The 272998-nt window shown below is 53.9% G+C and overlaps 14 protein-coding genes across 27 annotated transcripts; 9 read left to right on the top strand and 5 right to left on the bottom strand.

The window, feature by feature from the left end:
* The first annotated feature begins 324 nt into the window (after positions 1-324).
* CTDP1 (CTD phosphatase subunit 1) lies at positions 325-20505 on the top strand. The gene is made up of 13 exons (XM_064161254.1): positions 325-462; positions 2421-2504; positions 3917-4010; positions 4472-4600; positions 5664-5814; positions 11185-11275; positions 11772-11941; positions 12731-13792; positions 14406-14547; positions 14849-15079; positions 17505-17670; positions 18784-18974; positions 19736-20505. Exons 2-13 carry the CDS (start codon positions 2464-2466, stop codon positions 19881-19883), a joined length of 2616 nt encoding a protein of 871 aa, XP_064017324.1. The 5' UTR covers positions 325-462; positions 2421-2463; the 3' UTR covers positions 19884-20505.
* Positions 20506-24268: 3763 nt separating this feature from the next.
* On the top strand, positions 24269-43848 carry KCNG2 (potassium voltage-gated channel modifier subfamily G member 2). 2 transcript variants are annotated; one of them, XM_064161255.1, is made up of 3 exons: positions 24269-24343; positions 33327-34151; positions 41936-43848. In XM_064161255.1, the coding sequence occupies exons 2-3, from the start codon at positions 33396-33398 to the stop codon at positions 42737-42739; spliced, it is 1560 nt and encodes a 519-aa protein (XP_064017325.1). In that variant the 5' UTR covers positions 24269-24343; positions 33327-33395; the 3' UTR covers positions 42740-43848. The 2 variants fall into 2 exon arrangements, with proteins under 2 accessions (XP_064017325.1, XP_064017326.1); XM_064161256.1 differs by lacking the exon at positions 24269-24343 and adding an exon at positions 25595-25708.
* Positions 43849-44291: 443 nt separating this feature from the next.
* Positions 44292-67977, bottom strand: SLC66A2 (solute carrier family 66 member 2). Of its 3 annotated transcripts, none has more exons than XM_064161259.1 (7): positions 67899-67977; positions 67470-67814; positions 60575-60708; positions 56101-56154; positions 48637-48853; positions 46794-47025; positions 44292-44534 (listed from the first exon to the last, which is right to left on the bottom strand). In XM_064161259.1, the coding sequence occupies exons 1-6, from the start codon at positions 67925-67927 to the stop codon at positions 46818-46820; spliced, it is 987 nt and encodes a 328-aa protein (XP_064017329.1). In that variant the 5' UTR covers positions 67928-67977; the 3' UTR covers positions 44292-44534; positions 46794-46817. The 3 variants fall into 3 exon arrangements, with proteins under 3 accessions (XP_064017329.1, XP_064017328.1, XP_064017330.1); XM_064161258.1 differs by having other exon boundaries at positions 44292-44537; XM_064161260.1 differs by lacking the exon at positions 56101-56154 and having other exon boundaries at positions 44292-44537.
* Positions 67978-73629: 5652 nt separating this feature from the next.
* On the top strand, positions 73630-76182 carry HSBP1L1 (heat shock factor binding protein 1 like 1). The gene is made up of 4 exons (XM_064161264.1): positions 73630-74279; positions 74372-74438; positions 75254-75348; positions 75769-76182. Exons 1-4 carry the CDS (start codon positions 74235-74237, stop codon positions 75772-75774), a joined length of 213 nt encoding a protein of 70 aa, XP_064017334.1. The 5' UTR covers positions 73630-74234; the 3' UTR covers positions 75775-76182.
* A 652-nt stretch (positions 76183-76834) lies between these two features.
* TXNL4A (thioredoxin like 4A) lies at positions 76835-81739 on the bottom strand. 3 transcript variants are annotated; one of them, XM_064161261.1, is made up of 4 exons: positions 81648-81739; positions 81276-81449; positions 77452-77555; positions 76835-77092 (listed from the first exon to the last, which is right to left on the bottom strand). In XM_064161261.1, the coding sequence occupies exons 2-4, from the start codon at positions 81426-81428 to the stop codon at positions 76921-76923; spliced, it is 429 nt and encodes a 142-aa protein (XP_064017331.1). In that variant the 5' UTR covers positions 81429-81449; positions 81648-81739; the 3' UTR covers positions 76835-76920. The 3 variants fall into 3 exon arrangements, with proteins under 3 accessions (XP_064017331.1, XP_064017332.1, XP_064017333.1); XM_064161262.1 differs by lacking the exon at positions 81648-81739 and having other exon boundaries at positions 81276-81563; XM_064161263.1 differs by lacking the exons at positions 81276-81449; positions 81648-81739 and adding an exon at positions 80190-80256.
* Positions 81740-82203: 464 nt separating this feature from the next.
* On the top strand, positions 82204-87618 carry LOC135184977 (glyoxylate/hydroxypyruvate reductase B-like). 3 transcript variants are annotated; one of them, XM_064161267.1, is made up of 7 exons: positions 82204-82276; positions 82673-82865; positions 83574-83964; positions 84958-85129; positions 85814-85992; positions 86592-86688; positions 87032-87618. In XM_064161267.1, the coding sequence occupies exons 2-7, from the start codon at positions 82716-82718 to the stop codon at positions 87219-87221; spliced, it is 1179 nt and encodes a 392-aa protein (XP_064017337.1). In that variant the 5' UTR covers positions 82204-82276; positions 82673-82715; the 3' UTR covers positions 87222-87618. The 3 variants fall into 3 exon arrangements, with proteins under 3 accessions (XP_064017337.1, XP_064017335.1, XP_064017338.1); XM_064161265.1 differs by having other exon boundaries at positions 82224-82310; XM_064161268.1 differs by lacking the exon at positions 82673-82865 and having other exon boundaries at positions 82235-82310.
* A 1283-nt stretch (positions 87619-88901) lies between these two features.
* On the top strand, positions 88902-93485 carry LOC135184978 (probable 2-ketogluconate reductase). The gene is made up of 6 exons (XM_064161269.1): positions 88902-89293; positions 89387-89771; positions 90387-90558; positions 91466-91644; positions 91779-91875; positions 92635-93485. Exons 2-6 carry the CDS (start codon positions 89387-89389, stop codon positions 92789-92791), a joined length of 990 nt encoding a protein of 329 aa, XP_064017339.1. The 5' UTR covers positions 88902-89293; the 3' UTR covers positions 92792-93485.
* A 1626-nt stretch (positions 93486-95111) lies between these two features.
* On the top strand, positions 95112-99949 carry LOC135184979 (glyoxylate/hydroxypyruvate reductase B-like). 2 transcript variants are annotated; one of them, XM_064161271.1, is made up of 6 exons: positions 95112-95235; positions 96232-96613; positions 97387-97558; positions 98553-98731; positions 99185-99281; positions 99596-99949. In XM_064161271.1, exons 2-6 carry the CDS (start codon positions 96235-96237, stop codon positions 99747-99749), a joined length of 981 nt encoding a protein of 326 aa, XP_064017341.1. In that variant the 5' UTR covers positions 95112-95235; positions 96232-96234; the 3' UTR covers positions 99750-99949. The 2 variants fall into 2 exon arrangements, with proteins under 2 accessions (XP_064017341.1, XP_064017340.1); XM_064161270.1 differs by lacking the exon at positions 95112-95235 and adding an exon at positions 95399-95659.
* Positions 99950-101190: 1241 nt separating this feature from the next.
* RBFA (ribosome binding factor A) lies at positions 101191-107656 on the top strand. Its single transcript, XM_064161272.1, has 7 exons — positions 101191-101324; positions 101642-101684; positions 102216-102392; positions 103959-104071; positions 105343-105427; positions 105648-105718; positions 106755-107656. The coding sequence occupies exons 1-7, from the start codon at positions 101215-101217 to the stop codon at positions 107131-107133; spliced, it is 978 nt and encodes a 325-aa protein (XP_064017342.1). The 5' UTR covers positions 101191-101214; the 3' UTR covers positions 107134-107656.
* A 2529-nt stretch (positions 107657-110185) lies between these two features.
* Positions 110186-121978, top strand: ADNP2 (ADNP homeobox 2). 2 transcript variants are annotated; one of them, XM_064161273.1, is made up of 5 exons: positions 110186-110321; positions 113104-113248; positions 114392-114511; positions 115976-116065; positions 118541-121978. In XM_064161273.1, the coding sequence occupies exons 3-5, from the start codon at positions 114404-114406 to the stop codon at positions 121550-121552; spliced, it is 3210 nt and encodes a 1069-aa protein (XP_064017343.1). In that variant the 5' UTR covers positions 110186-110321; positions 113104-113248; positions 114392-114403; the 3' UTR covers positions 121553-121978. The 2 variants fall into 2 exon arrangements, with proteins under 2 accessions (XP_064017343.1, XP_064017344.1); XM_064161274.1 differs by lacking the exon at positions 110186-110321 and adding an exon at positions 110443-110524.
* A 1372-nt stretch (positions 121979-123350) lies between these two features.
* Positions 123351-157476, bottom strand: RECK (reversion inducing cysteine rich protein with kazal motifs). Of its 3 annotated transcripts, XM_064161276.1 has the most exons (21): positions 157375-157476; positions 154761-154819; positions 152663-152737; positions 151549-151585; positions 150417-150502; positions 149823-149870; positions 139154-139187; positions 137987-138184; positions 137065-137332; positions 135923-136102; positions 134786-134998; positions 134117-134253; positions 133147-133287; positions 132752-132940; positions 131107-131229; positions 130477-130648; positions 129035-129227; positions 128485-128695; positions 127456-127529; positions 126269-126424; positions 123351-124532 (listed from the first exon to the last, which is right to left on the bottom strand). In XM_064161276.1, the coding sequence occupies exons 1-21, from the start codon at positions 157457-157459 to the stop codon at positions 124317-124319; spliced, it is 2895 nt and encodes a 964-aa protein (XP_064017346.1). In that variant the 5' UTR covers positions 157460-157476; the 3' UTR covers positions 123351-124316. The 3 variants fall into 3 exon arrangements, with proteins under 3 accessions (XP_064017346.1, XP_064017347.1, XP_064017348.1); XM_064161277.1 differs by lacking the exon at positions 154761-154819 and having other exon boundaries at positions 157375-157451; XM_064161278.1 differs by lacking the exons at positions 149823-149870; positions 150417-150502; positions 151549-151585; ... (1 more) ...; positions 154761-154819; positions 157375-157476 and adding an exon at positions 145258-145298.
* Positions 157477-161721: 4245 nt separating this feature from the next.
* Positions 161722-182770, bottom strand: TGFBR1 (transforming growth factor beta receptor 1). Of its 3 annotated transcripts, XM_064161281.1 has the most exons (9): positions 182558-182770; positions 176900-177151; positions 176299-176541; positions 175205-175435; positions 174198-174365; positions 173348-173504; positions 168163-168287; positions 167492-167622; positions 161722-165873 (listed from the first exon to the last, which is right to left on the bottom strand). In XM_064161281.1, the coding sequence occupies exons 1-9, from the start codon at positions 182634-182636 to the stop codon at positions 165748-165750; spliced, it is 1512 nt and encodes a 503-aa protein (XP_064017351.1). In that variant the 5' UTR covers positions 182637-182770; the 3' UTR covers positions 161722-165747. The 3 variants fall into 3 exon arrangements, with proteins under 3 accessions (XP_064017351.1, XP_064017349.1, XP_064017352.1); XM_064161279.1 differs by lacking the exon at positions 161722-165873 and having other exon boundaries at positions 167146-167622; XM_064161282.1 differs by lacking the exons at positions 161722-165873; positions 167492-167622; positions 168163-168287 and adding an exon at positions 170814-172818.
* A 3874-nt stretch (positions 182771-186644) lies between these two features.
* Positions 186645-234533, bottom strand: LOC135184831 (collagen alpha-1(XV) chain-like). The gene is made up of 34 exons (XM_064160972.1): positions 233961-234533; positions 232176-232250; positions 231661-231747; positions 230708-230816; positions 230018-230124; positions 228807-228869; positions 225618-225695; positions 224636-224698; positions 223694-223819; positions 222700-222762; positions 217414-217449; positions 216797-216940; positions 214101-214136; positions 213923-214006; positions 213605-213670; positions 211523-211585; positions 208890-208967; positions 208743-208778; positions 207333-207386; positions 207193-207252; positions 205984-206052; positions 204550-204591; positions 201784-201829; positions 199203-199292; positions 197742-197791; positions 195621-195731; positions 194084-194228; positions 193511-193575; positions 192702-192830; positions 192488-192547; positions 191129-191188; positions 189056-189241; positions 187941-188056; positions 186645-187617 (listed from the first exon to the last, which is right to left on the bottom strand). Exons 1-34 carry the CDS (start codon positions 234531-234533, stop codon positions 187401-187403), a joined length of 3387 nt encoding a protein of 1128 aa, XP_064017042.1. The 3' UTR covers positions 186645-187400.
* Positions 234534-264654: 30121 nt separating this feature from the next.
* On the top strand, positions 264655-272604 carry LOC135184832 (uncharacterized). Its single transcript, XM_064160973.1, has 3 exons — positions 264655-264867; positions 269493-269588; positions 271532-272604. Exons 1-3 carry the CDS (start codon positions 264655-264657, stop codon positions 272312-272314), a joined length of 1092 nt encoding a protein of 363 aa, XP_064017043.1. The 3' UTR covers positions 272315-272604.
* Positions 272605-272998: the final 394 nt, after the last annotated feature.

Here is a 272998-nt window from a genome sequence, read left to right on the forward strand (position 1 = left end):
GCCTGCGCAGAGCGCCGTGACCCCGCGCCCGGTGCCTGCCGGGGCGGCCCCGACTGCCCGCGGTGCGCAGGCTCCGGCCCCGCTGCCGGGCCGCAGTGACGCACCCGCCCCTCCGCCCCGCGCCGGAGCCATGCAGGAGCCGCCGGAGAGGGGCGGCGAGGCCGGCGCGGAGGGCCCGGCGGGAGCGATAACAGAGATCCGGGCGCCGGGCCCGCGGCCGCTGCGGCTGCTGGAGTGGAAGGTGTCGGTGGGGACGGCGGTGCAGATCGGGTCGGTGCTGGCGCTGTGCGCGCCGCTGCCGCCCGCCCCGCGCCCCGCCGCCGGCCCTGCCGCCCCGCCGCCGGCCTCCAGCGGCGCCAGCAGCCGGCCGCAGCGGACGGGCCCAGAGCGCAAGCTGAAGGCGGAGCGGCCCGGCGTGGTGCGGGAGCTGTGTGCGCGGCCCGGACAGGTCATCGCGCCCGGGTGAGTGCGGGGCCGGGGCGAGCAGCCCAGGAGGCTGTCACCGGGTGCGGGGATCGCGGTTCTTCAGCAGGGCCGGACCGGGCTCTGGCGTCTCCGCCCGCCACGGCGGACCTGCCGGGCGCCCGGAAGGGCGCGTCGCGGTACACCCGAACTCGCCGGAGCCATGCTGTCCGTGGGACCGGCACTCGCGTCCCCGTTGCTTGTTTCGGGGCTCTCCGGGGTCACTGGCGTGTAGCAGCAGCCTTGTCCCCGCCAGGAGCTCCGCCGTCCCGTCCAGCGGTCCTTGGAGCCGTGCGTGCCGCGGCTTGGCGGAGCCCTTCCGCTCCGGCGAGCCCGCGGGAGGCAGCCGTGCCAGGAGGAGCCGGAGGCGGTCGGAGATCGTGGTCCCTTCGCTGGTTTCGGGGCTGGGACGGTGGCTGTGAGCTCTGCCTCGAGGTGTTGAGGCTTCTCCGCAGGTCGCTGCCGCCCCGGGCGGGACTCCGGCCGCGCAGTCCGGCAGCTCGGCTGCAGACCTCGGCTAGCAAAGGTCGCTTCTGCTGCTTCTCCGCGGGGCTGTGCTGCGGTGGGCAGAGCAGTGGCAGGCAGCGCTGCCGGTCCTGGCGGGGGTCTTCATCTGCACCGCAAACCAGTCGGGGTCCTGCTTCCCGGAGAGTAGGCGAGCAGCTGGGGGAGGTTCTCCGGCACCGACCCAGGGCTCTGCCTGGCTCAGACGAGGCTTGGCTGATTTCGGTTCCTGCCTAGCTCCTGAACAGGGCCTCTGCCCTGCACTTCAAGCTCCCCTGGCTGGCAGCAGGTTTGCTTTGCAGCTCTCCTGCTGGCAGATCACTGAACCCATCTGCGACTGGGGGTGCTTGGAAAGGGCCTTTGGCCTCAGGCAAGAACAGCAGCAGCTACAAAGGTCCAGCCTGTGACTGGGTCAGGCTTGAACCACCCTAAAGCCAGAGTCTGACTAACCCTTTGAGATGCCAAGCAGGTGATGAACCTCATCTAGGCAGTGCTGGGTGGGAGGTGAAGTTACCTGCGGTGCACCAGGGAGGAAAACCAACCCCAGGAGGGTTGGGAAAGGGAAGGAGCTGGTGAGGGGCTGGAGGAGCAGCAGTACAGGGCTGGCTGTGCTCAGAGCAAGCAGCAGGTTGGTGCCAGTGCTGCTTTGGGTCAGCTGGGAGCTGGCAAGGCTGAGACAGCTGGGGAAGAAATGCTGGTAGGTAGTTACTGGTCAGAGGAATAGTGATAGGTAGCTACTGGTTAGAGAAGCATTGAGAGGTGGTCACTGGTGGGTAATTAATGATTAGAGAAGCGTTAATAGGTAATTACTGACTAGGACTAGGTATTGATTGGTAAGTAGTAATAACTACTGATGAGGTAGCAAGCACTGATAGATGGAGGCACTGGCAGGTAAACAGGGCAATTGTGGTTAGATGGTAGCCACCGATAGATAACTGCTGGTTAGACAATCAGTATTGGCACTGATGAGCTGGTGGCCACTGACTACGAGGTGCTCACTTCTGCCAGTCACTGAGTGCTGCAGTGCCTGGCTGCTGAGCCCTCTGCGTGTGGCATCACTGCAGCTCACTTCCACGGCACCTCTGGGCTGGTGTCTTTCAGGCTTTCCTGCTGAGCCCTGGGGCACTCTGCAAGGAAAGCTGAGGCCCAGAGGTGGGAGATGCGCGACCTGGGGGCCAGCAGCTGGGGGCCAGCAGCTCTGCAGCACGTCCCAGGTGGCTGTCCCTCGCTGACCATCAGCTGCTGCTGACCCCAGCCCTGTCCCGGTCGCTGTGCCGCGCTGGGGCTAGGAGCTGGCAGCGCTCTGGCGTCGCTTGACTGCCTGGCGCCCTCCCCCGGTTAAGAGCCCAGACGCGGGCGGCGCAGCCCCGGGCAGAAGTGCAGGAGCACTGCCCTGCCCTCTGCCAAGCTACAGGGGAAGGCAGCAGTTACTGGAGCACCTCTGTCTCTTCCAGGGGTGTCCTGGTGAGGCTGGAGGGATGCAGCCACCCCGTGGTGATGAAGGGGCTCTGTGCAGAGTGTGGCCAGGACCTGACCCAGTAAGTGCTGTGCTTCCTCCTGCTGCTGCGGGACCCAAGCTCCTCCTTCCCTCGTCTCCCTCCCTGTGTCTCTGTTCTGAGCCAAGGCTGCAGGGCAGAAGCTTGCAGGCACTGGCAGGGAGCAGCTGGCCAGAGGGCACTGCCAGAGAGCCTGGCTGGGCGACAACCTTTCAGCTGCACCTAGAAATGAGCCCCAGGTGTGGAGCTGCCCAGAGTGCCAGCCTGAGGAGAGTGAGAGGGGGGATGGTAGAGTCACAGGATGATAGAGTCACCAGGGCAGGAGGGACCTCAGGGATCGTCTCCAGCCTCCTGCCATGGGACACCTCTCAGCTGCACTCAGCTGCCCAAGGCCTCATCCAGCCTGGCCTTGAATAGGCAGGAGGCAGCCACAGCCTCCCTGGGCAGCCTGTGCCAGGCTCTCAGCACCCTCACCCTGCACAGCTTCTGCCTCAGCTCCAAACCATTGCCCTTGGCCTGGCTCAGAGCCCCTCAGCACAAGTCCCTCTGCAGCCTTCCTGCAGGAGCCCTTCAGGCCCTGGCAGCAGCTCTGAGCTGCCCCTGGAGCCTTCTCCTCTGCAGCCTGCACCCCCCCCCAGCTCCCTCAGCCTGTGCTCACAGCAGAGCTGCTCCAGCCCTGCCAGCACCTTGGTGGCCTCCTCTGGCCTCTCCCCAGCACCTCTGTTCCCTCCTCCCGCTGGTGTTATGGGTTAGAGTGGATCCCTCCTTCAAAATCTGCCCCAGAGAGCAAATTCACTACAGCTCAGCCTCTGGCAAGACAGAAAGCAGAGTTGTACTTCTGCAGGTAAGCTAAACACAGCAGTGCAGACCATGCAGATACAGACCTTGGCAGCCTTAGGGCAAGGCAGGGTGAAGGAGACAGCAGCCCAGGCAGCATGGGGACAGATGGCAGCCAGGAGCTGTGCCTCTAGACAGAGCTCTCAGTGCTCCCATGGCCTCACATTACCTTCTCTGCTGTTGGCCCCCCATGGCCTGCCCCTTGTCTGTTCACCTCTCCCCCCAGAGCCCCCAGCATGTTGCCACTCTACGATCAGTGCCTGAGTGTCTCCATACCTAATAACCTTTGTGTGTCTCAGCTCAGTCAAACTCAGACAGCCACAGCTCGGGGCACCAGAGCAGGAGGCAGGACTGGAGACTCCTGCAGGTCCTGCTGTGCCAGGCAGGCTGGAGTGGTGATCTCCAGAGGTCCCTTCCAACCCTGCCATTCTGTGGCTGATTTCCCTGCTCTGAGTGCCTGATCTGAGCTTTGGCTGCAGTCACATCCAAATGCTGCTCTGCTGCTGGCATCCCAGGAAAGCCTGGGAAGGGCTTGCAGCGAGCTCAGCTGGGGCCTGGGGATGTGCAGCTCCCCTCAGCTGCTGCTCTCCTGATGCTGCTCTTCCTTTGCTGAGCAGGATACGCAGCAGGAACGGGAAGCAGAACCTGCCACTGTCCACAGCAACTGTGTCCATGGTCCACAGCGTGCCCGAACTGAAGGTCAGCTCTGAGGTGAGCCTCACCACACTTTCAGCCTGCTGCACAGCCAAGGAGCTCCACCTTGGGAGCTGCTCACAGAGCTTGGCTTGGAGGAGCTGGGTGCTGGGCATCCGTAGCCCAGCTCTGCAAGTGCCCTGATGCAGACTGCCTTGGAGTGGTGACAGTGAGCTCTGGGAGCCTGAGAACATCACTGCTGTAGTGCCTGTGGAGAGCTCACCTGAGATGCCTTCAGGGCTTGCAGTGGCTTTGAAATCTCCTCCCCTCGAGATGGGTGCCCCACTGCTCCCCACGGCGCCAGCCACCTGGCCTGTAGCTAACTTGGTGGCTGCTTCCCTGCCGGGTTAGCTGTGCCGAGTCCATGCGTTTGGTGCTGCAGGGCCTGGGGGGTTGTGCGTGTCAGACCTGCTGCCCACAGTGCCGCAGCAGCGCTCCGGGTCCTGCGCGCCAGCCTCAGCCGCGCTGTTGTGTCGCAGCAAGCGGAGCAGCTGGGCAGGGAGGACCAGCAGCGCCTGCACCGCAACCGCAAGCTGGTGCTGATGGTGGACCTGGACCAGACACTCATCCACACCACGGAGCAGCACTGCCAGCAGATGTCCAACAAGGTGAGGGCTTGGTGCCACTTTCCGGCCGGGCAGGGGCGGGGTCAAGCTGTGCTTCACTTCCTGCACAAGCTGGGGACTTAGGGACGAGGCCTTTGCGCTCCAGTGGCCCTGGGGGGGGTTCTTCCTTCAGTGACCTCTTTTTGGCTGTTGCTGTTCAGTTTCAGTCACTGAATGGCCAAGGGCCTGTGGCCTTGGGATGTTGGTGTGGGCAGAGGGCAGGAGAGGGCATTGTGCCCCTTGGCTCTGCTCTGCTCAGACCTCACCTCCAAGCCTGCCTCCAGCTCTGCTGTCCCCAGCAGCAGCAGCAGGAGAGCACAGAGCTGCTGCAGAGAGAGCCCAGAGGAGGCCACAGAGATGCTGGCAGGGCTGGAGCAGCTCTGCTGTGAGCACAGGCTGAGGGAGCTGGGGGGGTGCAGGCTGCAGAGGAGAAGGCTCCAGGGGCAGCTCAGAGCTGCTGCCAGGGCCTGAAGGGCTCCTGCAGGAAGGCTGCAGAGGGACTTGTGCTGAGGGGCTCTGAGCCAGGCCAAGGGCAATGGTTTGGAGCTGAGGCAGAGCAGGCTGAGAGTGGAGCTGAGGCAGAAGCTGTGCAGGGTGAGGGTGCTGAGAGCCTGGCACAGGCTGTCCAGGGAGGCTGTGGCTGCCTCCTGCCTATTCAAGGCTAGGCTGGATGAGGCCTTGGGCAGCTGAGTGCAGCTGAGAGGTCCCTGCCTGTGGCAGGAGGTTGGAGATGAGCTCCGAGGTCACTCCCAGCCTGGGCCATTCTAGGATTCTGTGATCTTTAAGGTCTCTCCCAACCATTCCATGAGTCCAGGACAGGTGTCCCCAGCTGCTGCTCTCCAGGTTAGTTTCCATTAGCGAGGATTTGAATGCCTCAGGCAGCAGCTCCTGCCCAGTGCAGCTGCCTGCGTGTGGAGAGCTCCGTGCCTGGCTCCGAGCAGAAACCAGCTGGGGGCTTTATTCCTCCACATCCCCGCTACGGACAAAGGCTGCCCGAGCCCAGGGCTGGCAGGAGGGCCCTTCTGGGCGGCGTTCTGGCGATGCCAAGGCGGCTGCCGTCCCGCAGGGCATCTTCCACTTCCAGCTGGGCCGGGGGGAGCCGATGCTGCACACGCGGCTGCGGCCGCACTGCAAGGAGTTCCTGGAGAAGATCGCCAAGCTGTACGAGCTGCACGTCTTCACCTTCGGCAGCAGGCTCTACGCGCACACCATCGCCGGTCAGTGCCCGGCCCGGCCCTGCCCCTGCGCCCGCCCCTGCCCCTGCCCTGCGCCCGCCCCTGCCCCTGCGCCCGCCCCTGCCCCTGCGCCTGCGCCCGGCCCTGCCCCTGCGCCCAGCCCTGCCCCTGCCCCTGCCCCTGCGCCCAGCCCTGCCCCTGCGCCCAGCCCTGCCCCTGCCCCTAGCCCTGCCCCTGCCCCTGCCCTGCCCCTGCCCTGCGCTCGGCCCTGCGCCCTCTGCCCTGCCCCTGCACTCGGCCCTGCGCCCTCTGCCCTGCCCCCTCGGCCTTGCCCTCTGGCCTGCGCCCTGCCCTGCCCTTCCTGCAGCTGCCCAGGGTGCGGAGGGTTGCAGGAACATAAACCGAAGCAGCCTTCTTGGGGTGCTGTCAAAGCACTGTAGAGCTCAGGGCCCCATGCAGCCCAGGCCCCTGCCCTGTGGAGCTCAGGTCCCAGCCCCATAGAGCCGTTGGTCCCATGGCTGTAGATCTCTTCCTGATGTCTCTGTTCCCATCACACTTCCTTGTTTCTCCTGAGCTGCCTCCCTGCTGGAGGATCAGAGGCAGCTCCTGGCCTGGCAGCAGAGGCTCCTGAGTGGTTAGGCTGGTGGGGCCTGGCACTGCTCTGCAGCATCAGCTGCCTGAGGAGCATACAGCAGCAGTTCTGTCGACAGCAGCATGGGAGTCACAGACAGGCTGAGGGAGGTTCTTCTGCTCTGGTGAGGGCACAGCTGGAGTGCTGTGGCCAGCTCTGGGCTCCCCAGTGCAGGAGGGACAGGGAACTGCTGGAGGGGGGACAGCAAAGGCCTGTGGAGGTGTTGTGGGGGCTGGAACATCTCTAGAATGTCTGGAGCTGACTGGCTGGGGCCGTCAAGCCTGGAGAGGAGCTGCCCGAGGGGCATCTGATCAGTGCCTCTAGGGTGGGGGTCAGGAGGGTGGCAGGCACCAGGCTGTGTTCAGTGGTGCCCAGTGAGAGGACAAGGGGCATTGGGCACAGACTGGGCCATTGAAAGCTTATCTGAACATGAGGAGGAACCTCTGGAATTGAAGGGTGCTGGAGCCCTGGGGCAGGCTGCCCAGAGGGATGCTGCAGTCTCCATCTCTGAAGCCATTCCAAACCCTCCTGGGCACTGTCCTGTGCAATCTGCCCTGGGTGACCCTGCCTTGGCAGGGTGCTTGGCCTGGGTGAGCTCCAGAGGTCCCTTCCAGTTCTCCCCACCCTGCTTGGGGCAGTCCTGTGGAGCAGACACACACAGCCCCAGCATGGCAGCTCTGGGGCTGCTGAGTGCTTCCACCAGAGGAGGTTTGGCTGCAGCAGCTCCCCCTGCAGCAGCTCCCCCTGCAGCAGCTCCCCCTGCAGCAGCTCCCCCTGCAGCAGCTCCCCGGGTCGGGCAGGGCTTGCTCAGGGCCTTCTCGGGAGCCCAGCAGGATCTTCTGGCAGCTGAAAATGTGGCATAGAGGCAGAGCTGGGGCAGCCTGGGGGCCGCATCCTGCCCTCTGCCAGCAGGGCGCAGTGAGCAGTGTGCGGGCAGTGCCCCCCGCGCACTCCGGGTGGCGCTGCTGGCTGCCAGAGGGAGGGCTAGGCACAGGCACCACACGTCCTTCATTGCAGGAACAGGGAGGGCTTGGGTGAACACCCTGCTGGCTCAGGGAGTCCTCAGCTCCCCCACACATGTCCTCTCTTACCCTGCCAAGTCTGAGCTCTTGCTCCCACCTCCTGGAAGGCTTTTCCTTCACACAGAGGGGTGGCATCGTGCCATGCCAGCTGCCTGCCATCTCTAAGCTCCATCTACCCTGCTGTAGAGCTCCGGGCCTGACGCCTCTCCAGGCTGGTGTGGTGCAGGCTGCTGGTGGGCATCAGGTTTGGCTTTGATCCTCTGCAGCCTCCTGCAGTGTTCCTCTTCCCCGGAATCATTGTGGTCAGTTTTTACTGCAGGCTTTACCCTCTGCTGCCTAAAGGCAGAGTGCTGCACTGCCTCCAGTGTGGTTAAGTGGCTCCAGGGTGCTGCACTGCCTCCAGTGTGGTTAAGTGGCTCCAGGGTGCTGCACTGCCTCCAGTGTGGTTAAGTGGCTCCAGGGTGCTGCACTGCCTCCAGTGTGGTTAAGTGGCTCCAGGGTGCTGCACTGCCTCCAGTGTGCTTCCCTGCGTCGTGGCTGCTGGAGTTCCTCTCGGCTGCTGGGTGTGGGAGACAGTGCCACTGAGCTTTGGGTTGAGCAGGCAGCAGGTATCACAGATGTTAGGGGTTGGGAAAGGACCTATGGAGGTCTTCCAGCCCAAGCCCCTGCCAGAGCAGGGCATACAGAACACATGCAAAGTGCCCAGAGCAGGAGACTCCAGAGCCTCTCTGGGCAGCCTGCTCCAGGCTCCAGCACCCTCACACCACAGGAGTTTCTCCTCATGCTGAAGTGGCAGCTCCTGGGTCCCAGTTTGTGCCCACTGTTCCTTGTGCTGTCTCTGGGCACCACTGAGCAGAGCCTGGAACCTGCTTCTTGCCCCCCACCCCTCAGCTCTCTGTAACCACTGCTCAGGTCCCCTCTCAGCCTTCTCCTCCCCAGGCTGCCCAGCCCCAGGGCTCTCAGCCTCTCCTCCTCACACAGCTGTCCCAGGCCCTTCAACATCCTCACAGCCTCCCCTGAGCTCTCCGGCAGTTCCCTGCCCCTCTTGAACTGGGGAGCATAGACCTGGACACAACACTCCAGATGCAGCCTGACCAGGGTAGAGCAGAGGAGCAGGAGACCCTCCCTTGCCCTGCTGGCCACACACTTCATGCACCCCAGGCTGCCCTTGGCCCTCTTGGGCACAGGTGCCCATGGCTGTGCCATGCAGCCCTTGCTGCCCACCAGCACTCCAAGGTCTCTCCGTGGAGCTGCTCCCCAGCAGGTCACCCCTGGGCAGTGCTGGTTCCTCCCCAGGGCAGGGCTCTGCAGTTACTTTTGCCAAGCCTCGTGAGATTCCTCACCCAGCCCTCAGCCTGTACAGGTCTCATGGTGCCAGCACAGCCTGAGAGGTGTCAGTCACAGCCCAGTCTGCTTCCAGAGAGCTTGCTGAGGGCCCCCTCAGTCCCCTCGCCCAGGCCACTGATGAAGGCATTGAACAGAGCAGGTCCCAGCCCTGAGCCCTGAGGAGCAGCCCCGAGGAGCAGCTCTGGCCACAGGCCTCCAGCTGGGCTCTGTGCCACTCCCCACAGCTCTGAGGCAGTGCCCAGCCTCTCCTAGGGGCTGACCCACTCTGAGCTCACTGGCACTGTAAAGTCACTCTGGGGAGGCTCAGAGGCAGCTTGGAGAGGAGGCCTGGGCTGAGGCCACTGCTCTGTAGGGTTCTTTCAGTCAGTGATGAGTCAGCAGCATCCAAAGGTGTCCTGCAGTGCCCTCCTGCAGCCCAGCAGGCAGCCAGGGGCTGGACTGCAGCCAGAGCAGTGTGGGCAGAGGGTAGGAGAGGGCATTGTGCCCCGGGGCTCTGCACTGCTCAGACCTTACTTCCCAGCCTGCCTCCAGCCAGAGGAGGCCACCAAGGTGCTGGCAGGGCTGGAGCAGCTCTGCTGTGAGCACAGGCTGAGGGAGCTGGGGGGGTGCAGCCTGCAGAGGAGAAGGCTCCAGGGGCAGCTCAGAGCTGCTGCCAGGGCCTGAAGGGCTCCTGCAGGAAGGCTGCAGAGGGACTTGTGCTGAGGGGCTCTGAGCCAGGCCAAGGGCAGTGGTTTGGAGCTGAGGCAGAGCAGGCTGAGAGTGGAGCTGAGGCAGAAGCTGTGCAGGGTGAGGGTGCTGAGAGCCTGGCACAGGCTGTCCAGGGAGGCTGTGGCTGCCTCCTGCCTATTCAAGGCTAGGCTGGATGAGGCCTTGGGCAGCTGAGTGCAGCTGAGAGGTCCCTGCCCGTGGCAGGAGGTTGGAGCAGATGGTCCCTGAGCTCCCTTTGGTCCCGTTCTCTGCCCAGCCCAGCCCAGGTCCCTGCCTCCTCAAGGGGTGAGCAGGAGGCTCCCGGCTGTATGCAGCCTCTCTGTGTGTGTTCAGCCCTCTCTGCCTGCAGCTAATTGTCTCAATTCATTATGCCTAGGTCTGCCAGGGCCCCCCCCAGGGATGCTTCACCAGCTTGCAGCAATTGTTAAGCGTAGTCGGGTGAGTTAAGGTTGAACCTCTGTCCTTAACTCGGAATGTCCTTGCCGTGATGAGCTCTGAGCTGCTCCAGGTCCCCACTGCTCACAGGGCCCTCAGGACCAGGCTGCCACAGGCAGTGGCTGCAGCCTGTGTGCTCTTTGTTCCTTTGGAGACCCAGCTGGGGCTGGGGCTGGGCTTTCTGCAAGGAGCTGGGCCTGGGTTCTGTGCAGGTCACAGAACCACAGCGTGGCAGGGCTGGAAGGGACCTCTGGAGATCATCCAGCCCAACCCCCTGCCAGAGCAGGGTCACCCAGGGCAGGGCACACAGGGACACAGCCATGTAGGTTTGGAATGTCTGCACAGGAGACTCCACAATCTGGGCAGCCTCCTCTAGGCCTCCAGCACCCTCGCAGGGACAAAGTTTCTCCTGCTTACACCTGGAAGCTGCTAGAAAGACAAAGCTGCCCCTCAGAGCCCGGAGCGTGCTGCGCTCTGCTGCTGGCTGTGAGGTGGCACTGGGGCAAGGGAAGGACAGGAGGGCCCAGGACAGGGGTTCAGAGCAACCTTTGCCTAGCTCGGTGCCCACCGCCCTCTGCCTTCATGCTCTCCAGGAGGGCAGGGAGGCTGATGCCAGCTGCAGTGCCAGTTCAGGCAGGCATTCCAGCTGAGCACCTGAAGTGCCAGCTTCTCTGACCTGCTGTTGCAGGTGGAGCTGCTGGCAGGGGCTCAGAAGCAGGTCCCTGTGCCAGTGCAGCCAGGTGCTCCTTGGCTGTGGCATCCGGCTGGCTGTGGCACAGCTCCCCTTGCGGCACTGAGAAGTGCAGTCAGAGAAGTCACTCCGGCCCAGCCCCTCCTGAGGAGCTCAGGAGGTGTTGGTTATGTGGAATGGAGTTGGGAGAGGCCTGAGCTAGAAGGTGCCAGGGCAGGAGCTGCAGCTTTGCCTGCTGTGCCCACACACTGCAGCACATTGCCAGCTCTTGCAGACTCCCCTGCAGCCCCAGGGCAAAATGAGCTCAGGAGAGCTTCCAGCTCTAGGGAGGGGTGGAAGTGGCAGCAGTCCCTTTAGGCACCTCCTGCTACAGCTCTGCCAGCCTCACCAGCTTAGCCCCACGTGCCTGCTGCCTTGGAAGGAGCCCAGGTGGGATTCTTACCTTTGGTCCTGCTGCAGCAGTTCCTGATCCACCCGACTCAGCTTCCCCTGGAGGCTGCCTCTTGCCTGTGCCTTGAGCTGCAGATGATGCAGGGAGCCCCTGAGCACTAACCTGGGCATCTTTCCTCTCTCCCAAGGCTTTCTGGACCCTGAGAAGAAGCTTTTCTCCCACCGGATCCTGTCGCGGGATGAGTGCATTGACCCCTTCTCCAAGACAGGGAACCTCAGGTGGGTCTGTGGGGCCTGGGCTTGCAAACAGGGCAGCAGGGGCGCACCTCTGCCGAGCACCAGGGGCACTGCTCTCTGTGCTGGACATGGCTGTGTCTGCCCCTCAAGTCACCTCTGCCTCAGGAGAGCAGCTCGTCTGCTGGAGGTCTTCTGTGCTGGTGGTGTTTGCACTTCTGCTGAGTGCTCTTGTGATGAGTGAATCACATCTCACGGGAGCATGGTGTGGGCTGGGGGGGAAGGGACCTCAGAGGTCACAGAATCATAGAGTGGGTTGAGTTGGAAGTGACCTCAGAGATCATAGAGCCATGGAATGGGTTGGGTTGGAAGGGACCTTCAAGCCCATCCAATTCCGCCCCCTGTCATGGGCAGGGACACCTCCCACCCGAGCAGGCTGTCAGGCACAGCCATGCCTTGCAGAGCTCCTAAAGCAGAGCCCCATCACCCCCTGCTCTGCTTTCCAAGGCTGCCTCCAGTCTCTGCCCTGCTGTGTCTCTAGGGACCTCTTCCCCTGTGGGGACTCCATGGTTTGCATCATCGATGACCGAGAGGATGTCTGGAAGTTTGCCCCCAACCTGATCACTGTGAAGAAGTATGTCTACTTCCAGGGCATAGGGGACATCAATGCCCCTCCTGGCTCCAGGGAGCTCCAGGAGAAGAAGAAGAAAGGTAACTGTGAGGTGCAGGCTGCTTCTCAGCTCCCGTCCGTGCTGAGGTGCGGGGGATGGCACCACAGTGGTGGGCTCTGCTCCGTGTGGTGGAAAGGGCTCCTGCAGCCCCAGGCCAAGCAGCTCAGTGGAGCTAGGCTGCTCTTGCTGACAGCTTTCTGCTGGGCAGCCACAGCAGGTGGCTGAGAGCTGGCCTGCCAGCACTGCAGATTGTTCAAGGGCAAGAGAAGGGGGCAGTGCCTCCCCTTCTCCAGACAAGGCACCGCAGCCCTTGTCCCACCTTAAAGCCAGTGCTCTGCCCTTTGAGCCTTTGACCTTGTGTCTGGCATCCCAGCAGGATCTCGAGTGAACCCTCAGCAGCGTCTTGCTGCTGCTCAGAGCTGAGAGCTTCTCCCTGAACAGCGTCTTGGTGCTGCTCAGAGCTGCAGTTTCTCAGCTGTTCAGATCCACTTATCTGGGGTTTGAAAACTGGGAAATAAGGGAAAGCTGTGGAAGTTCGTGAAGGAAGCTGCTGGGGGTCTGTAGTAGGCCTTGGCACCTGCAGTATCTTTGAAAGCCCAGGTATGCTCTCTAGGCGTGGTGAGGCCTGGCTGCTTCTGCAAGCTCTGTCTTGAAGGGGAAGGGGAATAAAGTTGTGCTTAAGTTTGCTAAACAAGCAAGCAAAAAAAGCCTAAACAAAGGAAACAACAACAACAAAGCCCAACCAGAGAAAGGTCCCAGCCCAGAGAAGCCTGCCCCGAGCCGAGCAGCCCTGTCCATGTCTCCTTCCTTCCCTCCCTCCTGTCCGCAGCAAACCACTCGCCGAGAGCGGAGGCCCTGGAGCCGCTGGCAGCAGCCAAGGACGGGGAGGAGGTGCGGAGTGCTGTGTGCCTGCAGGAGCACAGCAATGGGCTGAAGAGGGCTCCGAGGGACGCCTGCTCGGCCAACGGCAGCGGCTCTGCGGGCAGGGACACCCCTGACTGGGAGGTGGAGTCGGGAGGTGCCCTGGGTGCTCAGGACTCCCTGTGCGGTGGCAGCGAGCAGAGGGTGTGCAGCGAGGGCAGGGCCGGGCGGAGCAGCGCAGCACCTCCTCAGGAGGCCTCCGAACAGGCGCAGGGAGCGGCAGAGGAGCAGCAGAGCCAGGCCAGAGCCAACGACTTGGACTTTGAGCTGTCCAGCGACAGCGAGAGCGAGGCTGGCACGGACGGCGGCAGGGCACCCCCGGCCTCCTCCGACGCTGGCAGCGAGGACAGGAGGAGCTGCAGGGGAGACAAAGAGCTCCCGCAGACGGGCAGAGAAGGGCCCGAGCAGGAGCAGGGGCAGGGGCTGGGGAACCACACGGGGGAGCCGCAGGCGCTGCCCCCCCAGAGCGGGCAGGCGGGCACCGAGCCCGAGGCGCAGGAGGAGAGCGAGCAGGAGAGCCTGGGCGAGCTGGGCAACGGCTGCGCCGACAGGAAGGAGGCCGAGACCGAGTCCCAGAACAGCGAGCAGTCCGGCATCACCATGGGCGAGTCCCTGGACCAGAGCGTGGAGGAGGAGGACGAGGAGGACGACACCGACGACGACGACCACCTGATCTACCTGGAGGAGATCCTGGCGCGGGTGCACAGCGACTACTACAGCAAGTACGACCGGTACCTGCGCCGGGAGAGCCCCGAGGCGCCCGACATCAGGAAGATCGTGCCCGAGCTCAAGAGCAAGGTGCTGGCCGACGTCACCATCCTCTTCAGCGGCCTCTACCCCACCAACTTCCCCATGGAGAAGACGAGGGAGCACTACCACGCCACGGCCCTGGGCGCCAAGATCGTCAAGAACCTGGTCCTGAGTGCCAACGCCCCCGACAAGGCCACGCACCTGATCGCTGCCAGGAGCGGTGAGTGTGGGCACAGCTGATGGCTGGGCCCTGCCACCCATGGCTGCTCCCAGGCACCCCACAGCTGCCTGATGCCAAGGCTGTGGCTGGCAGCCAGGGGTGGCTCTTCCTGAGCCTCTGCCGAAGCTGCTGGGCTTTGCTCAACCGAGCCATCCGGGGCAGGCGTCACCAAGGCAGCTCTGATGCCGTGTGCTGTGCCCACCCCCTGCTGAGGTGTGCAGCAGCAGCTTCAGCAGCTGGGCCCTGCTGTGCAGTGCGGCAGCAGGGGGCTCAGATGTCAAGGTGACCTGCTGGGTGGGTGAAGGAAGGGCTGTGGGTGTTGTCTGGGTTGGAGGGGACCTTCAGGATCACCCAGTTCCAAGCCCCATCCCGTTCCAACCCTCCTCCAGCCCAGGCTGCTGAAGGCCTTACCCCTCCTGGAGCACGTGCAGGGGCAGCACGGGGAGCAGAGGTGTCTCCTGTGGGTTGGCTCTAGGGCACTGCTTCCGTGGTGCCAGCGCTCTGAGCAGTTCAGTGCACACCCACCCTTGCCCACTTGCCCTGCTGGCCGGGGGGTGCTGGGTGCTGTCTGCTGCGGGTGGGCATTGCCATGTGGTGCTTGGCTGTGCCACAGGCACAGAGAAGGTGAGGCAAGCTCAGGACTGCAAGGACCTCCACGTGGTGAACCCTGACTGGCTGTGGAGCTGCCTGGAGCGCTGGGACAAGGTGGAGGAGCAGCTCTTCCCCCTGCGGGATGACTACATCAAGACGCACAGGTGGGTGGGCAGGGCCGTGCCGGGAGCTGGCCGTGCGTGCTCTGCGAGGTCCCTTCCAGCCAGCCCACCCCCTGCTGACATCTCCAAAGCCATTTTGTCGTGTGCTGGGTGGGTCACTCTGCAGGGGCTGCCCAAGGAGGCCGTGGCTGTCTCCTCCGGGGGTGTCCCAGGCCAGGCTGGATGAGGCCTTGGGCCTTGATGGGAGGGGTCCTGCCCACGGCAGGGGGTTGGAGTGGATGATCTCCGAGGTCCCTTCCAAGCTGAGCCGTGACCGAAGCCTCTCTCCTGCCCTCTGCCCCAGGGAGAACAGCCCTGCCAGCTTCCCGGAGGCTCACAGCACCTTCCAGACCGCTCTGTTCCACCCCACACCCATCCACCCCAGGGCCCAGCCCAGCCCTGAGCTGCGCCTCTACGACCCCACCACGGGCAAGCTGATCAGGAAGGGTGCCCAGCCCTCGGGCCAGGCCCTGTTCCTGCAGGCTCCAGCTGCTGCCATCACCCTGCCAGGCCACGGCGAGCACTCCTCCTTCAGGTACCTGCAGCCAGCCAGAGCATGCCGCAGCCCTGCTGCCTGCTGCGGCACTCGCGGCCAGCCCCTCCGTGGGCAGTGGGCATCTGCTGGGAGCCTCGGCTGCTTCCTGAGGAGCAAACCAAGGCACGGGTGTGAACGAGAGAGCAGCCGAAGGGAAGGCAGGGTGCTGGGGGGCAGGTGCTGCTGCCAGCTAAGAAGAAACCACTTGGGCACTGGAGCGGGAGGGCAGGAGAGGGGGCAGCTGCCTTGTGTCCAGCAGACCTTCCTCTGCAGCCAGGCCAGGAGCTGTCTTCTGAGTGCTGAAGAGGGCTGCAGCTAACAGCGTTCATTAGAGGCTCATTAGGTGTGACTGAGTGCCAGCTAACAGCCCTGAGGTCTCTGGCTGCAGACGCTGAGGAGGAGGAGGAGGTAGCACCCTGCGGCTCTCAGGTGCAGCCCAGGCTCTGGCTATGGTCAGCAGTGCTGCCTTTGGTGCAGCCACAGTGGCTCCAGCTCACCCCAGTGCCCACCAGCTGAGCGGGCCTTGCTGGCTGCACTGCTGGGGAAGCTTCCAGCTTCAGGGACATAGGCACTGAGGCAGCCTCAGCAGCTGACCCCAAGCTGTGAGCTGCTGGACTCTGGAGGGCAGGGATGGCATCCAGAGGAGTCTTGACAGGCTTGAGAAGTGGCACAGTGCCAGCTCTAGGAGGTTCAGTCAGGCCAAGAGCAGGGTCCTGCACCTGGGTCAGGCCAAGCCCAGGCACCAATCCAGGCTGGGGGCAGAGAGGGCTGGGAGCAGCCCTGAAGAAAGAGCCTTGGGGGTGTTGGGTGCTGAGCAGCTACCCAGGAGCCAGCAGTGCCCTCCTGCAGCCCAGCAGGCAGCCAGGGTCTGGGCTGCAGCCAGAGCAGTGTGGGCAGAGGGTAGGAGAGGGCATTGTGCCCCTTGGCTCTGCTCTGCTCAGCCCTCACCTCCCAGCCTGCCTCCAGCTCTGCTGCCCCCAGCAGCAGCAGAAGTAGGGCACAGAGCTGCTGGGGAGAGGCCAGAGGAGGCCACCAAGGTGCTGGCAGGGCTGGAGCAGCTCTGCTGTGAGCACAGGCTGAGGGAGCTGGGGGGGTGCAGCCTGCAGAGGAGAAGGCTCCAGGGGCAGCTCAGAGCTGCTGCCAGGGCCTGAAGGGCTCCTGCAGGAAGGCTGCAGAGGGACTTGTGCTGAGGGGCTCTGAGCCAGGCCAAGGGCAATGGTTTGGAGCTGAGGCAGAGCAGGCTGAGAGTGGAGCTGAGGCAGAAGCTGTGCAGGGTGAGGCTGCTGAGAGCCTGGCACAGGCTGCCCAGGGAGGCTGTGGCTGCCTCCTGCCTGGGGTGTTGCAGGCCAGGCTGGATGAGGCCTTGGGCAGCTGAGTGCAGCTGAGAAGTCCCTGCCCATGGCAGGAGGTTGGAGCAGAGCAGCTCTGAGCTCCCCTCCAGCCTGACCATTCTCTGGCTCTGGGAAGGTGACACAAAGCCTCTGCCCAAGGCTGCAGAGCTGCTCCAGCACAGCTCAGGTTCCCAAGCAGCCACAGCCTAGTGCCCGGTTCCCAGTTCCTGCCTCTGCGCTCCTGCACTGTGTCCCTGGAGAGGCTGTCTCTGTGTTGTCCCTTCTCATCCTGCTGCTCCCTTCCCCCTCTCTTCAGCTCCCTTTTCCCATCGCTGTCATCTTTCTCTGGGCTTTTTCTGCTCCCAGCTTGCTTGCTGCTGTCAGCAGAGGGGTCTGAGCCTCCTGCCCGTGCAGGCATCACCTTCCCAGCTCCTCTGCGGCTGTGTGGGCGAGGTCTGAGTCGTGCTGCAGCCTCTGGGCTGTGGGTAGAGCAGCAGGGACAGCACCGGGAGCTGGGCAGCTTCCAGCTGGGCTCTCAGTGGAGCTGGGAGGGAGCAGAGCAGAGCTGTGTGAGCAGCACAGGGGGCACCCAGCCCGATGGGGCCTGGCAGTGCCTCATGTCGTGCTCTGGGGAGAGCAAGGGGTGCTGTTGGCTCTGCCTTGGTGCCAGCAGCTACAGTGCAGAGCTGTTCCCACCCCTGAACCCATTGGCTCTGTGCAGAGCTGTGCCCACCCCTCAGCCCGTTGGCATTGTGGGGACCTGTTAGAGGAGAGACTCAAGGCAGAGCCAGGGGCATCAGCTGGGGCAGAGTCTGGGCAGATGGCAGGGCACCTCTGTTCCACAGCAGAGCTGTCTGACTGATGTGCCAAGGGAGGGATGAGCTGCACTCGGCAGCAGCCCTGCAGTGTGGGAGGTGCAGTGCTGCCCCTGCGGCTGCTGCTTTGAGTGGTGGTTTGGTGGTGCCCTGCAGGCAGCAGTGGGGGCAGGCTGCAGAGGCAGCGGCGCTGGCAGCTGGTGGGGGCACAGCGCCCTGTGCAGCCCGGCCCCGTTGGCAGGCTCCTCTGTAAAGCAAGCATCTCGGTGCCCTCCGCAGGGTGGTGCAGCCGCACCAGCAGCAGCTGTTCGAGGAGGACGAGCTGCCGGCAGGGGAGGCCGAGGAGCAGCCAGGCCCCTCCCGGCGCAAGCGGCAGCCCAGCCTCTCCGAGACCATGCCCCTCTATACCCTCTGCAAGGAGGACCTGGAGAGCATGGACAGGGAGGTGAGCTGGGCACGGGGGGTGATGGGCACAGGGGAGCATGGACAAGGAGAAGAGCCTGGGCACACTGCATGGATCTCTGACCTTTGGAGAGGACCTTCTGCAGCTGGGCCAGTGCCAAGTGGAGCTCCTCGCAGGGTGCTGTGCCTTGTCACCCAGCTGCCTCCTGGGCCCTGGCCCTGCCCTGCCCTGGGCTTTGCTGCTCTGCTCTCTGCAGACCCCAGGGGACTCCTTTAGCCCTGTGCCTTGTGCTGGCTGCGCAGGGAGCTTTAGCTGCTTGTCCCCTGTCCCTCAGGGCCCCTTTCCCTTTAGATGCCACCCTCGTGCCTGGGCACTGCCCTGGCCATCAAGAGAGTGCCAAGGCCAAGGGCTGCCTTGGGGACAGGCACTGGTCCCCTGTGTCCTTGCCAGCACTCTGCTGTGGTCCTTTCTCCACGCTGGGTCCCCTCCTGCAGCCTGCAGAGGTGTTCAGACTCGAGGCCCTGCCCACACGGTGCCAGCCACCAAGGGCAAAGACAAACCCTGCTGGCTCCCAGGCCTGTTTGGGTTCTGCCGAGCTCAGGCACGGGCCCCAGGTGACGGCAGAAGGCAGCCAGCCAGGGGCACTCGGAGCTGTCCCTGGCAGCACTGCAGGGCAGGCAGCAGGCAGAGGTCCAGCGCTGCTGGGGAGCTCCAGAGTGCAGTTCCAGTAAAGCAGCAGCGTTCCAGGATGCCTCTTGGAGGGCAGCAGGAGCTGACTGAGCAGGAGGGTGGCCAACAGAGCAGGGCAGATCCTCCATCCCCTCTCCTGTGCCCTGCTGAGGCCATGGCTCCACAGCACAGCTGGTTGTGTTCTGGTGGCCCAGCCCTGGCAGGGATTGGGCTGGATGATCTCTGGAGACCCCTTCCAGCCCACCCACGTCTTGGCTGGGCCCTCAGCAGCTGAAGCTAGACCAGCCCAGGTGTGCTTACCCGGAGCAGAATGTACCCAGAGCTGTCCCAGGAGGTGCCCCGGGGCCAGTTTGCAGTGTGACGGAGCAGGCCCAGGCCAGGTGCAGCCTGTGGCTGCTGCTGAGCTGAGAGCTGCCCAGTGGTGGTGGGAGGCTGAGAGGGGCTGTCCTGGCCCTGCCCTGGCAGGTGGATGACATCCTGGGAGAAGGCAGTGATGAGAGTGACAGTGAGAAAAAAAAGGCAGAAGAGGAAGGAGAGAAACCAGAGCCTGGCACAGCAGAGCCCCTGGGGATGAAAGCAGAGCAGAGGCCTGGATCATCATCATCATCGTCGTCAGCAGCAGCCAGTGGGAGGAGCTCAACAGGCAGCGTGCCCAGGTAGGGGCTCTGCACCAGTGCTGCTCACCTCTGCCTGGGGACACTTGGGCACCCTGACAGGGTCCTGCTGGCTGCAGCTCTGGGGCTGGCTGGAGGAGAGGGCTTCAGACAGATCTCAGAGCATTGAGGGAAGGGCAGTGGGTGGGCATAGCTCTGATCTCCTCCTGCTTCTGCAGCAGAGCTCCAGGTCAGGAGTGCTGTGCTGGCCCTCATTGGTGAGCTGTGGTGTCAGCACTGTGAGGTCACAGCTGCAGAAGCCACCTGAAGTCAGAAGAATTCTGAGCACCTCCTGGGAGCCTCCAGCAGAGGTGCTGGGGTGACAGGAAGAGAGCTGGGGAGACCCCAGCCTCACCCCAGCCCAGGGGAATGGTTGGATGCTTGGGGTCCATGATCCTGGAGGTCTTTCCTAACCAGAACAGAGCCATTGTCCCCTCTCCTGGAACTCCCAGCCCTTGTCAGAGGTCCCTCCCCAGCTCTCCTCGAGCCCCTCCAGCTACTGGCAGCAGCTCTGAGGTGCCCCTGGAGCCTTCTCCTCTGCAGCCTGCACCCCCCCAGCTCCCTCAGCCTGTGCTCACAGCAGAGCTGCTCCAGCCCTGCCAGCATCTCTGTGGCCTCCTCTGGCCTCTCCCCAGCAGCTCTGTGCCCTCCTCCTGCTGCTGCTGGGGGCAGCAGAGCTGGAGGCAGGCTTGGAGGTGAGGGCTGAGCAGAGGGCCGAGACCACTCACTGGCCCTTGGGCTCATGGCCACACTTTGTGCCGTAGCTGCAGGGGCCACAAGCGCAAGCTGGAGGAGGAGGATGGTGGCAGTGACTCCAGCAAGGACTCCAGCAACGAGGATGAGGAGGGCAGCAGCTCCGAGGCCGATGAGATGGCAGCGGCGCTGGAGGCAGAGCTGAACGACTTCATGTGAGGAGGAGCTGCCCTGCCCGTGCTGCTGCCCAGCCGGAGCTGAGCTGTCCCCGGGGGTGCTGGGGCAGCTGTGTGCCCAGGGGCAGCTGTGTGCCCAGGGGCAGTGGCTCCACAGAGCTCTCCTGAGGGGTTTTACTGAAGCAGATTCTGCGGTTTTAGCCCCCAGAGGGGGAGCTGGGCAGGGGCTGTGCCATGCCAGAGTCCAGGGGGGCTCTGCAGGGGCGCCAGGGCTGTGGCTGAACACACCTGGGCTGTGGGTCATCAGGCAGAGGAGATGGCGTGGCCTGGGCCGTGCAGCTGCTGAGCTGGCAGCCTGTGCCACCCAGACGAGCTCTTGGGCCTAAAGGGTTAACCTGGCGGGCCCGGGCTGTGCGCAGCGGGCAGCAGCTGCCAGCTCCCCCATCCGCTCCCCTCGGCAGAGCTGTGGCACAGCCCCCGTGTGACCTGCAGTGCCATGAGGGCACCTCCAGCTGGTGGTGCCCTGGGGGGGGGCAGCACGGCCGGGCCCAGCCAGGCCCTCAGCCCCCGGCCAGGAGCGTGCTGTAAAGTTTTGTACATTCAGTTTCCTACCGGACCCACAGAGCAGATTTTGTCCTTCCCTTTAATAAAGGCTTTGTTTTGTAGGCCTCGGCTGCTGTCACTGCCCCACCCACCACGGGCACCGTGCCCCGGCCCGGGGAGAGCAGCAGTGCCTCGGGAGGTGCCCTGCTCCCTGGGGCAAACTCCTGCCTGTGGGCACTGCTCGGGGCCCTGTGGAGCTCCTGCTCCACTGCGGCTGCCCGAGGCTGCAGCCCGCGGGGCTGCTGGATCCTGCCCCTCAGCTGCCTGGCACGCAGCAGCTGCTGCCACCCGCCAAAGGGAGCTGCAGGAGCCAGGGGAGGCTGCTCAGGCTGGTGCTGCTTGGACAGCATCCCCCAGGGGGAATGTGGCACTGCCCGGCCACGGGCAGCACTCAGCCCCAGGGACCACCAGGATGCCTCCGGGTGCCAAAGCAGCTTCTCTGCAGCCTCCCCAGCTGCCAGGAGGTGGCTCCTGCCTGCTGGGCACGGAGCTGTGCAGGGCTGGGGATGTATTTTGGTGTTCTCCGAGCTTTGGCACAGGTGCAAACGTTTGGAACCTTCTCAGAGCTGGTCAATACCCCAAGCGTGGGTGCCAGGGGGTGGCACCAGGCTGCATTCAGTGCTGCAGGTGGTCCCCACCCCCATGGGTAGTTTGGGTTTAGCTCTGCTCCCCCAAGGCCCTCAGGTGGTGCTGAGCTGCAGGACCAGTGGACGCTCCCAGGGCACATTCCAAAAGCACTCCGGGTGGCACAGAAGGAGGCTGCAGCTCTGCCTGGCAGCTGTCGTTCCCTGGGCTCTGCAGGCTGCAGTTCTGCTGCCTCCTGGCAGCCTCGACCCTGTGCTCTGCACTGCTGCTGTCCACGGGAGGCTGAGGTCCTGCGCTCTGCCAGCCACTGCTGCTCCTCTCCAGCTGCCCACAGGCTGTGGCTGAGGAACAGCATCTCTGGTGGCATCAGCAATGGTTCTTTTGCCGCGCCTGCCACTGGTGCCCCCCAGCAGCACTCACCTGGAAGTCTGAAAGTCCTTATTTTTAACCAATCATGCCACTGGTGTCTGTGGGCACCCACGAGGGGGTCATGCCACCCTGAGTGCCCTGGCAGCTCCTGCTTGGGCTGAGCAAAGTAGCCAGGACACCAGTCCTGCTCTTGGCAGCACCAGGCCGTGGCAGAGAAGCCCCTGGTTGGTGCTCACATTGTTTCTGCTCTGCTCTGCAGGATCCTTGTTCTGTCTTCTGCTGCACTCAGCCACTGGCACAGGCAAGAAGCCTCTCAGCAGCACCCAACTGGCCAACTGCTTGGACACACCTCAGACCCCCCATGGCACATCTGAGCAGCCTCCCAGCCTGGCTTTGGGCCCACTGCCAGCAGGAGCTGTGCTGGCCTTTGTGAGGCAACCATGTCCCCTCCAAGCCACCCTCCTCTGGGGGCTGCATCCACAAGGTTTAGCTCTCCCTCTGCTGACATCCAGAGCTGCCAGGACTCAGAGGTGTGCCGAGGTGCACCTCGCTGCCCTGCTGGCTGGGCATGAAGATCTCGGAGGTCTTTCTCACCCCTGCCCCTGATGATCTTCTGCTCGGCACTAAGGGGATCTGAGGCCAGAAAATTACATTTGCCACCAAACACTGCACTGAGGTCAGCAAAAGTCTCTTCCCCAGCCCTGAAATCCGCCTCGAGAGCTCTGCTGGAGCTTCAAGAGAGGCTGAAAACGTCAGCGAGGAAATGAAGCCTTTCAGAAGGCCCAAATCGTGGAGCCCTCTGAGCTCCTGCCCACCGAGTGCTGGGGGCCGCCTGCCTGCAGGAGTCCGGGGCTGCTCCTGCTGCTCTTTGGCCTTCCCGCGGAGAAAAGCTGCAGGGACAGCTCTCAGTGCGGCGCCGAAGGAGGCTTTCAGAGCAGAGTGCTCTGAACAAAGCCTCTTACTTCTGCGTCGAGGGCTGTGACAGCCTGAGTGGAGCCGTGGGCATGGCAGGCTGCAGAGAGCCTTTCTGCGTCCTTTGTGTCCCTCAGATGGAGAGCTCCAGCCCCTCCGGCGGCTTGGAGTGCCCCAGACGTCCTCTGGCAGGGCTCTTGGCCACTGCCCCCCCGCAGCCTGGCACCAGACTGTCAAAGCTATGCCCTGCTTGGCCATGTCCACACCAGTCTGGTCTTGAGGGTCCCTTCCAACACAGACCCTTCCATGATCTTGCAGGTCGTTCCCAGACCATTCCATGATCTTGAAGTCCCTTGCACCACAGACCGAGCCCCTGTTCTCTGGACCTGTGGGGCAGGTGGCTTCCAGCAGTCTTTCAGCACTGCTAAGACTCGGGTCTGGAGCTGCAGTGCCTGTCTCGGCTCCACAGGCTTTGGGAGCGATCCATGGAGAGCAGTGCCAAGGTGGAGCTGCGGAGGACAGCAGGAGATTGAGTGTCTGGCCCGGTGGGTTTGTGTGCCAGAAGAACAGGACATGGGATTAAATGAGCAGGGAGGTCTGAACTGGCAGTCCCACAGTGCTGCCTTGGGAACCACAGCTCAGGGAGAGTTTGTGCCCTTGCAGCTCGCCAGATCGTGCGCCCAATGCAAGCAGTGGGCACTGGAGGAGGGGACGTGAGCACAGTGTGGGTGAACCTCCCCAGGACACAGAGGTGGCGCCACTACAACTGCCTGAGAAGACCCACTGAGAGGGGCAGCGCTGATGCCGTGGGGCTGCAGCATTCATCCACTCTGACCTGGCGTTCCCCATTCACCGTCGGAGAGAAGGCACCAAGCAGCAGCTCCATCGTCTGCTTCAGCCTGGAGAGGCAAGTGGCGACCTAATTAATGCCTGTTGCAGGGTGCCAGGCTGGAAGACACCCCGAGGGTCAGCCGGTCCAACACGTCTGTATCAGCTTTGCTTCTGCCGGGAGAGGCAGGACCGCTGCCGGGTGCCAGAACCAGCCAGAAGTTCCTGTAGAGGTGTGGGGGGAAAGGAAACATCAAACAAAAGATGAATGGATGCCAGGATGCCAGAGAGGCATTAGAAGGTGTGAGGGCTGGCGGGAAGCTGGAGCCACAGCTGCGGATATGTCCTGAAGAGACAGGCAAGAGCTAACGGGCAGCGGGGGAAGGGGTTTCAAGCCTTGCAGACAACCTGCAACTCGCTGTGGCAGGGGAGCGGGGAGGGGGAGTTCAGCCTGGCACCCTCTGCCGAAAACACCCAGTCCAGGAGCACGGTGCCTTCTACTGGCACCGGGGAGCAGCGCCCCGGGCACACAGCGGCTGTGCATTTCCCTACTGTCCACAGACTGGCAGCGGCTGTGCCCGAGCGGCCCTGACCCTCGCTGTCCACTTTGTCCGCCGAGGGTCCCGGCAGAGCCCGGGCACAGCCAAGGCAAAGCAGCGATGCCGAGCTCGGGGATGTATCCCGCTGCACCGGAGGCTGCCGAGGGTCCCGGCAGAGCAGCCGGTACGGCGGAGCCCAGCCTAGGTGGGAGGGGGCTGGCAGCGGGCAGGCTTACGGCAGCCCACCGGGAGCAGCTCACCGGCGGCAGAGGTTACCCCGGGCTCGGGCTCGGCTTTCGGGCAGCCCGCAGCCGCTTGCGGAGAAGCTGTCGGCGCCGGGACAGCGGCGGGGGAAGGGATCACTGTCCGCATTGGCCCCGCCGAGAGGATGCTCCCTCCGGGACCCCCACCCCGTGGGGCCGTCTGGGCTCGGCGCTGCCCCCGCTGCTGTCCCGGCGGCCGAGGGCGGGCCGGGAGCTCGCCCCGGGCAGGGCCCGCCCCGCTCCGGCACAGCTGCCGGCACGGCCGCCCCCGGTCGCTTGCCCCCGCCGGCAGGCGGCGCTCTGCGGCCGGCTCTGGGAGCCGAGGCGGCGGCGGGACCGCGGCGGGCGGCAGCAGTCGGGGCGGCGGCGAGCAGCGATGGAGCGAGGAGCAGGGGGTTCCCGAGGTGAGAACGGGGCCGACGGGCGAGGAGCCGCGGGCGGGGGCTGCGCCGGTGACTCCCGCCCGGCGCTGGGTAGCGGCAACTTCGCGGCTCGCAGCAGCACCACCGCCAACTTGCCGCCTTCCGCGGCAGCGGGGCGAGGGGCTCAGCCGGAGCCGTCCCACTGCCGCCTTCCCTGCTTGTCCTTCCCGCCGGGAATGGGCCCCGGGACGGCCCCGGCGGATGGGCGGCAGCCCCAGGTAACGCCCAGGGTCTGCGCCGGGAGCGGGGGCCGGGGGCGCTCGGAGCGGGAGGGGGTCGGAGGCGGCCGCTCTGCAGGGACTGCCCCAGGGCACTTGTGGTGCGTTTAGCGCTTGGGGTCCGTGAAGGGTCAGGGTGAGCTGGGATAGCGCTCGCAGTGACGGCGGGAAGCCCTGGCAAGAGCTGCAGAGGAGCCCCAAATCCTGCTGCAGCTGCACAGGACCCTCTGATCCCATCAGAGCTGCACAGGAGCCCCAAATCCTGCTGCAGCTGCACAGGAGCCCCAAATCCTGCTGCAGCTGCACAGGAGCCCCAAACCCCATCGGAGCTCCTTGGCCACCCAAGTCCTGTGGTTTCTTGCTTAGGCAGAGCTGCTGCTGGGTTCTGGGGTCCCTATCAGCGTTTAGACCAAGTGGATCTCCCAGGCAGGTTGGGACCTCAGGGCAGAGCCTGTGCAGCCCCGATGGTTGTGGGTCTGAGTCTGGATCCGGAGCAGGTCTCCTCCGGGCGTGCCTGGCTGGCAGAGGTTTGCTACGTGTGCCACTCGAAATGCGCTGCCTGTGCTCGGACCAGACCACGGGTGGAGAAGGAGCAGCAGGGCTCTGCCTGTGGTGCACACCAGGATCAGCACTGGCCCTGAAACCGAGGGCTAAGATTTGTCCCAGGGGAGATGGTTCGTGTCCATGAGCCCCTGATGACCCCGAATCGAGACTGAGACCCACAACCATGTGGGTCGGGTCTGGCCCCGCAGGAAGGCTGCCTGGGTCCACGCGAAGTGGCAGCTCTCCGTCCGAAGGCACATTTGCAGCTCAGTCTGCGGCACCGAAGCGGTTTAGGACGAGATGTCCTTCAAGTCTGCTCATCCCCCCCGGCTATTTCCATGGCTCTGAAGTGACTTGAGGGTGACCTTCAGACAAGAGAAGTCGGCTTTGCTCAGAGGATTTCAAGTCTCTTTTATTTGCTCTTCTGAAGGCTTCCCTAAAAGAAGCAATCAGAGCACTTGGAAAGAGCGCCAGGGCGGACTATTCAGCAGCCCTCTCCCCTGGGCAGGAGCTGTAGGACTTCGCACTGCCGCTGGAGAGGTTTCTGAGCAGGCACAGATCAGGTTTGCCGCTGAAGCTGGAGCAGGTAGGCAGAGGAGGGCAGTCCCCTTTTGTCCCCTGCTGCTGATGTGGTGTGAAAGGGGCTGGAAAGCAGGCGACTGGCCCAGCAGTCTGCTTTCCCAGACACTCTGGGGGTTGCTCAGTCCGTGCAAACTCGAGACCTGCCTTTAGGACGTGGCTCAGTGGCCAGGGTGGTGTTGGGCTGCTGGCTGGACTGGATGACCTGGGACTATTCAGCCTGGAGAAGAGGAGGCTCCGAGGTGACCTCACTGTGGCCTTCCAGGATCTGCAGGGGGCTACAAAAATAGTTGGGGAGGAACTTCTGAGGCTGTCAGGGAGTGCCAGGACTGGGGGAATGGAGCAAAGCTGGAGGTGGGGAGAGTCAGGCTGGAGGTGAGGAGGAAGTTGTTGAGCAGGAGAGTGGTGAGAGTCTGGCAGGGGTTGCCCAGGGAGGTGGTTGAGGCCCCATGGCTGGAGGTGTTTGAGGCCAGGCTGGCTGAGGCTGTGGGCAGCCTGCTCTAGGGTAGGGTGTCCCTGGGCATGGCAGGGGGGTTGGAACTGGCTGCTCCTGGTGGTCCCTTCCAGCCCTGACTGATTGCCCAGCCCAGACCCTCCTGTGCTTCCGTGCAGCGGTATCAGGAGGTCCTCTGGGCAGCACCTGCCTGGCACATCGCTTGGGACACAAGCAGCAGCTGCCCCCGAGCCTCTGGTCTGGTGGGAAAGAACAGGTGGAGGCAGCTCTGCATTGGCTGCCAGTCGATGTCCAGCACCTCTCTGGCTCCACTACAGAATGGTTCTGGAGCACCCAAAGGACAGCTCCAGCGCTGTGTGAGCAACTCCTGTGGTCTCAGCGGTGCCTGCAGGACTGGAGCCCTGTTGTGTGGTTCTGTGGCTCCAAAGCCCTCAGATGGAGGAGTTCTCTTTTTTGTACTTCCCTCCAGCAGTTGTTGGGTTTCTGCTGAGCAGGGCACTCAGGCAGGCTGCTGCTGGGCTTTGGGTGCTTCTGATCCTTCCGCCTGAGAAGAGGAGGCTCAGGGCAGAGCTCATTGCTGTCTGCAGCTACCTGAAGGGAGGCTGTAGCCAGGTGGGGTTGGGGTCTGCTGCCAGGCACCCAGCAACAGAACAAGGGGACACAGTCTCAAGTGCTGGGGGAGGTCTAAGCTGGATGTTAGGAGGAAGCTGTTGCCAGAGAGAGTGATTGGCATTGGAATGGGCTGCCCAGGGAGGTGGTGGAGTCACTGTCCCTGGGAGGTGTGGAAGCCAAGCCTGGTTGGGGCACTTAGTGCCACGGTCTGGGTGACTGGACAGGGCTGGGTGCTAGGTTGGGCTGGGTGAGCTTGGAGGTCTCTGCCAACCTAGATGATTCTATGATGCTGTGTGGCACCTTGGCTTGGAGAAGGTGCTGTGCCATCTGGCATGTCCTGCACAGCCTCCTCTGCAGTGCTCTGGCTGGGCGTTGTGGAACACCTGCTCCTCTACTGGGTAGCTGAGTGGATCTGGTCTGGAACGAGAGAATCTGGTGGCTCCTCTGCCTGAAGCTTTTTCCAGAATGGAAAGGCTCTACCAGTGCCAAGGCAAGTGACAGATGTTGGAGGAGAGTTCTGGGAGGGCTGCAGGCCTGAGGGAACGTTTGGGAAGCATTTCAGGAGTAACAGAATGCAGAAGAGTCATGGCCAAAAAATGTCCACTGACCTCCAGCTGCTCCTGGGCTGGACAAATCCAAAGGAAAACCCTCACTCAGCTGTGGAAACCTCTGCAGCCTGCTGCTTCAAAGCCTCTCCTGCCTCCTGCCCTGAAAGGTCTCCAGGCTGGGAGGGGAGCACAGGCAGGAGGCTGGAGCTGGGTGGAAGGTGAGAAGCTGCGGTGGGCCTGGCAAGCTGCATGGGGTGTGCGTCATTGGACTCCTGTGCTCTGTGACTCACCTGGAGAAGGCAAGCAGCACTGCCACGAGGTGGAGAGCGGGAAGTCACTGAGGTCACCAGAGCCACGTGGCTGGAGTGGAGCCAGACCAGGTATGGCAGAAATAGGTCAGTGCAGCTGACAGGTCCTACTCACCCAGGATGGCTTCTCCTGGCTGAAATCATCCTGAGGAGTGCTGCGTCTCAGGGCAGAAACTACGGCAGCAGACCTGCAGGGGCTTTGGCTGGGTCTCTGCTCAGACAGTGCTGGAGCAGGCTGCCCAGAGGGGTTGTGGAGGCTCCTTCTCTGGAAAGATTCCAGAGCTGCCTGGACAGTGTGACCTGGGCAGAGGCCAAGGTTTCCAGCCACACTGGTTCTGTCCGAGGGGGTCTCTGGTCTCCGTGGAGAGCTGCAGTGCTGATGGCAGGGTGCCATGCTCACAGAAGTCGTGTGGAGGATCTTCTCTTGCTGCCATGAAATCCACAGTGAATCCCCACAGGCTCCCTGGGCAGAGATTCTCAAAGGGCCTGAAGGGCTCTGCTCACTTAGGACAGCTCTGGTTGTGTCCCCAGTGCTCTTCCAGACACACTAACAGATCCTGCTGAGTGTTCAGCTGTTGCCCTTGCACCACATCTGCCACCCCAGAGCACGCAGCTGGCACTGGGTGCCTCTGTGCAGGCAGCAGGCTGGAGCTGCTGGCTGCCCCTGGAAGCCAGTGGGATCCAGTGGCTGATGTGCCCCTTTGGGACTTGCTTGCCCTGCGCTGCTGAGGGCTCTGCTCAGTGCACCCCAGCTCCCAGACCCCAGGTCTGGTATGCATTTACCTGGGAGTGGTTTGCTTAGGTGATCTGAGATATCTGAGGTGATCTGAGCCTGCTCCTAGACACAGCAGACCAGGGGCCCGATCCTGGCAGAGAGCTTCTCTCAAGCTGCCTTAGATGCAAGGTGCAGGAGGTCAGCACAGGTTTGGACCAGGCTCTGAAATTGTTAAGTGTCTGCTCCGTGCCACAGTCCTCTCTCTCCAAAGCCTTTTATCCTTCGCTGCCCTCTTCCTGCACAGGCTTTCAGGAAAGCTCATCTTTCTTTCTGATGTGTGAGTTGCTGTGGGCATGAACCCCCCAAGTGCTCTGGGCGACTACCAGATTTCATCTGAAACCAGCACAATTTGCATGCCCATGCTGACCACAAGAGGTTTGGCTCAGAGCTTTCTCTCTCCCACTCTCTTCCTGTAACCACAGCTGGGTTTGCTCTTCTCTTGCACTTATTGCATGCTTCTGGGTCATGAAGCCACCCTCTGTGGCCATGAAACCATCTCTGTGATGGCTACAGAGGCACACGAAGTCACGAAGCTGTGTTCTGAGCTGCACTCGCTGCAGGGCGTTGGGGGGACCTGCAAAGGGTTGGAGGGACCTGCAGAGCATTGGGAGGGCCTGGAGAGCATTGGGAGGACCTTTCCGGCTGACTGGCTCTGTCCAGCAAGCCCTCCAGGGGTCCCTTCTACTCCAGCCCCTCCACCACCTGAGGACTGACCTCCCTAGGAGCCACCTTCCATGTTCCTTCAATTCCTGTTGCCTCAGCTGATAAATAGAGCCACAGAATCCTGGAATGGCTCAGGTTGGAAGGGAGCTCAGAGCTCATCTCCTCTGACCTCCTGCCATGCCCAGGGACACTTCTCGGCTCAGCTGAGCTGAAGGCCTCATCCAGCCTGGCCTTCAACACCCCCAGACAAGAGGCAGCCGCAGCCTGTTCCAGGGTTTCACCACCCTCATGCTGCAGAACTTTGTCCTCAGCTCCAGTCCAGTCCTGCTCTGCCTCTGCTCCAAACCACCCTGCCTTGTCCTGGTGCACTGCACCTGCTGCTGGGTCTGGTGGGGTCTGATGGTTTGGTCCATCACAGGGCTTGGAGACCAACCAGGGCTGCAGGTTCCTGCCAGGACATGGATGTGGTTGTTTGGGATTGAGTTTGGAGGGAGGAGGGAGGGGAGCTGAGTAAACTTGCTGCTTGCTCAGGGCTTAAGCTCAAGGGTTGTGTGGGATGAGCAAGTGCTGAATGCATTAAGTGAAACGAGGTCACCTCGAGCGTGAAACAAAGTTGGAGATAGAGCTGTGTACAGGGCCAAGGACAGCCTCTCTCTGAGGCCCCTCCATTAAGGAGCTGTTAGCTCCTTATTTACTGAGCTGGGTGCAGGTTCTGGGAGGCTCGATGGCCATGTTTGCTTTGTGCTGGATGAGCAAGCAAATGGAAGATTAATTCATTTTTTATGAGCTGCTCTTTAGTGGGGATTTCCAGGAGGGCTGAGGACAGAAGTGATGTTGGGTGTGAGGCTTCAGTGGTTCTTTTGTGCTAGCAGGAGAGGCAAGAAGCCACAAAGGGTGATGGAGTTTTGTCTGGGAGTTGTGCTCTGGGGTAAGTGAAGTGCAGGGAGCTGAGTCTGAGGGCTTCTGGTGTCCTACAAACATTGCAGAGCTGCTGAGCACCTGGGCCTTGTGCTGTGCTGGGGGAGGCAGAGGAAAGGGGGTTTGGATTCTTTGGTGGGCCACAGAACTGCAAAGCACAGGCTCGGAGCTGAGCTGAGCCCAGCTTTCTGGAGGCAGCTGTCTGCCTGCTCCAGCAAGCACCAAGCTGCTCCTCCCTGGCCGTGCCAGCACTGCAGTGCTCCAGCAAGCAGGACCCAGCGGGTTAGACCAGCAGAGCACCTGCTAGGCACTCCTGCTGGCACTGCAGTGCTCCAGCAAGCAGGACCCAGCGGGTTAGACCAGCAGAGCACCTGCTAGGCAGCTCCTGCTGGCACTGCAGTGCTCCAGCAAGCAGGACCCAGCGGGTTAGACCAGCAGAGCACCTGCTAGGCACTCCTGCTGGCACTGCAGTGCTCCAGCAAGCAGGACCCAGCGGGTTAGACCAGCAGAGCACCTGCTAGGCAGCTCCTGCTGGCAGCCAGGAGGCAAAAACATTCCCACACTTGGCATTCTCCAGCCTCTCTGGGAGCCTGTTGGAGCTCCTGGCAGCACAAAACAGAGCAGCTCTCCATGGCCAAAGGGGGCCGTTCTGCAGCTCCTGGGATGCTCTGTCAGGTAAAGGGGCGAGGAAGGAGCTTCAGAGTGAGAGAGAGCCAGAGAGGGGGTCAGCTTCCTCAGCTCTACTGGCACAGGTATGTCACTCTCTTGGTCATCAAGTGACTGTGCCCCTGTGCTTGCTGCTGGTGAGGCCACAGCTCAAATACTGGGCTCAGCTTTGGACCCTCACCCCACGAAGGACACTGAGGGGCCTCACAGGCTCTCCAGGTTCTCTGTGCCCCAGATGATCCCTGTGGTGAGGCAGCCTGTGAAAGCTTCTGGGTGCTGGAACATCTGTGAGCTCCTGAAGCTTGCCAGGGCCAGCAGAGTCCTGGCATGGCAGGGGGCACACGAACACAGGCGGTGCCCGCTCAGGCTGTCCTTTGGTACAGCTGCCTCCATCTCCACCCAGCTTTCACCTCTGTGCTGGTTGCACCCCCTCTCTTGTCTGCCTCTCAGGCCCGTGGGCAGGTCTCTCCTGCACAGTGCTGGGCAGGGCACCAGACAGCACCAAGTGCAAGAGCACACTGGACCCCCTGGGCCTCTGCCCAAGGCATCCGCGGTGGCAGCGGCAGGCTGGCTGCAGGCTGAGCTCTGTGCCCGGTGAGCCAGGGATGTGCCACAGCCACGCGTGGGCCTTGTCTTGCTTCCGGGCAGCAGTGCCAGGTCCCAGCAGGGCCCTGAGTCAGTGTCTGGGCTCCCGCGAGGCTGCAGTGGAAGCATCCTGTGGGCATCCTGAGCTGTGCCTCAGGGCTGTGCCCCTGAGCCACCACGCAATGACCCCTCCTGCTGTCAGGCTGCGTTGCCTTTCACCAGGCAGAGCTTGAAACATTCATTGCTCCAGAGCCTCCCCCTGGCCTCCCCTGCCTACCACAGAACCAGACCTGCAGGGCTTTGTGACTGGCAGTTAAAAATAGGTTGCTGGCAGAGCCAGGGAGCAGCTGAGGTAAGAGAGCTGAAGTTCACCCGCGTTAATGCCCGCTGCTTGGTGTGCCACCAGCCACAGCAGGTTACTCCAGACTCTCCAGATGGGCTTTCAGTATCCCCAAGGTTGGAGATTCCATGGTGACCTCTCTTGGCATTCTCCTCAAGTGTTTAAACACCCCCATGGTGCCAGTGCCTTCTGTGCAGCCACACACAGATCCCAGAGCTCCTGGAGTCAGAGACTCGTGGAATGGGTTGGGTTGGAAAGGACCTTAGAGACCACCCAGCTCCAAGCCCCTGCCATGGGCAGGGACACCTCCCACCAGCCCAGGCTGCTCAGGCCTCATCCAGCCTGGCCTTGAATAGCTCCAGGGAGGGGGCATCCAACACCTCCCTGGGCAACCTGTTTCAGTGCCTGACCACTCTTCCAGTCAAGAGGTTGTTCCTAATCCCCACCCTAACCCTCTAACCCCTGCAAAGGCTTAGAAAGAAGGATCCTGATCCAGCAGGGTGACAAAGAATTGTGTGCGGAGCCGTGGTGGGAGCAGGCAAGTGGAGGTGCACTGAGCAGGTGAACAGTCCCCTCTGCACGGAGGAGATAGCCAAGAGGAGACTGGGGCAGCTGCCTGCCCCGGCATTCATTCCCTCCCCAACCCCCGGTGAGCAGTGCCTGTGCTCCAGAGGTGTCAGCTGCTGCTGTGGCAGAGGCTGCTGAACCTGTGCGTGTGGGCAGCTCCTCACCAGGGACAGACGCAGACAGCACTTCTGAGTCAGGAGGAGCTGCTGGGCTCTGCTGCACAGAGGAGCCCGCGGCCGTGAGCAGCCCTCTGGGCATGCTCCTCAGCCTGGACACTGCAAAGGCTGAGAGGCAGAGCCCAGTCCTGTCTCGTGTCCCTGCAGCGTGCCCACTGTCGGGCCCGGTGCCGTCAGCTGGGATGGTGGAGATGCCAACTGGATGATGAGGCAGTGCCGTTTCTGGAGGCTGCTCTCCCGAGGCAGCTGCATGCCCGGGATAACCTTGGCATGCAGGGAGTATTTTGAGCCCCGGCTCGCTGGGGAGGGTCCCGCCGCATGCCGTGCACATGAGGTCAGGACCAGACCTTCCAGGCTTCTTTTACTTCTCAGGAGAGATGCCAAACTGGGAGCCTGCAGGGATGGCTTCTGCTTTGCTGTAGGACACAGTGGCACAGCAAGCCCTCCCATGCTGGTCCACTGGCATCCACCCTGCTCTAGGGCAACCACCCCACCAGGGTGCCAAGGGGAAGAACACAGGCAGCTCTATGACCTTGCCGTGCTGGGCCGAGGGTCAACCTGGATGCTCTTGTGGGACTCTTCCAACCAAAGCTGTTCTGTGCTCCTGGGATCCTTCACTTGCTTGGCTCTTTGGCTGAGATCTCCACAACAACCTCCAGTGTGTGCTGATGGAGTCTGGCATCTCCAGTGTGAGGGCAGCAAATTCATTCCAGAAACCAAACTCCAGCATCTGGTGTGCCAGAACTGTCCAGAATGGACCAGTTCAGCCACAGGCAGTGCCATCGGTGGTGACTCCTGCAGTGACACTGCTCTGCCTCTTGGGACTGAGGGGCTGGGATTGGTTTTGCTTTCAGGACTGAGGGGCTGGGATTGGTTTTTCCTTTGGGACTGAGGGGCTTGGATTGGTTTTGCTCTTGGGATTGAGGGGCTGGGATTGCTTTTCCTCTTGGGACCGAGGGGTTAGGATTGGTTTCCACCTAGCAAAGCCTTACTGCTGCAGTTGTGTTTTCCAGGTTGTCTCTCGGGTGGAGCTCCAGATGCCTTTGTTTGAGTAGCTTCCAGGTCCCCTATGGGCTCCACCAATGTACCAGGAAATGGCTCTGCTCTCCGGGAATGCAGACCCAGAGTTCAGCTCCTGCTCCTTCAATAACCTGGAGAGGTTGTGTGAGGTGCAAACCAAGAAAGGTTTCTTCTACAGGAAGGCCAAGCTGCTGCAGCCCAGGGAGGACCTGTGCTTCCTGGCCCGCCTGGAGGACCGCAGCAGGTTTGTGATCATCAACGTGGGGGGCATCAAGTACAGAGTGCCGTGGACCAGCCTGGAGAACTGCCCCCTGACCAGGCTCGGGAAGCTGAAGTCCTGCCGCAGCCACGATGAGCTCCTGGACATCTGCGACGACTACGACGTCGGCCGCAATGAGTTCTTCTTCGACCGCAGCCCCAGCGCCTTCCGCACCATCATGGCCTTCCTGGGCGCCGGCAAGCTGCGGCTGCTGCGCGAGATGTGTGCCCTCTCCTTCCGCGAGGAGCTCCTCTACTGGGGCATCGAGGAGGACCACCTGGAGAGCTGCTGCAAGAGGAGGCTGCGCCAGAGGGAGGAGGAGGCGGCCGAGGCCGAGCTGTACGAAGCAGAGGTGTCCTCCAGCGAGGGCTCGCAGCGAGCCCTGCAGGGCCCTGGCCGCATGGGGCTGTGCATGAGCCAGCTCAGGGACATGGTGGAGAACCCCCACTCGGGCATCCCGGGCAAGATCTTCGCCTGCATTTCCATCTCCTTCGTTGCCATCACTGCCATCAGCCTCTGCATCGGCACCATGCCGGACGTCAGGCAAGAGGAGGACCAGGTGAGTGCAGCTGTGCCCCAGGGAAGAGACGGACACAGCCACCCCACAGGGGCTGTGGCTTATGGTGCTGTGGCTTATGGTGCTGTCTCCTCAGGGAGGGCATGGACAAGGCCATCCCAGCAGGTCCTGTGCTGAGGGCTGGCCAGGGCAGAGCACAGAAGGTTTTGTGTCCCTCAGTATTGAGGGAAGGTTGGCCCAGGCTGTGCCTTGCCAACACAGCTTGGCACTTGCCAGCAGCAGGCAGCTTCAGCCAGCATCTCTGGTTTGTGACATCTCTAAACAGATGACAAACTACCTGCAGGGGACAGAGACACCAGCTGGGCCCGAGGCTCACAGAGTGGGTTGGGTTGGAAAGGACCTTCAGGACCATCCAGTGCCAAACCCTGCCATGGGCAGGGACATCTCCCACCAGCCCAGCTTGCTCAAACGCCTGCAGGGAGGGGGCAGCCACAGCCTCCCTGGGCAGCCTGTGCCAGTGTCTCACCTCCCTCACTGAAGGATTTCTTCCCCAGTCAGCTCTCCTTCAGGGCAATTTGCTGTCCTGCCCAGGCCGAACCCACAGTGCCCTGCTCTGGCAGCCGCCTCAGGGGTGTTTTGATGGTACCGCTGGGGCAGGGCAGGCGAGCAGAGGCAGCAGCTCTGAGGCAGGGGCACAGCAAATGCTCTGGTCCAGGCAGGCTCCGTACTCTCAGGGAGGAGCCTGGCTGCTGTGTGCCCTTGAAAGCCAGAGCAGGGAGGATGCTCTGGGTTTGGTGTGGCTCAGGGAAGCTGCTCAGCACTTGGGCCCTGATCTGTGCCACAGATCAGTTCCTAGGACTGGCTCTATGCAAGCCATCGAGAGTTCTCTGAAGGAGGATCAAGAAGGACATCCAGGTCTGCATCAAACATGTGCTGAAGTGCAGTCCAAGGGATTGGGGTCCATGGCCTCTTGGTTTCTACCCAAATCCAAGCCTGGCTCCAAGTGTCTGGGCACTAACTGTGCAGGAGGGTCCCTCTGACCATCGCTTGTGCACTGAGCAGGTGACTGTGCGCTGCCAGGAGTGGTGCTGGTGTCTCCAAGGGGTGGTGCTGGTGTCTCCATCTTTGGAGATACTCTGGATGTGGTCCTGGGCAGCTAGGCGGAGAGGCCAGGCCAGAGGACCCGCAGGAGGCTCAGCTGTCGTGTGGCTGTAAGCTTCACTTGGGTTGGGTTTGTCACCTGGAGAGGCAGCTACATGGGGAGAGAGAGGAGGGCTCAGGGCCTGGGCGTGGCAGAGAGCCAGGGTCCTGAGATGAACAAAGGTCACCTCGGGGTGCCTCTGGGTGAGGAAAACTGCTGGAGTGACCATGAAATAATGTGCTAATTCCAGTGGAAGGTGATGTGAAGGAGTCAGCCAGTTGCTGGTGGCACCTGAGACCCTGGCAGAGAGCTGCTCATCGCTGCTGGGCTCAGGTGGAAGCTGCTCAGAGCTGGTTTTCTGCCTGTGAGACTCAGACCTTGGGGGTTGAACTATGAGCCACATCTTTCTGTGTGGCACACCTGGAGCAGGCTGCTTAGGGAGGCTGTGGATGCCTCCTCCCTGAGGGTGTTTAAGGCCAGATTGGATGAGGCCCTGAGCAGCTTGGTGATAGTTGAGAGGTGTCCCTGCCCATGGCAGGAGGTTGGGGCAGATGAGCTCTGAGGTCACTTCCAAGCTGAGCCACTCTCTGAGTCTCTGATTACCAAAAGTGCAGCTTGTGCCTCCCATCCTGCCCTGGAACTCACCACACAGCCAGCACCTCTCAATTCAAGAGAGCTGTTGAGGTGCTGGAAGGTGTTGAGAGCAGGGCAGCAAGGCTGGGGAGGGGCCTGGAGCAGAGCCCTGTGAGGAGAGGCTGAGGGAGCTGGGGGGGTGCAGCCTGCAGCAGAGGAGGCTCAGGGCAGAGCTCATTGCTGCCTGCAGCTGCCTGCAGGGAGGCTGTAGCCAGGTGGGGTTGGGCTCTGCTGCCAGGCAGCCAGGGACAGAAGAAGGGGACAGAGGCTGAAGCTGTGCCAGGGCAGGTTCAGGCTGGATGTTGTTAGGAAGTTCCTGGCAGAGAGAGTGATTGGCACTGGAATGGGCTGCCCAGGGAGGTGGTGGAGTGGCTGTGGCTGGAGGTGTTGCAGCCAAGCCTGTCTGGGGCACTTAGTGCCATGGTCTGGTTGGTTGGGCAGGGCTGGGTGCTAGGCTGGGCTGGAGGAGCTTGGAGCTCTCTGCCAACCTGGCTGATTCTATGATTCTTCCACCCAGCCTGCACTTACAAACCTGATGCCATTATCAAAGACTAGTTGTAGTGGGCGGGCACTGAGGGTGACCTCTCTAAAAGGACTCTTGGGCCTTTGGGCTTCCTGCTTCCCCTGGGGACCACCTGGGATGTGGTTCCACCATCCCCTCAGCTCTGTGGTTAAATGCAAGAGCCACGAGCCGCAGCGGCCCCAGCCACCTGAGCAGATCTGCTGCTCTGCACTGTTTGCTCTGAGCAGCTCAGGCCACAGCAGGCTGCAGGCCAGAGAAGGACCAAGTGGCTCAGCAGCAGCTGCCACCTGCCTGCTCTGCACCACTGTGCACAAGGAGGCTCCTGAGGAGCCCTGGGACTCGCTTTCTCGTGCACTTGCTTACAGGAGGTAGGACTGGCAGCACTGCAAGGCTGTCTCTTAGCTCAGAGTTAGGTTGCTCTGGTTTTTCTCTTTCATAAACTCAAAGTAGGTTTCCTGCTCAGACAGTCCCAATTTCAAACTAGTAACACCCAGTCCAGCTGGGAAGCTTTGAGAGCATCATTCACCCACAGCTGCAGGCACCAGAAGTTGCTTTGCTGTTGATGTGCTCAGCCTGCCCAACATGGTGCCAGTGACTGCTCCACGCTGTCCTGCTCCTGGGCTCTGCAGGCTTTGGGACACAAAAAGTCCTGCACACCTTGTTCCTGGCCATCACAGAGCAGGATCAAAGCTGTCCCCACACCACTGTGCAGGCACAAGGCCGTTTCCTTCTGCCTAGGGTTTCAAGCCAGGCAGCTTTTGTCGTTCAGCGAGCCCAAGCTGGCTCCCGAAGATGCAGCTGCTGCTCAGAGTCCAGCAGTGAGAGAGCTGCAGGCACGAGTCTGAGGTTTGCCCGGCAGCAGCTGGGAGTGCTGAGGTTTGGAAAGTCAAAGTGACGCTGCTGCTGAGGTCACACAGGGAGCTCCAGCATGAGGCCGTCAGGACCCTCTGCACGGCTCCGTCTGCGCCTTGCCTCTTGAGCTCGGGGGGCTCCACTGGTGTGCATCTCTCATCTGCACTCCTCCCTGCCCTGGCAGGATCATGAGTCCAGCAGTCGAGCTAGCCGAGGCTGGAGTCAGCTGAGCCTCTCCACAGGGTTGCAGGCGTACAGAACTGGGGAGCATTGCCTTGCGCTGGTCGCCTGGGGGTGAGGCAGAACCCAGCAGGGTAAGTGCCTCTGGATCGCTCACTGAGACCCTGCTGCTGCGTCAGCGACCCCCTGCAGGCAGATTCCTCATGGCTCACAGCAGCAGGCTCGCATCTGCCGCGGGCACAGGTGATGAATTCAGCAGCCAGGACCCCTCCCAGGCCCTGCTGCCTTTGTCAGCCTGGTCGCTGGCTGCTGCTGGGTGCAGCTCACCCTGCAGCATCCCTTCCATCTACTCAGGCTTCAGCATTTCTGTGGTTCCAGTGCATTTGCTCTCCGGACCTGCAGGTGACTCTGGAGTGACCCGATGGTGAGCTGGCTGGGCCCCAGGCCCCTGCCCTTTGCACGACAGCCTGGGGGCTGCTCTGGGGCCTTCCTTGATCGCTGTCCTGCTGCTCATTCTCTTCTTGCCAACCAAAACTTCACCTGGGTGTTTCCTCTCTTGGCTCCAGGTCCTGCTGCTCCGGGCTGGAGGTCTGGGGAAAAGCAAGCAGCTCCTGGAGGGGCAGGATGAGGCCATGGGCTGGCTGATGTGCAGAGCTCTCAGATGGCTTTGAGCCATTTCCCTGTCTAAAAGCTCAGCTCTGCCATGCCTGCAGTGTGCCCAGCCAGGGCACAGGGTGAAGCTGTTATAGAGCAGGGCATTTCGTCTGCAGATGCCAAGGCACAGGACAAAGGCAGTGAGGCGAGCGGAGCAGCCACAGGGAAGGCAGAGGGGCTGGCCACGGCTTCACAACAGGCTCTGAGCAAAGGCTTAAGGAAGGACCTCTCGGGCTCTGTATTCGCTAAAGGCTCCAAGCAAGCCCCTGAAGCTGGCACTGGGTGCAATGGGCAGCAGCTCTGAGGGCTGCCAGCCGGCAGTGCAGGCTGATCCTCCCAGGGAGGGTGTCAGGGGGACGGGGACAGTGTCCTCAATGGTGCCAGGGGCAGGGCACAGACTGGAGGCCCGGAGGCTTCGCTGGAAATTAAGGAGAAACTTGTGTGGGGTGAGGGTGCTGGAGGCCTGCGGCAGGCTGCAGAGAGGCTGCAAAGTCTCCTCTGGAGGCTTTCCAACCTGCCCGGGCATTGTGATCTGTGCAACCCGACCGGGGTGACCCTGCGGCAGCAGAGCCTGGAGACAAACAGGAAACAGTGGGAATGGTGTGAGGGGCCCAGCACCCCAGCACCCCAGCACCCCCAGCACCCCCACCCGCCCTCAGCCCCATCGGCAGCGGGGCACAGGCTGCAGGGGCAGGCGCAGCAGAGCGGCAGTGTGGCTCCCTCCTGGCACAGAGCTGAGGGTGCATGGGCAGAAGCCGTGGGCACTTGCTGCCAGCCCACAGCTGACTGCCTTCACACACCGCAGAAGTGTTGGTTAGGTAGGGGCGAGGCCAGGCTGGACCAGCGAGAGGTGTCCCTGCCCACAGGGGTTGGAACTGGATAGTCTCGAAGGTCGCTTCCAGCCCAAACCCTTCCAGGGCTGTGCGGGTGGCCAGGGCAAGCAGGCTGCCAGGGCTCCTTGGCAGACAGCTCGGGACCAGCCTTCGGCTGTCGCACAGCAGTGCGGGTTCGAAATGCCCTCTGTTGGCAGGCGCCGGGCACAGCACGCAGGGGCATGGGCTGGGGAGGGTCCCTGCTGCAGGGGGAGGCTCCCGCTGCTGCCTGGCTCCTTGGGTTTGTTTGTGTGGTTGTTTATGCCCAGGTGTAGTGAGTAGCGCTCCGGGGTAAACCCAGCTGAAGTCACTGGGCACAGACTGAAGCCACCTGCCAGCAGCTGCTCGGAGCCAGCTCTGGGGACAGGCTGTGCAGAGCTGCCCCAGCCGCACTCAGAGCCAGCTCCAGGCCTCATCCAGCCTGGCCTGCAACACCCCCAGGCAGGAGGCAGCCACAGCCTCCCTGGGCAGCCTGTGCCAGGCTCTCAGCAGCCTCACCCTGCACAGCTTCTGCCTCAGCTCCACTCTCAGCCTGCTCTGCCTCAGCTCCAAACCATTGCCCTTGGCCTGCCTCAGAGCCCCTCAGCACAAGTCCCTCTGCAGCCTTCCTGCAGGAGCCCTTCAGGCCCTGGCAGCAGCTCTGAGGTGCCCCTGGAGCCTTCTCCTCTGCAGCCTGCAACCCCCCAGCTCCCTCAGCCTGTGCTCACAGCAGAGCTGCTCCAGCCCTGCCAGCATCTCTGTGGCCTCCTCTGGCCTCTCTCCAGCAGCTCTGTGCCCTCTTGCTGCTGCTGCTGGAGGCAGGCTTGGAGGTGAGGTCTGAGCAGAGCAGAGCCAAGGGGCACAATGCCCTCTCCTACCCTCTGCCCACACTGCTCTGGCTGCAGCCCAGACCCTGGCTGCCTGCTGGGCTGCAAGAGGGCACTGCTGGCTCCTGGGCAGCTGCTCAGCACCCAACACCCCCAAGGCTCTTTCTTCAGGGCTGCTCCCAGCCCACTCTGCCCCCAGCCTGGATTGGTGCCTGGGCTTGGCCCAACGCAGCTGCAGAACCCTGCCTTTGGCCTGGTTGAATCTGCTGCAGCTGGCACTGTGCCACTTCTCACGCCTTTCAAGACCCCTCTGGATGCCATCCCTGCCCTCCAGGGAGTCCATCAGCTCACAGCTTGGAGTCAGCTGCAACTCAAAAGGCCTGAAGACCAACTCCTGGCCAAGTCATGGTTGGTTTTGGAAGCCTTCAGCTTTGACACAGCTGTTTCTGGGCTCTCTCCCTTCTGGTCCTGCTTTTCTCCTTCCAGTGGCTGATGCATTCTTGGTTGCCTTTCCCTTCCCTGTTCTGGGAAGAGAAGAGTTGGGTTTGGTTTTAACAATGCTGCAAAGTCCCAAGGAGCAGCAGCTGCAAGGAGCAGAGAGCGTGAAGTACGTTGGCTGATCCTGATCTCATGTGAGGCTGACAATAGGTCAGACCTGGATGGAAACAGAACATGGTCCAGAGGACAGACAGACATTTAATTAGTGGGGAAAAAAGGCTGCTTGACACAGGTCTCTAAAGGCCTGCTCAGCCCCTCTTCATCTCAGGCTTTGGCCAGAGTTGAGTTTGTTCGGGCTGCAAGAGGTTAAGGACATCTCTGTAGATGCTTCCCTGCAGTCCCAGGGTCAGTTGTGGACAGTGGAGAATGCCAAGGCCCAGCCTCAGCAGAGAATTCCTGAATGGCTTGGGGTGGAAGGGAGCTCAGAGCTCATCTTTCCCAACCTCCCCCAACACACCTTTCAGATGGACTCAGCTACTCAAGGCCTCATCCAGCCTGGCCTTCGACACCCCGAGGCAGGAGCAGCCACAGCCTCCCAGGGCAGCCTGTGCCAGGCTCCATTCCAGTGAGGAGCAAAGATGTCACCTTGGTTCTGCTGTGTTGGGGGACCTGAGCTTCAGGCAGCGCTCAGCCTCTGGAGGGTGCTGGGTTGGAGGAAGGCTGCCAGGCTGCTCCTGTCCCTGGGGTGGTTCTGCAGGAAAGGTGCAGACAGCAGTGGCCAGACTGTGGGTTTGTAAAGCCACCCAGAACATGGCAGGGTGTGGGAGGGCAGGCAGAGGCTGCTGGAACAGTCCATGAGGAACTGTTCTTACTCCTGCTGACCCCACACCAAAACGGGCACACACGAGCTTGGCAAAGTTCCCTTTCCTTAAGCACCGAGGAGGGTGAGGTGCCAGGGCAGCTGTTAACCAGGGGAGCTGTTAAAGGCCCCAGTGTGCTCGTGGGGCTGCTCCAAGGACAAAGACTCTGTGGGCTTCACTCAAGTTCCCCTCTGGGGCTGCTCTTCTCCAGGTTCTACAGCCCCAGGTCTCAGCCTCTCTTCATCACACGGAGGTTCCAGTCCCCTTCAGCACCTCTGTGGCCCTCCCTTGGACTCTCTCCAGTAGTTTCCAGTTCCTCTTGAAACGGAGAGCCCAGAACTGGACACAGTTCTCCAGGTGCAGCCTCAGCAGGGCAAGTGCCAGGCTAGCACCAAGAGCTGCAGGTCACCTGCAGCCACTGCCCTTGGGTGTGAGCACTTCTACCCTGCCTGATGCTGACCCCCCAGGAGTGTGCCGTGAGCAGGACGCTAGGGCTGACGCCAAGCACACAGCAGCACCAGCAGAAGCTGTAAGCCCTTAACTGAGCAGGGAGGGACCCCCAGAGGCTGACGTCCCTGGCACCGCTCTGCAGGCTGTTAAGGGCTCGTCCAGCGATCAGCTGTGGGGCAGTGGCCGAGCTGTCCGTGTCAGTGCGAGGGTGTGCGGGATGTGTCCCTGGAGGGCTTCAAGAGGTCCGTGACACCTGTGGAGGCGGTTTGCTGGCCGCGGTGGTGGTTCTGGACGCTCCCGAAGGGCTTTTCCGACCCAAGCAATTCCACGGTTCGGTTTCCTTTGGTGCCCTGCAAGCCGCTGCCCGCGCAGAGCTGCCCTGCGCTCGGCCACGCTGACGCTGGCGTCTGTCCGCAGGGCGAGTGCTCGCCGCGCTGCCGGGCGCTGTTCGCGCTGGAGGCGGTGTGCGTGGGCTGGTTCTCGCTGGAGTTCCTGCTGCGCGGCCTGCAGGCGCCGGACAAGTGCGCCTTCCTGCGCGCCCCGCTCAGCCTCATCGACCTCCTGGCCCTGCTGCCCTTCTACGTGTCGCTGCTGCTGGAGCTGCCTCCCGCCGGCGCCGGGCCCGGGGCCGCCGGCAGCAAGCACCTGGAGCGCGCGGGGCTGGTGCTGCGGCTGCTGCGGGCGCTGCGCATCCTCTACGTGATGCGGCTGGCCAGGCACTCGCTGGGGCTGCGCAGCCTGGGGCTCACCGTGCGCCGCTGCGCCCGCCACTTCGGCCTGCTGCTGCTCTTCCTCTGCGTGGCCATGGCCCTCTTCTCGCCCCTGGTCTACCTGGCCGAGAGCGAGCTGGGAGCCAAGCAGGAGTTCACCAGCGTGCCCAGCAGCTACTGGTGGGCGGTCATCTCCATGACGACCGTGGGCTACGGGGACATGGTGCCCCGCAGCATCCCCGGGCAGGTGGTGGCCCTGAGCAGCATCCTGAGCGGCATCCTGCTGATGGCCTTCCCGGTCACCTCCATCTTTCACACCTTCTCCCGCTCCTACAGCGAGCTGAAGGAGCAGCAGCAGCGAGCGGCAAGCCGCCAGGCGCGCCTGCTGCAAGAGAGCACCAAGCTCCCAGCTGGCGGCGCCACGCAGGACCTTAGGGGCACCTTCCTGCCAGACACTGCAGAGCAGGATGCATGGCCTGAGGCAGAGCAGGATGCCAAGGGAAGCTGCTGACGCTAGAGGCCACACAGAACAGCAGAGCCTCCTGACCTGAGGGGCAGACGCCCACGAAGCTGCCTTTGGAGACCAACCGTGGGTCTTCAGGGCCCTCTGAAAGGTGCCCCTAGAAACTCTGCAATACAGGTCCAGCTGGAGCAGTCTCCTTTCCCACCAAGCAAGTCTTTTCCCTGTGGAGCAGCTGCTGGATGTGGCCAGCCAGGAGGACACCAGGTGAAGCACAGACCATGGCGGGCGCCCTGGTGCCGCCTTCTCCCTGCTTGGTGACAGCCTGTACCTGAGGGGGCTCCCCGTGCCCGGGCACAGCAGGTTAGCTTCAGCAGCGCTGCCAAGGAACTCCAACTTCAGACAAGCCAGGGTGGGCAGAAAGGTCTTTTCAGGACTTGACTGGATCTGTTGTGGAGCCCAAGCTGCCAGCTCTACCCCATGGAGTCACCATGCTTGGAGGTGTTGACAAAATGAGTGGACATGGCACCTGGAGGCATGGTTTGATGGACGTGGGGAGCTGGGTCAATAGATGGATGATCTCCAACCAAAACAACTTGGTGAGATGCCTTCAGTGAGCCCTGGCCTGAGCTGCAGGGACTGTGGTAGGAAAGGTGCTAAGGGGGCAGCAGGCATCTGTCCAGTCTAACTGAAGACCAAGCACGTGAATGCCACCAAAAATGGGAATCATTGAGGCACTGAGCTTGGAAAAGAGCTCTGAGATCATCATGGCCAACCTTCAACCTGACACCTCCACAGCCCACCACCTCCCTGACCACCCCTCCACAACCCAATACCTCCATGGCCCCTCCTCCATGACCCAACACCTCCATGGCCCACCACCTCCATGATCACCCCTCCATAACCCAGTACCTCCATGACCCCTCCTCCCTGACCACCCTTCCATAACCCAACATCTCTGTGACCTGACACCTCCATGACTCAACACCTCCATAATTGCTGGTCCATGACCCAGCACCTCCATGGCCACCATCTCAACTCTGGTTTGTGCCCAGCAGCGAGGCCACCCCAGTTCTTCAGCCCTGCAGGCCCTCCTGGAGTCCTCTGTACCATTTTGGTTTTAGCATTGACTGGGATCAAATAAAAGCAATCCTAAAGGCCCAGATGTGCTTTTTTAACCCCTGACAGGAGAGCTGGAGGAAGGTGACCTTCCTGCTAACCATCTCCACATCAGCAGCCCCTCATGCTGCTCCCTGGCTGCGTGCTGAGCTCCTTAGGGGCTCTCACCCCACCAGGGGCAGCAAGGACTTCTCCAGGAGACCTGAGGACCTCAGCACCTGCATGGAGCTGGGTTTGTGGCCCGCAGTGGTGGCTCCCATGCCTCTGCCACAGCACACACGGCCAAAGGCCATTCAGCCCTCACTACCCCTGTCAGTGCAGGTGACACAGGGGTCTCTGAGGGCCACAGAACCTGCCAGCAATTTGTTCTTGCTGTCAGCATCAAGGGTGGCTGTGAGGGGAGGCCCTGGCCAGGAGACAGCAGGGAGCAGGGGCAGAGATCCATGGCTGGGCACAGCGAAGCAAAGCAGCACAGCTCCCCAGGTCCCAGAGGTCACTTTTATTTCAGAGCCAAGCCCTGGCCTGTGCCAGAGCTGCGCCACGCGGCGCCTGCGCCTTAGCCGGGCGCTGCCTGCTCCTGACACTAACAGCAAGGTTCTGGAACGCTCCGTCCCCGCAACGCCTCGCTTCCAGAGCTCCTGGCCACGAGCCCAAACCTGCCAAGCGCCACGCACAGGAGGTGACTTCGGACATGGCTTCCCTGGCTTCTCTTCCAGCATCTCCAGCCCTGCTGTGGGTGAAACAGGTCTGCAGAGCTTGCTGGCTTGGGTACTGGTGGACAGCCTCAAGGAGCTGCCTAGGGAAGAGTCCCCGAAGGACAAAACAGGAGGAGCTGCAGTTCCGAGCCAGAGGTGTGCACTGCCAGAAGTAGTGTCCCAAGAGCCACCTGCTGCTTGTATCCCCATTGAGAGCAGCAGAGAGAGACCCCACGGACCAAAGTGAGCACGGGAGACTCCAGCCCCACAAGGGTGCGAGGCCCCAGGAGGCGTTAGCGGCTCGGCTGCATGCAGCAGAAACACAACCCTCAGGCAGCAGCAGGGGAGTCAGGGGCTAAGCAAGTCTTTGAGTACAAAAGGGCAAGCCCAGATGTTCCTCTGCCACGAGCAGAGCACTGGAGAGCAGCGAGGAGCAGGACGGGGAGAGCCTCCCTGCTGCCGGCGCTCCACCTCTGTAAGGTCACTTCAGGCCTAAAAGGGTTTGGGGGGAGCAGAGCCCAGGGCAGTCAGATCCAGCTGGACCTGCCAGAGCAGGAGGGACTTCCCAAGGCCTCACTTCCTTCCACCAAAGAGCTTGGCCCCAGGGCTGGGCTTCTGCCTGCAGGCTTTAGGCACCAGCACCTAAAGGCACCTGCAGCAGGAGCCCCTCTGGGCTGTCTGGCAGCGAGGGGCACAAGCCTGTAAGGCAGCACAGGGACAGCCCTCCCTGCCGTGCCCTACGATGGGACATTCCCACCAAGTGTCTCGCCACTGCAGCCTGCTGGCACATCCCTTGAGGTGCCTACCAACCCCACCTCTGTGGCACTGTGGTGCCCCTCCAACAGGCAGCTTGCCACCCGTGAAGACAGCCACGAGGTTCCCACATCAGAGAGGGCAGAGGGACTGCTCTGCACCCCGAGGCTGTGGAACCTCTTGCTGCCTGCCATCAGCAATAAACCATCAGCTCTGGGGCTCATCTTGGGGGGGAAAACATCCTCAGAACCGTCCCCCAGCTCTAGCAGCCTGGCTGTGGTCAGGTGAGGCCCACAGAGCCTCATGGAGAGAGCAGGCAGAGCAGGCACAGCTGATCCTGGGGCTGTCCTGCTCTGGCTGCCTCCTACCAACCAGGGCAGGCTCACGGCAGCTGCTGGCCAGAGCCCAGGGTCTGGCCAAGTGCAGTGCTCAGATAGGGCACAGTGGCCTGCAGAGAGCGACCTGCACAGGCTGGCCTGCACTGACCAACAGCCACCACAGACAAGATCTACATTCCTCCATTCCTAGCTGAGCTGACTCAGCTTGCACAGCCCAAGCACAGGCTGCTCAGAGCCAGAGGTCTTTAGCCAAGGACCCGGGGAGCCTTTGCTGGGTCAGTGCAAGAGCCACCCCCACACAAACTGACTCTTGTCTGATGTCACACGACGTGACCATGGCCCTCAGCCCCAGCAAACCAAGCTGTCAGGTGCCAGTCCTACCCCACAGGCCACAGCTCTGGCTCCAGCATTTCCCCTTTTCCCTTTCCCTTCCAAGCCCATGGGAGTGGAGCTGCTCTGTGGCTCTCCAGCTGGGAGCACAGGTCTGCTGAGCCCTGCCTTGGGAAGGACACCCTGTGGTGCTGTCCTGGCACGGCTGCAGGAGCAGAGCTGCTCTCCAAGCCCACTGCCCCACAGCACCATCAGGAAGGTCACCTGCAGTCTGCTGCTGCTGACTGAGGGCTCCACTGGCAGTCCCTGCCCTGAGAATGGCTCCAACACCCCCACACTGCCCCCGTCATGTGCCACCTGCCACGCCATGGGGAGCTCCCCTGCCCTTCCCCCTGAGCACCGCCTGTGGCTGGCCCATTCCTGGCTGCTCACCTCTGCAGGGCCTCCCACCCTCCCCTTCCTGCTCGCCAGACAGCCTCCTAGGGAAGCAGAGAAAGGTCCTGCACCTGCTTCTCCATGCTTGTTCCACCTTCTGGCTGTCAGCAGCTGCCCCCCAGCCTTTGTGCCAAGACACAGCCCTCAGATGGTACAAATGGGCAGAGCTGCAGACCTGTTCCTGTGCTGTGACACTTCTGATGCACATTAGCCCAGAGACCATCCAGCCCTTGTGAGTCAATGTGCAGACACCTGGGGCTTGGTAAGGCTTTGGGTGTAGATGCAGAGAGAAGGAGCCCACCCCTCCACAGAGATCTCAGATGCCACCACCTCCTGAGCTGGAGATGCTGCCAGGTCTCCAGGCCCTGCTCCCAGCTCTGCCCTCTGTACACAGCAGAGCAGGACCTGCCATGGCTGACCCCACAGCACACTGACCTGTGGCCTGTCCAGCCAGGAGCCTCACAGGGCCTTCGTGCTGGCTGTGTGTGTGGGGTGGGACACAGGCTTCTGAGGGTAGGAGCTGTACAAGTAAACTTGCAGCAGGATGGCCATGTCCACGAGAACCTGCAGCAGCCCACAGATGGAGAACTGGAAAGGGGCCTGGTTCAGAATGAAGTAAACAGTCTTGAAGGTGTCCCCACTGGTCCACATCAGCACCATCTTGACACTGAAAGAGGAGAAGGGAACAGCACAAAGTTCTTTAAGTGGCTGGGGACACAAAGCAGAACACCAGGTCACAGCTGGAAAGATGGGAGGTGCTCCAGGAACAAGCCCCACACCAAACCCTGCCCTCAGCTCTCTCAACGAGCCCCACACCAAACCCTGTCCTGAGCAATCTGAACACTTGCGGTGATTTTGGAAGCAAGGCAGAAGGTACAGAAGATTCCCCTCCTGCAGCCTCTTCTGCTGCTGCCTCCCACACACCATGTGAGTGGGGACGTCTGGAGGAGCAGATTCAGGGAGAACATCCTGGCTTTGGACAGCTTTCAGCTCCCATTTGCAGCTCCAAAATAGTCTTCTTGGAGGAAGCTTTGGATATTCAGATCCATGGAATGGGCTGGGTTGGAAGGGACCTCGAAGATGTATCACCCTGCCCTGGGCAGGGACACCTCCCGCCAGCCCAGGCTGCTCAAGGCCTCATCCAGCCTGGCCTTGCACACCCCCAGGCAGGAGGCAGCCACAGCCTCCCTTGGCAGCCTGTGCCACTCACCACCCTTGCTCTAAGGAGCTTCCTCCTCATCTCCAGTCCAAACCTGCCCTCCTCCAGCTCCCACATGCCTCTCTGCTGCTGAGGAGCCCAAACAGGGCCTTGCTGGCACGGCAGGAGCTGAGGCACTTCTGCTCCCACGTTTGCTGGGCAGGAGGCAAGGGACACTTCTGGAAAACTGCTCTCTCGCTGCCTTCACGGTGAGCTCAGCTCTGGCCTTTGTGCCCTGGCAGGACCTGACCTGAGCCACGCAGAGCACCCTGCCTGACACCTCCTAGCCAGCAGCCAGCACAGTGCCCACACCCAAGGCTTCTGTCAGACCAGCACAAGCTGGCTCTCCTGTGCCTTGGCTCCTCGGGGCACAGAGAGCAGCAGCAGCCGAGGAGAGCCCTGCTCAGCCCTGGCAGCAGGGCTCGGCTTCTGTACTTGTGAGGAAGCCTTCAGCTCCTTGCAGAAGAAGAGCACTTCTGGTTTGAAGCTTGCTCTGAAGGGGATGAGGTGCTGAGGGCTGAGAGCAAGAGAGGTTCAAAACGTGCAGGAGAGTTGCACCTCACACTGTGCCAAGGTGGTGCCCACCTCTGCTATGGGGATATACAGAGGAGACTCCAGGGGGAGCTTAGAGCTGCCTCCAGGTAGCTGAAGGGATCCTGCAGGAAGGCTGAGGGTGTCTAGAGACAGGCCAAGGGGGAATGGTTTGGAGCTGAGGCAGGGCAGGGTAAGACTGGAGCTGAGGCAGAAGTTCTTCGGTGTGAGGGTGGTGAGAGCCTGACACAGGCTGCCCAGGGAGGCTGTGGCTGCCTTCTGTCTGGGGGCATTCAAGACCAAGCTGGATGAGGCCTGGAGCAGCTGAGTCTAGCTGAGAGGTCCCTACCTGTGGCAGGAGGCTGGAGGAAATGAGCTCCGAGGCACTTTCCAGCCTGAGCCATTCCGTGGTTCTATGGTCTCCTCCAGCAGCTGCTGTCTCTGGGGCAAGACGACCCTGCCCGTCCTCGGGCAGCATGCCCGCACCACCCAAAGGTTACTCACAGGCAGAGGCAGCGGCTGCAGGCAGGCCACAGCCACAGCCCTCACCTCATGCCCTCGGTGGAGCCGTTGCGGTAGTTGCGGTAGAGCTGCGGCACGCCCAGCATGGCTTCGGTGAAGACGGCCAGGAAGCCCAGCAGCTCCACGAAGAGAGCCGAGTCCAGCCAGAGGTAGGTCAGGTACCCTGCCAGGGCGCAGAAGGCCAGCACGCACTGCACGTAGTCCGCGAACCGGCTCCAGCGCCAGAAGTGCTTCAGGTCCAAATCTGCAACACAGCGGCGGCGGCACAACGATACACGAGGAGCTCCTGCCCGCCTGCCGCGCCCGGGACGAGCCGCCCGGGGAGGAGCTCCTGCCGCGCCCGGGACGAGCTGCCCCGGGAGGAGCTCCTGCCGCGCCCGGGACGAGCTACCCCGGGGAGGAGCTCCTGCCGCGCCCGGGACGAGCTGCCCGCCGTCCCCCGGGAGTTATCCATTAAGAACTGGGAAGCATGAGGAGCCACCATCAGCCTTTGGACGTAGAAGGCAGAACACAGGAGAAAGGGTTAAAAACCAAAACCACAAACAAGTCCAACTCAAACCCAACAAGAAGAAACTGGAAGAGTGTCTGGGAAGCATCCGGGGGCTGCTGCAGAGAGGAAGGATCGCCCGAAGGCCTGCAAGCCATCCAAGTACTTCACCTGGATGCTCTGGCCTCTAGGTACCAAACGGTGAAGAACCTGGGGGTGCCTCCAGCACATCTGGCACAAAAGCAGCACATCACAAGGCTATGTCACTACCAAGCAGAGGCCCCAGCCACCTAGTGACCAACATCCCTGCCAAGAACCCTGGCAGTGATGACAACCTGCTGATCACCTTTTGTCTGAAAAGCTCATCTCTAACAGAGAGGGGGAAACCAGCCCAGAGCCTCAGCTGCAGCAGCAGAGCTCACTACCAGCAGAGGACAGACTGACATCCTCTTTAGCTCCCAACAATGATGCTGTTGAGGCTCCATTTCAGCACCCAAGGTTGTGAGTAAGTGAAAACAAGGTTCTCAAAGGCTTAGAAAGGGAACAAAACAAAGTAACAGAAGAGGTTTTCACACCAGGACAAAACCCAGGAGTGTGACCATGCAGAGCCCTCTGCAGCAGGCACAGCCACAGCTGTCCCAGGAGAACAGCCAGGGCTGTGCCACCCGGGGAGCAGAGCACAACCGAGCAATCAGTACTCTAGCAAGTACTGCTCACACTGCAGTCAAGCTGAGGAGGGAGGATTACAGCCACCCCCCCAGCAGACATCATCCCTTTTCTCCAAAAAGACAGAAGCAGGAAGCCCACCAGTCTGTGACACCTAACACCCCCCAGGCTGTCCAGATCACACCTGCACAGCTCCCTGCAGCCACCCACACACCCAGCAGAGCTCCTGACCCTGCACAGCTGGAGCAGCTCCCACGGGGACTGCTGGCGCTGAGCTCCTGGGCTGCTCCGAATTAGCAATGCTGCAGAGAGCTTCTGCAGCTCATCAAGCCCAGCCTGAGCCCCCTACCCCACCCAGAGAGCTGCACTTGAAACAAGGTCACCCTTTGATGGAGGAGGGATGTGTGCTGCGGGATCCCGTGGATGCTGGGAGAGGAGCAGCCCTGTGGGTTCTTCGTGCACTGAGCAGAAAGTCTGCATGGGCTGAGGGTGCAGAAGCAGGAGCTCAAGGGTGCCCCTCTGGGCGGCAGACTGCGCGTCAGACCCAAGGACTGCCAAGCAGCAGAGGCAGCATTGCAGGGCCGTGCTCGGCACTGGGCAGGCCACCGGACGGGCAGCAGCTCGAGGCTCTGGCGAGGGACAGGTGCCAGGCCACACACGGAGGAGCCCACGGCACCAGCTTCCATCCGAGGGTGACACACGAGTCCAAGCAGCCACCTTACTTTTAGTGACGGCACACTCACACCCCACCAGCTCCTGCAGGGAAAGTGAAGCAAGGCCTCTGCCATCCCAGCAATTACTGAGCCAGTGCTCAGCTTCCCCTGCAACTGATGCTGTGCCCTGACCCTGCCAATTCTGCACCCACCTGCTGGCCCTGCACTCATTCCTGCCACAGACTGCAGCCATCTGACCCAGCTCTCACTGTGGCTTTGGGTCCTCCTTGTGCTGGATGCCAGTGAAGAGCTCCCAATACGGTTGGTTTGGCTCCTCCTTGACTTGAGGCAAGTCTCACCCCTGGGCTGCTGTGTCCTGCCGAGCAGCAGCAGCCTGGCTGCGCCTTCACCTCCTCCTTCCAGCCCCACGCAGCCTGGCTGCCAGCCCCGAGGAGCGCCCGTGCCGCGCCTGGGCTGCTGCGCCCTGCCGAGCAGCAGCGGCCTGGCTGCGCCCGGATCTGCAGGCTGGCTGCATGTGGCCCCTCAGCTGCCCCGTGCCGCTGCTGCCGGAGCACCTCACCGCGCCCATCCCGAAGGACGGCTCCAGATCCCCACCCGGATCCCGGCCGCACGGCGGAGGCCAGGCCGCGCTCGGCTCCCGGCTCCCGCGGGCAGGGCTTGCGGCCCCGGAGCGCCCTCCTGTGGCTGGATGCTGTCAGCGCTCCCCACTCGGCGCTCGCTGCTCCCAGGGCACCTCCCAGCCACATCTGAAGCCTCGCCAGGAGCGCTCCTGCTGCCACTCGGCGCCTCCGGTGCCCCTGCAGCCGAGCTGGACACCCATCTCCTGCAGAACAGCAGCCCGAGGGGGGGTCTTCTCAATGCCCAGCAAGAGCTTAAGGGTGGGGCAGGAGGATGGGGCCAGGCTATTGTCAGTGGACAAGAAGCAACAGGCACAAAATGCAAGCCAGGTTGTTTCACTTGAGCTTCAGGAGAAACTTCTTTGGTGTGAGGGTGCTCAGAGAGGTTGTGGAGTCTCCTTCTCTGGAAAGCTTCCAAACCCATCCAGATGAGTCCCTGTGTGACCTGTGGTAGCAGGGGGTTGGACTGGATACTCTGGAGGTCCCTTCCAACCCACACAGAATCACAGAATCAGCCGGGTTGGAGGAGAGCTCCAATCTCATCCAGCCCAACCTAGCACCCAGCCCTGGCCAATCACCCAGACCATGGCACTAAGTGCCCCAGCCAGGCTTGGCTTCTACACCTCCAGCCACAGCCACTCCACCACCTCCCTGGGCAGCCCATTCCAGTGCCAATCACTCTCTCTGCCAGGAACTTCCTCCTAACATCCAGCCTAGACCTGCCCTGGCACAGCTTCAGCCTCTGTCCCCTTCTTCTGTCCCTGCCTGCCTGGCAGCAGAGCCCAACCCCACCTGGCTACAGCCTCCCTGCAGGCAGCTGCAGGCAGCAATGAGCTCTGCCCTCAGCCTCCTCTGCTGCAGGCTGCACCCCCCCAGCTCCCTCAGCCTCTCCTCACAGGGCTCTGCTCCAGGCCCCTCCCCAGCCTTGCTGCCCTGCTCTCAACACCTTCCAGCACCTCAACATCTCTCTGCAATGGAGGAGCCCAGAGCTGGACACAGCACTGCAGGGGTGGCCTGAGCAGTGCTGAGCACAGGGGCAGAAGCAGCTCCCTTGTCCTGCTGCCCACACTGCTCCTGAGCCAGCCCAGGATGCCATTGGCTCTGCTGCCCACCTGGGTACTGCCGACTTCTCTTCAGCTCCTCTCTCCCAGCACCCCCAGCTCCCTCTCTGCCTGGCTGCTCTCAGCCACTCTGGCCCCAGCCTGCAGTGCTGCTTGGGGCTGTTAAACATCAACCTGTGCTTCTGAGACTACCAGTTTTAAAATGTAGTAGCCCCCAAAGCCTAACATCCAGTGTCCCTGCCAACACTTCACTCACCAGAGGCCAGCTGATGCCCTGAGTAAGTCAAGAGAGTGGGCAAGAGGTGAAGGTTTGAGTTATGGACAACTCCTTGCTTAAGCCAAAAGCAAAGTCCAAGGCTTGGCCACACAGCAAGCTCTGAAAACAAGTGCAGAGGAGGGAGGGAAGGCCTTTTATCTGCCACAGGTGGCCTTCAGAATGTTTAAACATCTGCTCGGAAAAAGCAAAGCACAACCAAGCAGCCACGGAGATGTCTGCATTAGGAAGCAGAGGGAATGAAGCAGCACTCAGACATGCAGCTCCCTCCAGGCTTTCCATCCCTCCTCTGCCCAGGAAAAGAGGAATCCCTAGATCTCCGTATGGCATCAGGAAGCCCTCAGCCCGGGGCTGATTTTACTCAGGGCAGTGAAGCTGCAGCAGCCTCCCACAGACCCTCAGCTCCCCCAGAAGCCAGCATGGAGTGTGGACAACAGCCCTGGCAGGTGGTTTGCTGGATCACAGCCAGCAGCAAGCCCTGGGAGGACTCAGCCACCAGAACCAAAGAGCCACAGAATGGATTTCTGAAGCCTACAAACAGACCGAAGAACATTCTTCACACTGCTGAAATAAAGAAAGCCAAAACCAGCCAAAGTGAGCTGTGCCTTGTGCTGCAAGGTGCAGCTCTGTGCTTCCCACTCTCTGCACCACCAGGAGGTTGGAACTAGGTGATCTTCAAGGTCCCTTCTGACCCGACCCATTCCATGACACACTTTTGCGTGTGCATTGTACACAAATGTCTGTGCCCAGGAAGAATGAGACCATCCAGCAGACCACCCAACCCTGCCCAGGAGTCTGAAGCTGTCCTGGTCTGCAGAGACCATTCCATCCACCCCACACTGTTGGGCAAGTCAAAGCCAACTGCAAGTAGCATTCATTAACCAGGTATTTCAGACCCAGGCCAGCTGGACTAAGGGGTGGGCTGATTCTTCCTGCAAACCTCAGCTCTTGAAGGTAAACTACAAAGCAAGTGACTTCTTAACAGAAAACAATAAACCAAAACCCACACCAAACAGGTAACAAAACACACACAGGAAGAAACTGTGCCAGGAGTCAAAGGTCACAGACCAAGTGACTTATTTCTGTTCAATTTCAACTACCTGGAGAGCTTTTAAACCACCCACTCAGCCCTAACCAGGAGCACAGAGAGCTGCTGCTAGCCCTAGCACTGCACATCAAGCATCGCTGAGCACCACTGAAAGCCAACAGGAGCACAGGCAGGACTGCTCCAAGATAACATCCAGGGGGTTAGTGCTGCAAGCCAGTCGGGAGGGCTACCAACTAGGATGGCAGAAACAGGAGAGCAAAAAGATTGGTACCAAGGCCAGAAAAAAAGAGCAGTTCTGAGAACACGAAAGAAAAAGGTGCTACTAGCAGACAGCAATGCTTGCTGGGTCTGAAAGGGGAGGTCAGGATTAGCCATGAGGAACTTGTGTGCCTCTAGTCAGCCTTTAAGGTGAGATCTCATTGGACTTAGAACCAAATTACCATTACTGCCTTAAAGCTGCCTGTGCAGGCTAGGAGCTGAAAGTGCTAAAGCACATCCTCCTCCTACAGCAACTCAGAGAGCACAGAACCCAGCTCTGAAGGGTGGAAGCTCTCAGTGTAGAGAGCACAGAACCCAGCTCTGAAGGGGAAAGGCTCTCAGTGTAGAGAGCACAGAACCCAGCTCTGAAGGGTGGAAGCTCTCAGTGCAGAGAGCACAGAACCCAGCTCTGAAGGGGAAAGGCTCTCAGTGTAGAGAGCACAGAACCCAGCTCTGAAGGGTGGAAGCTCTCAGTGCAGAGAGCACAGAACCCAGCTCTGAAGGGGAAAGGCTCTCAGTGTAGAGAGCACAGAACCCAGCTCTGAAGGGGAAAGGCTCTCAGTGTAGAGAGCACAGAACCCAGCTCTGAAGGGTGGAAGCTCTCAGTGTAGAGAGCACAGAACCCAGCTCTGAAGGGGAAAGGCTCTCAGTGTAGAGAGCACAGAACCCAGCTCTGAAGGGGAAAGGCTCAGTGTAGAGAGCACAGAACCCAGCTCTGAAGGGGAAAGGCTCTCAGTGTAGAGAGCACAGAACCCAGCTCTGAAGGGTGGAAGCTCTCAGTGTAGAGAGCACAGAACCCAGCTCTGAAGGGGAAAGGCTCTCAGTGTAGAGAGCACAGAACCCAGCTCTGAAGGGTGGAAGCTCTCAGTGCAGAGAGCACAGAACCCAGCTCTGAAGGGGAAAGGCTCTCAGTGTAGAGAGCACAGAACCCAGCTCTGAAGGGTGGAAGCTCTCAGTGCAGAGAGCACAGAACCCAGCTCTGAAGGGGAAAGGCTCTCAGTGTAGAGAGCACAGAACCCAGCTCTGAAGGGGAAAGGCTCTCAGTGTAGAGAGCACAGAACCCAGCTCTGAAGGGTGGAAGCTATCAGTGTAGAGAGCACAGAACCCAGCTCTGAAGGGGAAAGGCTCTCAGTGTAGAGAGCACAGAACCCAGCTCTGAAGGGGAAAGGCTCAGTGTAGAGAGCACAGAACCCAGCTCTGAAGGGGAAAGGCTCTCAGTGTAGAGAGCACAGAACCCAGCTCTGAAGGGTGGAAGCTCTCAGTGTAGAGAGCACAGAACCCAGCTCTGAAGGGGAAAGGCTCTCAGTGTAGAGAGCACAGAACCCAGCTCTGAAGGGGAAAGGCTCAGTGTAGAGAGCACAGAACCCAGCTCTGAAGGGGAAAGGCTCAGTGTAGAGAGCACAGAACCCAGCTCTGAAGGGGAAAGGCTCTCAGTGTAGAGAGCACAGAACCCAGCTCTGAAGGGGAAAGGCTCTCAGTGTAGACAGCACAGAACCCAGCTCTGAAGGGGAAAGGCTCTCAGTGTAGACAGCACAGAACCCAGCTCTGAAGGGGAAAGGCTCAGTGTAGAGAGCACAGAACCCAGCTCTGAAGGGTGGAAGCTCTCAGTGTAGAGAGCACAGAACCCAGCTCTGAAGGGTGGAAGCTCTCAGTGTAGAGAGCACAGAACCCAGCTCTGAAGGGGAAAGGCTCTCAGTGTAGACAGCACAGAACCCAGCTCTGAAGGGGAAAGGCTCAGTGTAGAGAGCACAGAACCCAGCTCTGAAGGGTGGAAGCTCTCAGTGCAGAGAGCACAGAACCCAGCTCTGAAGGGGAAAGGCTCTCAGTGCAGAGAGCACAGAACCCAGCTCTGAAGGGGAGGGCTCTCACCTGCAGCCTTACTGCCCCCCAGGCAACAGCCTGAGGCTGCCCTAATGGAAGAGGAGAAGCAGCCAGCAAATGCCAGCACTGTGCCTGACCATCAGGTGTTGTGGGAGGTTTCTCACCCTGCATTCTAAAGAATGCTGAGTGAGTCTCCTGTACATTGCAGTCTCCTCCAGAGCCAGGGCTGGACAGGGAGATGGCCTCTGCCCCATGTCACATTTTCTTGCCCAGCTGGGAGAAGGAGAAAGGCAGACAACTCTGGGATGCACAACAAGGTGAACTCAGCTGCCTTCCAAATCTGGTTTCTGAGCTAGAGCTGAAAGCATCTTTTCCTTGACGAAAAGTTAAAAGGAGAGAGTGGAACATTACAAATAAATATTAATAACAGAACTCATGCACCAGGGTTTAGTCTGCCCATAAAGGGTCATGCCAGCATTCTCTGGCCATGCAGGAACTTCTGACGAGGGGCACCCAGAGCAGCAAAGCATGGCAGGAGGAGCTGAGAGCACGAGGGCATGCAGCGTGGGTGTGCAGAGTACATACCCAGACAGGACCTCCTGGGGGCTGCTTTCATCTCTTCATCCTTACTGTCTGCAGCTACAGAGAGAAACAGTTGAGGAGAAACAAAACCAGCCACAGGAAAGACAAACAGACTGGGGTGGTTACAGCAGCAGTGGGGCAGTCAGGCACTCCTGCCAGGCAGTCCATCCACGGGGCTGTCAGGCACTCCTGCCAGGCAGTCAGTCAGGCCATGCCCATAGGGGCAGTGCCCAGGGCACTAGCAGAGGGCAGAGCAGCAGCCTCAGTGCAGGCTCACTGCACGGCTCCCCAGCAGAGCAGCTAGGGGCAGCACATGAAGGCAGCCCTGCTGGAGAGCCTGCCTGTGCCCAGAGGACAACTCAGCTGTCACCTCAGCCAGGCTCCAGGCGGGGAGAGGTGGAGGTGTAACTCTAGACTCGGCTAAGGCAAGGTGCCTCCTGTGGACAGTGATGTTTTGAAACAGCTGCCAAAAGCCTGAGCTTAAGCCAGTCCTGCCTGGGAGGAGAGAGCAGACCCCACCTGCAACCATGCTGTCTGCTGCAGCTGCTCACCCTGTTCTTCCTCTGCCATCTGGAAACCATCTCTGCTGCAGAGTGCCCAGCCCAGAGCTCCTCATGGGCTCAGGACACTGTGAGAAGGTCCAAACTAGAAAGCAGATGAAGACAACCAGCAGCTGTGAGGGAGTCAGAGACGGAGCAGTGCCCAGAGGAAATGATCTTCATGTGACAAGCCCAGAGCCCCTCTTCTGCCCGAGGAGCTGGGCTGTGCTGCCCACAGGCACTGACTGCTGCTCTTCGGTGCACTGCACACAACCAGAGAGCTCAAAACCTGGCACCAGGTCTTGGGCACCACTGACACTGTGGGGGAGAGATGGAAGGCTTTTTGGAGAAAGCAAGTGAGAGTTCTTGTCCCCCAGGAACACACAAACTGCCCAAGCCAGCCAGCGCCAGCAGGAGCCCTAGATGTTCTGGGCTGTATCTGTGAACACCTGGCTCCAGCCTCCTCCTGATGGTCCAGATGTGGCACATCCACATTTTGCACTCCAACATGCAGCTCTCTGGCATGAGAGCACCACCAGGCCATGCCTCAGAACTGCTACACCACCACCACAAGGGAGCCAAACCTGAACCTGCAAAGAGGAAATCACCACTGGACCTTCAGCCTCTGTTCTGAGCCAGCAGCACAGCTCTGGCCAGCGACTAGGAGCAGCTGCTGTGACCTCGGCTGCGGCCCGGGGGGCAGCCGCTGTGACATCAGCTGTGCTGCAGGAGGCAGAGGGAGGCTGTCAGCGACAGCCTGAAGGTCAGGAGGGGCTGTTGACCTCTGCCGACCTTGGCTGAGGAACCCTTCCTGTGCAGAGCTGTCCTACCACTGCAGTCCCTGCAGCTGAGGAGTTCTGCCCTTTCCTTGCTTTGCTGTGTTGGTTTGTTCCAGCTGGGAATAGCTGAGCACAGCCCAGGTTTAGACAGTAACAAAGCAGTTGGACATCCGGAGAGGACTCTGCCTGTCTGCAGTCAGTTCCAAGGAGATGAAGGAAATGCCTCAATAACAACAATGGAAGAAAACAGCAAGCTCCCTGCACTGAAATGCTGCTCCCTTCCCAAGCATGTTGGTTATTGGCAGGAGCACTCCAGGGGAGGACACAAGTCCAAGGACAAGGTTTCCACCTGCAGCCCTGTGAGGCATTAGCAACCCTGCTGTGCCACTTCCTCCAGGGTCCCGCAAGGTTCATCAGAAACACTGGCTCCAAACCCAGCTTCTCCCTGCCCCAGCAAGCTGTGAGGAAGGAAAGTGAGCACAGAGCCTCAGCAGCTTTCCTAGGTCACCACAGAACTGCAAAGCTAAGATGACAGCAGCACTGGGCAGAGGGAACTCGCTGCCCCTGTCGTGCCTGAAACACAGTGCCCCGCTCCTGCCTCCTGAAGGGAGCTCTGCACCCAGCTCCTGAGCCCCTGCTCTGCAGCAGGGCCAGCAGCAGACAAGACTTTAGCTGTTCCCAGAGTGTGGGGGAGGATGCAAGCCTCTGGATGGGAGCAAGGAAGGGCCACAGGCAGGTAAAACCAAGCTCTCCAGCTGGTTGGGCACAGGACTGGGAATCAGGGGGAGCGTGAGGAGCTTCCCCGAGCTGCTAAGGCACAGACAGACTATGCCCAAGGAGCTGTGTGTCTGGCAGGGACAGCTCTCTGAAGAAGGCTACCAAGTGACCTGGACAGCCTCCTTTTCTGCCCAGAGATCACCCAGGGAGCCTGCAACAGCACTGGGGCAAAGCTGCATTGGCGTAAAGGTGCAGCAGCAGAGCTCCCCTCAGAGAGGGCAAACAGAGAAACCTTACTGCCACTTCCCGATCCCCTGGCACAGAAAGCAGAGGAGGTGGAAAGCAGACATGCCCCTCCCAAAGGCTTCCTGAACCTTGACTGCTGCTGAATCTGGCTGGAGGTGGTTTTCCAGGCACTCACCCTGCCAGGCTAACAGCCCTGAGAACACAGCGGCTCGTGGCTGGGAGCCACAGGGAGCTCCTCAGGCTCAGGAGCTCACTGCCCCGACACAGCCCCAGGGGATGCAAGCAGCTTCCTTAGCTAGGAACTAAGGCCCCTCCTTGGACTTCAGCAAAGCCTTTGACACTGTCTGCCACAAGAAGCTCCTAGCCAAGCTGGCAGCTCATGGTTTGGACAGATTCACTCTGTGCTGGATCAAGAACTGGCTGGATGGCAGAGCCCAGAGAGTGGTGGTGAATGGTGCCACATCCAGTTGGCAGCTGTCAGTGGTGGTGTTCCCCAGAGATCAGTGCTGGGCCCAGTCCTGTTCAATATCTTTATTGATGACCTGGACGAGGGGATTGAGTCCAGCATCAGTAAGTTTGCAGATGACACCAAGCTAGGAGCAGGTGTTGATCTGTTGGAAGGTAGGAGAGCCCTGCAGAGGGACCTGGACAGGCTGCATGGGTGGGCAGAGGCCAAGGGGATGAGATTTAACAAGGCCAAGTGCAGGGTTCTGCACTTTGGCCACAACAACCCCAAGCAGCGCTATAGGCTGGGGACTGAGTGGCTGAGAGCAGCCAGGGGGAAAGGGACCTGGGGGTACTGATAGATAGTAAGCTGAAGATGAGCCAGCAGTGTGCCCAGGTGGGCAAGAGAGCCAATGGCATCCTGGCCTGCATCAGGAGCAGTGTGGCCAGTAGGACAAGGGAGGTTATTCTTCCCCTGTACTCAGCACTGGTCAGGCCACACCTTGAGTGCTGTGTCCAGTTCTGGGCTCCTCAATTCAAGAGAGATGTTGAGGTGCTGGAAGGTGTCCAGAGAAGGGCAACAAAGCTGGTGAGGGGCCTGGAGCACAAATCCTATGAGGAGAGGCTGAGGGAGCTAGGCCTGTTTAGCCTGGAGAAGAGGAGGCTCAGGGCTGATCTTATTACTGTCTACAACTACCTGAAGGGGCATTGTAGCCAGGTGGGGGGTGGCCTCTTCTCCCAGGTAACCAGCAACAGAACAAGGGGACACAGTCTCAAGTTGTGCCAGGGTAGGTCTAGGCTGGATGTTAGGAAGAAGTTCTTCACAGAGAGAGTGATTGGCATTGGAATGGGCTGCCCAGGGAGGTGGTGGAGGCACCATCCCTGGGGGTCTTCAAGCAAAGACTGGATGAGGCACTTAGTGCCATGGTCTAGTTGACTGGATAGGGCTGGGTGCTAGGTTGGACTGGATGAGCTTGGAGGTCTCTTCCAACCTGGTTGATTCTATGATTCTATGATTCCTGCAGAGCAGCAGCTGCTGCCTGCTGAGGATGGCTGTGGGTTATCCGCAGCAGTTACTGGGGAGCGAGCATGGGAAGGGATGGAGAGAAGAAATCATTCATCCACAGTGGCCAAACAAGCCCCAGGAAGCTGACAGCACCAATTCCTTCTCCTTGGCGCTGCAACAGCACAGGCTGCAGGTCAGAGCAAGCACAGAGCCCACCCCCCTGACAGAAAGAGCAGGGCCTCTGCTCCATGCCTAGGTCTGATTACATCAAGCCCAGCACTCTGCTCCTGACTGCAACTACCAATACCTGCAAATTAACTCATAGCCAAAATGAGTGGAAAAGGCCCATAAATGCCAACCAGGGCCACAGCAAAGCCCAAGGCAATGGCAGACAAAAGGCAGCTTTGTGGCTATGGTGTCACAGCACCTCCTGTCCTGACAGGCAGTAGCTCAGTAAGCAGAAACGAGCCGTGCAGAGCACTGCAGGCGGCAGGGCACGGGCATGCCCCAGCCTGGCACACGGCACAACAGCACCTCAAAACGGGCAGCCTAGCACTAGGGCACCGGGAGCAGGCTCCACGTTCAGGGCATGGTGTGAAGGACTGGGAGAGCTCTGACTTCTGCACTCAGCCGAGACCCGTCTGAAACCACAGCTCCACAGCTTTATCTGGGAGGAGATCCGCAGCAGTGGCTCAGGAGCTGCCCCGCTGAGCCTGGCCCCAGAGGTGCCCTGCGCTGGCACTGACCTGCGAAGCAGCGGCGCTTGGCGTTCAGCTCGTTGGCCACCCGCACCTCCGTGCACAGCTTCAGCATCAGCAGCATGGTGACGATCATGATGATGCTCTGCCACAGCAGGGGGGCCTCAAAGCGCCTTCCAAACCTGCAACAGACAGCACAGGTTCAGCACAGGTCCAGCCTGCTGGGCCACCCCACGCTCCGGGCACCGCGGGAGGAAAGCCTGGCAGCGATGGGGCGGAAGGCTGGCAGAGGTCAGCAGCTGCAGCCGGCTGCACACGCCAGGGGCACAAGCCCTGGGCAGCAGCACCTGAGAGCCTCTCACAGCATCCCAGGACAGGCTCTCGCTGCCGGAGCAGAAGCTTCAGTGTCGCTCTCCCAGAGCTGTTCCCTGAAGGGGCAGCAGGTTGCACCAGGGCCGAGGCAGGCCAGAGACTGCGGCCACCCCCGTGAGGTGTGCTGCTGGCTGCTGCACAAGGCCTTCTGCACAGCCCTTCCCTGTCTGCACCTTGCCAAGGGGAAGCCACCCAAGCAGCAGCCCAGGCCTTGCAGCCAGAACCAGCTGGGCACTGACGCAGCTGGCAGCCTGCTGGCTCTGCTGCAGCATCCTCCACAGAGCAAAGGACAGAAACACCTGCACCACGGTCTGCCTGCCTCTGGACACAAGTGACCTTCTCCAGCTGACCCTGCCCTGGCAGGGAGCTTGGACCCCATCACCTCCAGAGGTCCCTGCCAAGCCCAGCACTCTGAGGTCTGCAGGACACAGAGCTCACCAGTTTGTGCCCAGTTTGGCCCAGGGCTGGGAAGTCCCAAGATGTGGGAACCAACGCACAGAATTTGGCCTTTCCTGCCTTCCCCAGGTGAATTCCTGCTGGCTCACAGGAGATGCCTAGTGGGCACTCCTGGGCACACCCTGCACATACCACGGAGAGGTGAGGTGGGGCTGCGGCCCACCCTGACTGGAGGTTCGAGGGCTGTCAGGATGCTCAGGGCTTCCAATACCTACGGGCTGACTCCAGGTGGAAGCTGGCACACAGCAAGAGGAGACCCTGCTGTGAGGGCTGGTGATGCTCCCAGCTCTTCTCCCTGCACCACTTGGTGACAGCTCACCACACAGCCAAGGACAAGCAGAAGACCACCCAAAGTCTCCACACCACAGACAGTGACACTGGAAGGACAAGCAGCAACATGCACCTCCCAACCCCTCTTCCTACTGCTGATGGAGTTGTGGTGGCCCAGGGTGGAGCCATTCCCACAGCACAGGGGAAGGAAGGAAGGAAGGAAGGAAGGAAGGAAGGAAGGAAGGAAGGAAGGAAGGAAGGAAGGAAGGAAGGAAGGAAGGAAGGAAGGAAGGAAGGAAGGAAGGAAGGAAGGAAGGAAGGAAGGAAGGAAGGAAGGAAGCTAGCTCAGGCAGAGAGCACTCTGGGGAAGGCTTTCACTGCACCACGACAGAATGCAGGGGAGGAGGACACAGGTCAGGTGCAGCCCACGTCCCGCGCCCATGACCCCAGAGCCCACGCTGCTGCCTGGCCAAGCTCTCCTGAGCTGCTGTTCACCACTGCTGCACCTATCTCTTATCCAGGGAACGAGAGAGTAGCTGGAACCACCCGCAGAAGCCACCCCCAGGCACAAAGGCATCTGCACACACAGCTCCAGGGATGCACTCGGGGCAGGGAGCTGAGCCAGCAGCAGGGGAGCTGAAAGCTGTGATGGGAGTGGAGAACTCAGCCAGAGGCGACTGCAGGGTCAGCTTCTCCCTGTTGCCAAGGTTATTGGCCACAGCAGCCTCACCAGGGCCCTGAGGCAGAACAAACACCCACTGCACACCCCCTGGCATGGCACCTGCTGGCCGCTGACAACCAGGTGCCAGCACCACAGCCTGACTGCAAACCAGCCTGAGCTGCAGCTATTCAGGGCCAGCTTGGATGAAGTCTGGAGCAGCCTGCTCTAGAGAAAGGTTGAAGATGATCTAGTTCCAAGCCCTCTGCAGGAGCCCATGGGAAGAGGGTTGGAACTAAATGATCTTTAAGATCCCTTCCAACTCACCCCAGACTAGAACTGCCAGTGTAGACCCTGTGCTCCCTGAAAACTGGGGGGAAAAAAGTGAAACAAAGCTGACAACACACAGGATGGGTAAAAAGGAAATTCCAGAGTTCTCAGGAGCTCCAAACATCTCCCAACACTGCCACAAGTTCTTCAGAGCCCTCCACCAAGGACAAGAGAGGTCACTCCACAAAACACACTCCTGTCAAAGGGGAGGCTCAGGTCTCGCCAGCATTTCAGCAGTCTCAGCAGGGCTCAGGGTGCTGAAGACAGCAGCAGTGACTGCTCAAGCCAGAGCAAGGACTAATTAGGCACTACGGAGAGCTGTAATCCACTCCTCAGCCTTAATCCTCTTGCCCTGTTCTGCTGGTCCAGCCTGGGCTGTTGCCCTCTGACAGCGGTGCCCATGAACCCAGACCAGAGCAAGCACAGAAGGTTTGCTCTGCTCTTCTCAGAGGCCTCTGAGGAGAAGCCAACTGTTGGTGCCAGCAGATCTCCACTTCCCTGCTCAGGGACCTGCTGTGCCAGTGCTCCTGCTCAGGGACATGGCTGCCCTTGGTGGGCGCTGCAGCGGCATGGGGAAGTCTGCTGCAGACGCCAGACAGACTTGGGTTTGGGTGAAAATCACTCCAAATGAGCTTTGTGATGTTCAGGTCTCTGCCTGGCTGCCAGAGCTGTGCGGTGCTTGGCTGCTGGCTGAGCTCAAGCCATGGCTGAGAGGCAGAGGGCTCCCCTGGCTCACAAATAACACTCCACTGCTGTCACCTTCTCCCTGCCTGCCAGAACTTGCTTCCACAGTTTGCCTTGAGGCAACTTTGGTGAGAACAGCTCCAGAGTGGGACAGTTTCCTCTTCTCTGGACTCCTCATCCGTAGGGAGAACTCACAAGCAAGTTGTTCTGCACCTTCCACCCCCAGCTCCCCATGCAACTCTCACCTACTTCTTGTTCCTGTCCTTGGTGATGGCCAAACAAAGACACCCAACTGCCAGACTGACCAAGAAGCTGTGTCCATCTTGGGCACTGCTGGGTTCAAGGCCCAAGATGCTCTCTGAAGCTGTCCCACAACTTCAGTGCAGCCTAGGCCAGCCTAAGCACCTGAGGGGCCAAGCACCAGTAAGGCCTGGGGTATTCCTTGGAAATCTGAAGCACCAGTGCTGAAGGAGAAGCCAGAGCCAGTCATGGCGGGTACCATGAGATGTCTCCATGAGAGGAATGGTACTGAGGTGTCCTGCTGAAAATGCAGAGGAGAGCAGAACTGCTGACATGTGTTCTGGAGCATGTCAGACATCTCCACAGGCACCAGAATGCCAGAGGCATGGAGGCTGGCACTGCCTGTCCCTCCTTTTCCACAGCACAAACCTTCTCCAGGCTGGCCAGGTCAGAAGCCGAGAAGCAGCAGAGTCTTGGAGAAGGACAAAGTAGCAGCTGATATCCACCACAAACCATGACCAGCAGCTACACTGGCAGCCCAGAACAGGCTCCAAAGCATTACACAGACTGCTAGCAGCTGATCATCGCCCAACATGAAGCTAACTCGACACCAGGGCCAGGCACAGCACAAAGCCTGCCTGGCACCCTGGCAGACAGAGCCCCATTGTCTGCTGCTCTCAGCACAGGCTTCTCTGCTCTTCCAAAACACCTTTTTTTCCTCCCAGTTCTCTTTCCAAGGGCCAACCACTTCACACAGTCTCCACAGGTCTGCAAAGCCCAACTTCCACTGTCCTCTCCCCACAGCAAAGCCAGGTGTGCAGGCTGGAACCCTGCCTGATGCTGGCCACACGCAGCTTGTGTACCTGGAGACCTCTCCCACTGCTGCTCCACCAAGTTCTGGCACGCAGCTCTTTGCTGGAGCAGGGCAAGGCCAAGCACACCTATGGGAATGCAAAGGCAAGGCATGCAGAAGTGAAAGCAAACAAATCTCTCTTTCAAGGTGGCATTTCAAGGCACTGTGACACGGGGAAGCACGAAAAAGCCCTCGGCGGGTAACGTGCTGCTGTCAGCGCCAGCCAGCAGCTGAGGGATTGGGTGGGAAGGAGACAAGGAGGAGAGGCACTGCGCAGAGCCTCCTCACCTTCAGAGACGGCTTAACGTCCCCTAGCTGGGAGCAAGAGGAGTGTGACAGCAGCTAACTGGAGAAAGGTTTGTCAGCTTGGAGCTCAGCAGCTGCTGTCACAGTGCCCCCACTCAGCTGCAGCTCTGCTGGCACACCGAGCATGCCAAGGAGATTAGGCATTAAATCCTGTTTGGAGGGGAAAGGAAAGGTCAAACTTCACCCACTGCAAAGCCAGACCTTAAAAAACAAACAGAAAACCTCTGGGGTAACGAGGTACAGCTCTGGGAACTTGTGTAACCTGCCCCTTCGCTAACAGGAGTAAAGGAACTCATAACTGGGAAATACAAGGGAGCCTGCTCACAGCTGGGGAACGAGGGAATTCACACCTGGGGTACGAGAGAGGCCACTCACAGCTAGGAAAAGAGGGAATTCACAGCTAGGAAAAATAAGGGAATTAGCTCACAACTAGGAAAAAAAAGAAAGGATTCACGAGTAGGAGAATTAAGAGGATCAACTCGTAACCAGGAAAACGAAGGAGACTGCCCCCAGAGCTCAGGTGCCCAAGGTCTTGCAGAGCAGAAGATTAGGGAAATGCCTTTGAAGCTACTCCTGAAGCCCTTCCACAGGCACAGCCTGAGCCTCACTCAGCAACAGCTGGCACCTGGGCAGCAGCACAGCCCTTCTGCTGAGGAGAGCTGACAGGGCTCTAGGGCCTGCTGCTTTCAGCTCTTCTCGTTGGATCAGAGATGGCTCAGCAGGGCGGAACCTGGCACAAATCACAGCCCTGACAACCAGGGGTAGTGACGGAACTAAACCCAACTGAACACAGCAGCTTCATGCCAGAGCAGCTCTCAGAAGAGACGGGTGAGGGCCTGGGCTGGCTTGCTTCAGGTTTGCTCACCACCTGGCAATCTGGAAGCAAACTGGGGCAAACTGCTCGTGGGCAGGCCCAGCTCTGCCCCAGCACAAGCATACTGCATCTACAGCAAAACAGCCCCAAACCTGCCAACTCCTGCCGCCGGGACTGCAGACACAGCTGCACTGGTGCCGAGTGCTGTGTCCCAGCTCAGGCAGCAGCCACGCCTGGCACCAAGCAGCTCGCACAAGAGCCGAGCTGCCAAGCTGCTCTCTGGGTGCCTTTCAAACACCTTCACACACAAAGGTTCCTACTCTGCTATCTTCCTGCTAGCATCCATGCACCCAAGGGTGATGCCCACCCCCAACACTACTGTCATGTCTTACTGGAGTCAATGAAGAACTACCAGCAACCAAAACGTTCTCCTGGGGAACACAGAACTGCCACTGTGCAAACCCTCTCCTCTGCCTTTTTGTTCAGATGAGGCCAGAAAGACAGGACTTGCTGTTAACTACAGCACCTCTGCCCCTCGTGGGGTGCTCCAGACACACCTCTGCCCCTTGTGAGGTCATTCTGCGCCACCACCCCTGAGCTCCAATGTGCCCAGAGCCCACACAGAGCTGGTATGTGGCAGAGTGGCTCAAATACAGCAGGGAATGCCCTGATCCTGGCAACACGGCTGCAGCCTCTCTCTACTTGAGTGCTGCAGAGCACAGGGCACTGTAACAGGCAGTAACTCCCGGAAGCTCCTCATCACTCGCAGTGGTTACTCTGCTGTGCACATCTCTCACTGCAGGCACTGAAAATCGACTCCAGCTGAAGCTCCCTCATCCACAGAATCGTCAGGGCTTGAAAGAACCTGTAGGATCATCCCGTTCCATCCCCCTCTGCCATGGGCAGGAACACTTTTCACTAGAACAGGATGCCCACAGCCACATCCAGCCTGGTTTTAACTTCCAGGGATGGAGCTTCCACGTCCAGGGATGGGGCTTCCTATCTCTCCAACTGCCAGATCCAGCCTTTCTCCTCTCCTGCCCCTGCCAGTTCCACCGCTTCCCTTCGGCTCTCCCTCCCAGAATCTTCTCATACTTAAGGAGTCAGCTTTAAAAATAAACCAGAAACCAACAACAGGATGTAGCCCATTAACGACCTGCTCTTCCTGGCCTAGAAAGCAGCCTTTTGTAGTTAAAATACTCCTAGCTGCAGGGATTCCCCGGACCACCTCACCTCCGGCTTCTCCAGCACATCCCCGGTGCTGTAAGGAGTAATCAGGAATAGAAGTTAATAAACTTCACCCCCTCTCTAGCAGCATTTTCTCCGCCCAGCAGCACAAGACCTAAGGGTGGACACAGATTTGATTTAAAACATTGAAAGCGCTGCTGAAAACAAAACCAATTTGCTTTGCCAGGCTGCCCACCTTCCGCCTGCTTAGCCGAGACAGCATTTGCGCCCCTAGCTGTGCACCGAGCTCTAGAACCACCTGCGGAGCTCAAACTCCCCAGGAAGCCAGCCAGCACCCCAGGAAAACGCAAGAACACACGCACCAGGACGCGGGGAGATGGTGTGTACCAGAAGAGGCAGACTCAGACCGGGAAGATGGAAGCCATCTGTTACACTGAGCGCAATGAGAGCGCGGCCCGGGATGCCCAGAGGCGGTAACGCCACATCCCTGGAAGCACTGCCGGCCAGGGCAGTGCATGCAGAGCCAGCAAGCCAACAGACCTGACAGCACAAACCTCTCTTCTCTTACCGACAGCTTCCAAAGCGAGCTCTTGGCACGGCAGAGCCCCGGCAAGGGGCGCTGGCAGCCCAGCGCGTTCGCCCAGTGCCGCAGGCCAGCGGAGTGCTCTCGGGCAGGAGGCGAAGGCCAGCACGCAGCCGGCGCCCTCCGGCATCCAGCGCAGAGCCTGCGGCTGGCAGCGCGGCCCCGGGCAGCCCTGCGGCGCCCACTCACCAGAAGAGGATGCGCAGGATGTTGGCCACCAGCAGCACCAGGCAGACGTAGGCGGAGAAGCCCTCGGCGTTCTGCGTGCGGCGGATCTGCCGGTACTGCGGGATGTAGGGCACCACGCCTCCGAACACCATGGCTCCCGCCGCGCCCCAGGCCGCCAGCTGCTGCACCGGCACCAGCGGCCCCGCCGCGCCGCCCGCCTCCATGGCGGGGGCCAGCGGGGAGCCCGCCCGGGGCCGCTCCCGCCGGGCAACTGCCGTCCGGCGCCGCCCGCCGAGCTTCAGCCGCGCAGGGGCTGCCGGCCGGGATGCGGCACCGCGGCTGCGTCCTCTCGCCCAGGGCCGGGACCTGCTGAAGGGACGGGACGGGAGTGAGCCCGGCCCCGCCCCGCGCCGCTCCACCCGCGGGCATCCCCACCCGCCGCCCGGCTACCGCTGCTCTGGGAGGGGCTCCGCGCTCATCCGGAGCCACGCGAACGCTCTGCGCTTCGGTCCGTCCGCCCCCGGCTCTGCCCTGCCCTCCTCCTCCGCCCCGCGCCGCCGCCTCCCCACCTGCTCGCCGAGCTCCGCCCGCCGCCATCCTCCGCCGCCGCTCCGCGCACCCGCGGCCGGGGGCTGCCGGCAGCGGAGGAGCCTCGGGTCGCCTGTGACGCCGCAGTGAGCAGCCGCAGCTGCGCCCGTGAGGGCCGGGGCCTGCTGCGCGGCTGTCGGAGCCGGACCGCCGCTGCGGTCCCCGGAGGTTGCCCGCGGGCACTGGCAGAGGTGGCACCGATTAACGCCGCGGGGGTCTGTCTGCAGACGGGCCCGGCGGCTCCGGCTGGCTCCGCGGACACCCTGGCCAGCAGCACAGGGGAGCCCACCCGCCCAGCTGAAGGCTCGGCAGCCTCCCTGCGGCTGCCACGGGAGCAGCAGTTCTGCAGGGGTGGCTTCTGCCGCAGCCAACCCGGCAGGGGGCCGCAGGTCCTGCAGCCAGGCTGTGCTGCAGCTGGCTCTGAGCCACACAAGTGTCCAGGGTGGACTGGATGATCTTAGAGGGCTTTCCCAACCATCAACACAACCCCACCGCAGCCACTAAACACTCTCACCAGGTGCCATGGCCACAGGATTCCCGAACACCTCCAGGCGTGAGGACTCCACCAGCTCCCTGGGCAGCCTGTGCCCAGCCCCTGACCACTCATGCCGCAAGGAAACTTTTCCTATCTCCAACCTAACCCTCCTCGGTACAACTTCAGGCCAGTTCCTCTCCTATCACTGCAGCCTCCTCTCGGGCAGCTGTAGAGAGCAATGGAGCCTGCTCTCGGCTTCCTCCTCTCCAGCCCCAGCATCCCCAGCAGCTGCTCTCCAGCCCCTTCCCCAGCCTGGGTGCCCCTGAAATGGGGAAGTTTGTTTGTTCTTTTTCTTTCCGTTGGCGTTTGTCTGTTAAAAACTTTCCCGGCAGCTGAGGGGTTAGCTTCTGGACTCCCAGACACCAACAACGGTGAGGCCTTGAGGGAAAGCAGATAAAGTGGCAGCCACACTGCCCTTGCAGGGGGTCGAGATAAGGACTCACACTAAGAAGCAGAGGACTTTCTCTGTTTGGGTGGCTCTGTGCCAGAAGTGCAGGGGCTGTGCATAGCAACAACTGTATCAAGCACACTGGGACCACTGTGGAGTCAATGTGGACTTGGAGGGCGACCCCTTTGCATCCGGCCTGGTGGTGCTCTGCTGCCAGGGTCTGATGCCCACCTCGCCCTTCTCTGGCCCTGCTCCAGCCCCTCAGCGTCCTCCTTGGAGGGGAGGGCCCAACAAGAGGAAAGGCAAGGCTTGCTTTGTGTCCTGCACCAGAGAAGTGCTGCGGGCCAAGGCAAGCTCGGGACGCCCCTGCAAGGCTGAAGACACAGCACAGACAAGCTCCAGGTGGCTCCACCAACGCCCTGCACAATAAAAGATGTCACAAAGAGTATGAGTCCTGCAGGTGCCACCTTCCCTCCCATCAGCTCCTGGCACCTCCTGCCGCAGCTGCAGGCGTGCTGAGATCACAGGAAGGCTTTGCTGTGCTGCTCAGAGAACAGGGAAGCGGGTTCCAAGTACTCTGCAGTTGGCCTTCCCCACCACGGTGTGTTGTCCCTCAACCAGCTGCCATCTCTGTGCCAACACCGGGAGGGAAACTGGCACCCAGGTAGAGCTGCTCAGTGAGGCGTGGCACCCACAGCCCACACAAGGAGCTCCTGATGAAGATCCTTGTCCTGACAGTTTTCTCTCTGGAGATGCTGGCAGAAGGGGGCTGAGCAGGGGGACTGGTGAGCAGCAGCCCCAGAGAGCAGCACTTCACAGCACCACAGAGTGCCAGCTTGGCAGGGACCCCAAGCACCATCTGGCCCAGCCTCCCTAGGTGATGGTGGAGCTGAAAGGAGCCCATCACCTGCCAAGCTGAGTCTGAAAACTGTCCCTGAAGGGGACTCCACTGCTTCTCTGAGGAGATGATTCCAGTCTCCAGCTTTCCTCTGGAGTCCCATGGGAATCTCCCCAGCAGCAGCGTGTCCCCATCACCCCTTGGCTTTCCCATGTGGAAGGATCCACCACGGTCCACCCGTCCTCCACCAGAGTTCAGGTTCACCCTTTCCAAAGATGCAGAGCCTGAAGACTGAACCATGCAGGAGCAGCCAGGCGCCGGTGCTGAGCTCAGGGAAGTGTCTGAGGAGAAGCTCTGCAGCTGCCAAACACCTCTGACAGAGTGCCTCTGCCCCACCCCTGGAGCGCCTGCTTTTCGCTCACCACGTCTCACCACGCTTCTAAGCCAGAGCAGCTCCCCGCTCCGCAGGAAAGCAAAGTGATGTCTTCACCAGTTCCAGCGGAACAAGCCTCCAGCAAGCCACGCTGAGTCCAGAGAAACAGGCCAACATCATGGCTTGCTCCAGGAACCATCCACCCCCCCGGGGCTTCAGCGCAGCAAAGGGGATGGCCTGGCCACACCAGACACCACTCCTGCACCCGTGTGCCTCTAACCAACAGCTGCAGAGTGACACCAGCAAGCCTTGGGCAAGACCTAGGAAAGGGAAAGACACAAGAGGGAAGACCCAAGCCCAGCATGACTAAAGGGTCCACCCTTACAGCTTGGTAGCAGAAAAGCCATGCCCATGCTGTGAGAAGGAGCCAGTCCCTAGCCCTCTTCGAAGCAAACCTTTGAGCATGCCTCTGCCAGAAGGAAAGCCCAGGACGGCCCCCAGAAATGTTCAGCGTGGTTTGCATCTCACCCTCTCCAGCCAGACACGCTGCCACAGGCACCCAGCAGTGCTCTCTGCCCTGTCTCCTTCCCGGACTGCACTCCCTGCTCTCTGCCTCATCACACAGCTGGCACTGGGTGCTCTGTCATCACCTCCACTCCAGAGTGGCCCCGAGCCAGATGTGCTTGGGGTAGGTGACCAGAGGATTCCTGACCCCTGGTCAAGGCACTGAACTTGAAGCTGAGGGCTGTAAGTGTTCAAACACACTTCTACTTCCAGGCCTGCTACCCTGACATCTCCTTCCAGCACCAGAGGAACTGGAATTTCCCTGGGAAAGAGCAAGAGAAAGAAGATGCTTTTGGGCAGCACTCCAGTAAAGAGCTGACAGCACAGCCCTGCAGCTGGAAGCCGGTGGCTGCCCAGCCTCTGGGCCACCCTGGCTTTGGGCTCTTCTTCGCTTGCTTCACACCAGCAAAGATGTTGGAATTGGAAGGGACTAAAGTCTGAGGTCCCAACGGGAGGAGAGCAGCATGGAGCATGCTCTGGCATGACATATTAATGTTTGCTGTCAGATCTTCTCCTCCTCTCTCTAAGCTCTCCAGACCTGTTTTTTATTCAGCAGGGGCTGGCCTTGCTTTTCTGTCTCTTCCATAAAGCCATTTTTGGCTTTACAGACACTGCCATTTTTATTCCACATACCCAGATGTGGACTGCAGGCCTAATTCAGCTCAAGATGTGGACTGGGAGTGCCACCCAAATGAGCTGTGGAAGCCACAGAGAGGAAGAAGCAGACTGTGAGGGGGAAGCATGCGGTGTGATGGACACGTGGCGAAACATGTCCTCGGTCTCCTGCACTCTTCGGGCTGCCCCTCCTGCAGTGCTGGGCTGGCTGCACAACACATTGCTGTCCTGACCCTGCTGACTTGCCTGCCAAACAACAGCTGTTTACAGAAGCCTTGCCCAGGCCCTGCTGGATCTCAGCTGAGCTCCAACCCAGCCATGGCTGGAATGAGGTACTGCAGATACCTCATGCAGCTCCTGCAGGCTCCTTGGCTGTGCCATGCTTGCTCCTCCATGCTTCTAGATGTTTCTCAACCCCTCAAGCTCTTCACAGGATCACAGGTCACAGGATGCTAGGGGTCCAACCCCCTTGCCAGAGCAGAACCATAGAAGCCAGCTCAGGGCACACAGGAACATATCCAGACAGGCCTGGAAAGGCTCCAGAGAAGGAGACTCCACAGCCTCTCTGGGCAGCCTGTGCCAGGGCTCTGGGACCCTTACAGTAAAGAAGTTCCCCTTGTGTTGAGCTGGAACCTCCTGCACTGCAGTTTCCACCCAATGCCCCTTGTCCTATCACAGGGCACAACTGAGAAGAGTTTGTCCCCTCCCTCTTGACACCCAAGCCTCATATACTTATAAACACAATCACAGAGTGGCAGGAGTGGGAGGGGACCCTGGAGATCATCCGCTCCAGGCCCCCTGCTAAAGCACTCACAGCAGCTCACCCAGGGTCACAGTGGCCAAGTAGCATTGGAAGCTCTCCAAAGAAGGAGGCTCCACAACCTCTCTGGGCAGCCTGCTCCAGATTCCAGCACCCTCACACCAGCAAAGTTTTTCCTTAAGTTCAAGTGAAACCTCCTGGGTTGCAGTTTCTGCCCCTGCCCCTTGTCCTGTCACTGAGCACCACCATAAAGAGCCCAGCCCCATCCTCACGACTCCACCCTTCAGGTACCCATCAGCATTGGGAAAGTTTTCTCCTGCTGCTCTTCTGCAGACTGAGGGGACCCAGGGCCCTCAGCTTCTCCTAGTGAGAGAGATGCTCCAGTCCCCTGGCTATTCTCATACCCTCCCTTGGATGGTCTCCAGTAGTTCCCTGCCCCTCTTGAGCTGGGGAGCCTGGAACAGGACCCAGGAGTCCAGATGAGGCCTCGCTAGAGCAGAGGAGGAGGGGAACCCCCCCTGAGCTGCTGGCTGCTCTCTTCTGAACATGCCCCAGGAGACCAGTGGCCTTCTGAGCCACAAGGGCACATTGCTGACTCATGGAGAACTTCTTATCCTCCAGCACTCCCAGGCCCTTCCCCTTGAGCTGCTTCCCAGCAGGTCTCCCCCTGAGCAGCACTGGGGGTGCTCCTCCTCACTGCAGGCTCTGTGGCTTCAGGCACAAGCACAGAGCTGCTTTGGCTGCTGCAGGGAAAAGCTCTGCTGCCTAGCAGGGACCCTGTCTACAGTGACCCTGTAGACAAGAGTAGGTGGGCCATGGCTGTCACCAAGAGTCAAACCACAGCGGTAGGAGCTTCACTTCTTAGACCTGAGGCACTGGATTCACCGGCAGCGAGCAAGCAGGTGAGGAGCAGCAGCTGGTTCTTGTGGCTGGTGCCACAGAACACCACATCTGGCAGCCATGCACCAATGCAGAGCAGGTCTGCAGCCGTGATATGGGCCAGGCGCCTTCCTCTGGAGGCTGCCTGCAGCAGTGACACCAGCAAGGCTCTGAGGGGCTGCTTCCCACAGCAGCAAGCTGAGGAGGAGGCTCTGCAGGAGCCGCAGTGGTGGGACGCGGGCAGCACCGCCGCGTACTGCTCCGGTGCCCTCAGCTCCGCACAGTGGTTCGGTCACTCCCTGCCCGGACGAGGCGGGCACGGTCAGGAAGGAGCACAGCGAAGGAGCGCTTCTAGGTGGCAGGCTTACAGATCACCTCGCAGCACCCGAGGTCAGTGCTGGCTCGGGCAGACGCTGGCTGCGGCTGAGGGCCCAGCAGTGCCATCTGCCCCGGCACGCACGGGTGGGCAGACGGAAACCTCCTCCCTCATCGGGCACCAGTCACAGCCCCCAGCTGCCCCTGCTCTGGCAGGGGGTGGGCTGGGTGAACTGCATATCTTTGAGGTCCCCTCCAGCCCCTGCGTGCACAACAGGACACCGCAGCCGTGCGTGCACCGGGACCGCTTCGCGGCGCCGAAGACGGCAGGGCTGACCGAGGCTGCGCAGCCCCCGGGGCGCCTTTGGGCGTCCTGGTGCAGAGAACTCTAGCGGGCGCGGCGCTGGGAGCGCTCCGACGGCGAGAGGAGCGGGAGAGGACTCCAACCTTAGAGGAAGAGCAGCCCCAGGCCCGACCCTGGCTGTTGGGCAGGAGCTTTTCGTCCTTTAGCTGCCCACTGCTGCTCTGTGACATCGTGGAGACCTCTGAGGACCAAACCTGAAGACCCTCACTTGGTGCCAGCCCTACGGAATGGCCTCTCCTTTGGGAAAGGCGCTGGGAGGAGACCTTCCCCGGGAGGGAGCCGAGGCACGGCGAGAGAATGCGCGGAGGAGCGGCGGAGGCTGCGAGGGTGCAAAGCCAGGCGGGGCCAGGAGGTGCGCCTGCCCATGGCGGGGTAGGGACCGGGAGGCTGTGAGGACCCCTCCAGCCCCAGCCGCTCCGTGACTTCCACGACCGACTCCCCGCGTGAGCCCCCCCGGGTGACTCCGCACGGAGCGGCAGGGCCGGACAGGTCCGCAAGGCGCCGCCCGCCGCTCAGCGGCCCCGGTCCCGGGCGGGGCCTCCGCCGTCGGCCCAGCGGCGGGAGGCGATGGCGGCCGCCAGCCCTTCGGGCGCCGGGGACCTGCCGCGGCTGGTGAGCGGGCGGCCGGGCTGGGGGCTGCGGGGAGGCGCGGGAGGGCGCTGGGCTGCTCGGGGCTCCGCTCTCGGCCTTCTGTCCCCTCGCAGGCAGAGGATCTGCTGGGCCAGCTGCAGGACAACTTCCAGGCGCTCGCCGAGAGGATCACGCTGAGGAATATCCTGCGGAGCCCCCCGGGGAGTCCCTGCTGCCGGGGCTGCACCGGGGCCTTGCCGGTCCTTCCCGCGGCGCCTCCTGCCGAGCTCCAGGCGGAGCCGGCGCTGGCCGTGCCAACGCCTGCGGTGCCGAGCGGCTGGTAGCCCCTCAGGGGCCTCAGGGTTGATGTACATAGGGGGAGGGTTGGGTATGAGCGCAAATGCCTTTGGAACAGGGCGCCCACGGAAGCTTTGGATGCCTCCTCCCTGGCGCCGTTCAAGGCCAGGCTGAGTGAGGCCTTGAGCGACCTGGGCTGGTGGGAGGTGTCCCTGCTCACGGCACGGGGTAGGAATTGGGTGTTCAAAGTCCCTTTTAACCCAAATCATTCTCTAGGAGATGAGCGCTTCAGACCTGAGGGGGTTCTGAGCTTTCTCACCTGCTTTCTGAGACTGCAGATCTATTGTGTTTGCATCTTCTTGAAGCTCAAACTCCCATGCAGCAGCTGCTTAGCGTAAGAGCAGTGCTGTAGCAGCACTCAGGTTCTGTAGGGTGACTGCAGGGCACCACCTGAGTTACCTGGAAAGAAAACAATCTCTTGCACAGCAAATGCAGCACTCACAGGCACACAGGAAGCATTTGAGAGTAAGTGGAATGCTCCTCTGCTGCAAGGGTAAGGGGCACTGTCTTGCAGTGCACAACCTCCTGTATGCTGCATCGTTACACACGAGTAAAAGGCTGAGACATCTGGACCAGAGCTGCTTGGTTTGCCCACAGGGGAAGGACCCCAAGTCTGAAATCCTGGGATTGTCATTTCTGATTTCTCCTTAACTTCCCACTGGAGGAGATGGGTGAGCGCATCGATGGCCTGCAGAAGCACGTGGCTGACCTGGTGGCAGAGGCTGGCATAGAAAAAACCCAGGAGGAGCCCAGAGTAAAGAAACTTCCATTCCACTCTGCTTTATCTCTTGCCACTGGGCTTCAGACCGTGGGCAGCACCTGGCATGAAAATGCTGAGGACACATTTATCGTGCCTGAAGCACACTCGGATGGCACAAATAGGAAATGTAGCATTTAAATATAGGAATTAAATCCCACATTTAACATCTCCCAGCTTCTTTTTGCTGAGAGTCAAAGAATGCTGCCACTTCCCCAAGAGATTCTGTGGCTGCCCAGTGCAGGACAGGGCTGGCTGCAGATGTGTTGATTTAGGGGTCTGTTTGGGCTGTGAAATCTCAGGAATAGAGAAAACCAGGCCCTGATGGTGTCCAGCTGTGCTGGACCTCCCTGCTGCTCTGCCGGATCCTGCTGATTAATAAAGCCACTAACCCAGCTGTTCACTCTTCCTCTGCAGCACTGAGGGCCAAATCAAGATGAAGGGGAGCAGCACCATGCTGGGAGCTTCCAAGCAGGCTGGCAGCGTGGGGACAGAGAGACCAGCAGGCTGGCATTATGCACCGAGAGAATCTCCATTGTTTATTATTTTCTAATCAACTGCCTCAGAAACAAGGAGAGCAGACAGCTGGGAGACTGCTCCCTGCCCGTGGACAGAACTGCTAGCTTCAGGCCAGTCTTTCCTGGGTTGGGTAGAAAGAGCTGGTCCCAAGCTTTCTCAGTGTACAAAAGGTATTGAATTTAACTAATTCTAGTCCAATGTTCCTCACATTTGTTTCCTTTCTAAGGTGTTCTCAGCCCAAGGTCCTTGTCCCTGACCAGGACCTTTTCAGTGTATGAAATGGATCTAATTCATTAAAACTTTCATCAGCTCTCTTGCCTACCTTCCATGTTCTCAGCCCCAGACCCTTTTATGGCAGAACTTCTATTCCCTCTGTGCTGCCCCGGTGCTGTTTTCAGTGTTTTGCAGTACAAAAGGCACCTTTGGCAAAAAGCCACATTGTTTTGTGACAAAACAGACCAAAGGAGGGGGCTGCCCTGTCTGCAGCCTGCCTGGGAACAGGTAAAGCCAAAACCCAAAACCCAACACAGAACCGAGAGAACAAAAAACCCAAACCCACAACCGAGCACAAAAGCTCACTGGCTCCGTGGCCACAGCCCAGACGTAGTCAGCAGCACAAAGCCCCCTACTGGGCAGAGGGGCTCCTGGCAACAGTGCTCAGCCTTCCCCTGCACCATTTCCAGCTCTGCACAGACTTTGATTTCTTTCTCACCTTTAACTGCAGAGGTCTGAGGCGGCTAAGTGGAACACGCTGGATTCTTGGTAAATGCTACAGCGGAGTTTCCCCAGATACTTGTGTAACAAACCCCAAAGCAAAGCAGCTGGGATGATGTTCCCTGTCTGCAAGCGGAGTCCTTAAGCCGTGAAAACCCAAAAAGCAGCGGCCAGGCAGTCACAGGCTTCGTATCTTCTGCTCTACCAAACGCATTCAAACTTGTTAAGCCATCCAAAGGAGGCTGGGACCTGCAGGAGCTTTCCCTTTTAATGCAGATATTTACAGACAGGCCAGAACAAGGGGAGCAGAGTCAGAGGGTGGGCAGCCAGGCCACCTCAGTATCTGTACTTGGTGGAGTAGTCCTTGGGTGACACCACCAGACCCCGGCCCTTGCGGGCTCCTCTGTAAACAGTTTCTATGATGTCAATCATCTCCTGTTTATCCTCCATGGCCCAGTTGATCTTGTTGTTGTTACCTGTGCCCAGATCGATCATGATGTGCTTGTTCCTTTCAAGGGAGAGAAAGAACAACAGACAAGTTAGCGGGACACTGTAATTCAGAGAGCAGCTTTCTCCCTCCCGGGGCGATGCTGTGTAGGGCTCAAAGGGATCCCTGGAAACCGAGAAGCAGCCTCAGAGAAAGGGCACCCACCCAGCTGCGTTTGTAAAGCTTCTGCTTAGAGTTCACTTCCAGGCCTAAAACTAAAGCCAGGGGGTAACAAACCCAGTCTGCTCCCTCAGCAGCTCTGAGCAAGCTGCTATTTCCCTGCTTTTTCAGAGCAATGAGAAGATGCTGATGTGCAGCTGGAGGTGAGCTGCTGGGACCCTGCCTGCCACCAGCAGCTCCGCGGCAGAGTCCCCCAATACCTGAAGAAAAACATAACGGTGCAGGGGTCGTACAGCTCATACATCTTGTTGAAGTCTGGCACCTCTGTGATATCCACCAGGTAAATGACAGCAAAGTTCTTCACCTGGACCAGGAGAACACAGCAAGTATCAAAGCAATGCACAGGGCCACTCTGATGGCCACCAAAGCACAGCAGCTTCCAGTGCTGCAGCATCTGCTCTCCAAAATACCGAGTCACACAAAGGCCAGCAGGCAGCCCTGGCCACTGAACCCATGAAAAGGGAGAAGAGTTTGGATTTCAGAGACAGTCAAGATGCCCACTTCACACCCAGCACCGACCGGGGAGATGCACATGCAGGAGAGCAACTGGCCTCGTCACAGGGGTGTGCACAGCCCTGGACAAGCAGAGTGGCTGCCGAGTGCCAGCCAGGCTGGCCCAGGGTGCCTCTGCCATCAGGAAATCAATCGGCTGCAGTGCCCTGCTACCTGCCTCAGAGCATCTTCTCCCCTCTAATTTGTCTGATGAGGCTCATTAAATGAAAACAAAACTGAACAATTAAAAAGTGACAATCTGTTACACCTCTCCAGGTGCTTACAACTTCAGTCTGTAATGGCAAAAATAAAACTGACAAATGAAAACCTCAGAGCTGGTCGGGGGCTGAGAGATGTAGAGCTAAACCAGCTCAAAGCTTCACCTGACAATGGAGATGCCATTCCTACTGCCGCAGCACCACTGGCTTGTTCCTTCTGCTGTCAGACACCTGGAGAGGCCACCTGAGGCCTCCTGCGTAAGGAGGCTTTGGGTTAGTCCACAAAGCCAGAAAGACATTTCAGGTACACGGTGCAGCTTGTACCCAAACACCCCAGCAGGCGCTTGGGGGCAGCAGGCAGCTAGGCTGGCTGGCTGCTGTTGGTCTGGACTTTTGGGTGGTTTGTAAGTGTCCATACTTGCTAAAACCAACCCAGAGCCCAGGAACCTCCAACGCCAGGCTCCTGTTGCCACTCCTGCAGCACGCTCAGCAAGCCTGCCCAGCTCCACCTGCTCTGGGAGCACTGGAAAAGGACTTTCAGTTCAAGCAAGCATCACCAGAGACACCCTTAGAACCTGCCTGGAGAGGTTACTCCGAGGGGATGAGAGTCACGGCAGAAGACCTCTGCTGAAGCCGTTTCCCCCAAGAGCCACAGGGGTGCTCCTCGTGGCAGTGGAGCAGCAGAACCCGGCAGGGTCTCAGGGGCTGAGCACACCAGGACCTGGGTGGACTGTTCAGTGGATAAGGAACTGGATGGATGGATGCATGCATGCATTCAGAGGGCAGCACTCAGCAGCTCCGAGTTCAGCTGGAGAGCAGTGCCCAGACCCTTCCACGATCCAGAGTCAGAGCACACAGCAGCACAGGTTCGTACCGTGGAAAACACTGCATTGTTGTGAGTTCTCTGCAGCTCTTTATAGAAACCAATCCAAGCTCCCTCTGGGCAGCTCCATGCTGCAGCACCTGGGGAACACTTCCAGCAGGAGGCCAAGACACACGACCCTCCCAGTGGATTCATTTCTGCCTTCCTTCACCCATCTTTTCTTCTCTGTCCTGCTGGGCAACTGCAGCTGCGGTCCACATGGACAAACTGGAGGAGACCAAAAGGCAGCTGGCAGCATGGCCTATTTGGAGGCTGACAGAGGCAGGGTGGCAGCAGGGCTGCAGTCTGAGCTGTGGTTTGAGGGGTTGGGTTTTTCTCAGTTACTGTGGCTTCACAGGTTGATCTGCATCCTCCAGGGGTTAACAAACGCCCCAAAGCACACAAACCCACACAGTTCCAGGCTGGTCTCTCCCTTTGCAGAGCTGCACCTGTTGAAGGGGGCTGCTACTAAATCTTGAGGTAGAATGGCTTCAGGCTATCAAGCAGTGGAGCCTGCAAGACCCTCACCACCACACAGACTCTACCTTGGTCAAAGCCATGCTCTTGCTGGTAAAGAGAAAACAGGTGTAGGAGAACAGGTTTTCACATTCCATCTTCTCTTCCCCCTAACCAGGCCACCTTTTCCTCTCACTTTCCATGCAACCTGAACAGAGAGGCAGGAGGTCTCTCCCAACCTTCTGTGACGCTGTGACTGAGAGAAGCTGAGGCACAGCTGATGTGTGAGCAGCAGCCACAGCTTTTCACATTTTTGACTGCAGGTAAAGCAATGCAGAACACCTGAGCTGTCCTCCTTGGGCCCACGCTGGCTCCATACCCCCTGTTGGTTACCTGACCTGCAGCACTCAGCCCTAGATAGACTCAGCTTGAAAAGAAGCATTCAAGTAATTGGGCAGCCAAAGGATGTCAGGGGATGAGTTCCCAGAACTGTGAGCCTCCTTTGAAAAGCAGTGTATGAAACCTTTGAGAGCAACTGTTAAATTCAGGTCCTGGCTGTTGGGCTGCAACCCAACCAAGACAAAATCTAACAGCTTAGCCCTCCACCTGGGTTTGAAGCTCAGGGTAACCTTGCTTCAGGCAAGGCTGGGCAGAACAAAGCCTGGCAAGTGCAGGGCACTTCAGTACAACAATCTGCTTTGTGTTTTCACACTGTTCCAGTTTCTTTTCCCCCCAAAAGGAGCCCAGCTGCAGGCTCTCCTCTGACAGATAAGCATCCCTGATGCCCAGCTGCAGGCTGAACAAAGAATGCACCCTGGTGAGGAGGTCTAGAGCATGGCTCCGTGCCCCTCACATTTCCATCCTGCGTCATTCCCCATTCAAACACCTGAACAATGGAACTTTTACTCACTCTTTACCACGGCAGAGATCCAAGCATGGCTTGTAAGCAAGAGGATGAGGAAGGATCTCCCCCTCTAATTTGCCATTTCTGCAGAGGGAGATTTTTAAATAAGAAGTTACTTTGCCCTGTCCTCCCCTAGCCACCCCTGCCTGCCCAGCATCTGCTCAACGGCCAAGCATCCTGCCAGAGCTGATGTTGGCAGCACCTGAGCAGAAGACACTCCCAACACGTTTCAAACCAAGCAGCTAATTCAAGCATGCCGCAGCTCCTCGCTGCGGGCTCTTAGGTCTTCACATCTGGGTACAGATCTTTCACTGCAGGGACTCCAAAGTTCGTGTGCTTAAGCATAACACTGCAGACCCCCGGGGATCAGTGTCACCCCAGGACAGCTGACTCTGCCCTGCCCAGGTCACAGTTTCATTTTCTGCACCAGAGGAGGAGCTGTCAGTTGCTCACATCTATCCCTACACAAAACCCTTACCAAAGGCAACACACAAGGGCAGCAGTATCTGTGCCAAGTGCTGAACTCTTCCTCAGCATCGACCCTCCCAAGAAAGTGTCCAGGAGGCAGCAGACATTCCACTTCCATTTGAAAATGACTTTGGAGTTTGGCTTCTAAGCTTGAATTCACCTCACAGAACTCCAGGGAATTTTCCATCTGCCTCCATGAATAATATCCCAGAGAGATTAATTAACATCCTCCTGTGTACTTGAGGGCATCACCTTTTTTAAGAGCCAAACTGAAAGCAACCTTTCAAGGTGTTCAAAGAGAAATCTCAAACTACTGTACATTCTGACAGGTCAGGGACACTGCTGCATCACCTACAGACACGGCAGCCTAGCATGGAGCACCTGCTCTAGCTGGAACACAGCAACTTTGATTGCAGGGCGTGCAGCACTCTTCATCTCACTGAACAACCCCAACGACAGGGCAGTCGATGACTTTTGGCGGCACTCATGACAGCAAACCAAACGGCCTTCCTGCTGACTCCTAAGGCAGCACCAGCTCTCCAGAAGCTATCCTGCTTTCCCGTGAGCCACACGAAAGAGCGAGGGCAGCAGAGCACTCCCCCCCGCGCTGCAGCTCCAGGTTACCTTCTCAGCGATGCTGTACAAAACCTCGTCCATTTTCATGCAGGTTGGGTCCCAGTCGTGCCCGAAGCGGATGACCACGACTCGGTCCTCTTCCGAGAGGATGGCCTGGTCCACCTGCCAGCCATTGTGCAAGTGCGGCAGCATATACGACATCCTGAGCGGACAGCGTTGGGCCTGCGGGGCGACAGCCACCCGCGGAGAGCTGACAGCTCGGCCTGCCTCTGCCGGGCGCCGCCGGCCCCGCACAGCCCGAGCCGGCGCCGAGCAGTCGCAGCCGCAGCGGTGCCGGTGCCGCCGGTGCCGCAGGTGCCGCCGGTGCCGCCGGTGCAACTTCCCTCTACCCCACCCCGCCCCACTCGGTCCCCACCGCACCCCTGCGGGTCCTTCCCTCGGCCACACACAGCGCGGACGCCACGGCGGGAACGGACCTGACGCAGCACGCACGGGCGTAACCGGCGGGCGCACTTCCGGGGCGGGGCTTGTCGGGGGGCGGGTTGGCGAGGGCAGGAGGCGGGGCCGGGGCAGGAGGCGGGGCCGGAGCAGGAGGCGGGGCCGGGGCAGGAGGCGGGGCCGGAGCAGGAGGCGGGGCCGGGGTAGGAGGCGGAACCGGGGCGGGGCAGGAGGCGGGGCCGGGGCAGGAGGCGGGACCGGGGCAGGAGACGGGGCCTGGGGGCAGGAGACGGGACCGGGGCAGGAGGCGGGGCCTGGGGGTAGGAGGCGGGGCCGGGGCAGGAGACGGGACCGGGGCAGGAGGCGGGGCCTGGGGGCAGGAGACGGGACCGGGGCAGGAGGCGGGACCGGGGCGGGACAGGAGGCGGGGGCGGGACAGGAGGCGGGGCCGGGGCCGGGGAGAAGGTCGGGGCCGGGGTCGGTTGTGCTCCCGGCAGCGCCTTCTGGCAGCGGCTGTTAGCTGTCGGCTCTCCAGCGGCGGCAGGAAGGGGCTGTGCGCGGAACAGCGTCAGAGGGGAAGCAGCCTCGGGCCGGCCTCGGTCGGTGCGCAGGTGGCTCCCTCCACAGAGGAGCCCGCGGGAGGAGGTCAGTGTGGGCAGCAACAGCGCCGTGAACGCGCCAGGCTTGGGGCAGGGTGGCTGGAAACTTGCTGGCGGACAAAAGGACCTGGGGTGCTGGTTGACAGCAGCTGGTGATGAGCCGGGGTGTGCCCAGGTAGCCAAGAAGGCCACCAGCACCCTGGTCTGGATCAGCAGTGGTGTGGCCAGCAGGACCAGGGTGTTCCACTCTTCTAGGCACACCCTGGATCCCGGGCTCAGCTTTTGGCTCCTCCAAGAAGGACGCTGAGGTGCTGGAGCAGGTCCAGAGAGGGGTAGTGAAGCTGGTGCAGGGTTGGCAATACTGCAGAGAACTGCAGTCAAAACCCAGACTCTTCACCTCCTCCACAGCTGTTACAGTTAGCACACTGGACAAGGCTCTGGTACCTGAGGAATGTTCCGGAGCAAAGCATTCAGGCTGTTGAAGCCCTTAGTGCCTTGCCAGTGTATTCATCCAGCTGTTGCTTCTCGTGGCCGCTGCTGTCACAGAGGTGTGGACTGCAGACAGAGGTATCAGAGCCCAGTTACTGCTGCACGGCGAAGTGTAAGTGCTGCTGGCACCAAGGTTGGTATCTGGAGAGCTCTCTCCCCTGTGAGGCTCCTTTAGGTGTTTTTAGATCACCGCTACCCACGGTATGTGTTCAGACTGTGCCTGCACGGGCCAGGCCCCCAGTTCCTGAACCCAGGCTGCAGTCTGCTGCTGGTCCAGGTGCACACAAGCACACTTGAGGTGGTGGTGGGCTTAGCACATCCATGCTGATGAAAGGGTTCACTGCATGTGACCAGCCTGCATCTGGCTACCACCTGGCTTGTCTGGAGCTAAACCAGCCCTTGCTGCACTCCCCTGTGGCTTCATAGTTTCCCTGCCTGCTCATGAAGGTCAGGAGTGCTTCTCAAGTGAGCGTGGGTCTGACTCTGACCTTCTGGGCTGGAGGAGGAAGTGATGCCACGCAGCGCTGCACTGCTGGCATCTGCCAGGCAGCTGGGCATGTCTAGTGCCCAGTGCCCTGTCACCTCACAGCAGAAGGTTTCGTTGCCATCCAGTCTCAGCAAGCTGCTGCAGGAGCTTCGTGTTGTGGCCACACTTTGAGCCACTTTCTCGTGGCCTCTGTTCCACACCACTCTAACTTAGAGGATTGAAGCAGTGCTGAGCTTCAGCAGTTCCCTGGTTTCCAGGTGTGGCTGCAGGTGGTCGGGGCAGCAGCACGCCCCCGAGGCTGTTCTCCACGCAGGAGCGTTTCCTCTTCCCCAGTCGCAGGCCATGGCGGAGCAGGAGTTGCCGGGCGTGCTGGTGCTGGATGTGGGAGGAGCTCAGGGCGTGCTGGCGGAGCTGGCAGCCCTGCTGCAGAGGCACTTCCACCTGATCACCATGAAGGAGTTTCTCGCAAACAAGAGCGAGCTGAGCAGGAGGATCCAGTCTGTGTTCGTGTTCGAGGGCAGGCCACGCATCGACAGGGAGCTGCTCCAGAGCCTGCCCAACCTGAGGGTGATTGGCAACTCTGGCGTCGGGGTGGATCACTTGGACCTGGCCTTGATCTCCGCCTTCGGGGTGAAGGTGACCAACACCCCACACGCCGTGGCGGACCCCACGGCAGACATGGGCATGGCCCTGATGCTGGCCTCTGCCAGGCGGCTGGTGGAAGGTAATGTCTGGAGTTCTGGGTCCTAGCTACTGCTGAAGACAGAGGGCATCCCAGTGCAGTGCCACCACCTCTCTTCACGTTGGGAGCTGCAGGGAGGTCTCTGGAGCAGTAATGGGCAAAGCCTTCCTCTGCGAAGAGCTTGTCTAGACAGCAGGTCACCGTGCCAGAGCAGCAGCAGCACTGGCACAGCTGGCAGTCTCCTTGGCAGACTGACTCTCAACTGTGCCACCGCTGTGGGTTGGTGTTCTTCAAAGCAGGTCCTCTTTCCACCTTGCCCCTTCCCTACCCAAGGCCTTCCAAGAGAAGGAAGGTGCCAGCAAGCCCCGTTGCAGGAGGTTGCCTCTGTCTTTGGGGAGCTCACAGCCTTGCTGCCATTGCTGCTGCACCCCTGACCATCAAAGAGCACCCCTGACCATCAAAGAGCACCTCTGATGGCTTCTCACTATTGCATCCTGCTGGACCTGTTCTGGGCATGAAGTTCGTGACAGTGAGGGTGGGGAGACACTGGCACAGGGAGGCTGTGGATGCCCCCTCCCTGGAGGTGTTCAAGGCCAGGCTGGATGAGGCCTGCTGGGCTGGTGGGAGGTGTCTCTGCCCGTGGCAGGGGGGTGCCTTCTGTATGGAAGCTGGCAGAGCTCTGTCGCCAAGCTGGGAGCTGCAGCCCTCACCCCCTCCAGCCGTGGGGCTCTCCTCTCTGCAGGAGGGAGGCGCTGAGCTTCCCCCAGCTGAACCACGTCAATGGCTGAGGGGTGCTGAGTGTCAGAGCAGCTGTTCTTGAGCTTCTCAGAGAATACCTCAGCCGTGGAAGGGGGGATTCCCGGGGGGCCATTCCTGCCAGCACAGGAGGAGGTGTTGCTGGCTGCAGGGAGTGGCACCTTCCAGGCCCTTCTGTCAGCTGCTCAGAGCTGGTTTGCTGCGATGATTAAAAACCTCTTGCCCCCAGCCAGGGGATTATGGCTGGTCTGTCCCCATGGAGCCTGTGTTTGCATGTAGGCTGCCAGATTGCAGTTTCTCCAGACACAAAGCACTTTGCTGTGGACTGGCTGGGAGTGGAAGTCACCAGAGCCACACTTGGCATCATCGGGATGGGCAGCATTGGGTACAAAGTGGCACAGAGAGCGAGAGCCTTCAGCATGAGGATCCTCTACCACAACCGGAACCGGAGGTCTGCATGGCATCAGTCAGGGGCAGTGGTGAGGGGCATGGCCTCTGACCCTAGGCTTGCTGGGCAGCTGTGGCAGTTAGCAGCAGGAGCACCAGCGTGCCGCCACCTCCTTGCCTGGGCTCCCGGCCGCTCCCCCGGGCAGCACCCTCTTGCACTCACTGCCCTGGATGGCAGCAGCAGCCTGGGGCAAGCCCTGTGTGACCCTTCTGAAGATGCCATCCAAGCAGACTGGGCCTTGGGCCCTCACTGTACCCCTGAGACTTGTCCTCAGGCTCCTGGCAGCATCCCTAGCACACCCAGTTGCCACCTCTCTGCTCAGCCCAGCCAGCTGGGCAGCATCCCTGACAGGGCTCCTGGCTTCTCTTAGGTTTGTGGCTCCTTTTCCATCCCAAGTCCTAGCCCACAAGCCAGGAGAGGCTCTGCAGGGACTGGCACACAGGGGTCTGACTGGAGCCCAGCCTCTGATGCCCGATGGCACTCCAGTGCTTGGCTTTCACACCTGGGTCACTCCTGTCCCACCACTCCTCTGCTCAGGAGCTCTCCAGCCCTTCTCCTACCTATTGCCCTTCTGGGTCTTCTCCTTGCCCCACCTCTCTGTGCTGCCTCAGCTCTGCTAGGGCTGGTGGTCCATAATGAGTTGGGAGAGGCTGTGCCAGATGGAGCTGTCCGCGGTTTTCCCCTCAGGAGAAAGGAGGAGGAGGAGGCAGTTGGTGCCCACTACTGCGAGAGGATGGAGGAGCTGCTGCAGCAGTCTGACTTTGTCATGTTGGTTGTGAACCTGACCCCCCAGACCCACAGACTGATTGGGAGGAAGGAGCTGGGGCTGATGAAGCCCACAGCCACGCTCATCAACATCAGCAGAGGTAGGTGGAGCTGCAGGCGCTGCTTGTGCTGCGGCTAAGTCTGTGCTTGCCCTGACAGCCTGCACCGTCCCCACTGACAGCTCTGCCCTGCCGGAGCACTCTCCACACGGGGACTCACCGTGGGCCAGATGTGTGTTCAGAAGTCCTGTGGGCTGAGGAGGGCTGAGCAGATGCTCTGCTCCCTTCAGCCTTGGCCTAAGGACAGCTTTTCTGAGAGGAAATACCAAAAGGTTCACCACCACCAGTGCATGAGGTGCAAGGACAACAGATGAGGACAGCTCTGGGATCCTCAGGTGGCTCAGAGCTGGTGGCAGTGAGCAAGCACAGGAAGGGATGCTGGCTCCGGTGAGCAGAGCGGAGACAGAAGGGTGGGAAGCTTCAGGAGATTAGATGATTTGATGCAGCAGTAGAGGGGAAGGCAGAAACTGTCCTGGGAAGAGCCTTAGCAGTGACAGTCCTCTAACAGGTGAACAGCCAAGCCCCTGCTCAGTGGCTGGTGGCAGCGCAGGCTGCTGTCTGAGCAGGTGGAGGTCCTGTCCTTTATGCCACTAGGCTGCCCAGAGCACCCCTCACCGCAGCCAGGCTCCATCCCAATGCAGGTGCAGTCATTGACCAGGATGCTTTGGTGGAAGCTCTCCAGAACCAGGTTATCAGGGCTGCAGCTCTGGACGTCACCTACCCCGAGCCTCTGCCCAGGTAAGGAACTCTTCTTCCTACCCACCTGAGGTGTGTTCAGCTCTCTGCCAGAGGCTGCTCCATATCCTGCTCTGCACGGGGAGCCTCTGGCTGCTCCGGGGCAGCTGCGCAGCCTGCGTCACAGCTGCGAATCAGGGACCAGCTCCTCACCTGTCCCCTGCCTGACAGCCCTCTGCCAGCCTGGCTGAGGGCAAGGTGCTGGGGCCACAGGGGGGAGAAGAAATGGGCGAGCAAGCTTCTGGCAGCCTTCTGCTGCTCTATGGCCCTTTGGCCTCAGCAGCCTGAGGCTGGTTTCAGAGCTGCAGGGGAGGCTCTCCCCGTGTCCGCGTTTGCTGTCTTGCAGAGACCACCCGCTGCTGAGGCTGAAGAACGTCATCATCACCCCCCACGCGGGCACGGCCACGCTGCAGGCCGCGCAGGCCATGGCCGCGGAAGCCGTGGCCAACATGCTGGCTGCTCTCCGCGGGCAGCCCATCCCGAGCCAGGTGCTCCCCGCGGGCCGCATCCCTCCTGCGGCGCCGCCGCTGAGCTGAGCCCTCCCCGAGCGCCTGCGCTGCCGCTGCCGCTGCCGTGCAGCTGCGGGGCTCGGCCTCTGCTGGAACCCGCAGCTCGAGCAATGAGCTGCTGCTGTCCCTGCGCTTTGCACGGAGCCAGCGGCGCAGGTCTGCGCTCTTTGCACACCCTCCGCCCGCGGTTCCAGTGCGCCTCCGCCTGGTAACCACTGCCCGTGGCGGGTGGGTTCTGGTCGGCTCGGTGGTCTGCAGCGTCTTCTCCAGCCCTGACTGTCGTGCTGAGCAGGTTCGTGTAAGCCTCAGATACCCTGGGGATGACCTGAGCGTGAATTCCTTGCAGCACGCTGGCTGTATCCCCAAACACTTCAGCCATCAAGGCAATGTTCTGCCTTTGAATTAAAGCCCTGAAACCATCCGAGACGATTGCAGGCATCAGGCTTGGTAGTGAGAGCAAAGCTCTGATTCACCTTCTCCTTGGAAATTCGAAGGAAGTCCCAAGGACTGAGCTCCTGCACCTAGACAAAAACTGATGCTGCCTTCACTGGCCCTGAAGCAGAGGTAGATCCACCACTGACATCCAGGAGGACACAGACTAAGGCTAAATTAGCAGTCATGCTTAACGTGCTTCTCTGACCTTCCCTTCCCTGTGACCAAGAAACAAAGTCAGAGATGCAGTAAGGTCTTTGTCACCTCCGTGAAACCAGGAAGCCTTTAGAACAATGGAGCAGAGGAGGCTGAGGGGAGACCTCACTGCTCCCTGCAACCCATCAAAGGAGGTCGGAGGCAGGTGAGGCTTGGGCTCTGCTCCCTAGGCTCACATGATAGAAGGAGAAGAACTGGCTTGGCACTGTGCCAGGGGAGGGTTAGGTTGGAGAGGAGGAAAAATTTCAGTGCTGAAGAGTGGTCAGGGATGGGCACAGGCTGCCCAGGGAGGTGGTGAAGTGCCCACACCTGGAGGTGTTGAGGAAGCCTGTGGCTGTGGCACCTGGGGCCAGGGTTTGGTGGCCATGGTGGGGTTGGGATCTCAGAGGGCTTTGCCAGCCAAGCAGCTCCGTGGTTCTGTGAGCGTTCTGTAGCTCCCTGCAGGGGCTGGGATGAAGGGATGGCACAGGCCAGCGGAGGGGCATTCAGCTGCAGATGCTGAGCTGCCAGGGAGACAGCAGCAGGAGCTTCCCAGACCTTCAGCACATGAAGGACTCTCTACAGCCCTGCCCGAGGCTCCTGCTGTGGGCTTAGGGGTGAAGGCAGAGACTCTTCTGCCTTCCAAAGGGGTACAGGGAACACCCCACACAGGGCTGGGGGCACTTGGGAGTTCAGGTGGAACTACACAGAGCAGAGTGAAAACGCCCAAAAGGCACAGGTCCGTAGCCAGCCCCTGCCCAATCCTCCACTCTGGGCCTGCCACAGAACCTCATTAAGCCAAAGCTTTCCATAAGCTCCCCCCCAGACCCATGGGTCAGGCTCAAATGGCCCCCATAGTGTTCTCCCCCACACCAAACCCGAGTGAAGGTGCAGCTGAAACGCAGCTTGGCAGCTGCAGGCCACAGCTGGCAGAAAGGGAAGGGCGGGGGGAGGCGGCGGGTGGGCTCTGCAGAGAGCTGCAGCGCTGGGGGCGAGGGCTCAAAGCAGCACCTTCTGCTGCCCAGCTCCCGCGGGGGGGCAGGAGTGGCTGCGAACGGCTGCGGGGGGCGCAAGAGAAAAGCTGCCGGCTCCAGGAGCCGCTGGGAGCCCCCAGCCAGAGGCTCCCGCACGGCTCCCGTCTCTTCCCTTGAGGGCAGAAAGTGTTTGCTTTGCCTGGGAACCTGCCCGTGTCTTCAGGTGTCCTCCCACGCTGGCGGCGGCAAATTCTGCCCCGAAGCCTTTGAAGATTAACTTGGAAGCTCAAAGTTCGCCCTGGGGCTGTGCCGTTGGCTGTCCCAGAGCAGCGCTCTGACCACCTGCAGCTGCCACTCGCAGTCTGAGGGCAGAGGAGGAGGCTGAAGGCGCTGGTGGAGGAAGCTGGTGGCAGTGAGGAAACCCTGCAGGCCAGGAGGGACAGAGCTGGTGCGGCTGGCTGAGCCGAGCCCCTCCGTGTGCTGCTGCTCTGTCCCGAGGTGTGGTTTGCCGGCTGCTGCCCTGGCACGGCGGGGGGCAGTGACTCTGCGGCACAGAGGCTGGCAGTGACTGCATGTCTCTTTTCCCTGCAGATGGCAGCGGGAGGAGAGCTGCCAGGGCTTCTGGTCAGTGAAATCGGTGGTTCCCGTGGGATCCTGCTTGCCCATGTGGCCCTCCTGAAGAAGCATTTCTGCCTTATCACCATGAAGGAGCTTCTTGAGGATAAGGAGCATGTGAGTGGGAAGGTCCAGGCAATCTATCTGTGGTGGCACAGGCCCGTGGTTGACCGGGAGCTCCTCCAGAGCCTGCCAAATCTGAGAGTGATTGCCAACTCCGGGGTGGGCATGGACCACCTGGACCTGAGCCTCGTGGCCAGCTTTGGTATCAGGATGGCAAATGCTCCCCGCTCTGTGGCAAACAGCACAGCTGACGCTGGCATGGCTCTGCTGCTGGCATCTGCCAGGAGACTTGTAGAAGGTAACATCTCCATTCTCTTGTGGCTTCCAAAAGGTCTGCAGGATCTAACCTTCCTTCTTCTAGAGTGTCTGTAGGGCTTGCAGCTCCAGGTGAAGGAAGCAGTTGGTGTCCTGTGTGCCAGAGGTACAACTGCATTCCTGCACCACACACAGCCCTCCCCGGCCTGGACTGCAGCCAGGTGCAGGCAAAACCAGAGTTCAGCTTGCAGAGGTCACCACCAGGGCTGGAAGTCCCTGGGCAGGGTCTCATCATACTCAGTTCAGACACAGCTCTTTGCTCTGTGGACCGAGCAGCCCTGGAAGCTGGGATGTGGGGGTTCAGGTAGGTGTGGGGGTTCAGGTAGTTGTGACTGCAGACTTGGCTGAGCAGGTTTGGAGGAACACCAGGCTGAGCTGTGCCACTGCCTGTGAAACCCTCACACCTCTGCTTTCTGCACCAGCACCTTCACTGCCTGGCTCTCAGCTGAGACATGATGTGCTGCCTGATGTGGCAGGGCTGGGCACCAACGTGGGGGATAGCAAAGAGCAGGTGATGGCTGCAGCCACAGGCTGGCAGGAGACGTAGTGCATGGGAGGCAGCCACAGAGCAGAGAAAGGGTCTGTGTTCTTCTTGCAGGCTGCCACCTTGCAGTGTCCCCAGGTGTGGAGTTCTCTGAAGCTGATATCCTGGGAGTTCAGGTCACTGGAGCTACCCTGGGCATCATTGGCATGGGCAGCATTGGCCACAAGATTGCCCTCAGAGCCAGGGGCTTTGAAATGAACATTCTGTACCACAACAGGACACGGAGGTAAAGTCCTTTGGGGCAGCCTGGGGTTTGTGTGCAAGGCATGATGTCGGGGAGATGGCAAGAAAGGAAGGCAGAGGGCCAAGATGGAGGCCAAGGGGGGGAAAGGAGGAGTAGTTCACAAAGGTCTGGGAAAGAACCACCTGGTGCTCAAACACTTGGAGACTTAGCCTGGGCTTTAGATCAGGAGTTCCAAAGTTTCCTGGAGCTGTGAATGGAAAAAGGAGCAGCCTGGGCTGTGGGCAGGTGTCCTGCCCGTGGCAGAGGTTGGGAAGCGATTATCTCCAAGGTCCCTTCCAACCCAAGCCATTCCATGATTCTGTGATCTCCAAGGTCCCTTCCAACCTAAGCCATTCCATGAATCTACGATCTCCAGGGTCCCTTCCAGTGCAAGCCTCTTTTGTTGTCTGTAGTTTCGGAAGGGGGTGCTCCAAAGCCATTCTCTTGCAGCAGGAGCAGGGCAGTGTCCCCTCCATGCCCTGTCACTGCTCTCTGGCAGCTGGGCTTACAGAAATCACAGCTGTTGGTTTTCATTGTGAGAAGTTCCAACTCCAAGCTTGTCTCTGTGTTTTGTGCTGAGCAGTTTGTGTGGTGGAAGTCCTGGGGCAGCCAGGAGTCTGTCCAAGAGCTGCCCTGCTGGTTCCACCCATCAGAAAAGGACAGGTTCAGTGGAGTTAGGAATACCACTGCTGTGCTCAGAGGCCACACGGATGAGTTCTGCTGACCTCCACCCCCTGGCGTGGGGCTGGAAGTCTTCCAGAAGGTCCTAAAGAGTCAGCTGCGAATGAATTCTTTGCCACCTGCTTGCCGTGTGAATGCCAGAACCAGCTCCTTCAGCGTGCACACCTGGCGCTGAGGGCAGCGTTCCGTGAGCCCTGTCTCGCAGCTGCACCTTTTGTTTGCCCGCCAGGAGCCAGCAGGAGGAGCAAGCTGTGGGTGCCACTTACTGTGAGGAGATGGACAGCTTGCTGCAGCAGGCAGACTTCGTGGTGGTGGTGGTGAGCCTGACCCCTCAGACTCACAGACTGATTGGGAAGAGAGAGCTGGAGCTGATGAAGCCCACGGCCACGCTCATCAACATCAGCCGAGGTACCAGCTACAGCTGTGGGCTGCTGTGACGGGCACCTGGCACCCAGCTGCTGCTGGGCAGGCAGCAGGCACAGCCCAAGTCCTGCTCTCTCGGCTCTCTCAGGCCCCTGCTTTTCACACTTTTTCCAACCCAGGGGCAGTCCTTGACCAAGAGGCGCTGGTGACAGCTCTGCAGAGCGGCATCATCAGGGCTGCAGCCTTGGACGTCACCTTCCCGGAGCCGCTGCCCAGGTCCTCCCTCCTGCTTCTTCCTCAGCACCGAGCCCTGTGGGGCAGGGGGTTGGCAGAGGGTTGGCAGAGCATCGGCAGGCATTTTTCAGGGGCTGGCAGGGTTTGGCAGAGGCAGTCACACCTGGCCCCGGACTGGGGGCTGTGTAAAAGAGACAGGAATGCCGCTGGGATGCCAGCCAGGTGTTGGGTCTGCTATAACAGCCCCGGGGCAGCCAGGCACCAGGAAACAGCAGGAGGGCCAGGACACAGCTTCCTGCCCACAGCAGGCTGAAGCAGTGCAGGTCTCCTGGATGCAGACTCCTTAGCTGCTGTGCCAGCCTGGTGCCTCACCCAGCTGAGGTGCCAGACGCATTTTGGCCTGGGAGGGCTTGCTTTCCTCCAGTCCCTGCCTCGGGGCGTCACTGTCCATTATCTGAGCCGCATACCTACGGCCCAGGCCTTTGTGTAGGGTCCCCGTGCCAGGAGGGCTCAGCCCTCTGTCCGGTCAGCTCAGATCACTGACTTGTGACAAGAGAGCGCAGCATAAGCTCTTAGCGTGCCCTGATGTCCAAATGGCTTGAGCACAGGTGATCCCCTGGAAAAACTGGAGCAGAGCATCACTGGGGTCCCTTCCAACCTGGCATTCTGTGGATGAAAATGGGACCTGTAAAGTGACATTGAGTTAACTTTAAATAGAGTGGAGGAGCCAAAGCAGGACCTCTCTGTGACTGGGTGGACAGCAGCAGGTGACTCAGCCTTCTTGTGTCCCCTTCCTTGCAGAGACCACCCACTGTTAAGGTTAAAGAACGTCATTGTAACACCTCACTTGGGCATCAAGACAGACAAGACCACCCTCATGATCACGGAGGAAGCAGTGCAGAACATACTGGCAGCTCTTCGTGGGCTCCCCATGCCCAGTGAAGTGTTCCCCAGCTGATGTGATACAGCTCTCCTTGTTGCTTTCTTTCCCCCCACTGTTACAAATTGAGAATGACTCAAAATCAAAGTGTCCAGATTACAAATTTATTCAATTAGGCAAGAAGAATATGAGCAAAGTTGCAGCGCTGGACGACAGGGGAGTCACCGCTCCGCCACCTGCCGTGCCAAGTCTCTTCATTAGCCTATATTTATACTGTGTTGTCTGCGTTGTTCCACCCTGCAAATTACATAAACCCATCCTTTCTGCGCATGTTCCTTCTTTTGGGTTAGGGTCTTCCTTCCCTTCTGGTGGTCGTTGAGGATGAAGTAAGCAGTCCTCCTCAGGTGTCCTCTGGTTAACCCGTCTCCAAATATGGGCTTCCTTTGGCTGGTTAACGTCCCGAATCCCATATGTGGCATGTTTTCTCAAAATTAAGGATGTATCTAAAGCTTAGTCCTTGGAATATGACTGATTAATGTCCCGAGTCCCATATGTGGATCTCAAAATTAAGGATGTACCTAAAGCTTAGTCCTTGGAATTTTTAGCAATTAGCTAGCTTATTCTTTGCACATTACCATATATAGCATGAGCTCTGCAGTTAGGCATATTTCCTGATTTGCAACAGCTGTACCTACACTGCCGTTTGCAACTAGGCATACTTAACACTCTATTAAAATGTTTCTTTATTAAACAATTGCAATTACCTATTACACCAACAGCTCTAAAGGTTTTTATTCTGCCTTCTGACTCGTTCCACCGGGCACAGGAAGCTCTGGCCCCACTCACCCCTAGAAAGCTTTTGCATTTCAGTTTCCTTGCAGGTGCTGGAGGGTTGCATCGCTTTTCACTGCCACTCACAGACGGGTGCATGCAGCCTCTAGGTGGCTCTGGGAGAAACCGCTTCTGATTGCCAGTGTCCCTCTAGCTAGTCCCTAGGAAATGTCACCTCAGGTTGCACCGCTGGCTTGGGGCCCGCTCTGTTAGCTACCAAAGCCAGCAAAGGAAGCTCCTGGTGCCAAGTCTTAGCGGCTTTCTGTTCTGTCTCCACTTAAACCAGCTCCTGGGACACAAAATATCGAGGCCAAAGTCAGGTTTTGGAAGCACTTTCTGAAGCATTCCTCTACGGCAGGCTGGACCTCAGAAGGTGAAGTGTAAAGCCTCAGCAGGAAGGGAAGGTTGTCTGCAGGAGTGCTGCCAGGTTCATCTGCACTTTGCCTCCAGGTTTGCAGCTTTCTCCAGGCATTTGCAGGGACAGCTGGAGGGACACCCTGGGACACCCACCACCTTCTGATCCTGCCGCACCGTTCTGTAGCTTCCTGGGCATACAAAAGTCCACAAGAGCACAGCACTCAACACCCCCACCTCCCACCCCTCCCCCGGCATTCCCTTTGTGTCGCTGCTTCACGGCATTTGCACAAATACTCCTGTTTGAAACGAGCAGCAGGGAGCTCCACCTCTGCAAAGAGACCTTTGCTTGGACTAAGTGTTCTGCTGCTGCAGCTGCGCTGGTGGAGCAACCCGAGCTCTGCACTGGGCATGGCACCTCTGTTGCAGTTATTCATTGCAGAGCCACAGGACGAGGGTCTGTGTGCACGGAAGGTGCACCCCTCCCCCCAGCTAAAGCTCCGGAGGAGACACTGTGCTGTGCTCTCTGCTGGCTTCATACCAAAGGCAAATAAACCAACACCAGAGTGTACGTGCTGTGCCCTTTGTTGTGGCATGGCTTTCTCGAGGGCATGGGCATGGAGTCAGTTTGGGGTTTTCCTGCAGCCCCAAGCATCACAGAGCCATTTGCAATGCCGCCTGCTTGCAGAAGGCTGTCGCTGGCTCTCTCCTGCAGAGACACTCTTCTTGCACCAATCCACCTCCGATGACTTAGCAGCTCCTGCAGCTCGAGGGAACGCGGCACTGTAGCTTCAGGAGCAGCAAGAGTGCCCAGGCTGTCCCAAGAACAGAGCTCTACCAGCTCCTGAGCCATAACCTGAGGACGAGATGTCCTGGTTACACCAACGAGCTCTGAAGCCCTGAGTCTGACTCCCTTCCCACCCACTTGCTTGGCCTTTGCATGCCTTGGCCCCTGCATGTCCTGGGCTCTGGCTTTGAAGAGGCAACACTCCTCTGTCTGTTTCGGTTTTGGCTCCTCTGGCTGATTGCTCCTTCCCTTTGTTGGCCCGGGTGTGTCGATTTGCCGTTCAGAGGGAACACGACCGCCTCGCCTTCCCAGAGCTGTTTTGCACCCTCACTACTAGCACGTGGTGGACCTCCTGCCCCTGGGAGGAGCTTTGCCGTGGTCCTTTGGTCCCCAGTGCGGTGCTGAGGGAGCAGTAAGTGAACAGGTCACTAGCTGCCCTGGGCGCAGTTAATGTGACACAGGACAGGTGTCAGCGTTTCAGGCGTTGCTGCTTCTCTCTGGAGTGGAAGACACAGATACAGAGCCCAGCTCCTGCGGCACCATCTCGCTGGTCAGTGAATCACTGCTGTGAAGCCGAACCGCCTGAACCTGGGGTCAGCTGGAGAGGACTCTGCTAGGTCCTCGCAGGGCAGCAGGAACCGTGAGGCGTCGCGCAGTTAGCGCAGGCTGTGTCACACTTAGCTGCCTGCAGACGCCCCGGGCAGGGCTGGGCGTCCAGCCTGGCTGCCTCGGCACGTCCCAGCGCGTTCGGCAGGACCCGGCTGCCCGAGCCCGCAGGACGCCGCTCCAGGCGGCCCCGCTCCGCCCTCGGCCCTGCCGAAGCCCGCCCGAGCCCGGGGCGCGGGGGGGTGAGCACCGCGGGGGCACCGGGAGCGCCTCTGCTCGGCCGCAGGCGCGGCGGCTCCTCGGCGGCTGTTCCTCCGCGGCTCCCCCTTGCCTTCCCCTGAGCCTTGCCGGAGCCGGCGGTGCCCGAGGTAAGGCCGCGCCGGGGCGGGCAGCTCGGAGCGCCGGGGCGGGCAGCTCGGAGCGCCGGGGCGGGCAGCTCGGAGCGCCGGGGCGGGCAGCTCGGAGCGCCGGGGCGGGCAGCTCGGAGCGCCGGGGCGGGCAGCTCGGAGCGCCGGGGGCGGGCAGCTCGGAGCGCCGGGGCGGGCAGCTCGGAGCGCCGGGGCGGGCAGCGGACGCGTTCGGGCTCTGTCCGGCGCTTCTCCCGCCACGGGCTCACCAGCGGGAGTGACTCCGTGGGGTGGCAGAGACGCAGCCTGGGGCTGGGAGAAGCGGGGCACAGGGCACCCTCCTGAAACGCTGACGAGGCATGAAGTGGGGGACGCTGAACACCTGGCAGCTCCTCCGCTGTGCCAGCGGCGATGTCCTGCTGTCACAGGGCAGTGTGAAGAGTCGTCCTGCCGAGTGGCACCGGAGAGAGCGCTGCGGTGGGAGGGAGGATCTGCCGCCAGCTCTAAAGCAGCCTGCAGCAGAGCCGGCCCCTCTAAGGAAGGTGCCACGGGGGACTAGGATATGTCCTTTAGGTTCCTCATGGCTTTTGTAGGGCATGGAGGGTCAGGAGCTGCCTGCTGTGCTCATTGACTGCGTGGGAGGGAAGCGTGGGGTGTATGAAGACCACGCTGAGTTTCTGGAGAAGTATTTTCGCCTCATCACCATGAAAGAGTATCTCGAGAACAAGAGCCTTGGCCGAAAGATCAGAGCTGTTTATCAGTGGTTTCACAAACCAGTTGTTAACCAAGAGCTGCTCCAGAGCCTGCCTAACCTGGAGGTAGTTGCGAGTGCCGGAGTGGGAATTGATCACCTGGACCTGAGGCTGCTTTCCAGCCGTGGCGTGAAGGTGTCCAACACTCCACTCGTGGTCTCCACTGACACCGCAGACTTGGGCATGGCTTTGATGCTGGCATCCTCCAGGAGGATTGTGGAAGGTAACAGCTGCAATGCCTTTGGTCTTTTTGTTGGCTCCCCAAAGCCTGCCACTAAACAGTGGTGTGCTGATGCTGTGCGCTTAGAGATACAGGAGACATCTCCAGCAAGGCAGATGTGCTCCTGCAGGCAGCCCTGGGTCCGGGCCTCTTCCCTCATCCCAGAGCCATGCAATCCCTCTCCCTCTTGGCTTCTGTCTTGTGTCTCAGGTTTTGATGAAGGGACATTAGCAGGAGGCTCAAAACCTGTCCTTGCCAAGCTGGCAAGTGTCTGAGTCATGAGGAACAAGCTGCCCAGAAGTCTGCCCACTGCATCCTATGCCAGCACCTGCAGCACCTGCAGCTGGGAATCGTCTCTTGGCCGAGCTGAGGGGCTGGATGATTCTGCCCCTGCCTCACCAGCTGCACCACGTGTTTGCATTTACAGTGCAGGTGCCCTCTGTGGCACTGCCAGCCGCCCAAGCCCTGCTGATGGAACGGTGTGAGAGGCTGTGTGGCTGAGCTGCATTTCAGTGGCGCAGTGCCCAGTGGGTGGGGGCAGCTGTCTGGTGCACAGCACAGGGAGGCTGCTGCCTCGGCCTCGCTGTGCCACAGAGAGGCTGGCAGCTTCCATCCCGAGCAAGAAGCCACTGCCAGGTGCCACACAGCAGCAGGCACACAGGGACGTTCTCTGCTCCTGCAAAGCTTCAGCCCTGCCCTCTGCTGACTACAGGCAAAGCAGGCAGGTGCCAGGGCAGCCTCTGCCTGACCCTTTTCTCTTTCTCTCCTCCCCCAAGGCCACCAGATTGCAGTCTCCCCCAACACACAGCACTTCGCTGCTGACTGGCTGGGCACTGAGGTTTCCGGGGCAACCCTGGGCATCGTAGGCATGGGCACCATTGGCTACAAAGTGGCCCAGAGAGCCAGAGCCTTTGAGATGAAGATTCTGTACTACAACCGAAGGCAGAGGTAAAGCTGGGTGCAGCTCCTTGGCCCGGCCTGTTAACCTTTAATCCTTTCAGTGTCACGTGGGCATCTTCTTCACTTCAGGGGAGGACAACCTGCTCTTCTCTGCCATTGCTCAGTGTGCCAGGCAGCAGCGAGTGCCAGTCTGTGGCCAGGTCCATCCCAAAGCCCAGATCATCAGGGGAGCTCATGGTGATACGGGAGGGTGGACTCCAGGCTAGGGCTGTCACTCAGGTGAGGCAGGGATACAGGCAGGGACTTGTCCTTTCAGAGCCACCTGGCACTGCAGAGCCAGGCCTGCCAGCCCATCTGCTGTCTTCTAGGTGAGGTGTGTGTGCCCTTCACACACTCTGGGCTCCCACCAGCCCCATCCCATCCTTCTGTGGGAATCCAGTGGAGCATGCCCTAGCCTTGTCCTGGCAGGGATGGGGTGCACCAGGGTGGGATGAACCAGGGCGGGGTGAATCGGGGAGGGGTGCACAAGCATGGGGTGTACCAGGATGGGATGAATTGGGAGGGGGGGTGCACCAGGATGGAATGAACCAGGATAGGGTGCGCCAGGATGGGACGAATTGGGAGGGGGTACACCAGGGTGGGGTCAGCAGCTGTGGTTTCAGTGAGCAAGCAGACTGTTGCTGATGCCAGTTTCTGCAGGGGTAGCCCTGCCCTGCCTTTCCTCGGGCAGATTTCTTTCTGCCAGGGAGGGGTTCATGTCAAACACCTGCCCTGCTCTTGGGCTGGCAAGGCCCCTTGCAGCCAGGAGCTGTGACAGCAGTGCCCTCTCTCATCTGTGATGCTGATGTCTCACTCCCTGCCCTGCGGGTTGCAGTGCAGGGCACTCGGTGCTGCAGGAAGCAGCTCAGCTTTTCTCCTTAGCTCCAGTCAGCTGCTTGGCACTGCCGAGCCCAGAAAACAGCTGAGGAACCTTTTCTCTAGGAGGATTTGAGCAACTTGTTGCTGCTTGCTCCCGAGGTTTAATTTTGGTGTTTCCCCATAGAAACAAGGAAGAAGAAGGAGCTGTTGGAGCCATTTACTGCAAGAAGATTGATGATTTACTCCGGCAGTCAGATTTTGTGCTGCTCTCTGTGAACCTGACTCCACAGACACACAAACTCATTGGGAAGAGGGAGCTGGAGCTGATGAAGCCCACAGCTACCCTCATTAACATCAGCAGAGGTAGGGTGCAGAGCAAGCAGAGCTGGCGTGGGAAGTCCTGGGAATGCCCAGCCCCAGGGTGGAGTCCAGCGCCACGGAGTGCTGGGTGCATTCTCCTTGGGGTGTCCACAGCCGCAGCTCCGTGAACACTGAAGCCTCTCTTGGCTGTGAGCAAGCAGGCTCTGAAGTCTGCCTGGCCCCTGCAGGGCTGTGCAGCCTCCTGTTGCTGACACACCCCAGAGTGGCTCAGCCCAGGCTGAGGTCTGCCACTGTGCTTTGTGTTGCTGCTTGTCCAGCTCCTGACTGCCCAGCTCAGATGCACACAGGTGGCCTCCCACCTCACGCTTCCCCCACAGGCTCTGCTGTCACTTCTGCTTTGGGAGCACCACCAGCCCTGCTGCTGCCTCACCACCATGCCCAGAGGATGGTGAGGGAGCAGTGCAGAGTAATAAAGGCCTCCTTGCTGTGCCCCAGGTCTGGTTGTGGATCAGGATGCTCTGGTGGAAGCCCTGCAGAACAGAGTTATCAAGGCAGCAGCTCTGGATGTGACACACCCTGAACCTTTGCCCAGGTAGGAGGGTATTTAGCTGACTGTGTGTGGCTCAAGGTCTGAATTTGTGGCATCATTCCACCAGAACATGAAGCATGTGCACTGCTCCTGCTGGAAGCAGGCCCCCAGCCCTTCCCTTCTAGCCCACCAAAGCTCACACCAACTCACTTGGGGCATTTATGCATTACCCCTGCCAGCCAGGCAGCAGCTTGAGCTCATCTGAGTATGCCTGGGTCATGCCATTGCTTTTTACTTCTAATTATTTTACTCTCTTCAGCCTACAGAGAGGTGAGTGCTCTGTGCTGACCAGCTCTGTGTTTCTGTCCCTTGCCCAGGGACCACCCTCTGTTGAAGCTGGGGAACGTGGTGCTGACTCCGCACATCGGCAGTGCCACCAGGCAGACGCGCCGCCGTATGATGGAGGGCATGCTGGAGAGCATCCAGGCAGCTCTGGCAGGGCTTCCCGTCCCCAACGAAGTGCTGCCCTGATGTTATTGTGTTGGTGGCTGTCCTGGTGTGAGGGCACAGTCGTTTGACCACTCTGCATGTAACCAGCCTGCATGCCCCACACAGGTGAAACGGGCAACGGCCTGCCAGAATTTAACTAACTACAGGTGATTCTGGGTGGAAAATGGCAATGTTTTGTCACCAACTTCAGTAAAGAGCTCAAGAGTTTTGCCTAGGTGTAATGTATGTCATCCAGAATCATTTTGGCTGGAAAAGCCCTTTAGGATCATTGAGTCCAACTAAGGCTGCTGCTGAATGCTGCTCCTTTATTCTGCCTTTCCAAAACACCTCCAGAACTGGAGATTCAACCACCTCCATGAGCAGCCTGTGCTGGTGTTTGAGAGCCCTTTCTGTGAAGAATTTTCTCCTCCTCTCCAACCTAACCCTCCTCTGGCACCATTTCAGCTCATTTCTTCTCCTTCCATCCCTGAGCCTAGGGAGCAGATCCCAGCCCCCACCTGGCTGCAGCCTCCTCTCAGGGAGCTGCATGTTGGGGTCCGGAGGCTGGCGAGAGGCGGATCGGGGCACTGATGAGTCGACTCTGTAGCTTCTGTGCATCAGTGCTTTATTAAGGCAATACAGCAGCTTATATGCTACTTGGAAGAGGCGTGCACAACTAACTTAGTTTGAGATTGGTACAAGTGGAAGGTACAGATTGGCTCAAAGTTATGTGTAAGGCACAGATAGGTTATTCCTTATCAAAACAGCCCGTGGTTCCACCTCAGGGGGCTGGCAGGGTCAGCCCCCTGGAGCTGTGTCCACCCCAGGGGCTGGCAGATTCCAGCCCCTATCAGGTGTGCGTGGGTTGCTCACAGTGCCTTCCAGCTCAAGGACTTTCTCCCATCACAAGTTCTCATGTTTACAGCTCATGCCCCGCTGCAGGAGAAATTCTCCCACAGCTGCAGAGAGCAATGAGCTCTGCCCTCAGCCTCCTCTGCCCCACACTGCACCGCCCCAGCTCCCTCAGCTGCTCCTCCCCAGCCCTGCTCTCCAAACCCTGCCCCAGCTCTGTTGCCCTTCTCTGGACCTGCTCCAGCCCCTCAGTGTCCTTGGAGTGAGTGGCACAAAACTGAACCCCGCACTCGAGGTGTGGCCTCCCCAGTGCCAGTACAGGGGCGCGATCACTGCCCCACTCCTGCTCTTCACACCGTTGCTGATCCAGGCCAGGATGCTGGTGACTGCCTTGGCACAGGTTGCCCAGGGAGGTGGTGGAGGCCCCATCCCTGGAGACAGCCGGGGTCCGGCTGGATGAGGCTTTGGCAGGGCCGCCGGGCCGCCAGGGGGAGCCAGAGCCGGCAGCGCCGAGAGCTCCAAGCCGCCGGGCCGCCAGGGGGAGCCAGAGCCGGCAGCGCCGAGAGCTCCAAGCCGCCGGGCCGCCAGGGGGAGCCAGAGCCGGCAGCGCCGAGAGCTCGGCGGGCCGGAGCTGGGCCGCGGTGGCATCGGCAGCATGTGGCGGGCGCCGGCGGCCGCGGTGCCGCGCTGGGCCCGTGCGCTGCGCAGCTCCGTCGCTCTGAGCGGCTCCAGGAACCTGCTGAGGAAAATGCTCCGCAAAAAGAAGTGGGTGCGGGGGCGTCGAGCCGCCTGTCGCTGGCGAGCCGGTGCGGGGGCGTTGGGGGAAGCGGTGAGAGGGTCTCTGGGGCTCGGCGCTGCTGTGTCCCAGTGGCACGGAGGAGAGGCGCCCAGCCCGTCCGCTCCCTGCCAGCAGCCCGCTGCGGGGCTCCGGCGAGGTGCCGCAGCGTTGCGCCGAGTGACGCTGATCTCCGCGGAGACGCCCGTCTGCGTTCCGCACCCAGCGCCCTGGGTGGCCGCGCACGGCGGCGGGGAATGCGCTGCGCTGCCGCGTTAAAGCTGCCTTCCTTCCCTTTCTCCCAAAGGAAGAAGTTCTGGTACGACAGCCCTACCTTGGGATCCAGAATGGTGAGTGCCAGCTCTGCAGCTGCTGCCTTGTCTGTGCCAGGAGGGACGAGCCCGTCCCGGTGCGCTCAGCGGGGTCACTGCGGCGTGCCAGGGCCGCTGTTGGGCTCCACGCGGCCACCCCCCCTTGTGTTGGGCTGCCCCCTGCGCCGCTGTCCTGCTCTCCTGAGCCCACAGCGGAGGACTGATCCTCGGACAAAGTTCTCTCTACCAGCTTCACAGAGCGAGCGGTTTCTGTGTTTGCTTGAGTAACAAGCGATGCTCTGCAGCTCGCACCTGCTGCACGCCAGCAAACAGCTGTTGAGCTGCAGAGCTTGCCTAGAGCAGTGGAGAGACTGAGAAAGCTGAGCTGTGACAAACGAGGGTCGGGGGGCTGTGAACAGAGAAGTTCTCTGCGGAGATGCCCAATACACGAAGACATGAGGTGGCTTTCCGGGAGCATTCTCAGCAGAGTGCACAGGACTCCACGGGACAGTTTGTGATCACCTAACTTGGGATGACTGTGGTGAATTTTGTTGCTTGTTTGTGTTTAAGATGTTTAAACCAATGGAGCTGGCTCCTACCACACAAGAGGAGCAGAGAAGAACGAGGAAAGAAGACAACATACGCTGCAGGGTCTTGAACAGCCTGATTCACAAAGCCCTGGCAGACATGATGACCACCTGTGAAATCAGCCAAGAGCTGTATGACCTCAAGCTGGACATCTGCAAGGCAAGTGCCCAGGCCGCAGGGGATGCTGAGCCACTGCCACTGCGCCGAGGCGCACCAAGGGGCAGCCCTGGCTGCTGCGGTGTGCTGGAGGAGTTTGCTGCATTGCTTCTGCTGTGGCAGGGCTCTGGCTTCACCTTGCACACTAGGAGAACCTTGCCACTGCTGCACCTGACTTAGCAGAGGTTTGCAGATGCAGTCTGGACCAGCTCAGTGGTGATTCTTCTGGCGTGACTGCGTTTTGCTGGTGCTGGCTGCCCTGCCCTCTCAGAGGAGGAGCCTCTTTTGTCTCACATAAATGTGGCTTTGCAAGAGCCTTTTCTTCCTGCAGCTGTATGAGATTTGATGGCTTCTTGTGTCCCTCACCTACATCTTTGCACTGGCAGAAGACCTAAGTGGGCCATGAGCTTAGTGCAAAACAGAGGCAAGCCTGAGAAAATGGCATCAGCAGCCAAGGGTCCATAAGGAGCTGGAATCTGCCCAGCTGTGGCTGCTGTTGCTGTAGCTTCTGGGTTAGGAAGGTGAAGCTTTGCTCTGGGAACCAAATCAGCCTCCACTCCTGGTCTGTGGTTGTTTCTTTCATGTTTGTACTTTCGTTAAGGTTGAAGGACACCAGTGTCTGGCTCAGAGCATTGATGCACTCAGCTTGGCTGTTAGAAGCATGGGGGAAAATTGCACCAGGTGGCTGCATCCATGACAAGGGAGTTGTCCCTTGTGAGGGAAATCGATGCTTTTGACAGCTGAGTGAATTAGGTCTGTCTTCAGGCAAGCGATAGAAACTAGACAAGATGAACTTTTGGCTCTGTTTGTGCTTTCCACTGGGCACTTTGCTTTCTCCTCCCTCTTCTGTCTGCCTCCTTTGGCTCAGCCAAAGCATCTGAAGTCTGCTGAGTGGACTCCTGTGGTGAAACCTGTTCCGTAGGGTGCTGCTGGATCTGAGGAATGACAGCTGGAGAAGTCTTTCAGAATCTAGTCTGTGTTTCATTGCCCTGGAATGCTGCCAGCCTCTCTCCTGTGCTTCAGCCCCTGCACACCATGCATCTGCAGCTGCATGCAGGACAGCTGTGAGTATGACCTGCTGGTGAGCTGGAGCTCAGGAGATGGAGCACAGGAGATGCCCAGCAGGCTTTAGAGCTGGAGACATTCTTACATCACAGTGCCATTTGTGTCACCCTCAGACCAGCACTCGGGGTGACAGCAAGCCAGGCAGTGTGCCGCAGGTCCCTCTTTGGTGGAAACTTACAGCTTCAGATACCACTCTGGGCTGCTTTGGGTGGCAGCAGCGTTGCACTGACCAAACGCTTGACAAGTGGTGTCAGACTGCTCCTCTGCTTCATCTTGACTGAAGGGGAGAGGAGAGGAGTCAGTAACCTGAGAAATTAAAAATCCATTTCAGGCACCCAGTGTAAACTTTGCTTTGTTTGGAGCTACAGAGGCACCCTGTGGTGACTGTTCCTGGGAGCAGAGGGGGAAGGAGAGATCCTCCTCCAGTTGGGTCTCCTGCTAATCAGTAGGAGGCTTTGTGGTGTGTATGGATGGTATTTTAACGAAGCCTTTGCTCTTCTGCAGGTGTCCCTAGCATCCAACTTCTCGGCATGTCGTATCTACTGGAACCCTGCTGCCACCATGGAGAAGGAAAGCTATGTTGAGGGGGTCCTGCAGAGGAGTGCCCCACGCATACGGTACGGTTCTGAGGCAAACACTGCACACGGCCAGAGCCATTGACCCTCTGCTGGCAGAGCTTTCAGGATGCCACAGAGATTTTTGTCTTGGCACACCCTCTGCTTTCAGCCAGCCCAGTGGAGGACAGGAGTTCACGCCATGGGGAAGGTGGCATTGAAGCATGGTTGCATACACATTTCCTGTGCCTCAGCTTCCCTAGGCTGTGTAATTCCTGCTCCAGCCAACACTTTGTTCTGCTGCCAACAGCTTCCACTCTTGGAGAAGGAATGTTGGTGCAGGAGGGAAGAGCTGGTTTGTGGGTGATCAGAAGTTACAACAGGCTGATAATCACCAAGTTACTAAAGATAAGATCCGGGGGCAGCAGAGCTTGCAGCTGTGCATGTGAGCAGTGGGGAAAGATGGTATCCCAAATAAAGGAGGAGTTTGGTTCTCCTTGGGTCAGAATTCTGGGGTGCGCTGGCCACACGTCAGAGAATTCTGAACAACTCTGAAGCGAGAGCGTGGGCGGGCGAGCTGCGGCGGCACAGCCTCACCTGGGCGCTGGTGCGGCTCCCGGCGGGGACGCCAGCCCCCGAGCCACACCAGCCACTGCGAGCCGCGTGTCTCGGGAGCCCTGCTGGCCACGGGGACAGGGCGAGTGCAGCCTGCCCTCTGCTCCATACCGCCGCTCCGGATTGTTTCTCGTGGCTTAGTGCCGCAGTTTCTCCCTGTGGCTGCAGCAGGTGAGCCATAGGTATTGTGTATATACCTTTCCCGTGATGGTTTAAGTGTTTAAGCTATAATAAAGCATTGAAACTACCCGGGCTGGGGGTACCCATGTGTGAGGGTGTTCCCTGGTCCCCAGGAACTCACTGAACAGTCGGAGATGAGGGGAGCGCTGTCAGTCCTTCCTGCAGCTGGCGCCTAAGTCTGGTCTTGCCCTGCTGTGAGCGCTGTGTCCCGCGGTGCTCAGCCCTGCAGGGTGTGTGAGGAAGCCAGGGGCGGTGGGGAACGCCCTGTGCATGCAGGAGTCCCAGCTGACACCATCGGTTTGCTGCCGTATGCAGCCAGCAGCGTCTGTGCGGGCAGCGTGCAGAGGTGGGTTCTGCAGTGCTCCTTGCTTAGAACTAACCAGGTGGGTAGCTACCAGGCCGAAGCGCTGCAGACCACGTCCTGGCTTCTGCCGTGCTGCTGGAGTGAGTGTCACAGCTTGGATCTGCCCCGGGGGAGTTGCTCTGCTGCTCACATTGTGCCAGCCACTCACGTGGTGACCGATGTGGTTTCTTGCCAGGTACCTTCTGACCAGCCGGCAGATTGTGGGCAACATGCCCCCAGTGGTGTTTGTGAAGGACAAGGAAGGTGCAGCTGTGAAAGAGGTAACTGCAGTCTGTGACTTGCTGTGCAGACCTCAGGAGCAGCAGGCTGCAGGGCTCAGGGACATGGAGAGCTGACTGCAGCTGCTCCCCCCATCTGCACCAGAAAGTTCTCTCTCTGCACCTTCTGCGCCCCCTGCTCCAGGCATGTCGGCAGCTTGCTGCTGGAGATTGATCTGTTCCTCCAGAGCAGAGTCTGAGCTGCATTTTCATGTGTCCACAGGTTGAGGACTTACTGTCAGTTGCTGATTTTGGGCCTCCAGAAGAAGAAGCATTGCCTCAGAATGATTCTAGGTGGGTTTTGGAATCAGGATTTGACAAGTGTCTGTTTTCATCTCTGTTGGTCACCTTAAATTGGGTATAAAAGGAAGTTCTTCCTTCCAGGGCAAGGGTGGTTGAGACTCTGGCACAGCCTGCCCAGTGAGGCTGTAGATGCCTCCTCCCTGGGAGTGTTCAAGGCCAGGCTAGATGAGGTCCTGAGCAAGCTGTGCTGGTAGGAGGTGTCCCTGCCCATGGCGGGGTGTTAGAGTAGATGATCTCTGAGGTCTTTTCCAACCCAGACCATTCTATAAGTCTGTGATTCTGTGACTTTATAGGAGCCCTTAATAAAAAGGCATCTTAGCTTTTGAAGAGATCAGCTGAGCCCTTTTGTTAGCAGGAGAGGCTGCAGAAGAGCTTGGGACAACACAAAGGTGTGACAGTCACCAGGCCTGTTCTGTGCTCGGTTGCTGGTGTCTTCACCTCCACGAGGACATGTTAGAGCTCCTGGGGGTTCAGATAGAGCTGCACTGCCCTGCAGCAGCAGTCTTTGTTTCTTCCAGTTGTTTCCTCAGGAGGAAAAGGCTCCACATTTACCAGCACTCCTCTGCTGCTCTGCTCTAAGCTGGGGTGGTTCTGTGAGTGGCCCCTAACAGATGTCCCCAGGCTGACAAAAGTTAGTTCATTTACTGTGCTTCTGTGAAGGAGTTTTGGCTGCTGAGGGGTAGGGCTGAGTCGCCTCCCTTGACCTGCTGGTCACACTGGTTTTGCTGCAGCCCAGGCTGGCTCTCAAGGCTGCCAACATGTTCATCTGGAGCCTGGCTGCTTTATTGGCTTCCTTGCTCAATCCAGCAACCTGCTGCTTGTGCCCAGCCTGCCCTTGGCCATGCAGTGTGGAGGTGTCTGGGTGCTGAACATGGGGAGCAGGGTGCTCAGAACTGTCAGCTGAAGGCTCGTTTGTCTCTGCCCATGGTGGGGAGTTGGAGCTAGGGGATGCTGAAGGTGCCTTCGAACCCAGAGCATTGTATGGATCTGTGAAAAGCCCACACAGCCTTTGCTTTCCTTGCCACAGGGAGCTGCTGTCCTCAGCAGCACAGCCTGCAGAGCCACCCCTGCGCCCCAGTCTCTTTGGTGTTGATCATGCACTGCTCCACAAGCAGATAATGGACTACAAGAGGCTGAGAGTGTCCAGAGACACAGGAGGCAGTGCCTGGACAGAAGAGCAGAAGCAGCAGCTGAGCAAGATGTGGAAGAAAATGAAGAAGAAGAAAGCAGGGAACCCTCCTGACAATGACATCACACCACAGCAGTACGTGCTGGGCAGGCAAGAGGCTGAGCACTGGGACGATGCCACTAAACTGGTCATGGACTCTGATCTGGAGGATGACTTGCAGGAGGAGGCAGAGGAACTTGGCAGAGCTCTGAGCCAGCCTGCTGACAAACTGCAGTGAAGAGGCCACTGCTGTGGAATGAAGGCTGCCAAGAGCAAAAACTCCAAGATCCTGAAAGGTCTGTTTTGTGCAGCCTGTGGGAGGTCTGTGGGCAAAAGGTGTGCAAGGACCCCAAAACAGGTGCTTGGGACATTCTGTGGGGCAGCTGCAGGGCTGTGAAGCACAGAGCAGGTTATGAAAGCACAGTGCAGCACTGGGACAGGACTGCAGTGAGTTCTGCTGAGCGCTTCCAAGGAAAGAATGGAAGTTCTGATTCCTCTGTTGGGGTCTAAGGTGGGCTTACAGGGTTTGAGGTTTGAGTGATCTGGATAAGAACAATCCCAAAGTACTGGTGTCTGTTACTTTAAGGTCAGGAAGGAAAAGGGAAGCAGGACAGTGGCAGTGGTGTTCCAAGAGCAGCTGCCAGCACAAGGTGGGTGTTCAGTCTCAGGGGGCAGCACTTTCCACAAGAAGGTTTCAGCTGAGTGAGGTTATGGCCAATAAAGGCAAAACCAAAAGCAAATAAAGTCGGATTGACACTCTGGTTTGCAGTGGTGTAAGAGGAACTGAGAACAGAGAATTGCTCATCTGGGGAAAAGTGGGCAAGGCATTAACCATGGCTGAATAAAAGTATTAAAATCTAAAAAAATAGGGGGAAAATACAGGGAAGAACATCCCAGGAGGTGTCCAAGATGTGAAAACACAGGCTTTGGTGGGAGGTGCACACTGACAAAGAGGACATCAGGAGGCTACCAAGAGTTAGGGCAAAGCTCCCTTAAGCTTCATGCGAGAAGCTTCTGCTTCACGTGGTGCACAATTAAAGAAGCTCTAGGTGAAGCAGTGAGTTTCCAAACCCTTTGGAGATGGCCTAAGCAAAGCCACAACAACTTTCTGCTAAGTAGAAGACTAAAAGTTGACCCAGGTAGCTGGCAGGGAATGCAGGGAGCAGGCCTCAGTGTGGCAAGGATGGCAGCACGGCCCCACGCACCTTCGCTGCAGCACAGCTACTGCTGTCGCCTGCCTCCTGCCTGCTCCGGCCTCAGCAGGCAGCTCAGCGGAGGACAGCCACCCCTGCTGCTCACCTGGCTGGTTGTCCAGGGTCAGCCTGCAGCACACCTCCGTCTGCAGGCACTGCAAGCCACCTGCTGGGTGGCAGGAGGAAGAACTCTCTTGACTACTCAACATGTAGGCATTTGGCAGACAGAGCAAGAGCTGTGCTGACTACTCAACATGTAGACAGAGCAAGAGCTGTGTTGGCTACTCAACATGGAGACAGAGCAAGAGCTGTGTTGGCTACTCAGCACGTAGACAGAGCAAGAGCTGTGTTGGCTACTCAACATGTAGACAGCAAGAGCTGTGCTGACTACTCAACATGGAGACAGAGCAAGAGCTGTGCTGACTACTCAACATGTAGACAGAGCAAGAGCTGTGCTGACTACTCAACATGTAGACAGAGCAAGAGCTGTGCTGACTACTCAACATGGAGACAGAGCAAGAGCTGTGCTGACTACTCAACATGGAGACAGAGCAAGAGCTGTGCTGACTACTCAACATGTAGACAGAGCAAGAGCTGTGCTGACTACTCAACATGGAGACAGAGCAAGAGCTGTGTTGGCTACTCAACATGGAGACAGAGCAAGAGCTGTGCTGACTACTCAACACGTAGACAGAGCAAGAGCTGTGTTGACTACTCAACATGTAGACAGCAAGAGCTGTGTTGACTACTCAACACGTAGACAGAGCAAGAGCTGTGCTGACTACTCAACACGTAGACAGCAAGAGCTGTGTTGGCTACTCAACATGGAGACAGAGCAAGAGCTGTGTTGGCTACTCAACATGGAGACAGAGCAAGAGCTGTGCTGACTACTCAACATGGAGACAGAGCAAGAGCTGTGCTGACTACTCAACGTGGAGACAGAGCAAGAGCTGTGCTGACTACTCAACATGGAGATAGAGCAAGAGCTGTGCTGACTACTCAACATGGAGACAGCAAGAGCTGTGTTGGCTACTCAACATGGAGACAGAGCAAGAGCTGTGTTGGCTACTCAACATGGAGACAGAGCAAGAGCTGTGTTGGCTACTCAACATGTAGACAGAGCAAGAGCTGTGTTGGCTACTCAACATGGAGACAGACCAAGAGCTGTGTTGGCTACTCAACATGTAGACAGAGCAAGAGTTGTGTTGGCTACTCAACATGGAGACAGAGCAAGAGCTGTGTTGGCTACTCAACATGGAGACAGAGCAAGAGCTGTGTTGGCTACTCAACATGGAGACAGACCAAGAGCTGTGTTGGCTACTCAACATGGAGACAGACCAAGAGCTGTGTTGGCTACTCAACATGGAGACAGACCAAGAGCTGTGTTGGCTACTCAACATGTTGGCATCTGTTAGACACAGCCCCAGGGACTGATCGCCTACAGAGATGCGCCTTCCCGCAGACCGCAGCACCTTCCAGCATGGTACCACCATGCTCCCAGATGGTGTCACCAGTGGGGTCCTCCACCCACAGGATCTTCTCTGACCACAGGTGCCATAGGTCCTCGCCAGGGTGCCCTGGAGCCCCAGTCCACCATGGCCTCTGTGCCTGGCAGGAGCTCCAGGGTGAAGAGGTGTGAGCCACACGTGGAGGTGCCCAGTGAGCTCTCCAAGGGGCAGCACGGCTGCCAGGTCTCACCTGGAGGTCTCCTCCAACGGGATTTGTGGCTGCCAGGTCTCATCCTATTGGCTGATGCAGGTGGGCGGTGCCTCTGCTCAACATCCTGCCAATCAGAGCACACTGCTGCGGGTCACAGGGTGGCCTCACGTGATGGGTGGTGCCACAGGCTCCTCCCCCTGCAGGTGACGTCACAGTCCCAGCTGCTTGGCGGGGCCTCAAGGGGCTCGGGAGGAGCAGGTGCCAGGGCCCAGGTGGGCACCAGAGCGACCCCTCCAGCTACACCCCGCCTCCGGCCCGCCCAGCTCCTGCGGGCAGCCAATGGGAGCTCTGGTCCAATTCTCTCCCCATTGGTGGACTGCCTGGCATGCAAATGAGCCCCGACGTCACTTCCTGGGATAAATCGAGCGCCATTTTCTCTTTCTAGCCCCGGTCGAGGAGCGGGCGGAGGCCGGAGGGCGGGTGCTGGGCGCCGGGGGCTGAGCCGAGGTCCATCGCGGGCTCCAGCGATGCTGCTGCTGCCGCCGCCGCCGGCGGCATCTTCCTGGTGTGCAGCGTGAGTGAACAGCAGCAGCAGGCGGCGGCAAAGGAGGAGGAGCCGTGGGGTGGAGAGGCGGGCACGGCACGGTGCGGCGCGGGAGGGGCACGGCGGCCGAGGCGGCGGCGGCTGGGCCGGAGCGGCGGGAGGCGGAGGCTGAGGCGCGGGCCCGGGCGGCGGCAGGAGCGGCGCCGCGGTGGCGCCCCCTGCAGCTCGGCCGGGTAAGTGCAGCCAGCAACGCCGGCAGGCGGCCCGGCTCGGGGACGCGGCGGGGAGGTTGTGGCGCGGGGGGAGCCGGCGGCCGTCGAGGAGCGGCGGCTTCGACGCGCCTCTGCTCCGGGTCGGTGCTGGGAGCCGCGGCTCGCCTCGCCGGCGGCTGTCGAGCTCCTCGGGCCGCGGGTGGGGAGGTCGGTGCGACCAGCAAGCTGCTGGGCCGCGGGTCTGTGTCTGCCGGTGTTGGAGGAGCGCTCTTGCCGTAGCGGTGCCCGCCGCCCTCCCTCGTGGGGCTGGCCTGGGGACGAGCCCCCTGCCCCTGCCGGGCGGAGGAGCAGCTCCGGGCTTGCCCGGCCTGGGAGCAGAACTCAGCCTAGTGAGGCGCTCTGGGCAGGGCGGGCTGCTGGCCAGGGCCACTTCCCCAGTGCCACCTTCCATCGATAGCGAAGCGATTGATTATCCAAGGAGCCAGCTGTGCGGGTTGGCCCGAAGTTTGTGGGTGAAGAGTCCTGGTGGCTCCTAGAGCCCACGGGCGGGTGGGACACTGCGACGTCCGTGGGAGCAGCCCACGGGGCCGGGATTCACAAGCGAAGGGCAGGCAGAATGGCACGAGGTGCACAAGCCTGTGGCCGTGAGGTGGCATGTGAGCAACAGAAGGAGGCACAAGCTGTGCCATGCGGACCGTCAGAGCCGTTTGGAGAGCAAGGAGCTGGAGCGGGGAGTCCTTTTTGTCCTGCCTGCGAAGGGGATAACGCCAAAGCTACTTAACCTGTGCTGCCCCAGCGGACGGCCCTGTGCCGCCGGGGTGACGGGGCGCGGAGCAGCACCGCGCCTCTGGCCGCTGCAGCGCTGCCTCTGTGCCTTACGCAGCAGTCACAAGCGCATCTTTCAGCCCCCGAGCGCTCTCGGGACCCCAGCCCGAGCTCTCCTCTGGAGACGTTGGTGTTCCTCCAGTGAACTTTCAGTTTAATTGGGAACCAGAGGAGGGGGTTTCTGTAGACCCTCCTTTGGACAAGCTGGCAGTAATAAACCTGCTGTGCTACAAGCTGTAGTAAGACCAGGAATTCTGAGAGCTCGTTTCGTGGAAGTTTGATGGCAAAAGGCACCAAACTACCACCTAAAAAAGCCTCCCAGGTGGTAGCAGGTGTGCAGGTAGACTGAAAAGCACACACATGCGGCTTGCTGCTGCCTTCCATATCTCTATCTCTGGGAACCCCTTGGTGAGGGTTCAGTCTTGTCGGGTGCAGAGACCTGCCTGTGGAAGGGACAGCAGCTGTGGGAGCTACAGCAGCTGAGGTTAGTGATGGAGACCCGGGGTGCGTTGAGCTCGGAGGCGCGGGCCAGGTGGCTGTGCCGCGTGTGAGCACACACCTCGATGCTGCTTGCTGTGGCCACTGGTGAGGGCTGTCCTCCTTGGTGCTGGGCCAGGTGGCTGCCTTGGTGGGCTGTGACTGGTAGCCAAGCCAAAGACAAAGGTCCTGCGGCTGCAGGAGATCAGTAAGCCGCTGAGAGAGCCCTTGCAGGGTTTTGGGGCTACTAGCAGGTGAAAAGCTGGACACGAGGAGAGCCGAAGGGGCTCTTTAGGGACGGGTTTGGGACATCCACTGCTGCGGTGGTTCTTTTGTTTTGCTGCTGGCTGCTCTGGTTCTGTTTGTGAAGGGAAATGTGCATTTCAGCCTGTGACATGAACTCGGTGGGTCGTCAGCGTTCTGGAAGCTGCTCTTCTAAAGGCTGAGAGATGAATTTGTCTTTCAGACAGTCTGGTAAGACGATGAAGGCTCTTGGGCTAGAGCAAATCAGGCTTAGTTCCCCTGAGGTGCTTTCCTGTTGGATTTGGTGGTTGAGTGGTGGTGAGGTCACTCAACAAAGAGTGGCTGTGGTTGTGCATGGGAGCAAAGAGTGAGCTAAGGCTTGAGGGGTGTCCACAACAGGAGGGCAATAAAGTAGATGGAAAGGAGCATGGGTAACCAACTGTACTCAGGGGATTCGTCTGAAGGCCTGTGGGAGTCAGCCTAGAGGGGTGACATTCTGTGGTCTTTGTGATGGGACCTTGCTGGCTAACGATGCAGGGAATGTGACATGGGTAGCCTGGAGTCTTGCTGCCAGCAGCTTGCCCGAGGGCCAGCTGAGTGCCCTTGCACATCAGACAGCCTTTCTGGACTGCAAACTTGAAAGCTGGAGAACAGTAACGGGTGTTCAAGCGTCCTTTCCCTTTCTCTTGGATTACTGGCTTCTGTTTCAGGACTGCTAGCTAAGGAAGCTCTGCAGGTCCATGAGTGTTTCACACTGCACCACTTCTGTAGACTGAGGTTTGTGTTCTGTTCAGTCTGCTTCACCTACAGCAGTTAAAGAACTGGGAAGGAGAAGTTTTTGCCAGTGGAGCTTCCCAGGCTGAAGCACCTCTTCTGGCTGGTGAGATCCTGTCAGCTCGGGCCCACCTGCAGTGGACATCCCCTGCTGTCAGAGAGACTGACCTCAAAGCTCCCAGGAGAGACCTGCATCCCTGTCTGATTGCACCTGAGAGAGGATTTTCTGTCTGGCTTTGGAGTGCGGGCCCAGTCACTCTGCTCTGTTCCATCCTCTGCAGGTGCCCAATGGTCTCAAGATGTCCTCCAGGCTTCGTACTGCTAAGAACCATTAGAAACCAAGACTAGCATCTGTCAGATGGGGCTGCCTGTTCATCCCTGTCTGCACACCTTTGCTGTGGGGGGAGAAGAGGAGCAGAATAGCATGTGAGTTGTGTGGATTTCAGTTCAGCCCCCTCATTGCATCCTTTGCACAGCAATGTCTGTTTATGCTGAGTGCTGACAGAGTGCAGAGGACTGGGGAGTGGTTTGGTTGTTCTGCTGAGGCCCAGCTCACAGCTTCTCTCCTGCCTGGAGGAGTTTGTGCAGCTGCACAAGGAATACCTTGCCTTTCAGGGCAGAGCTTCCATGCTGAGAGGGAGCAGTGCAGCCTCTGGGAGTCATGCAGGACCAGCAAGGCTGAAGCACTGTTTGAGGATTTACTTTCTTTCTTGTTTTTTAGCTTGCCCTGGGTAGATGAGTTATTTAGGAGTGAGGACAGAGATCTCCAACTCTGGATCCTCTGCCAGCTGGGTGGGAAATCCCTCTGAAGCTCCAAGTGGCATTTTTCAGTCCTTGTTTTGCATTCTGTGCCCATTTAAATTTGTCCAAATTGCGTTTTGCTGTGCTCCAGGGAGGTGATGCTGAAGGCACCTCCTTCTGAAATTGTGGGGATAACTCCTGATGATGTGGAGCTGGAGATGAGCAGCTGGTGTGTCCACAGCCCATCTGCTTGGGGTTGGTGACTTGTCCCCCTTCAGCGTCTTCAGCTATCAGTCCCATACTTTAATTACATCACACTTCTACTACACTAGTGTTGTAGTAGCTTGGTTCATGTCTGGTTCCTACCAGCTTTTGGCAGCAGAAGCTTGGATGTTTGCAGCAATCATATTTCAAGTATGTATGTGCAAGACAGGCCCCAGATGATCAGAGAGGCTCCTCACCTTGATGCCAGCAGTTGATGTGGAAGGTGCTGGACTCCTCCTTTGAGCTGAGGTGGTGGTTTTCTGAGCTGATCATGTTCTCCTAGAAAACACAGCACAGCTGCCACTTGGGCACAGGGAGAGATGAAAGGAAAACTTGGATTTGTTTCCTTTAGGTAGAAGAAATGTGAAGAATTTTCCCCCTCTCCAGAATCAGTTTCCTTGAAGAGAAGGCAAGGGGAAATATTGATGAGACCCTGAGTTCTTTGGTGTGGGGCTTCTGGGCTTCCATGCTTAAGGACACATTTGACAGACGGGTTTTGTTTTCATGCTGTGGAGTGCAAGTGGTGATTCAAGTTTGCCATGATTTGTTCTGTTTCTTTTCCAGGAAAAGTGCAAAATGTTTCAAATTCCTGTTCAAAACCTTGATAATATCAGGAAGGCTCGAAAAAAGGTGAAGGGTATTCTTGTGGATCTTGGTCTTGACAGCTGCAGGGAGCTGCTGAAGGTAAAGCAATGGCAATCACGATGGACGCCAACCTGGAACGTCAACCCTTGGCCAATAGGTCACTTTTCAGTACTTTGATGCTGCTCTGCCACAGAGCTTCGTGGTGGGGCCCCCTCTTGAAGGATTGCTCATGAGTGAGGTGGAAGGTGGTGTTTGGATGCAGAGCACTGGAGGAAGCTCTCTTTGTCAACAAGATGTGACAGGGGTGGTGCTGCAAAAGGAAACAGCTTGAGGAGGAACACCACAGGCAATGAAATGTTGTGTTGCATGCAGCAGCTCTTCTGTGATTCACAGGCAGGTAAAGGCCCAAGTCCACTCAGAGGCATCTCAGCACTCATCAAGGGCAAGCCCCTGAAGGACACACAGATTGTCAGTTTGTCTGCAGGCTGGCAAGGAGTCGGACCTGCTGAACGACCAAGAGCACTGACCGAGCGCTGAGAGATGGTTTGCTGCAGCCAGCTGCTGCCTGCTGTGCCCGTGGCTGCCCACTGACCATGCTCAGCAGGTCAGGTTGGTGCTGCCTTATGGTGGTTGTCCATCTGGAGTTAACTGCAGGCTGCTGCTGTGTCCTCTGGGGTGCCTTTTCAGAAACAGATCAGGAGTAAAAATGCACAGCCTTGGTTTGGTGCAGAGGGAAGCACAGTTCGCCCTCTCTCAGCATCTGGCAGACTGAGTAGAGTTTGTGGAAAGGAAGAAGTGATGGTTACTGTCTGTGGGTTAAGCCTGGCTTTGCAGCCTGTGTTTTACCTAACACAGCCTAGGGTGCTGTTGGAACTAGCCTAGGGTCCTCAGAAGTGCTTAGCAAACAGGAATCTTTGTTAGGTTGGTGCTTGGATGTGTGTAGGCCTCAGAAAACTGGAGAAGAGCTTAAGCTTTTGAGAGCAGTGGATGGCTCTGGCTTGAGGAACACAAACTGCTTTGATCAGAGGAGGGGCCCCTCCTCAGGGAGGGTCTCACCCTACCATGGTTGTTCCAGCCATGGTGCTGCTGCTTTTGCAGCTCGAGGAGCAGCACTGCTGCTCAGGAGATTTTTCTCAAGGTAAAAGCCTAGCAGTGCCGTGGGAGTTAGTACTGGAACACGTTGCAAAGTAGCCCACAGTGGCAAGGGGCTGTGTGGGAGTAAACAGGGAAACGTACAGGTGTAGGAGGAGATCCCTTTGGGTGCTCGCAGTGAGTTGGGCTAAAAGCAGTGCAGCCAAAGGGTAAATATTTTCGTTCCTAGATTGTTTTCAGTGCTCAGAGTTTCTGCTCTCTTACCATAAGCAAGTCTTTGAGGTGAAATAAACCAAAGAGCAGTAAAAGCAGTTTCTCTGAGCAGAGTTTTGGGGTCACGTCCAGATACTGCCTACAACTCCCATCCATTCCCTCTTGCTGTGGCTTTCCCTTGTTTCTTGCTCTGCCGAGAGTGTTTCTGTCTCCAGAACAGACTGCAGAAGCAAGGTATCTCTTCTTTTATTCTTTTAGAGTCTGAGAAGTTTTGACCCAGGTGAAGAACACTTCTGCAACACTTCATGGAGTGATGTCTCTCCGTGGGAGTCTGTGGGCAGAAGGAAGGTATGGTGCCGGTGTGACAGCTGCTGGGTTAGGTGTGCATGGGCTGGGCGTCGGCACTCACAGAAGTCCTGGAAAGGCTAAAATACTGCTTTTTGTGGCCAAAAAATAGCTTCACTGTCTGTCTTCCCAGTACTGTTAGTCAGGGAATCTTCAATCTCCGCTGTGCTCTTCCTTCTGATGGAACTGGCTCTGAGGCCTCTCTCTGTGTCCAGTCCTAATGGCTCATTGCTGCAGCTGCCTCATCTGTCACTGGCAGAGTGAAGATGAAGTGGCTTAGATGACAGTAGGTGAAACTGGAACTGTCATTAGAACTTGGGACAGAGTCATGGTGGAATTGTCTGTGGAACACCACCTGCTGCTCTACAGATGGGTTCTTGTGTGCAGCTAGAACCTAGAAGAAAGGTGGGGCTAAGATGATCAGCCCACAGGATTTGTATGACTTTGTGTTCCAGCAGGTGTCCGTGGGACCATGCAGAGCGCAGGAGCAGTGCCAGGAGACAAGGGCCTGCTCTCAAGCTTGAGGAAGAGTTGTGGGGCTCTTGGCTGCTGCCACGAGGAGGGCTTGTCAGCAGTGCCTGGTCTGCTCACTGCATCCTGAGTTAAGCAGCGCTCCAGAATGGTGTGGTGGTGGCTTGCCAGGGCTTCTGCAGCTTGCCTTTACCACTCTGAAAAGAGAGACTGCCAAGTGGAGAAGCTATCTGCTTTGGGTCTGTTTTACTAGAGCCCTCAGCATGTGGGCTGGCCAAACACAGCCACCCTGGCATTAGAGAAGGGATCCTGCTCTTGCTGCCTGGAGAGAGATCTGAGCCTTCACACAGCTTCTTGCTCGGCTGGTCAGCACCACCAGTAGTGTCTAGAGCTGTCCAAAGATTGAGTCTGAGGTGATGATCTTGTCCTGTGTGGGCTTAGGACCAGATGTGCCAAGCTGTGCCTCTTGGGTACTAAACTTGCTCCTACCCATTGCTTTGAAAAGCCACAGCTCCTTGATGGATATCTTGGCACCATGGGAGAAAAGAAGCTGGTCCTTAGCATGTTCTGTTTCAGACTGCTGCCACAGGAGGCACTGCGATGTCTGAGCTGCACCGGGAACTCGGACGATGTCTGTCGAGATGAGTTGGTGGCTTTTACCATGAGTCCTATTTTAGGGAGACAATTCTGGAAGGACTTTGGGGTTTGGAAGCTGTGGTGCCTTTCTGCTTGTCTCTGGGTTGTGGGGACTGTGAAAGTACACAGCAAAGTGTCACTGTGTTCTGGGGCTCGTTCTGTGGAGTGATACTAACTGAGTGCCTCTGGGAAGCCTTTTTGGATTCCATTTGTACAGCTCAGGGCTGTAGTGGCCAATCTCAAGGACTCTTCATTTTTTCCAGTGTCTTAACTATTCTGTTATGCTTTCTGTAAGCCTGAGGTGCCATTAGTCAACTGCAGCAGCACTTGGGAGCACGAGAAGCAGCTTAGCTGTGTACACAAGGAGGAGAAGCTGACAGTGCTTCTCTGGGATGCCTTTGTGGGAGAGCTCCACTTGGGACAGAAAGGATACTAGTAGCAGGCTGCCATCCACTGCTGCAACAGTGTCTGCTGGCATGGTGGTGCCCTTGGCAGGGTCAGTGGAATACAGGCGAAGTCAGTAGATGCCTGAGAGTGAGGTTGTCACCTGGGTGCTGCTGTGACTAGCTTTAGGCAGGAGGGAGCTGGGAAGAAAGAACAGTTGACAAGGCCACCAGAAAGAGTAGACAGAGTTCATGTGGGCACAAAAAGGAAAGCTGCCAAGTGACAGGGAGCAAAGCAGTGCAGTGGAAGAGAGGTAGGTTGGTACTGATACAGCTAAAAGTGTTTTCCTGAGAGGAATCTGCACTGTGATGTGTGCTGGAGGAGACTGCTTGCAGCAGTTACTGTGGTGGCGTGTCCAGGCTGTGGAGATAAGATGCCATTGCTGCTGTGTCTTAGGGCATTTATTCCCTTTCTGTCATTAATCTGCCTCCACAAGAGTGCTCTTAGCAAGTGAATTTTCTGTGGCTTTGCTGGGAGGGGTGCACTGGAGTGACGGGTGGGATGCTGAGATACACAAAAAGCCACACCAGGGCAGCAGGCAGGAGGTGGCCCAGAGCTAATTCAAGCTTGAAAAGTACCCTGTGAACAGGGCTGCGGTTCTGATAGCTGAGGCTTCACCGGGCTGGGGGGGGGCACAGATTCTTCTGAGCTTGGGCTGCGACTCCCATCTCTGCAAACGGGCTTCAGAATTACCCCATGTGGAGTATGAGTGAAGCTGCTTAAAACTCCTTACTGAGGCAAAAAGGGCAGAAATGGTTCTCCCTTTGAGTTTGCCTTCTGTAATTCTGCTTTGCAAAGCCAGGAGAAGGTGAGGAGGTGCTGTGCATGCAGTGAGCACGCTGCTGGTAGGTGCCAGTGCCTGGCAGGCAGAGGAGAGGGCTGCAGCAGCTGGCAGTTTCTGAGGGGATCTTTGTGTTTTGTTTGCAGAGGTACAGAACAAAGCCCTACTGCTGCAGCTTGTGCAAGTTCTCCTCCAAACTGCTCACTTCCTTCAGGAACCACTTGCATCGTTACCATGAGGATGAGATGGACCAAGAGCTGGTGGTTCCTTGCCCAAAATGTGCATTTGCTTCTGATCCCAAAGTAGTGGGGAAGCACATCCGGATGTTCCACTCCAGCAAAAGGATCCAGAACTATACAGTCAGCATCCTGGATGGCATGAAACAGTTCCGGAGTGACATCATAAACTTCACCTGTCTGAAATGTCACTTCACAGACACCCTGTACTACAACATGAAGAAGCATGTGCTGATGAACCACTTCCAGAACCTGATCAGCACTTACTTTGGCCAGAAGCCTGATGACAGTGGGGAGGACTGTGCTGAGCACTACTGCAAAAAATGCAGTGCCTCTGCCAACAGCCAGGACTCCCTCATGTATCACGTCCTGACCGCCGAGACGCACCGAGACCTGGAGAACAAGCTCAGGTCTGTCATCTCAGAGCACATTAAGAAGCCAGGGCTGGTGAAGCAGATGCACATTGCCCCGAAGCCTTTGCAGGCTGTGGCAGCAGCTCCTCCAGCAGCCACAGGGCCCACCACAGCCCCAGCAGGCTCTGTTGCGGGTCCCACCTGCATCCAGCTCACATTTCCACAGAGCAATCCCAACCAGAGCATGGTGCAGCCAAACTCAGTAAGGCCCCTGCCTGTCCCAAGTGCCTCTGGTAGCCTTCCACACATGACCTCTGCCCCGGCTGTCACCCCCTCACACGTTGCTCTTGTCTCCAGCAACCTTGCTGCAGGCCAGACCAGCATTGGCATCCAGCCCTCACCGCCCCAGCCCATCCTTGTCTCCCACAGTCTGCCCCTCAGCCAGCCTCTGGGAGCTGGAGCTCTTCCTCTGAACCCCTCTGTTGGGACTGTCAGCAGAACTGTGGCCCCTGCAGTGCTGCCTCTCAGCCATCCTGTCAGGCCTGGGCTCTTCCCTGTCAGCCAGCCCCTTAGCACCATCAGTGGTCCTGTTGCGGCTGGGTCGGTGCCCATGACCCAGCCAGTCAGCCCTGTCAACCCTCCAGTTGCCCCGGGGGTCCTCTCTGTCAACCCTCCAGTTGCCCCGGGGGTCCTCTCTGTCAACCCTCCAGTTGCCCCGGGGGTCCTCTCTGTCAACCCTCCAGTTGCCCCGGGGGTCCTCTCTGTCAACCAGTCGCTTGGTCCTGTGAGCAGACCCCTGGGTCCCAGGGTCCTGCCTGTGGCACAGTCGGTGGCATCGGGCGTTCTGCAGCTGGGCCAGCCTGTGGCCTCAGGGGTGGTCCCTGTCAGGCAGCCTGTCAGGCCCGGGTTTCTGCAGCTCAACCAGCCCGTTGCCCCTGCAGTCATCCCTGTGAACCAGCCCGTGCAGCCCGCAGTCTCTCAGGGCACTGCTTTCCTGACCACCGGCTCCATCCTCAGGCAGCTGATCCCCACGGGCAAGCAGGTTAATGGGATCCCCACCTACACCCTGGCCCCAGTCTCAGTGACTTTGCCTGTACCTGCTGGGGGTGGACTGGCAACAGTGACGCCCCCGCAAGTGCCCATCCAGCTGATGCAGTCTGGGACAGTGACCCAACTGTCCCAGTCCCCAGCCAGTGCCCCCTCTCCTCCCGTGGTCCTGGCTTCCCAGAGCGTCTCCCTGCAAGGCTCTCCCCCTGGCCCTGAGACCAGCCAGGCCATCAGGCAGGCCAAGCAGTGGAAGACTTGCCCAGTTTGCAATGAGCTATTCCCATCCAACGTCTACCAGGTGCATATGGAGGTGGCCCACAAGCAGGGGGAGGTGAAGGTGGAGGGGGTCCTGGAGCCCGACAAGCTGGCAGCCTGCGCGCCCTTCCTGAGGTGGATGATGGAGAAGACAGTCTGGTGCTTCTCTTGCAAGTGCTTCCTCTGTGAGGAGGAGCTGATGAGGCACCTCTTGATGCACGGCCTGGCTTGCTTGTTTTGCACAGTCACTTTCCATGACCTGAAAAGCTTTGTAGAGCACAGCAAAGCCACCCACAGCGGGAGGAAGCAGCTGCACGCGGATTACAGCAACAGAGGGTTTCAGCTGGGGAACGACGCGCAGGGCGACCTTGTGTTTCCACACTTCGACTTCACTACAGTGCTGCCCAAGGAGGACATCGACAGGGAGGTGCACCTGGCAGTGCTTGCTGGGCTCACCTCAAGGACGCTCGTCCCCCTTTACCTCAAGGTGAAGCCTCAGACAGCAGAAGTGAAGACCAGGTATGGCAAGGTGTCGACCTGTCCCTTTTGCTTCAGCACCTTCGTTAGAGAAGAGAACTACCAGAGGCACCTGAAGGAGCGGCACCACATCATGCCCACGGTGCACACCATCCTCAAGACCCCTGCCTTCAAGTGCATCCACTGCTGTGGTGTCTACACTGGAAACATGACTCTGACAGCAATTGCTGTCCACTTACTGCGCTGCAGAAGCGCTCCCAAGAACAGCATGAAGATGGAGAAGAAGGAGCTGCTGCTCATCAATGGTGAGAAGCAGGACTCTGTGATGCTGAAGAGGAAGCAGCTGGAGTCCTGCTTTGCTGCAGAAGACCAAAGGAGTAAGGAGCAGCTGAGCCTTAGCGCTGTGGAGGAGGTGACTTCAGGGATAGTGCCTTTCAAACGCCAGAAGGTCACCGGCAGGATGGAGGTGAAGAAGCTCCCTGGTGACGACCTTCGCTTCCTGGCGGTGGACCCTAAGGAGTACGACCACAACTCCTACGAGGCTCAGAAACAGTTCTTGATAGATTACTTCCACAAGAGGCCATACCCTTCCAAAAAGGAGATGGAGCTGCTCTCCTTGCTGCTGTGTGCATGGAAAATCGATGTAGCCTCTTTCTTCGTCAGGAAGAGGAACGTCTGCCTGAAGGCCATCAACAGACAGAGGCCGTCTGTGCTGCTGGGCTTCAGCATGTCCGAGCTGAAGAGCATCAAGCACAGCCTGAGTATCAAGGATGAACCCACAGAGGTCTGAGCCTTTTAGAGTGGCTCCAAGCCCCCCACAGTTGCTCCCCTCTCCATTTAGCAGCCCCCTGTATGATTTGTTTCCACTCGCAGACTGGCCCGTGAGGGGCGCAGTGGTAGAAGTCTTGTTCAGTTGTGGCTGTTCTTGTGGAAGGCAGGCCTGGATGGATTTGGGAACGCCCAGACCTTCCGGCTTGCACATCTGGGACTCGCTTTAGCTCCCTAGCTGTTCTGGAGTAGTGGGATTCTTTGGTGGTTCATTTTGTTGCTGTTGTTGTTTTTTTTATGATTCATTGCCCTCCCGCTCCAGGCTCCCGTGACACTTTTTATACCACCACCTAAAACATTTGTCCTGGTAAAAACAAACTTTATTTTATTTTTCTGCAATGTCATCACCTTTTTCTGAAAAATAAAATGTCTATTGTTGGTTAAAATACTGAGGTGTAAACCAAGTGGAGAAGTCTCTTTCTGGCTTGAAGTCCTCCTGATGCTTTCTTTAGCCCATTTTTGTCTTACCTGCTGCACTGATTCTGGCCTTCCAACCACTGCCCCTTCACCTTCCCACTGCACTGGCAGCAATAAATCACACTGAAGACTCTTTCCCTCCACCCTTGAATCTCAGTTGGGACATCTGTGCCAGTTGAGCCTGGTGACTTATGGTGCCTACCCAGCATGGGCATGGTGGGGAGCGAAGGGTGTCTGTGTTGTGGTTAAGCACCTGGGAGCGACTGTGGCAGCTGAACTGGAGCTTGCTAAGGGTTTGGTGCACTAGGTGGTGTTGGAGCCTGCTGTGTTCAAGCCCCTGCTGCTCAAAACTGGGCAGCAGCACTGGGTTTGGTTCTTCTGCCAAAAGCAGAACTGCTTTAGAGAGCATCGGGTTGCTTTGGTAGCTGGAGGACTTGTGTGCACATTCCTGTCGAGGTGTCCCTGGGCTAGAGGCTGATTGTGAATCGCTGCTGGCAGGGTAGTGGCTGGGCAGTGGCTCCTGCCCAACAAGTGAGACAGAGGGCTTGAAGTCCTGGGAGCCAGCAGTGGTGCAGACTGGGACTGGATGAGCTGGGAGCACCAGGACTGGCTGCTCACACAGTGACTGGGTTTTGAGTCACGTAAACCCAAGCAGGTGTTCAGCATCCCTGTTACAGAGAGGCTGCTGAGAAAATTCCCCCGAGTTCAAGCCACAGTCTGGTGGCCACGCTGGGGCCTCGCTTGGTGCCATCTTTGCTCTGGCTGTGCTTGGTTCCTCCTGGCTTGTCCAGCAGTGCCTTCAGCACTTGCTGATGTATTCCAAACCTCTAGAATGTGTCATTTTCAATTCCTCCTCTTTGCCCACCCTTCTTTCCTAGAGGGGACCTGAGAGCTCAGTGTGTTTAAATCCTGCTTTTTCCAGATCCATCACGCAGGCCAAGGCAGCTGCTTGGGCTGATTCTTTTTCATTAAGACAAGATTCAGGGGTGTGTAAAAAAAAAAAAAAAACCCAACCAAGCAACAAACCAAATCCACAGCAGGTGTGGCCTGAAGCTCTTGGCTAATTTTCACACCATGGCACAGCTGTATGCTGTATACTGTATCTATATTCTTTGCACATGTATAATTCTTCTAAGCAGGCAAGGGATTGCTGCGGCTAACAGGCTCCATGTTTAAGTGATCCTGGCTCCTGCTCTGGGGTGGGGGGGAAGAAACTCATCCACCTGGATAGCAGAGACAAAGATGAATTTCACTGCAATGGGTTCTTAGTGTTGATGTGAGAGAGGAAAGAAAACATTTGCTGTTGCAGAGCTCCATGAAATTCCCAGGGAAACCAGACAAAGTGTAGTAAAATAGAAGGCTTTAATACTTGTGCCTTTAGCAGACTTAGCAGGGAATAATAGCTACAAAGATGCTACAAGAACAGCTCCAGGATGGTTCTAGTGCTTTCTCTCAAAGTTCAGCATTTTGGCAACAATCACTTCTGTGGTAATACTGACAGGAAATACTTCATGGTGGCTAAGGCCAGGTGCATAAAATACAACAGGTATTAAAACTTAGATAAAGGCCAAATCTCCTTAGGCAACAACATGCAAAGAACACAACACTTCAATGGCACTTAAATAGAGGTGCTGAGAGTCTTTATGGCTCTGCAGCCCAGGGAGGTGCTGACCTGTACAAAGCTCTCCCCAGAACATCTTTCTCCCCTTGCTGAGTCAGGATCAGAGCTTGATTGTCATCTCACAGCGCTGGGCCCGCAGCTCCTCACTGCTCCAAGTGAAGATGGCTACTGGAAGAGGCCCAAGGCCGCTTAGTTTCCTTCACAATAAAATATGGAAGCATATTTACAGGAGAACAAACTTCCATTTTTTGGTAATTAAGTAGCAGCAATTTGTTTCTTCCAAGGGTGATGGTTAAAGTAGGTGCCCTGTTTGTCGCCACTGCTGTGCAGGTGGAGGGTGCAAAATGCACCTTCTTCAGTGAACTCCAAACACTTTTGTTCATTGCTGAAAAAAGGCAACTCTCCAAGATCCCTTCTCCCAGAAATCACAAATCCATGGAGTCAGAACCTGGCACAGCATTCTCCCATTTCCAGGATCAATGGGAATGGATCTGAATTGTGCTGAAATAGGACCAAATGCCCAGGAATGAATCAAGAACAACCTCTGCCTGTTGTTCCAAACACTTCTGGCTCTTCACTGACCACTATTCACCCATTCTTGCACAGTTCTTGTTTCCTGGTTTAGTGACCAACCCCATGTCCTCCACAAGGTAGAGCACCGTGGCACTGATGCACCTTTCCTAAAGAGCTACATGGAAGGCACTAAAGCTAAGGAGGTGAGGAGGAGGCTGACGAGCAGGGAGTGCAGAGAAGGCCCCAGGTGAGCAGCAGGAGAGGAGATGCTGAAGGAGACCTGCACCTGAGAGGCGATGAGGGCTGACAGCGGCACGTGGGATGCCAGCGTGGGGCTGTCTGAGTTGATCAGCGACTCGATCTTCTCTGCCTCCTTGTTGCAGGCTTCAATCTGGGAAAGGAAAAAAAAAAAAACCACACTGCTTTTTTTGCTGCCTGAAAGGCCACTGCAGAATGTGGCTAGGGAGCAAAACTCAGGAAAGCAAACCTGAGCTGTTCTCACCAGCAGGTCAGGCTCTGAGCGTGCTGGGGAGTGTTTCCTAGAAATCACACTGGAGCCCTAATCACAGCTCCTGGTGCTGTGCTAGCCCTGGGGAGCAGCAAAGGAGAGAGGAGGGAGCTGCCTGCTCGCTGTCCTGCGTGATGCGGTGTGAGTGTTGGTGGCAAAAAGCTCATAGTGAATTGGAACTAAAACTGAGGACTTTATCTTGAGTGGCCAAGACTGCCTGGAGACTGCAGCTGGAGAGGTGTGGAGCTGGGGCTCTGGGGCTTTTTCTGCCAAGTCAAAGCAGGCTCCTCCCTTCTGTGGGAAAGGAGGAGAGGAGGTTCCAATCAGAATGGGTTGGAAGGGACCTCCAGAAGCCGCTCAGCTGGGACATCCTCCACTAGAGCAGGTTGCACAGAGCCCTGTCTAGCCTTACTTTGACCATCTCCAGGCATGGGGCCTGAGCCACCTCCCTGGTTAACCTCCTGCAGGGTTCCAGCAGCCTCCTGCTGCACAACTTGTCACTTACATCCACTCTCTTACCTGCTCTGCTCTCATCCCAAACCACTGCCCTGGGCCTGTCCCTGCAGCCCTTTGGGCACAGTCCCTCTGCAGCCTTCCTGTAGACCCTTCGGGCATTGGCAGGCAGCTCTGAGGTCTGACTGGAGCCTTCTTTCTCCAACCTGAACACCTCCAGCTCCCTCAGCCTGTGCCCTCAACAGAGCTGCTCCGGCCTCCTGATCATCTTCAGAGCCTCCTCTGGCCCCTCTCCATCAGGTCCATGTCCTTCCTGTGTTGAGGTCCCAATAGCTGGACACAGCCCTACAGGAGAGGTGTCCCCAGAGCAGAACAGAGGGGTAGAATTCACTCTTCCCATCTCTGTCCACACTGCTCTGGCTGCAGCCCAGGCTGCCCTTCAGGGCTGCAAGTTCAAACTGTCTACTCATGTTCAGTTCCCCACTAGCATGATAGCAAGCACAAATTTCTATCAGAAGATCCAATTTTGGACCTCCTACTGCAGGCCAGGAATCAATTTAGCACAAAGTCTCTTAAAAGGCTTTGGAAGCCACCTCTGGTGAGGGTTTAACATGACAACATCGGAAGGCCCAAGGCTCTGAAAGCTGGCCAGGCAAGACCACTGAGAACATCATCTCTGACATGCAAGGAGTTATGGCTCTTCTGCAGCTGTCCTCACTGGCCTTGCACAGGTTCAGCAGCACAAAGTCAAAAGGAAGCAACAGCTTCAGGCCAGTACCAAAGCTACGCACAGCCACAGCCTCGCTACTCCTGCTCTAGGCTGTTCCTGAGGAACCACTGCAAGAACTCTGAGCTGAACTTGCTGGTTCACCTTCAGAGTTTCTCACTGTCACCCCGGGGGGCATATTTGCTAGCATGAAGCAGCTGCCAGGCAGCAAGCTGGGCAGCTTACTGCGGTGTTAGTTCCTGTTTAGGTCCCAACAGCATTTTGGGATCTTCCAACACTTCTTCCCATGAGATGGGAAGCTCAGAGCAGCATGGGCAGATCTCCTTTGGTCTGCAGCTACACAAGAAAAGACATCCTTTTAAAACTGCTGTGTGGAGACAGTGAGGTGCACGCACGTGAAAATGAGGTGAAGCCCTGCTGGGTCACCAGCAGAACCTACCTGCAGTGGTTTGGGGTTCTGGTCCATAGGGATGATGAGGATCACAATCTCAGACTCTATGCTCAGGTACCCAAACACATCACACTGTGGCACTGAGACGTGCAGGCGGATCTTCTCCAGGATGTCCAGCACTGTGATGGGCTTTTTGTTTGTTACCTGGGAGAAAGCAAAGACTCATGGGGGTGGGGGCGTTGTCCAAACCACAATCTCCTCTTCAGATTTAATTGCTTGGGTGTCACACCAGACGATTCGTTTCAGCCATTAAACTACTGAGTGCTGATCTCTAGTGCAAGGCTAGATGGGTCCAAACCATCATCCCAGAACATGATTGTATGACTCCAGCAAAATCCTAAAACCAACCCCACAAAAACCTTAAAGGGAAAAACAATCTTCACTTGTGAGGTGAAGCATGGGTTTGCCAGGTGCTGTTCCCAGCTGCATAGGGAGCATGCATCATGCACCTCAAATCATCTAAGTGGTTCTCAGTCACAGCAGCTCATGCTCCTGTGCTGGGGAGCAAGACAGCTGGCTCTGTCCTGCCACCACTGGGCACGGGTGACATTTCCAGATCACTTCCTAACGGCCAGCTCAAAGCATTGTTTCCTCCTAAAGTCCTCTCTGCTCTGCTCTCTGTAGCTGACAAACAATGATTCAGTTGTAGGTGCTCAGGCTGTGTGAAAACTGCCACACCTTGAAGGCTTTTCTCCTTCCTCCAGGTCACTTCTGGATGTGCTGGACAGTAATGAAATCAGCATAAATATTTCCCTTCTGGTCAGTCTGTCCTGTTCTGTTTTGTAGCTTTAGCTGCAAGAAATCCATCCCCATCCTATTGCAGCTTTGTTCCTTTTAAGACCACTGGTGCAGACCCTTAACACATGGAACTCTTGGAGATCCAAGTGAACTACATGCATCAGGTGCCCCACAATGCTGCTTCTATGAGGTCTCTGAGGGGTTTCCTTGTCACGGCCCCAGTAAAATGCATCTGTCTTGCTTTGCATTGTCATTCAGTGCCTATACTTGAGGCTTAGAAATAAAGGGAAGTAAAAGCAGGATAAAGAATTAGCCAAATCCCACCCTATGTACTGAGAAATGATTTGGTTTTAGTGTGTTAACCTTGCAGGAGAGAGCCCACAGCAGCCTAACTCTCCCAGGTGCCATTTAAGATAGGGCAAGGTAAAGCTGTTTACCCTGGCAAAGGTGTCCAGCTTCTCTTTGTCGTACAGGATCCGCAGCATCCCGGCACACAGTGGGCAGCAGGCTCCTGTGCGAGTGAAAAACAGCTCGGAAAGAGAATCAAAAAGTCCTTCAAGTAAGCAGAGGCTAAAAGCTGAACAGCAACTGAGAATGACCACAGCAAAGCTACTGCTCATGTTTGCTAGCAGAACTCAACACTTCCACCACGGTTTAACGCTGAAAACACAACACCGGAGCCACCCCTGCCAACTAGCCCATGAAAAAGACCAAACCTGGCTCTAAAACCTTAGCTTCCCTGGCTTTGCTCATCACCTGGGGTTAGCTACTGTCTCATAAAGAAAGCATTTCTGTAGCAGCACAGCTCAAAATGGCACAGCTGCAAAACTGGTCCTGCATGCCTCACAGCACTGGAAATAACACAGCAGAGCACAGCAGAGGTTGGAAGGGACCTCTGCAGATCATCCAGCCCCACGGTATCTTACTCTGTCTTCTATTCAACTGCCACATTTGCTCTGCAGGTAAGTCTATTTTCACAACAGTTTGACATTCCAGTGCAGGACTGGCACAGGCTACCCAGGGAGGTGGTGGAGTCCCCATCCCTGGAGGTGTCCCAGAAACGTCTGGCCATGGCACTAGGGAACAGGGTTTGGTGGCCATGGAGGGGTTGAGTTGAGGCTTAGACTGGGTGGTCTCAGAGGGCTTTTCCAGCCCAAACAATTCTATGATTCTGTGGTGCCACAGATGATAAATCACTCATCTGATTCCCAGTGACATTCTGCCCTAGAACCAGTCCTTTGGGGGCAGCTGGAAGGGTCTAAAGACTGAAGGAGCAAGGCCTTTCCACTTTGGAATTCCTCAGAGGAGTCCTGACACTGGCTTGTCCTGGCCCTAAGTAAAGATCTCCACTCCATCTTTTCTCTTGGCTGTCCCGAAGACATTATGGGCTGTAAGAGACAGAAGCAGGCGTCCCTGCTCCAAATGGACCCCTCCCGCTGCAGCAGCCCTGCCTTGTGCTAACGTACCTGGTGCAAAGACTGGTTTGCAGCCGGCGGCAGCAAGCTGGGGGCATCTGACAAAGGCACACTCTGTGTGGAAGCCAAAGTCTGAGAGGACGCCCACGGCCTGGCAGTGCCCGGGGTAGTCCACGGCCACACGGTCGGCGTAGGCGGCGCAGACACTGCTGTAGGTCTCCCCATTGTGCCCACACACAGGCTCCACTGCCCTGCAGAACGGCTGCAACACAGAACCCTTCCAGATCAGTCTGGCCAGAGGCTTCAGAGACATGTTTACAGGAGGAAAGCCAAAGGTAAGGGGAGTTTGCTGCTTACACTGTCAGACACTCCAAAGCCTGAGAGATGTGCAAGAAGACAAGCTGTGGGACAGATGCTTGTGACCCACTTGTACAGCAGAGAAACAGCTGACAAAGCTCTGACTGGAACCGTGTGAGAGTGTTCTAGACAAGCTCAAATGGTGATCTGTTTAGAGGAGTACTTTCAGCGACAGATTTTGCAAGCCATAAAGCCCAGAGCAGAGAACAAAGGCTTGATACCCCATGCTGGAACCACTTCCTACCTGGCATGGTCCACGGTAGGCTAAACTCTTCCCTTTTTGGTACAAAGTGCACAGGTTGGCATGTTCCACATTGTCTGTGTCACAGGCAGGCTCCCGTGTCTGCTCACAGTTCAGCTGCCTGGGCACACATTCATGCTGGCTACATTCAAACTTCCCAAAGCTAGTCAAGCAAACTCGTTTCTTTGGTACACACCTGCACAAACCAGCAATAATTCTGTATCAGGCCACAAGCTTTTCGTCCTTCAGTCTCATAATAATCAGGGCAAACATTTCCAGTGAAACCTCCTCCAGGGCTGCAGAGCTAACCACAGTTCAGCAGAGCTGCAGGAACATTCTGAACAGCCCAGTCCATGTCTCACCACAGCCCTGCAACTAGCCCACACCACGCACAGCCAATGCACCTGGACGCAGCTGCAGTTTCCAATACAATTTGTCTTTAGCCAAATATTTTCCAATGGATCAACTTCTTACCTACTCCCAAGCTTCACTTCGTAAGAGCCCACTGGAGGAAAACTAGAGGAAGCACGAAAACAGTAAATTGCAAGAGAACAAGGTGATGTGGCAGAGGTCCGGGCTTGCCCTTCCTGGAGAAGGCAGTGGAAACAAGATGTGCCAGTTACAGACATCTACCTGGGCTCAGCACACTGTGTCCCACTCAGCCCTGGGGTGGCTGCAGATAAATGCAAACGTCCCCACCAGGACCAAGAGGATCAGGACCAGTGAGTCTGACCTGGGACCAGAAAGGCGTCTTTGGACCCTTGTGCTGGTGGCAGCTACCAGCCTCTTTTCCGCTCTTGACTTTTGTCCTTTCTCCCTTCACCCTTCCCTACCTATTGCACACCATTTCAGGGGCAAACAATGAAGTTTTACTGATGATTGAAGCAAACCCCCTGGCACGGTCGCCTGAGTGTTTTGCACTTCAAGGTCACAGCAGGCGAACCAGGAGCCCCCTGAGTGGACAGTGACAAAACCCCAGAGATTTTTCCAGGCAGTTTTCAGAAGATACTGACCTAATTCCTAGAGACTCCTAGAGGGATCAGTGCTTGCCTGCTCTGCAGACAAACAGCAAGGATTACTGACTCACTAAGCAAGACTGAGCCCACAGCTTGAATTCAAGGCACAGGGCTTTTTCAGGCAACTAGAAGCAGGTGTGAACCTAAGTAGTAAAACGACACTTGTGGCCACATCAGCCAAAGCTGCGTCTCTTTTACTGCTAGAGCTGAGAGCTGCATGATGACGTGAAACGATCTGGCACTACACAACTGGGACCAAGAACTGGCAGTTGCTAACCATGAGAAATAAAAAGCTGCTGGTTTTCAGCAGCAGCAGCTGCTTTTGCTGGTGCTCCCCAGAAGCAGGAGGTTACTACAGCACAGACCACGTCCAACAAACAGCTAAAACTGCTTTACAAGCAGATGATGCCAAGGAAAAACTGCTCTCACCTCTGATTTTTATTGCAGGGGCTGGGGTTACAGGGATCCTTGGACATACATGATCCAAACTCAAACTGGTTGTCCTGCAGCCCAACACAACGAGCTATGCAGGCGCTCGGGTAGGTGCGTCCGTTCTGACCACACACGGGCACAAACTGGTCTACGCAGTTACACGGCAACCCTGGGAAAGCAATGGGCAGAGGAGGAACCGTCAGCAGCCACCCCTGTGGCAGCGCACAGAGGGCACTAAGACAGCCCTGCCGCCCAGCAAGGGCAGAGACGTGCTCCACATTCAGGCACCTCCACAATTCTGTGGTGCTGGAGCACGTCCGCACTCCCCAGTAGCAAGAAGGGAAGTCTGTGTCCTTCTTCTCTGCTGACTCTCCTCAGCATTTTCACCCCTAACTCCATAACTCTTGCCCCAGTGGCTCTACCCTGGCTTTACCTACTTTTACCTACTACCTGAGGATTGATTTTTCAGCACTGCTTTTTTTTTTTCTTTCAAAGGGTTGTGTTTGCTCTGAAGGGCAAGTTGGCCACGAGAAGCAGTTGGAAGAGCACATTAGGTACTCTCCATCAGAGAGCTGCTCCTTGCTCTAAGAGCGCTGAGGCTGCAGCTTGCAGAGCCTGCGGAGATACCTGTGAACTTGCGGCGCTCGTCGTCAGAGCTGTGCTCCGTCAGGCACTGGCGTGAGGAGCAGATGAGGTCTCCAGCAAAGCAGGAGCAGACGTTGCAATCTATGGTAAAGGAGGTGCCATGGCCTTGGAAGGAATGAAGCAAAAGCATGTCACACACACAGAATCACACACAGAACTTTAGAGGCTGGAAGGGACCCCCCAGAGATGAAGTCCAACCCCTCTGCCAAGCAGCATCACCCAGGGTAGGTCACACAGGAATGCACCCAGGTGGGTTTGGAAAGTCTCCAGAGACAGGGACTCCACAGCCTCTCTGGGCAGCCTGCTCCAGGGCTCTGTCACTCCCACTGCAAAGAAGTTTCTCCTCATGCTGAGGTGAAACCTCTGTTCCAGTTTGTATCCATTGCTTCTTGGCTTACCGCTGTGCACCACCCAAAAGGGCTTGGCCCCCTCCACTTGACACCCATGCCTCAGATACTGATAGACATTGACCAGAGCTCCTCTCAGCCTTCTCTTCTCCAGACTAAACAGCCCCAGGTTTCTCAGTCTCTCTCCATAGGGGACATGCTCAAGTCCCCCATTCATCCTCATGCCTCTCTGTTGGACTCTCTCCAGCAGGCAAGAGTGGCCGCCTGGCCACACTTTTCCTGATGCCCCCCAGGACACCATTGGCTCTTTTTGCCACAAGGGCACGTTGCTGGCCCATGCAGAACTTGCTGCCCACCAGCACTCCAAGGTCTTTCTCCACAGAGCTGCTTTCCAGCAGGGCAGCCCCAGCCTGTACTGGTGCCTGTTGCTATTCATCCCCAGATGCAAAACCCTGCACTTCACTTCCTTAGTGCACATCTGCCAGAAGAGGACATACCCACACATAAGACACAAATGGGACATTTCCATTAGTGGTAGCTCCTGGGAATTCCCTCATTCAGGCTTTGTTTTCCCCATTGCAATTCCTCTCTTTTTCTAGATTTGAAGTTTTGAGCAGCAAAGTCTCTTCCTGTCTGTTTTTGATGATTAAAGAAGGAAGCAAGCACTTCCTCTTTTCAAAGCTGTTCTAACTTCTATTTTATTTCAGGCTTTTTTCCTTTTTTTCCCCCAGAACAATTTAAAGTCACAAAAAGGAAGAAAACAGAAGAAGTGGGAGACAAATTCTGGCTAGCAAGTTCTGTATCTTCATAAAGGCAGAGCTTCTGAAGATATGCATTCTTCTCCTGAAGTCATTTTACACAACACTGCCCAACTGTCAGCCACAGCCTCATACTGAATGCAGGACTCCTGCAGAACTCAGAGGATGCCTCTGCAGGTCCCAGAGAAGATCAGTTTGGTTTGCTTCATCCCTGCCTCCTCTCAGAACCTTCCCCCTCTTCAATCCCCAGAGCTTGCACTTTGGTTAAAGAATGATGTCCCAACAACACATCTCATGCAGGATTCCACTGACTGAGGCAGGCAGAATTCAGGATTTAAGTAGTGGAAGCCTCAGGCAGGAGTGAAACCAAAGAAGTGCTGTGTACAGGGATGAAGCACTGAAGTTTGTGTTTGCTGACAACTCTGCATTCAGATGCTCTGGGGGTGCCACTGTGTCACCTCCCAGTTCATCACTGAAGGAGCAGCTGGGGTATGAAGATAGAATTACTCTTCTCACACTTACTTTTTCTTTGTCCTCCAACAATGCAAGACTTTTGGAGGTCAACACACCTCATTTCCATGCAGTTTTCCAGCAATCCACTGTGTCCACAGGTACAAATCTTGTAGCAACCCACGTCGCCAGCCGAGGACGGAACCTGAATAAGTGTACCCTGGCGGACAATAAAATCTGAGGCCTCTCCCAGTTTGCAACCTGCACAAAGGACAAATTTTAGCTCTTAGTGCACACTTTGGCAAGTGCCACTACCAAAGGAACTGCCACTCCTTGATTTGAGGAAGAGCTCAGGTGCTCCTAAAGCAGCTTTGCCCTTGCCCATTTCCCAGAGGCAGCAAGAGGCAGCTACAGCAGAAACATGTGCAGGGCAATGTTCTGAGGCAGCTGCAGGAACCCACCCTTACCTGGCACACACAGGTATGGAAGGCACAGTTCTCCGGCCTGACATCCTTTCCTGTTGACTTCACACAGCTGGTTAGCTGCACACGGGTTTGGGTTACATGGATGTGTCACGTCCTCCACGATGCTGCCTAAAGAGCTTGGGCCTGGGAACAGAAAAGACAGCACCTGCACTGACTGGCGTCAGCGTTGCTCTGACCCAGCCAGATGGCAGTTCCTGCGCCCAGGAAAACCACAGGTTTGACAGCCCTGTGAAGCACTTTGCAGTTCTTTGAACCGTACCCATGAGAGCTCGACATGACAAAGTAGCTAACTTCAAAAGCTTAGTCCTTAATCCTGGAAATAAAGAACCAGATGATTCCTCACAGGCAAAATCTGCTTCCTCTGCCCTGCTTCCCCAGAGACCGCCTCAGGGATGCAAACTGGCAACGACCAGTAGCACTGGCAATGACCAGCAGCACTGGCAGCGACCTGCAAACAACCTGGCAACGACCAGCAGCACCCAAGAGAAGGCCCACAGTGGCTTGAAGCATATTTGATGTTTAAGCAGGGCTGCTGTCCTGGATGAACTTTGCTTCTGCTCTCCCTTTGACTCACTGGCAACCTTCTTCTGTTGCAAGAGTAAGGGAGGACAGCCAGGAAAAGCAGCAGCTGACTGGAAAGGCACACCCAAAGCTTCAATGCACTGTCTCTCTGGGAACAACTGTTTTGCAGAGGCAAGCTTTCAGTGGCAGCTCTTAGTGACCAGATTTTACTGTTTTCAGTTTCCAGGATTCTGAATCAGAAATACCAACATTTAATCTGGAAGAAGGGTCTAGACCAGATCAAACCTTTAAACCAAGAGAAGGTTTGAACCCCACAGTGAGAGATCAGCAATGGGAAGTAGTAAGCAGTCCTGGAAGTTATGAACAGCAGTGATAAGCATGTGAAGGCCCTTGGCTGCTAATTCTGTTGCACAGGTGTGCTGGCACTTACTCAGGTAAGTATCCAAGGGGATGCAGCTCTCCAAGTCATCTGTTGGCGACAGGAGCTCACAAATGCTTTCAGCTGAGTGGCCTTCAGGGAATTTATTATGATCTCCACATTTCCTCAGTATTTCCACACAATCTGATCTTAAGATCAAAATAAGCAGAAATTCATGAGCAGTATTTGGAGGAAAAAGGTCTCATATAAAGGAGATGTCTCCCCACATTCTTCACTTCCCCAAAGCCAGGACTTTCTCCATCTGGCTCACAACAGTCTGTTGGCACACACACAACACCCCTGCGTGCTACGTGTTCCACAAGGGGCAGGCACACACCTCTGGCACCAGGACAGGGCCTGTGGCACCAGGACAGGGCCTGCTGCGTGCACTGCTCCTCCTCTGGGCGCGGTGATCTCCATTTCCCACGGCATCACATCCAGCTGCTTTCCAAGCCCACGCACTTCCTGCACTTACCAATGTCTGCTGAGGCTGAACTCCATCTGACTCCCTCTGCTATGAACTGGCCTCTTTCCTACACCATCACCCACTTGCAAATTTTACTTTCTTTTTAAACAAGCTTCTTTTTCCCCAGACCCTTCTGTCAGCTGCTAATGACCAGCAGGTCTCGAAACCAAAGAGGGGGGAAGGTTTTCTATGAACAAAAGTGCCAAAATACTTACTTGCAGATAATGCTTCCTCTAGATTTGCTGTGGCAAGGTTTAATCTGCAGGGAGCAGGCAATTGCCTTCCACATTTCTGGCTGGCATTTCTTAATGTCAAGCACAGGAATGTTTATAAATGGCATCTTAATACTCCCTTTTTCCCAGAGCTTCATGTCATTCAAGGCCCCCTGGTCTGACTGAGTGTTGCAGCTCCTAAAAAGCTCTGTTGGTCTGAAAAGAAGAAGTGAAGCTATGGCACCTCTAGGAGAGACCACCACATACCTGACACTTCACACCACAGGGGTTCTACAACCCTGACACGGATCACTTTCTGTGCTAGAAGCACAAATCAAACCCACACACAGCTGAGTGAGATCACAATCGAGCTGAATTCTGTCTTTAAGGACAATAAGCTCTCTAAGGTTGGAACTCCCTTCTCACTTCCACCTACTGGACCGAAGGTCACTTACACTTTTCGTAGCGGAGAGAAGCTGAGTTAAAAGCAAATGTCTTGAACAGGCTGAGCATCTGTACAGATGTTTGTTGGTGCAGCACTAAAGCAAGCTGGTCTATTGTTGGTATTTGTGCAGGCTGTGTTTGTCACACAAGTAACACTCATGCTGCTGTGCACTGTTTCAAGGGACAGCTCTAACAGCTCAGAAAATTTTTGATGTTTTCATGAAACTTCAACTATTTAATCTGTAACTCTGCCATTACTGCCTCAGATACTGTTTAAATCATGCATTTTTCCCTCACAGTATAAAACTACAGAAACATCCCTGAAAGAAAAGGGGTTTTTAAAAGGGTAACATGCACATTCAACAAGCATTTAACCCTATGCATAATAGACAGCGACCCAGCCGTCAGGGCTCACTTGGCTGTGCAGCCAGCCAGAGTACTGGACAGGCTGCTGATGGATGCTGACACTTCACAAGCTCGTGTTAGCTTGTGCTCTTGTAAGTTTGGTTGTATCTCCTGTTAAACACACTTCCAAAAATTCACTCCAAAACAAACCTACTTATTGTTACAGTTCCCAAATATCTGCAGAAAGACAGCTCCATGCAATCTCAAAACAAGCCTGACACACATTTCACTTTATCTTTTACATCAAAGCACAGGAATTCCTTTACAAAATATTCAGTGTCTCTCTCCTACCTGTTATTAAAATTAGTGCAGTAAGTAAGATTTCTACAGCCCAGCTGACAAGGTTCTCGTACATCTGCTAAACAGGTCAACATGGAAACTTCAACTGCATTATACTCACAGAAGCGATCAAACTCTTGCCAGCTCTGTGAATTGCCCCAGCTCGTGCTATAAAGCTTAGTGCAGAGCTCTCTGAAAAACAATGACAGGCAGAGGAAGCAGAATTAGGAGAAGAGCAGTGGTTCAGACAGGGAGGAGCCTGCTGTTTCTTTGCTGTTGATTCACAAAGCCAACACCAACTGCGGGCCATTGGGTTGGTGCCCGTGGAGCCTGCAGGAGTATCCCAAGGTGGGGCTCGAAGCAAAGAGCTCCACGCCACTGCTTTCCCAGCTTTGCCTAAGAATGCTGGCATGTCTTTAGGCCAGCAAGCCTGGAAGACTTCAGGGTACAAAGCTGCAACATCCAGCAAAGGTGTAACAGCTGGAAGCCTGGACTAAGGATGCTGAGAGCTAACTATCCCAGCTGATTTTACCTGTAAGAAACGTAGGTTAGCATGATCGTGAACAATGTCTAATCCTCTCCTTAAGCTCCAGATCACAGAATCACACAATGTCAGGGGCTGCAAGGGACCTCCAAAGCTCATCCAGTCCAAACCCCTGCAACAGCAGGATCTCCTATGCCAGATCACACAGGAACACATCCAGGTGGGTTTGGAATACCTCCAGAAAGGAGAGGTGATACGCCCTCTTTTTTCTCTTTAATGCCTTCAGGAGCTCCTTACCCATCCAGCCTGGCTGCCTCCTTTGCCGGCTCATCTTCCGGCACATCAGTGCAGCCTGCTCCTGTGCCTCCAGGAGCTCTTTCTTGAAGCAAGTCCTGCCTTCCTGGACCCTTTTGTTTTTAAGGGCTCTTTTCCAAGGAACTTTCCAAGTTAGTTCCTTAAATAAGGTCCCTTCCAACCTGAGCCATTCTGCAATTCTCTGATCAGTGCTGGGCAGGATGTGAGCCTCATCTGATCACCCAGACCTGTGTTTTAACTAGTAGTTCACAGAGCTCTGGATTTGATGCACACAACAGTATGTGGCCAAGGCGCTGACATAAGACCAATTCTGAAGCATTCTCACATCTGGAAATGAGAGCAGAGAGCTACTGACCTACACATGGAGGAATTTGCTTTAGAACAGCAATGGAGCTTAGCCCCATCGAGGCCTGTAGAGGGTGGAGGGTGCACAGTAACTCCTGGGTGAACGGACCGTGAGCTCTCCAGGAAGCACTGCCAGAGTGGGTCCTGGGGCAGTGGCATGGTTTTACAGCCTTCTATCAGCCCATCCACGATTTCAAGCTCGGTTTTCATGGACATGAGAATTCTTTTACAAGCAGTCTGACAGGCATAGTCTTCTGCTCTATCACAGCAATACAAACCTGCAAAAGCATTAAAACCGTTAAGCACAGAGCAACCACCAAGACGCATGACACAACAGCCCTCAGGGAAAAAGTGCCATGAGGAAGCTTCCTTCCCTCCCCATGATCTCAGCTAACAGCAACTAACAAATAATGCACCTGCAAACAAAGGTTACCATTACAGAAATGCTGAGAGCGACAACACAGAAACGAGCAATACCACTGGTACAGTAGTCTAATAATCTAACACACAGTAATGTACTACAGTGGGAGGTTAGTCTGGGTGACCTTTGGAGATACCTTCCAACCCAAACCATTCTATGATTATATAACAGCCATCAGTCAGTGAGAGGGACATGCAAGGAGAGGAAATAAAACCACTTTAAAACCTCTACAACACCACTTTAGTAGTCTTTGAACTTACTGCAGAAACTTTTTGTTGTCGCTTTTGTATTTCCAAGTATTTCTAGATCATGCCTTTATTTTTAACCAAGATTGGGCCAGATGCTCCTTGAGGTCACTTCCAGCCTGGTATCCTATGGTAACATCCCATGGCCCAACACACAGCAAGAGAACAGCACACACCGAGGTGTTCAATCTACAAGTGCACAAACCCCTCAAGCACGTGCAGTGTTTTCTGCAGCTGTCAGCACAGAGGGGCTGTTTTATACTCACTGTCTGTAGGGTTTCTCATTGGGTAGGACTGTGTGTAGTTGTTCACACAGTGTATGAGCTGGGGGCTGATGGATGCACAGTAGTTCTCAACTGCTTTGATCTGCGAGGGGCCAGGAGAGGAGTCTGTGCGGAAGATGGCCTGGCAGTACTCGCGGCAGTTTGTGTGGTGCCCTGCATAGCTGCAGCAGACCGAGCCCACTGTGGAAACAGAGAGCAGAGAGGCTGTTGGCTCCTGCACACAGGCATGCCGAGATGAGCACGGTGTGCCAAAGCAGTTCTCATGGCGTTAGTCACAACGGGAAGAAGCTCTTCTGCGCTCTGTCAGAAGAACCTGTCTGTGACATGGCAGGGAACCCCTGTGACCAGCCAACTGCATCTGACTGATTGGCTGGAGAACATGTCCCTGAACCCAGCCTGAACTCAAGCTCCAGGCACCAGCAAGCCAACTGAATCTTATCTCCAGCTATTCTCTTCCTAAGGTACCAGACTGGTCCTGTAACTGAATTATTAGACAACTATTAATAAAGTACAAATAAATACAAGAGGAACTGTTAGACAGGTATGAACAGTGCACAAATAAATACCAGAGGAGTTAACAGGCCACACTGTGCAAATAGCTATGAGAGAATGGTTAGATAAATAGGTATGGTGCACTAATAAATACCAGAGGAGTTATTAGACAAATAGGAATAGTGTGCAAATGAATACAATAGCAGCATCCTGAAACTCATTAAACCCCCCAGAGAGCTGGCATGACCACTGACCCACTTCTCATCTTCTAAACATACTTTGGCTAGAATCAGTTCTGAGACACTGGTTTAATTTCATGTAGACAGACACCAGCAGGAAAACACTTGCATGGTGCAAGGCTTCTGGATTTAGGTTTTTTTACTTAACACATATGAAACAAAAAAAGCATAAGGTAAAGCTGAGCTTGTAAGCAATCATGAAAACAGGACAGAAAAAGGAATTGTACCCCAATTAAAACCTGGCACCATTTAGATGAGCAGCCCAAAGCCTCATCACTTGAGCAGGAAACCGTATGCATGGTTTGCCTCCGACTCCAGGTGATTTCTATGTGTGCACACCCACAGAATTCCCTATGTTTTAGAGGAAAGGAGGATAGAATGATGCAAAAGAAAAACAAGCTGTTCGTTGTATACTTACTTTCATTTCTGTTAATACAACTAAAGAGAGCATTCTGAAAACAAAACAAGAACAGTGTTACAAGGCAGAAAGCACCAGAGAAACACTTCAGCGGTCACTCATTCTTCACAACCAGCTCATAAATACAACTTGGCTGTTATTTGCTGCTAGCAGATTGGATCACTGCACAAAAATACTGAGAGTAGGAAACTGAAGGCCAGGGGTCGCCTGAGATGTGTGTGCACCCCTAGCAAAACAGATAAATACTCAAGCAGGCAAACAGCAAAGCCCTCCCTGGGCCAGCAGTCGCAGTAACAGGGTCTCCCCAAACGCCTTTTTTGTTCTTTTTTTATCCCTGCCACTACACCAAACCCAGCATGCTGCAGAGATGCAAACCGCAAATCTCAACAACTAAGTCAACCAGCAGACACCTCTGAAGTCAAAGCATGCCACGGGGTCCCTCAGAAGGTGCGGCTGGGGCGTACACAGCATGTTAAGTGACAGGAGGGAAAGGCACGCCCTGCTGCTCTGCTCCAGAGCACTCACAGTGCCATCGAAGACTCGCCGACCAGTCTGAGTTGTGAGGCACCTGTAAAGGTCACCAATCCACACCCCAGGCAGTCAGCAGGGACATCCTAACTCGAGCAGGCTGCTCAGAACCCCAAGCGACCTGCCCTGCAATGGTGCCAGGGATGGCGCACCGCAGTAGTTTAAAGCTAACCTTCTGCTCTGGTTCTGAATCGTAAACAGGAGACAGGAAAACCCCAAAGACGCTGAACAGAAAAACAGCAGTGAAAAGGTGACTATAAGAGGACACCGGATGCAGAAGCAAGCAGCCGAAGTCTGCAGCACTGCCCTGGCCTGCTGGCCAGCGTGCAGCCCGCGGTGCCAGCCGTTCTCCCTGCGCGCTGCGCACAGCCGGGCTGTCCCTGCGCACAGCTGGGCTGTCCCCGAGCACGGCTGGGTTATCCCTGCGCACGGCTGGGTTACCCCTGCGCACGGCTGGGTTATCCCCGAGCACGGCTGGGTTACCCCTGCGCACGGCTGGGTTATCCCTGCGCACGGCTGGGTTATCCCCGAGCACGGCTGGGTTATCCCCGAGCACGGCTGGGTTATCCCCGAGCACGGCTGGGTTATCCCCGAGCACGGCTGGGTTAACCCCGAGCACGGCTGGGCTATCCCTGCGCACGGCTGGGTTATCCCCGAGCGCGGCTGGGTTATCCCCGAGCACGGCTGGGTTATCCCCGAGCACGGCTGGGCTATCCCTGCGCACGGCTGGGTTATCCCCGAGCGCGGCTGGGTTATCCCCGAGCGCGGCTGGGCTATCCCTGCGCACGGCTGGGTTATCCCCGAGCACGGCTGGGTTATCCCCGAGCACGGCTGGGTTATCCCCGAGCACGGCTGGGTTATCCCCGAGCACGGCTGGGTTATCCCCGAGCACGGCTGGGTTATCCCTGCGCACGGCTGGGTTATCCCCGAGCACGGCTGGGTTATCCCCGCGCACGGCTGGGTTATCCCCGAGCACGGCTGGGTTATCCCTGCGCACGGCTGGGTTATCCCCGAGCACGGCTGGGTTATCCCCGAGCACGGCTGGGTTATCCCCGAGCACGGCTGGGCTGTCCCTGGCTGAGCAGGCAGCCGCAGCGGGGACTGCTTTCTCCCTGGGCGAGAGCCGTCCCTTCGCTCCCTTGTCCAGGGGCGCAGTTTGAGGGGATCCGCCGGCAGTACTGCCGAAGGGTGGACAGCTGTGAACATGTGTAAACACATTCTGTACACATTCGTTGTGTTCTATACTCTGCGATCCTGGCTTTGCTGTACCTACAGATTCATTCTGCTTCCACACCTTCTGAGCTAGTCTGGTGATTTTATTTTGGGGGTAATCTCAATCCCACCACAGGCATCGATCACCGCTCTGGGCAACCTGGGTCAGGCTCTCACCACTCTCAGCGTAACAAATCTCTTCTTTCTCTCCAGTCTGATTTTCCCTCTTTGAACCCAAACCATCCCCTCGTGTGCTGTCACAACAGGCCCTGCTCAAAAGTCTGTCCCCAGCTTTCTGATCGACCCTTTATGCACTGCAAGGCCACCAGAAGGCTGAACAACCCTGACTCTATCAGCCTGGCCTCACAGCAGAGGCTTCCAGCCCTGCCAGCACTGCTGTGGCCTCCACTCCAGCAGGACCTGCCCGTGCTGAGGACTCCAGAGCTGGATGCATTACTCCAGGTGGGGACACAGCAGAGCAGAGCAGAGGGGCAGAATCCCCTCCACCAAGACTACTGGACACCTGAAATCCTGACCCACAGCCAGCAGACCTCACAAAGCCTCCAGTTCTTTCTCTGCAGTGCTCCTCACTGAGTGGATGCGTTCCAACAGAGAATTCTACAACCCTGCTTCCCTTTTGGAATGTTCCATAAGCACCCAAACAAAAACCTGATTCTTTTTAAGTACTGCTCTTCATTTTCACTGCGATCTCCACCCTCGTTGTTCTTGTGCTCCTAAAAGCAAACGCATCGCAACGGGGGCTGGCTCTGTGTGAATTAGCACTCAGAGCCAGCAGCCTGCCTGCACAGCCAGCTCTGATGAAAATGTGAAGAGCCAAGGAGTTTACTGCACCAAGAGATGGCAGATTCACATTGTAACTTACATCTGAAAAGCCTCAGCCTCTGACGTGTCAGTTTGAATCCTGCCACTAAGCATTTTATTCTCTGCTGCAACTTCCAATGTTTCAATAATGAGCTGCAGCCTCCCAGTTGCTCACTGTGCCATGTAAACCACAGTGCCAGAACACTGTCCTCTAGCCTCCCAGCTACGCCGTGTGGTTCTGGACAGTGAAATATGGTACCAGTCAAACACAAGATCTAAAGGGGACAACACTGTCAGCATCAACACTTCCTTCTCTGTGCAGCCAGATTCATGTAAGCCGCAGGCAAACCACAGAACATGGCACTGTGAGAACAGCCCCAGGAGAGCAAACCCAAAAGGTGAGCTCCTTCCCTGTGCACACCAGCTGCTTGTCATTTCAGTGCCCGTACATAAAAGGACAGATCTGCTGAGAACACCTCCCACACAACTTCAGAAGCCTACTTCTGCTCTTGGTGTGGGCCTGGAGAATTGCTGATTGCCCACAAAGGACAGGTGCAGATGTAGCTGTCTGCAGCTATACAGACAAGAGAGGATCTTAAAAATAACAGTCATGGAGTCACAGAATCAGTCAGAGTTGGAAGGGACCACAAGGATCAGCCAGTTCCAACGCCCCTGCCATGGGCAGGGACACCCTACCCTAGAGCAGGCTGCGCACAGCCTCAGCCAGCCTGGCCTCAAACACCTCCAGCCATGGGGCCTCAACCACCTCCCTGGGCAACCCCTGCCAGCCTCTCATCATTCTCATGCTGAACAACTTCCTCCTCACCTCCACTCTGACTCTCCCCACCCCCAGCTTTGATCCATTCCCCCCAGCCCTGGCACTCCCTGACAGCCTAAAAAGTCCCTCCCCAGCTTTTTTGTAGGCCCCCTTCAGATCCTGGAAGGCCACAAGAAGGCCTCCTCTGCTCCAGCCTGCACAGCCCCAACTCTTTCAGTCTGTGATCACAGCAGAGCTGCTGCAGCCTCTGAGCATCCTCCTGGCCCTGCTCCAGACACACTCCAGCACCTCCACAGCCCTCTTGTCCCAGGGGCTCCAGAACTGGATGCAGGACTCCAGCTGGGATCTCACCGGAGCGGAGCAGAGGGGGAGAATCATTTCCCTCTCCCTGCTGGCATAATAGGTGAGTGTGTGATCACCTGCTGGTAAATACAGCTGCTAACAGCATTAGACTGAAGGTCTGACCTGGGTAACTGACCATCACCTCATCACAGAACACAGAGCTGAAGCCCATCTCTAGTGAAGCACCACTCACATTTCAGAATCAACATTTTTCCTGCCCACTCAGTCTTGCTTCTGAACTCTTTGGTGAACAGCAGAAGAGAAAGGCAGCAAACATAGAAAAACAGAGGTACAGGCAAGGAAAAACAGAAGAAACCAAAAGCCACCAAGGAAAAGAGCAGAAAGGGATGTTCTCTCTAAAAGAGGAACTAAGCCATCCAGGCCTAGGAAAATGAGGGAATAAAGGCAATACTGTGTGCACACAGAGCCCAACAGTCTGTGTTCAGCTTGTATTAAAATATGAAGTGAATCAATACTGGAATTGATATAGTTGTATTTGTGCATTAATCTCATCTGCCAGGTTTCTCCTCTCCTAAAAGGCAGCGCTGCTGAGGCTGGCGATCCAAGCCAGTGAGGCTGGAAGTGGCAGGCAGACACAGGGAACATAACCATGTCAGAGACCTTTTGGTGTTATGGGAACTGAGAACAGCAATGGAAGTTGCTCCAGCAGAAAACGTGGCCCAGTTTCCTCACCAGAAGCTCCCTGAAGCAAGATTTCAGCCAGTACTGCAGGACCTAACTGGTTTCGCTCTTTTTGGAGCTCATCAGCTGCAGGTAACGGCCCAAAGCCCCAGACGCCTGCCCACAGAGAGCAGACACCTTGCCAAGGCACTGTGAGGCATGCCTTCATGCTCTAAGCACATGGCTTGTCTTTGGAGGGAGAGTGGCAGCAAAGCTGTTCTTTCACACCACAAATTAAGACTATTTGCTAAAAAATAGCATTATTTTCCTCCCTGGAGGTAGTGTTGGCTTCTGTGTTGACTCTGGCAGGAAAACAAGCTGAGTGCTGCTGCCTTGGGCAACCTAACCCTGATGTTGAATGACTGCAGATCCCAGCCAATTAAGGCCATCTTCATTTAGAAGTCTAACCTAGAGTTAACAAACACACTAAGAAACAGTCTGAGAAAAGCAAAGTCCTGTTAACCTCTCCTTAACTTCATTTTCTTGAAGTTTGTCAACAGAAGCTAAGGTAGCAAGTAACATGCTAAGGTTTAGTGCAGTCTGCTGAAGCTTCAGACAATGGTGCACATCTGCTGATCCTGCTCTGGCAGAGAAGTTGGACCCGATGATCTCCAGAGGTTCCTTTCAACCCCTAACATCCTGTGATCCATCAAAAACTTTAATCACCTGCAGCCATTACAAGGTCAAGATTTCCCTCAGTGATGTAAACCAGCAAAGTGAGAATCTTGCACAGTGAGGTAGAACAAAATCCCTGCAACTTAAATTTGTGCAAGGTTAAGCACTCTATCCACCTTCTCTGAAAAGCAGAGACAAAAAGAATCAGCACATGACAACTGTGTTAGCTACAGCACCAAACACATGGTCAGAGCCCACCCTGAACTCATTAAGCAGTACTTCCAGAATCCACACACAGCCGCATGCCTTCAGATTTGGTTAAAGTCATTTTGGAAGCTTCTCCTGAACAGTGTCCTGCACAGCTCCTCCAGTGCTGAGCTGCTGTCTCTCAGCACCCCACAGAAGTGCTAGAGCCTGCTGACTGGGCTCTTCAGGCAGGGTGATCAGTGGCCAGCAGTCACTAAAATCTCCGTGTAAGGCAGGACCATTACCCTGGTTACGATCAAACAAGCCAGCGTTGAAGCACAGTGAACCTCTGCTACAACTCTTGAGGCTGCAGGCACTGCCTTAGAAGTTTCTGTATTTAAGAACAGCAGAACATAAAGTTAGATGAAACTAAACTGTGCTGACATCTGTGAGAGCAAAAATACCTTCATACAAGGCCATCCAAAGTGCTGACTACTGTGTGTTAAAATCAGCTTTCAGAGCAGAAGCCAAGTGCCTGGTCACAGTTTCAGTTACATCTTGGCTCCAAGGCTGCTGAGAGGAGTGCTCGGCTGCAGCAGGGCTCTCAGACTGCCTCCTAACCAGAGCAGTCTGGACGCCTTCCTTAGCACACGTGAGACGAGAACTGGGGCTCCCGATGTGCAGAGGGCAGCTAAGCAGCACAGGGGCTCCCAGACAAGTCAGTGCAACCCACTCCTTGCACAGAAAGAAAGTAAAGCCTTTCCAGCCTATTGCAAGCTTTGCTACTTTGAGTTACTCCTCTGACCACGCATGTCCAGGCACTCTTCAAAAAGAACTGAGCCTCAGCTTTACACAGAACTTTTAAAAACAGGAAACCCATAAAATGCTACATACAACCTACAGTCTCCACTTTGTTCTTCTTCCTTTGACTATTACCTACCTTCTCCTTTCAGAGCAAGATGAACAGGATAGCAGAAAGCTGGAAGTAGTAGCAAAAGATAAGAGTTGAGATGCACAGAACTGGAGAAAAAATCAAGACAACCAAATGAGTTTACCTGAGAGCAGATGGGGTGAAAAAGAACTTCCAGAACAACATTTTTCACACAAAGAACATTTCAGCAATGCTCAAAAACACTCAGCAAGGGTTTTCTTTAATTTCTGTAGTGTCACTTCAAAATAAAACCTGTCCACTAGGACACACAGCCTGAAGTGCACTGATCAACCCCCCCAGCTCATTACAGCATGCTCCACTTCTAAACCGTGTGAAATTTCCAGAGCAGAGAGAAATTTCCACAGGCTTCACAAGTACTTGCAGCACAGCAGGTGCAGAGGCACCTGAGTGGCAGCAAAAGCAGCTGCAGTGACTCGTGACAAGCTGGCACATCAGCGCTCAAGGCTTTCTGCTGCTGTCCAACCTGAAACTCCACTTAGCAGTTCCAAACCTGGTGGCACCTCCAGCTCAAAGCTTGAGGTGTTTGCTCAGCTCTGAGCCCTGTGCCCTACCCTGCAAGACTTACCTCAGTCTCCATGCTCACTTCCCAGCTTAGTGGAAAGCTGAGGAGTAACTCATGAAGCCACTTCCCTAATCTTCGGAGGTGACAGAGAAGAACCATGCCCAGTGCAGTTAACTACTGCAAGAAGCCTGTCAAAATCCCCCAGGAAGTCCTTCTATGAGGGTGAGTGAGCTCTGGGAGCTGGGGAGCTATGAGAGTGTTCAGAGAGGGAATACTGCATATTCCTAATTCAGCTACTTCCCACTTACATGTCCTGGTACTCATCTCTTCAATACCTCAGCAACAGGCTGGAGAAGTTGTGAGCAAGCTCCATTACCTGTACTGTAAGCTCTTTCTCAGCCTGCATCCTCATTTCTAGTGAGTGAAGCATGAATTCTTAATCACCCACTGAGTAGGCACAACAGCCATTTGTAGTGATCCACAGGCTTTCTGACCATGCCCCTTCAGTTTTAACCAGCCATTCCCTTCCCAGGTCTCAGTTTCTTCCCCAGCCAAGTACAGAGGGTGGTTCTGGTCACTGACATCAAAGCTCCTGAGACTACAGAGAGGGCAGGACACATGCGCCAAAGCAGCTAGAAACACTCTGAGGAGAAAGAATGGCTAGGGTGCCAACAAGCTAGGTGTCCCAGGAGAAGTTCAAGGAAGTTGCTAGGTCTTGTAGAGGAAAAATTAGAGAGGCAAAAGCCCACTTGGAGCTCAGGCTGGCCACGGCTGTCAAGGAAAATAAAAAGTGTTTCTTTAAATATCTGAATGGCAGAGAAGGGCCAAGGACAAGCTCCAGTCCTTATCAGATAGAGAGGGGAACATAGTGACAAAGGATGAGGAAAAGGCAGAGGTGCTTAACACCTTCTTTGCCTCAATCTTCACTAGTGGGACAGGTTGTCTCCAGCACAGCTGGACTCCTGAAGCGGTGGATGGAGTCAGGGACCAGTACAGTCCCCCTCTAATCCATGAGGAAGCAGTAAGGGACCTGCTGCGTCATTTGGATCCTCACAAGTCCATGGGACCGGATGGGATCCACCTTAGGGTGCTGAGAGAGCTGGCAGCTGAGCTGGCCAAGCCACTCTCCATCATTTATCAGCAGTCCTGGCTCACTGGAGAGGTCCCTGAAGACTGGAAGCTGGCCAATGTGATACCCATTCACAAGAAGGGTTGTAAGGAGGAGCCAGAAAACTACAGACCTGTGAGCCTGACCTCAGTGTCAGGCAAGGGCATGGAACAGGTCATCTTGGGTGCCATCACAAAGCACCTACAGCATGGCCAAGGGATCAGGCCCAGCCAGCATGGGTTTAGGAAGGGCAGGTCCTGCCTCACCAACCTGATCTCCTTTTATGATCAGGTTACCCGCCTGGTGAATGTGGGGAAGGCTGTGGATGTAGTCTACTTGGACTTCAGCAAAGCCTTTGACACAGTCTGCCACAAGAAGCTCCTAGCCAAGCTGGCAGCTCATGGTTTGGACAGATTCACTCTGTGCTGGATCAGGAACTGGCTGGATGGCAGAGCCCAGAGAGTGGTGGTGAATGGTGCCACATCCAGTTGGCAGCTGTCACTAGTGGTGTTCCCCAGGGATCAGTGCTGGGCCCAGTCCTGTTCAATATCTTTATTGATGATCTGGACGAGGGGATTGAGTCCAGCATCAGTAAGTTTGCAGATGACACCAAGCTAGGAGCAGGTGTTGATCTGTTGGAAGGTAGGAGAGCCCTGCAGAGGGACCTGGACAGGCTGCATGGGTGGGCAGAGGCCAATGGGATGAGATTGAACAAGGCCAAGTGCAGGGTTCTGCACTTTGGCCACAACAACCCCAAGCAGCACTACAGGCTGGGGACTGAGTGGCTGAGAGCAGCCAGGAGGAAAGGGACCTTCGGGTACTGATAGATAGTAGCTGAAGATGAGCCAGCAGTGTGCCCAGGTGGGCAAGAGAGCCAATGGCATCCTGGCCTGTATCAGGAACAGTGTGGCCAGTAGGACAAGGGAGGTTATTCTTCCCCTGTACTCAGCACTGGTCAGGCCACACCTTGAGTGCTGTGTCCAGTTCCGGGCCCCTCAATTCAAGAGAGATGTTGAGGTACTGGAACATGTCCAGAGAAGGGCAACAAAGCTGGTGAGGGGCCTGGAGCACAAATCCTATGAGGAGAGGCTGAGGGAGCTAGGCCTGTTTAGCCTGGAGAAGAGGAGGCTCAGGGCTGATCTTATTACTGTCTACAACTACCTGAAGGGAGGCTGTAGCCAGGTGGGGGGTGGCCTCTTCTCCCAGGCAACCAGCAATAGAACAAGGGGACACAGTCTCAAGTTGTGCCAGGGTAGGTCTAGGCTGGATGTTAGGAAGAAGTTCTTCACAGAGAGAGTGATTGGCATTGGAATGGGCTGCCCAGGGAGGTGGTGGAGGCACCATCCCTGGGGGTCTTCAAGCAAAGACTGGATGAGGCACTTAGTGCCATGGTCTAGTTGACTGGATAGGGCTGGGTGCTAGGTTGGACTGGATGAGCTTGGAGGTCTCTTCCAACCTGTTTGATTCTATGATTCTATGATTCTAAGCGCGGTTCTCTCCAGCAGTATTCTCTGGAATTTCCTGGTTTAGGCAGAACTTCTCTGGATTTTCACAGGCAATGGGCCCCTGGAGAGCACTGCAAGCACCATTTTTCATGAGACACAGAGGAAAGGCCATTGTCCCGCAAAGTTCTGTAATAACTGAAGACCTACCATGCCAGATACTTTGTTTCTGTCCCTAATACAGCATCTGCATCTACTACTCCTAACACCCATTGGAAAACTTCTCTTTCCTTCTTCAACAGCCAGAAGACTGAGTCCTCCCTCCATCATTTTTCTCCCTCACCTTCTTAGTATTGCACAGACAGAAGGAGTGAAGGTTTTCTGCACAGTAACACCAAGGTCACTCTTATTTAAGTGAGGAACTCATTTTCCAAAATCCCAGATAAAAACTGGAGAAAGAAGAACTGGAAAAAGTAAACAATCAGCTATCTTATTTAAAACCATCATTTCACAGGCAGTCTTTAATCTCTTACCTTTCCTCTCCTGTTCTCCTCCAACCCATACTGGCCAACCTCCTGCCTACAGCAGTGCAGAAATCCAGAGAAGAGAAGGAAACAGAGCAGCGTAACAGAGGGGAGGTTTGCAGGTGTTGACAGCAGAGCACATCACAGCATGAGAGGAGACAGAACCACTTAATATGAGCACTCACTTCAAAGAGACCAAGCTGGGGGTAACTTCCACACTGAGGAGCCTAGGAAAATACTCTGCAGACAATTTTAAAGGACTATGCTGCGGGGGTGGGGAGGGTGGGGAATGAACTTTAATGTCTAGGAACCTGCTACATTTTCTACCCAAATAAAGAGAATTGCAGGAGGAAATGAGATGGAAGTGGGAGGAGGAAGCTGGCTTTTAAGGAGCACATTAGAAGAAAAGAAGTCCTAGCAGACAAACACTTCCACCAGCTGTTCAAGGAACACAAAGGCAGATTCCTGAAAACCCCTGGTGATTAATTTTAAGAGCAGAGCAGTAAAATTAATTGTAGGCATTAACAGCTTCCCTGATGTAATCAAAAACTATGAATTTGAAACAGTTTACATCGAGAGAAGACCTAAAGCTTATTCTCTGCTGAGTCGATGGCTTTAGGTCACTCCTAAGGTGACTCTCCCACTACAGAAGCCAAGAGCTCACAAGGAGTGCTGTCTTCCATCAGAATCCCTATGAAACAAACTTCTTTTGCAGTCCTGGTCCCCATTTGGAGAGCTGCATCTTTTCCATCCCAATTAAGATGTGTGCAGGCAGGTCTAAAGAAAGCCAAGATCTGCTTCCAGAAGATGACTCTAGTTCTACAGGCACTGGAGGGAGAGGCCATTCACACTGGGGTGAACACAAGCATGCCCAAGTCTTATAGGAAGCCTAGACCCTTCTCTTCTACGGGATGCTTTCACCAGAAGTCATAAACTAGCTGGTTCTCACTAGGACGCATCCACACACAGACACGTACCTCATATTCCTTCCTGCAGACCTTCAGAACATCATTTTTCTCAGAAGCCTGAAAGACAGAGAAAATTCTCCATCTGTAGTAGAAAATAAAAAAATCAAGATGCAAAATAAGGAGGACTATGCATTCTGTTTTAACTGTGATAACCACGGGTACCTAATCTATTTAAATGCTCCTTTTCCAGACCCTAAAAAGTCCATGTAAACCTCTAAGGCAAAAAGCAGAAACCAGGACTGTCAACCCTACATTTAACTTAACCTCACATCTCCTGTTTCTGCACCAGGCTGGTTGACACTGGAAGCACACAGAGCAGCTTTGGCTCTGTGGAAGGTTCAGCAGCTACAGCAGACACAGGACACCTTCAGGAAAGGGAAGATCCTGGTTTGGTTTCTGGAACCAGGCTGCTGGCATTCACCACCAGCAGCACCCCTGGGCAGTACCCTGCCCATCTAGAGTTCTGTGCAGAGTTATTTTTGATGTTAAAAACGCATTCAGCCTAGCATTCGTGAGCAGCAGTCCACAGGGGAATTAAAGCTGGAGCCCTCTCCCTTCAAGCACAGCACAGCACAGCACAGCACAGCATGCAGACAGCCTCACCTGTTTGCAGGCTTGCCGGCACTCCACAGCGATGGCCAGCTCACAGCAGCCCAACCCGACCCACCCGTCAGACTTCTTCAGCACTCCTGGGAAGAGAAGGCAGGACACACTGCAGCGGGAGGAGCTGTGCCACCTTGCTCCCTTCCCTCCCCACGAGTCAGTTACTGCTGAAATGTGACCATCCTGCTCTCATCCAGAAGCCTATTTACAGGTGACACTCCTGTTGGGACGGCTGAAGACATCTCAGACAGCCTCAACCCTGTGCCTTAGCAACTGCTGAACCTGGCAATTTGGAAGTACCTTCTATACCCCTGTATAGAAGAGATGCTGAATGCAAAGTACTCAGATGTTCACTGAGTCTGGCAGCTGGACTGACCTAATCTGAAATATAAGCCAACAGACCACAACAGGAAATAACCAACCTTGTTACAATTAATGTAAGACGCTGCCCTAAGTTGCTCCATCCTCTGAATCTGGGCAGAAATTGAAGTTTCCTGATCTTCTCAATGAAAGAAGAACACACTAAACCTTTTCTTTGCACTGGAGTCAACAGTTTGCCTCTGAAGCTAGCGGGGCAGGTGCCATAAAGCCGTTACAAGCTCATCTCTTCTCAGCACCACTTCTCCAAGTGCAGCTCTTTCGGAACTCTTGTCTTGTGCTTTATGCTTGAACTTTCTACACCTCCTTGTACCCAACACGTTGGTTCCTGACCTGAGCCTCTGCACTTCTTAAATAGTTTCTCTGGTTCTTACTACTTCCCCATCACTCAGATTTTCCCCAAATTCCAAACTGGATTTGGAATGGTGTAATTATACTACTCCAAATGTCTCTAGAGCAACGCTGCAGTAACCCCACAAGGAAAAGTAACAGAAAACCTTTAAAAGAAAGGAACTTTGCTATTCCTGGGGTCTGTCACGGAGGCACATATTTGACCACACAGATACAGGAAATGTTTCCTAACCAGGAGAAGTGTGAAAAAAACACACAGGGAACAGAGTCTGGGCTAAAGGAATCCAGACACCAATCAGCAGTTACAGTGGCAGTGAATGATGATGAGATCTGCAGTGCCCTGCATCAGAACATGCTATGGTGGAAAAGCAATGTGACCCAAGAGCAAACTGGCATTTCCTACCTGGCAAGGAAGAATTGATACAGCCCCACACTTCTCCCTGAAAAGCAAAATGCAAGGAAGCAAAAGTAAGTCCACATGGTAAGGGGCCACACAGCATATCTGGTTCTGCTCTGCTAAGGTTTTTGCCTCTAGACGTCTTTTACCAAAGTTTATAAACTTTACCATCTCAGTGATGTCAGTTTACAAACAGAACGAACAGGAAACTTGCCATTAACTGGAGTTATACAAACCCTTGTGTCAGACCTGTCCCCCCTTCTGGATACTCTCCAGACCTACTCTCCTCTACTACACAGACAGATCCTACCCTTCCTCTCAGGGAATAAGAGATAAAGCCCATAGCAGAACAAACACTGTCCACCACTCTGATGTGGTTACTTGCCACAGGTTTTACTCAGATCATCTGAGATCTGTCCATAACTTCCCAGGAGCTTAGAGCTGATGATCCATAAAACCAAAATACTGAAACAACATACAGGTGCCACCCAGAAGGAAGGATCTACAGGAACTCTCCTGCAAAGGTGCTCATAAAATGTTATTCTCAGATGGACTGCTCCTACCCACCACCCATTTGAGCTGAGGGCTTGCTTTAAGCTATCTGGGAACAAGACCGACACTGTCAAAAGGAAACCAGAATGACATCGAAGCTGACCCTTCTGACAGTAAATGTGTTGAGATACTCCATGTTGCCAAGAGATAAGCCTCCAGAACTGACAATCTGAAGCAGCACTCATCTTTTCCCCAAGGAGGTCATCTCTAAAACAAGGAGTAGATGACAGGCTTCATTTTTCAGCAGTACACCAGGGAAGTGATGATCTTAGCAAAAGCACCACAACCATAAACCACAGCTCACACAGCACAGCATCACTGTGCACGATACCCACGTACAGTGGCTGTAGAAAACAAGTAAACCCTGCTGTGAGGATCAAGTGTCGTTGTAAGACTGCTGCTCATACTCCTAACCAGGAAGAACAAGCCTGAGGACATTGGTGCTTTGTCAGCTCAAAACTCAGTATGTAAGTAGAACACAATCATTTAAAAAGCTTATTTCTGTCAGCAAAGCTTTACCAACAGAAGAGCGTTGTGCTTTCTTGAACGAGAACCTAGCAAGCCTCACCATTGCCTCTGGACAGTACTCAGGTGCTCGCTGCAGTAAGTGCTTCAGACGGGAGTCACTCTTGGAGGACAGAATCTGTCAGGAACAAAACACACCTTGAAGCAGGCCGAAGGCCGCTGCCCCCGCAACACTGCCTCAGCTGGTGGCACTGCTGTCAGTCTCACTGCCATGCACTCACAGCTGTGGCCAGCAGCCAGTACTGACCAAAGCAAAGCCAGCTTCCCTTTCACGCATTTGTGGCCGTTCACACACGCTGCACTTTTTGTGAAGAAGGCATTTTTACATTTAGAACATTTCACATTCACTTCTCAGTGTCCTGTTGTCCTTCACATCCTCTGCAAGTTTCAGCTCCAGCTGAGCTCTGTCTTTCCCCATATGACCTTCCCTGCCTGGATAAACTTTCTAAATTCCTCTTTCATAACCTTTCCTGATTCTGCCTCCTCTAGAATGCCCTTCGGCACTGCAGCTTGTTGAGTACTCCTCTGTTTATCTGAGCGAGCCCCCTGAGACATTAGCACGTTTTCCTGAGGGCTGGGATGGACTGGACTTATGCTTGAAGGAAGATCCAGGCAGAGATCCCTGGAGTGGTACAGAGATGAATGCCACCAGGAATCTCACAGTTGCGAAACTTTCCAACATCTGAACTTAGGAAAAAATGTCAATTAAAGACTTGTTCCTTGCTAAAGTATCTGATGGGCTTAATGGAATAACCACAAAAAGATGACACTGAGGCTAAGCTTGGAATAACATTTACTAACAATGAAAAATAAGGACATGCTTGAAACATGTGTAGAGAAACACATCTGTAATCCAAGATTTCTTCTTCAAAGGGCCCACTTAAAGCAGCTGAATAACCTCTGCTGAAAGCAGAACTCCTCACACCTAAACAAGCTTTTTTCCTTAACTGGCAGGATTAAGAACATCATCAGCTCTCCTGTACCCTTCACCCTGGCCTGTGTCCAAACACACACCAGGTATGTGACATTCCATCACGGATCCAAACACACACCCAGCTCTGTAAGATGCTATTTGAGGGCACACATCTAAACAGAGGTTGGGAGAAACATTTCTCAAGTGTGAGCTCAGCACAGGCAGCTTTTACACTACCTTATGCCAAGTCTGTACTCAGCACTGGTCAGACCACACCTTGAGTACTGTGTCCAGTTCTGGGCCCCTCAATTCAAGAAAGATGTTGAGGTGCTGGAACATGTCCAGAGAAGGGCAACAAAGCTGGTGAGGGGCCTGGAGCACAAATCCTATGAGGAGAGGCTGAGGGAGCTAGGCCTGTTTAGCCTGGAGAAAAGGAGGCTCAGGGCTGATCTTATTACTGTCTACAACTACCTGAAGGGGCATTGTAGCCAGGTGGGGGGTGGCCTCTTCTCCCAGGCAACCAGCAATAGAACAAGGGGACACAGTCTCAAGTTGTGCCAGGGTAGGTCTAGGCTGGATGTTAGGAAGAAGTTCTTCACAGAGAGAGTGATTGGCATTGGAATGGGCTGCCCAGGGAGGTGGTGGAGGCACCGTCCCTGGGGGTCTTCAAGCAAAGACTGGATGAGGCACTTAGTGCCATGGTCTAGTTGATTGCTTAGGGCTGGGTGCTAGGTTGGACTGGATGATCTTGGAGGTCTCTTCCAACCTGGTTGATTCTATGATTCTATGAACAAAGGGATCTGGAGTGGGCTCACAAAGCCATATGTCACAGTGAGCATCTCAGATGCTTAGCTAACAAACGAGGACTGTCAGGAAGGAGAAACTATCAGCATCCTGTTCCTCAGGTTAAATTGAACAAAAAAAGGCTCCAAAAGCTGAGCATCCAGAAATTGGGTAAAATATCTTCACCCCTCCCTCTTCCTTACATGCTTAGCACTGCCTGACCGATCCCTGACCTCAGATTTGTATCTCTATCTCGCTTCAACCTCAGCAGAACCTGCTTTTCTGTGAAAAGAGGCCAGCGTCAATCCTTTCTGCTCTCATGGCAACAAGAGTAACATTCCACCTCCTAGTTCACACACAGAGCATCAGTTGAGCACAACCCTGACCACTGTCTAAAGGCACCGCTTTTACTCTGAGAGGCAGACCAGGCTGGACACAAGCTTACCTGCTCACAGACATCACGGCACATCAAGTTGTCCTTTGCTTGGTAACAACAAGACAGGGCTGTGGAAAGCAAGGGCAGAGAAGAAGATGTTTCAACGACCTGAAGCACTTAACTATCACTCCTGAACAGAAGCACTCACCTGATGGCCTATTGATTTGTCTGGCCAAAAGATGACCATGAGGAAATTTCCCTTCCCAAAAAGACAAGAACAGGAGAAAGTTTTGCTCCGAAGCTGACACAGATCTGTTCATCTGGTATGTCAGAATTACCCCTGAACACTTGCTGCCACCAAGAGGGGATTTCAGCCTCCTTCACAGCATCGCAGAATTAACCAGGTTGGAAAATACCTCTAGGATCGTTGAGTCCAACCTATCACTTAGCCCTTTTAATTAACTAACCCATGGCACTAAGTGCCTCCTTCAGCCTTCTCTGAAACGCCCCAGGGATGAGGACTCCACCACCTCCCTGGGCAGCCCATTCCAATGCCAATCACTCTCTCTGCCAGGAACTTCCTAACAACATCCAGCCTGAACCTGCCCTGGCACAACTTGAGGCTCTGTCCCCTTCTTCTGTCCCTGGCTGCCTGGCAGCAGAGCCCAACCCCACCTGGCTACAGCCTCCCTGCAGGCAGCTGCAGGCAGCAATGAGCTCTGCCCTGAGCCTCCTCTGCTGCAGGCTGCACACCCCCAGCTCCCTCAGCCTCTCCTCACAGGGCTGTGCTCCAGGCCCCTCCCCAGCCTTGCTGCCCTTCTCTGGACACCTTCCAGCACCTCAACATCTTTCTTAAATTGAGAGGCCCAAAACTGGACACAGCACTCCAGGGGTGGCCTGACTGGTGCTGAGTACAGGACAGAAGGACTGGCCTGGTCCTGCTGGCCACACTATCCCTGATCCAGGTGAGGATGCCATTGGCCTTCTTGGCCACCTGGGCACACTGCTGGCTCATGTTCAGTCACTGACAACCAGTACCCTCAGGTCCTTCTCTGCCTGGCTGTTCTCAGCCACTCTGTCCCCAGCCTGTAGTGCTGCTTGGGGTTGCTGTGGCCAAAGTGCAGAACCTGGCACTTGGCCTCGTTAAATCTCATGGTGCTGGACTGAGCCCATCTATGCCTTCAGCTTTTAGCCATGTTTCTGCTGCTTTGTGTGCACCAGCTTGGCGCATGCCAAATTCCTTCACCAGACAACTCAATTTATTAACCCAAGGGTAAGTAAATAAAGAACACAAGAAGGGAACAGAAAATCACTAGAAAACTAGAGACACTACATGCCTTTGCAAATGATCTTACAGAACCTGGAAAGTGCAATAGTCTGCTGGGTACAGGCAGAAAAGCAGTCAGAGCACCATGCAGATCCGTTAATGGCATACTGAACCAACAGCAAATCAAACTGGCCCGGGGCGAGCTTTGGCGCTTCACCGGCGACGGATGCGTCCCAAAATCCACTCCGAACAGTCCCTCAGTTCTCCTTCCAGTTCACCTCTCCTGAGATGCCTTACAACACTTCCCACTTTATCTTCACTGAAACATGTCCGGGCTTCGTTTCAGGATTTCATTCACAGGCAGTACCCACACTTGCTCCACTGACAGCCTCTGCCACCTCCCTCAGCGGCGCGGGGAGGTTTATCACGGCAAAGCTGAGCCACAGCATGGCAGAAACACAGAAACATTCTGCTTCGGAAAGACCTTTCAGACCACCGAGTCCCACCATTACTTTATCCCACCGGCGTTTTACTTCGCTCTTCCTACAGCCGTGGCTACGTAAGACGGTGGAGCAGCCCTGACCGCCCCGGTGCCACTCACAGCACTGCCAACGCGGCCAGTCACTGAAGCTCTCTGGCCGTGTCACAGCCTTGTGCTGCCTCCTGCCACTACTCCTGGTCTGGTCTTATCGGGAAGTTGTTTGCTGTCGCCGCCTGAATGCAGGACGCTGTTTCACCACGACCCCTCTAGCTCAGTACCTCCGCCAGTGCCACTCTGCTACTGGGTGGGGACGCTGGCAAGCCACGGGCACACAAGCCAGGCACACTGGGGCTGCCCTGACATTCCATGTGCCACCCGGCAGTCGCGTCTGGAGCGCGGCACCAGCTCTCGTCCACTTCCAGCCCAAGGCCTGACATTTCCCCGCTGCCACCCGAGGCCCAAACCCGGCCACGAGTCCCGTGGCCAGTGCGGGGTAAGATCCGGGGCCTCTCCCCCTCGCACTGCCGGGCGAGATGTAGGGATGGGGCCGTGACCCTCCTCCCCGCTTCTCGCCGCTCCGCTATTCGCGCTCTCTCTTTCCGGTCGCCCGTCTGCGCACTCGGGCCCCGAAGGCTCCTCTCTACGGGGAAGCGGGGCCGTGGGGCGGACACCAAAATAGCGGCAGCGGAAAGCGGCTCCGACCCCCACTTGCTGCGACCCCGCGCCCACCCGGTCCTGCCTCCGGCAAGACAGATGCTCTGCCGGCTGCCCCGGCCTCAGCCAGCGCGGCCCCGCCGCGACGGGACAGCCCCGACCGTCGGCGCCCGGCCGCGCCACATCCGTGCGGCGACGCCGCCGCCAGGCTCCGGCCCCCCGCGGCCTCCTCGCCCCTGCGCCATGTTGCTGGAGAGGGACCCGCGCGGATCGCTACTCACCGGTCGCCCTCGGGAAGAGCAGCGGAGCCGCCGCCAGGCAGAGTAGGGCCCACGGCCACCGAGCGGCCGGAGCCGCCACCGCCATGGCCCGGTCGCGCAACTCCCACCCGCCCGATGGGGCCGTGACGCCGGCAGCGCCCCCGCCCCCCGCCAGCCCCGCTCTGCCTCCCGCCGCCATTGGCCGCGGCTGTCCGGCCAGGCCCCGCCCGGCGGCCGCGGACATTCCAGCGCCTCGGGCCGGGGCCGGGCCGCGGGGAGGCGCCCAGCTGGGAAGCGCGGCGGGCGGAGGCGCCCGGGGTCTGGGCACGGCTGTGCGCGCGGCCTGCCTTGCATCTCCCTGGCGCTGGACTGCCCGCGGGCACCGGCGTTGCGGTGCTGGTGCCGCCTGCAGCCTTCAGTCCCTCCGGCAGCAAGGTCCTGCCCGGAGGCAGTGTGTTGTGGAAGAGGGCGAGAAGAGAGGGTGGTGAGGCAGAGAGCCGCCGACTTCGTTTGTTTCTGGGTTATTGATCCATTGTACCTGGGTTACTGATCCATCTCTGCGCGTTCGCTGGAGAGAGCTGGCTGTGACCTGCTGTGTAGGGCCCTTTCCTGCCCAGTGAGGACATGCAGAACTGAACGGAGTGCTGCAAGGTGTAGGTCACCAAACGAGAACACCACCTGAGGCTGGGAGGACATCCCCCAAGGTCACGCAATTATAGAACTGTTTTGAGTTGGAAGAGACCTCTAAGGTCATCCAGTCCAACCCTCAACCCAGCACCACCATGGCCACTAAATCCTGTCCCTAAGTGACATGGCCACACGTTTCTTGAACACGTCTAGGGATGGGGCCTCCACCACCTCTCTGGGCAGTCTGTGTCAATCCCTGACCACTCTTGCAGCATTTTTCCTGACCTAAACCTCCCTGGCACAATTTGAGGCCATTTGCTCTCATCCTACTGCTAGTTACTTGGGAGAAGAGACTGACCCCCACCTCCCTGCAACCTTCTTTCAAGGAGTTGTAGAGAGCAATGAGGTCTCCCCTCCGGAGAGGTGAAGCCACCAGAAGCAGCGTAAGGTATGGCCAGTTTCATATCTTGCCTGTCTGCCTCTGGATCAGTACAGAGCAGTTAAACTGTACTGCTTCTGTATGGAGCAGGGTGGTAGGAAGTAGCAGTACATTTGGTTGTATTTTAATTTGAAGTCAGTCAGATTAAAGTTATGGCTGTAACTGAACTCACCAAGCTGAAGAATTACAGATATCAGCCGCTTATAGAAACGCTTCACACCAGGACACAGGAGAAGGTTCTGTCAGATCGAGGAGCTCTTCCTCCCCCCCCCCCCCCTCAATGTGACCGTCACTGTTCTTCTCTCTGCCCGCTGTACTGGGACTCGTATTTCACCGTGGGTCCACGCGAGGTGGCAGCAGATCCAAGAGCGAGGGAGCTGCACGGCCAGAGTTTTAGGCTGGTTTCGTTTCTCTGACGACGCGAGGAGCCTGGACCCGCGGGATGCATTTGCCACCAGTTGTGGTAACTGGTTTCGTTCGGCTTGATCTGAGAGGAAGCGGAGCTGCTGTGCAGTCTGCTTCCCCCGAATGCCATCTGTGTGCAAAGCCTTCAGCAAAAGCTATTCCCCGCACAAGCAGACGGGCAGGCAAAGCTGCTCCTTTGTCTGGTGATTAAAAGGCTCTGCATTGCCCCTTCAAGTCACTGCTTCAGCTGAGAAAGAATTGCCTGGTAGTTCTCAAAGTGTTTCCTTCACTTCGAAGAAGCAAAGGGAACGTTGGCATAACAGAAGCTTTTAAAATTTTACTTTCAGTGAGGAGAGAGTAAACATGACCCTGTTTGTTCTAGAGAGCAAAGACTTGCTTCGTGGGAGTTTGGATGTTGACTCTGTAAACTGCTGTGTTCCACTTAAACCGTGCACGTTTGGCTTTTTAAAACAGAATCCCTTTGGAATTGCTTCCTCCTCAATGCAGGAGATGAGAAACGGAATTTTGGAGCTTGAAATAAATGCTCCAGTGAGAAGCAGTTTGCTACAAATACACAGACGGCTCAATTTCAGCCCGGTGATAAAACAAAAATCCTTCTGAAAATGTTTCTTGTCTTTTGGGGAAAGGATTCCTTCGTTCTGCATGCTGTGTGTCCCGTGGCCTGGGACGTAAACTGCTCATCCTGCTGCTCATATTGGCTTGAGCAGTTAGGTAGCAGCATTTGGCCCTGCTTCTTTGTCCTAACAGCTGCTGTTGGAAGGTTTGAACGTGACTCCACACTTTATGTTGAATTCTCCTTCACCAGTAGGTGAAGGTTCTGGTGCAGCCGTGGTCAGGATTACCGTCCCAAAGGTGCAGTGACAGACGCCTGAGCTGGCCGGGATCCCCTCAGTGACGTGTGGCCGCCGTTACTGTGGCTGCTCTGCATTTCAGCAGGGCTGCCCCGGGTTTCAGTTTCATAGTGGCAGATCTGTTCTGAGATGCACGTTTTCTGCACCATAAAAATTGGCTCCCAGACCTTCCAAGATGCTAAAGAAGCAAGAGGCAGAGCTACCACTCTCACGTCAGTGCTTTATCAGACGAAAGGCTGTTTGCACCCTGAATGCCTCACTATTTTTATCTTGCTGCTGTGATTCCTAATCCCGTTGTACTTTAGCTTTACACACGATAAAACCTTGCTTTGCCGTAATTGCTGCACATGCAGATTGGGAAGGCGTGGCAGGATGCACTTAGATTTGCAGCCTTACCCTAATTATCACTAATTTGTCTGATCTCTGTATCAACAGCCAGATAGCTGCCTGATAAGGCCGTGCCAGATTCTGAGCACCTGTGGAAAGCTTTTTGGTGCCGAGGCTTGTTCAGCTTCCCGGCTCTCTCTTGGGACCAAGTGAGGCTTCACAGCTAGCTCAGGTGCCTCTTCAGAGGGACTGGCAGAGGTCGTGAGCACGCCTATGGGACCGTGCCTTGCCAGCCGCTGAGCGAAGATGCTGCCTGTCTCTCCCGGCTAGGGCTGGATTGCCAAAACAAAGCCTTTTTTCAAGATTTTGTTCTTACACAGGCAAACTTCTTCATTCAGGCAAACCTTATCTACTGAATTTTCCCTCCATGAGATCTTGGCTAACTTTCCAAGTAACAACTAATGTATTTTCAAGTGACCTCACCTTTTTAAACCCAGAAAACTAGAGTTAGAGAAAAGGTGAAACACAAATACAAAAGCAAGGTGCAGTTGCATTTATAAAGTCGTAAATAAAGTTTTGAAATTAAAGCCAACAAATGTGTCTCTTAATGCCAAATACAAGGCCTGCACTTAGTTTTAAGCCAGCTGAACATGTGGTGCACAGTAGCGCTCATAAAGTCCTGTCATAGGCAAAGAATGTTGCGTACCTCAAGTCTGGAAGGATAACCCACTAGATAACGTGAGCTACATCACTAATCACAGTTTGTTGTGAAGGTAATGGGGTAAATAAGAATCTGTCATCATCATCAAGTCTAAGTTAGGAAATTATTTTATTGTTTTGGAGAGGAATTTTAAAAGCTTTACTTTGTGCAACTTCTCTCCACAGAGCAAAGGACCTGAAAAGTGAAGCTACCTGCCAGTCTGCATTTTAACCCCCCTGGGATCAGCAATGAGGTTAGACTTCTCTGCTTCTTGAACGAGAATGCTGAGGGAAACAACCCGGACCTCTCCCAAAGGTGACTTTGATGCTTTACTGTGCTGTGAATTGTGGTAAGAATTACATCATGCCCAGCACCTACGGTGAGGGCTTTTAAAGCGCCCGAAGGGCATTATAGGCTTTCCTCCCTCTCTGAGGCATTGCAACACTCTCAATTAACAGCCTCTGAAGCTCTGCAGTTCATTGACTGCCATCCACACATTTCCATATGAACACCGCCTGCGAGCACGGCAAAGCCGGGAGTGGGCGGTGTGAAAGCTTCGGTGCAGCTGAGAACGAAGCAGCTTTTGCTGCTTTCCAACAGAAACAAAACAAGTGGTGTAGACTGGCGGATGAAAAAGGGGAAGGCATCAAAGTCTGGGCTTTGCAACCAGTGTCAGGCTCTTACAGTCAGTTTCAGCTAAAATAAGCAGCATCCAGTGACAGCAGAGGGCACGGGCCCCGGACAGCTGACGACTTCCCCCCTCTGAAGGAGGACTTTCTGATGATGCTACCTGGGTATGTCTGAGCCACAACCCATGGGAGCAGGCCCCAGCGTGGAAGGGTGAGATGTCACAGTCTGGGTTGTTTCCACATCTTCTCCCTCCTTCAGAAACCCAAGACCAGTCCAAAATGGAGTTGTGCACAGGGACAATCCCCTCCAGCACAGCCAGATCCACACCTACCTGCAGCTGCTGCCTTGGACAGACAACTCACGCCTGGTGAAAAAAAACAAAACTTGTTTATTTCCACTGCTTCCATCTCTCTACTGTAGTGTAAGCACTTAACACGAGCACCCGCTCCTCTGCTGTGCTATGCACAGCCCACGGCGATGCACCCTCTACAAACACAACACATCGGGTCAGGAGGGAAATGCGCAGATGGGGAGGCTTTTAAAAAGTGACACTCTTCTGTACAGGATCCTCAGCTCACCCCAGAGGTTAACATTTACAAGGCAGTATTCACACAGCTATGCAAGGGCAGGTGCTACAGTGACAGAGCAGCGAACTTGCCAATACAATACAACACGAAATTGAAGTGTTTGGGGCACCAGACAATACAGTGAGTACCGCTGACCTTGTGGGCTTCATCACAGCCACCTTTCTAGGAACGTGAAACTGCAGGCCCAGAGAGTGCTCTGGAAAACACACACTATATACACGAGGTAAAATGTACCTTGGTCTCTTCAGAGGTAATTTGAGTTTAAAGCAACTGATATGGTGAACTTTATTTTGCTTTTAAAACACGGAACGACTCAATGCCTTGCAAGCATTTGGATGGCACAACAGAAAGAAGGAACTAACTAAAAGGTGAATTTCATGGCAGTCACACTCAGAACCAGCACTGAAAGGAATAGAACAGCCTCTGTCATTTGACACCTTCTTGTCCCACACAGGCAGGCCCCACATCTCTCCCTATGTACAGAGTCTCACTTGGGAGCACAGTGGAGCTCCTGCAGGGGACGGCCTGTCACGCTTGGCAAGTCAGCTTGAGAAACAGCCCAAAACTCCAGCGTTGGGGATGGAAGGTCCCTGAAGAATTCCAGCACTCCAAAACCAGTGTTTTGGGCTTTTCATTATCAGGCTACCTCCAGTGCTCCTCATTCTCCATGTCCACATTCTACCTGTCCACACCACGAGTCTGTAAACCAAACTGAGGCTTCGACGCCACTGAAATGTCAGACTGACAAAATCCACACATCTCAATACATCAGGTTTGTAATATTTACAATAAACATTTGCATCAGTATTCATCAGAAACTGTTTTGGTATATACTTGAAATGATACAAAATTAATATCTTGAATGCTAAAATATTTTGGTCCCCCTGGATTTCCAAGAGCAGATCTGCTGATTTTACAATCTTAATTCAAAAAATACTTCGGTGTACCTGTGCCCATATAGAGAAGATATGATCTCACACAGGTAACATTCAAAGGTACATAATATATACAGACACAGCCTTTGTAAAAGGTGTTCAGTTAGTATCATGGAAAAGAACAACAAAGCTCCAAGCTGTGGTGTCAGAACCCAGGATACAGACAGCTCTACTCAGGATCTCGCTGTGCTGTGTTCCCACTGGGGTGGGACACCTTCCTGGTGTCACACCCTGCAACAAGCATCTTCCCCACGCTGCTTTCACAAGCTTCTACTACACAGCTGAGAAGCAGAACCACGTAAGAGCAGCTGCTACCAGTTCAGGAGAGAGAGCAGACCAGTGACTGAGGCAAGAGGCACTGCAGAGCTGGCTGCACAACCTGCGTGCCTGCTTTGCACTCTCCTCTAGGTGCAACTTGCATTTTAGGAAACTGACCCTTAGGGTGCTAAGGTTTTGGTGGGGCTTAGAAAAGCTACTAATGGAATTATTTGTGAACTATGTTGGGAGCTCTCTCATGTTATCTTCCAGATGACTATAAAAACCTGAAAGCATGCCAATAACCTGATGTCTCTAAAGTATCAACAGCATCATTTTAACGTGTTCAAAGGTCCAGCTACACCTATGAACAGCTCTAGATCTGACAAAGCTGTTTTACAAAGAGGCCTCTGACATTAGTATGTCAGTATAGTAAATTCTATTCTGATGCTGACCTGCTTAGTTTCAATACTTCTCTAGACACACAAAGCTTGTTTGAGGCACATCAAGCAGACAGACCTGAGAGTTTACTCCAACCGTTCTTCAGAACAGCCACAACTGCTGTGTGCACACTTGCACAAAGGCAACAGTGCACTGCAAGTACCTGCAAGACGTCATTTCCGACCCAGCTTTGACAGAGGCCTGAAGCACTAAGCCTGAGTACTCAGACAATGCCAAACAAGCGTGAGCGCAACAGCTGCACCTTGCAAACCCAGCTCCTACAGGAGGCAGGAATAAAGCATTTAATTACCTGCAGTGCAGCCTCTGGATGATGCAGTTCCCTAAACCCATCTTCAAGAGAGCACTGAGGATGTGGAGGTGTGGAAGAGTCAGCCAGGTGCTTCCCTTGCTCAAGTCTTGTTTCACCACACAGCTCCTTCTTACTAGGCTCACCCACCCTTCTGCTTTCACTGCAAACTGTGAGGAAGGATCAGCTATGCTCCTGTTAGCAACCACCCTGCACTGCTCCTAGCTCTGAAAAACTCAAGAGGGCTGGATGCTGAGGGAAAGAGAGCACAGTAAAGGCTGCTCTCTGAGTTGGATGGACAGTGATGTGCTCTGAGAGTAAGAGTTGGTACATGAATTGCCAGGCACTGAAACGCTACTGAGTGCTTTGGGTATTAATGAAATCAGAAGGCCAACCAGTCTCTTCCTAAAACTGCAACTGAAGAGTAAATACCCTAGCAACAGAAAGTTCTTCACAGAGAATTCTCCATATTAATTCCCCCACTCTCCATCAGAAATGTTTTCGGTTTAAAAGCAGTTTGTGAAAATCCTGTGATGTCCTTCAAAGTCTCGGGCAAATCTTGACTAAAGCCATGCATACTCCTCTGTGTTCTTACAACACAAGTCCCCACAAGCTTTGTTCTTGTCACTATGAAGAGGATTGCTGGAATCCTCTGGTGTTCGTACCCAAAGAGCTGCAGCTCACCATTTTCTGTGTATGAGGCACATGCAAAAGATATGCACAGAAAATTTATAAGCAGCTTTGAACTTTCAAGTGCAAAAGCTCAAATAACTTCACCCTCTTTACAGGTGCAGTTGATCCTTGTTTAACTGCAAATACTGTTCTCTCAGCCCTAAGGCTCTGCAGAACTGCACAGAAAACACGCTCTTTGCGTTTGATTTCACGGAGAGAAGTCTCCCTTAAGAACCTCTTACCCCTCTCTGCTTTTCTGAAGCAGGCAGGTACTCCAAGCATTTCAGGAGTACCATGGTAAAAATCTTATATAAAACTAGGATTCGTGATTTGACAATTACAAAATAAGACAGTTAGTTAAGTAGCTTACACTATTTAAAACTACTACAGTGGTTTAGAGTCAGACTTTGGTGAAATTAAAGATACTCCATGGATTATGGACTCACTGAAATGAACATGACTCAGATTTTTAGCTAGACAAAGGAACAGCCGATTTTAAATGTGTTTGCGAAACCAAGTGTACCATAGGCTTGGTCTGCTCCTGCTGCTGCACAGGAAGAGGCTCCAAAGTGGCACTTTCTGGTACAATACAATCTGGTCTGAAGGCAAGGTGATGTTCTGAGAAAGTGGGAACCTCCCAGCAATCAGGTGTAGTTGCATAAGTCATGTTCCTGCTACTGAGCAAGGTCAGTTTGCAAATCAAGGTAAGAGCCCAAGAGATGAATTACCTGAACAACTATCAAAGCAACTCCATCAGCACACTCACACTGAATCCCAGAGCTGTGACAGGAGAGTCACTGTACCAGCCAGGAGTGAAGCTGCCTCCGGAGCCATCCGCACCTTCTAGGACACTGCTGGGAACCAGCTGGGCTGTAACAGCGACCTCCTGTCTTTAGCAGGATTAGCTGCGAGTTAAGACCAGCCATCGACCTTCCAAATACAACATCAGACGTTAATAAAACCAAGACCAGACTACACGATGCTTTGTAAAGAACCCAGGAAAGAGGCTCATAGTGCACAGAAAGGACCCGACACAACTGCTCAGCACATCCACAAAGATCCTACCAAGTGATGTTCCTATAAGTACTAAAAGGCAGCAATATCCTTCTGTTCCCCCAGTGAGGTAGAACAATTGATCCTCTTCACAGCCACTCCAGTGGGGGCGTGTGACAGTGTTCCCTCGGGGCAAACCCAGGGTCACATCTTGATCCCCTCCTGTTGACTGAGTTGCGACAGCGTCTTCTTGATGCGCAGCGCCGTCAGCCGGGCGGCCCCATTGGCGTACCAGCACTCGCGCATGATCTTGGCCATCACCCGCAGAGCCTGCCAAGAGACAAGACAGGGTCACTGCTGCCGCCCCTGCGCAGGCAGGCAGAGTCACCTGTAAAGAGACGAGGAATGCTATCTGCTGCTGCTGCTCCAAGGCCAGCCTCTGCTGTGCCTCAGCCGCTCCACACGTTTCGGACACCTATCGCGAGTGCTACAGCTCCACGGAAGAGTGCAGGGTGTAAAACCCCTCAAACACTTACTTTGTTTGCAGAAAACCAGAACTGTTTAAAATGCCAGCACTGCAGTCCCATGGATCCGTTTTGCATGTGCCAGAACCCTTTCCTCTTCCATTTACAGGACATCAGATCTTACCAATCGCCTTGCCCCTGCTGCAGTCGGAATCACCAGGTGTTGTGTTGAGCCCTGGTGGAGCCAACTCTAAGAACAAAGGTGTCTGCAAAGGCAGGAGATGGCTACTATGCACACCACTGCCAGCATCATGACCTTGCTGCAGCACCCGAGGCACAGCCATGTGCACACCTCACTTCTAGGACTTTGGCTTAGAGTCTCAGCTTCCTAACAACCACGTTCACCTTTCAGAGTGGACACACAATCTATTAAGGCCACCCCCTAGTTTTGGATGAGAACTGCTTAGAGGCTACTCTTGTCAATCTGTAGAACATTCCTTACCATACCAAGATGGGGCAACAACCCCCGAGGGTGAGAGCTCCAAGCCAGCACTCCTGGAGAGAGATCTCCAGCTGCAGCAGCTGGCACAAAGCTGGCTAGCTCAGGTACCTTTGCTGCCCCTGCTGCTGCCCTGTGGGGGCAGGCAGCTGACCCCACACAGTCCCTTGCTCGTGCATGCCTCAGTGGGATGGGGGAGAGAATCACCAAGGCAAAACTGAGAAAGCTGCTGGGCTGAGACGAGAACAGGTCACCAGGCCACAGGGGAAGAACAGGCCAAAACAAAGGGAACTCAGTGAAACAAACCCAAGTGTGTACCAGTGCAACCCAAGTGCTTACCCAAGCAACCCACGCCCAGCTAGCTCCTAGGCAGCACCTGGAAAACTAAGCCTCCACCCTGCTCTACTGCTGAGCAAGACACTGTGTGGTGTGGAACACTGCTCTGATCCATTGGGGTCCTGGATGCATTCCCTCTCAGCCTTTGCCCACCCTCAGTCTACTCAGCAGTGGGGGAAAGCAGAGAAGAGAGAAAGCCTTGAAGCTGTGTAAGCACAGTTCAGCAGCAGCCACAACACTGGTGTGCATCAGACTGCCCCGGGCACAAATCAAAAACACAGCCCCACAACTTGCTGTTGGGACAGTTCAGTCAGTTCCCACCAGCTACATGATTTATCTACAGTGCTGCTTCCTGAGCAGCATGACTCAGAGCAGCTTCAACTGACACTGGCATCACCTGTGCTCCAAAGGAAGGGGGCCTGGAACCCCCCAGCAGGGTCGGCTATTAATTTGGGTGAAGTCACATCAAATACTAATGTGTAACCAAGTATCAGTGTCATTCATTAGTGCCACAAAGACCTGAATGAAGTGAGCTGCTTCTAGAAGCAGCAACCCTTCTCCCTTCAAGAAGCAGCAGAGTTTTCAGGCCACTAAACCCAGCAAGGGCCCTGGTGTCCATGTGAGCAGATCTAGCAAAGTCGGGCAGTACCTCACAGCTCTGCCATCTGTTTGGAATGTTGGGCCTTAGCTTCTGCTCGCACACAACCTTCCTCATCTCTTCAACAGAAGGGTCTGAAGGAACGAGGTCATAGTACGGCAGCTGGTAGTCCTCATGGATTCCTGTAAGGGGTTGAGAACAGCGTCACTGCGGCGAACAGGGAGCTCTTCCCACAGGTGCCCTACCGCTGCTTTGCTTTTATTTAACGACTGAAAATCCTGTGACAAGTGCTGGCAGTACCCTTGAAGAACGTTTAGTGCTGCCACTTCTCTATGTGTTGAAGATGGAGGCTATCTTAACCCTTCCATAGGCTGTGCTACAGATGCTTCTCAGGAGCAGACTTTTTTGCTTCAAAGAAGGCGTGGATGTTATCTGAGCATGTGACAGCTAGCCCTGACTTGTGCTGTCTGCCCTCCGTCCTTTTCTCCTCTCTGTGCAAGAGTTCAGAAAGCAATGAACACAGACAAGGGTATTTCCTGTTCTCCTCAGCAGCTGTGGCTCACCCAGAGGTGGAACAAACAGAGTTTTGTACAGCAGCAACAGCCAGAGAGTCTGGGGCAGGCTGTCTGCCACCCTGCAGCCTTTAAAGCCAGTTCTCTACTCGCAGCGATTCTTGGTCTGCAAGTTACTTGCAGCTCCCAGCCTATGAATGCTGCACCTACCCCCAATGGAGCAGCGCCGAGCGATCTCCCAGAACACCAAGCCCATGGCATAGATGTCTGCTCGCTTGAAGGACTCAAAGTGCTTCATGTTGATGGAATCATCCAGCACCTCGGGGGCCATATACCTGTTTGCAGTTCAACACATCAATAACAAATACTGTAAGTTCAGTGCCACCGAGGCACACGTCCAAGCCTGCGACATTAATACACAGACCCCACATTACCATACAGCAATAATGTATTGGTTACTGGAACCTAGTCTGCTGTGAAAGACAGCAAAGGAAAATCTACTTCCTTAAGGTTATCCAATCAAAGATTGGGGAAAATTATCAGCAAAGGAACAGGGGCACAAGCAAAACATTAAGTGATGAACAAACAGAGCCCTGAACTTGACAGGCACAGGATCAGGCAGACAACAACGAAGGCCAAAAGCCTCCAGTTGCTAACCGATGGGCTCTGGAGAAAGCCCAGGCACGGCTTCAGGCAGGGCCAGCCTGGGTGCTGCTGCTGCTGCTCAGGAGGAAGGCAGGACTGTGGAGTCAAGGGCGGCCTGCAGGCCTCCGCAGTGCTTATCAAGGGATCGTGGAACGGTTTGGCTTGGAAGGTGCCTTAAAGATCACCAAGTTCCAGTCTCCTGACATGGCCAGGGACACCTCCCACTAGCCCAGGCTGCTCAGGGCCTCACCCAACTTGGTCTTGAACACCTCCAGGGATGGGGAAACCTTTACAAAAAGGGGGACTGGGAGTAAAAGGACAACAAAAGGGTCAGTTGCACAGACAGCTGCCAGTCACTAAGCTGGCAGGACTGCACCCTGCGCCTGCTCACCACAATGCCTCTAACTCTGCTCTTTCTATGCACTGGCACCCCTGTGTGCCTCGAGGGGTGCCTGTCAGCCACTGCAGACAGGCATGAGTGAGGCTGTGGAGCACAGGAGAGGGCCCTAGGCACATCAAGGGTAAAGGACTCGTAACCCTGCAAGGACTTGTGAGACTGCAGAAGGGAAAGTGTGCTTTTGAAACACAACTTCAGTCCTGACCATCTGGAGAGAAGGAAAAGGCCTGGCTGCCCACTCTCCTGTTTATACATGCTTGAGAGTGCTTTATGTGGGTGCACAGCTCAGTGTCTCACCACTGCTTGAATCCCAAGCAAGAAAGCTACACACATGGGCTGGGACAGACAGAACCCCATCCTGGCTGGGCTCCAGGGGCCCTGCAAGAGGAAGCTCTAGCTCCTGGGATCTGCATCTACTCGTAACATTCTCCAGCAAGGCTCGAGAGGGAACAGACCTGAAGGCCAGTTAAAAGAGCAGCACTGCTAAGGACAAACTGGAAACAAAAACTCCCTGCCACTGCAGGAGCTGCTGCTTCACCACATAATCTCTGAGCCCTGCCATAACCCACGCCAAGTTTTTTTAGAAGATGTTTTGGTTGATTAGAAGTTGGGTTACATATTAACAACTGTGCTCACAAGGAAAGTTTACCATACTACATGTCCTGCAACAATCAGTGTCAGACACTGGAGGGCTGAAAGCTGGTCATGGCATCCAGGTGACTGTCACCTGGTTCAGTGACTGGGCCTCGTGCAGAAACACCAAGCCAAGTGTCAGTATGTATCACACTGTGCGAGCTCCTGCCAGCAGCATCCCTGCTGGAGCGGACGAGTGGTGCTTGCTGCCATCAGTCAGTACCAACTGCAAGCTCCTGTCACAGCCTGCTACAGCTCTGCCAGCTCAGTCCAGCACAGGAGGTTCAGCAGAGCTCAGGTGCCTCTCCACAGCACTGCTCTTCTGGTCCCAAGCTGATACAGCAGTGAAGCAGGCAGACACTGACTGGAGGGCTTCAGAAAGCACAGGTACAAAACCAGCATGCAGGTTACTGGGGTGGAACAAGGTGTAAGGCCACAACTGGGGCAGCCACAGAAGCCTGTGCTCAGATTCATTTCATGGGCACTCCAGATTTTCTTCTCCTGATGCCAGGGATGGTGAGTGGGACACAAGACACACCAGAACTAAGTCTCAGGGCTTTCAGACTGTTCAGAACTCTCAGCACTGCTGTGCCTCACAGAAATGACACAGAAGGAAGTAGAGGCTACCAACAAGAACAAAAATGCAAGGAGTCCATCAGAGCTCTCTTATAAGATTACTGCCCAGGCACATCAATTCCCCACAACTGATAAGCACAGCACAGCTGTCCAAGCAGCAATGTCAAACTCACTTCAATAGTGTCTACTGAGTGGCAGGAGAGCCTTGAGATGATGCATGTCTCTGATATGGGCAAGGCTCAAATTGTTCCAGGCCACTCATGGCCAAACCACTTGCGTCAAGAATGCAAGACTGCTAGGGGTGTTTTAATGCTCTCCAAGGGTTTTGTGTTATGGGATAATCTTATGCTGTTTCATGTGCCTAAAAGAAAGAATATTTGATCTATCTTAAGACCATGTGGGGATGAGAAGAGCAACAGAGCTGAAAAAACACCAAGCCAAATGCCATCTAAGGCTGCTGGACAGAATCACTTGCACAGGCAGTACAGGAGATTGTCTCAGCTTCTACAAATCACCCCAAGAACAAGGATGTTAGCAGGAATGGCTATCAAAGGCCTGAATGGAGCTGAATTCAAACCTGCAAAAGAAAAAAACGTGCACTCCTCAAACATGACTTGCATTGAATTTATTGGCAAGCTGACCTCTTACCATGATCTTCCATCAGTGCATTTAGATTGGCATTGGCCTCCCCAACACAGGGAATGGGGACTGAGTGCTCAGAAAGCCTGGGAGATCACTGCTGAAACAAGGGAGGTGACGGGCAAGCAGGTCACCTGGTGCAGTCCCAGCTGAGGCATGCCACAGCTGTCAGACAGCAAGACAGAAACAGGTAGCCCCTTGTCAGTGTGAAATGCACTGCTTGTCAGAGATAGCACTGCAGGCTACCCTTGACCTGAGCAAGGGCTGCAGCTTGGGTCCCTCCAGGAACAGAAGGGGAAGTCACACAAAGACACTCACAGGTGCTAATTAAGCATGGCCCTGCCAAGCTTCCAGTGCTCGCTGACCTCCTCTCCCACCCCTTGCAGCCCAAAAGCTCTGCATTAAGTGCCTCAAGTTCTTTTATGACACATAGGGAGCTTGGCACCCTTAAGCAGGGCCTATATGCAAAATCTGGACCAGGTTTGTTCTCACAAGCACAGCCTGAATTTTCATGGTTTGGGTAGACTGCAGAGAGGCCCCATGCTAAGTGCAATTCACAGCCAAACTTCTTTCAAAACACAGCCTGTTTCAACTACCACAAGTGACAGTTGGGCCACACTCCTCAAAATAAAAAGAAAACAAGATTGAGCATCTATTTTCTTTTCTTTGCCTCAGGGAGTGAGAAAGGGATTCCATCTCCTCCTCAGTTTAAAGCTCACACTGCTTGCTTCATTCTGTAGGCTGAGCCGTGAACACACACAGCTCACACGCTCTGGCAAAGCTCAGCCTCTGTACAGGACTGAAATCAAGACTCGCTCAGAGAAGGGTAAGCCTGGCTCAGCACCCAGATCTCTCACCTAAGAGTGTGCCTTGCTTGGTCCCTAGATCACATACTTTTACAGCAGATAACCATCAGAAGAATATGAACTTGGTCACATCTCCCTGAACTTGCACACAGAGCTTCCATGTGCAGAAGAGGTACCAGCAGTGGCAGCTCATGGGAGCTAAAACTGTCATGGAAAGGCAGGATCTGAACCTTATCACAGAAGACATTTCAGGGGTGCAGTTACCTACCCAGGAACATGCAAGAGGGAAGAAGAGGGGCCTGAGCCTTTTATGGGAAGGAACAATGTCAGAGGTAGGAGTGACTCAGGTCTCTAATGTGACAGACAGACTCAGTCTTGCTTCTGCCCACTGCGTGAGCAAGACACTTACTACAGCTTTACTCTTGTGAAGAAGCATGAGGCAGGTGAACAAGCAACTGAACAGCCCCTGCACAAGAAGAGATCTTTTAACTGGGATCTAGAGACAGCTGGAAGGGTGTTTTCTGCACAGATCAGACTACAGAAGGGCACTGATATGCCCCTTGTTCCTCTTTGCAGGCAGGTGCAGCAGAGAAAGCCAAGTCCTGCGTGGCTGCAACGACAAATTCCAAACCAGTCTGATGGTTTGCTGGTCCCTGTGGATTGAGAGAAGCAATAACATCCAGCACTTTGCAGTCCAGTAGTAGTAGCTCAGAACACAAAACTCATCTGCCCATTTGTGTGGCGTGTTTGGAATCAGTAAAAGATGAGCACGGCAGAGATGCCATTGACAGCCAAATGCCCAGTACTTGTTCTAAAGTCTTTTCTTCACTGAGTCTTTCATGCTTTTTTTCCTCCAAAAAGCCACAGGCAAAGGGGCATGCTAAGTCATTCTAAACCAACAATCACCACCCTCCATCCAGCTCACAGAAGATATAACAAAAATGATTTTTTTATGTATGGATCAGAGATAGAGCAACATCAAGGCAGACTCTTCTCCAGCACTGCCTGGACACAGGCTGAAGTTAATCACACATAGCCCTGAACCCAGGCAGACAGACTGCAGTTTGACACACTCTGAGCCTGCAGGCACCCAAAAGACAAAACCTGCCCACACTGCAGACCTGCTGTGGTGGATCTCTGTCAGTGCCGCCGCCTCTGCACACTATACACCTGCACAGAGTGGAGGAAATCAGCACCTACTTATTACTGTCTGGAGGGTCAGGTTTCTGCACTAGTTGACAAAGATGCCTGCTGCTCTAAATTGCCCTGTTTCTCTCAGAAACACAATCCCATGCAAGCCCACATTCAGGGCTCTGCACCTTGTGTGTTCTACCACAGAGGATACAGACAGTGAAAGCAAAATGTTCCATTTTCTGAAGTGTGAAGCTTGTCTTACACTCCAGATTGGGCTGCAAGCAGCATTTCCATGCAAGATAAGGCAGAGAAGAACAGACAACAGTGAAGTCTCCAAAACTCATTCATGAAAGTCTCCCACTTGCACCCTACAGAATTTTCCAAGTACTCTGCCAAGGCTCAACATGCTTTCCAAGCACCTGCTAAGCGAGTTATCAGATGGTACAGCAGTGCTTAGGAGCTCCATCTGCATTATTTACACATTCCTGCGTTTGTTCCCTTGAGTGTCTTCCCTGCAAAAGCACCTCACTACGGGAGACCCCTGACACGCCCTCAGCGCTGTCACCTCTTTGTCCCCACTCTGTGGTTGGGGGCGATGTCGATGGTGTCAGTGGCTGAGTCGTGCCGCACTGCCAGCCCCAGGTCTGCGATGCAGCAGGTTCCGTTTTTCTTGACCAAGATGTTTTTGGATTTCAGATCTCTGTGGGCAATTGCTGGTTTGCCTGTAAGGGCAGAAACAAAGCAGAAGCACATCTGTAAATCAGCTACCTGCCATTATTCTGGGCCTTGTGCAGATTTTGTCTGAAGATACACAACTCTTTCCAGCTCTGCTCTGTGTGCATCAGGGTAACTCCTGGATGAGTTCACTGTGAGCTGACTGTCCACAAGAGCCCTCAGTTCCTACTGAGTCACTCCAATCTAATGCTCTTTTCCCTCCTCCTGCAGGTGTTTATTGCACACACACAGGTACTACTGTGAGAAAACAAGTTTCCAGTATCTCTGGAAATTGACCCAAATCAAAGCTAAGATACTACAGGCACCACTACTTAGTGCCTTTTAGCAGGTGTTTTGCAGGAAGTATTATTAAATCCCAGAACCTGCATGTAGCATAGAAAGGAAGGTAAAAAACCCTTCCAAATGAAGAAGTTCTGCTGACTCAGAAATTACCACAGGTCCTAAACAGACACTTTTCCATTCACTCAGCACCACAAGGGATTTGCTTGGTATCTGTGGTGAGATAGCTGCCTCCCATCACACCAGTACATAGCTGTGTGCAAAGCAGCTACACCCTGATAAAGCCAAATGCTCTAGTCAAGAAGAGAGGTCTAGTAGGAAGGAAGAGCTATATGCATGCAAGCTATAAAGCACTCCAGTGTCATCTATACAGTTGTATGGCTGAGCAGTCGTAAGGTTACCTTGTGTGCCAACAATTTCCATGTGAAGATGAGCAAGGCCACTGGCAGTGGACAGAGCCAGTTTGATCATTCCTTCCACTGTCACTGTGTACCTATTGAGGTAATCAAAGAGTGATCCGTGCTCGTGATAGTCTGACACCAACCACAGCTGAGTCCATGTACCATTGTCTGCAAGAGAATGCTGCCGTGAGTGCCACACACACACAGACACCCGACGTGTGCCACCGTTATTCCCAGTTACCAGGGGCTGGTGCACTTTAACTCCCAAAGCAGAAGCCTGAAAGTACCACTTGAATTCATTACTTCAAAATCAAAGTCAAAACCCACCTCACTTTCTGGCCAAAAGTGAGGTTTCCAGGAGGAACAAGAGAATGAAAAGTACTGGTGGTGAGCAAACTAGCTTGCTGTGTGACTGCTCGCTGAACCAGGAAGGACACCTGCAGATGTCCCCAGGCACACAAGTGACAGATAAACACTGAGTGGTACACATTGTAAACTAGTGGACACAAAACACCTTGAACTTTTAGCCACGGAGAAAGGATTGTTAAAGGAATTCAAATCAAAAGGGGAGCAAAAGGCCTTTTTTGCCTTCCAAATGAGTCCTCTAGCTCCTGCTTTATATTAAGAGAACAGGATTAGAGATGATCTCTTGCACACTTCTCTTATTAGGCTACCAGGGAAGCACAGGTACAGGGCTTCAGCAGATGTGCGGGCTGACAGGATAAGGCATCTACATTTTGAAACCAAGCTCAGCTAGAACTTATTTCACCTTGCTTGTAGACGTTACACTTCATGGAACAGTCACCTCTCAGCTTTAAACAAAGCATGTTTTTCAGAAATAGAAACTGCTCCTTCATTAAACTTGTGGCAAGCTTGCCCAACTCTGAAGTGCTCTGGTGACAAAACTGGTTTCTGCTACTCTAAATTGGACCCTCACAACCTTTTCCCCTCCACAGATATTCCGATGGGGCTCACAATGAAGAAAATTAATTCAGTGTGTTACAAACCTTTGTTGTCTGCAGCTATGAACCCCAGGATGTTCTCATGCCTCAGCATGACTGTTTGGTAGATTTCTGCCTCTCGGAACCAGGAGCGCTCCTCTCTGGAGGAGAAGATCTTCACAGCAACCTCTTCCCCTCGCCACTTCCCACGCCAAACCTCTCCGAAGCGACCCTTCCCAATGCTTTCCTGCAGCACTATAGTTCTTGCAATTGTTCTTTGCACAAGTAAAGGTAAACCTAGAAAGGAGATTTAACCTTCAGTAATTACTTACTACTAAATATCAGGTCCCTGTTCCATTACGGCATCTTAGCACGCACAGACTCCCAAGTTTTTATTCACAGGAGGATTTATCTGGCACACCATCCCTTATCAGTGCCCGTCAAACCACCATGATCCCACCAACAGCCCTGGGGCTGTTCAAGGCAAGATTGGACGTGGCACTTGGTGCCATGGTCTAGCCTTGAGCTCTGTGGTGAAGGGTTGGACTTGATGATCTGTGAGGTCTCTTCCAACCTTGGTGATACTGTGAACTATCTTAGGACTGCAACAGCAGAGACTGTATGCAGTGAGAAGACCACTGCCTCATCTTTCCAGAGCGACAACTGCTGAAATCAGGATTAACTCTTGATGAAATCAAGGGAGAGAAATTCTTCAGATCTGGTCTGCATAATGCCTCTGTCCTACAGACAGAAAAATGGGTACTTGCACTTAGAATCCAGAATATTCTCCATGTATCGCCAGTTGCTCACTTAAAGCTAAAGAAAAAACACTTCACAATTACCTTAACCCCACAGAAAATGCTAATTCAGATATGCTCTGCAGGAGTGACCGAGTCTTACCAACAGAGGAAACAAAACACCGCAGATAGCCAGCTGCGATGTTCCCTGCACATCAGCCTGTGCCCTGGTGAGGAACAGCAGCAGCAACTTCTTTTACTTCACAGGTTGAGTCTTGGCTGATACTGAACCAATCCACATGCAGGCAGCTTTTCTAGTCATTTCTACAGCTAATGCTGAGTCTGTTGGACAATATTTAAAAACCCTGACGCCTTGGCAGGCTCTTAAACACAGAGCAATTGATGCTAAAAGTGTGGCAGTACCTGAGCCAGAGCCTGAAGTTGTCATATCATAAATTAAATCCTTTAAGGTAGTTCCCTCTGATATAAAAGGGCGATCCAGGGAGGGATCCTCTTCGCTTGGCACGCGGTGGTGGATGACAGTCCGGTTGTGGCACAGGTACAGGATCAACATCAGTGAAATGCAGACAAAACAAACAGGTCCAGCAATCACAGCAGCCAGTTCCACGGGTCCTAGATTGGAAGCTGCTTTTCCTGGAGTAGGGCCTGAGAGCAAAAAGAGGACAACATGGTAAAGCTGCAGATAAACGTACTGTACTCCACAGTGAACTGTCTGTTAGAGCCTTTACACAGCAGCTTACTCAAGAATCACAATAAGCATTACAAAGGACAACAGTGACTATGGTCTAGCCAGAGTTTCCTTCTAACCTGCACGAGCCCTCACACCCCTATCCAGAAGATTACATTTCTTGTTCCAAATGTCTTGAAGCTTTATTTGCAGAGTCTAACCTGCACTTCAGGGTGTTCAAATTCACCAAGAACTTTGAACGTGAATCCTCCACTCTAATGGACTTCTGGTAACAAAGGAAAGAGCATCCCCTCCAAGCATGCCCAAGCCCCTCACCTGGTGTTGGGATGGGGAGCTCTATTTTGTTGCAGTGGTCTCTGTCACAGCAGTGAGGCACAGTGATGACCCCATCCCTAGAGGAGGAGGCGCAGACGAAGGGCCTGTCCCGAGGGATCAGGTCGATCTCTGCTATGCACATGCTGTTGTGGATGACCTTGTCTGCCGTCCGTGTCACTGAGGTGAAGCATAGCCCATCTGTCACACAGGTGAAGTTGTCCTTTGTGCAGAGGTGGCAGTAACACTGCAGTGCTGCGTGCAGAGGGGAAAAATCCCTGTTACCACAGGAGCAAGTTCCGAGTGGCTACAGAAAAGTTCAAAACACTGAGAGGAATCTTCTTGGCCACACAGAACTGGAACACTAAAGAACAACACTGAAGAGATTTGTAATAGGAAAAACAGAGAAGTTAGGAGATGAGCAGGTGAAAATGGACTTCAGAGCTGGAGACATCTCCTTACGCAATGCTGTGTTAAAAAGGGAAGGCTGCAACCTCAGGTGTCTCCAGGCACAGAAGCTGAATCTCCACTGCAGGTCCTCACATTCCAGACCTAGACTTCCGTAAGTGCAATTCTGCTCTTTCCAAACTGAATACAAATAATGCTTTTTTCCCCACAATAACCACGGCTTTAGTTGTGACAAACAAGACGCTGCTGACTACCCAAGATTAATACTTTATTACTCAATTTTGCACTGAGGAAAGGGCACATAAAGGTTTCATCCTCATTAAAACTCAAACTCTGCACGACCTGCAAACACAGGCAGACTATGGCTCAGACCTGTTGAACCTGACATGACTCAATCTCCTCGTTCAGTGATCAGCTGCACTGGTGAAGGAGGGGGCAAGGAGAGGGGAGCAGGAGGACAGACTAATCACACCTGAGATGGTCAAGTTTTGCTCTCCAAAGTGCACAAGTTCTTGGAGAAGGAAGACCACTACTTCAAATTTCTCCCTCCATTCCCTCCTGCACTCCCAGGACCAAAGCCAGGCAGCGCCGTAGCAGTAATAACAACCTCGGTATGCTCTGGCTGTGCTGGCTCACCCATGGAGGGACAGCAGCACCGGACTAGTTGCACACATGCAGAACGACTGCAACACAGAGCTGTGAACAAACCTGACACCTCAGCTACCTTCTCACTCAAGCCTCAGGCCACGTTTGCCATGGTACAGGTATTGCAACATGTCTACATGGAGCCGCTAGCACCACGTTCTCCCAGCAGCCAACGGAAAGCCATGCCTGTTTGACCTGAGGCTTAGGAAATCAAAGTCCAGACAGCGGAAGGGATGCACCGAAGTTACACAGCAAGCCAGGAACAGAAACTGGGCCAACACAGCTAACTTAGTGCCTTCTCCACTGCATTTCCTAACTGCACCATGCCCACTGCACAGAACCACTCCTGCTTGAAGTGACTGGCTCCCAATGCAGGAGATAGTGAGACAATGCAGCGACAAGAGCCCCTGTAGCAGGTCCTGTCACACAAGTGACCAGCTGCACACTTCTCACACCTCAGTCTGATCAACCTCTTCTGCTGAGTACTCACACTCCCACTTTGAGAGTTTTGGATTCCCTTTTAAAATGTCTCTCTTCCACAGGTGCTGCAGACTGGAAAGCCCACACTGAGCACCCAGAAGGCTGGAATGGCACAGTGAAACCAGAGAGCCTGACAGGACTGAACAGAGGCTGGCCCACAGGAGCTCAGCAGCCAATGCCACCTTCAGAACACACCGCACAGAGAATTAAGTGCACCTATGCACTAACCCTCATGTACCTGCCAGCCTGGTCTGTACCTCTTGTCTTTCTGAAGTAAGAAAATGGCACAAAGCCTTTATTTTTAGCCTTGCACAAGGCTATGGATCTTTGCTGAAATCCTGCAGAGCCACTTCAGGCAGACATTCAAACGATCCCCTCAAACACTACACTTGACTCATCTCTGAACCCTGCTAGGTGAAGACACAGAAAGGTTTAGGTCTTGCAGTACCTAGAAGACGGGCACGTTTTTTTCACCCACCGTGCCTTCCACCCGTTTATCCCTCTCAGAGACACTCATCAGCTGTTGTAAAGTAGCAGCACCAGAGGTCACACTTCCTGGACAACTTTCACATGCACTTCACTCATCGCTGTGAAGCAAAACTTCCACTGGAAAAAAAAAAGGCAGGCTTTGGCAAAGTGATGCTCTCAAGAAAACAGATAAACGACTTGGAGGCACTATCCTCAATTTGCAAGCAGTGATAAAGCCTCGTGAGAAACCCCAGAACAGCAGCGCTGTATTCTCTGCCATGTAGGTACCCAACGGACAGGTTCGTTGCACCCACAGAGCTCAGCAGAGCTCCTGTCTCTTACAGCAGGACACACCCAGACTGTGCTTCTGCCCTCTTTCACAGAAGAGGATGCTTTAGAAAAGCAAAAGAAAGTTACCATTAACAGCTTTTACCATAATTTTGCTGTGCTGTGAAAACAGAAAGAATAAAGATCTCCTTCACTTGCACTTTTAAAGCCATTCCAGCACACAAAGTGTTCGTATCTGCAACTGGAATCCACTGTGTGAATGCTGGAGCATCCAAGAGAGGACTCCACAGAGTCTGAGAGGCCAAAGGTCATGGCTGACACAGCTGAAAACTTAGGGCTGTTCTACACCTCAGCTACCTACTGTGATTCCTTACCTGCCTGGCCTCCATACAAACCATGCCACAAGACAGATCACTTACTGGCACAAGCAGTAGGGTGAAGAAAGGCAGCAATCAGAAAAAAGTCCAGCCCTTGTCAAACCATGACAACACCAACAGTGGCAAATCATACCTTGCACTGATGTCAGCTTAGTACTCCAGCATTCAAACACAGAATCACCAAACGAACCAGGCTGGAAGAGACCTTCGAGATCAGGTCTGACCTATTACCTAAGATCAACTAAACCATGGCACTAAGCACCAACCTTCTGCCTACGAGAACCTTGGATTCCTCCCCTCTGCCCCGTACCTTTGGATAGGGGGAAAAGGAAGCCCATACCTCTCCTGTCCCTGAGATTCTGCAGGGAAGTCGTTGCCTTGCTTGCACCTAAACCTTTCAGACCTTAATTTCATGGCTGAGATTAAGTGAAATCTTTGAACAGAGGTACTAAAAGGTCAAATGAAAGTAGAATTTCCTCCAGTGTGTAAATTGGATATGCCACATAAGAAAGCTTGCACTATTAAAACCTGCTGCATCGTCACGAGAACACAAGAACCACCAACAGTTAACTTCAGCTCTCTGCACTGGTTCCACAGTAAAGGTTCTACTTCCTCAGTAAGAATATGGGCAACTAGCACTGCATTTTAGTGCAATGAGCCACATTCTCTTTACAGCACAGCTCTCACCTGAGACCGAATTACAAACAGCATGGTAAAAACTCAGATGAGCATGTCTTAGAGCTGACAAAAGCTGTGGTGCCCCTCCACTTCACTGAATCAGTCAGCAAGGTTGTTAGAGACTTCTAAGGCAACTGAGTCCGACCACCAACCCAATACCATCAGGGCCTGAAGTACCATTTCTACGTGATCATAGAATCACAAAACAGTTCAGGATGGAAGGGAGCTCAAAGCTCATCCAGTTCCAACTCCCTGCCATAGGCAGGGACACCTCCCACTAGAACAGGTTGCTCAAGGCCTCATCCAGCCTGGTCCTGAATACCTCCAGGGAGGGAGCAGCCACAACCTCCCTGGGCAACCTGTGCCACCTGGGCAACCCTCAGTGGAAAGAGCTTCCTAACATCCAGTTTCAACCTCCCCTCTGCCAGTTCAAACCCATTCCTCATCACCCTGTCATTACCAGACCTTGTCAATAGTCCCTCCCCAGCCCTCCTGGAGCCCCCTCCAGATCCTGCAAGGCCACTCCAAGGTCTCCTCAAACCCTTCTTTTCTCCAGGCTGCAGAACCCCAACTCTCTCAGCCTGTGCTCACAGCAGAGCTGCTGCAGCCCTCTCGGCATCTTGGTGGCCTCCTCTGGACTAGCTCCAACACTTCCAGGTCCTGCTTGTGTTGGGGCTCCAGAACTGCCCCCAGGACTGCAGATGGGGTCTGAGGACAGCAGAGTCAAGGGGCAGAATCCTCTCCCTTGCCCTGCTGCCCACACTGCTCTTGCTGCACACCAGCACAGGGTTGCTGTCTGGGCTGCACTCACACTGCAGGCTGCTGTTGAGCTTTTCATCACCTCAGACCCCCAGGTCCTGTTCCTCAGGACTGCTCTCAGCCATTCCCCACCCAGCCTGGCGCTGTGATTGGGATTGCACCCACCCAGGTGCAGGACCTTACACTTGGCCTTGTTGAATTTAATGATTTTAAAACACTTCCTGAGATGGGGACACTACCACCTCCTCGAGCAGTCTGTTCCTCTTTAAAACTCAAAGCAGAACACAACCCATCACAGAACAATTTCAGAAGTGAACCTATGCCAAAACACAGTTTGTGTATCTGCCATCATCATCTAACTCCAGGTAAAAGTGAACCCTAAACAAATCAGAGTGTCTGTAACATTTGTATACCCCATTGGAAACAAACTGCTAACCGAAGAACAAAATAGGCTTTTTTTAAAATGGAAAACATCTGTTCCGTGCATTTTTGAATGTTATTAAGAACTCCTGCTTCGCGCACTAGCTCTGCCAACGGCACGGCCCGACCGGAAAGCAGAGGTCCCGAAGGCAGCAGTCACGAACCCAATTTACTGCACAACATTCACCAATTTCCATGCCGTTCGCTCCCCGCAAGGCCGGCAGCTGCCTGTCTGGCTACAGCGACCGGTAACAGAGCCCAGACACCGAGGTGCTTGCTTCCGAGCAGCCGCTGCCAGCGCACCGCACCGTGCCGCGTAACGGAGCCGAGCCTCTGACGTGGGAGCGGAGGGAGTCTTTCGCCTTCGCTACACGGAACATTCAACACGCACCCAGGCTGGCCGCCGCTGCTGGCTTTTCCCCCCGCGGCAGCGGGGTAAGCGCGCCGCTGGGAGCGAAGGCAGACCCCTCAGCACGGCAGCGTCCAGCCGGCCCGGGACCGGAGTCGGCACACGCCGGCACCTCCCGAGAGGGCCCCCCTCATGGGCCACTCTGCCGCAAGGAGGGAAGGAAGTGCTCCGTCACCGATCATCAAGCTGCCTTCTCGGGTCACGGCCACCCGCGCCCGCGGAAAAAAGGCAGGAGTGGGGCCAGGTGCACCCCCGGGGGCAGGGCTCGGCACCCTCCCCAGACCAGCAGCGCGGAAAAGTTACACCGAGAGGACACCACCGAGGCGCTATGCCGAGCGGGCCGGGGCGGGCGCTGGCGGCGGGAGGGTGTCAGGGGGAGCCACCACGGCTGTCGCGTTCACCCATCACCGTCACGCCAGCGGGAGCCGCCACTGCCGCTCCGGGCCTGGTGCACCGTGCCTGGTGCACCGTGCCTATCCCCCGCCGCGGCCCCTCTGGCGGAACCACCAACAAAAGGGACGAGCAGCTCTCGGGCTTCACCAGACTCGGACACCGCGGGGAGGAGGGGGGAGGAAGGCGACTCCGCCCCAGCCGGCCCCTCCGCCATGTTGTTGAAAGGAACCGACGGGGACACGCAGCCCCCCGCCGTTCTCCTCCCACCTGTCCCAGGCGCCACCTCGCCCGCTCCCTCCCCTGCGCCTCTTCTCCCCCGGACGAGCGCTCACTTACCGGCAGCCCCGGGGAAGAGCAGAACGGCCGCCAGCAGACGCAGCAGGGCCCAGGGCCGCCGAGCGGCCGCCGCCGCCATGGTCCGGTCCCGACGCCGAGGAGCCAGGGGGCGCGCGCGCGCCCGCCGCCAGGATTCCGCCTCGCGACCCCCACTCGCGCCACGGCCCCGCCCGTGCCTGCCGCTGGGGGGTCTGGGGCAGCGGCGCCCTCCGATTGGCCACGGGCCGCGCGGCCTCCCGCCCCTTGCGGCCGCGGGGACAACAGCGGCGGGGGCGGGGCCGGGCCCGGCCGGGCGGGCGGCGATTGGCGCGGGCGGCGGCTGGGGCGGGCACGGTCCGAGCAGGCAGGGGCTGCGGCGGGTGGCCATTGGCGCGGGCGGCAGTGGGGGCGGGCAGCGGCGCGACGCGGATGAGGACGTGGTCCGCTACGCGGTGAGGTTGCAGGCTTGGCTGGCTCTGGCAGCGCGGTTCTGCGAGGTGCCTGGGTGGCGGCGGCACGGAGCTCGGGTGCTCAGACAGACGCTGCAGCTTCTCTCCAGAGCGGGCTGAGCCGACGCCTAGCGCGTCCTGGTGCTGAGGGAGCACCTGGGCGTGCGACCGAGGCGCCGCTGCAGGCCCGATCGGGACAGCGCTCTTCGCCTCCCGGGCTCTCTGGCTGCGAGGTTCGCGGTCCCTCCACGGAGAGAGGAGTTGAGCGGCGCTCAGGTTGTCTCCGGAGAGAAGGAAGCGCTGCTATAACCGAGAAATTGCTCCTCCTTGGGCAGCGTGCTGGCGGGACGTGGGCTGAGAGAAGGCGCAGAGCTGACACGCTTTATAGTGGGGTGTCGGAGGGGCTGCAGATGTAGCGCGCAAACCCTGGCGGTTTGTTCCCTGCTGACCGGTTGCCGAACGCGTGGGACAGTTCCGTGCCCATGCTACCGGTCGCAGAGAGACACGGAAGCGAAGTACTTCACATTCACAGTATGGTGGGGTTTGGAGGGGACCTCGAGATCATCTGGTCCACCCTCTGCTAACGCCGGCTACCCGGGATTAGGGGGTTTGGGTTCTCTCCAGAGGAGACTGCGCAGCCTCTCTGGGCAGCCCGGGCCAAGGCTCCATCCTGTCCTGCCTTGTTCAGTGTGCACGATCTGCACAGGCTGCTCGGTGGTCCGCGACCTACACGAGTAGAGCTCATGGGCAGAATCTGTTTCTTTCTCCCCGCTCAGTAAGTGGCCTCTGATGAAGGACCTCAACAACAGCTGCAAGCACTGCTGCTGCCTCCCTCTTGCTGTCGTTTGGATGTTATCCCACAGGAGCCAAATCAAAGACCTAAATACCAAGGAGCAAGTACCTGACTTTGCAGGGTTTGCTTTTGATCTGTTGTGCTGTCGGGGACGGAGGGCATGATAATAACAAAGCACAATAGAGAATGTGGGATGTGGAGCACAAGGATGTTTGTATCTGGTCGAACTGACAGGTCAGTTTTAACTTGTGGAACTGTATGGAGATCTGCACCACACTGTTTATAACCTACTCTAAAAGGGATCTATTTCTGTGGAGGTTTTCTTCCGCAAGGGGATCAGGGACAATCCAGTTCCTTTGGGCACCATTCTGTTGTCATCCTTTCCCTTTGGCCACACCATGCCTTAGTCACTGCTGCATTTGTAACATGAAGCTGGAGTTTTCCAGACAGCCTTGCCCTTGATGAGCAATTCTGGTTTGTTCTCCACACATTGCTTTCCTGTGAGCAAAATGAAGAGGTGTTGCAAGAGGGAAACCACCATAAACCCCTCGACTCTAAAATGCAGTGTGCACTGCTGCCAAGCCCCACAGAGGCATACTTGGGTCTTGGCAGGTTAACTCTGCCACGTGCTTACTTGTCTGTGCTGATGATTTGGCTTGGGGGAGAGTCATATCTGTGACTGGGCACTACTGAAACAATGCAAGGCACTGACACGTTCCCCCTGAAGTAGTGAAATAGGTGGCTTGTTGCCACATCTGTTCTCTGTGGTTTACTTTGAGCTGAAACAAGTTTAGGTCTCTCTTGCATGGGAACTAGGACTTAAGTTCCAAGGCAGGTGTGATTTTGGATGGCAAAAGGTGCTGCTCTGCTGCTTATTGTGACTTGCCTTTAATAAAAACAGGTTCCAGTGGTTTGTAAGTAGCAGCTCAAGTCTCACCGCTGTCACTGTTTACTGTTGAGTGCTTAAGCTGTGCACAACGTACAAAGAGTTACGCCCTTAGAAATAAACAGAAAGTCTTGATCAGGGCACCAAGGGCTGTCCAAGCTTTGGCAAGCTCTCCACAGAGTGATGTTTCTATGCAGAATGGGAGCTTTTCAAAAGCAAGAGCATAACTGGGAGCTGTTAGCCTTTAACCTGTTATCCTTGTAGGAATAATCTCTTTTAGTCTCCACTGTATTTGCGGTGGATCAAATGATTCCTTTTAAAGTGCATCAAAGTTTCAAAATAAATGGAAATTTTCAGCCCAACATGGAAAGATCTCACTTGACTCATTTCATTAATCCAGACTGCTGCACTGGTTCCCTCTGCAGTTGCTCCTTTCAGCCTTGCTCTGGTGTTCATGTTGATGATTCATTTACTTTATACACAGTTCCTAACCTGAATTAGCAAAGCTTCATCCTCAAGAGCACCTGACCTTTGTGTTGAAGTCATGCAGGAAAGAAGTACTCTACTTCGACAGGGAAAGGCAATTCAAGTGCTGGGCTGTTTTTTCCTCTGCCGTGTGCTGAATGAGTACTACTGCTTCTCTTCAGCTGGCACTAGGGAGTATGCACAGCCTCCCTGGCTCTGGTTAAAACGACAAAGCTTTGCAAACCCTCATCTCTGGTAAGCCAGCTGCCGCAGCACAGCCCGTGAGCTCACCACAGCAGTGCAGGCAGCACGGGGCTCTGCTCTCTGTCCGGTTCCTGTAGCCTTCAGGTTCACCTTGGAGGTGGGAAGCAGCTATGCAGAGCTCCTTCACATCTCGGGGGTGGTGCTTGACCATGTCGGGTGCCTGCTAAGCCGTCGATGGAGAGAACGCTTAGCCTTGTGCAAGGATCAGCACAAACAGGGTTTGGGATGCATTTTTGCTATCTCAAACTAGTGTTATCTCCTAAAAATTGTTCATTTCTCCCCAGTTTCCTCTCCACCCCCTTCACACAGCTCTTCTGTGTGATCCGCCTCCTGTAAATGCAATTCTAGGCCTGCTGGCTCAGAAGTGGAAGAGAGAAGAGAAATGGTGATAGCTGGGGGTAGCTGTCTGCAAGCACAAACCCCACTGTCTGTGGCCTGGCTGAGCTGAGTGCCTGCCAGCAGTTGAAAGTAGGTGATTTCTGCTGGAAGCACATAAAAGTACTTTATTGTCCCCCTTGAACCTTCTGTCACGGTGGCACAAGCCTGCCACCCGCAGATAGCCCTTCCAGCTGTGCAGCTGAAGGAGGCTGTCGCTCCGCAGAGCGTGCAGCGTTTTAGGGAGGCAGGCAATTGTGCTGCACACATTTCAGATGTTAGGTGAGCTGGGTTGGCCTCTTTACCTTGTAGTGATGGAGTCGTGACTTTTCCAAGAGAAAAGGATCTGATTCAGCTGACCTTGGAAGGGAAGCTGGGTTTCACAGTACTATGCAATGATCCCAGTTTAGTGCAGAAAGTGAGATTTGGTTTTAACTTTGGAAGATTGCCATCTAATAATTTAACACCCTCTTTGACAACAAATGAGCACACACTCCAGACTAAATCCTAAAAAAATGATCGTATGGAGTCTGAACTCCGTACTTACTGCCTGACAAAGGAGAAGTCAAGATGCTGTTTAAAGTATGCCGCTGATAAGGGCAAAAACCTTCAGATACCACAGTGATGCTGTTTGTGAAGGATGTGGGCACTTAGTGGTTGTTCCTGTCATTGCTGCTGTTCTATTCACAGTTCTTTAGTTCTGCGAGTGCCAGAGGGGTGGCTTCACAAAAAATGAAAATCACTTCACACAACTTGGTGGCTAATAAGGTCTAGAACCTGTTTTCAAAGAGCCGCGGCAGACATCTTTCAGAGCAGTCTGCCACAACAGAAAGTGACTCCCTCAGCTGCAGAACGAAATAAATGAAGGTCAGATGGTTGGTTTGCCTGCATTTACTATGCACAGTTTTACCAGTGAAACAGGATGCTTGGTATTCACACTGCTCAGCTTTCCTGCTAACAATAGCACCAAAACAAGGATGAGATTTCTTCTGGGTGAAATTCACTCCTGCCTAAACCCCTATTCCTGAAATCTGCAAAGAAAAAATTGAAGGTGTGGAAGCTGCTGAACTGATGTGTAAGCACCAGGCTGTAACCTCTGCAAGCTCAAAGGAGTTGGGTGCTCAGCTCCCACTGAAGCTCAGACTTGAGGACCCATTGTTCTCACAGCTTTCTGGAAGCTTCCAACCCTGTAAGGTGCATCAGCCTGCATCAGTTCCTCAGGGGTAGGAGGGGTATGCACGTATATGCGAAGAGTCCATGCAAGTGAAAAGCAGAGCACAGAGCACGCAGCTTGCCGAGCCATGCTGCTTGTGAGACAGGCTACTGGATCTTCCTCACAGGCCGCACTTGGCTTGTGCCCTTAGGTGACCTCCATCTCAGCCAGAAAGACAAGGGGCTGTGAGATCATTGTCGGCAAACTTTGAAGTGTGCGGGCTTTGGGTGGAAGGGCTTCCAGACAGCCACATGTGCATGGGCCACTCCACCTGGCTGGAATGTGGTTTGTGCTGAGGTACCTCTTCTTTGCCTGTTTTTTCCTGAAACGAGCAATGGCAAACAATAACACATTTACATAGAAATGAGCATCAGCTTCTTCTGTCGTAAAGCAGAATGCTCCTGTGTGCCACTTGCACATTATTTTCCTTGGGGATCAGACACAAAACTGTTCTCGATGCAGAGAACAATAAATTGATTACTACAGCTGTACACTTTCTGGTCAAGAAGTTTCCCTGTCTTCAGTGGTGATGCTTGTCCCACAGATCCTGTGTCAGCTGTGTGCCAGGCTTCACAGTAGTTGCTAACCAGTCGGGTCCCGAGTGCGGTTGAGCCATGCCATATTACTTTTTGAGGCCTAAAAGGTAAAGTTCGGAAGTTATTTCCTGAAGAAATGTGTTTTGCTATATTCAGCTGTACACCTATAGGTGTGGTGACCTGTATTTCTGCTTTCCTTTTTGGAGCAAATGGTGGGTAAGGAAAGATGAAGAGAGAGCACAGAGGAGGAAAAGGAGAACACAACCTCCTATCCCAATTTGTAGCTTATCAGGAACACAGAAGGAAAGATGGCATAAGGGAATAGTTTGTATCACATTACTACCAGTTCAAGATACTGCTGCTTGTACTACCTGGTAAAATAAACTCCATGTAAAACTTACAAGTGGTAATGTAAGCGCTCACCAGGATGGATCAGTTAGGACGTTCCTTCCATCAAAGGAGTATATTGGAACATGAGTGTTGAATCGTCCCTCATTTCCATCAAATAGAGATTCCCAGTTACTGGAAAGCATTTCTCCCTGTTAAAATTCCAAAGCCACTTTCACAAACAAAAGGCATTTCCTCAATCCACATCATACCTGACTCACAGTTTTCTATCCACCTGAGCTCTTACTTGCCGTTAAGAACACCTGTGGCTGCTGGTTTCACCTCAGTGCCTGCATGATGCTGCTGAGCAAACCTGTCTCATCTCTGTGCCTTACCTCTCATCACTTGCTTCACAGCTGCCCCTCGGGTCTGTTGCCACTCCAAACACTGAGCTTGACCATCTCTTTTTCCACTGTCCTCCTCCTGACAGTCTCGGGGTCTGTTTGACAAGCTGCTTACAGCTACTGCAGCATCACCCAGAGGTGGGGGTGGGCAGGGATCTCTGGAGATCGTCTGGTCCAACCTGCTACTGCCACAGGGTCACCTAGGCCAGGTTGCACAGGAACAGCATTCTGCTTTGGGATTTTTTGGCCCTGTCTTCAGCAGCCAGACAATGCTCCAGAGACACATTTGTTTTCCTCAGCTTTAGTTTCTCTCTTGTGAGAACACAAAATAACTTCTGCTCCATACTCTGAGTTTCACTGGGGCAAACACAGCATCACTCCCAAAGGCTCCAAAAATGATAAAATTAAGCATTTGAGCCTACTGTGCTCATAGGAGAAGGGAGAATGCAGTAGCTATTTCCCAGCAATGAGGGTGCACTTCCCCTGCTGCTGTGGAGCACCTCCATGAAGCCAAGAACCGCACTCCTGCTTTCTCAGCAAACTGCTACGAGTAGGCTCTTCTCAGAGCTTTGCTTCCACCTTTAGCCTCAGGATACTGGGAAAAGCAGCCCTTGGGAATGCAAAGGAGGTGTGAGATGGTCTGTAACGTTCTACTTTATCACTACATTTTTGTTTCTTGGACCAGACTCTGAAATATGAAGCAAAGCTTCTTGCTTATAAGAATCTTTCTGCCTTTGCCATTTTCCAAGACCAGGGGGCACCTAAAGCCTATCCTATGCAAAGCAAACAGCAAGCAATCATTTTTACCTTAAGGTTCACTATTGGTAGGTGATGTCTGTCTGTTTTTCTGACAACTGTGGCCAAGTCTTGCAGATGTGATGAGAGGAAAGCTCTGTAGGTAGACGTCAAACCTGCTAGCTGGGCCTGTTGAAAACACTGAAAATCTGCTCGCATATCTCCAGAAGAGGGCAAGTTTAAGGCCACTAGATGCAGCTGGAGGAGAAAAAAAAGAGAACCCCTCCTGATTTTTCTCACAGTTTTTATAATAGTAAGAAGACCTCTACTGTAAAGACCCCCAGCTCCAGCCAGCAGAACTGGCGCCTCTGGTGCCAGATCTGACCATCACTTGCTGCTGTAATATCACATTGCTTAAAGCAGTGAGATCTGCAGCCAAACGCCTGTTTCACTTGGGACATCACGGAAATCATCATGGTTAGCTACTCCTACAACTTAGAATACTTGAAAAAGCAACCAATACTTTAAAGCAAAAGTCTTGGAGTTATCACATACACACACAAATCACAAATCCTGCATGCATGGAAATAAGCAGGAAGAGACAACTATATAGATATACACACACATATATATTTTAATTCACTGTTCTTAAGTACAAGAGGTAGGATGAATTGGTTAGGGCTGGGTGATAGGTTGGACTGGATGATCTTGGAGGTCTCTTCCAACCTGGTTGATTCTATGATTCTATGACGATTAATCAAACAGCACAGATGCAAGAACGAATCCACATTTGGGGGGATTTTTCTGGGTGCTTTGTTTGGTTTATTGTGGATTATTCTTTTTTGTGTGTTTTTGTTTGTTTCATTTTTTAGCTGTAACTCAGCTACCTTGCTTACATTTTAAAGTACTTGAAATGAAGGCTTAGCTTCTAAAGTGCCCATCTAAAATAAGCAGTATCATTATAATTTAATTGTGGCACCACTGTGTGCTCTACGTATAAGCACTAAGTGAATTCCTAACTCAGAACCAGGATTTGAGTGCACTGTCAGCAAGTTTGCTGATGGCACTGAGCTGGGTGCAGTGGCTGCTACACCAGAAGGCTGTGCTGCCATCCAGCCAGACTGGGGCAGGCTGAGAGATATTTAATGAACTTCAGTAAGGCCAAGGGGAGAGTCTGGCACCTGGGAAAGAACAATCCCAGGGATCAGGATAGTTTGGGAGTGACCTGCTGGAAGGCAGCAAAGGGGAAAAGGATCTGAGGGTCCTGGTGGATGGGAGGGTCACCATGAGCCAGCAATGTGCTCGGGTGGCCAGGAGGGGCAATGTCATCTGAGGTGCATTAGAAAGGCTGTGGTTAGTAGGTGGAGAGAGGTTCTGCTGCCTCTCTACTCTGCCCTGCTGAGGCTACATCTGGAGTACTGTGTCCAGTTTTGGGCCTCCGGTTCAAAGGGACATGGAACTGCTGGAGAGAGTCCAGCACGGAGCCACAAAGATGCCGAAGGGAACGGAACATCTTCCTTATGAGGAGAAACTGGGTGAGCTGGGGCTGTGCTGCTGGGAGAAGAAGAGACTGAGAGGTGACCTCATCAATGGTTATCAATATGTGAAGGGTGAGTGCCAGAAGGCTGGAGCCAGGCTCTACCCAGTGATACCCAATGGCAGTCCAAGAGGCAATGGTGGAAGCTAAGGCATAGGAAGTTCCATGTAAACACGAGGAGGAATTCTTCCCCTGTGAGGCTGACAGCCCTGGCACAGGCTGCCCAGGGCGGCTGTGGACTCTCCCTCTCTGGAGATATTCAAGACCTGCCTGGACATGTTCCTGTGTGATCTGGTCTAGGTGACCCTGCTGTGGCAGGGGGTTGGACTGGGTGAGCTTCTGAGCTCCCTTCCAGCCCCTGACGTTCTGTGATTTCTATTTTTCAGATGGGAAAGGGGCTGGGATGGTGACGACAGGTCTGGAGGAAAGAGTTTACAATTGTCTCTGAGGTGTCTAAACCAGTTAAAGAAGTGTGTGTGTACATTTCTAAAGTAAAAGCTGTGACTCTGAGGAGGAAATGTTACCAATGTCCCTCAAGATGCAAACTGTCATGCTCCAGACCACACTATGCAGACATGGATCTCTCAGACCACAGAGCTCATACTTACTGCTGGCTTCCCATTGTTCATGTTTGACAGTGGCCTCAGTGCTGGAAGAGGCTGAAATCCCTGTTATTTGAACACATGCAAACAGAGATGTTAGCCGAGGTGCCCAGGTCAACATTTCAGACACTCAAGTTTCCTAAATAAGGCAAACACTGAATACTGGAAAAGCTGAAACTGTCCTGCCTCTGAAAAGCAAGCCCAAAACGCATAGCCAGGGCACTTTACCTACATGCCACCAGTCTGACGGATCACAGAAATAGGTGTTTGAAAGCTGTCCTGGCCAGAGGTGCTTTGCCAGACCCCAGTGTACCACAGTGCTCTGCAAGAACTGGTGTCAACCTGGCTGGCATCTGCAGTCCTGCATGGAAGCAACCTGGCTTGGCAGGAGCAGAGTCCAGGGAAATGAAAACTGAAAGGGCAAGGAGGATGTGGAAACAGAAGATGTAGTGGGTGACGATGCAGGCCTGAGATGCCTCTCCTAAGCAACTGGCATGTAGAGACCAGGAGGCTGCTGACCCTCAGAGCTGTTCAGGAACAGCAAAGTTTTCTTCAGCTGTGGTAGGTGACTTACAAGGTATTGACTTGTCCTTTGGGAAACTCCTGTGATGGCAGATGGAGGCTGCAGACAGTTTTTGTTACACCGGGTCTGGACATCTCCCACTGTGCTAAGTGCACTCATCTCTGACCTTCTCTAACTTCTTGTATTTCTTTCTGGCCATCTTCCTCCCTGCTGCTCCTTTCTGGCACTCCGTTGCCCTTTTGCAGCCTCGGCAGTCAGACCAATTAACTTGTCAATGAGACTGTTCTCTGTCCCATTCACCATTAGTTCTCCTGTAGTTTTTCAGGACAGGCAGCATGTTCACGTGCAGGGTGGTCCAGCAGCTTGGAGATCGTGGCCAGGTACAAACTAACAGCTGAGGCTTTAGGGTAGACCCTCAGCACTCAGTGGGATAAGCTACATGCATGATGGTGAATACAGGACCAGAGTTCTTGGAAGAAAACCTGCTTTTCAAAAACACATTTCTGAATTTCCTTGAAAGGGACCAGCACTTGATATGACTCACAGTGTTATGAAACAGAGGACTGCCAGCTCTGGGGGGCTTATTTCTGTAGGCAGCCTGCTTTTTGTAGATTCTGCCTTGCCCCTGCAGTGTTTGGAGTCTCAGAACGCAATGGAAACAGATGACTGGCCCAGAGGAGCCAACCTGCAAGCTTCTGTAGTGGTAGGATACTTGTTTTGTACTGACAAGTCTCACTGGAAGATCATGTAGTGCAGGGATCTGCCTGCAGCTTCTGCCAAGTGTGTCACCTGGTTTTGCACATTTAGAATCAGTTTTTCACAGTCCAGTATTTGGTACTCACGTGGCTTGATAGAGCTGGAGGAGGCAGGCTGTCAGCAGGAATAGGAATTAGCTCACCAAGCTGAAAGAACCCAAAAGGAGAAGCAATGAAAACAATCACCAGGAGCTCCTGAGCTAAGCCAAAAGGAATCTTGGCACCTCCACTTCTCCCTCCTTGAAACAGCTCCGTTTTGAGTGAGGAAGCTGGAGGGGGTCAGGAAGCAGTGCAAGAGTACCTGCAGCTTCCTCCAGCCGTTTCGGACACGGATGAACATCTCGCTGCTTTCACTCAGGTAGATCAGTGAACCTTCTGCCACAAAATGAACTTGGTCCAGCATACTCTCGATGTTCCGGAACGCTGTGACCTGCCCGGCAGGAAATGTGTCATCAGTCACACAAAACATCTTGCAAGGGAAGTACTTGAACTGAAGTCTTTCTGAACACACAACTGTCCCAAGTTTGCAACGAGTCCCAGCTCTATTTGTTTTTCCGAAAGGGCGACTGCTTAGTTGAGAGACGAACAAGAGAGAGGCCTCGGCTGCCACTGTTACTGCCTGGGTATCTGGAAGACAGAGGCAGCGAGAAAGGAAACGCCTTTCCACGTGTGCCCCAGCACAACGGCGTTTACAGCTGCTGTGGGAGTGGACACTTTTCTTCTCAGAACCAGGGACCTAAACTGCCAGGTTTTAACCCAGAAATGTAGGGTTCTCGTGGGAGCTGGGCATTCCGCGATGACTCTGGCGTCTAAGCACGGTCAGTGCCACACCCTTGCAGACACTGCTTTGACGTGGGGTGTGCCCCTTGCCACGACCTGACTATGCCACCCATCTCTCAAAGACTGTCACGAACAATAGACAGGCTTCTCTTACCACTTGTCTCAGCTATGGGCTCCCTGCTGAAACATGACCACCTTCAGAGAACTAGAAAACATCCTGATAAACAGAGGCACAGGATGGAACTTCCCCTGCTCTCTCAGTGCTACCAGTGACAACCAAAGATCTGAAGCAAGGTTTCAGTGGCAAACTTCCTAATTTTGCTGCCTTACCAGATTCCTGGCTGCAGGCGATCCTGGCTCTCCAGGAGGACCTGGTGGCCCAGGCATTGCAGCTGCTGAAATACAAGCATACAATGCACGTTGAAGGCCATCTTTTTTTGAGAGAGGTGGTGAGTGACATCAAGAAAGGACTTGGTGGTGATGTCTTCGAGTGGTGGGAGCTTTAAACAGCCGCAGCAGCGTGGCCCACGCTCGCAGCTTCCCAGGTTTAGTCAGCTGCCCAGTTTGGCAGATTTTGACAGGGCAGCCTGTGTCCTTTCCTCCTAGCACAGTTGGGCTTTTCATGCAGCCAGCGTCCCAGAGCACTAGTCAGTGAAACCTGTCACTAGAGAAATTGTCCCTTTTGTGCTCCCAGTCCAACTTTACCACACACCCCCTTCACCCCCCCACCCCCCCCCAAAGAAACCGATAGAGGGCAAAAAAAGAGAGGGGAGCAACCCAATCCAAGTGTGCAGAGTGGGTGAGCAGATGAGCACAGGTGTGCAGAGGAAGGGGCAGTGGGGGGTATGGCTGCATTCCCATACACTCACATACACAGCAAGGAGCAAATTCACACCCTCTCACCTGAGCCATATATTGCAGGTGGTCCTGGTGGGCCAGGGGGTCCAGGTGGTCCAGGAGGTCCAATTTTTCCATAACCTGGTAAGCCAGGTAGGCCAGGTAGCCCTGGAGGTCCTCTGGGTCCAATAACTGAATCCCCTTTTGGTCCCTGTTAGCAATAAAAAGCATTTCTTTGAACGTCTCTGTTTCCTTGCTGCAGGACCTCCACCTGTGGTGGCAGCTTTTGTTCTGCTGCCAAAGCACTGCTCCAACGAGTGTAGCCTTGGGTTACTGTGGGTACCTTTCCCCGAGGAAGCAGGGATGTTAGTTTACAATGAGCAAGTTGGCCATACACTGAATTCAAGAATGCAACTGTCAGAAATCTTTCTGGAAGTTCTCATATCCACCCCAGAGTGGCTGATATCTGCAAAACCCTTCACAGTGCTTGCAGAGCCCTGGATCTCAGCCTGCTCGTGCTGAGACTGCTCCATTTCATGTTCTTACGAGACAGGAGCTTGCCTGGAGCTTCACGGTGGGAAAGCTTTAAGACAAAGCACATCTGCGCAGGGCGGACATCCCATGACAAACGCTGTCTTCTCCCTGGAGCCAGCTCTCCAGATGCTGGTCTTCCAGATTAAAAGCTCCACACCCTATGTGTCCAGTGGAGCAGCAAGTTCTCAGTCTGGAGGAGGAGGTCTCAAACTGGTCTGCATATACAGAGCAGGCTTTGGACCCTAGACTAGGAGAGCTCAGTGCCTGGTAGACCTTAGCTGTACCATCCAACTCTTTCTTGCTAGTGGAAGAGTTTCTAAATGGGGAGATGGTTCCCAGCAGCGTGGAATAGTGCCAGGGGAACTTCTGAAGGTGGGCTTGCCAAGCTAACACTTCATCCTTGGCTGCCACCCACCCAACCATGGCGATGGAGTTGTGCACCACACACCTTCATTGCCAGGTCTCAGGGTTAAACAAGCATTCGTGCACTCACAGCAGCTGTGGTGGCAGTTACCAGAAGAGAAGATAACGTGGTAGACAGTGACTGAACTTTATAGGAATGATTCAGATGGATACACACTGGACTTGTCATTCATGGGTTTGGGTTATTGGAATAAAAACTAGGATTATTTATTTAGATAGCAAATATTTTTCAGATCATGCTCTGTCTGGCCTTGTATCACCTGTTTTGGCCTTTATGGGGCTCTAATCAGTGGCAGCAGAAGTTCTGTTTGCTGCCTCAACATGCAGGGCTACTGGTGGGTTCACCATCCCTGGAGGTGTTCAAGAAAAGCCTGGATGAGGCACTTAGTGCCATGATCTGGTTGATTGGACAGGGCTGGGTGCTAGGTTGGACTGGATGATCTTGGAGGTCTCTTCCAACCTGGTTGATTCTATGATTCTATGACAGCAGGCCTCTGCTCACTGGTGCAGCTGTATCAGACAGCTGGGCATGGAGGGAGGTTGCTGTGGCACCTTAATTCCATGCCACATGCCTATGTTTAGTGTTTCTCCAATGAAAGCGATGGACAGCTACAAGTACTCCTGCTCTACAACCTGCATGACTTACAATTATCCCAGGTCTTCCGGGAGGTCCAGGAGGTCCTGTCAGAAAAAATCCTCCATTTGGTTCTCCTTTCTCTCCTTTCACACCCGTGACTCCGTTGTCTCCTTTTTCACCCTTGAAAGAGAATAAAATTAAAACACTGATCTGACGTGAGATCAGAACTCTAGATGCTGATCTCTCTAAGGTTACATCAAATCTCTAAGCCTCAAGGAAAAGCATCTGCTTCTACTCATTTAACATCAACTCCTCCTTTAGTGATATGGAAGGGAAAGGAATGCTTTCTCCACTGAGGCTGCAAGGCTCTCTCAGGGTAGGCACTCAGGGAAGTGGCATTAGGTGGAGGCAGAGAAAATGCTTCTGTTGCTCTCTCCTGCTACTCTACCTGGCACAGCCTTGTTCTGTGCAGTAGCTGGAGACAAACAGAAAGCCAGAGGAAGCATGAAAGCCTGGCTGTCTGCCTTGCTCTACCATTGAGGAGAAAGCAAAGCAAGACTCACACAGAAAGGACACGTACCGAAAGGTGTCAAGTGACAGAATGAGAGGAAATGGCCTCAAATTGTGCCAGGGGAGGGTTAGGTTGGACATGAGCAAACTTTCTTTGCTGCTTGAGTGGTCAGGCACTGGAGCAAGCTGCCCAGGGAGCTGGTGGAGTCACCATCCCTGGAGGTGTTCCAGAAACATGTGGCACTTGGGGATGTGGTTTGATGGCCACGGTGGTGCTGGGTTGATGATTGGACTCGTTCTTAGAGGGCTTTTCCAGCCTTGATGATTCTATGAAGCAAAATGAAGACTGACATGCACAGGATGAGAGAGAAGGGCAGGGATGTGTACCAGACACCATAGAAAGCTGCAGACACTTTGAACTGCAGGTCTTCTCCTGTCCTTCATCGTTGGTTATGGGTTACTTTGGAGGACAGCATGATGGGAAAGCAGCATTTAAATGCTAGAGCATTATCCCTCTGTGCCAAATGAGCCACAGCAATTGTAGGTTCTTCCTCACGTTAGTTTCTTCTCTGTGTCTGCTGTTTCTTTTCCTTCACTTTTTTTTTTTTTGTCTACTTTGTTAGAACTTTCTGAGAAATAAACCTGTGAACAGAAGAAGCAAAAGAAAAAGCAGAAGTGGCAGGCAGCTGCAGAAAGCCAGCAGAGATGGGTATGTGTAGCTCCTCCTCTGACTTTTCTTCCTTTTAGTTTCTCAGTAAGCAGGTCTGCAAAGCTTTCTGTATGGCACTGTGCAGAGTTGGAGGAGCAGGTGAAAGAGGAGTTCCGCGTAGCTAAAGCTGCAAAGCTACAGACGACTCTGTAAGATCAAAGAAGCTGTATCAGCGCTGCTGAGCACGCGTGAGGCACCTGGGGAGAGGAGTAACATCCAGCCAAGCAGAAACAAAATCTGAAGATCAGACAGCGCTAAGAGTCCTTCAAGGAAACCGACAGTACTCTGCTTTTGGTGACATCGTTAAAGGATAAATCGAGGCATTCTTATTTAGATTTCGTACTACTGATAAGGAGCTTTGTTCACTGAAAAGCTTATAAATAGTATTGCATTGTTCTACCTTTTGCTACTGGAAGTAGCCAGGAGAATACCGGAGCAGAGAGCGACCAAAGAGATCAAGGTATGGGTATGCTTCCTTGTAAGAGATGCCAGCAACAGCACCTTCCACCACTAACTTATTCTATTCAGTGTACTTCAAAGACAAACAGCGTCGCAAGGAGCAGTTTCCTCCCTCCGGCAAGTCAGCTGCTGCTCAATTGTTCCAGGCGCCCTTTAGCGAATGGATATGTCTTACCTGAGCTCTATGGAAACAAAAGCACTCACTTCTGGCAGATCATTTATAACGGCTTGCATTAGGCAACGGCGATTTATGACTCACTTCAGTGCCACCAGCAAGGTAAAAAGTCTCAGTAATAACATTTTTCACAAGTAGTCTTGGTGAACCACTGACATCTGCTGTCTCTGTACTTAGAATGAACTGGTCTGTGCAGCTGGGGTGTAAGAAACTAATGTAGTTTGTACCTGCTGACGTGCTTCTCTGTTTTGTGTTGTGCTGGCTTAGGCTTAGTTTATGGTAAAGCACACCTTAAAAAAAGCTAATTGGAACTCAGACACAAATGGGATGTAATTACCTTTATGCTATTAACAAAGTGGCTGAAATATGATGGAGGCAGAGGTGGACCTGAAAAAATGAAGGAAATACAATAAACCACAATAATTATCTGTAATTTTCTTTTTAAAAGCACTGAATTGCTGGGTGAAGAGTTTAAAGGAAGTATGTTACAGTGACATTAACCTTAAGCCTAGCAGACAGTTCAGTTTGGTTTCCTAACAAAGCAAGGCTTAGAGGCCCTCTCTTGTCTGTCACTCTTACACTTTCACCACTTTGGAATCCGATTGTGAATTTCAGACAAACTTGAAAGAAGGCTTCATGGTCAAAAATTCTGTTTTCTGGAAATGTGGCAGCTGGGCAGGTGCTGGGGGAGAAGCAGCCCAAACTAATCCCAAATTAGCCCAAGGTGAAAGAAAAGCTTTGCATGTGGGGTGGCCAGCCAGCAGATGTGTTATCTTCCACGCAAGGAGAGGACCACAGCTGACAAGGGAGGGATAGAGTTAGCTCTGTGCTGTGTGCACAGACTGCTTGCTCCATGGCATTTTTCTGCCACAAAACCCAACACCAATAGCAGTGGCTACGCCAGCTGTGCCGGTGGTGGTCAGCCGAAGCACGCTTGGAAAAAAGACTAGTTTACAGCTGCACATAACAGCTCAATGCATCTTCTTCAAATGTATTCAGATTAATTGTTGAGGCCTTCGTGTCCAACCCTGTGCCTGCCATAGCACTCACAGAATGGTGACCTCTGGAGATCATCCAGGCCAAAACCCACTGCAGGTACACTTAGATCAGGTTGCCCAGGACCACAATGTCCAGGTGGGTTTTGAAAGTCTCCAGAGGAGGAGGCCCCACAGCTTCTCTGCCAGTCTGACCCAGGGCTCCGGCACGCTCAAAGTAAAAGGCTTTTGGTTAAGTACAAGCAAAACCTCCTGTGTTCCAGTTTGTATCCACTGCCCCTTGTCTGCTGGGCACCACTAAAAGAGCCCAGTCCCATCCTCATGACTGCCACCCTTTAGCTGTCGGTCTGCATTGAGGAGATCCTGTCTCAGTCTTTTGTTTTCAGTCTAAAGACCCCAAACAAACGTCTGCCTTGAAATCAGACTGCAGAGCTGTGTTACCCTAAAGTGGGAAGTCATGGATTTTAGCCCAGCTGGCTCAAAGGCATTGACAAGAAAAGAATATCTCAGGAACTGGACATGCTGTCCTCCTGAGATTTCCAGAAATCCCTGACCTGGCAGTTACATCTCAGGATCTGCTTTTGTACTTCACAGTTCGTAATCCCCACGAAGGTGCAGCAGAGACACTGCTCTTCAGAAGACTTTCTGGTAGCATTATGCCCTTTGTTGCTTCGTGTGTCAGTCCAGCAAGGAGCCCAGGTGTAAGGCTGCAGGGGGAGGTACCAAAGGACTTTGCTGGACTGCTTTGTGACGAAACATGCATCCCTTCACAGGCCGTCAAGCACAGATTAGAGGCAGCATACCTGGTGGTCCTGGAGCACCTCTGTCACCCTTTTCTCCTTTCGGGCCTGCCGAACCTTGCAGTCCCCAGGAGGCTCTGTTTGCTTTAGCACCTGCCAGAGAGCATCACACCTCCATTAGAACCTGCAAGCCGCAGTGACCATCAAGCTGCCAAAAGTGTGAGCAGGCTTTTGCACCCCTGTGGGGTATGTGGCCCCAGTCCTTACTCTTGTCTCACTCTCCTCATAAGCACTGAGTGGCTGCCTCATCACCCTCTCTTACCAGCTCCAACGTGTGCAAGGCAACCTTTTTCTGAGTCAAGCTTTCACTCTCCCTTCCCTCTCCACCCAGTATGAGACCCTCTGAGCAAACCTGTTCTCACTGCATTTGTGAATGTCACTGCAGCAAGTACAGAAATGGCTTCTAAGTTATGGCTCTCTATTTGATAGCACATCTTCTGCTACCTCCAGACCCCAAACCAAACCTATAAGGGATAATATTTCAACTGTTAATGTAAAAAAATGTTATTGTTTATTGCTCCTTCATCTGATAAAAGTCTTAGTAATTGTGATGGCTTGGGTGTTACCCTCCCCCCCCTTTGCAAATCACCCAGACTAGACTGAGCTGTATCTGGAAACTGAATGAAGCTTTATATGTACAGCTTAGCACAACAGACAAGCAGATAGTTACAGTATATACAGTTATATACAAGGTAAAAGGTAATACAGAAACACAGCAGCCCTCCCAGAAACCTGAGTCCCTAGGAGTGGCTCCCAACCGCCCTTCCATCTTCTCCCACCCCTCTCTACCCTACTGCAGACATTGCCTTGTGCCTAAGGAAGAAGGGGGGCTAGGAAGAAGGTGGATTAATCAGAGAGACAGCAGGTTAGGTCAGAGAGAGAAATGCAGCCCACAGCCTGGACAGAGAGCATCTCCATTATCTATGTTTGGATTCTTGCTCTTACACATCTCAGCAAACCTATGAGTGAAGTAGACATCACCATTGTTTCCCTTTCACAGCCTGTAATCTAGTTCTTCTCAACAAAACATTCTAGCTAGCTTCAGGCTAGCACAGTAGCACAGAAAATGTTCTCTGAGAGCAGAAATGCTTCCAGAATAAGGTTCTATCCAGGTAAGATAAGGGCAGAACTGCACTCAAACACAGATGGATAAATGTTCCATTTTCCCAGACATTATTCAACTTCCATGGTAACCTTCCCCTATGAAACTCCTGGGTAAAAAAACCCTGAGTATTTAGACCTTTTAGGTCTGATTTCTCTCTTTGCTCTGTCCAGCTCATTTCTAAGCTCCTGGCAAATTTCATGTAAAATAACATTATTCTGCTGCAGTAGCATCTTGCAGCCATTTCCTTCAGGCAGAGATGCCTTTGCAAGGCTAAGGTGAGGTGGTCCTGTTCTGAATGACGAGCAGGAGTGGTGCTAAAATACAATGGCAAGCGGAGTGATTCCAGACACATCTCTGGAAGTAATTTGCAGTGGTTCCCTGCCTGGGCTATCTTCAGCACCTATGGCAAGTTGTGATCTGCACCAGCAGTCAGCAGATCACTAAGAACACCAGCTCTCCTCCAACCTGACCTGAGTACACATTTGAATTTCCGTGGGACAAGCACAGAGACAATACCTTGCTTAGTTACCCAGCCCAGGCTCCATGACATGGTGCCACTTCTAAATAAGCCTTTATTGGTAAGTAACCTGCAGTCTGAAAAATAGTTAAAGCATTTTTCCTGCTCCTAGTTGTGTTGAGTGGCAACAAATACAGAGCATGAGATGGACCTCCTCCTCTCAGAGGCCCTGTTACAGCAGAAGTTTCCCAGACAGTTCCTCTCTGCCCTTCCCTTTTGTGTCTCAGCCATGAGAAGTGAAAGCTGGCCACACTCCTACAGTCCTCCCCATCACCCCGTCTATCAAGGGGGCAGTTACGTTTTCCTCATGGTCAGCCCAACCCTAACTGTCCAACTGTGTCATCTTTGGAATTATTTTCCAGGAAAATTTCCATCCCAGCTGTCAGCATTTTAGGCCATCTTAAAGAGTCAAGACCAATACAGAGCTTACACAAGCAAGCTCTGATTTTGTCTTCTCCAGGATATATTCCTTCACCATCTACAGCATCCTCTTGCCCCTTGTCCTGGTGAGGTTACAAGCTCTGCTGTTTCTTTATCAGAGAAGGGAAGTGGTTTTTACACCATCAGTCAAATACTGGGGAAATGAGATGGCCTGGTTGCTTGGTGGGGAGTAGTATCAGGTGGACTTCAGAACTTGCCTTTTAGGAGTGTTGCCAGAGCAGAGACTAATGATTTACACAGTCATGTGTGATACCTCATCTCCGACAGGGGACTCTTAAGATTAGATCTTGTAGATAAGTGTTGTGCTGCTCAATTTAGAAATCTTTGCCTCCAGAGTACAGATCTGGGCCCATTTCTTCCTTGACCTATGCATCGAGAGTGGCATAAGCCAGCATCTTGCAGTTCACCAGAAAAAGCAGAGACCACTTCTCTTCCCCATAGACCCAGTCATGCAATAGCCAAGCAAGAAGAGCTTAACTCAGAGGTTATCTGAGCCAGGGTACAAGAAAATAATTACTTACCCTGGACATTAGGAGCACCGTGATTCTCAGGGTAAGCAGTGCCCACCTGCAGACAAAGAAATGCATTACAAATGGTCCATGCACATCAAGCAGCACAGAGCATTACTTGGTGTGGCTGAAAAGCCTGGAACGTGCCCATGCCGTCGCAGAAAATAATGCTCATCAGCTGCTTGACAGGCCCCAAGCATTAGCTGATTGAGCTCTTCTCAGGATCCTGCCCTCTTTAACATGCAACGTGCTTGCAGCAAGGTGGTCAGAACAAGCCTCTCACTCTCCATGGGCAGCTCTGAATTTACATTCCTGCACTTGAAAGCAGGGTTTGGTTTCTGACTGTGAGATAGCAAGCCGTGTTTGCAAACCTTTCAGCTGACCATTGTGATGCACACTGCCTGATGGTGGCCGCTGATCAGAAGCATCAAGACCTCAATCTGGAGGCAGAAGCTACTCTGCTCTGTCCTGTTCTAATGCCAACCACCTGTAGCAGTGGGCATGCTACTCACCTCTGCTGCCTGTCTTCAAAGTGAGGACAGTACAGAGATCAGACTGTGGCGCAGTGCTGGGAAGCAGACAGATCTCAGTACTAGCTAGCACTGTTCTTGTGGACCCAGGCAAGTGCATGAAAAACTGAAGGTGCTTGCATCTAGCTCATCCTGCAGTTCTAGCTGTTGGAAGTCTTACTCGCATGGGTAGATCCATGGAGTTCAGTTCACATGAGGAAAACATGTGGGGCTCAGTCTGTGGCTCATTACCGATTGTCATTTGTGAGGCAAGTGCCACAGACTTCTGATCTATAAACCTGGATAGCTTTAGCAGACCACTCACAAACACGGGGCAAGCCTATGCAGCAGACTCAGCAGCATGAAGAGCTGTTTTCAAGTGCAGGTCTCTATCACCTGTGCACATATAAGTTGCTGCTGTTATTCACTGACTGCAACCCTTTATAATTGTCTGAACTTGAGCTAAAAGGGGCTTGTGTTGCTTGAATCATTATACAGAGAATCACAGGAGAGCTGAGGTTGAAGGCACCTCTGAAGATTGTCTAGCCCAAAGCAGGACCTGGGGCATCAGGTTGCTCAGGGTCTTTCCAGTCAGGTTTCAGAGGCACGAATAGCATGTGTGGGGAAAGTTCCTAACTCACCATAAGAGGCGAGACTCAGTAGTCTCTGTGTGACCTGTTCTTGACAAGAAAGTTATGTGGTGGGGGAAGGGGAGGAATTAAGGGAGGACTTCAAACTGGTAAAAATACAGTGCCTGGACATGGCAGGCCAAAGCATGGAAATGTCAAATTACCAGGGAGTGATGCCTATCATTAATCAGCAAAAAATCCATGAGCCTCCTTCAGCAGTGAAGACAGGGCATGAGGAGCATGAATGCATCTAGTACAGCATAAATCACGAGCTACTTCTCTGAAGTGAGTGAGAAAGAACTGGAGTGGAAGCTAGAGGAAGGAGCAAAATACTATTTTCAGCTGTGCTATCTAACAGCAAAGCCATGCCACACAGCAGAGCCTTCAGGGGAGGCCTGTGTCTCTCAAAGACAGAATCCCTTCCAAGCACCTAACCCACAGCTTATCGCCCCAGGGAAAGTGCTTCCAGGGCTGAACTGTGCTCACAGCTCCTTGCAGGATGTAGTTTCCATCCCCCATTAAACTGAGATTGCATCAGGGTCTTCTGGAAACATACCCTCCACTTCTTTTCATTTGGTACAGTACGTGAAATTGGAGGTCCCTTGGACATGCGGGGACTTAGTCGTTCCCTTTGGAAAGCAGGAGCAGAGTTTCAGCTGCTGTTCCTATGATAATAAACGTTTATATGTGACTAGACTGCACTAGAGGGTCAAATAAAGAGCATGGTCTTTCTCTTCTACCACACTGAAATACACACTAAGTCATACTTAGGGCAGGGAAACAAAAACCAGCTAAAGACATAAAGACATGGAGAGAGTGTTGATATGCACATCTGGAAAAACGTCTCTACAAACACTCATCTCCTCAGAGTAACTCCGGCCACGGAGACACAGGCTTGGAAAGGCGTTCAGAGCGTTAGTATCACGGTATCACAGTATCATCAGGGTTGGAAGAGACCTCACAGATCATCAAGTCCAACCCTTTACCACAGAGCTCAAGGCCAGACCATGGCACCAAGTGCCACATCCAACCTTGCCTTGAACAGCTCCAGGGACGGCGACTCCACCACCTCCCCGGGCAGCCCATTCCAGTGTCCAATGACTCTCTCAGGGAAGAACTTTCTCCTCACCTCCAGCCTAAATCTCCCCTGGCACAGCCTGAGGCTGTGTCCTCTCGTTCTGGTGCTGGCCGCCTGAGAGAAGAGAGCAACCTCCTCCTGGCCACAACCTCCCCTCAGGTAGTTGTAGACAGCAATAAGGTCTCTCCTGAGCCTCCTCTTCTGCAGGCTGCACACCCCCAGCTCCCTCAGCCTCTCCTCACAGGGATCTGCTCCAGGCCCCTCACCAGCTTCCTTGCCCTTCTCTGGACACCTTCCAGCACCTCAACATCTCTCTTGAATTGAGGAGCATTTAGACAACCAAATGACCACAGTGCCTGAAGCAAAAGATTCTAGTGCTGCTGATTCTGTTAGATGTCTTCTGTATAGCTAATCTGGGATATCCAAACACTGGAAAATGTGCTGTTTTGAAGATGAGGTGAAAGACTCCTCTGGTGCAAAGCAGAAGACAGGAGCAGAACCCACCCTGGGTTATGTGCTGCCATGGCCATGCACCTTGCCAAGCAGACTCTCTATGACTTACTGGCATTTTGCAGTGAGGTCTAGGAGAGACTGGCAGAACTGTCTGTTGAAAACAAGAAGGGAAACCGTTTTAATGAACATAGGCATAACAGAACTGATAACAAAGCAAATAGACCCAACAGCCATGGGAGGACAAAGCTGGAAACCAAAACCAGACCTCCTGAGCAGAGAGCCCAGCTTGTTGCCTGGAAGCTCACAAAACCACACTACCAGAGAATGGCAGTAGTTGGAAGGGACTTCTGGAGGTCACCTGGGCCAGCGCCCCTCCTGCACGGTCACCTGGATCAGTTTGCACAGGAATGCGGTGTCCACATTGGCTTTGAACGTCTCAGAGGAGGAGACTCCATGACCTCTCTGAGCAGCCTGCTCCATAGAATCATAGAATCCACCAGGTTGGAAGAGACCTCCAAGATCATCCAGCCCAACCTAGCACCCAGCCCTAGCTAATCAAACAGACCATGGCACTAAGTGCCCCAGCCAGGCTTTTCTTGAAGACCTCCAGGGACGGTGCCTCTACCACCTCCCTGGGCAGCCCATTCCAATGCCAATCACTCTCTCTGCCAACAACTTCCTCCTAACATCCAGCCTGTACTTTCTCCGGCACGACTTGAGACTGCGTCCCCTTGTTCTGGTGCTGGTTGCCTGGCAGAAGAGCCCAACCCCACCTGGCTACAACCTCCTTTCAGGTAATTGTAGACAGCAATGAGCTCTGCCCTGAGCCTCCTCTTCTCCAGGCTGCACACCCCCAGCTCTCTCAGACTCTCCTCATAGGGTTTGTGTTCCAGGCCTTTCACCAGCTTTGTCACCCTTCTCTGGACACCTTCCAGCACCTCAACATCTCTCTTGAATTGAGGAGCTCAGAACTGGACACAGCACTCAAGGTGTGGCCTGACCAGTGCTGAGTACAGGGCAGAATAACCTCCCTTGTCCTTCTGGCCACACTGCTCCTGATGCAGGCCAGGATGCCATTGGCTCTCTTGGCAGCACCCTCACAGTGGAGAAGTTTCTCCTTAAATTCAAATGAAACTTCCTGAGTTCTAGTTTGTGCACATTGCTCCTTGCTCTGTCACTGGGCAGCACTAAAAAGGGCCCAGTCCCACCCTCAGGATCTCCACCTTTTGGCTGTTGACCTGCATTGAGAAGATCTCTCTGAGTCTGCTCTTTTCCAGGCTGAAGAGACTCCGGTGTCTCAGCCTTGTCAGGGAGATGTTCCCATCCCTGACAGGCCTGCAGCAGGTCCCACTCTGTGTCTGGGGGCCGAAACTCCCCCATGACAGTGTCTGCAGTTATTTTTTCCCATGTACATGAGCAAGGTGGCTCACTGTAAACTGTGTCACTTGAAAGAAGTTTTAATGTCTCCTTTTGCAAGCTGTTTCTGGTGCAGCACACTTCTGCTGCAGAGGCAGACCAGCAACTGATGCCCAGCTGTACTTACTCCTTTGACATAAACTATACGTCCTGGAGGGCCAGGGGGGCCCGGAGGCCCAGGCAAGCCAGGAAGACCCTGGTAAGAGAAAGGAAAAGAAGGAAAATGTTAGACGGAGCTTTCTGTGTGCGAAACACTGAGCCTACAGGAGGAAGGACCAAGGGGTCAGAGAGCCCCGTTCCACTGAGAGGGCTTATGCTAAGCGGCTTGAGGGGAGAAGGAGCTCTCAGTCACTGGGGCCAGCCTGACAGGTGAACTTTAGTATTTAACCTCACTGGAGAACAAAACTGTCTGAGACTGCTGCCTTCGGAGGCAAAAAGCCCACCAAACCACAACGCCTGAACTGGAAACCTCAAAGCACTGAACCCAGAAACTAAATCAAAGGCAGTGGATCTCTTACTGCCAGGGACGCGAAGCCTCTGAGGCTGGCCAGGGAGTCTCCAGACTGCTGTGACTCATTTATTTCCACGCCAGTCAGTTAGCTCCATGCTAATTAACACCTCCAGGAGCTCTGCTAGTCCGGACCTGTGCCTGCCCTGTGCCAAACCCACACCAGCTCTTTACTGGGTCATGTAGAAAGCTGGCTGCACGCCGTGGCCATGCCTCACTCCACATTGGTGCAGGCTGCTGTGCGCCCACAGCTGGCGGGTGAGCGAGATCCCTGAGCGCCCCAGAAGGCACCACCAGAGCAGGCAGGCTGCCTGCTCCCTCCATGTCCCAGCCCCATGTGCTTCCTCTACTTACACTGGCGTGAGGAGCTTTTGCTTGGCCTTGCTGCTCTTTGAAGGTATGGAGCAACAGACAGGTCTGCCCTGATATTTTCTGCCAGTAGGCAGCCATCTTTTCTGTGCTTTTCTCCCGATCAGCATTAGTCTAATTTAGAATCATAGCATCATTAAGACTGGAAAAGGCATCTAAGATCAAGTCCGACTGTCAAGGCAGCACCACTGCAGCCACTCAGCCATGCCCCAAAGTGCTGTGTCTACACACTTCTTGATCACCCCCAGAGATGGTGATTCCATCACCTCCCTGAGCTGCCTCTTCTGATGCCTGACCCCTCTTACACTATGAGGGGTCACATTAATGACCTGGGAAAGTATCCAAAGCATTTAATTATTTCTAGATCATCCCACCAGACTTTCCAAGGAATCCAGATAAGTATGATCTAAGCTTTGAGCAGGACTTTTCCCCATCTGACCGCAGGGCCTAAGAACTCACACGAACCGCCTCGCCTCGGTCGCCTTTCACACCTCTCAGGCCATTCAGTCCTGGGCGGCCCTGAAACAAGAAGGCACAGTGCAGTGTGTGTCAGCAGCAAGCTCCTCTACCTTTGCTCCACTGGAGGGGACAGTACTTACTGGACGTCCTGGGAAACCAAGCTCTCCCTTAGGTCCAGCAGGTCCTGTTGGTCCCTGGACAAAAAAGAAAAGGCGATCACAGAGAAGAAGGTCAAACACACCTTTGACATGTATTTGATTAAAGTAGGAGGCACGGCTTTACATGTCTGTTAAAAATCACTCTGCTATCTGCAGACTATGCTCAGGTGGCCCGAGGCCCAGACAGATGACCTCTTTGCTTGGTTAAAAACTGGCTGATGGCTGGGCCCAAGGAGTGGTGGGGAATGGAGTTAAACCCAGTTGGAAGCTGATCACCAGTGGCATTCCTCAGGGCTCAGTGCTGGGGCAACTTCTCTTTAATGTCTTTGTCAATGCTCTGAATGAGGGGATTGAGGCACCCTCAGTAAGTTTGCAGATGACACCAAACTGGGTGGCAGTGTTGATCTGCTGAAGGTAGGAAGACTCTGCAGAGGGACCTGGACAGGCTGGATCAATGGGCAGAGGTCAGTTGTATGAGGTGCAACAAGACTAAGTGCTGGGTCCTGCACTTGAGTCACAACAACCCCAGGAAAGTTCCAGGCTTGCGGCAGAGCGGCTGGAAACTGCCCAGCAGAAAAGGACCTGGAGGTGCTGTTTGACAGCAGCTGAATGTGAGCTGGGCTGTGCCCAGGTGGCCAAGAAGGGCACCAGCATCCTGGCCTGGATCAGCAGTGGTGTGTGGTCAGAGGAGAAGGGCAGGGATTGTGCCCCTGTGCTGGGTTTAGTTTTGCGGCCACTCACTCCAAGAAAGACATCAGGGTGCAAGAGCGGGTCCAGACAAGGGCAAGCAAGCAAGCTGGTGACCTCCATCTCGGGAGGAACTTCCAGAGATCATCTAGTCCAACCTTTCACTCAAGGCAAGGCAAAGTTCTGCCAGGGTCATGCCACTCAGCACCCTGTTGCACAGTCCACCATTTCTCTGGGCCCGTGTTCCAGTGTTTAGCCACTTCCACTGAGAATTGCTTTCTATCCAATTGGAATTTCCCTCGCTGGAAGTTGGGATCGCAGGCACTTGTCTTCTTCTTGTGCACCTTTGGCTTTGTCTGCTCTACAAATGCCTTTCGGGCAGCAGCAGGGAGCCATTGGAATCCTCCAAGCCTTTTATCTTCAGGCTAAGCAAACCCAGCTCGCTCCCAGGCAGTGCTAAGCTCCGATGACACTTCACTGTCCGTTTAGGCAGCAGTGCCCGAATTCCAGTGCCGAATGTCAGTAGCCTACAGCTGCACACGCGGAGCAGCCTGCCTCTCCTAAGGACAGTGGCCATCCCGGAACATGGATACTCCTTATCTTCTCTACTCAGCTTAACCAAACTATCTTCACATCTGTTCTTATCTGCCAGCCCAAAGCAAAAATTAAAGAAAGGGAATCCAGCAATGTTTGGAAATGTCTTACCACTGGTCCCACCGGTCCTGCCGCTCCAGCTTCACCCTGTTGGGGACAGAGGTGCGCAGAACCATGACAAGGAGAACCCCGGCAGTATCCAGCAGAGCAGGCTGGTAGCAGGGCCACCACCCGTTCTGCAGGAACGCATCGGCTCACCTTCTCCCCTTTTCTTCCCAGCAATTCAGGTAAAGATCCGTCAGCAGCCAGGAGAGCTCCTGGTTCTCCCTTTTCACCCTGCAATTAGCAAGCTTTTTAGAGTGCTTACAAAGCAGCTCTCAGTGAATCACAAGAAGTCAAAACAGAATTACTGCTGTCTGAAGCATGAGAGATTAGTCATGTTGTGATATCAAAAGCCAGGTGATTTCAGTGTGAGGAGGGTGAAACTTGGTTCTGTGGGAGGAAAGGGATGATCTTTCTTAAAATAAGGCACACTAAAATCCTCTGTTGCAGCAATTCTCCCCGAGGTGAATAAGTACTTATTTTGTAAAAAGGATGTTTAAGTGCTCCTGGAGTACGTGAGATGTGCTGTGCTCACGAGAGACCTCTGCCAAAGGCAGACGGCTGCTGGCATCTTCCTGGCACCATCGGCTTAGGCAGTAGTCAGGACATCTCGCTGGAGATGTAACACCTTGATAGGACACCAAGTGTCCTGGTTTTCCTCTCAGGAAGGCATGAAACATTCCCTCCATATGCCTGGCATGATGCAGCCTCATTACCTTTAGTGAGGGACAATTGGCAGCACTCAGACTGTGACCCCCTGCATTCCACTTCTCCAAGGGGTAATCCACGGACTAACGGCACCTCGGCCGTGGACTATCCTTCCCCAGTGCCTGCACATGGATTTCACTCTGGATCTTCCAGCTGTGACTTTCCATCTCCTATCGCAGGCAGCCTGGCGCAAGGCTTTCCCAAGATCTTTGCTGGAGGAAATCTGGCTTGGCAGCAACACTTCCAGCATTGATTACAGTGACAGCCCAGGTTACAGCACTCCCACTGAGCAGGAGGTACCATGATTCAGTTCCTCTTGCAGGTTCTTCAACCTTTGGGGCCATTTTCCTGAGGGTACTTTGGATTCTCCCTAACACTTGGCTCCACTTACACGGTCCTCTGTGATTTTATGGACCTGGGGTTGCACCAGAAGCATCCCATGATCCCTAAATAAAGCAAAACGCTCCCATGCGTCCATGCAGCTGCACTGTGGTCTCAGCTTCATTACTCTTGAGCATAACCTGGTGCTCACACCTCAGAAACTTCACTACCTCATTGGGAGCACAAAATAGAATGGCTCCAAAGCTTTGAGTTCTCTGTAGCGTGCACAGCAGGAGCAAAAAAAAAACCTCAAACAAGGAAACCTCACAACCCAAACCACCCCCCACCTGGTTTTAAGGTTGAGCTTGATCACGTTATGCACTCTGAGAAAAAAACAGGACCCCTTGTGCCCAAAGGGGGCTGGTGTTTGTGGCCTGAGATGTTTCCTTCTGAGCAGTGCTGTTCACCTACAAGCCCATTTCAAATCAAAATGAACCATTTCCAAGCCCTCCTATTGCTTGTGAGTGAGGTCAGCTGCTTACAAAGACTAAGCTGGAAGTGCTTTTGTTTCCTGTTTGTTACTACTAAGGTAGCGGCAACTAAGATATTCCTCTGCCCTGCTTCCTGCAGGAGGATGAGCAGGGGGGAGAGGAACAGAAACAGCTGCAAGGTTTGGAAACCAGCAGAGTCAGTCCTTAGCCACCTCTCAGCAGTGCCACAGAACACACACTGCTGTGCAGCAATAAGCATCTCCTGCAGTCTTGCACTTTCTTTGGGAATGGAAACCTGCAGGTTTCTTTCTGTAGGCAAGGTCCTCTGTGCCAAAAGGAGGAGAAAAAGATTCATTACTTTTTTCTATTTTAAAATTGGTCTTTCAGTAAGAATCCCACAGAGGGTCAGCACAGACAATTAACTTGCCAGAACAGGCCATCTCCTGTTTACTGTTTGTATAAACTGAGCTGAACACAGAGTTCCAGCACTGGGCAGGCCTGAAGGTGAGATCTCAGGGATTTTCTTTGGCAATCCTCCTGTTTTGACTGGGTAAATTGTTAATGTAAATAAGCCTTTGCTCATCCCTGCTCCTGTAGAAAACAAGGTCACTGCCAAGTCTAGTGTACCACACTGGGGCGTCGCAGAGAGGTGGCACCTACAGGAAGGAGTGGGCAGGACAGGTGATCCTAAACTGATCAACAAAGGGTTCCAATCCATTCCATTCCATAGATGTCACATTCAGGAGAAAGCTGAGGGATCATCAGGGTCAAGCCTCTTCTTTTGTGGCCAGAGTCTGAGGAGGACTCTGTCCCTCTGCTTTCTATCACAATCCATGCCTTTCTGAAGCCAGTTTTAGAATCCAGCTCCTGGATCTGGATTGATCTGCCACTGACTCCAGCCTAGGGATTCCTCAGTGCCTGCCCCAGCATCAGTGGTGACAATGGCGATGTCATTGTCATCAGGGTTGGGTTTCATATTGGTTTGTAACTATTTCTACCTATTTAATTTTGTTGTTATTATTTTCATTAAAGCTATTTCGATTTTCTTTTCCAGTTGAGAAGTCTCTCTCTATTATCCCTCTTCTCTCTTGGGAAGGTAGAGTGGTTCATAGAGAGCATCTGTCCTTCACCTAGGGGCTAGCCCAGCTCTAACCCTTGGCACATCCCAAACCCAAGTAAAATCAGAACCATTAAACTTCCAATGTCACCAAGTATCCATCACCCAACACATTCTGCAGCATGTGCTTTTCCCTGGGCATTGTCTCTTACCTGTTGTCCTTTGGGTCCTTGGGATCCAGGCAACCCAGTGTCACCCTTTGGTCCCCGCAGGCCCTAAGCAAAACCAAGTCCATAAATCCCTGGTGAGATCTGCTGAGGATGTGGAGCAAGGCCACGTCACTAAACATGAGTTTAAACAGCTGGAAAACTGGAATCACTTTGCTTGCAACCTAGGAATTCCTGCAAGGACTCAGTGGTATCTGGATCACGTAATTCCCTAACCCAAGCACCACGCAGGGACAGCCTGTTCTGAAGAGTGGCGCCTGCTGTTTATCAGAGTAGCCGACGCACACATCCACAAAGGGAAAACACAAACGCTAGGAGTGGAAACTCAGTCTAAAGCTCTCCAGTTCCTCCCTACTCTATCCTCTCCCCCTCCACGAGCATTCAGCCAAATCAAATTTCTGAAGCTGTGTTTTTAGCGGTACTTAAAAACCCACTAATCTGAATGGGAGGTTACATATTTGACTGTGAGATGATCTGTGTGTGCTCTGTGAGGAAAGCATCCCACTCAGATCATTTGTGAGTGCACTCAGAAGCTTTTCTCTTCACCCGAGAACTGAGTTCAAGTCTATAGGACTTCTGCATTAGTGAAGAGGTCTACATTTCCATGTCTGTAGAAATTCTGTGACTGACAGAGAGACTTGCTATTTTATCAGCTCTTTTTCAAATGAAAAGCACTTTTCAGGAGACACCCCCCCCATTCTTTGACTTCCAATGTGCCCAGGACTTAGTAAAGAACTTTCTGTAGACTCTTGGGCAACTTGCCAGCATCCACAGTAATTTTTCAGCTTTTTAAGCTTCCTTCTTAGATGCTCTCAGGCAACAGAAAAGGTTCTGAGACCATACGCATGCACCTGAACTGTGAAAGAATCACAAGGGGAAAAAAATCTATCCCATGATATGGGACTGGCAGACACTGGGATCTTGCCTGTAAGGTGCCACACTGGGAAGCTGTTACAAAAAATCATGGATGTTTCCTAAAGGATGAAATAAAAAGTGCTACACCTCCTAGGGCTTCACTGTGCTCTGCAGTGGTGACCAAAACCAGCCCGAAGAATAATGCAACACGGTCAGATGAGGAGAACTCTGGGGAGGCCACTTGGCCCACGTGTAACTTCTGGCGCAGATCTTTTCCTTTGGTGGTGATTTTTCATCCGAGTCAATGTCGTTTAGGTTTAAGCTGCAGAACTGATTCAGCGATGAGCCGAGCCAGGAGGTGTGTGCGCCAGGGCGCCCCTCGCCTCTGGCAGAGCCGATGCTGACCATAGCTGCGCAGCCCCTAAGGCAAAGCTGTCACCTTGTGTACGTTCTGTGAAGTACCACACTGATCATACTTAGGGGAAAGCCTGGCAGACCTGGCCTGCCATCTGGCCCCTGCAAGACACAGAAAAAGCCTACTCTGGCAAACAGATGTTACAGACCTGCAAAGCAGAGCGTGCATGGCCCAGGCACGCTCACTTTGGGACTCCTAGCTGATCTGAGCTATGCTGCTGTGGGAATCTGCCCTCTAGGGCCTGAATGGCAGCTGCCTTCAGGAACGGCTCACACAAGGAGCCTGTCCTATCCTGGTACCCTGTGAAGCCCAGGGACTGGGAGAGCCTTGTCTTTAGCAAACACCAGCATACTCGCCCACGAAAGCTGTTGGAGCATGAGCACAGCTGGACACAGCCATGCAAAGTCATCCTACCATGTGACAAGTGGAGTAGAGGTGTGCTAGGCTAACAGACAAAGGTTAGAAGCTGCCTGGAGAAGAGCAGGCTGAGAATGGGTCATCCCGATGCACATAAATATCCAAAGGGTGACAAGGGGCAGTGGGCACAAACTAGAGCCCAGGAGGTTTTGCTGCAATTTAAGGAGAAACGTCCTTGGTGCTGGAGCTCCAGAGCAGGCTGCCCAGAGAGGTTGTGGAGTCTCCTTCTCTGGAGTGATTCCAAGTCCACCTGGACACTGCAGGGCTTGAATTGGATGATATTGACAGATCCCTTCCAACCCACACCTTCCTGTGGTACTTAGAAGGAGACTCTGAAGACAGAGGACATCTGAAGATCTGCTAAAGCAGCACGTACTCACCACAGGCCCAATCAGTCCTTTGATTGTGGAGAAGTTGAAAATTCCATCTGTATGGTTGAGTAGCAGCTAAAAGTGTAGTTAAGGAAGTGGTTATTTCAATACCAAACTGGTTGCCTAGAGCACATTTTAGAAACATATAGACTGTCTGTAACATCTCTTTACACCTTTTCAGAACAAACCCATTTGATAGAGAGTTTTCTGTTTTAAAGAGCAGACACACCTGAAGATCAGCAGCAGAGCTGCCAGTTTGTTCACAGCTTGTGCCCCTTCTCTGCAAGATGACTTATGGAGACTTCAGTGCCTTACAAGCGTGCTTACCTCAGGTATTGCTATGACTGGTCCTGGGGGTCCTGGGGGTCCTGGGGGTCCCACAATACTGTTCCCATTGTGTCCTGGTTCACCCTATTTCAAAAGCATTGCAAGTGGAAACCCTGGTTAATGAGCACTATGCTTCACACAGGTGTCTCAGGAAGGACTAAAACCACATGAAACTCACCTGAGGTCCTGGGTCACCCTTCTCCCCTTTTGGGCCCTGCATGTGATTAAAAATAGTAAGAAAAAGTGATTTAAAAAGTAAAAACGATGAGAATGTGCTGCTCCTGGCTTCACCAAAAGCACACAGTAAAACACAGGTGCAGATTGGCCAGACCCCAGCCCTCTCAAACCACAGATGAGACCTGCTGGTTTCAACCCAAACCTTTGATCAATTTCACCAATTGATTTCCTAGCACAACTTTATCCGCAAGAGAAGATGCAGGGCAGGTAAGATGTTTTACTCTAAAAACCACGGTCAGGTACACTCTCATTTCTAACTGCATCTGTACTTTATAAATCTCACGGCGCAAGTGTGAGATGGCCAAGATCTTTTCCAATCTGAGGATGAAGAGGTAGGTTGGTTATTTTTAAACAGCGCTCTAGTCACTCCACTTACAACACATGCATGTGTTTGAAGTGCATCTGTCACATCAACCACTATTACTGGAGCACAGACCACAGAACAAAGCACTTGCATGCCCAATAATTGAGAAGATAGTACTCAGGCTCAAGCAGACCAAGAAGCAGAGTTAAACGCCTGTCCTGTGTACCAGTGCGTCGGCTGGAAGTGTCGTGCTGACAGCGCTCTCTGCGAACGGCGGCACTCAGGCTGTGCACAGCAGATGGGATTTATGGCAAGCAGAGCCCTGCTACACTGTTGTGGCTTTTTTTTTTTTTTTTTTTTTTTTTTTTGTTAAAAAACAGGCAGATGCTGCTAGAAGGCTGTGATTATGCTCCTGTAGGTACTCAGCAAGCAGCAGATTCACCATTGCATGGCTGGGTCAGGTCCTCCCTTTTGGGGTCCAGAGTGGAAGACAGTGAGTCACAGGTTGGCTCAAGTGCTTGTATGCAACTTTACGCAAGCCTGAACACTACTCAGATTTTCATTTTGCTCCTGAAGTAGCTATCAGTGTATTGACTCTCAACAGAAAATCTGCTGATGCTCTGTTTTTCTTGTTTAACCAAACACTTGCTGTGTTTCTGTGTCCTCCCTTCCCTTGCCTCCACAGTCCCAATGCATGTTTTGCTTTCAGACGGTGCTTTCTGTCTGCTTTATATAACACACCATCACTTCTGACATCTGCATATTTTCAGTGGGGTTACCAGGTACCTTCTGCAGCTCAAACTGTTCTTTTGGCAAGCACAAGTGCCAGCAAACCCCATGCCAGTTGGTTTCTGCACAGAGCCAATCACAGATGCTAGCAAGTGCTAACAGGAATGCTTTGCAGGAACAGCCTCACAGCAACAAACAGATTGCCAACAAAAAGGTAATTTTGTCCTAACTAACTGGCAGACCACAGTGCTGCCTTAACAGATGGCTGGGTGGGCATCCAAAAGATCAGCTATAACTAGCATGCCTGTTAACAGCAGTCTTCCTCCCAGGGAAACGTTAATCATGGCAGTCCAGTCAAGACATCGCTGCAGTTGGAGCTGGGATCCTCCTGTGTGTGTCCACAGAAGTGGGGATTCCCAGTTTTCACTCCTCCATCTGCGAACTTTACACCTCTGGGACTCAGGTATCAAGTGGCAGTCTGGTCCTAAGTAGCTACCTGCAGGGGAGCTCTTTGGTGGCATAATGAAGCAATGCTGGCTTTTACTTACAAAGGTGCAAATGTGGCAGAGGGGAGATCTCTGAAAACTGGATTCTCAAGGGTCACAGAAAGTGACTGAAAGGCAGAGAGGTCATTATCATGGGCTAAAACTCAGACCAGATTCAGAATGAAGATGTGGCTTACCAGTAGCACTTTTCTCGTTCTGAGACCAGTACACTTTGATTCAGGGGAGACTGGGCCAGCCTTTTTGGTGTGACTAAGTGAATGCAGGGGAGTGTCTGTATGCTCAGGCTTCGTGCTAGCCCTTGCTAGCAACTGCAGTGGTGGCAACTAAGAACTTATGAATTGCTGGAGAGACTTCTTCAACCACTGAAATCTGTTGACACAGTTGGGCCATGGTGGTGTACGTAGTACAATATTATCTAGTCAAACATCAGAACCTGTCTGACAAGCAGTAGTGGTCACCTCTGTGCTTAAAGTGCTCAAAGTGCCTCTAAAGAAAGTACAAAATGGGTAGTGTAGATGCAAGGAGACATGTGTGAGTAAACTGCAGGAAACTTGTCAATGTCCCCTCACAGAGATGTTAATGTGACAGCCCTAGTTCTTGCACCTGAGGGTTCTCCCTTTGCCACCTGTCCTGCAAAGCCAATTTCTGCTCGAAAAAGACCATCTAAATGAGCACTTGACATGTAAAACTCAGCTTGAAGTGGCCAGATCTGTTGTTTCAGAGGGGGAAAGACACTATTTTCAAAGGCAAAAGAGCAGCATCTGCCTCTTGGGGTTTTTAAAGATCTTTTTACTCCTGCATGGAACAAACCATGGGGTCAGAAAGGCTCAACACCTGTCTCTGCAGTTTCACATTACAGAATGTGACATGGCTGAGTGGAACTTCTGGCCTCAAGAATGACAGCACAGGAAGAGTCATAGCTTGAGTGGAACCTGCAGTGCGATTTGAAAGGGCACTGTCAGGTCTTTATGTGTATTTAGGTCACTGCTTTCAATTACTTATGTCTTCAGGTGATCATTAACATTTAGGTGATCACACTCTCTCTTCTCTGAGGGAAGTAGATACACAACTACAACAAACCCCATGACAGCGCAATACCTCAAATCCCGAGCCATAGCTTGGTCCTGGCAGGCCAGGGGGTCCAGGGGGCCCAGGGGGTCCCTGTGGTCCAGGTTTCCCAGGAGATCCAGCAGCACCAGCTTCTCCTTTGGGTCCTACTGATCCAGTGACTCCAGCATCACCCTAAAACAAAAGCTCAGGTGAACTGAACATGAATAAGTAGAATCCTGGAATGGTTTGGGTTGGAAAGGACCTTAAAGATCCTCTAGTTCCAACCTGCCTGCCATGGGCAGGGACATCTTCCACTGGACCAGGCTACTAAAAGCCCTGTCCAACCTGACCTTGAACATTTCTAGGGAGCATCCCCCTGAGCATGTTCATGCTGCTCCTCTGCCTTGCTCTAACGGATCTAGGTCTTCCTTACACTGGGGGCTCCAGAGCTGAACACAGTACTCCAAGAGAGGTCTCACGAGAGCCATGCAGAGGAAAGAATCACCTCCATCACCCTGCAGACACACTCCTTAGAGAAGCGCTTTGGCCAGATGAGAAGCCAAGGTTGCTGACTTCATTAGGTTGCACAACAACAAGCTTTGAGACTTGCCATGCCCCTTCAGCACTGGGACACTGCTACCCTGCAAAGGCGCTGTCTGCTTTACCTTTGGACCAAGAGAGCCAGGAAGGCCTTGATCACCCTGTAAAGGAAAACCAACCCCAATTACTTACAGTAAGAGAGTTAGACAGACAACAAACGGATTAGTGGACTTTTGCTTAACCAAAGCACCCACACATTTCTGTGCTGTTTCACTTGGTGTCGCAATGTCCTCTATGTGAAACGTTAGACCTTTTATTTTAAAAGAAAGCAATCTGTACTCAGGAGCTGACACACCGTGTGAAGGTCTCTGGTCTGGTATGCAAACAGGATGGGATCTTGGGTTTCAGTTATTGGTCAAGATTTTAAAAGTCTAAAGCACACAGAATTAAGTACTGCAAGTCACATCCTCACGCATCTGAGCTTAAATGTCAAAACTCCCTTGAGCTACAACGGAAGTAGAAACTGATCCCACACGAGCTGTACAAATCATGGAATCATTTTGGCTGGAAGAGACTCTTAAGATCACCCAGTCCAAGCATTAACTCAGCCAGGTCACCAACAAACCATGTCTCTCAGCACCACATCTAAACCCATTTTGAATCCCTCCAGAGATGGTGAGTCCACCACTGCTCTCAGTGGCCTCTTCCAGGGTTTTACAACCCTTTCAGGGAAGAAATTTAAACCAGATGCATAGATGATTACAGTGACTATGTAGGGCAGCAAGACTGTGCTAAGCAGTGTTGTTATAATCCAGATACACAAACAAGTGTGAAGGGGCCTGGAGATGTGGAATTTCTCTTTGGCTTTCTTAGGAAGGCAAAGGACGAATGAGAGAGAGGGGGCTGGATAAATTCAGTCAGAAGTAATTATTCAGGCAGGAAAGACAGAAATCCTGTCTTTCTGACAGGCACTCACACAGCACAGCAGCAAAACAGCAGAGGTGGAAGCACAAGGCAAGGCTTTAAACTAGAATGGAAGGGGCAGGGGGTTAAACATGACAGCACCAGAGATAAATCAAAGGGAATTGAGGATGGTAGGCTAGAGCTAGGAGTAAAAGCAGCAGCCCAGCTGAAGTGCATGTACACTAATGCACGCAGTATGGGTAACAAACAAGAGGAGCTGGAAGCTCTGGTGCTGGAGGGAAATTATGATATTGTCGCCATCACTGAAACGTGGTGGGATAGCTCACATGATTGGTGTGCTGTAATCAATGGCTACAGACTCTTCAGGAGAGACAGGCAAGGGAGAAAGGGCAGGGGAGTGGCTCTGTATATTAGGGATGCTCTGGATGTCATGGAGGTAGAAATCAAAGATGATCAAGTTGAGTCATTATGGGTGAGACTTAAGGCGAAGGCCAACAAGGCTGATATCCTGGTTGGAGTCTGTTACAGACCACCCAACCAGGAAGAAGAGGTTGATTTATTACTCTTTAAGCAACTGGAGGCTGCCTCAAGATCACCTGCCCTTGTTCTGGTGGGCGACTTTAACCTACCAGACATCTGCTGGGACTTAAACACTGCAGAGAAGAAGCAGACTAGAAGGTTTCTGCAATGTGTGGAAGACAACTTCCTATCCCAGCTGTTACGTGAGCCTACCAGGGGGGCAGCCCTGCTTGACCTGCTGCTCACAAATAGAGAGGGGCTGGTAGGGGATGTGGTGGTTGGAGGCTGCCTGGGGTCCAGTGACCATGAAATTATAGAGTTTTCAATACGTGGAGAAACCAGGAGGGGCATCAACAGAACCTTCACACTGGACTGCCCAAGGGCAGACTTCAGCCTATTTAAGGAACTAATTCAGAAAGTTCCTTGGGAAATAGCCCTTAGAAACAAAGGGCTCCAGGAAGGTTGGACCTACTTCAAGAAAGAACTCCTGCAGGCACAGGAGCAGGCAGTGCCACTGAGCCGGAAGATGAGCCGACGAGGGAGGCAGCCAGGCTGGATGGGCAGGGAGCTGCTGAAGGAATTAAAGATTAAAAAGAGAGTGTATCACCTTTGGAAAAGAGGGGAGGTGTCCCAGGAGAAGTTCAAGGAGGTTGCTAGGTCTTGTAGAGGAAAAATTAGAGAGGCAAAAGCCCACTTGGAGCTCAGGCTGGCCACGGCTGCCAAGGAAGATAAAAAGTGTTTCTTTAAATATATGAATGGCAAGAGAAGGGCCAAGGACAACCTCCAGTCCTTGTTAGATAGAGAGGGGAATAGAGTGACAAAGGATGAGGAAAAGGCAGAGGTGCTTAACACCTTCTTTGCCTCAATCTTCACTAGTGGGACAGGTTGTCTCCAGGACAGCTGGACTCCTGAAGCGGTGGATGGAGTCAGGGACCAGTACAGTCCCCCTCTAATCCATGAGGAAGCAGTAAGGGATCTGCTAAGTCACTTGGATCCTCACAAGTCCATGGGACCGGATGGGATCCACCCTAGGGTGCTGAGAGAGCTGGCAGCTGAGCTGGCCAAGCCACTCTCCATCATTTATCAGCAGTCCTGGCTCACTGGAGAGGTCCCTGAAGACTGGAAGCTGCCAATGTGATTCCCATACACAAGAAGGGTCGTAAGGAGGAGCCAGAAAACTACAGACCTGTGAGCCTGACCTCAGTGCCAAGCAAGGTCATGGAACAGGTCATCTTGGGTGCCATCACAAAGCACCTACAGGATAGCCAAGGGATCAGGCCCAGCCAGCATGGGTTTAGGAAGGGCAGGTCCTGCCTCACCAACCTGATCTCCTTTTATGATCAGGTTACCCGCCTGGTGAATGTGGGGAAGGCTGTGGATGTAGTCTACTTGGACTTCAGCAAAGCCTTTGACACTGTCTGCCACAAGAAGCTCCTAGCCAAGCTGGCAGCTCATGGTTTGGACAGATTCACTCTGTGCTGGATCAGGAACTGGCTGGATGGCAGAGCCCAGAGAGTGGTGGTGAATGGTGCCACATCCAGCTAGCAGCTGTCACTAGTGGTGTTCCCCAGGGATCAGTGCTGGGCCCAGTCCTGTTCAATATCTTTATTGATGACCTGGACGAGGGGATTGAGTCCAGCATCAGTAAGTTTGCAGATGACACCAAGCTAGGAGCAGGTGTTGATCTGTTGGAAGGTAGGAGAGCCCTGCAGAGGGACCTGGACAGGCTGCATGGGTGGGCAGAGGCCAATGGGATGAGATTTAACAAGGCCAAGTGCAGGGTTCTGCACTTCGGCCACAATAACCCCAAGCAGCACTACAGGCTGGGGACTGAGTGGCTGAGAGCAGCCAGGAGGAAAGGGACCTGGGGGTACTGATAGATAGTAGCTGAAGATGAGCCAGCAGTGTGCCCAGGTGGCCAAGAGAGCCAATGGCATCCTGGCCTGCATCAAGAACAGTGTGGCCAGTAGGACAAGGGAGGTTATTCTTCCCCTGTACTCAGCACTGGTCAGGCCACACCTTCAGTACTGTGTCCAGTTCTGGGCCCCTCAATTCAAGAAAGATGTTGAGGTACTGGAACATGTCCAGAGAAGGGCAACGAAGCTGGTGAGGGGCCTGGAACACAAATCCTATGAGGAGAGGTTGAGGGAACTGGGCCTGTTTAGCCTGGAGAAGAGGAGGCTCAGGGGTGATCTTATTACTGTCTACAACTACCTGAAGGGGCATTGTAGCCAGGTGGGGGTTGGCCTCTTCTCCCAGGTAACCAGCAATAGAACATGGGGACACAGTCTCAAGTTGTGCCAGGGTAGGTATAGGCTGGATGTTAGGAGGAAGTTCTTCACAGAGAGAGTGATTGGCATTGGAATGGGCTGCCCAGGGAGGTGGTGGAGGCACCGTCCCTGGGAGTCTTCAAGAAAAGACTGGATGAGGCACTTAGTGCCATGGTCTAGTTGACTGGATAGGGCTGGGTGATAGGTTGGACTCGATGATCTTGGAGGTCTCTTCCAACCTGGTTGATTCTATGATTCTATGACCTAAACTGCTCGTTGGAACTCAGCTTTGGAAAGAGCTGACAAGCATTAGGATGCTGCAGAAGATCATTTTTCTCAACTTGCTGGCACAGAGAAAACCAGGAACAACTGCCATTAGGAAAAGGATGAGGGGGAAAGCCAAACAAGGCCAGAGCACCAAAGTCACAGGCCAGTTCTGAAGAGCAGGAGTGGTAGCAGAGGTGCACAAAATCTGCATGTTCAAGTGGAAGCTTTCTGAAAGGGAAGTCCAACTGTTGCTACAAACAAAGACATCAAAACACCTGCTTTTAAACCTGCCTCCTCGAATGAAGGTTAACACAAGACCACAGAAACTCCAGGACATCTTGGGATGTAAAAGCAGAGCCTTCAGTCTAGGGCACTGTTCTAAACAGGTGATGTGCTGACTACTACAAGTTTAAGGCTCCTCTGCAGCAATCAAGTCAGTATATTTATTTGACCTCATAAAGAGTTATAATTGTATCTTTACAGTTGCTGTCATGCCTTAGTCTCTTTTTTTTTTTTCCCCAGATTAAATGGTTTGACCTCTTTCAGCTTCTCCTCACTGGTCATGTACTCAAGGCCCCAGGCCATCTCCATAGCTCTCTGCTGCATCATCTCTGTCTTCTGCACAAACTTCTTGAAGTGGGGTGCACAAAACCCGTCCTGGCTGCAGTAATTTAGGGAAACTCAAAAAGAGTGGCAGGTTTGCAATAGGCAGATTTTGGTTCTGTGACAAGACCAGGAAATCTGTCTGCTGGAAGCTGATCATTTAGATGTCATCTGCTCATTTTTTGTCTACATGTTTCCTACTCCTCCCTGATTGCTGGCCACAGTGCTCCATTGATCATGCATGAAGCCAACTGGTGCAGCAAGCCAACAGAATACTCAGTAACCAACCTTTAGGATGCTGCAGTGTCTCACCAAGGGGTGAGTGAAAGCTGGAACTGTCACAAGGGTGTGGGTGGGACACTGCAGCTGTGGGCAGCAGTAGTGCAGTTATCAGCAGTTAGTACAAAAACAGTCTGCTGCAGAAGCATTCAAAATTGATAAGTCAGTTGTCCCCAGAATCCAAACTGAAGCAATTCCAGTTGCCTTGGTATGCCCCACATGTGCCACGGGGAGTGCTTTCTGCAGGGAACATGCAGCAGTCTGTGCCAGTCTGGATGAGCACAAGCCCAGTCACAGCTGGATTCTGACTGGTCAATCACAGCTCCTACTGCATGCTGCAGGAAGGGAAACTGTACCCAGCAGGGAATTCTGGATTTCTGGCTATGCTTTTGGAGATGTGCTCTAATAAGGCATTAGCAGCAGGGTTCAGCTAAAAAACACTGAAGACAGCCAACACTGTGTTGCAGGGACAACTATTGGTGATTTTTACAGTGTAAAACTGACAATGATTTTCTGCTGAAGTAGGAGCAAGGCAGACACTCAACTTACCTTCTCTCCTTTCCGTCCTGGTGGGCCAACCACTCCATCCAGGCCAGGAGGACCTTGAGGACCCTGTAGATGACAGTAAATCTTAAGCAGAGAGTCCTCTTCCTAGCACATGCATGCAGATCTTTCGGACCACAGACTAATCTGTAGCACTAGGCCAACCTCTATGTTCTTGTCTTCTGAGAGTTTGGCTTTGTATCAAAACCCAATCTAAATATATTTCAATAGAAAGCCATACCAAACAATCATAAAATAACTAAACCCATCATAAACCAGCATAACATAAACACAATGTTGGCACGCAAAATAGTGGTGCTACTCAAGTAGGTTTTGGATAACACTACAATAGTAGTGTTACTAAGCAAAAATTTGTGATGCTTACACTTTCTTGCAGTATAAATCTTAGCTAGTCCTGAGAACAACTGCCACCAGCAGATGGTTGATAGGCAACCAGGGAATCGTATTAATGGATACTGCTCCACAGAGGATTCACAGAGCTGATCAATGCTATTTTTTTTCCACTGAAAAGAACCCCATGTTACAGAGGACTTATTAACAAACAGGTAATGCTTGAACTGGTAGCAACCTATTTTACAGTAGGACTCTATTCCACATGTCCACAGGCATAAGTGTGTCTACTTAGCTAAAGAAAAAGGGAGATCCTGAGAAGAAAATTCAATTTATGCTAAAAGTTTCCTGCAGAGCATGGAAGTTAAAATAATCCTTAGCTTTATTCAATGTTGGCAAATGCAACCTTACTTCTCCATTCTGGCCCAGCACCTGCCTGCCAAGCACACATCCTGCTGTGGAGTAATGTGCTTCGACTAACTAGACCTTGATTTGATTTCATATTTTGGTAAGAAATGTACATGAAACCCAAGCTCTTCAATTAAAAGTATTCTTCAGCGTTATTAGGAATTGTGCAGACCGCAAGCCTTAGAACTTAGTGTTGTAGGACAGAAATAACATTAATGTCTCTGCACAAATGGTTACTCACTTCAGGACCTGGTTCCCCAGAAGCTCCATCTTTCCCCGGTGACCCAGGAGGTCCTACACCTGAAATGGGTGCTGGCTTTCCTGGGAGACCAGGCAGTCCTGGAGGTCCTGGTGGCCCAGGAAGACCCTAGATAAATCAGGCGCATTGTCAGAAATGGCCCTAGCCAGGTGCACACATGGAGCAGGAAAAGATGATGAAGACTGTTTGGGTTCATAAAACTCAGTTTAGGTTCCCACTCAGCTCCTGCTTCATGAAAAATTTATTTAGTTTCACAGATACACTCCTTACACAGGGTCACACTGACCTTCTCCATCATTGCTCTCTGAATTGTACCTCCTCGTGGTATGCAACGGCAAGCAGGAAGTTAGAAACCCCCAAATTTCTGTGCCAGTTCTCTGTAACTCAACAAAGACCTCCGAGCTAGTCCAGGCATAGACCCAGTGTTTCGCAGCTGAAGCAAAGTGAAATCAAGGGATCACTGAACAGAGGGAAGTTGTGCTGGAGAAGTGAGAATTTGTACTTATGTCCAAAACCTGCCTGTGCTCAGTCTGCATGGACATGAACAGATCTGTGCACACTGAAGAAAGCCAAGGAGATCTGTTACTTTAAGATGAGCAGCATGTTTACAAGTCTTCCCTCTCATGTGCAAGCCTGTCCTCATTACTGATGGCATTAGCAAGCAGAAATGGACACTGACATTCTGGGGCTTTCACTGTAAGGCAAGAACTTGAATTCTGATCTGATCGGGCTTTCAGTGCAGGCAGCAGAGCCTTCTGCAGGGAGGCATTCCAAGCACTCACTTGTCTCATTAACTACAGAGGACATCTAAAGAGGCTAGTCTCCTAAATCAGGCAAGATAACTAACTTCCAGCTCGTGGCCACGTGGGAGTAAAGCATTCAGCCCGCCGGAGGAAAATGAAATACTAATCAGTGTGTACTTACTCTTAAAATCTCAGTCTCTCCATTGATGTCTCCAGAACCTGACTCTTCAGGTTCAGATTTACTCTGAAATTAGGATAAGGATAAGTTCATTTTTAAGCACTGCTTCTAAAGATGACAGATGAAAATACCACTTGCCGGTTGCTGCAGATACAGTGAGAGCCAAAGTACCTGCGGCAGACTGGTGACATACATGAGGACACAACAAAAACATCTCAGTCATGTTCCAGGGCTTTTGCATCGCCCCATTTCGTAGTCACTCCCCACAGCAGCTCCCCAGGACACACAGGTGCTCTGTGACTGTTCAAGGAGCAGTGTCCCAGACAAAGGTTAACTTTGTAAAGATATCTGCCAGCGTTAAGAACCTCCTTAAGTGCACATCTAACAACCAGCCACTGCCTTCTAGAAGGTGGCTCTGTTCAAAAGCCAAACCATGGCATGCAACTGCAACTGGAACCCAAAGAGGCATTTTATAAGGGAAAGCATTTCCTGAGATATTTTGTCATGAAGGCAGTTTGGTTCTATTGCCACAATCTAGATGCACTCTATAGGACAGCTCCATAGATTCAAGCCCCTTCAGCTTCAAACCATCTTCTCACCCCACTATGGAGCTTGGAGTGCAAACTACAGTCAGCATACACACAATCAAAGAACTCTTTCAAATGCCTGAAGAAAAGGAAGTCTTCTCCACGGAAAACGGCCGCGATTTGCCTGCACGGTGCATTTAGAGGCGAGATGAAGGCTGTCTTCGGCAGCAGGAAGCAAGGCGCGGCTCGGCTCAGGCTTGCCGGCCCGGCCCGGGGCCGCGGCACGGCGCCGGGGCACACGCACCAGCACGGGCCTCGCGTGGGGCGCGGCGCTCGCCGCTGCCGCCATCTGCCAGAAAGCATGCTCGCCCTCGGGCTTTTCCAGAAGGAACCTCCCAGGAATTGCCAGGCTCTCTGTGCCGTGCCCAGCTCCCTGACAGAGAACTCCAAATACTCACTGATCCTCTGGAAGGAGGAGACGGTCCTGTGGGTCCCGGCAGTCCTGGGGGTCCTGGCAGTCCCTCTCCAGGCTCACCCTAAACCAGGAACGAAGATAAACCAGCAAGGACTCAATGGCATAAATGCAGAGCAGGTTGCTTCAGCAGTAGCCGCAGTCTGCGTGGCTGTCTAGGCAGAAGGCACTAGAGCAGGCTGCCCAGGGTGCTCAATAAGTAAACAGCTTCATTTCATTGCTACCGTCTGTGTTGTTTTTTTTCCCCACTATCAGCATAATTATTCCTCCAAGTACTGACCTTTATCTCCTGCCAAAACAATGAAAGGCCCCGTTCATAATTAGTACCATGTCTCCTCTGGCTTTCTTGCATCATCTCTCAGCTTTTGCCGAGCCTACTTTGGAGCGTTGCTGCTGAAGACAAAAGCTCAGCCTCCCCTCTGCCAATGCTTCCACGCAGCACAGACTCCGACCCATGCATCCCGACACCACAGAGCTGCGAGGTGCGGCCTTCCCAGCCGGCACCAGCAGGAGACAAAGCAGGCTACTGGCACTGAGCTTTTCTCCGGAGACATAACAGATACTGTTCACCAACCTCTGCTGCTCTCTGCTTTGTCCTCCAACCTGACAGTTTGTTATCTGGGCTCATGAACATTTCAGTCGTGTTTTCTAAATGCATATGTGCAGCCAGGCAGCAGGAAACACTGCATTTTACCTGCCTCTTGGTCATTTGCTCTTTACGCTGAGAACTCATTAGACAAATGCACTCATTGACTTCTTTGTTCGCTGCAGCTTTCTCAAATGGTTCCTATAGTGACTCTCCAGTGACATTCGCCAGAACGTGCCTAGTTAATGTGGGGCTCCTTCCACTGCCTGCCAGCATGCTCACATACAGATACACCTCCTTCATTTCAACACATTCCCTGCTGTTTCCAGGGACTATTTGATTAGGTCCAGTCGACATTCTGTGCTTGTTTTCAGGAAATTCCTTCCACTTTGTGTGTACCACGAGGGCGGTAAAAAACCAGCCCAGCTCTCACAGTGGGATCACAGCCATGCCTTGGAAGCCCAGTTGTCCCTATTTCCAAGGAGCATCTCAAGGAGGTGAAGAACCGCAGTGAAAGAGTGGCAACCACCTCCCCAGTCTACTGATGTTTAGCACTCTATTCATTCCCAGCTTTCCATTTTCGATGCAAAGAAACAGACAGGCAGGTGGGTCAGGTCTAAATAGTGTGCTGCAAAAGTGCTGATGATCTTTAAAGAGCATAACTGGCTTGAATTTGTGGTGTGCACAGATCAATTCCTGAAGCTCTGCTTACTCTGTCAATGTAACAGCACCCAAAGAGTGGCTGTCAGTGGTTCCATGTCCCAGTGGAGGCCAGTGACAAGTGGAGCCCCTCAGACATCAGTCCTGGGACCGGTCTTGTTCAGCATCTTTGTGGGCGACATGAACAGTGGCACTGAGTGTGCCCTCAGCAAGTTTGCTGGCAACACCAAATTGTGTGGTGTGGCTGACAGCTGCAGGGTCCAGAGGGACCTTGACAGGCTGGAGAGGTGTGCCCAAGCTAACTTCATGAGGTTCGACAAGATCAAGTGCAAGGTCCTGCAGCTAGGTCGAGGCAATCCCAAGCACCAGGATGTGTTCCTGTATGATCTGGCCTAGGTGATCCTGCTCTGGCAGAGGGGTTGGACTGGGTGAGCTTTGAAGTCCCTTCGAGCCCCTGACATTCTGTGATTCTATAATTCTATGTGGGTGTCCAGAGAATGTCCACGAGGACAATCAGAGGGCTGAAGCACCTCTCTTATGAGGAGAGACTGAGCTAGTTGGGGCTGTTCAGTCTGGAGAGGAGAAGACTCCACCGTGACCTTATTGTGGCCTTTCAGTATCTTAAGGGGGCTATAAGAAAGCCGAGGAAGGACTTTTTAGGCTCTCAGGTAGTGATGAGACCAGGGCGGGGGGTGGAGGGGTAGAACAAAACCAGAAATGGGTAGATTCAGAGTGGATGTTAGGAGGAAGTTGTTCAGCATGAGGGTGGTGAGAGCCTGGAAGGGTTTGCCCAGGGAGATGTTCAAAGCTCCATCTCTGGAGGTGTTTAAGGCCTGGCTGGATGAGGCTCTGGACAGCCTGATCTAGTGTGAAGTGTCCCTGCCCATGGCAGCGGGTTGGAACTAGATGATCCTTGTGGTGCCTTCCAACCCTGACTGATTCTATGATTCTATAACAGGTCCTAGGAAATGGCACCCAGTGGGGTAACAAAAATGATAAAACTATGACACGTGCAAAAGAGGATCAGAGCAGTGTCTTGTTTGTCCTGCTTTCTGCTGCAGGAATGGCGTCTGGTTAAAGTATAGCCAAGAAAACACTCTTCACAGAAAGCTGTCAGTGTTCCTTTGTGCTTCTGGACATACTGGTAGGATTTTTAGCAGCTGTAGGGTAACATCTTCACAGTGCCTCTGTGAATGCAGTGCCTCAAACACTGGGTTCAGTTTTGGGCCTCTCATTGCAACCCTGGAGCATGTCCAGAGAAAGGCAACAAAGCTGGTGAAAGGTCTGGAGAACAGGGCTGGGGAGGAGCAGCTGAGGGACCTGGGGCTGTTCAGCCTGGAGAAGAGGAAGCTGAGGGGAGACCTCATTGCTCTCCACATCTGAAAGCAGAAGTCCTGCTGAGACAGCACGGGGGGAACCCAGAGCAGACTGAGAGGAGATCTTACCAATGCAAACAAATTTCTAGAGAGTGGAGGTCATGAGGATGAGGCTGGGCTCTATCCAGGGCTGCCCAGTGACAAGACCAGGAGCAATGGGCACAAACTGGAACTTGAGAGACTTCACTCAGACTTAAGGAGAACCTTCTTTGGTGTGAGGGTGCTGGAGCCCTGGAGCATGGTGCCCAGAGAGGTGGTGGAGTCTTCTCTGGAGACTTTCCAAACCCAGTTGGACATGGCATTCCTGTGTGACCTGCTCTAGGTGAACATGCCTTAGCCATAGAGTTGGACTAGATCATCCCCAGAGATCCCTCCCAGTCCCTCCCAGTCTGTGATTCTGTGAAGACAAACAACATAGTCACAGCTTTATCTTGCAGCTGGAAATAGTTAATGACTGATGCTGCCCCTTTTTCTACTCAGAGTGTACCAAATCAGCACACCCCCAAGCACAAATGGTGTCTGGTGGGTCGTTGGTTACTAACAGGACACATACCTTTTCACCTTTCAAGCCTGCTTTTCCTTTCAGTCCTGGCAATCCCTGAAGCCCATTTTTACCCTGAAAGGAAATAAATGTTTTAATTAGACATCTTTTATACAATTAAACAGGCTGTGCACTTAACAGCAGAGACTGTATATAAGCTTCTAACCCTTGGTTAGTGCAGTGGGAGGAAACGCTTGTGGAATATGACAGCTAAGGATTTGTCACTGAGTGCACTGCTGAGCAACGATTCACACAGGATGCACTTGCAATCTATCAGCAGCTCATTCTAGCACTCCATACTAGGGAGCAGAGCCCAGCCCCAGCTCACTGCAGCCTCCTGTCAGGGAGCTGTAGGGAGCAATGAAGTCTGCCCTCAGCCTCCTCTTTTCCACACTAAACAACCCCAGTTCCCTCAGCTGCTCCTCACCAGACTCGTTCTCCAGGCCCTTCGCCAGCTTCGTTGGCCTTCTCTGGACCTGCACAATATCCTCCTTCTAGTGAGGAACCAAAAACTGAACCCATTACTCAAGGTGTGGCCTCAGCAGTGCTTAGTCCAGGGGAACAATCACTTCCCTACTCTTGCTGGTCACACTATTCCTAATCCAGGCCAGGATGCTGCTGGCCTTGCTGGCCACTTCGGTACACTTGTCCCCTCATCCACATCATTGATATAGATGTTAACCAGAACTGGCCCCAAAACTGAGCCCTGGTGAACAGGCCACCAGCTGGTTTAGCTCCATTCCCCACTACTCTTTGGGCTTGGCCATCATCCAGTTTTTAACCCAGCAAATCATCTGCCCATCCAAGCCATGAGCAGAGAGTTTCTACAGGAGGGTGCTGTGGAGGAGAAAGTCAAACACTTTACTAAAATGTCCCTGCTTGGACGCTTACAACAGAGCAGCCTGACCAGGATTTTTGGGAGATATCTCCAACAGGTGAACAAGACCCAGGAACTGCCTCGTGCAGAGTGCTTCCAGAAGATGTACTGGCTTGGAGAGGACCTGGGCGTGCTTGGAAACAGCACTTATGCTCATGACTGCTCTGGCTCAGACATGAGTAATACAAGGACCCCCAACAACTAACTTGCCTCAAGACTGATCCTTTTAAAGGCCATCTAGGAGATCATCCCCTAGCCTTCAAGCTGTGAAAAGCACCTGAAGTTCCTGTGTGTCCCTGCTCTCGGGACAGAAAGGTAAGGCATACGACAAACCCATTGTACAGACCTCCTGGCTGCTTGCTTCTTGCAAAACACTGGCACCAGAGCCTTCTTCTCTCAAGATTTCCTGTGTGACCATGGTAGACTCACTGTTGCCTTGTCCAGTTTCTGGATCTAAATAAAATTATCAGTTATTAATGAGAGACAGAGCAAAATGAAACCCTCTCAGGAGCACTTATCAGAGTACTGATGCTGCAAGCTTTCTGAACAAGTTTGTTTAGATTATCACCAAAATACACTCCAAAGCTTAGCATGAGTCGCTTCCTAACTCAGAAAATGTCAAAAGGAAAGAAAAAGCAGGGAAAGTGAAACTCCAGAACAAATATTTATATTAAGGACAGACCATTTTGAAATATAAACTATTGTTCTGTGGCTGAAGCCTGCAGACTGCAGGAGGGTGAGTCTGTTCTCTGCATCCTTACAGAGACTGTGATCCACCTACCTGGAGTGGAGCGAGACAGGTGGCTGGAGCTGCTTCCACTTGCCTTTGCTGCTGTTAACCACTTGCAGCTGCAAAGGCCGAACGTTTGGTGTGCCAGCTCTTTTCTGACACACAAGATGTCCAACGCAATAGGATTTTCCATTCCTGGCAGCACCCGAAATCGTGACAGCGACCAACAGCCTCAGACCCAGAGCACACAAACGACCCAAAGCCCTCCCCTAAAAAAGGTGGTGGTGCCACATTCCTTAAGTTTACCTGTTCCAGAAGCTTCCTCTGAGCTGTGACTTCCTGAGAAATTGTTTTCTTCCAAATAAGACAGTATAGTTGGAGGGGCTCCCAGTGGCTCAGCCAACATGTCTCCAAGCTAAAAACCCCATCAAGTCCCAAGGAACTGTTTTTACAAAGGCTTATCACACGTTAAAGCACAAGTCAGTAGGTTGCATTCCTCAAGTAGCACGGTCAGCACAGCTGCTGCATTCGTGCAGCCCAAGAGCAGGCCAGAGCCTTCCCAGCGGCCAGCGGCTGCCCTTGCCCGTACGCGGCCGCGAAGCACGCACTCGTCACCATGCAAACAGCCACACGTGCACCCTTTTCCCCTACGAGCTTCTGGCTCCTTTCGCCTCCTAGCTCATTCCTCCTCTTTGCAGCACGCACCCAGGCCCCTCTTGTCCGCAGAGCCACGCTCCTCTGGCCAAGCTCCTGACAGAAACCGCTGCAGGCCTTTCTTCTCCGCTCATCCCAGCCAAGTGACCTGCACTTGACAAGCCCACGGAAAGGGAGAAGGCCCAGGGCAGGTGCAGGCCTGAGCACCTGCGGCTGGCTGCGGGCTGCAGGTGGGCATCTGATACCAGCTGCCTGCAGAAAGGCGAGGAGCCTGCTCCCTTCTGACCAGGCCCTGACTCAACTACACCCCTAAGCACCACGTCTGCGAGACTCTCGAATCCCTCCAGGGTTTGGGGGACTCCACTACTGCCCTGGGCAGCCCGTTCCAGTGCCTGATAATCCTTTCGGTAAGGAAATCCTTCCTAATATCCAATCCCAGCTTCCCTTGGTGCAGCTTCAGGCCATTTCCTCTCGTTCCATCGCTCGTTACTTGGCGAACAGGCTGACCCCCCCACATATGAAAAACTAGTGACAAAATGCAGAGCTCACTGCCTAAAAAAGCACTATGATCAGAAATGGAAAGCAAATGAAGCGAATAAATGTACCTTCTTGGGAAGGTGAGAAGGTCCAAGGACTTCCTGTGTCTCATAAACACCTTCATGGCTGCCATTGCCACTGACGTCCCCAGAAGCCTGTGCAAAAGCCAGTCAGGACAGCAAGTTCATAGGAGTCAGGCAAAGCCCACCTGATCTCTAAGGAGCTGGCTGCTCAGTGCAGAAATCTTTGCTTGCTTGTTTGGTGAAGCCTCAGTATTGTTTTGGTGTTAACTCATTTCTGCACTTGCAGCATTGAATGGAAATGCCAGGGAAAGTCATGCATCATATTCTCAAAGCCGCTGCACGCAAAAGGAAATGGAAGAGTAAGGAGAGCTGTAGGGGCCGAGCGCTCTGGAAGAGCAGCAGCCCCCCTCTCTGGGACAGCTCTGGGCAGGACAGCCTGTGCCCTGTGCTCCCAGCAGCAAATGCCACGCAGAGGCTTGCAGAAAGCGGCAAAGAGCAGAGGGCTTTGGGCTCGCTGAGGCTCTGAGGATTAAAAAGGAAGTGTTTATAAGAACACTCACAGAAGGATCATCATCTTCACAATGCTCTTCAGTAACCTTTGGGTCAGATTTGATTGTCAAATGCTGAATTGAGCCCTGTGCCAAACAAAAAACCAGTTTGAGTAAGCAGTGTTTTAAATAGCATGTGGGAGCAGGAGTGAAACGAACCAGCAACCCCCCCCCCCCCGACTTTGTTCTGATTTGCTTGGGAAATGGTCTGAAGCATAAAAGTTAATGGTACTAAACCAGCCCAAAGGTGTAAATATTTCCTTACATTTTCCTTTTGCACCTGCCAGAGCACAACTGTCATGTCCCAGGGGCAGCACAACTGCCAGACTGTGTTGGCAGAGCCCCAGCCGAGGAGTCTGCTCCTATGACACCTAAGGCACTCTCTCTTGTTTTGTTCGTTTGGTTTTTAGCTGGGAAGGGTATTGCAGCTCCAAAAATGGCATGCAAAAACCCCTAAAAATGGAGACAAAGGATGAGAAGGGAATACCAATAAGTGATGAAGTGAGTTGGGAAAAAATACCTTGCAGCTTTTCAAAGCAGAAAGAAAGGAGGTGATTTTCTCATAGCAGATGTTTCCTTGGTTTGGTGGTTTTTTTTTTTTTTTGTGTGTTACAAATTACATTTTCCTGTTGGATATGCTGAAGGGACAGCAACAATTTCATGTCTTCACCCCTCTGGGATATCCACTGCACCACTCAGCTTGGTGTCATCTGCAGACTTGCCAAGGTCACGCTCAGTCCCGCTGTCTATAAGCAGTGAAGATAAGAGGGCTCGGGAGCTTGGTAGTAGTGGTTCCAGCCCATTCTGTTTTTCTGAAGCACCTGATAAGCTTCAGGTAACACAGCTGAAATACAGCTTTGTCTTCCAGCTCCCTTTATATCTGGTGAGATCATCCTCCTCCTTGTACTGAACGAGAAGTAAGTGCACCTCACTAGTATGAGTTTAACAGATTGACTTTCTGCTAAGGAACTGTTCTCCAAAATGAAACACATGGATGCTCTGAAACTTGCCCTTCCTAAAAAGGCCACACCTAGCATAGAGTCATTAAGATTGAAAAGACCTCTAAGATCAACAAGCCCAATCATCGACCCACCATCACCGCACCCACTGAGCCATGTCCCAAAGTGCCACCTCTACACATTTTTTTTAACACCTCCAGACGTGGTGACTCCACCTTCCTGGGTGGCCTGGTCCTGACCACTCTTGCAGAAAAGAAATTTTTCCTAATATCCAATCTAAACCTTTCCTGCTGCAACCTGAGGCCATTTCCTCCTGTTCTATTGCTTATAACTGGAGAAGAGACTGGCCTCACCACAACCTCCTCTTAGCTGTAGAGGGCAATGAGGTCTCCCCTCAGTCTCCTCCAAACTAAACAACTTCAGTTCCCTCAGCTGCTCCTCCCCAGCCCTGTCCTCCAGGCCCTTTTCCAACTTCATTGCCCTTCTCTGGACATGTTTCAGCACCTCAGTGTCTTACTTGTACTGAGAGGCCTCTATAGGAGGCCTTTTAATTCCATAACTATAAAGCTATGTGATATATTTACTTTGAAACTCCTAGTATTCAAACTGAATATTGTGGTGAACATCTGGACAATTAACAAACTCCTGAGGTTCCAGGAACATCTGCATTTCAAGCAAGTGTTTATGTGTCTGCATGTCCAGGTAAGGAACACAGAAGTCATACAATTTGTACTCTCATTTGGGATATAACCCTTGTAGGCAGGCTTCCTTGGGCAGGAAGTGCACACACCAAACACTGAGATAGGAGGCACTGAGGCACTTTTCAGACAGTACTTACTGTGAACTTTTCCAGTCCTGTGGCTCCTGCATTACCAACAAATATCCCAGAGCCAGACTCGAATACCAGGGCTCGAGCTGTCCTTTGAAAGTTAACTCTCTGATACTCTTCACAGTCCATGAACAAAGCAATGGAATTTCCCTGGACAGTCACTGTAAACCTATTCCACCTGTTAGTCATCACCGGCACCTTGAAGGAAGCAGCCTCTCGGGAGAGCTGGGAACCAGGCTCTGTGTAGTACACGATTACTCTCTGGGTGCTGTCATCGACCTGGGAAAGTCTCATTCCCAGGTAAATGGTTTTCTGGAAAGCATCTGTGATTGCAAAGAGCACTCCTCCGTGATCACTGCTGGGTTTCACGGTCACCACGACGGCAAAGTCTCTGTAGAAGGGCAATGGCATTACTGCACTTGTCAGGCGACCAATGTTGGCATCTGGACCGAAGCTGTAAGCTGGGAATCCTCCGTAGCCGCTGACAAAGTAGACAGAAGGAGGGAGAGGAACTCCAATCAACTCCATGAGGTCCAGGTGTCCTCTTGAGCCTCGCTCTGCAAAGTGTGTGTGGAAGCACATCAGTCATCCTTGAGGTGCACAACCCTCTCTATACATGATTTCAGAGAGGCCTCAGAAACTATAACACAGAGTGCTGACACCAGTAACACTTTTGCTGTGTCAGACCTCAGCCCAGCTACTGCTCACACACATCCAGCGCATGCCCGTGCTCACTCAGGTCACTCCTCCTCCCTTCTCTAACCGAGGTGACTCACATGTTAAAGAATCATGGGGTTGGAAGAGAGCACTGGAGGTCAGCTAGTTCAAGCACCCTGCTAAAGCAGGTTCACAGGAACATGTCCAGGTGGGTTTGGAATCTCTCCAGAGAAGGAAACTCCACTCTCTTCCTGGGCAGCCTGCTCCAGTGCTCCAAAAAACCCCAATCAGAACAGGAACGGAGAAGGTGTCATTGTCTGAATACTGCAAACAAAGTGAACTGGAAAACCTTGCTTAAAATACCTGATTAAAATCAGGTGAAATACATGATTCTTGCACTTTGCTAGCTGTTCTGATGAAGAGAAGGTCTTCAGCTGAAACACTCTTCTGTTACTCATGACTCACGTAGTACCATTCTGGACTATGTGCTGCAAAGGGATTGCCATTGTCCTAGTGGCTCTGCAAAGAAATGGCAGAAGTTCTCCCTGTGCCTGCTTGACCTGAAAAAGACTTTTAAGGTCATCACGTCCAACCATTAACTCACCACCACCAACTCCCCTGATAAACCATGTCCCTAAGCACCATGTTTATAGTTACAGTCCAGCTGAAATAAATTCCAGTTTGTCATCCTCTCTGCGTTTGAGCTTCGGCACTTACGTGCTAGGAGAACTTATTAACTCCAGAAAGTCTGATGTGCTCCATGAAGAAAAAAACTCCCCTGCATATTTTTAGAGAGCACAGAAGCAATCTTTAGAAACAGAAAAAATGGCTCCTTATCCAGAAACTCTTGCCCTTAGGCACTTTCAAACACTTGGCACTTTCCAACAGTTTGAAAAACTGACACATTTTTTTCTAGCCAGTCACTGGGAGCAGCTGCTAGGGAAAGAAGTTGGGTCTGGAGCAGAGAGATCTCGATGTGCAGGAGGCTTCCAGCGGTTTGCCTGTCGTAGGAGACCTCCAGGGAAGCAGAGAGAACCCCACCAGGCAGGGCAGCCGAGCAAAGAGACCCCCCCAGACCAAGGAGGCAGGGCAGAAAGCCCACGCCCTGCCCAGCTGCTGTTGCGAGCCAGGTGCGCTGCTCAGCACGGGGCAGCGGACAGTGACAAGGGCGACTGATCTCCCAGGCTGGAGGAGCGCTGCAGAGGTGTAGTCAGTCTAGACCCCATGCAGGTTCAAAAACTGGCTGATGGCCTGGGCCAGGGAGTGCTGGTGAGCGGAGTTAGCTCCAGCTGGTGGCTGGTCACCAGTGGTGTTCCCCAGGGCTCAGTGCTGGCATATGTGCTCTATCTTTATTGATGATCTGGATGAGGGGATCGAGTGCTCCCTCAGCAAGCTGCAGATGGCACTAAATCGTGTGGGAGTGTTGATCTGCTGGAGGGTAGGAAGGCTCTGCAGGCTGGATCCTGCCCAGTTTGGTGTCTTCTACACTTCTGTGTCGGTAAACCTGAGCCAAGCTGACTTTGCTTTCCTATCTTCTTGCACTCCAGACAATCACACACCTAGGTTGGAAGCAGGGTGACCAGACCATCCCTCTCAGTGGTGCAGTGCCCAGCCTGTGTTGCCTCTGCTCTGCATTCAAAGAAATCTGCAGATGCAGTAGAACATAATTTCATCATGGATGCAGTAGGAAAATTTCTTCTTCCCTGCTGCCACAATGCCTTTATTTTTGCAGTTAACGAGAAATATTTTTAGCAGTTATGTAAAGCAGAGGAGCATTTCCACATCTACAAAATGGAAGTCAATCGAGTACTGCAAAGGGAAAAATAGGGGAAATATTTCAGCAGAGTCCCAGACATGCTACACGAAATAGAAGCTAGTGCCATTGCTGCTTTCAGGATGAACAGCATTTACTCTGCCTGCTCAGCTGGGGCACCTTTCTAGCTGCTACTGATACACTGCAGGAAAACATGGATAGGATATATTGGTATGAAGGACTGGATCACTTCCTTCCAGAGGGCTAAGGGAACCTCAGACGCTCTTTTCCATGGTTTTGTACACCCAAGATTCAGGCTGCAGTCAGTAGGAGTTGCAGTACTTGCAAACACGAAAGATCAGTCTTCATATTCTGGTGTGCAAATCACTTTCCAGCACTGGGTTTATGCAGCTATGGTCCTGCCCTCTTCTGGACAGAAGCGCCTGGAGTTCACATATCCATTTCATTAGCGTGCAGCCGTACTGCACAGAACGGCCTTCCTTTCTACCACCTTAGGAGACCTTGTTCCCTGAGAGTGCTACCCACCAAAACTCTCTTGTCCTCCACAGAAGCCGTGTTCTCGGCTTTTCTGACCTACTGCTGCACTGGTTTTGTCCTGTTAGCCACTTAGCTAGAAGATCTTTGGGATACCTTTTTGTGCACGTGACTTTGTGTGTACAAACCCAACTGCACAGCTAGATTGGAAAACAAATGTATCATGGAACTTTGTCCCAGAACAGAGTAAAACTGCTTGCCAGCACAGAAGAATGCTTATCGCACCGTAGCATTTGGGTATGCACAGAGACATACAAGATTTCTACTTAGATCAGTCTCACTTTGAGTTAGCAAGCTAAAGAACTGCTGTGAAGCACAGGCTGTTGTTGACAGCCTTTATCCCCATTGCCTTGCAGAAGAACTAATCTCTGTGCAGAGGTATTTCATGCCTACATGTTGATGCTGAAAGCACCCACCACCCTTCCACGCGTTGATGCTGACAGCACCCACCACCCTTCCACGCGTTGATGCTGACAGCACCCACCACCCTTCCATGCTGTGCATGGCTGAAGGAGGTCCTGTACAGCAGGATCACTTGGCTGCCTCGTGCGTGCACAGCTCTGCACTTGGCAGACAGCAGCAAACAAGATGTCAGCTGCAGCACACAGTAAGCTCGCTCAGCCCTTTGTGAAACAGAAACCATGAGGAGCATTCACATGTGCCAGCTGCTGAGAAATTCTCTGTTGGGTGGTTGTTTACCTCTATGAAAACAACTGTCTTTACATGACAGATGAAGGTGCAGGAATGTGCAGAGGGCTGCTCCACAAACTTCTTAATCATATTCCACAACTCAAATTCATACTGAGTCTTAAATGTTTTCACCAGCTGCTACACATCATATTTTGGACATAAATTTCAAAGTGTGCATTTAGTCCTGTTCTGATAGAATGTCTCTTTTGTCACAGGGAAAGAAATTATTCTGATCCTGCAGTCAGTAGGAAGGTCATCATACTAAATGGACCTGAGCTTTGGTCCTGAACTATTTCAGTAATATTTTTGGTCTTTAAAAGTCTGCATTGTGAGCTAACAGAATGTGGAAACAGAGCTCTTAGGTGGGACACAACTTTATGAAAGTGCTACCCAGACCAGCAGGCCAGCAGGACTAGGGAAGTCATTCTGCCCCTGTACTCAGCACTGCTCAGAACACCCCTGGAGTGCTGTGTCCAGTTCTGGGCTCCTCAGTTGCAGAGAGATGTTGAGGTGCTGGAAGGTGTTGAGAGCAGGGCAGCAAGGCTGGGGAGGGGCCTGGAGCACAGCCCTGTGAGGAGAGGCTGAGGGAGCTGGGGGGGTGCAGCCTGCAGCAGAGGAGGCTCAGGGCAGAGCTCATTGCTGCCTGCAGCTGCCTGCAGGGAGGCTGTAGCCAGGTGGAGTTGGTCTCTTCTCCCAGGCATCCAGTGACAGAACGAGAGGGGGCACAGTCTCAAGCTGCACCAGGGGAGGTTCAGACTGGATGTAAGGAAAAAACTTCTTCCCAGAGAGAGTGATTGGCACTGGAATGGGCTGCCCAGGGAGGTGGTGGAGTTGCTGTCCCTGGAAGGGTATAAAAAAGAGACTGAATATGGCACTTGGTGATTAGATGGTGTTGGGTAATAGGTTGGGCTTGATGACCTCAAAGGTATTTTCCAACCTGGTTAATTCTCTGATTCTACTAGGTCCAGTTCAGGGCTCCCCAGTTAAAGAGACAGGAAACTACTGGAGAGAATCCAATGGAGGGCCACGAAGATGGTCACAGAGACTGCAACATCTCTCTTCTGAGGAGAGGCTGAGAGACCTGGGGCTGTTTAGCCTGGAGAACAGAAGGCTGAGAGGGGATCTTCTCAATGCTGATGCTGATCAATATCTAGAGGGTGGAGGCCATAAGGATGGGGCTGGGTTCTCTAGAGCGATGCCCAGTGACAGGGCAAGGGGCAGTGGGCACAGACTAGAACACAGGAGGTTTCACATGAACTTAGAAAGACACATCTCTCCTTTGAGGGTGTTGGAGCCCTGGACCAGACTGCCCAGAGAGGTTCTGGAGTTGCCTTCTTTGGAGACTTTCAGAGCTCACCTGGGCACATTCCTGTGTATCCTGCTGTGGATGCTCCTGCTTTAGCAGGGAGATTGGCCCAGGTGACCTCTGGAGGTCCCTTGCAGCCCCTACCATTCTGTAATTCTGTGAGTGTAAGATAAATGAGTAATGACTTCTTTCTCTGAAGCACCTGGCTGTGGGAGGCATGATTCAGCTCTGGAAGGTGACAGGGATGTTTTCATGACAAAGGCTGCACAACTGAGCATCACTGAGTTAAAAGACTTTGGCCAGGCCATACATTCACCCATGCTCCTAGCTAAGATACTGGGACAAACAGCAGCAGCAGCAGGAGGGAGGGAAGGGAGAGAGGAAGGAAGTGAGGTATAAAGGTATGGAGTGCTGTGCAGGTTTCTGTGTCAGGAAGATTATGGGAATAGGCAGGATGGAAGGGAGCAGAGTCCTGGGGGGGAATTAGAAAGACCAGACCTTGAACTGCTGAAGGGTGGTTGGAGGCTCAGGAGGGATGGGGCTTGGGATAAGCAGGATCTTATCTGGGGAGCTCATCTGAAATGGAATTGAGCACTAGGTGGCAGAGCCAAAGCCTTACACAAAAGTAAAAGTGAACAAATTTGCTATTTCTTTAGGGATACAGAACCCTATCCCAGCGAGGTTTTGGCTACAAAGGCAGCACTGAAAAGGCTTTTGAGTGGTGCTTGCATGCAGAATGATGCAAAGCTGCCACTGCATCAGGCCGGTTCGGGTGTGTATGAGAGGGAGAAAGCAGGCTTCTGGGACATCCAGCCTCCGAAAGATACCTGGACAAGGCCGATTTGCTTAAGTGCAGAGCCTGCATCTGTTCAATGTGTGCACCTGTGGCAAGGACGGACGCTGGCCTTACGGAAGAGAAGCTGTGTGTGGTGTAAATGCGTAAACGATGATGCAAGCAGTGTCATTGCCAGCTGCGGTGACAAGCCGGGGAGCAGGGGCCTTTGCATTTCACCGCCAGGCAGCAAGGCAGCCCCTCATGAGTCAGACTGGAGAACAGGGCTTGTGAATCACCAGGGCCTGCGCCTCCTCTGTGTGCTGTTTTACAACACCCAGGTTCATGGATGCTTTAATTTCTGATTTGTTATGAGCACCCAGATGTAAATTAGCAGTGTCCCTCCTGCTCTCAGTGACCTTGGAAACCAGACAAAATGCCTTACGTCTGTCTGTGTGCTCTCATGGGGGGGTAAATACTGCTGTTCTTGTTTCCTTTGCTCTTTTTTATCTCACATTCGAAGGCAGAACCATGTTGTGAGGCTGTGGCCAGCACCCTTAATAATGTAGTTCGTTCCATGTGCCCGACAGCCGTTACCAATTGTCACCCTTCTGAGTATATTCCCAAATTTTCCCTTAGCTATTTGATGTAGTAAAAGATTTGCTGTCATCATTCAAAGAAGCTGGAGTACTGCTGCAAGGTAGATGATATGGGAACAGCACAATCTGACACCACTTACTGAATTGGGCACCAGCATTTCTTACAGCTTTCCTGGCATGAAGGTACCAGTAAAAATGTAGGGAAAAAATCCAGCCAATGCAATCCTACTTCTTCCATCTTCCTTTTCTCAAGAGTTTAATTTCCCAAGAGCTATATTTCCCTATCTTAGGGTAGATCACATGTGCTCCAGGTTTTTAATTTCCCCAGTGAATGCCCTGAACAGATTACACACAGTATCTTTAAAATGTCATCTACAATGCACAAAGTTCTAAGTTAAAATCCTAACTGAAGTCCTGAGTGAAAGACCTTCTTGTTTGAAACTGACTCTAATATAACTGATCATGTCCCACAGCACACTGTTAGTGGCAGCCTAGGGCCAGACAAAGCTTTCCCTGTCAGAAGCAGCACTGGAACTACAATCTGCAGAACCTCACTGCTGCTGTGGCACGTTCAGACCGGGGCTAGCAGGACCAGATCCACTGAGCGCTGGCTTAGATATGCTCCAGCCAAAAAGCTCCAACCACTTATGAGTGAGTCCCTCACTACAATGAGTTGCTGGAATGTGTCCAGAGAAGGGCACTGAAGCTGGTGAAGGGTCTGGAGGACAGGTCTGGTGCGGAGCAGCTGAAGGACTTGGAGGTGTTTAGTCTGTATGTGGCTGAGGGGAGACTTCATTGCTCTTTACACCTCCCTGCAAGGAGGTTGGAGTGAAGCAAGGGCTGGTCTCTTCTCCCTGGTATCAAGCAGAAATGGCATCAAGTTTTGCCAGGGAAAGTTTAGGTTGGATGTTAGGAAAAATTTCTTTCCTGCAAGAGTGGTGAGGTACTGGAACAGGCGTCCCAGGCAGGTGGGGCAGTCACCAGCTCAGGAGACGTTCAAAAACCATGTAGAGATGGCACTTGGGACCATGGTTTAGTGACCCTGGTGGTGTTAGGTCAATGGTTGGACTCTGTCATCTCAAAGGTCTTTTCCAGCCTATGTGATTCCATGGTGCTATTTTTGTGTATTTGTGGTGACATTAGTTTCCTAAATGGCAGCCAGCCTCACCCATCAGAGCTTTTACACTGCAGCTTAAAAGGCTAAGAAAGCTGGAATGGAAACACGTGTGCTGCTTAAGGGCTACTTTGCAACTCAGGGCAGAGAGCTCCGAGTAATTTTACCCTAACTATGGATCACAGTTCTGGAAGCAAAAACACTTTTATGTCGCTTTCAAAGTCAGTTGAGTTTTGTGAATTTAATTTACTGTTCTCCTGACACTTTAGACTGAACTAGAATAAAACCTCTGCACAGGAACCTCTCTCCTCAGCAGGAGGGGAGACATCTGCTAAAACCTGTTGCGTGAAGCTGGCTGGCCAAAGGCAGGAGAAGACAACTAGTCACCTGAGTGAGAAACTGGTGTGAGCAGCAGGACTGCTAGGGCCTCATTTGACTGGAGTTTTGTCTTGTGTTTGGATTCCATTGTCAGGAAAAGTTAAACACTCATTAAAGCTTTCCCAGCATTAAAAACATCTTATGGCAGATCGCCAGTTCTCCAAGCAGTCCTTCTCTCAGTGGAGGCACAAACAGTGTTTACCACCTTGACTCCAATCTTGTTCCCTGAGGTGGTGAGATCTTGGTGTCTGCCAGGCCCCTGTGTCTGTGTGAGACTTGGTGTGCACAAGCTGAGGCTCAGAAGCTGCCTTGCAGACACATGCTGCTGTTGTGCATGCCTCCTTTCCTCGAGGAGCCAAGCCGCACTCAATGCATCACTGTGATGTGTGCCTACAGCTCTCCTCTTGAAAGCAGAGACAGCAGTCTCTTTCTTCAGCTCCCTGGAGTAGCTGCTTTTACTACTTACAAACCACAGATTTCCCACTCTGGACCTCACACGTGAGCTGTGCAACAGTGAACCAAACAAACCCAATTTTAGCTACGTGGCATCATAAATAAGTATTGTGCAAAGCACTGGTTAGGGGGATTGTTGTCTTCCTTGGGATGAGCATAAAAGTTGTCTTGTGAAGAAAAATTAAACAAAACCTGTTTACTTGAACTTAGGAAAAGACATATTAATGGGATTCTGGAGACAGATATTGCCCCATTCACAGAGATAGAGTAAATCATTGCAGTGGCTGTACTTTCACTTGGCTGCGGATGCACAGGGCCTCAGACATTACATAATCCATGTTTTCAGGACATTGTTCACTACCAGAAACACTAAAAGTTCAGAATCAATCCTCAGGTATAGGCTTATGCTAACCAATATAAACTGGCCTGGCTGGCTCCATCAGATAGCTCCAAAATGGCCAAGATACTGACAACACTTTCCAACTTGCTAGCATTCATTTTAATAGCTGTGCTATGAAGTTTAATTATTGAACTAACTCTTGTCTCTGCAGCTCATTGCAGTTCCATACATTCCAGTTCACAGTGAGTAGCTTCACTGGTTTTTCAATGCTCTGTGCACAACATACAGCAGTCATAAAGAACACTCAAGTAGCAACAAAACTGTATTGCAGAGAACTAAACCTGAAAACCTAGGGGGAAAGGTTGTTTTTCATTTGGTTTCTGGGTTCCCCAAAGCTCTGTAGTTGTTACAAAAACAATTAGTTGGAACTACTTCTCAGACAAGGCGAATCGTGGTAGCTCTACTCCTTTCAGTACAGCTGTGACAGTAGCTGCCCCTGCTACTCAAACTGAGACTCCATAAACGTAGGAACATAAGGTTAGCTGGGATTCATCAGTTATTTCATCACCCTCTTCTGTAATTGCTAAATATGTTCCATAGAAACATAAGCTACAATTTGACATGATCATTGCAGCTGGAAGTAGAAGATATAACCAGAGCACTGAAACCTATGGTACAGAGATTGCAAGCATCAATTTCCCCACACCCTCCCCAAGAACTTTTCCATAAAGTTTAAGCTCCTCATGAGCCAGGTCAGTTCCCAGTGGTCCTTCTGGCAGCTACGCTGCTTGCTTTGGAAGAGCACCAAGGAACCAGCTCATGCAGCCTGGGGGGATATATGTAGGGTTTTCACTGTTACTTTAAAGCAAGGAAAACAACGACAAAAATATGTGGGCTTATAGAATGCAAATGCAGAGCTTCACACTTATCAGGGCAAGACGTTTATCTCGCACCACACTGGATGTGGCTTCCTGCAGCTGCAGTTCCATAGTTGCGTTACACGGCCACACAGCCAAAGTTACAAAGATGTTAATGCATTTGGCTGCACTCTCATATCTGGTGTGTGAACATCTGTGGTGACCTAAAGTGACCTAACAAATTCTGGTATGAAAAAACCCAACAATAACTTGTAGAAAAAAGCAATGAGCCTAGAGTTGTGTCCCAGCAGAGGTGTCTACGCCAGCCTGAAAAGGAACCAGCAGAAAGGTAGCATGTTCTAACTCAGAGGAAAACCAGAGTTCTAAAGAAAGAGCAGCAATATCACCTCCATCTTTACACTTCTGTCTTGTCTTGTAACTTCTGTTGGTTATCAGTAAGTGGTGCTAATAACTGGAAGGAATAGCTATTCAGTAGTAACAGATCTAAGGTAACAAACAGATGTTAAAGTATTCACTTTCCCCATTTATTTCTTCTTTAATTTAAAAATCATTGTTGGAGTGAAGAGAGCTACTGATTGGCTTCCCACTTGGAAGTCCTGTTTTATTTCCCACAAAACATGCCACTAAGGAGAAGCAGTCTATAAAGCAAGGATGGAGGAACTCTTGTGGAGCAAGCTTCCATGCTGCTCAGGTAGCTCTCCAAGAGAGCAGGGCAGTGCACTGAAAGCCTGTGAGCCTGTACTTCAGTCTTGGTCACAGCTGCTGAGATGCACACAGACATAGTTCTATTCTTGTTTTTTTTTTTCTAATTGAACTTACCCAGTTGTGACTTCAAAACCATAAAAATTTTCTTTCAGATCCAAACTGCACAAGTGCAACAAATTCATTCAGATGATGCAGCTACTCTGGAATTTCCACAACTGTCAGAAGTGTGCAAACCTTGGCTGTTTTGGTTTGGTTTGTTTTGGTTACCAAAAGCTGCTCACCCTCATTTTGAAGTAGTTGGGGAAATGTTTGCTAACAGCAGGACATTGTAATACTTGATCCAGCTCTGTCTATGTGACAGCTACAGAGATTTCAGACTAGAGACTGTGTATTTATTGCTTATGTCTTTCCACTCAGACAAGTCCGAGTTAAGCACTTGCATTTATACTTAGTCCAGTAGTGGGACAGAATGAAAATGCAAACCTAATTCTCCACCACGCTTGCTGCACTCCGACACAAGCATCAAGGAGATGTGGAATACTTCAGACAGGAATGGTTGAAGAGGAACAAGTAATGGCCACAAGGCAGAGGAACAGCATGCTGAAAAATGGGATAAAAAAGCACATGCTGCCCACAGACAAGTGGAGAAATAACATACTTCCCTTTGGAAATAATGTAGTTTAGTTTACCAGTGTTACTAACTGCTAGCTGGACTATTTACTTACCATAGCAACTAATGAAATTAACTAACTGCAGCATTTTCCAATGAAAAGGAGATTTCACATAGGTCAGAGAAAGTTAGTTGTGAATGCCCTTTGGTAAGGGGGGTTCAGGGGGTGGTGGTTATAATTCCAGCACTACCTCTTCCAGGCTCAAGATCGGTGTGTCCCTATGAGTAGCAAATCAAGCAGGGGAGGCAAGAGACCTGCATGGATGAGCAAGGAGCCCAGGCATGTGGTGGAGTCACCATGCCTGGAGGCATTCAAGAGATGTGCAGACATGGCACACGTAGACTGGCAGTACTACTGTGGAGGCATTCATTGCAGGTGAGTGGTTCCTCCTACCAAGTCAACAGCTATGTTGGTTTGGCAAAGTGTTGAAGCAGATGGAACTGGGTCAGTGTTCTGGGAAAAACTAAAGATTAAAAAAAGCTAACACTTTGGGCCTCTGAGAATAATAAAGCATCATAGGCACAGAAGCGATGCAGTGTATGAAGTTTGCAGTTAATCAAAGCCATATGGCAGAAAGTTAGATGCACGCTGTGGTGAGACACCTCACTCTGTGATGTGTCTGTGGACTGACAAGGAGGATTATTGAGCCCATGGAAACTTTGGTGCTAGAAATTCCATATATGAGATAATTCCTAGAAAAGCCTTAGGTTTTGCATAATTTTCTTCACCACTACATACTTTGCTATGTAGACCTCCAGATATAGTTGCTGCCTCATAATTAGACAAGCTACCACTACAGTTGTTTTGACAGTTGGCATCAGCCCTTTGCCCCTTGAAGAAGGACCTTCAAGTGAAACCCAATACTTCTGAGACAGTTTTCTGTGGAGCAGAGAGAAATGCAGTGACAAACAGCAGCAACTCTAAACTGAAGTGTTTCAAGAAACAATCTGCACCTCTGTGCCCACGCAGAGGTACATGCATTTAAATGCTGAGGAGGCTGCTAGGGTTCCTTTCAAGAAGTTCCCTGTCTACAGCTGAGCAAAAGCAACCTAGAAAGGAGGTATTTTATCATGGTGTTTTCCAGCAGGGCAGGTCCCAAATGCAAGCACCACTGAACTTTTAAGTTCAGTTCAGATCAAGAAAACAACAGCTTATTGCAGACTTCCAGTGTGAGCAGGACACTTTCATAGAGTGATGAGAACAGTCATCATGACACTGTGCCCATGGCATGTTTCCCCTTCTGGCACCTCAGAAGAAGCAAAAATATTTCATCTGCTGTCTAGTAGAGTATCTTAGCAAACATGCCATTTATTGTCTAAGAGGACAACAGCATGCAGATGGTGTTACATAGAGATACAATCCATTTAGAAATGTGCTACAACAGAACAAGTGTACTAAATCAGGCTTGTTCTGCTGGTGTTACCCGTCCCTTCAGCTACGCACACTGCTGACCCCAGATGAGCCCACTGATTTTCTGTAGCAAATTAACTATGTTTTGCATGGAAAGGCATTTGATCAACTATGAAATCAGGCTCAGCTCCACTGCTCAACAGCTGGTAACAGCTGTAGATGCCTCTGGCAGGCACACAGTGGCTTGTGTGATTTAGGCTCAAGTGCATTTTGATGACGTTCAGATGCTCAGTTGAGTAGATGAGGATATGGTGTCACCTAAATCTTTACTGCATTCTGTTCAGACCAGAATTAGAGTAATTGTGTTCTGCCTCAGGAGAGGATGGCCCAAGCCATCCTAACACCACATCAGTCAGTGCCACTGCACACTGCTAGTGCAGCCATTATTTAATTAAAACAAGTCCTTACATGTATACACATATTTGCACTCGTTATGAGAAGCAGGTAAGGGAACTGGGAGTACATAAGCCCAGGGGAAATGAGGTTGATAGGACACCTCAACGCTCTCTACGACTCCCTGAAGAAAGGTTGGGGCCAGGTGAGGCTCTGGCCTCTTCTCCCTAGTAACAAGCAACAGAACAAGCGAAAATGGCCTCACATTTTGCTGGGGGAGGTTTAGGTTGGGTGTTAGGAAAAAAAGAAACACTTCTCTGCTACAAGAGTGGTCAGGCACTGGCACAGGCTGCCCAGAGGAGGTGGTGGAATCGCCGTCCCTGGAGGTGTTCAAGAAACCTGTGGAGATGGACACCTAGAGGCCTCTTCCAGCCTTAATGATTGCATAATGACAGTGCTTCATCGTGAAGCATAGGGTAGCCACTGGTATGAGCCACAGCACTTTATCAACAGCCAATGAGAGCCAGTCATTTGGGATTTCTGCATCAAACTCAGCAGGTCATGAGTGCAAAGTTTATGCCAACAGCTTAATGACAGCCATTCTGTGTACAGAGAGCCAGGGAAAGAGACAAATATTTACTTGATGTAAACTATTGCTGAGCTGCCAGGGCAAGAAAGGCCTGTTGGGCTTGGCTAATAACGAAGCCCAGATGCCAACGAGAGGTTTGCAAGGTTCCTCAGAGCAGGTATCGTCCCTGGTGCAGAACAGCAGACAGCCAAGCTTTTTCTTTTCTTCCATTATTTTGGAAGGCTGGTGCTGATTTGAGTGCCACGAACTGTAAACCACTAATATCTGGCTAGATAGCTTGGAAGAATAAATATGACTTCTACAGGAGGCTACAGGAAGCCACGGGGAGGACTCCACCATTCATACTGCAGCAGGGTTAGCACTCACGTTTGATAACTTCAGTCCTGTCCATGGTAAGGGTACCAGATTGTTCAGAACTGTCTTCTATTCACTAACCTAACTGGGGTTGAACTTAAAGCCAAATACCTGTGCCACGAAGCAATGCCAGATAGGATAAGACAGAGTACACTTCTGTGTACAGATACATGCTGAAAACTGTCAGCTGAGCAAAGGAGAAGGGATGAACTAATCTATTAAACCCCCAATGTATCTTTAACCCTCCCCCACTCCCTCAAGGAGAAGAGTGCTCTATGCTTGTGCAGGTTCTGTGGACACAGGAGGAAAGCTGCAGACGCAGACCACGATTGAGTGAGGAGGGCAGCTCATTGCTCCTCACCTTTTGTACATGGGCTACAGCCTTCTACCAGAGAATGCTCTCTGAATTCTAGCTCACAGGAACGGCAGCGATTTCAGAACGCCTGTTTAGCTTAACTTTGAACTGAGATCAAACTGTTTCTTAAGAGTTTCGGTGCAGCAGGACCATCCACTCTAGCTCAGATCACAGAGGAACACATCCAGACAGGCCGGGAAAGGCTCCAGAGAAGGAGAAGCTTTAGTCTGGGTTTGTGCCTGTCCTATTGCACAGTGAAACCAGTAGTCGGGTGTTCTAGGACTTGGAAATGAAAGCAGCACTTCTACTGAAACAAAATTCCCAGCATCAGACAAACTCAAAAAGGTCTCCAACAATCACCCAGACTGCCATCTGAATTTCCTCCCTGCATTTCCCCACCGTCCTCTCAGTTTGTTTCCTCCTCCTCTGGAGAAGCTGTCCATAATTATACTACTTCTTCAAGAAGAACAAGACTTGATCGAAACACTCTTCCTGATAGGAAACAGATCAACATTTTCAAACCAATCTTCTAAATATGTCTTACAAAACCATGGCAGAGCTCAAGTCCGTTACTGGAGGGCTGCCGAGGCCTTTACTCTTCACCCCCCATCTGCATCTGCAGTTTGGTTCTCCCTGGGGAAGAGAAGACAAGGACAGAGCTGCCTACTGGCACACCAGCAAGAAAGTCACCAGCCCTCCCCGGAGAGCTCATCTGGTCGGTGGAGGAAGGGAGCATGCTGAGGACAGTGGCTTGGTTGGCAGGTTTGTAGCAAAGATGCTAAGAAGCTACTCCTTCCCTATCCCTCCGGGAGCAATTTTCTTGACATTATTTAACCAGCTCAAGGAAATCTCAAGGTATTTTCCCCCTGTACAGTGCTACAGCAAAGGCACCTGCACCGTTCATCTAAAACCACATTTACTCGTTCCCAGTTTCTTACATAAAAGGAATTTAGAGACAGAAAGTGTACTCTGGGGAGACAGAGTGGAGGTCAGCCATCAGAGAGGCAGCCCCGCAGTGTTCCGTGGGCTGGAGAAGCCTGAGGTCATCTGAAGGGAGGCAGTGACATAACGGACACTGGATAAAGCATGGGTTTAGCAAGAGAGGGCCTGGACGCCGCAGGGTCAGCTCCTCTCAGTGTCTGCACACATGTTCATCTTGAACACACAACTCATTTCTATGCATATATGGGGAAGGGGAAAAAAAGGTTATGCTTACAATGAACAGACCAAATGATGTGACACACAGACCTGCTCACTCCTCAGGAGGGAGAATTTAGATGGTTCCTCTATTTGCAGAACCAGAAAGACAGGAAGATTATTCCTAGTTCTAGCACTCAAGACCTGATTTCAGGAGATGTAAAGGAGCATCAGGAAAATATTGCTTATGTGACAGTCCCACACCGTGGAATAGAAAGCATGAAATCCCCACTGTGTCTGACAGTTACAAATGTGGCAAACATTTAAATACAGGGAAGAACATTGGGCTAGGACAATCGTGCAATGAACACAGTCCCCAAACAGTCTCCTGGGATCTCAAGAGACTTGCATAGCCCCACCTGATCTTCACTCACAGTGAGGTTAGGAGCCCTTGCAGTGGCAATAGATTCTGCAGAGGAAAGGACTGTCTCCTGTCACGTTTTATCATCTTTACTACTTCTGACTTCTGACCTGACTTTCACAGGTGGGATATTTACAGAACCACAGATTTAGGCCATAGAAGTGGCCTAAAGATCAATTAAAAAAGGGTCTGTCCAAGAAGCGTTTGTTCTTTTTATCGCTGTCCTTGTAGTTCTAATGAGCTTTTGCTTATGCATTTCATGCGCTTAAATTTGTTTCCAGCTCTTGCTCACCGCACTGTCCCAGATTTAATGTTCTTCCTAGTGCCTGGTGCAGTGGGACAGGATCTATAATGAAGAAGGTTGCTAACACACTAATATTTTAGCTGTTGCTAAGCAGTGCTTACACGACGCCAGGGACTTGCCAGCTTCTCATAATGCCCAGGCAGCGAGAGGCTGAGGTGCAGAAGAAGCTGGAAGGAGGCACCACCAGAACAGCTGGCCCAAGCTGGCCAAGGGGATGTCTTATCAATATCACACCGTGAGCCTAAACGCTGGCGGCAGCTGGCTAGGCAGGGGTGCCTGCTGCTCGGGCACTGGCTGGGCATCAGTCCGCACGCGACGTGCAATCGCATTGTGCCTCACTTGCTTCCTGTACTCTTTTGTCACGATTATTATTTTTCTATCCTGTGAAATTATCATTGTCTCAACCCATGAAATTGACTTTGCTTTTTCCTTTTCCCCCAGTTCTCTATCCCAGCCCACTGGGGAGGGCTGGAGTCACCAACTGGCTGCATGGTGTTTAGCTGCCTGCCAGGTCAAACCACAACATCCACTGTCATTCAGTAGCTCCAGAAACACTTTTTGTGCCTGACGCAGCAGGTTTGCCCGCAGTGTATCTGCCATGGATTGCATTTCTGTCGTTATCCAGTCTCGTAGCTGCTTCACATTTGTTTCCTTAATGATCTGTAGTGTGGCATTACATTAGAGCACCTGGCAGAGCTTTTTCTGTGGCCTTTTCTTCTTCTGAAAAAGCTCCCTTAGAGCTTTTGCTCTTAGCTGCACCATCTGTTCTATGGCAGGGTCAGTTATGCAGGAGGTAAACCAGTCTGAGTAACAGTAAAGTCTTTCTGTGCAGCATCTGCTTACCTTCAATAATTTCTAGCACTCCTATCAGTTATCTAGGGGTCACATAGATAATAAATTCAGACTATTTTTGATAAGAGAGTAAAAATACTCTTTTTGACTTAAGTATCATTGCTCGTAGTGAAACAGTAATCAATGAAGCACTTTCATTTTTCTCAAAGTTACATGCAAGAATTGTAATTGATGTATTTCTTCATTAAGTTAGATTTAAGGCTATATCTTCTAGGGATGTTGGGGCCTCCTTGGTTCTAAGAAGATAGGATCTGCAGTTACAGACTCTTTACTGCAAGTCCATCAAGGCTAGGCTGGTAAAACAAAACACTTAACTGGAGAGATATGAAAATCACAGTGTGCCCAGACACAAGAAAGCATCTCTGTGCACTGGAACAAGCATCACACCTATGTCTTTGCACTCACACCACGCCTGGCACATCCTGATATCTCCAGAGTGACAAATAAACTATTCTAATGTCTTTCTGCTACCTTTCTCTGACTTGATAACCTCAAAGACATCCTGTATTCTCAATTTCTTTGCATTTCTGTTGATTGCTTCACTTTGAAGATGCATCGAGAGAGCAGGCATGACAGGCTGCCTTACTGCTGGGGAACCAACTTGTTTGTCTTCCCTCTTTCCAGAACGAATGGCAATTTAAGCTCTTAACTTGCAGCACCCTCCCTATAGGAAATGAAGAACTGGAAGCAGCAGAGAAAATGAAGATCAGAAATGCAGAGTCTCTTTCCTAATATGGAAAGCAAATCTTAAAATCAACCCTTCCTCTGAATGTATGAGTATGGTTTGGAGGAGTCTTACCTTCTATGATCTGAGCTGCTAAACCAGCATGGAGTGACAAACCAAGGGGCAGCAGCAGCAGCAGCAGCAAGTCCCAGGTCCACCAGGCATGCCTGTAGCAGGTGTGTCCAAAAAAAACAAACCAAAAGAAAACAAAAAAACAAAGTGGAGGGGGGGAGATTGGGGGGGGGGGGGGGGAGGGGGGGATGGGAGAGGGAGAGAATAAGACCAAAGGCACTGACACAGAAGTGCAAGGAGAAAAAAGAAAAGGCAAAATTCAGAAGTGAGAGTTCTTACCATGAGAGCATTTTTTGAAAGTCAGTTGAAAGACCTCAAGTGAGGAGAAAGTTCAGTGTACATGAGTTTTATGAAAATAAGAAGTTAATAAAAACTGGAGCCTGCTGTTCCTCCTCCAGCCTTCAGACAGGAGTGGAACAAAGGCAGCTCTCAGGCTCTCTGTGTGACTCACTGCAATTCAGCGCTCCAGCTATGAAATCTGACTCCCTGTAGATTTTCCTGTCAGACCTCTGCTGAAAACTTCCTGCTTTATTGATGGACAGCCCTTGCTGTTATACATCATCTCAACAGTGTCATTATCCACTCTTGTCCTTAGCTACTGGTCACCCTGGCAGAGAGCAGCATGGCTTCTCCAGCTTCCCCTGCCCCTGCCCCACTCATAGCCTCCACTTACTTATCCCATACAACATGACCTTCATCATTATCCAGTCAATGGTATCACAGAATGATGAGGCTGAAAAGGACCTAGAAAGCTCATTCAGTCCAATTTCTCTGCCCGAGCAGGATCACCTGTACCAGATCACAGAGGAACCAGGAGGGTTTTGATTATCTCCAGAGAGGGAGACTCCACAACCCCCCTGGGCAGCCTGTGCCAGGCTTCTGTCACCCTCACAGGGAAAAAAAAAATCTTCCTCGTGTTTCCATGAAACTTCCTATGCCTCAGCTTCCACCACTGCACCTTGTCCTGGCACCGGGCATCACTCAACAGAGCCTGGCTCCAGCCTCTTGGCACTCTCAGGCCCCTCCTCTCCAAGCTACAGAACCCCAGCTCCCCCAGGCTGCCCTCCCAAGGAAGATGTTCCACTGCCTTCAGCACTTTTGTGGCTCTGCGCTGGACTCTCTCAAGCAGTTCCCTAAGGTCCTTCTTGAACTGAGGGGCCCAGAACTGGACACAACATTCCAGATGTGGCCTCAGCAGGGCAGAGTAGGGGGGTAGGGGCATTATTTCTTAGATGGAACAGTACATTTTTCTGGCCATTTTAACCAAGTTTCAACAGAAGCAAGTTTTAAGATATGAGCAGGACAGAGGAATCACAGCCAAATTGCAAAGCATACCTGGGAGCCATAACGTTGTGTGCATTTTTATCACCTCCAGAGACTTTTGGGACCACCCTCTTTTCTCTGAAAGTTCTCTAGCACTGCCTTTTGCAATGATTTACAGCCTGCATGTAGGCTGGGAGTGTGCACCGAGCTCAGCAGCCGCACATCTGTGCGTCTGCTACACAGATCCTGTCGCTAAGCATTTCTAACAGTTTCCTTCAAAGTGTTATTCCACCCCTCCCTCCCAAACCCATGGAAAGCAACTTTTTACCACATGTAGTTCTTCAGTCAATTCTTGCTCAAGAATTTTTTTTTTTGAGGAATAAACTTCAGAATAATCAGATAATTTTAAAATAATGAGTTTTAAGACAAAGACTTTGACTGACACTGGGACAGGAGGGGGGCTGAAAAGCATTTCTTGTGGGGAAAAAAATGACTTGGTCTTGGTAGATTTAGGCTGGAAGGTGCTGGAAAGCACTGGAAGAGGTTCAGAACTGGAACTGGATTTACCTAGAAAGGGATGCAGAGGACAGAGAGGAGTACAGTTTTCTGCAGCAACGAGAGGACAGCCTGTAGAAGTAGACAGAATCAAAGCCAGTTCAGGGCTCTACCTTCGGTGACCCTTTTGGGAGCAGTTTTTTGTGTTGTGCTGGCTGCTAGTGGGTTTTGTGTTTCGTGGGGGTTTGTTTGTTACTTTAGTTTTTAGTTTTATTGTCAAATAAGAAACGGAAGAGCTTAGGGGCTTAAAAGCTAGGATCTTGATTCTACCCCGGACTGCTCTTAGGTTAGAAACCACAAGAAGTCAGCTCTCATAGGTTAGCTCTCTTCAGGTATTTCTTTAGCTGAGCCACAACATTATTCGCCATCCGCTCTCTTCCCTTCAACACTATTATATCAGGGTTTAATGACCACCCTTTCTACATGAAAAGCTGATGGGCCTTTCATCCTTTCTCAGGTTCTGAATTCTAGTGTTCACACTCCATCTTTGGTGGAGTTGGAGGAGTCATAACTGCACAGGATGCAAATAATTCCAAGATTTCTCTAGTGACATAGCAATGTTTGTATTTTTCCTGGTGAGGAACACAACTGGTGTACTTTCTTGGCAGCAGCTGAGATGCCAATTTGCACCTGACAGGTAATTTTATGCATAATTAGGTTTTATCCTCCCTCTCTCAGTAAGTTTATAACAAGTGGTAGAAATTAACTTCAGCTACCATTTTATTCTCAAGTTATTTATCCTCCAGACATCCAGTCCTTGATGATCTGTTTGTAATCTGTTACGATCTACCCCCGTCCTTAATAAAAGCTCCTTCTCGTCAGCAAAGCTAACTGCATAGCAGCCAGAGGCAGTGCAAATACTTGGGGCGTTACAGCAGTGACCTTCCTCTGGTACAAGGGCTGCCTGTATATTCCTCACCTTTCTGCCTGTCCTTTAACCCATTGTCCATCCACAGACTTAGTTTCTTGTCCCTTAACTTCCTGAAAGTATTCTGAGCATGTCAGTTAAGCGATGGACTGCTGTAGGCTGTATCATTTGCTACAGAAACTGGGAATGACATTTTGAGTATCGTCTATCTGCAGCCAAGCTCCATGCAGAGTGGTTTGCTAATATGCTCTCACAAGCACAACAAATGCCTGACTACTCTCCTCTTCTCTTTTTTCCTACTTTAACCACCATAGAGGTCTATACCTGCTATTTTGAATATATACCTAGGAGGAATAAGAGTGTACCTTTATGTATCTGAAGCACACCCTGCAGGACTGTACCAAGTAAGATCACAGAAGCTCTTTGGTGCTTCATTTCACATGATTAGAATGCTTCTGCCCCCTCTACTGCTCCCTCACAATACTGTAAGAAGCACTGGGGGGGAAAATTGACATCTTTCACATACATGGGGCTGGTTGGCAAAAAGAAATCAGGGACCTAAAGCTTGCAATGGAAAGCCCCTGAAGAAACACTTACATTAGAAGATGATTTCTTAAAAAGGAAGAGAAAAGTCTGCTGGGCACAGAGGAACTGTGAGGGAGATCAGAGTAGTGGTGACGATGGAGAAGTGCTGTGGGGAAAAGCATGCGAAAAAGAGGTTAAAACTGAGTGAGAAGCCCAGAGCAGAAATTGAGGAGAGGACAAAGCTAAGATCACTGAAAGCCAGTTAGGAAGCAGAAGGAAGGGGAGGTTTGCACACATTACCTGACACTAGGTGACAAAGAAGCCAAGAATAAATGTTTAGACACAGATATTTCCCCCTACAAATTCTGATTCAGTCTTTCACTAGGCAGCGTGACCTGAAGAGGAAAAGCACTGTGATACTGCTCCTATAAGCAAGCAATAAGCAAACCACATCTTGTGCAATGCTCTAGCAGTTCAAGTGGTCTATGCTGCACATCAGGACATTCCAGTGCTCCTGGTGGCACGTGCAAGTGCCAGTGTGCCCTTAACAACTTTTGTGCTCTGAAACGCAAAAATAGTTAGAGCTATTAACTGATTATTTGACAGGGGTACCAAGGTTACTGTTCCCAGCAATTTCCAAACCGTTTCTGGTTGAGTTTATGGTATTGGCATGAGACATAAAGTCAGAATTCAAAGTCGGTGTCAGCCTTCAGAAACTGAGGCAGCAATTGGAGCTATTCAATGCAGTGCATAGCACAGCTGTAAAAATGAGTGTAAGCAGCCGCTGTGCTTGTAACTTACACTTGTCTGGCAAAACTGCCCCTGTCGCTGCCCTGGATGGATTTGTCATTTGCAGAAGCATGTTTAAAAAATAAGTCTTAACCATATTGAGAACATGTATGGCGCTGAAAGGCTCCATTCAGACTAAATGTCACACATTCCTTTTATATGAATAAGCCCAGAGAGAATTCTCTGCAGCACTTTTGCTCCCTGTCTCCATGTTCAGCTGAGCTGAAGAAACATTTTCTCCCGCACACACGCACAAACACGTGGCCTACCACAGGGTACGGAAAGCTTCATCAGATTCCCCTCCCCATTCTGTGCAAGCTAACTTGACTGAAATACTTTCCTTTAAGAAAATATTTATAGAGCTTGACTCAAGCAGTGACCTCCCTGACTACTCTTTTCATTGCCCTGAGAATGCTCTCCTACTCTGGACCAACCTCTTGTCCCATGCTTTATATGAAGTAGGGGGTTTCAGAAAAGTAAGATCCTGCTTCCCAAGCCAAACACAAGGTGATGCAAATGGCAAATCTTTAATCACTTTAGATTACTGATTTGTTGTGTAAATCATCATTAACATGCACACAACTGAGACTCCTCCTCCAAAGGAAAAAGTAGTACAAACACTGTACATAGCTAAAGGCTAAAAACCTGGCTTCATTTAAAAAAGTTTTCAGATGCCTGCGTTGTGAGGACTTTACCCAACATCCTTACCCAAAATATACATTTAGACCAAGAAAATGATCAGGAGGTGACCTGGTGTCTATACCACGGGCATGACAGCAACAAACACAATGACATTTTTTCCAGGTCTAGTTGTTCCACTCAAAATCTGGCTTATGGACAAAGATGCAGCACACCTCTCACATGGCAATAAATAAACCCAAGATCATCGAGGTAGGTGGGATGCACCTCAATAAGCAGGGCAAAGCTATCTTTGCTACCAGGATGGCTATCCTGGGCTATTCCTAATTTAAATTAGGAATGACATTGGAAGGGCAGTTACCAGTAGCCCTGTTAGGGAGGGATGGATGGGGTTGATGAGCTAATGGCACGAGGTGATGCGTCAGAAAGGAAACATGACAGCCAAACAAGGCTGAAGCAGAGTCAACTGCAGCTTTGGCACATAAGCAAGACAACGTAAAAAATGAGACCTCTGATGGCAAGTTGGGATTCTGAGGTGCCTCTCTGAAGTCTGTGTGTACAAGGAGTAAACATCATGAGTTAGAGATCTGAGCACAGTGGCAGGGCATGGAAATGCTGCAGTCATGGAAACATGGTGGGATGGCATGGCTTACTTGTCATTCCCGTTGCCAGCATGTTGATGGGGGTGATCTTGCCCTTTGCTCAGCACTGGTGTGCTGGTTTGAGGCTAATTGGAATGTTTTAATGAGAAAAAATAGGTTATAGACTGCAAAAAGGAAACAATGGTGGTGTCTACTTCACTCATAGGCTTGCTGAGATGTATAAAAACAAGGACACAAACATAGATAAGACAGAGTCTCTATCTGTCAGAGTCTGTGTCTGTGCTTTTCTCCCTGGGCTTCTGCTGTTCTGTATAACCCAGATAATCCTTCTGCTTCTAACCCCCCTTGCTGATCCTCACAGCTCACCTTGCACATAAGGCAGACTCTTGGGTAAAGCAGAGGGGTGGAAAGAAGGGGGAAGGGTGGTTGGGAGCCCCTCCTGGGGACTCTGATTTCTGGAAGGGCTGCTGTGTTTCTATATTACTCTTGTGTATTTCTGTCTATAGCTGTATATATTTGTAATATATTGTAAATATCTGCTTGCATATTGTGCTAAGCTGTGAACAGAAAGCTTCATTCCTTAACTTCCAGCTGTCTGAGTCTAGTCTGTGTGATTTTACTGTGTGTGGGGCAGGTAACTCCCAAACCATCACAACTGGTGAGGTCATACCTGGAGTACCAGCTCCAGTTCTGGGCTCCCCAGTACAAGAGAAACATGGATGCTGGGAGGAACACTACCTTCACGGTAACCATTTCTTATTCCTCCCCTCTAAGAGAGATATGCTTTGAATTTAGGACTTTAAAAAATGTTACATAAATGCCAGGGCATAAAAAATGAAACTAAGATACAAAGCAAAACTAAGATCTATTCAGAACAAAAGCTATTCCTGATCTGAAATTTAATGAGCCCAGTTCTCACCCGTGTTCAAATGCCAGCCAGGCAAGGCCACTGCGTATGATGCCCTCAGCATGATGGCTGCATTTGCTGACAGGCTGATCAAATTGTGCTTGTGCTGGAGAAAGTAGATTTCTCTCAAATACAAAATTTCGCTTCCAAATGACAAAATCCATGTTGCAGAGAGGTAGCCTTATTTGCCAGCACCAAGCAGCAGAGTCACAAATGTCTCTGAAATGGATTTCTCTTCCTTCTTCAAAATTCCTTCTTTCCCTGCTGGCTTGGCTACCACTCTGTGATTCTGCAGTTATATCACTTAGAGAAAAGTAAGGCATCAATCTGTCTTAATGCTGGAAGAGATCTGTAATGATTAGAACCAATTGTACTCAACAGCAGGAAAGAAAAGAACAGTTTCAAACAGCCTGTTGAAGCTTTAAAGCAGCCTGCTGGCGAATTATTTTAAAAGGCAAGTCCGTGCCACCTACTCTTAAGACTAAGGGGGAATAAATAAGTTCCAAATCAGAAATCGCTTTAAACAAGGATGTCAGTTTTTATGTCTCAAGTTTTCACAGGCTCACAGGATGCTAGGGGTTGGAAGGGACCCGAGGAGATCATTGAGTCCAACCCCCTGCCAAAGCAGGGCCACACAATCTAGCTCATTTTTTTCAGTTTACAGACTGTTTTTTTCCCCCCTGATTTTCTCTTTGAGATTATAATCTGCCAAACAGCTTTACCATAAGGACATCGGAGGAGCGTCTGGGTCCGGCACCCTGTTTCAGCGGACAGGTGCGCTCTCTGTGCACACCCAAGTGCTTCTGCTTGTGCTTCATTGGCCTATTTTTGGCAAATGCTTCCAAAGCAGCAGCCTTTTGTGAGCTGCTCTCCCACTCTTCCCAAAATACAGAAAATTCTGCTTTCCATGTTGCCTGTTCTCCCTTTACCAACTGGGATTTTCCTTCTTCTCATCACATTCTGTGGAGACCTCTGGAGTGTCTGTTCAGAATAAGGCACTGGAGGATAAATTTGCAACTCTACCCCAGGTAGTGAGCCTGCTAATGGAGGGTTCAGGGGAAAGAGAAGCTAAACATTTGAGCAGCACAAGGAGGAGACACACAACATCAGCAAAGCGTGTTACAGGATAGCTACCGCCCACGGCTAAGAGACAGAAATAAACACACTACTGTGGGCTTGGCTCCTTCACCACATTTAAAATACAGATTGTGATACATCTTAAAAATAAGATGTGGACAAAGTAAGGTCCGAGCAGCAGTGTGATTCACATGTGCTAAGTCTGGCCTTTTTTTACTGCTTTCATTTTAGGGAGAGTTTGGTACACAAACACACCCAATACAGCTTTACAAAAATCTGTTAGAAGAGAAAACCTATTCCTCTCTCTGCTCCATGGCTGAACAAATCCATTCCTTCTGACACACCAGCAAGGACTGCTTAGCACTGCTGCAGGAATTCACAGAGACCAGGACAAGGCTTTTAGCTAGAGGTGGTTCTTATTAAATGAACTAGTACTTCCAGGAAAAGAAAACAACAAGAAGCAGACATGTTGTTTCTGTGCCCAAACCTCTGCTCAGTCTCACCAGTTAGAATGGCTACAGGATTGTATCACATTTACCAAGTGAACACGAGGCCTTGGTCCTGGAACCACTATTGCTACAATCCTTCCAGTTAACTACTCACAACCATAGAATCATAGACTGCTCTGCGTGGGAGGGGACCTTTAAGTGTCATTCAGTCCAAACCCCTGCATTGGCCATGTGTTTTTTCTTCTTTCCAGCACAGACCCCAGAGTCCACCCTCTTGAGCACATCAGTGCTCCTTGGGCCATCCTTAGTTGCAGCTTCAAAGCCCTCATTCCATACCGCTGGCCAGCAGGAGTCTCTGAGTCTCTTATTCTATACGCTCCAATAGATCCAGGCATGTTTATCTCCAGCATTTGCCCAAGCCCAGCTCATCTGTGTCAGATTTGCTGTGTAGATCCTCTGCACAGATAGCATTGCTGCCTCCTGTTGTGCACTGGCAACTGTGGGGCTGAGACGGACAGCAGAAAGAGAGCAGCAGGCAGAGAAGTCTATGTACATGTGCAGTGCTTCCTGTGATATTGTATTCATTGCTGCTTTAAGGGCTCTAGCAAAGCAGACTAAAAGTTGTCATGATCAAACATAACATTAACATGTTACCTTCACCTGTTAACTCTTGAAGTGGCCACATTTCATCATCCAAATGTTGATCACAGAATGACAAGATGGTAGGGCTGAAAGGCGACCTCTGGAGATCATCTTGTCTAATGCCTTGCTAAAAGCAGGGGCACTCAGAGAAGGTTGCCCAGAAATGTGATGTCCAGGTGGGTTTGAAAAGTCTCTAGAGAAGAGAATCCACAACCTCTCGGGCAGCCTGCTCCAAGCCTCCAGTGCCCTCAAAGAAATTTTCCCTTAAGTTCATGTGAAACCTCCTGTGTTCTAGTTTGTGCCCACTGCCCCTTGTCCTGTCGCTGGGCACCACTGTAAAGAACCCAGCCCCATCCTTATGGCCTCCACCCTCTAGATATTGATCCGCATTGAGGAGATCCCCTCTCAGCTTTCTCTTCTCCAGGCTGAACAGCCCCAGGTCTCTCAGCCTCTCCTCGGAAGAGAGATGGTGCTGTTCCCCTAGGCTGAACAGAAGAAAACTAGCAGTGAGCAGCAGAGTTCTGTGCGTGCCGATGTAAGAGCTGCTCTTCAGCTCGCGGTGGCCACAGAGCTTCGCTGTTACTCAGGAATGTTCTCGTCCTTCCTTCAGAAGTGCTACCAAGTGCAGCAAAGAGGACGCTGAGTAAATTGGCTCCTGGCTCCGGCAGCTGCTGCAGAGCACAGGGATTGTTTCAGTTAAAGTCGGTGTTTACAGAATCGACTTCTCAGGAAATCCCTGAGGTTTTGAATTCTGTTTGGTTGCCGTTAGCCCCGATGCTAGCGTGCATAGAGGTGGGGGTTACAAGCACTTGCTTGCACATCTGTGTGTAGTTGTCCTAATAAAGAATCTGCTGCATCTTCGGGTCAAAGAAAGTGTAAACAAAGGAGAAGTGGAAAAAAACAGGCAAGATTAATGGTGAGTTCTTACAGCACAGACTCAATTGAGCTTTCCTGCAGCATTATAAGCCAGTGCAGATGTTCATGTGCTTGGCTCTTGGCAGCTGTGCTAGATGAACTTCCTCTCCTTGGGAACGTTTTCTCAGGGACTTATCATCCCTTTGTTAACTTGCCCTTAACTTGCTCATTCCTTTCATGTGACAGTGAAAACCCCAAATGGTGAAAAACCAAGCTAAATATATGAAAGAATTACAAGACAATAGCAATGGTTTAGGTGATTGAGTACAACGATCTCTGCTTTTGTTTCATGATTTCCAGTAGTGATGCTGGCTTTATGTATTAAGTCAAAACAAAACATAATTATTACTAATGCATTTATATAATGTGCTTTATCAGATTATTTTTTCTCTGAATAGCCTAAAGCAATGAGCTCTCAGATAAAGGGTTTTCACTCACAACACACAGTTATGCAAAGAATGAGTGCTGCAGCTTTCAGGGAGCTGCAGAGAGCAATGAGGTCTCGCCTTAGCCTCCTCTTGTCCAGACTAAGCAGCCCAGAGTCTCTCAGCTGCTCCTCACCAGACCTGTTCTCCAGACGCTTTGCAAGCTTTGTAAATCTTTTCTTGACCCACTCTGGCATCTCAGTGTCTTTCTTGGAGTCAGTGGCCCCAAACTGAACACAGTAGCTGGTCCTGGCACATGCAGTCCCCAGGGGTACACAGTCCCACTCTAGGTGCTGGTACTCACACATACATTCACACTTTTGATCCATCCATCAACTGGCCTTAAAAATGCAGCCCAGCCAGGTGCTGAACTGGTCTTTCGGTGAGCTCACACACTCATACGTATAATCCATTCTCTCTGAGGCGGGTCCAGACCTATGACCCTATCAACAGCCAACCCCCAGACACTCTGGTCTCTCCAGTAGCTGTGCTGAATCTCCTGCATCCTCCAGCAGCCAGCTCACACAGGTTCTGGTCTCTCCAGGCCACACAGGCTCTGGTCTCTCCAGGCCAACTCTGCAGTTGTTGCCATTTAGACTTCCATATGGACATCCACACAGAATAGTCCCTAAACTCAAGAAATGTCCAGAGACTGAATTGAATCAGAACATACAATTGACTGCACCAATCAGGAACAAGGCATGGCTAGACAAACATTCTGAGCACCTGCTAGTTTACACACAGTCACCCCCTTTCCCTCCCCCCCATATCCATTTGTTTCATGCTTATTCCTCCCCAAACTATTGCGGTCCCCTCATCTTTTTCCATATTTAGTTCTTCCCTTAGGCCATCCCAAAATGAGTGCCCAGCACTGCCTAGCATCCCATGATGAATGCCAGACTGCTGTAGGCAGTGACCTTCTCCTCTACCTGCCAGGTGGTGCTGAAAACCCCTCTCACTGATTCATGTTGGTGGGTTTCATGTTCCAACAGTGACTTGTACACTGTGATGCTCTGGGAGCAGCTGTAGACAAGGTGCTCTACCCTTCCCTGATTTGGTTGTTGTTTTTCTGCCTGTCTAGCTTGCCTCCCAGGCCACTGTGATCTTCTGAGGTCAATTTCTTGGAGAGGTGATTACCAGTACTAAATTTGGTTCCGAGCTACAGGTATGCCGACATGATTTGCACCTAGAATCATTAGGCAGCAGATGACAAACTAAGGAGGAGACACCAATTTGGTGATGCAGGGAAAACTTCTAGCGAATGCATCTAAGAATTGGTGCCCAGAACTCAGATAATAAAAGAACAGTCAGAAGGGTTTACATGAGTGATACAGTGATCAAGTTATGAGAAACTAAGACTGCAGGGACCCACGCTGCTCCCTACTGGCCATCTGCCACTGGATAAATGAGATCTTTCGCTGCCTGTCTGTGACAAGTGTAGAAAACTTGTCCACTTAAGGCTCTGCTTGTACCAAATGGTTAAAACAAGCCAACAAACTAGCTAAAAAATGCAGGAAGCAAGGGGAGGTGCATGGAACACACACAGAAATGCAGGAGGGTTACAAAAGCCTCCAGGGGTTCAGGGATAGATTTAGAACGTCTTTGATTTGATGCTGATTTTATTTAAAAATAAAAATCGCAGCAGCATTATCTAATAAAATAGCACAACCAGCAGCGCATTGGGCTCCCTGCTGCTCCGCCAGAGCGCGCTCCGTGTCCGAAGGGTGGGGGAAGCGCAGAGGAACCGGGACTCGGGATCTCAGGATTCCCGAACAGGACTCTGCGGCCCAGCACGGCAGTATTTCCAGACGGCCTTCGTGATCTCGAGGATTTTGATGGGCTGATGAAACAAAGCACCTCGCTAAGGAGCGGCGAACGCCCGCGCTGGCCTCCAAGCACTGCCGCCGTGCGTTTGATGGGCAGCGCTGCAGCGGCGTGTGCCGCCCGAGGCTGCGGCTGCGGCGCCTCCAAACGCCCTGGGCGCTTGAGGCTCTGAAAATCCGGCCTACTGATTTATAGTTTAAAAAACAATTAAAAATAAAAAGCCTGCGTCTACTCTGTTATAAAAAGTGCAGCAGAAGCCCAGCTGTGTGCTGAAGGAGCACAGCTTACAAAGAAGGGTGTTTATATAGTTGTTAACAGATTGTATCAATTTATAGTTTAAAAAAATAAATTCAGAACAAACTAACAAACAAGAGTCTGTATATCATAAAAAGAACAGAAATGCAGTAAAAGCGCAGGCGTGTGCTGAAGGTGCAAATCATACCAAGAAGGGTGTCCTTGGCTTTGGTTGCTATGGCCATGGTTGCTATGGCTGCAGTTGCTATGGCTGCGGTTGCTATGGCTGCGATTGCTATGGCCGCGGTTGCTATGGCCGTGGTTGCTATGGCCGCGGTTGCTATGGCGACGGTTGCTATGGCTGCGGTTGCTATGGCTGCGGTTGCTATGGCCGCGGTTGCTATGGCCGTGGTTGCTATGGCGACGGTTGCTATGGCTGCGGTTGCTATGGCTGCGGTTGCTATTTCTGCGGTTGCTATGGCTGTGGTTGCTATGGCTGCGGTTGCTATGGCTGCGGTTGCTATGGCCGCGGTTGCTATGGCTGCGGTTGCTATGGCCGCAGTTGCTATGGCGACGGTTGCTATGGCTGCGGTTGCTATGGCTGCGGTTGCTATGGCTGCGGTTGCTATGGCCGCGGTTGCTATTTCTGCGGTTGCTATGGCTGCGGTTGCTATGGCTGCGGTTGCTATGGCCGTGGTTGCTATGGCCGCGGTTGCTATGGCCGTGGTTGCTATGGCTGCGGTTGCTATGGCGACGGTTGCTATGGCTGCGGTTGCTATGGCTGCGGTTGCTATTTCTGCGGTTGCTATGGCTGTGGTTGCTATGGCTGCGGTTGCTATGGCTGCGGTTGCTATGGCCGCGGTTGCTATGGCTGCGGTTGCTATGGCCGCGGTTGCTATGGCGACGGTTGCTATGGCCGCGGTTGCTATGGCTGCGGTTGCTATGGCTGCGGTTGCTATGGCCGTGGTTGCTATGGCTGCGGTTGCTATGGCCGCGGTTGCTATGGCTGCGGTTGCTATGGCCGTGGTTGCCATGGCTGCGGTTGCTATGGCTGCGGTTGCTATGGCTGCGGTTGCTATGGCCGTGGTTGCTATGGCTGCAGTTGCTATGGCCGTGGTTGCTATGGCGACGGTTGCTATGGCCGCGGTTGCTATGGCCGCGGTTGCTATGGCCGTGGTTGCTATGGCGACGGTTGCTATGGCTGCGGTTGCTATGGCTGCGGTTGCTATGGCCGCGGTTGCTATGGCGACGGTTGCTATGGCTGCGGTTGCTATGGCTGCGGTTGCTATGGCCGTGGTTGCTATGGCCGTGGTTGCTATGGCTGTGGTTGCTATGGCTGCGGTTGCTATGGCCGTGGTTGCTATGGCGACGGTTGCTATGGCTGCGGTTGCTATGGCCGTGGTTGCTATGGCGACGGTTGCTATGGCTGCGGTTGCTATGGCTGCGGTTGCTATTTCTGCGGTTGCTATGGCCGTGGTTGCTATGGCGACGGTTGCTATGGCTGCGGTTGCTATGGCTGCGGTTGCTATGGCTGCACACCTCCCTCGCGTTGCCAGGGGCTCGGCGCATGCGCTGTGGCGCCGCCTCGCCGCGCGTGCGCCGCGGAGGGGAGCCGAGCCGGAAGTGGCCGAGCCGGAAGTGGCGGAGCGGGGCAGTCCCGGCGGCGGGGAGCGCTGCCGCGCACCGGCTGGGGGGGCTGCGTTCTTCTCTCTTAAACGGCGACTCAGCGAAGCAACTGATGAGCTGCGACGGACCCGAGACAGGTTTTAGAACAACTTCTGTAAGTACTGGGCTTTAAAGCTTCTTCCTTTAGTTCAAACAGAAAGAAGCTGTAAGGGTTGTCTGCACCTCCCGCGTTCCATAGTCAGTCTGAGCAGCTGTTCTGTGCAGTCCAGAGACTGTAGGTAAGTGTAACTAGAGAACCAATCCTACATAGTCAGATGTCTAACGGTAAGGTTTCTAAACTGCCCATAAATGCTATTGATAGCAGGGGTTTAAAACCTTGACCCTCCTCTCTAAATGTCTCTTTATTTGAGACAGAGAAACGCTTTCAAAAGCCCCCATTTCTCCTTTCCCCCCTCCCGATTCTGGTCCCCAGTTTTCCTAGTTAAGTAACACCCAAACCTCTTTCCGAGTGCTCTGAAAGTGGCCCCAGTGTCCTCCCAGTATCCTATAACCTCTTCCCAGTGCTAGCAGTAACACCAAGTACTGCCCGGTCCCTCCCAGTGCTCCCAGTAGCATCTGGTACCCCCCAGTCCCTCCCGGTGTGCCCAGTAACCACAAAATCACTTCCCAATCCTCCATGTAATACCCAGTGACTTCCCAGTCCCTCTCAGTGCTCCCAGTAAACCTCAGATCCCCTTCCCAGTGCTCCCAGAAACACTCAGTGCTCTCCAAGGCTCTCCGCTGCTCCGATTATGGCCCCAGTCCCTCCCAGTGCTCCCAGTAACTCCAGATTGCCTTCCTGGTGCTCCCAATGCTCTCCCAGACCCCAGCACTCCCAGTGAGTGCAAAATCCCATTCAAATGCTTGCAGTAACGATAAGAATCATAGAATCAACCAGGCTGGAAGAGACCTCCAAGCTCATCCGGTCCAACCTAGCACCCAGCCCTAGCCAGTCAACCAGACCATGGCACTAAGTGCCTCATCCAGGCTTTGCTTGAAGACTCCCAGGGACGGTGCCTCCACCACCTCCCTGGGCAGCCCATTCCAATGCCAATCACTCTCTCTGTGAAGAACTTCCTCCTAACATCCAGCCCAGACCTACCCCGGCACAACTTGAGACTGTGTCCCCTTGTTCTATTGCTGGGTGCCTGGGAGAAGAGGCCACCCCCCACCTGGCTACAGCCTCCCTTCAGGTAGTTGTAGACAGTAATAAGATCACCCCTGAGCCTCCTCTTCTCCAGGCTAAACAGGCCCAGCTCCCTCAGCTCTCGCAGTCGCTCCTAGTGCCCTCTCGGGCCTCCTAGTGCTCCCAGTAACCCCCAGATCTTCTTTCCAGTGCTCCCAGTGCGGCCCCAGTGTCCTCCCAGTATCCCAAACGCTCTTCCTCATGCTCTCAGTAGCACTTCTCGCGTTGCTATGGACGCGGCGCATAGGGTCGTGGGCGGCGCACTCTCACCCTCACTGCTGTCGCTGTGTGGCCGCTGGGAGGAACTGCTCTGTATTTGGCGGCTGCAGGGCAGCAGGCATTCGCGGGCTGGTCTTGCTTTATGTTCTGTGGCTCTCGGCCAACTAGGAGCCGCAGGCGAAGGGAATTTGAACATGTGGTGGGCCAAAGGATGAGACTTCATGTAAAATGGCTTTGGAGGTTGTTTGGGTTGTTGGGTTTTGTTTGTCTTATTTTTCTGGGGGCCCCAAAAAGGGTCTGGAAGCCTCTAAAGGGAGGGATCTGGGTGCATCTAAAGTGGTCTTGGGTGTATCAAAAGGTGTTTTGGGGCCGATAAAAGGGGTCTGAAGGCCTCTGGGGTCTTTTATGGAGTAGTGGAGTCTCAGGGTTTGGGGTCTCGCAGGATTTGGGGGTGTTTCACGCTGTTTTTCAGTGTTCACATATGCCTGGAAGTGCCAGCCATTGCCCCTGCTGTCAACTAAAAGGGATCTGGTGGCATCTGAAGGGGTTTTGATGGTGACAAGCTGGTCTGGGGGCATCTAAAAGTGTCTTGGGGCATCTACAATAGGTCTGAGAGTAGCAAAAGGGCTTTTGGGGGCATCTAAACAGGTGTAGAGTCATCTAGGGGGCAGCTAAAATGATGTGTGGACATCTACAGGAGGTCTGTGAGCTTCTAGAAGAGATCCAGGACCCTCCTAAGGACACGACTCCTTCCACAGTGAGCTGGCCCTGTGTGGCTTGTTGAAAGAAGGGATTGCAGAATGTCCTGGAGCTGGGGGGTTTTGGAGTTTCAAAGACAGCTTCCTCTCTGCTGAGGCTGGAAGGTGCCTCAAAGATCAACTAGTCCAAGCTTCCTGCCGTGGGCAGGGACACCTCTCAGCTAAAGTTGGTTGCTCAAGGCTGTAAAAGAGATAGATTCTGTTCAATGCAGATGCTAACAGAGCAGCTGGATGAGCAGAAAGCCTTTCGTGCAAACGGTTGTGGAGTGCTTCTCCCTGTTCCCTGCTGCTGGGAGGTGCTGGCAGGTGCTGTGTTCCTTGTGCACAGGCACAGGAGGGTGAGGCTGTGCCCAGCCTCTCGGCACGGCACAGCTGGGCTAGAGAAGGCCGCATTCAGCACAGCTCTCTCTCCGTTTGGAGCAGGACGCAGGCCCAGGCCGTTGCCCTGCAGCTTGGTGATACTGATAGCTGCAGCAGTGCTGGCATAAAGCAGTGCTTTGCTTCTGGGGCCAGGGCTGCCCCACGGAGGAGTGAAGGTTTTTCTGGCAGGTGTTGCACAGGGCTCCTCAGGTACTCTGCACACCCAGCTCCAGTGCGTGGCCAACGTGCCCCTGTGGCTGCCCGAGAGTGCCAGGGCTCTTACTGGAACTGCTGGGCAGAATTCATGCTTGCCCTTCCTTGCTTCCAGCACCCTGAGAAGGGCTTGGACTGACACAGGTTCAGAGAGCTGAAACCATCCAATGGTTTAATCTATCAGAGCAGCAGGCACAAGAGGTTCGTGACTGCCAGGGATAAATGCACTGCCTGCGAGGTGGTCTGAGGGTAGTCAGTCTGGGGAACATTGACATGGTCAGAGGTGCAGCCCTGTGCAGCAGCTCTGCTCGAGAAGAGGAGAGCAGCAAAAGCTCAGCCATGTGCTGGAGGTGCAGATCTTACCCAGAAGGATGTCCCTGCCTTGGGTGGAGGGATAGGAGCAGAGCCTGTCAGCCGTCCCAGTCTCTGCCTTTCCTTCCATCATGCCACGTGGTGGGGAGGGCAGGGTGAGAGATGCTGCAGAGGAGCAGGTGAGTGAGGGGTGGGGGCAGCCTCCCTAAAAGGCTGCTCCCAGTCCCTCCTAGTGCTCTCAGTAAATTCCCTTCCTAGTGCTCCCAGTGCCCTCTCAGTTATCCTGGTGCTTCCAGTAATCCCCAGCTCTCATTCCCAGTGCTCCCAGTGTGGCCCCAGTGACCTCGCAGTATCCCAAACTCTCTTCCCAGTGCTACCAGTAACAGCAAGTACTGCCCAGCCTCTGCCAGTGCTCCCAGTAATACCCGGTGCCCCCCAGTCCCTGCCAGTAACTCCAGAAACCCTTCCCAGTACTCACAGACCTCCCAGTGCATTCCCAGTCCCACCACTGCTCCCAGGAACTCAAAATCTCATCCAGTTTCTCCCAATAACAGTATGTGCACTCCCAGTCCCTCCTAGTGCTCCCAGAATGTCCCTAGTGTCCTCTCAGTCCATCCCAGTGCTCCAATCAACCCCCACATTCCCTTCCTAGTGCTCCTACTTATCCCTGTGTCATCCCAGTCCCACCCAGTGCTGCCAGTGTGCCCCCGGTGACCTCCCAGTAACTCCACATTCTATTCCTGATGTTCCCAATGTCCTCCCAGTTCTTCTTGTGCTCCCAGTGACCCCAAAATCTCCTTCCAGTACTCCCAGTGCCTTCCCAGACCCACCAGTGCACCCAGTAACTCCAAAAATCTCAGGCAGGTGCTCCCACTAACACTGCCTGCACTCCCAGTCCCTTCCAGTGCTCCCTGTATGGCTCCAGTGTCCTCCCAGTGCTCCAAGCCACCCCCAAATTCCCATCCCATTCCTCATAGTTATCCCTGTGTCATCCCAGTCCCTCCCAGTGTTCCCAGTGGTCTGGCAAGCCCTGTTCATTGCTCTGTCGAGGCAGGATGGGCTGTAAAACACAAACATGCTGAACAGAGCAAGCAGCAGTAGGAAATGTGCCTTGGTTTTGTTCAGTGCCTTCCTGGAACCCCTGGCAGCAAACTGAGCTCCAGCTGAGCTGCTGAGGCCAGCAGTGCTGCCACTGCATCCCATCTCACTTGGAGTCTGCACCTGTCTGCAGGGCAGAGGTTCTGCTCCTTTAGTGCCCTTCTGTGCTGGTTCCTTCTTCTTGAGCATTCCCATGGCCAAAGGGCAGCTTCCCAGAGGAAGAGGGGGCAAGGGAAGGGAACTGCAGCTCAGGAAGTTCCACCTCAGCGTGAGGAAGAACTTCCTTGCTGTGAGGGTGACAGAGCACTGGCACAGGCTGCCCAGAGAGCTTGTGGAGTCTCCTTCTCTAGAGCCTTTGCAGCCCTGTCTGGATGTGTTCCTGTGCCACCTGTGCTGGATTCTCTGGTGCTGCTGTGGCAGGGGTGTTGCGCTGGTAGCTTTGCACAGGTCCCTTCCAAGCACTACCCTCCTGGGCTCTGTGATCACACTTAGAGCAGGTTGCCTGCTCGACTTCCCCTCCCGTATTAATTAGAGCCCTGATGAAGCTTTCATCCTGAGTCCTTAAGCTCAGCCTGTGGTGTCTCTCCCCTGCAGAGCTCTTCTCCCTGGGTGCTCTTTCTGCTGCAGAGCAAAGAAGGAGCCACACCAAGTGGCAGAATGTGCCACACGTGCCCTTCCTTTCTCCTCAAGGTAAGAGTTGCTCCTAAAGGCTTCTTTTCAGACTGCTTTCCTACTTGGCCTAATTAGCAAAGAGGGTTGACTTGCTCAAACTGTATCCCAAGGGGCAATCCATGCTCCTTGTGCTTGGTCTTTCTGTGTAAGCCTGTTATGGAGCAGTTTAGCTTGGGCAGTTTTCTGCCACCTTACCTATTTCCTATGTGTCTGACCAGAGAATCACTAAGGCTGGAGAAGCCCTCTAGGATCATCCAGTCCAAGCTTCTCCCCATGCCCAGTGTGGCCAGCAAAGCACAGTGCCATGGCCACAGGTTTGCACAACACCTCTGGGGATGGGGACTCTGCCACCTCCCCGGCAGCCTGTGCCAATCCCAAGGCACCCTTGCAGCAAAGGAACTGTTCCTGATGTCCAAGCTCAGCCTCCCCTGGTGTGTCCTGAGGCTGTTTCCTCTTGTCCTTTCAGGAGTTACTTGAAAGAGGCCAGCGCCAGCCTTGCTCCAACCTGCTTTCATCTGGCTGTGGAGCTGCTGCTGAATGAATGTCTCCTTACTCATGATTCTTTCACAGGCTCTGACCCTCTTCTAGTGTTTGTTATTGTGGAGTTGCTTCTTTGCATTGTCTTTTTTTAGGCAGGACACAGACACTGCCCTGGTAAGAGGGGGAAAGGAAGGAAAGAGAAGGGAAATGGAAAGGAAATGGGAAGTGAAGAAAAGAGAAGGGAAAGGGAATGGATGGGAAAAGGAAAAGGAAAGAGCAAGCTGGAGGGCAGGAAGGCTGTGCAAAGGAAATCTGGACAGGCTGCATGGATGGACCAAGGTCAGTTAATGAGGTTTAAAAGAGCCAAGTGTCAGGTCCTGCACTTGGGTCACAACAACCCTGTGGACGCTGCAGGCTTGGGGCAGAGTGGCTGGAAAGTGGCCATCAGAAAAGGGCCTGGGGGTGTTGATCAGCAGGCAGCTGAAGATGAGCCAGGAGTGTGCTCAGGTGGCCAAGAAGGCCAGCAGCATCCTGGCCTGGATCAGCAGCGGTGTAGCCAGCAGGAGCAGGGCAGGGGTTGTCCCCCTGTACTGAGGTCTGGTGAAGCTATGCCTCAAATAGTTGTTGAGTTTTGGGCCCTGGCTCCTAGCAGGATGTTGAGAGGCTGGCATGGGTCCAGAGAAGGGCAAGAAAGTTGGCAAAGGGTCTGGAGCACAGGTGTGGTGAGGGAACTGGAGGTGTTTAGTGTGGGAAAGAGGGGGCTGAGGGCAGACCTCATTGCCCTCTTGAGCTCCCTGAAAGGAGGTTGGAGTGAGGTGGGGGTTGGGCTCTTCTCTCTATTACTCTGAGACAGAAGGAGAGGAAAAGGCCTGAAATGGTGCCAGGGGAGGGTCAGGTTGGAGATGAGGAAGAACTTGTTTGCCGCAAGAGTGGCCAGGGATTGGCACAGGCTGCCCAGGGAGGCGATGGAGTCCCCATCCCTGGAGGCGTTCAGGAAACCTGTGGCCGTGGCAGCTGGGGACACGGTCGGGTGGCCGTGGCGGGGTTGGGTTGGTGAGTTGGACTCGGTGATCTTGGAGGTCTCTTCCAATCAGAACAATTGTATGGCTCTAATTTGTCAGTGGCTTCACAAGGGCAGGCTGCTCTTTGAGCTCTGCTGCTGTGTGACTCCTGTCCTGTGGCTGTGAGTCGTCACACAGCTGGTGCTTATGCTGAGGAGAGCAGTGCCCTGCAGCAGCTGGCATTCATTTGACTTGGTTCTCCTCCTTGCTAGAGCCCAGCCAGTGCTGAGCAGCCCAAGAGATGCTGCTGGGCACGGGGCCGGACAGGCTCCAGGCTGCGCTTCTGCCGCCACTGCTCGTAGCAAGGAGTCTCTAAACACAGTGGTGAAGGAACTGGGCAGGAGCCTGGATTTGGAATTCCAGCTGGCAGATGGTCAAGCAAGACGAGACTTTTTTCTTGTTGTTTCTTTGCTGTTTTAGAGTTCTCTTCATTGCCTTGTGGCAGCACAAACCAATCAGGGCTGGAGAAAGGGAACACTTAGCTCTGAGCATGAAACTTTGGTGTCTGACTTCTTTCAAAGGGTGAGCAGAAGGAGGCAGAAGAGAAACTGGAAAGCGGGAGGAGTGCCTGCCAGCCCCTCAGGCAGTGCTGCCATTCAGGCAGGCCTGGCCAGGGTGGAGAGTTGGGTGGGGAGAAATGGAATAAAATGCGAGGAGGACAGCTGTAGAGTCTTGCAGCTGGGAAAGAAGCAGCCCAGGGAGCAGGATAGGCTGGGGGCTGGGGGCCCTGGTGAACAGAAGGATGCCCATGAGCCAACAATGTGCCCTTTGTGGCCAAGAAGGACAGTGCCATCCTGGAATGGATTAGAAGGGCTCCCAGGAACTGCAGAATCTCATCCAAGTGCTCCCACTAACACTGTGTGCACTGCCAGCCCCTCCTCGTGCTCCCAGCGTGGCTCCAGTGTCCACTCAGTGCCCCAAGCGACCCCCAACTTCCCATGCCTCTTAGTTATCCCTGTGTCATCTCAGTCCCTCTCAGTGCTTCCAGCCCCTCCAAATCTCCTTGCCAGTGCTCTCCCCGTTTTCCTAGTGTCCCGAGTAACCTCTAGATCTCCTTGCCAGTGCCCCCCATGTGGCCCCAGTGACCTCCCTGTTTCTCCCAGTATCCCAAACTCTCTTGCAGTGCCGGCAGTAGCAGCAAGTGCTGCCCGGTCTCTGTCACTGCTGCCAGTAACAGCCAATGCCTCCCAGTGCTCCCGGTGACCCCAGTCCCTGCCGGTGCTCCCCGTAATTCCCAAAGCCTTTCCCAGGGCTCCCACGTGGGCACTGCCCGTGGGTACTGCAGTTGTGTAGCGGCTGCGGTGTGGCGCCGGTGCTCAGTGCTGCCACCGTGTGTTTCCTTGTCCACACTGCAGTTCCTCAGCCGCGGCGGTCCCCCGTTTCCCTGCCTCGTCTCTAAAGGCCGTGCACGATTGAAGTGGCTGAAAGCTGAGGGGAGGGGAGGAGAGGAGGGGAAGGTGAGAGGTGGGAGGGAGAGCTGAGAACTGGTTTGGATTTGTAGGTATTGGAGTGAGGAGTTAAAAGCGGCAGGCAGGGGGGGCGGGCCGGCGCTCGGGGGGCGGAGCTGTGTGAGGGGGCGGTACTGTGAGAGGGGGCGGAGCTGTGTGAGATGGGCGGAGCATCCCTAGGGCTCCGCAGTCGGACGCATGCGGCAGTGGGAGCGGGGCGGAGCATCGCGGGCGGAGCCGCAGGGAGCGGCAGTGGCGCTGAGCAGGCTGCAGCGGCATGGCGGCGAGCACCGAGCGGCAGGCAGGCGGGCGGGCAGGGCGTTTCGGGCCAGAGGGAAGCCTCCCGCGTTCCCCGGCAGAGCTGCGTTCTTTGTCTCTCGCAGCAGAGGAGTTTGGGCAGGTGAGTTGCTCGGCAGCGGCGCCGCATCTGAGACGCGTT

This window comes from Pogoniulus pusillus, chromosome 21 (genome assembly GCF_015220805.1).
Source record: "Pogoniulus pusillus isolate bPogPus1 chromosome 21, bPogPus1.pri, whole genome shotgun sequence".
Classification (NCBI taxonomy): domain Eukaryota; kingdom Metazoa; phylum Chordata; class Aves; order Piciformes; family Lybiidae; genus Pogoniulus; species Pogoniulus pusillus.

Bases quoted from the DNA above. Each gene is read 5' to 3' on its own strand.
- LOC135184832 (XM_064160973.1), top strand. From the start codon at position 264,655: ATGCGCTGTGGCGCCGCCTCGCCGCGCGTGCGCCGCGGAGGGGAGCCG. The intron at 264,868-269,492 runs GTAAGTACTGGG...TCTCCCCTGCAG, and splicing joins CAGGTTTTAGAACAACTTCT to AGCTCTTCTCCCTGGGTGCT. The intron at 269,589-271,531 runs GTAAGAGTTGCT...TTGCTGTTTTAG, and splicing joins GCCCTTCCTTTCTCCTCAAG to AGTTCTCTTCATTGCCTTGT.
- TGFBR1 (XM_064161279.1), bottom strand. From the start codon at position 182,636: ATGGCGGCGGCGGCCGCTCGGCGGCCCTGGGCCCTGCTGCGTCTGCTG. The intron at 177,152-182,557 runs GTAAGTGAGCGC...CTCTGCACGCAG, and splicing joins GCTCTTCCCCGGGGCTGCCG to CACTGCAGTGTTACTGCCAC. The intron at 176,542-176,899 runs GTGAGGGGCTTG...TTTTGCTCTCAG, and splicing joins GCTCCCCATCCCAACACCAG to GCCCTACTCCAGGAAAAGCA.
- LOC135184979 (XM_064161271.1), top strand. From the start codon at position 96,235: ATGGAGGGTCAGGAGCTGCCTGCTGTGCTCATTGACTGCGTGGGAGGG. The intron at 96,614-97,386 runs GTAACAGCTGCA...TCCTCCCCCAAG, and splicing joins CTCCAGGAGGATTGTGGAAG to GCCACCAGATTGCAGTCTCC. The intron at 98,732-99,184 runs GTAGGGTGCAGA...GCTGTGCCCCAG, and splicing joins CCTCATTAACATCAGCAGAG to GTCTGGTTGTGGATCAGGAT.
- ADNP2 (XM_064161273.1), top strand. From the start codon at position 114,404: ATGTTTCAAATTCCTGTTCAAAACCTTGATAATATCAGGAAGGCTCGA. The intron at 114,512-115,975 runs GTAAAGCAATGG...TTATTCTTTTAG, and splicing joins GCTGCAGGGAGCTGCTGAAG to AGTCTGAGAAGTTTTGACCC. The intron at 116,066-118,540 runs GTATGGTGCCGG...TTTTGTTTGCAG, and splicing joins AGTCTGTGGGCAGAAGGAAG to AGGTACAGAACAAAGCCCTA.
- SLC66A2 (XM_064161259.1), bottom strand. From the start codon at position 67,927: ATGAGCGCGGAGCCCCTCCCAGAGCAGCG. The intron at 48,854-56,100 runs GTATGTACTCTG...GCTGTGTTGCAG, and splicing joins CCCCAGGAGGTCCTGTCTGG to ATTTGGACCTGAAGCACTTC. The intron at 47,026-48,636 runs GTGAGGGCTGTG...CTCCTCTTTCAG, and splicing joins GGCTCCACCGAGGGCATGAG to TGTCAAGATGGTGCTGATGT.
- CTDP1 (XM_064161254.1), top strand. From the start codon at position 2,464: ATGAAGGGGCTCTGTGCAGAGTGTGGCCAGGACCTGACCCA. The intron at 4,011-4,471 runs GTGAGCCTCACC...GTTGTGTCGCAG, and splicing joins AACTGAAGGTCAGCTCTGAG to CAAGCGGAGCAGCTGGGCAG. The intron at 4,601-5,663 runs GTGAGGGCTTGG...GCCGTCCCGCAG, and splicing joins GCCAGCAGATGTCCAACAAG to GGCATCTTCCACTTCCAGCT.
- TXNL4A (XM_064161261.1), bottom strand. From the start codon at position 81,428: ATGTCGTATATGCTGCCGCACTTGCACAATGGCTGGCAGGTGGACCAG. The intron at 77,556-81,275 runs GTAACCTGGAGC...CTCCTGGTCCAG, and splicing joins TGTACAGCATCGCTGAGAAG to GTGAAGAACTTTGCTGTCAT. The intron at 77,093-77,451 runs GTATTGGGGGAC...CTCCCTTGAAAG, and splicing joins ACCGTTATGTTTTTCTTCAG to GAACAAGCACATCATGATCG.
- LOC135184978 (XM_064161269.1), top strand. From the start codon at position 89,387: ATGGCAGCGGGAGGAGAGCTGCCAGGGCTTCTGGTCAGTGAAATCGGT. The intron at 90,559-91,465 runs GTAAAGTCCTTT...TTTGCCCGCCAG, and splicing joins TACCACAACAGGACACGGAG to GAGCCAGCAGGAGGAGCAAG. The intron at 91,876-92,634 runs GTCCTCCCTCCT...CCTTCCTTGCAG, and splicing joins TTCCCGGAGCCGCTGCCCAG to AGACCACCCACTGTTAAGGT.
- LOC135184831 (XM_064160972.1), bottom strand. From the start codon at position 234,533: ATGTGCTTCCACACACACTTTGCAGAGCGAGGCTCAAGAGGACACCTG. The intron at 232,251-233,960 runs GTAAGTACTGTC...TGTTTGGCACAG, and splicing joins CAGGACTGGAAAAGTTCACA to GGCTCAATTCAGCATTTGAC. The intron at 223,820-224,635 runs GTAAGTACACAC...TGATTTATCTAG, and splicing joins GAGAGACTGAGATTTTAAGA to GGTCTTCCTGGGCCACCAGG.
- KCNG2 (XM_064161255.1), top strand. From the start codon at position 33,396: ATGTACCAGGAAATGGCTCTGCTCTCCGGGAATGCAGACCCAGAGTTC. The intron at 34,152-41,935 runs GTGAGTGCAGCT...GTCTGTCCGCAG, and splicing joins TCAGGCAAGAGGAGGACCAG to GGCGAGTGCTCGCCGCGCTG.
- LOC135184977 (XM_064161267.1), top strand. From the start codon at position 82,716: ATGTTCCGGAGCAAAGCATTCAGGCTGTTGAAGCCCTTAGTGCCTTGC. The intron at 85,130-85,813 runs GTCTGCATGGCA...TTTTCCCCTCAG, and splicing joins TACCACAACCGGAACCGGAG to GAGAAAGGAGGAGGAGGAGG. The intron at 86,689-87,031 runs GTAAGGAACTCT...GCTGTCTTGCAG, and splicing joins TACCCCGAGCCTCTGCCCAG to AGACCACCCGCTGCTGAGGC.
- RBFA (XM_064161272.1), top strand. From the start codon at position 101,215: ATGTGGCGGGCGCCGGCGGCCGCGGTGCCGCGCTGGGCCCGTGCGCTG. The intron at 102,393-103,958 runs GCAAGTGCCCAG...GCTCTTCTGCAG, and splicing joins TCAAGCTGGACATCTGCAAG to GTGTCCCTAGCATCCAACTT. The intron at 105,428-105,647 runs GTAACTGCAGTC...ATGTGTCCACAG, and splicing joins AAGGTGCAGCTGTGAAAGAG to GTTGAGGACTTACTGTCAGT.
- RECK (XM_064161276.1), bottom strand. From the start codon at position 157,459: ATGGCGGTGGCGGCTCCGGCCGCTCGGTGGCCGTGGGCCCTACTCTGC. The intron at 134,254-134,785 runs GTAAGTATTTTG...TTTGATCTTAAG, and splicing joins AGAGGAAGCATTATCTGCAA to ATCAGATTGTGTGGAAATAC. The intron at 132,941-133,146 runs GTAAGGGTGGGT...TCCTTTGTGCAG, and splicing joins TCCATACCTGTGTGTGCCAG to GTTGCAAACTGGGAGAGGCC.
- HSBP1L1 (XM_064161264.1), top strand. From the start codon at position 74,235: ATGGCGGCCGCCAGCCCTTCGGGCGCCGGGGACCTGCCGCGGCTG. The intron at 74,280-74,371 runs GTGAGCGGGCGG...GTCCCCTCGCAG, and splicing joins CCGGGGACCTGCCGCGGCTG to GCAGAGGATCTGCTGGGCCA. The intron at 74,439-75,253 runs ATATCCTGCGGA...TTAACTTCCCAC, and splicing joins CGAGAGGATCACGCTGAGGA to TGGAGGAGATGGGTGAGCGC.